Source organism: Neovison vison, chromosome 8, assembly GCF_020171115.1.
Source record: "Neovison vison isolate M4711 chromosome 8, ASM_NN_V1, whole genome shotgun sequence".
In the NCBI taxonomy this organism is placed as follows: domain Eukaryota; kingdom Metazoa; phylum Chordata; class Mammalia; order Carnivora; family Mustelidae; genus Neogale; species Neogale vison.
In genome coordinates this window covers 25,612,990-25,862,675 of record NC_058098.1, presented here as the reverse complement: position 1 = coordinate 25,862,675, position 249,686 = coordinate 25,612,990, and the positions used below count along the sequence as shown (strand labels likewise).

Sequence of the window (249,686 nt, the reverse complement as noted above, 5' to 3'; positions counted from 1 at the left end):
TTGCATTATGGCCAAAGGAGTAATAATCTGTATTTAAGGACAATCAAATCGAAGATCTATAAGATGGAGAGGGAAAGACATATGGAAGAGCAGAGACCTCAGCACAAATAATGTCTCAAGGTGAAAACCACACACCACTTCATCAGCGAGAAAAGTGGCTAAACGGAGCAGGGAGGTTTGGGAGCTGGATAACCCTGGGTTAGCGCTTACTACCCACGGCAAGCTACTGCGCCTTGGTGAGAGGGTTACTACCAGTCCTGTTGCTTTGGGAATCCATCGAATGCCTGGCACTCTCTAGGCATATAATAAGAGGCCCATACTATTCAATAACAATATTAGTTGTCAGTAACCGGGCAGGCATTCCTGAGAGAGCTCTGTCTGTCAACCAGAACTGAATTCACAACCTGATAATGTCCGGAACAGTTTGCTTAACCTTTCTGAGCCCTGAGTTTTCTTCTTTCCTGTAAAATTATTGAAGAATACCTTCCTTGTCAGGTTGGGGTAAGGAATAAATGTGACAATGAAACGTTTCTAGGCTCTATGCTCGTTGTTCACTTAAGTGCTATTTTTAAGTCAAAATGCAGTGAGTTTTATTGAATAGTCTAGTCTGATGATAAGAATCACATATTCTTTTTTTTTTTTTTTTAAGATTTTATTTATTTATTTATTTGACAGGAAGAGATCACAAGTAGGCAGAGAGTCAAAGCGGGGAGTGTAGGCTAGTGGGGAAGCAGGCTCCCTACCGAGCAGAGAGTCTGACGCAGGGCTCGATCCCAGGACCCTGAGATCATGATCTGAGCCAAAGGCAGAGGCTTAACCCACTGAGCCACCCAGGCACTGCAAGAATCATATATTCTGATGACAACAAATTTAAATAATGTAGAAACATTTAAAAGAGTAATGACAAATCACTGGAAATTCCATTAACTGTAGCTAGCTGATGGCCAGTCTTTTAGATAACACCTTATACAAACTTCTAGTTTGATTTTCATAATATACATGGGTTCATAGTTCACACCTGTCTGGTTTTTACTTTGTAACATGTTCTGGACATATGTCCAGTTCATAAATATAGACATACCATTTTTTTTAAAGATTTTTTTTTTTTAAAGATTTTATTTATTTATTTGACAGAGAGAGATCACAAGTAGGCAGAGAGGCAGGCAGAGAGAGAGAGGAGGAAGCAGGCTCCCCGCTGAGCAGAGAGCCCGATGTGGGACTCGATCCCAGGACCCTGAGATCATGACCTGAGCCGAAGGCAGCGGCTTAACCCACTGAGCCACCCAGGCGCCCCTTTTTTAAAGATTTTATTTATTTATTTGACAGAGAGAGATCACAAACAGGCAGAGAGGCAGGCAGAGAGAGAGGAAGAAGCAGGCTCCCTGCTGAGCAGAGAGCCCGATGTGGGGCTCGATCCCAGGACCCTGAGACCATGACCTGAGCCAAAGGCAGAGGCTTAACCCACTGAGCCACCCAGGTGCCCTAGACATACCATTTTTAATGGCTGCCTGGTAATCTATTTTACGGAATACCAGAATTTACTTAACATCATTGATAGTCACTGAAGGCACTTCTAGATTTTTACTATTTTATACAATGTTGTATTAAGCAAACTTGTACGTAGACCATTGTGCTTATGGATAGATTCACCTGTTGAATTTCCTCTCTGGGATAAATCTCCATAAGTGAGATTACTAGATCAAAGGCTTTTCCCATTATAATCTGTTCACACACTGCTAAACTGCCTTGTAAAATGTGTGAATTTGCACTCCCACCAACAGTGCAGAAATCGTTCTTTGTCTTCCCATACGCTTCCTTGCTAACACTAGATTCTGCCAGGCTTTTTAACTTTGTCATTCTGGTCTATTGAAAAATGGTATCCAGGGGCCCCTGGGTGGCTCAGTCCGTTGAGCGTCTGACTCTTGGTTTCCGCTAGGTCATGACCTTGGGGTCATGGGATTGAGCCCCAAGGCAGGATCCACGCTCAGCGGGGTGTCTGCTTGAGATTCTCTCTCTCCCTTGCCCTCTGCCCCTCCCCCTACTCTCTTTCTCTCTCTAAGGTAAATAAATATATCTTAAAAAAAAAAAAAGGGTGTCACAGTCCTGTAGTTCCAAGATTACGAATGAGATTGACAATCTTTTCAAGTATTTACTTCATTGTCTTTCTTCTTTTGTTAATTGCCTACTTAGGCCATTGTTATTTGACTATTTTCCTATTGAGGTGCTTCTATTGACTTTTAAGAACTCTGCTTCTTAGGAATCTTAACTCTTTGCTGTATATGTGAAAAATATTTCTCCTACTTCTTTGTTTCCCTTTAACCTTTAACCTTGTGTGTTTGCCTTTATCCTTGTTACGGATGCACTTTTAATTGTATGTAGTCAAATCTATCGATTTCACTTGATGGATCTTCTTTTAATTTGTATAGCATGTTTAGAAATACCTCCAGTTCCAGGATTATAAAAATATTCACTTTTTTTCCCCTTCCAATGCTTTGTTTCTTTCACGACATATAAATCTTTGATCGAGGTGGATTTTTTTCTCCAAATGGCTACCCAGTGGTCCTACGCTGCTTATTGCCATCCAGCTTCTCTCTATCAATTTGAAATGTTACCTTTATCATACGCTACAGTTCCTTATACACTTGGTTCTATTTCCATACCCTGTTCCGTTTAATTGGTCTGCTTTTTTTTCATTTGTCAAAATTGCACTGTTCAGTTGGCATAGCTACCCAACACATTTTAATATCTGGTAGAACAAGTCCCAACTCACTAATCTTCAAACTTTTGGGGGTCAGTAGGGCAGAGTAGTTCAATTCATGGAGCTTGGGTTAATTCAGCCAGTTTAGAGCTTTAATTCCAGGTCAGCTGCTCACTAGCTATGTGATCTTGGGCAAGTTATTTCCTTCCCTTTGAACCTCTCCTTCCTCATCTGTATAATGTTGATAGTAATGGTACCTACCTTATGGTATTTTTGTGAAGATGAGCTGAAATGAGGCATAGCAAGTGCATGGATAGGGTCTGGGATGTGATAAATGGTCAGTAAATGTTAGTTCCTTTTGTTGTGAAAATAATGCATCGGTCTTTCCCGTTGAATTTTAGGACCACTAGGACCTTGACTGGGGTGACATTTACTTGATAGGCTAATTTGGGGATAATTGATATCCACATGTTACAGGGTCTTCCAGTTTAAGGCCAGCTGTGATCTTTCCCAGTTTAGACTTCATGCGCCTTTGTAAAGTTTGTAGCTTTCTCCATATGAGATGTGCACAATTTCTGTTAACTTTATTTCCAAATGGCTGAAGTTTTTTTGTTATTGTTACTGTTCTTGTGAATGGGATCTTTTATCCACCGTTCTGTTCAAATGGAATTATTACTGGTCCATAAGGAAGTTACTCATTTTTCAAAATTGAGATACAACTGACACATAACACTGTATTCATTTCAGGAATGCAACACAAGGACTTGGTATTTGTACACATTGAGAGACAATGACAATGAGTCTAGTCGGCCTCCATTATCACACAGGTACAGATCTGTTTTGTTCTTAGGATGAGAATTTTTAAACTTTTTAACTTAGCAACTTTCAAATATACAGCAGAGTATTGTTAACTGTAGTCACCATGCTGTACACTGCGTCCCCATGTCTCTATTAACTGGAAGTTTGTCACCTTTACCCATTATGTTTACCTCTCAACCCCCGCCTCTGGCAGCCACCAATTGTTCTCTGTATTTAGTTATTCATTTCTCAATGTTTATTTTGCACCCTAAGTAACTGTAAATGTTGAGTTAGGAAACAATTTCTCCCCTACACAGTGTCGGCTTTGGGGGCATCCTCTTCCTTCAGCTCCAAAAAGCCCCCCTCTTCTGCCCCACCCCCGGCTCCTATCGCCAGGGCTCCTACCGCATTGTTTTGCCATCGCTTGTAATCCAAGCTATGTAATGCAGAACGGTGCCCCATTGAGCTGTTAGTCCCCAGGGCTCAGCACAGAGTTTACATCCCTGTAGAGGCTTATCGGCGGCAACGAAAGAAGGTGCTCCATAACGTATTTACTGTTTTCTGGGTTAGAGGAGCCTCTCTTCTGGGGCACAGCACAGGGCAATAAACAGGCCTACGGTACCTGACCTCATCTGGCTGGCAGTCTAATTCAGAAGCAGACACTGAAGACTTCATCATCAACGTCTAGAGTGAATTCTAGTTTCCCTCATGATAGTTTGAAGGCAGCATTGGGTACTGTGGGACCATGCAAGACTCAAGGAGCATGGAAAGCCTTGTTGAAGAAATAGTCAGGGAGGCATCCAGGATGACTCTGCACCGCTCTCTTGCTGCTCCTCCACTGTGGACCGGCCTTAGCACCCAGTCCCGCTTGACTAAATCCATTTGGCAATCTAAGAGCCCCCTACTTGGTGTCAGGCCCTGTGTTGTTGGGTCTGGGTAATATTTATCTGGAAAGGAGGTCCTATGCTTTTTAGTAGACTTCACAAAATGTAAGAGTCACTCAGAAGGAAGGTACTATGTCTGTGGTAGTTACCTACTGTTGTGTAACAGATTACCTCAAAATGTCATGCCTTAAGATAGTAAATATTTATTACTTCATATAGTTTCTGTGGGTCAGGAATCCAGAAGTACTGTATTTGGGTGATTTGGGCTCTGGATCTCTCATGAGGTTGCTGTAAGGATGTTGGCTAGGGCTGAAGTCATTTGAAAGCTTGTCTGGGGCTACTGCCTTGTGTCTGGGACTGCTTATGTGTCCTCATGACACGGTGGCTGGCTTCCTCCAGAGAACAAAGTCATGTCTTTCATGACCTAGCACCAGAAGCCCCCCACAGTTATTTCCAAAATATTCTTTTGGGTCCACAGTTCAGCCCTCTTCCAAGGGGAACTAAAAAGAATGTGAATAATCAGGATTGGGAATCACCGGGGGCCATTTTGGAGACTGGCTACCAGTGCCTTAGGAGGTTGGAATGAGGAATTTGAGTCTAAGTCTTGACGGCAGCACAACTAACTGTGGGATCTTGGGAAAGCTCCTTTGTTCTACTGGCCCTGCCATTTTACTTATTCTTCCTCACATGGCAGTTGTGATACAGCTAAGTCTGTGAAAGCCATTTATCTGAGCCTTTAACTTCACACACAGACACTGGTGATCCTTAAAGAAGGGGAGAAAGAAAAGCCAATTGGTGGCAGGGTATAAGCTGTTTTCATTATAAAACACTGAAAAGGAAGAAATAATATCAATCTATCAGTCATCACATTAGCATTACCACTTTTAGAATTTTGATGTTAAAATGCCCTTTAAGATTTCTTCTTCTTTGCAGAGCAAGGTGAAATGGCTTAAATTGAGACCAGAAAGATTTATGGTAGGAAGGAGTACATCTCTCTGGCATTAAGAGAGATTAAAAATGGGGATGGGCTCCTCAGTGAGGTCTTGAAATCTCCATCTGCAGGGGGATGATATTTTCCACAGTTTTGGTAAAAACTAGGTCAGGGCATCCTTTGAGGCCATTTTTAGGGGGTCCCACAAATCTTCTTAAGTAAAATGAAAGGAAGAATTATTATTAAAGATGGTCTCACACTGTTGAGCATTAAAATTTTAATTTTTCAACATACTCATATGAGTGGCACATACTCATTCTAGAAGATCTGGAAAATACAGACAGGTATAAAGAAGTGAAAAACATTACATCTGCCACCATAATCTAAATGCTCTGTTTTGTGGTTAAATGAAAATTTTTTTTTTCAATTAAAAAATATGTAATACTTTGTAGGAAAAAAAGAAAAAACAAAAACTGACCTCAGTCTTACAACCCAGACGTAATCCTTATTAACATTTTGGTGGGTTAAATGAAATTTAAAGACCTTTTTTAGTCTCATGGGAGACTGAAAAAAAGGAGTGGACTTAAATGATGGAGAATGGCAGGTAAGCTGAGTTAGGGCTCCCCATCATGGGGGCCAATTCTGTGTCCAAAGACAACAGGGAGGTCAGGAAGTCTTTATTCCTGAGCATCTTTACAATTTGCATAGATATGTTTGGGTGAAGTCTTGCCTCAGTCTTTCCCAATTCTGCTTGGGCATGTTCCAAATAACTATTTCAGGCTCTTCAGTGGGAAATAAATCCTCAGGGATTTTGTCCAATAAAGTAATTATTGAGTAAGTTCATTCATTCAACAGAGTGAGTGCCTGCCGTGTGCCAAGACTGTGCCAGATGTTGGGAGTGTGTGTGATGATGAACCCAAGATGCTAACATGAGCACAGACATTACACCAAAAATCATACAAGGAAATGAAATGTGGCAGGGACAGGAAAGATACACATCTTTCGATCATCTGCTGTTCTGGAAGTTTAGTAAATGTGATCTCATGTAATCATCTGGGACCCAGAGGAGGGAATTTGCCTCTGAACCTCAACTTCACTTGAAAATGGAGACAGAATTATTGGAAGAGAACCTTCATTAGAGTGGCAAACTCTATTCCGGAGTTTAGTTCACTGAAGTATAAAAATGAGGCATTTTTTCTGCTTCAGACTGAACCTTCTCGGAGGCAAAGAGAGCTGGCATTTAGTGAGTCTACTGTGTGCTAGGCACTTTACAAAGATCCTACTTAATCCCATTTCTAAACTTTGAGTTTATGTATCATGTTGTCCAAATGATGGCATTGAGTCAGAGAGGTTTCAGAACTTGACCAAGGCCAGTTAGCCGGAGAATGAACAGCAAGAAGATTTAGACTCAGGACTGCTGAGGTCAAAAGCCCCTGGCAATCCATTAGCTCACAGTGAGGTTCAAGAGGTGTTTTTGCCCTTTTGGGAATTCCTGGGTCTGCTAGCGGTGTGTTATTCAAATTCCTGAATGTGTGCGCTGCTCATAACTGTTCAGTTTGAAAACAGTGACTCATCCCCAAACAGAGCAGGGTTGAATACAGACCTGTTTATCTTAGACGGTCCTGCGGCACCTGTGTTGATTTCAAAGATAATTTGTAATCAAAGCACTGTGATTAAAAACAACACACACCAAAAAAAAAAAGTATAGGTTTATGTTTTGGTGCTTCTGACAACAGAATAAACTTGAGTCTCATTCACTTAAAAAAAAAATCACATAATAAAAATAGTTCATTTTGGGGCTTCCCGTGATCTTTGTTCTCTCAGGAACATTCCGATGTAATAAAATGTTATTTGTATAAAAAAATAAAATCACAGCTCTTTAAGGTTTAATGACTAAAATCAATTTTTCAACGTATTTTGTACAGTCCTCCGAACATACTCTTCTCACAATTTACCTATGATGTCAGTAGTTTCTGTTTGATTGTGTAAGGGCAGGGACCTTGAAATAGTCACATCTGGATTCCCCCATGGTTTGACCCAACTGTGAAAGAGCCAGTCACTATTGTCTGAAAGAATTAAAGACATTTCCAGTGTATTAGCTTTTTAAAATTTTATTTTATCTTTTTTGCCACTGTAAGAAGTTACCACAGATTTAGTGGCTTAAAACAAAATCCATTTATATCTTACACTTTCTGTGGGCCAGAAGTCCATATATAGTATGGTTCAGTTGGTTTTCTGATAAGACTAAAATCAAGGTGTTGGCAGGATTGCATTCTTCTGCAGACTTGGCAGGAGTGGGCTGGTGACTACCCTGCTTGCAAGCTCATTCAGGTTGAGAGAGTCCTGTTTCATGAAGTTCTAGAACTGAGATCATGTTACTGGCTGGCAGGGCTTTGAGTTACTGGCTTCCAGAGGCTGCCTACATTGCCTGGCTACTGGCCCCCTGCAAAGCCAGCAACACTGGGTTGAGGTCCTCTCAAGCTTCAAATCTGATTCTTCTGCATCTGTCCAAAGCATCTCGTCTTGTGTTCTTCTCCTGCTTTTAAGGGCCCATGTGATTATACAGGGCTCACCTACATCATCCAGGATAATCATGCTGTTTTATAGCCTTTATTTCTAGCTTCAAAGTCAATTTCCCAGTGGAATGTAACATAGTCACAGGTTTCAGGGACCAGGGCATAGATGGTTTGGGTGGTGTGTGTTGGAGAGGACATTATTCTGACCTCAGGGCCTGTACTAAACATGTAATTAAAAAAATATATTTTATTTATTTGACAGAGATCACAAGTAGAGAGAGGCAGGAAAAGAGAGGGGGAAGCAGGTTCCCCACCAAGCAGAGAGCCCGATGCGGGACTCGATCCCAGGACCCTGAGATCATGACCTGAGCCAAAAGCAGAGGCTCAACCCACTGAGCCACCCAGGCACCCCTAAACATATAAAGAGTGAATCTTTTCTAGTTACTCCTTGGAGGTCAGAGAAGGGTGAAACTACTCAAGAAGAAAACAGTTGAAACAAGTCAAATGACTTGTCAAAGGTAACTGTGTCAGCTGCAGATTAAAAAAACAACTTTTGCAAAACAAAATCAGGTGAAACAATTTTGTGGTGGTGATGGTAGGGGGTTATTATTCCTTTCCTCCTTCTTGGGGTGAAGAAAGGGAGAAAGATTTTATTTTTTTAACTTTCTACAGTCTATTCACTTTGCAATATTTTATTTACTGGGCGTGGACATCTGTGTGATGAGCATCACAGCAGGAGCACTAGCTTCCATAGTGTTAGGACTAGACAGCACAGTAGGGGTCTTCTCTAACTCTGGCTCTTCCATGTGCTAACATCAGGGAGAAGGTTCTTTCCTCACCCAGTGAAACCTTTCAAACGTGACCTTTGATTCTGTCTTTCTAATTTCGAAGAGCTGCTTATTAATCCAGCTTAAAACTGGGCGCCTGGGTGGCTCAGTGGGTTAAAGCCTCTGCCTTCGGCTCAGGTCATGATCCCAGGGTCCTGAGATCGAGCCCTGCATCAGGCTCTCTGTTCAGCAGGGAGCCTGCTTCCTCCTCTCTTTCTGCCTACCTCTCTGCCTACTTGTGATCTCTGTCTGTCAAATAAATAAATAAAATCTTAAAAAAAAAAAAAGAATTTCTGGACAAATAAGTACAGAAAACCTATGTGTTCAGTACTCTGAACCTCATTTCATTTCATACTCTGCAACCAAGGCTCAGAAGGGCTCAAGGTTTCATACTCTGCAACCATTGGCTCTCAGCTTATACTAATTATTAAACACTTGTTCTATACCAGGAGCCACATTATATGGACCTAATTTCAAGGTCCCGCTTCACACCCTCTTCCAGTCTAAGTGTTTTATGTTAATTTTAATCCTAATAGTGCTGTGAAGTATTAGACTAATGTAGATTTAAAAAATTGAGGCTCAGTGCACCTGGGTGGCTCAGTGGGTTAAGTCCTCTGCGTTCTGCTCAGGTCATGATCCCAGGGTCCTGGGATTGAGCCCCACATGGGGAATCTCTGCTTGGCAGGGATCCTTCCTCTCTCTCTGCCTACTTGTGATCTCTGTCAAATAAATAAATAAAATCTTAAAAAAATAAAATTGAGGCTCAGAGAAGTTGAGCCCTTAGTTTTAGGTACCCAGGGAGTGACTTAGCCAGGATTCCAGCATAGGTCTACTTGACTCCAGGACCCGTGTTTTCTTCAGGGTACCACCTCTAAAAAGGCCTCAATTGCTTTCTGGTCAGTATGGTCCGAAAGTCCCAAGTTCTTTACGCCTCATTATCACGAAGTTTGCCAAGTGGTTAAGAATGCTCTAGGCTGTGGAAGCAACTTCTGCAAACATATAGTGGTATTAGCAGTATGAAAGCACAGAAGGAAATGGGGAACTGTTTAGGTCCATCAAACGTGGAATAACCGTTTTACTGGTATGAGTGTCTCATTGTCTCATTATTATTCAGCGGTGAGTCATTTAGGGCAGGACCAAAAGGGAAAGTCCTATCCCTTGTCATCTCTATGAAGTGTCGGTGAAAACCGTTTAGGCGGGGAAAGGCACAAAGAGCGCACTGGGAGTCGAACTTCCACCAGTTCTCTATCTCCACCCTTAACCGCCCAGCTGCCGGGATGCGAGAAGCTCCGAAAGGGTTAAGCAGGTCTGGGGAGTCCAGCCACCGCCCCTTCCCAGCATCGCCTCCCAGAATGCCTCAGGCTCCCAGCCAGTTCCCGCACATCGCGAGACTCCGCCCAGTCTCTTCCCCGAATTACTGCCCGTCGGTCTTCTTTACCGAGCTCTGTGTGAGGGGGAGGAAAGTAGGGGAGGGTGGAAAAGAGCCGCGAGGCACGCCGGGAAGTGTGGTCCAAGCGTTTCATGCAGCCATATTCTTCCGGAGCGGGGGAGGCCAGAGAAGCAGCCGGGACTACGATTCCCAGCCGCCCTTTCGGTTTGTTTTTGTTCAAAAAAAAAAAAAACCCACACTCCCCCTCCTCACTCTTCACACACACTCACACACACACACACCCACGGCGGACACGCACACACCCGGGCGCCGAAGGGAAAGCCGCGTCTCGCCTTCCTGTCCCACCGCCAGTCCTGTCTCGGCCCCTCAGCAAAGCGGGAAAGCGGAGGCTGGAGCCGTGACCTCTGACCCCGTGGTTATGCGGAGCCGCCGCATTCCTTAGCGATCGCGGGGCTGCCGCCGCTGCCGCCGCCGCCGCCGCCGCCGCCGTGGGCGACTGACGCAGCGCGGGCGCGTGGAGCCGCCGCCACCCCTCCCCCACCGCCGCCCTCGCGCCGGGTCTCGCGCCAGCCGGTCCCCGGGCGCCCGCCCCCTCTCCCCGGCCGCACCCGAGTCCTCGCGCGTCGCCGCTGCCGCCGCCACGCGCCCCCCGCCGCCGCCGCCGCCACCGCTGCCCCAGCCCCGCGCCGCCGCCACCCGCCCCGCCCGGAGGTCCCGCGTGGAGCCGCCGCCGCCGCCGGGGAGGAGGAGGATGAAGGACAAACAGAAGAGGAAGAAGGAACGCACGTGGGCCGAGGCCGCGCGCCTGGTGAGGCGGGCAGCCGAGGGGGCTCAGTGGGGGACGCGGGGGGGGGGTGGGCTAGCAGAGCCCCCTCCGCGGGTAGGGGGAGGGGCGAGGCCCTGCCCACTGCAGGAGGGGGCGGGGCCACCATTTCTCTAGGAACGGGGCAGCTTCCCCCACCCCCAAGGCGTTGGGTGGGGGAGAGGTCCCCCGCCGGTCGGATGTGGCGCCTTTTTCTGCAGCTCCCCCACCCCCTAAATTCCTGCGGAGGGGCGAGCTGGCAGGCCGGCTCCTCCCCCTCTGGGCGGCGGGGCCCCAGCCTCCCCTCCCCCACTATTTGGCAGCGTCTGGGGGTCTGGGGAAGCTTCGTTTATGCACTCGGGGGAGTTAGGTTTCCGGGAAGGGTCGGAAGCTCCTCCCTCGCTTCCTGGTGGGCCATGGGGTGTGTGTTTGACTCCAGGGGTCGGAAAACACCCCCGATTTTAAGGACGCGAATGACATTTTGAGCTTTGCCAATTTAAACCAGGTGTGTGGAGGGAAGCAAGTGCTTACTCCCAGGTGGAACCCTGAGCAGTGGTTCTCAAACTTTAGTGTATTGTTGGGGACACCTGGGAGGTTTTTAAGAATGTTAGTCCTGAAGACCTAGTTAAGATCTTCTGAGTCTGAAATTCAGACCTGAGTAGGGAGCCTCAGTGTCTTCATTTTAACCAGCTTGCCATGTTGAGTGTAATGCAGGTGGCCCGGGACCACACTTTGAGAAACGCTGACTAGAGCGTTTTACTTCATAAGCTATACTGGAGATAGGCACTTTGCAGAGAACTGACTCTACTTTGCAAAGGATGTATGTGTGTGTCCTCCTCTCCTTAGTGTCCTGGTGCGTGTTTTACATGAAGTGTTGGACAAAGACCAAGTATCTGTGAAGATTCTGCTCACTGAGGACTTAGCAAAGGAGGGAGTAATTTGAGTGTTGAAGCTGCCGTATGAGGAGGGTTGTGTGTTTTGCTTTCATAGCGTCAGAGGACTTGTAAGCGAAATATCTTCCTTTTGGATTTGCACCCACAAAGCTAAGACACTGGGAGACATGTTCTTATAAAATATTGGCAGGTGACAATAGTAACTTCTCCCAAAGATGTCATTTCCTCAAGAGCTATGTACAGAGTAGGGTTATAGTGCGGATAGCGTACTTGTCTCTTCACACCTTGTAGTTTATATGCAATTGCTATAATTCACTTTTAATGATGAATGAAGCTTTACTTTCTGATCTTTTACTTTATTGGGAAGTGAGGCTCCTTCCTCACAAGTGTTGCACAAAGAGATGACTGTTGTGTTGGGGGTCGTTATAGCTCCATGGTACACACCTTTTCTTTCTTGGAGCATGTAGAATTCAGTTATTGACTTAAAAGAACTGTTTGGTTTACAAGAGAGTGTTCACTGGTATTCCTGATTGTCTTCCCCAGGCACTTGTTGCCCAATGAACAGAAATAGCAAGTGTTTGCTCAAGTTTCATGCTTCAGGGGCGCCTGGGTGGCTCAGTGTGTTAAGCCGCTGCCTTTGGCTCAGGTCATGATCTCAGGGTCCTGGGATCGAGTCCCGCATCGGGCTCTCTGCTCAGCAGGGAGCCTGCTTCCCTCTCTCTCTCTCTCTCTGCCTGCCTCTCCATCTACTTGTGATTTCTCTCTGTCAAATAAATAAATAAAGTCTTTAAAAAAAAAAAAAGTTTCATGCTTCAGTTCACTTGTTTTAGTTTGGCATATGAAATTTGAAGATTTTGAAATTCTAAATATTTTTTGACTCAGTCAAAATTGGAAGCTTTGGCTAACTTTGAGATCTCTTGGAAATTTTAGGATTTGTCCAGTGTTGCCACACCTGGAAACAAATTTAGGCCTGAAGGAGAGGAGGGGAGAGCCAAAGAATGTGCTTGCTTTCCTTTTCCTCAAGCTGAGTCTTGGGTGTTCATTGAAATTCTCTAAACTCCTGGTATGCAGGTGTTTATGACTCTGGACACCAAAAGGAAATTTGCCTGCTAGAGTTTTACTTGTTAGAGGTAGGTGAAAGTGCCTTTAAATCCCGTGTTATTTATGTTCTAACAGAATTCTAAAGTTTATTTGTCTCAAAGCTCTGTTGGCTCTTACAAGTTGAAAGACTTTAGGAATTCAATGTCCACTGTTCTGTTCAGCCGCTTTAGGTTCTTGAACTTCCTGTGATCTGAACTCCAGTATCCAGGTTGTTAGTTTTGTTTTGTCACTGGGTAAACTTCATGTCAGTTTATCTGAGTAAGTTATTTCTCTCTTTGTTTTATGGCTCTTCTTGAAAAAATAATAGGAACAGGAATGACTTTGTAGTCCCCTTAAACATGTGAAAGACAACTCGTGGAAATGTGGCATGTAATTGTGCATATCTTTTATTGTTTTTTATAAGAATTTTCTGTCCCTTTGGACAAGACCATTTGGTGGGTGAGAGGCAACTTTTTAGTCTCCTCTCCCCATTTAAAGAAAACTGCTGCAACACCCAAGTGCTGGGGAGTTTGAGAGAGCTTATGCTGGACAGAGCAGCTTGACTAAAGAAAGCCTTAAGGGGAGGGCAGGCGATTAAATCTACTCTTCAGACAGGTGAATTTGGAGTGCTTGCCCTGGCAATTAGATGCACTTGCTTTGGGGTGGTTTCATATTGCTCCTGACCTTGCTTAGATTGGTGGCTAGAGTAATACTGGGAATTCTAAAAAACTATTTTGGTGGAAAGAAGAGACTTCTGGAGAATTTTAGTCATGTAGTATATCCCAGGAGGTTGGCTTTTGCAGACGTTATTATGTTGTTGAGGAGTAGATACTCTTCTTTCAAACATTTTGTAGTATTGTCTTTCCTAGATAGAAGAGGTAGACTTTAGAGGGTTGGATGGTATAAATCCTACTCCTTGTTAGGAACGATTTGTTTGGGAGAAATAGCCAAGGGGATTTCCCTTTAAATTGAATGTCCTTAAATGGATTCTCCCTGGCTTTGAGAAATTCTTCATTGTCCTCTTTATCTTTCACTTTGATTGAGGACTGACCATTCTTACTTCAAACATTTTTTTTTCTCTTTGAAGTAGGAGAAGAGATACTTTTTTTTTTTTAAGTGTGCTAAAAAGACAAGGACTAGAAATAGAACACTGCTGAATTGTTCTTACACTAAAAGCTGGAGGCATATACAATTATAATAAAAGTGAATACTTTGTATCTTTTGATGTAACTTCCTTTTAGAGAAGTTAGATTCTCAGGCTGTAGATGCTCTTAGATTCTCAGGCTCTTCCCTACTGCTGTTTAAATAATTGGTAACTAATTTTTCAGAGTCATGCTGCTGCTTAAAAAAAATTACTGCACAAAAATTCGCTAGCTCAGCTCTCATTTAGAGAGAAGTGCTGTCTGTGGCAGTGAATATTAGTAGCTTCTAACGGTTTGTTGTAGGTTTGTTCAAGTCAACACTGTTTAACTTGGCACTCACGTTCTTAGAATACAAAGATGGATAAGGTTTGCTCTTGAGGAACTTATGGTCTTCTGGGAATGGAACGTCTAGACCCATGAATAGAATTTTACTACATTCATGATAAGTGCCATCATAGATGTATGTAAAATAAACAGACATCCTGGTTCAGGCTTATTGTCCAGGCTTCATTATGACTGGTTCCTCCTTGCACTCACAAGTGTTCTACTTCGGAAGGTAAATTACATGTGTTGTGGACTACAAGAACACTGAAAAGAGACATTTAATTCTGCCTGGCAGAGGACAGAGAAGGCTTCCTGGAGGAAGTTGCTTTTCAAGCTGAATCTTGAAGGGTGGGTAGAAGTTAGGCCCCTCACGGAGGATGTTAGGAGCTGGTGAGAAGGAGCTGGTGGTGTGTGTGTGTGTTTGTGTGTGCACGCTTGTGCACAGGCAGGGTGGAGAGTGTGGGAATTGGGTAGAAGAACTACCCATAGTTATTGGAATGTGAAGTTGTGGAGTATCAGTTTGGTATTCAGGTAGAGAGACAGGCAGAGACCAGATTCCAAGGGCCTTGTGTGCCAGGCCCGTGAGCACATATTTATGCTGGGCACCAGAGGCACGCACTTCCACGGTCGGTTATTTGTAAAACAGCTCTTACAAGAAGACAGCAATATTCTTCCATCATAAGTCAAGCCACTGAGGCTCGGATTAGGTAGGTAACTCGGCCAAGTTTGGAGGGCTAGCATTTAAATCCAGGTCCGTCTGGTTCTTTTTTTTTTTTTTTTTTTTTTTTAAAGATTTTATTTATTTATTTGGCAGAGACAGATCACAAGCAGGCAGGGAGGCTGGCAGAGAGAGAGGAGGAAGCAGGCTCCCTGCTGAGTAGAGAGCCCGATGCGGGACTCGATCCCAGGACCCTGAGATCATGACCTGAGCCAAAGGCAGCGGCTTAACCCTCTGAGCCACCCAGGCGCCCGGTCCGTCTGGTTCTAAAGCCTGTTCTTTTCCAGTGAGCTGGTGAGTTCTTCTTAGGAAGCTTTGGCCTTTGGTGTTTGTGATTAGATTGCTGTTGAAGAATTTTAAAACGGGGAAAGTGACGAGGGCAGATTTATTTTGTTGGGTTGACCTCAGGCTATAGCAGGTAAGTTCTGCAAGAGCAGGGATTTGGTCTTGTTTACCGTTGAATTCTAGAATTGTTCCTGGCACGGGGAAGTATTTCATGTTTTTGTGGAGTGAAGGATGGTGGTAGAGAAAGGATCGATTTGAAGAAAGCAGGGCTGGTTGCAGGGATATTAGCCAAGGGGCTGTGTGTTGGGTGAGGGAAGGAACTGAGGGACAGGTGAGAGAGTGAAGGGTGCTGCCTAGGTTTCTGCATTACGTGCTGGAGGAAGAAGGGCAAAGAATTGGAGTTGCAGGTTAGATGAATTACAGCAGATGATGGGGGGGATGTGGGTCCAGAAGTGAATATTTGAGTCAGAAGCTGGGGAGGCTAGAGGTGGATATTTGGGAGTTAGCCGACTATAGGTAGTAGTTGAAGCTATAGTTGAAGTTGAGAGGTGATAATACTACTTGAAGAGAATGTAGAATTGAGAGAGGCTAACAATGGGACCATGGTAAATAGGGGCTTGATGTCAGCATCTGCTTCTCCAAAGCTTGACTTCCTTTAGTGCTGAGGGCTCGTGTTCTTCTGCCAGGAGACCCTTTAGCAGCAGTCCTTGTCAGACTTGCTTCACGTTTTCTTTGTGACAAAGCAGCGCTTCACTTAGTTGTTACAGTTGTAAAGGGACTGCCAGATGTTGTGTGGAGTAGCCTCAGCAGCTGATGGTAGAGACGGTGCAGAGATACTGACAGCTTTCCTCCTCCCTTAGAAGGATAGTATTTCTAAAACATCTCTGCTCCATCCCGTGGGAGAGCTGCAGTTGCTCGCTGGAAAACTGCTGCCATGACTTTGTTGGAGACGATGCTAACACAAATGGGATGTTCTGTTTCTTGTTGCTTTGCCTGCACCAGTCATACAGAATCAGAGCCTCATGTTGCCAAATGGAAATTTGTACTGTGGCAGTTAACACCAAAATTTCACAACACAGTGGCGAAACCATCACTTAAAAATATGGGTACTAATGAGACTTCTAAGTCGGAGTGCATTTCTGTCTTGTCATTATTTTGTAGCTCTGTGTATTCTGTGCTTTAGTCATGTGAACAATATGAAGTTAAGCAGTAACCAATGTTGCTAAGGCCCAGCCCCCATATCATAGCACGTGTGCTAAGAGGATGGGTGTTTTTAGAATTAAGAGTTAGAATATTTATGCTAATTTCGGTCACTTTTAGCAGCATCTTAGATAGATACGTAATTTGGTTTTTGAAGCAGTGTAAACTCTGGAAAAACGAAATTGATAGCCGTGGTGCCTCACAGCAGAACAGGATATGGATATAAATGGAAATTGTGCACTAAAATCGGAACATTTATATTTCTTCAGGTACTAGAAAACTACTCGGATGCCCCAATGACACCAAAACAGATTCTGCAGGTCATAGAGGCAGAAGGACTAAAGGAAATGAGGTTTGTATTGTTCTTATTGTTCAAAAGCGTTTCATAGGGCATAGGCCTATCTGTAGATGGTGACATGATTAAGTGTGTAATATGCCTTCTCTCTCTATGTGTCTCTTCGTCTCTCCACCCCCCCGCGCTCCCCCACCCGTCCCCGGTTTGGTGTATAGAACTGTTCTCCCAGGTTGTGTGTCCTCTGAGTGGCAGGCGGGAGTGGGTGAACATCCATTTGTTTTCATTAGAGATGCAGCGGCTTTCCCTATTCTTGCTCTCCCTTAAATCTTGACATTGAGTGTGTTCTTTGTGTACAGAATCCACGCGTTTTCTTTTGTATTCTCTTGCACATTTTAGTAGAGAAGGGGCAGACTCTGATAGACTCTGTCTTGTTTAAAACTTCCCTTCTTTCTATATCCCTGAAGTTCTTTGTTTTAGGATCAAGAGAAGGGTGCTTTCATCACCGTAACACCACTGGCTTTTTTTCCTCCCTACTGATTCTAGCCATTCATCATAGGAATATACTAAAGTTTAGCGTGACCTTGAGTTTATTCTCCTGTGATGTAGTTTTCCTAGACAAGCAACAAGTTAGAGACAAAAAGAATTGCAGGCATGAAAATCAGTGGTTGTGTTTTCTTCACTCTCACCCCAGCTTCCCTCTTCTTTAATGTAAATGAAAGAGGAGAGCACAACGCATTCTCCTTCTTGGGACTTAGAACAAATTGCACATGCTTTTGCTGGTTAAGCTTTAGCTGCTTGAAATTGACCTTTTAGGGTCAAAAGATCCTCACTTTCCAGTTATCAGTTCAAACAGTCTTAAGCTGACAGTTCGTGGGGAGGGAAGATCAGGATTGTGTAGATCACATTCATTTAAATAGTACCTATGCACTGTGTAGTGTTATAATTGTGCTTTATTTTTGTTTTTATGGGCTATTTCCCATCATGCTGCTGTCTGCACTGCTGTTGGACCACTATACCTATAGAAGGTAAATTAGTCCCTTTGGGACACATAAAATTGAGAACTTCAACTTGTTTCTGATTCTTGCTCTTATAGGAATTAATGAAGCAGTCATGATGGCTCATGATGAGTGAGCGAGCAGTTCTGTAATTTGTAGACAGAGGTATAGTGTGTAGGAGTCACACTGTTCTGCTGAAGGACTCTGCCAGCATGCTGTCCCCCCTTGTAGCAGAGATGTTAGCACACCCACTTGATACTCCAGATTCTGCACAAAGATTCTTGTAGAGATTGGTTCTTGGTGAAAATTTTTTTTAGCATCCAGTGTGTTCCAAAGCAGAATAAGTAATAGGGTTTTTTTTTTTTTTTAATGGCTTTTTTAGACTCAGAATTTATTTTTAACACTGCATAAATTAAGGCTTCTGGTTCTGAAAGATCTTAAGAGGCTTTACTTAAGATATTTATATATTTTTAACATACTTGGGAGAGGGACGAGAAGGTGCACAGGTGAATCTTAGCACTAACATGCTAGTGCCAAACTCAGTTAATATTAATAATGGACATTTGTCTGTGTTTTTGACAGCTGTTTTATTTTAAGTTTCAGTAGATGGCCTTTAATTCACTGAGTTACTGTTTTGCAACCAACTGCTGCAGCAGGGAGTGTGAACTATCTTTTTTTTTTTTTTTTTAAAGATTTTATTTATTTATTTGACAGAGAGAAATCACAAGTAGAGAGGCAGGCCGAGAGAGAGAAGGAAGCAGGCTCCCTGCTGAGCAGAGAGTCCGATGCGGGACTCGATCCCAGGACCCTGCGATCATGACCTGAGCCGAAGGCAGCGGCTTAACCCACTGAGCCACCCAGGTGCCCCGGAGTGTGAACTATCTTAATGAGCCATCTTTTTTTCATTATTGGGTACCAGATCCATTTGGCTGAATTTTTTTTTTTTTTTTTTTAAGATTTTATTTATTTATTTGACAGAGAGAAATCACAGTAGACCGAGAGGCAGGCAGAGAGAGAGAGAGGGAAGCAGGCTCCCCGTTGAGCAGAGAGCCCAATGTGGGACTCGATCCCAGGACCTTGAGATCATGACCTGAGCCAAAGGCAGCGGCTTAACCCACTGAGCCACCCAGGCGCCGCCCTTTTTTTTTTTTAAGTTGAAATTTAAGTGATTGCTCCTGGCTAGATGTAGAATAAAACCCATTCTCTTCCTTTCCCAACAGAGAAAAAGCAAATGAAATATTCTTTTTTGTGTGCTTATTAGCAAATATTTAACTGGGGATGAAAAGGTATGCTTGTTTTCTTGGGACAGTACCATTGATTCTGTGGTCTTTGTGTTGATAATGTTTTGTGGCAGTTTCTGAGCATTATATATATAAGTCAAAATACAGAGGCTAGGAAACACAGTTTTGTTTTTAATTAATATTAAAATTTAATTTTTAAAATTTAATAAAAATATTGTGTAATATGTATTTTTAAAACTCCTTGAATTTGAATATTGTGTACTTTTTCTAAATTTCTTTGAGAACTTGGTTGATATTGTCACAAGGCACTAAGGAGGTGCCGGCTGTGGAACAAGGGAATCACTTACCATGTCCTACCTGGGTGTGATTGATGGGGATTTCATTCGTTGCCCTGTATTACTTTCAGAGTGGACTTGTCATCATGGGCTCTTTTCTGCTGTATTTCTTGCTCTGCTGCTTCTTGATTTAAGAATGAGTTGGAGGGTATTGGATCTTTGAGTAAGCAGGCATATAGATTTCTGTAACACTCATCTATCCTTGTATGTTTTTACAGCGGGACATCCCCTCTTGCGTGTCTCAATGCCATGCTACATTCCAATTCAAGAGGAGGAGAGGGGCTGTTTTATAAACTGCCTGGCCGAATCAGCCTGTTCACACTCAAGGTAAGTAATATCAACTCTGTTCTTAAACTTTTAGTGTGAGAGTTACCTGGTATAGGTCTGGGATGAGACCCCTGAATTTGCATTTCTAATAAGCAGGCCGGTGATGATGATGGTGTTGGTCCTAAACAGTACTTTGAGATATTCTAGGGTGAACAGGGTATTAGGAGTTCTTTAGTCATATTAGCTATTTTGTGTTTTCAGAAAGTCATATTAGCTATTCATCTTTTCTTGTTTATATCTTTGCAGATGGTAGGCAGTAGTGGGATAAGGATGTGTGGGGGTAACTGCAAATGTGCTGTAATTAGGATTTTGTTTGTAATAGTACCATGAAAGATAAATTACTGGGCAGCTAAAATAAGACCTACTCTGTGGAATATAACTGACATGTGAACATCCTTGTGGAAAGTCAAAAACTCATTAGCTTTTTCTAAGTGGCACTAATTACAAAGGAAGAGAACTTAAATCAGAGGTCACAGTAAAGCTTAAATATAGCTGAAATGAATAGACCAATTTTTTTTTTATTATTTGTGATATAAATGGTTATCATTTAAACCAGGGGTTGGCAAACTTTCTGTAAAGGGCCAGTAATAAGTATTTTAGGTTTTGTGGACCCTGCTGTCTCTATTATAATTATTTATCTCTGCCACTGTAGCAGGAAGGCAGGCATAGACAAATCATAAATGAGTGGGCAAGGTTGTGTTCCAATAAAACTTTATTTCCAAAGACGGTGAGAGGGCCAGATTTGGTTTGGGACTGTGGTTTGCTGACCTGATTTAGACAGGATGATGATGAGGAAGTAGAATTTGATGCTGATCCTTCTACTCATCCATAATGGGGTTATAAATTTCAGTAGTACACAACTTTTCCCTTTTATTTTTCTTGATAGACTTACTTTCTTTAATTCAAAATTAAGCACTTGAGCAAATACCACAATGTCCATAACCTGTAGTCATAAAACTTGATGTTATGTGTACTTCAAATGTATCTTATATTCAGATGTCTTTGCTGTTTTCTATATTGTATCTATTTCTAGTATTTTGGACTTCTTTTGTTAAGAGGCTGCATAATGTAATGTCAGGAACCAAACCTTGGGGAGAAATAGAGCCCTGAGTTCCAAACCTACCTTTATAACGTGGGACAGGTTTAAGCTTTCTTTGTGGTGGTATATGCATTTCTAACACAGAGTCAGTCCTAAATAAATGGTAGCCTTTTTGGTATTCCTTTAGGTTCTTTATTGTCAGTTGCTTGCTAATGACATTTTCCCATTGCATTTACACATTGTTGTATATAACATAGTGGTACATAGTTACATATGATTATAATTGTTTGTATTATGTATATTACAAATATGCATATTGATGACCTATTTCTATTTTAAGGGGGAGGAGAAATACGTTTTTCTGTGAACATATTGAGAGTAGGAACTGAGTTTCATTTGTCTTTATGACTTTGCCGCAGTTTGCTTTATACCTCTCTTCCATACTTTAGAATGAATGTTTTAAGAACAAGTACATTATTCTGCATAACCATAATCTTATTTTCATATTCAAGAAAATTAACATTGATACAGTAGTATATAATAAATAGTCCACAGTCAAATTGTCTCTGGTTCCACAAATATTCTTTTTTTTTTAAGATTTTTTTTTTTTATTTATTTGACGGAGAGAGAGGAATCACAAGTAGGCAGAGAGGCAGGCAGAGAGAGGGAAGGAAGCAGGCTTCCCGCGGAGCAGAGAGCCGGACGCGGGGCTCGATCCCAGGCCCCTGGGATCATGACCTGAGCCGAAGGCAGTGGCTTTAACCCACTGAGCCACCCAGGCGCCCCTCCACAAATATTCTTTATAGCTTATTTTATCAGTCCAGCATCCAATCAAGAATCATGTATTTCAGAAATAAAATAAGATAAAAACAGAGAAGGGGGCAAACCCTAAGAAAGTCTTAACTCTAGGAAACAAACGGAGGGTTCCTGGAGGGGAGGTGAGTTGGGGAATGGGGTAACTGGGTGATGGACAATAAGTAGGGCGCTTGATGTAATGAGCACTGGGTGTTCTATGCAACTGATGAATCACTAAACTCTACCTCTGAAACTAATACGCTATATGTTAATTAATTGAATTTAAATAAAAAAAGTAAAAAGAAAGAATGCTGCATTTCATTTGGTTGTCATGTCTCTTTAATCTTTGTTAATGTACAATAGTTCCCATGCCTTGTTTTGTCTTTTATGGCATTGATATTTTTGAATAGTTCAGGGCAGTTGTTTTGTGGGATTAAATACATTTTTAAAGGACTAATAAAAGTGTAGAAATCTTAGTTATCTCCAGGCTTCTTTCTATTTGCACTGCTAGGTCATGTCCATCCTCCAGGCTGTAGCACAGAGCCACTCAGCAGTGAAGGATGGAACTGATGCGATGTATGGTATTAGTGGCAGTTTGGTCTGAGTCTTGCCTGTAATAAGGGCCAGGAAGGCACAAGTTATTTAATTTAATTTCTCTGGAAAATGCACCTCTGAAATCCTGTGGCATTTTCTTTGCCTACCTTATCTCTCATGTGTTAAGAAAAAGCATGTGCAGAATGCCTTGTAGTTTTTCTGCCCCCTGTTTGGAAATCTTCTTCTAGTGGACCATCAAGGTCAGAATTCTGTTTATCCATGTGATTTTGCTACTTAGTTGACAACAGGATTTTTTTTCAGTTCTGGATACATTTATGTGGCTTTATCTATGATTACTAAAGGTTTACAGATAAGCTGGCGTCTTTTGGGGCATGCCACAGGGTTCCTTCTCTGATAAAAAGTTGTTTTGGGGAATGCGACGGTACATTTGACATTTTATATATAGATGCTTGCATCAGTCCCCAGAGCTAGTTCTCAAGGATGGACGGGATAGATGAAATCTAACCATACTTTGAATTCTTGATTTGAATTGCTTTCCTTAGGCCGTTCTTGAAGTCGTCTGTCAGTGTCCATCATTGTCTGGTTAGAGGTAGGATTCATATCGTTTTTTACACTTGGGATTTCCCATTCTTACAAAACCACTCTGAGTTTCTTTGTAGTGTTCTACATTTTTAGGACTTTGATGCTGAACTACTATGCTTTTTCGACTTAGTGGTTGTGTCACTGGTGAGTTTAGCCTGTATTGGTCTTTGCAGTGCTCACTGTCAGGCATAACTGCAGTCATGTGAATGTCGTGCATTATTATTGTGGAATGATTCTCACATGGATATGTCACTTACATGACTTCTGGCTCTTTCCAGTTTATTGCATCTCATGTATGATAACAGGGCTCAGCCTTCAACGTCTTTTAGCTCAATTTAACTAGCCACGTTGGATTTTTTAAAATATATAGAATATTTTTATAAAAGTGTGAAAAACATCTTTTTGGTAAAAGAAATAGATGACTGTACTTGAAGTATCCGTACATTAAAATCCAGTCGGCAGATAAAAGAAAGGAAAAAGCAAATGGAGGAAGAGAGGGAGGTAATTATTGCAGTCCCACAATGTTATTTTTATAACTATAATTAAAATATTCACGTACAACTCCACACTTACAGCAATTTCAAAAGCTATTTATGTTACTGTTAAATACTGAGAAGAACAAAGGAAATAAGCCTAGACTTAGAGACAATAAAATCATGGAGTCTATCATTTGAAAGGCAGTATCAGAGAAGATTCTGATTTTTTTTTTTTTAAGACTTCATTTATTTATTTGAGAGAGAGCACACAGGGAGAGGGGGAAGCCGACTCCCCCCAGAGCAGGAAGCCTGATGTGGGGCTGGATCCCAGGACCCCAGGATCATGACCTGAGCTGAAGGCAGATGGTTAACTGACTGAGCCACCTTGGTGCCCCAACATTTTGACTTTTGGTATGTGCACAGCAAGTAGGGTAGTCTTTTTTTTTTCCCCCCATGATTTTATTTATTCATTTTTAAAATTTTATTTATTTATTTGACAGATACAGATCACAAGTAGGCAGAGGCAGAGAGTGGGAAGCAGGCTCTGCTGAGCAGAGAGCCAGATGCGGGGCTCGATCCCAGGACCCTGAGATCATGACCTGAGCCGAAGGCAGAGGCTCAACTGACTGAGCCACCCAGGTGTCCCAGGGTAGTCTTTTATTTATCTATTTTTAAAAAGATTTATTTATTTATTTATTTATTTGACAGAGAGAGAGATAACAGGTAGGCAGAGGCAGGCAGAGAGAGCAGGGGAAGCGGGCTTCCTCCTGAGCAGAGAACCCGATGTGGGGCTCGATCCCAGGACCCTGAGATCATGACCTGAGCCGAAGGCAGAGGCTTTAACCCACTGAGCCACCCAGGCGCCCCCTAGGGTGGTCTTTTACAAATGTAAATCACATCATGTCACTATCATGTGTAACCCTTGCCTACTTCTGAAATCTGTTCTAGCACTTTCCCCTTGGTCATTCTACTAAAGCCACCCTGGTCTTCACTTTGTTTTTCAGACACCTCCGCTTTGTGTCCACTTGCTAGTCCCTCTGCCTAGAAAGCTCTGTGGTCACTTCTTATCGTTTGGTTCTTAATCCAAAAGTACCTTTTCAGTGAACATTATTTCTACCCATCTAATTCTACAACATTAGGAGGGTTTTTGTTTGTTTCATAGCTCTACCTGTATCAGAAATTACTTCATAGTTGTTAGCCTCTTTGCACTACTGCAGGAGTGCAGGGACTTTGTTTTAACTGTATCCCCTGTGTCTGGCACACAGTAGGTACTTGGGTGTTGGCTGGATGAGAAGTAGTTGATTAGGTTTCATCAAAATCTTAGCTAGTCAATTCTCCTTGTAATTCGCCTTTCTTTTATATCAGTTTTATTATAGAATATGCATATATATATATATATTTTTTTTTTCTGCTCAGCAAGTTGACTTCTAAGAATCCTTTTTTTTCCCTTGCCCTCTTTAGAGCAGTTCTACATAAATCTGTGCAAGAATCTGCTGACACTAGAAGTAAATCTGTCTGTGACTGTGGCCATAATCTGGTTCCTCCTAATTGCTACAGGCAGAAACTGAGCCATTAGATACAGTTTAAACATTTTAGGTATGTTTCAGATAAAATGTTATTGTTCCTTTTAGAGTTTTGAACTTTGATCATCTTGTTAGAAAATAGAATCTCTAAACGGTGGTGACATTTTAAGACAATGTCTTTGATAGTCTGTTTGCCTTAACAAATATATGATCTTTTAAAATGCTTAGAATCTTAAAATTTTAGTGTGGGAGGGGCTCTCAAATCATCCAGTTCATTTTCCTTTTGCAGTTAGATAACTGGGCTTCTAACAGGTTAAATGATGTATCTGTGATTATACATCTGTGAGACAGATGCATATAGCCAAGTTGGGACTAGAATCCAGGGCCCCCACCTTTGGATTTTAATTTCTTTTCATTATGCTAACTTAGAATAAAGAGTTTTCCTGTAGGTTTTATGACCTTTGGTCATTTCATCTTTTTGAAGCATCTTGTGAGTTTTTTGATAATGTCTTGAAATGTCAGTTTTACTCTCTTTAGTGAAAAATCCTTATGATTGTTAAGCCAAGTAGGTTTTCATGTCCTTAGATGTGACTCTTTAGTCATGACTGGTTGAATTTCTGCACTCTGCATTAATTATGTTGGCATTTCGGGTCGTAGGTGTTCTTTTCTGTGTTAGAATAAGTGGTATGTTGTGGTAGTAAGAGCATTGGACTAGATAGGAGTCAAGGTCTGGGTTCCAGTATAGGACCTCTTGTCTTACTGATTATCTCCATTTATACTTCATTGTCCCTAACTCTCAGAAGTTGAAATAGATTGGTCATTTAAATACTTGAGGTGTAAAATCCTTTTATGTCATGAAATGGAGCTCCAAAATACGAATAGAGGCTGTGAAACTGCTCTGCTTGAAGCAAGCTGTGAGGGACCACCTGCTCCATCTTTTGTGAAATTTTGCTGTCCCCACCCCTGCCTCAAGCAGTGGAGGATCTTTCCTATACCCTGGAACTCTGTTGAAAACCTTCTAGGTAAAAATGCAGTAAAAATCCTTCCCATGCTCCCATTCTAGCATCTAGACTATGTTGTATGAAGAGTCAGCACCGGATATTTTTCTTTTTTGTTCTTTTGTGATGCATTTGGTATTTCCTGGAAGCAGACAGTTTTATTGTGAGCCCTGTTCCACTCTGAACTATAGGAGGTCTGCACAGAAGGCCCAGTTAGTAGAGCAGTACCATTTGCTCTGGTTAATAGTAGCAGCAGTTTGGTTTTGATGGAGGCTTTTGACCTCTCTGTTGGTAAAAGCTTCCTTATTTGTTTGAATAATTCTCAAGGGATGTCTGGATCCGCCTGTGGAAAAGGGGGGTATTCTGTTGTTTGACAGGATTTCCAGCCAGCTCAGGGAGAAGAGAGAACTTGATTGTTCTTAGAGCCCTAGTCAGACTCTGGTTTCATGTCTAAGAGATGAGCTGCCTTTTGTCCTCTTCTACTTCCTGAAGTTCAAAGCCCTGTAATAATGAAGTGTGGTAAAGGTCAGGTACCAGAGGTTTTGAAAGCACTGCCACTGGAATGATTTTTGTGGTTGTTGAGGGGGGTGGGCAGGATGATAATTTCAGGGGTGCTAAAGTGATGTGTATTTTTGAAACAAAAAGGTTATACTTTTAAAGTGTGATTTTTAAGGCACCAGGGTTTTAGGAAAATGAAATTGTTCCAGGCTTCCTTGGGATTGATTGTGTTTGAAAAAACACTTTTCTTTGGATCACCCAGTATGAAAACAGTATGATCTCTTCTCAGTCCTTCAGATCAGACTTTTTGGGAGAGTTATTTGAGGAGCTTGTTTAGTCTAAGAAGTTTACTTCTTCTAGCTTAGCTAAATCTGGAAGGAAAGCTGGAAACTGATGTTTGAGTGCTAACTGTATCCAAGACAGACATCATACTTGTCACATGTCACATTGGTCTGAAACATAAATATGTCTCCTACTCCTATAATAATGGGGAAGCAACCCAAGAGAGTTTAAGTAAATGGGACAAGTCATATTTTTTTGGTTGTTCGAGAGATTTGTATTCAACACATAGAAGACAGGTTTAGGAGATTTGAAGTTTTGACTACATGAGTTGGTTCTCAAATTTTTAAATTCTGTGTGTATCACAAGGTAGGAAAGGGATGGGGAGCAAAAAAGATGTCTGTCTTCTGTTCTGGGAAATGTTTTTGATTTACATGTACTAGATGGGCTTTTATATGTGTGCTTTTATGTGTCAGCTAATCCTTTCTGTTTTAGTCTCTTTGGCTGGATACCAAAACAACTCTTGCCTGGGCCCCTTGCTTTCACGTTTGCCCCCTCATGTTTGCCCACTTTGCTCCTTGGTAATTTACACAGTAGCCACTGGGATTTTTTTTTTTTTTAAACATGATTTGACCATGACACATTTCTGTTTAGTGTCTCTTAATGGCTTCCAATGGCATTTACCAAAAAAATTCAAACCTTGCCAGCCACATGCCCGTCTTTCTGTTCTTTGAATTCCTTAAGCTCTTTCAAGTTTTAGTGTCTCCCATTTGGAACTGTCTTCTCCTTTTTGCTGGTTACAAGTCTCAAGTTAAATGTCAGTACCTAGAAACTTTATCTCTAAATTGGATTTTCGTGTTGTGCTCCAAACTTTACTTCTGGTCACTTACGAGTTAATGATTACTTAATTATTTAGGTAATTGTTTGATAGACCTCTTCTGACTAGACCTTGGGGTAGAGAATAAGTATTATTTTGTCTTTGGCTGTGTCCTCAGCGTCTATCATAAGAGGTACACAATAACTGTTGGACAAATGCAGTGGAGGGGCACCTGGGTGGCTCAGTGGGTTAAAGCCTCTGCCTTCGGTTCGGATCATTATTCCAGGGTCCTGGGATCAAGCCCCGAATCAGACATCATCAGGCTCTCTGCTCAGTGGGGAGCCTGCTTCCTCCTCATTCTCTGCCTGCCTCTCTGCCTACTTGTGATCTCTGTCTGTCAAATAAATAAAATCTTCAAAAAAAAAAAATGCGGTGGAAAAACTCGTAGGAGAACGTTACTCCTTGACTGGTAGCAGTTCTCTTTGACAAACAGTTGAATTGGTTTAGGACAGTAATTTTTAGTATCAAAGTTGAAATATATAGTAGTATGGAATGTTCATCAGCATCTCTTTTCTGTAAAATGAAATATTTGAAAATCTCCAAAATATAAGCTTTATTTTCTCAAAAGAAAAAAAAAAAAAAGTAAGGTCCAGTGTCGTTTTTGAAATTCATTGCCAATTTGATTAGTGCTCTCCCTGCCCTTGCCCCTCCCCCCTGTTTTCTACCTCCTGTCTCTCAAGAGTTTTCAGAAGCTTTTCCATGAGTATATCCTTTAGTGTAGGTCATTTTTCACCCTATGGGCCTTACCCAAATGTCTGATGATCTTGGTTGAGGGACTGTTCTTTACTTAAGAGTCAGGCTTTTAAACACTAGTGGGAAATTCCGCACATCGTGGTTTTTGTGGCTTCACTTGTCTCCTGCGGCAGTGAGAGTGGCTGTTGCTTAAATGCGTGGTGCTGGAGTAAGTATGGATGTCTGTGTCCTCGTGATGTACACTTTTAATAATCCCCATATTCTCAATCTTTGCCGTGTTTAAATTCTGAGCCTTTCTGGAATTTAGGGGATAAATCCACTTGGTTCTTTTCAGTACCTCTCTCTCTGTAACACTTAGATTTCATCTTCCTTTGTTTTGGTAACTTGTTTCCTTTGCCTGTTTCTTTGTGGCCGACAACTTCCAAAGTGTATCTCCACCCTGAATATTTTTCCCTGGACATCAAACTTGTATCTCTCCAGGTGTCTGTTCAGTATTTCTGTTTGGATACTGATGGCATCTTAGAACTAACATACACAAAACCGATTTTGATTTTCCCACCCCAAACCTTTCACCCTTGTCTTGCCTATATCACCTAGGGGGAATTCCATGTTCTAAGTTGCTTAGGTTAGAAATCTTTGAGTTGTCTTTGACTCCTTTCTTTTGTTCTCATGGCACATGTAATCGTCAGTAAACCCTGTTTGCTTAACTTTCAGAATATGTCCATTTTATCCGCCACCCCGGGCCGCTTTCCTGGTTTAAACCACCAATCATCTTTCTCCTTTCTCCTAGATTTTTATAGTAACTTCTGAACTGGTCTCCTTGCTTTCCACTCTTGTCACTCTCCTTAGCCCTGGAGCCAGGAAGACACCCCCCCCCCCACTAGGAGTAGAGCCCGTTATGGGCTTGAACTCCCAGATCAGGATTTGGATGCTTAACCAACGGAGCCACTCAAGTTCCCCAGGAAGATTTTTTTTTTAATGTCAGGTCCTGTCATTCCTCTGCTCAAAACCATCTAGTGTTCACCCCTCACCCCCTTAGGTGGGCTGAAAACCCTAGAGTTGCTTGCAGGACCCTGATGAGATTTGCCTCCACCCTCTCTCCTATTATCTTCCCTGGTTCACTCTGCTGGATAAACACAGTGGCCTCATTGGTGGTCCTTGAATACGTTGCCCCTGTACTCCCTCAGGGCTTATGTCCTTGCTATTTCAGCTGTCTGCCATGCTTTCTCCCCACAACATGCCTTGCTCCCCCACCACCTTCAGGTCTTGCTCAGATCGCACCCTAACCCCTCTGTACCCCTCAGCATTCCCCTCTTCCCTGCCCTGTCTTTTTCTTCTTGGTATTTATAACTGTCTGATAATCTGTGTATCATTTGCTATATACTTATTGCTATTGTCTGTCTCCTTTGACTAGGACATAAACTCTCTGGGGGGAATTAATTTTAGTTACTGTTGTCTCTCAGTAAATAATTTGTGTGAGCAAAGGTATTATAGTTTATTTCTTTTGATTTGGTAAAACAGTGAATTATATTAATAGATTTTTTTTTCCAGTGCTCAAATATCCTTGTATTCCTAGGATAAATGTCACTTGGACATGGTTTTCTTTTTAAACATGCATTGGATTTAGTATGAATCATTTATTTAGAATTTTTACATCTGTATTCGTAAGTGATCTGTGATACTTGGATTTCAAACCTTACTCCGTTTTGGTATCAAAACAAGCTGTGCTGGTTTCCTGCTCTTAATACTCTGTATTAGTCTAAGACAGAGATTTGTTCTGTTAGAACACACATACAGGACCTACTGGGCATGTTGAGAATATATTGCTTTTACTTTTTTTTTTTTTTTTAAATTTATCGTGAAGTATATAATTTACCCAAAAGAAAGTATGTAGTTTGTGGTAAAGAATAGCTGAACAATAAACTGCACACTCCTATACTCAACATCCAGCTCAGGAACAGAATACCTTTTACATTCTTTGAAGCCTCTGAGCATATCCTTTTCTGTCTCTGCTGAAGATCACCAATATTCTGATTTCAATGGTAATCATTTCCTTGCATTTGTTTCTGGGTTTGCCCATAGGTCTGTATTGCTGTACTTGCCTTTTATTTTATTTTTTAAGATTTTTAAAAAGATTTTATTTATTTATTTGACAGAGATCACAAGTAGGCAGAGAGGCAGGTGCAGTGGTGGGGGGGGGTGGGGGGAGCAGGATCCCTGCTGAGCAGGGAACCCGATGCAGGGCTCGATCCCAGGACCCTGGGATCATGACCCGAGTTGAAAGCAGAGGCTTTAACCCACTGAGCCACCCAGGCGCCCCTCATTTGATTTTTTTTTTAGTTCATATTTGTTTTGAGATTTTATTGGGTTATTTAAAGGTATGCTGTAGTGGCTTGAATGCAGTTGCTCCAGGAAATGTTGGGTATTAACATGCTTCTTTCTCCCTCCCCTAAAAATTCATCTTCACATTCACATACAGAAAAATTCACCCTTTTTAGGTTATAGTCCTTTGAGTTTTGACAAAATTGTATCATAATTGGCATTTAGAACAGTACCCCCCCCAAGAAACTGCCCCCCTGCCTCGTCCTTTTATAGTCAGTTCCTCTCCACCCCAGCTCTTGGCAGCCATCGATTGGTTTTCTATCCTTGCAGTTTTGCCTTTTCCAGAATGTCATATAAATGGAAGCATACATTATGTAGCCTTTTGAGTCTGGCTTCCTTTGCTTTGTATGAGGTATTTGAGATTTAACCATCTTGTAAGATATATCAACAGGTGGTTCCTTTTTTATTGCTGCATGAAGCCCCACTGTGTGGACCTACCACATTTTGCTTATCCATTTCTCAGTTGATGGACATTTGGATTGTTTCCTCCTTGTGGTTATTAAGAGTAATGCTGGGGCACCTGGGTGGCTCAGTCGGTTAGGCGACTGCCTTCGACTTGGGTCAAGATCCTGGAGTCTCCAGATTGAGTCCCACATAGGGCTCCCTGCTTGGCCGGGGGTCTGCTTCTCCCTCTGACCTCCCCTCTCATTCTTACTCTCTCTCAAATAAATAAAATCTTTGAAAAGAAGAAAAAAAAAAGAGTAATGCTATGAACATTTGTGTACAAGTCTTTCTGTGGACATTTTCATTTTTTTTCGGTAGATACCTTGGAGTAGAATTGCTGGGTTGCGTTGTATTATTATTATTATTATTATTATTATTTTTAAAGATTTTATTTATTCATTTGACAGAGCTGACACAAGCAGAGGGGGAGCGGGAGAGGGAGAAGCAGGCTCCCTACTGAGCAGGGAGCACAATGTGGGGACTCAATCCCAGGGCTCTAGGATCATGACCTGAGCTGAAGGCAGATGTTAACTGACTGAGCCAGCCAGGTGCTCTAATTTCTGCTCATTTAAGGTTTTTTTTTTTTTAATTCTTTAGTAAAGTTTCTTCTTTTTTCCTTTAGCAGTTCTTTTTTCTTTCTTTCTGAAATTGATTTTGCTATTGACAAAGGTGATCCAGCTATTTCAAAATCAGTTTCCGCGTGTTACATTTTTCCCCATCCTTTTGCTGTTAACTTGTATCTTTGTGTTAAAGGTTTCTTTATATTTCTAGTAGGGTCGTGGTTATTTTTTTTTCCAGAATAATAATTTCTGCCATTTATCAATCAGTCAATCAATCAGTCAGTCATTTGACAGACATAGCGAAGGAGGGAACACAAGCCAAGGGGAGTGGGAGAGGGAGAAGCAGGCTCCCTGTGGGAGCCTGATTCAGGGCTCGATCCCAGGACCCTGGGATCATGACCTGAGCCAAAGGCAGATGCTTAACAAGTCTCCCAGGTGCCCCAATTTCTGCCTTCTAATTGGGATGTTTGGACTATGTATGTTTAATGTAATGACTGATATGGTTAGATTAAGTCTCCTGTCTAGCTAGCTATTTGTTTCCTTTTTGTCCTGTGTGTTCTTTTCTTTTTCCTATCTTCTTTTGGTTTATTTTTTAATATTCCTTTTTATTACCACTGTTAGCTTATTAGATATATTTCTTTGTTTTTGGAGGTTGTTTTATCTTTTACAAAATGCATCTTTAGCTTAAATAGGATTAAATAGAATTAAAGCCCCTGAAGCAAATAATATGTTATATGTTAATTTAAAAAATAGGATTACAGCATTTGACACGGGGTACAAGATTCTTAGGATGCTGTTCTTCTGCTTGCCCCCTTCTTGCCTTTGTGCTATGCTTTTCATACATTTTACTTTCTACATTTTGAAAAACATTATTAATACCTTTATTTTAAGCTGTTCTCTTAAATTTTTAAATGAGAGGAAAACCTTATTTTTACCCATGTTTACCATTTCTGGAGTTCTTTATTCTCTTCATCTTCCAGGTTTCCATATGTTACTACTTTCCTTTCTTTGGAAGAACCTTCTTTACCACTTGAACACTTGTGCAGATCTGCTGTGATGAGTTCTCTTAGTTTTGCTTCATTTGACAGAGTCTTTATATTTGCCTTGAAGGCTATTTTAGCTAAACACCGATTTCTAGGTGTAAAAAGCAACCCCCTATAGATAGATAGATATCTATTCTTTGTCTTCTGGTTTGCCTAGTCCTGACAAGTTTGTGGCAATTTTTACGTTTTTTTCCTGTCATTTCTGTTGAAGTCTTTAAGATTCTTCTCTGTATCCTAGGTTTTGACAATTTGATGGTTGTCATGTACCATGGTGAACTCAGATTTGAGTCAAATCTGAAAATTTGAAAAATTTTTAAAGAAGATTTTATTTATTCATTTGAGAGAGCTCAAGAAGGGAGAGAGGCAGTAAGAGAGGTAAAAGCAGACTCCCCGCCAAGCCGGGAGCCTAACATGGGGCTTGATCTCAGGACCTGGAGATCATAACCTGAGCCAAAGGCAGAGGCTTAACCATCTGAGGCACGCAGGTGCCTCAAATCTGAAAAAATTTTAACCATTATTTCTTCATTTTTTTTTCCTGTTGTCCTGTTTCTTCTGGGATACATGTACATTTGACCGTTTTTCATTGCCCCATAGATCTCTGAGGGTCTTTTAATTTTTCCAGCCTTATTTTTCTCTGGGCTTCATTTTGGATACTTTCTGTTGCTACTGGCCTTTTCTTCTGCAGTATCTAAATTGCTGTTCATCTCAGCCAGTGAAATTTTCATTAGATATGTATTTTTTATCTTTAGAAATTCCATTTGTTTCTTTTTTGTATCTTTCATTCTCTCATGTTGTCTCCTTTAGTCCTCCATCATACTGCATGCGTTGTAGTAGCTGTTTTAAGTCTTTGTCTCTTAATTCCATTTCCTCTGTTATTTCTTGGTCTCTTGGTGTTGACTGACTGTTCTCCTGCTTATTAGTCACATTTTCCTGTTTCCTGGTATATCTAAGTAGTTTTGTTCGGGTGTGAACAATGTGAAATTTACATTTTGGGGGCTATACTGTATCTTCCTTTTAAGAGTGTTGTGTTTTATTTTGGGGGGTGGTTAGGTTACCGACTTGGAAGCTTGTTTTTAAGCTTTGTGCAGGTTTAGCCTTTAAGGATAGTTTAACTCTACTACTAAGGGATTTCCCTTCTGGGGTCTATCCTGTAAATGCCTTAGATGTTTAACAATGGCCCTCCCCTCTGGCTGGTTTTAACTTTGTCGCTGGGCTTTCTGCTCTTGGAATTACTCTTTTGCCTCCCTGTTTCAACCTATACATATGCAGATTTCTGGAGGTCTTTTCCTGCTTCTCTTCTGCCGTCTGTAATTCTGCTGTGCAACTTTCAGCCATCTCAGCCTTACCGATGGTCCCTGTCAGCTCTGGAAAACTGTTCTGCTTTGCATGGAATCCGTATTCTCTCAGTTGTCTGCATTGTCCCTGCAGGCAGAAAGAGCAATGATAGGACTCAGTTTGTTTTTCTTTAGAATCAGTCTTCAGTGCCTGTTTTCTAATGTTGAAAACGGTTATTTGATGTGCTCTGTCCACTTTTTTAGTTGTTTATGGTGAGAGTGTAAGTTTGGCAACTCTTAGTCTAGTGTGGCCCAGAGCAAACATTTGCTTCCTTACTTAAACATGTATAAATGTCTGCATGGGGACGCCTGGGTGGCTCAGTGGGTTAAGCTGCTGCCTTCGGCTCGGGTCATGATCTCAGGGTCCTGGGATCGAGTCCCACATCGGGCTCTCTGCTCAGCGGGGAGCCTGCTTCCCTCTCTCTCTCTCTGCCTGCCTCTCCACCTACTTGTGATGTCTTTCAAATAAATACATAAAATCTAAAAAAAAAAAAAAAAGTCTGCGTGTGTGTATATGTATATATATATATTTTTTTTTAATGCAAAATATTTAATGAGTTCTTACTGATAATCCCGATTGAAATTCAAGACTGTAGGGTTTTGCTTGAACTTTTTCAGTCTCACATACGTACCTCCTTTCTCTCATGTGGAAGTTCTGGTCCCTGGTCTCTGGTCTCTTATGTGGTGAAACCACATAATCCCTCATTTGCTTCTTCCAGCAGTTTCAGAACAACAATACCAGCAGCACCGGCATCAGCAATATGATTATCTAAAGTGGTTTTGTTGTTGTTGTTGGCCTTAGGGTATATATCTCATGAGACTACAGTTTAAAATCGAAATAATTCATTTGTGGTTATGCCATCAACTTGATACTCAGTTTGCTATATTATTTTTTTAAAAAGATATTTATTTATTTATTTGAGAGAGTGAGAGAGAGAGCATGAGAGGGGAGCCGGTCAGAAGGAGAAGCAGACGCCCTGCCGAGCAGGGAGCCTGATGCAGAACTCCATCCTGGGACTCCAGGATCATGACCTGAGTGGAAGGCAGTTGCTTAACCAACTGAGCCACCAGGCGCCCTGGTATATTATTTCTATCTGCTTTTTGTTTGTTTTGTAGGGTGGGAGGGATTGCTTTTATAAATTTTAATTTTGGGGCATCTGCGTGGCTCTGTTGGTTAAGCACCTGAGTCTTGATTTTGGCTCAGATCATGATCTCAGGGCCGTGGCATAGAGCCCAGCATCATCAGGCTCTGAACTCAGCAAGGAGTCTGCTTGAGAGCCTCTCTGTCTACCCCACCCCCTTTTGTGTGTGTGCACTTTCTTCCTCTAAAATAAATAAATCTTTAAAAACATTTTAATTTTGCTTTATTATGATGTAAAATGTTTATGTATGGTTAGATACATTCCACAGTCTTTATCCAGTGAAGTCTAGCTCCTATCCTATCCCTTGCACATGTTCCTTCTTCTATGATTATGCATTTTATTATATTACTGGGTTTTTTTTCTTTCCTTTTTAGAAATCTAAACAAATAACACATTGTATTTGTATCTTTTTCTTTTCTTGGAATGGTACTGTGGGAGAAAAAAATAAATTTCCCTCTCTCCTTCTACATTCTTAGCTGAGACACTCTGTAATTAAAGAGAGATTAATAGGAGGAAAGCTTTTAATTTAATTTAGCTTTTGGTCAAAAGTGACCAAAGGATGGCAGCTTTTGATACTTTTTAGACAAAGAAGCAATGTATTTGTGAAGAATTGACAACACAAAGAAATTTGGACCTAGGGTAGCAAAGTAATGAAGAAGTAACACTGTTTATACAGCCTCTGGGCCCTGAATTTCCTATCTCTGGTGATAAGGATGCCTTCTACCCTCCAGATGCCAGAAGAGTAACCTTCACTTGGGGAATTTATTTCCTGCTTTCAGGGGTACAGAGGTGGATGGTGGATTAGTGTGTCCTTTTTGCACCTTTCTCAAGTAACTTTAGTCAGAGTGGTCCACATGCCAGGCACATCCTGGTCACCTGCCCGTTGGCAACAACACATTTTTCCCCATTTTACTTTTTTTCACTTAGTGGTGTGTCCAGATTACCACGTGGCGGTATAGAGTCTTCATTCCTCGGTGTAATGGTATTGTACTATATTTTGTGGGTTTACCATTGTCAGTGCTAATCAAAGTGTGATCCATAGACCAGTGTCAGTTTGTAAACTTTCATTCCTGTCTGTGTTAAGTACAGAAATTGGGAGTATTTAGAAACTTCTATTACAGTTTGACATTGCTTCAACATATGAGCATGATTAGTGGACTTACCTCTTCTCTAGAACAGGGTGTAGATCAGCTTGGGGAATTTTCAAGCTTGCACAGTGAGTCACGTGTACTGGTCAAGTGCCAGTACGACCACATGCTGATCTTTGATGGGTCAGGAGAAACCCCAGACTTATGATTTAACCCAGAGAGACTGAGGAGGAGTATATTTACTCTGTGTACCCTGTTGGTAGACATGCCCCACCAGTTTTGACATGTATGCTTTTATATTTTTCCAGTTCTAAGTATTTTGGGATTTCTATTATGAAATCTCATTTAATTCCTGAATTGAAGTTTGTTTGTTGTTGTTTTTTTTTTAATTTTTTTTTTTAAAGATTTTTTAAAATTTGTTTATTTGACAGAGATCACAAGTAGACAGAGAGGCAGGCAGAGAGAGAGAGAGAGAGGGAAGCAGGCTCCCTGCCGAGCAGAGAGCCCGATGTGGGACTCGATCCCAGGAATCTGAGATCATGACCTGAGCCGAAGGCAGCGGCTTAACCCACTGAGCCACCCAGGCGCCCCCTTTTTTAAAATTTTTATAGGTATATTGTGTCACTGTCCCATTTTACCCATTTTATGAAATCATTGTCAAAGAAACGGGGTGTGTGTGTGTGTGTGTGTGTGTGTGTGTTGGATTCTGTTGAAACTTCTTTTCTGGCTTAATACATGGTTGGGTTTTGGGGCACCTGGGTGGCTCAGTGGGTTGAAGCCTCTGCCTTCAGCTCAGGTCATGATCTCAGTCAGGATCCTGGAATGGAGCCCTTCATCTGGGCTCTCGGCTCAGCAGGGAGCCTGCTTATCCCCCTTCACCTGCCTGCCTCTGCCTACTTGTGATCTCTGTCAAATAAATAAAATCTCAAAAAAAAAAAATATGGTTGGGTTTTTAAGTGTTTAAGATATGCTTTAATGGTATTTGTAGTTTGCACTTCTTTATCACAGTATTTTATATATGTATTATCAGTCAGTTTTTAAGTTTTTAGATTTCTGTCTTTAATTTTTTTTTTTTTAAAGATTTTATTTATTTATTTGACAGAGAGAGATTACAAGTAGGCAGAGAGGCAGGCAGAGAGAGAGAGGAGGAAGCAGGCTCCCTGCTGAGCAGAGAGCCCGATGCGGGACTCGATCCCAGGACCTTGAGATCATGACCTGAGCCGAAGGCAGCGGCTTAACCCACTGAGCCACCCAGGCGCCCCCTGTCTTTAATTTTTAATCGGCTTTATGTATCAGTTTGGAGAGATAGCCCACTTTAATTATGGATTTGCTAATTTCTCCTTGAGATCAGATAGTTCTTTCTTTATATATTTTGAGACCATGTGATTTGTTTTGGTTATGTATTCTGGTATAGTAAACCACACCAAAGCTCATTGTGTTAGGACAATAACCATTTTGATCATGTCTCATGAATTCTGTGGATTTACTGGTCTCAGTAGAGCGATTCTTTGCCTCTGTGTGATGTCAGGCTGGTGTTACAGACATGTGGGACTTGTATTAGGCTGAAATGTCCAAAACAGCTATCATGTTTGGCAGCTTGGCAGTGTTTGATGGAAGACCGGGCTTAGCTTGGATGGCTAAACTTTCTTTCTATGTGGGTTAGGGCTTTTCCCTCTTTCCCAGTCCTTCCTATGCTGTTTACCCAGCTGGGGTAGCCAGCTTTTTTCCATGGTAGCTCAGGGCTCTCAAAAGTACAAAAGTAGGAGTTGCTAGGCATTTGTAAGACTCAGGCCAGAACTGGCATAGGGCCACTTCCACTACCACATTCTGTTGTGCAAAAGCATATCAAGGGATCAGACTCAGATTCAATAGGAGGGGACTGTCCAAGGACAGAAATACCAGGTGACTTCATTCATTGGGGCCATTTTTGGAGACCAGCTACCAGAGTGTGCATCCCGATGATTGTTAAACTTTTGGATTGCTTTGTGTGTTGCTAAAAAATTCATCTCTTTATCCACAATAATTTTTTAAAAAGATTTTATTTATTTATTTGACAGAGAGATCACAAGTAGGCAGAGAGGCAGGCAGAGAGAGAGGAAGCAGGCTCCCCACTGAGCAGAGGGCCCGATGCAGGGCTTCATCCCAGGACCCTGAGACCATGTATGACCTGAGCCAAAGGCAGAGGCTTAACCCACTGAGCCCCCCAGGTGCCCCCACAATAATGTTTTTTGCTTTAAATTCTTTCGTCTTTTGAGTGGGATATGTTTGCCATATCCTCTTCTTTTACTTTGGACTTTTTTGTTACTGTTTTGCTGTCCTTTTTAAAACAAATTTACTGAGAGAATGAGTGAGAACAGGAGAGGGGAGGGGAGGAGGGAGAAGCAGACTCCCTACTGAGCAGAGCCCAATGTGGGGCTCAATTCCAGGACCCTGGCATCATGAACTCAGGCGAAGGTAGATGCTTAACCGACTGAGCCACTCAGATGCCCCTTCTGTTCCTTTTAAAAAGCTTATAGCTGAGGGGTGCCTGGGTGGCCTAGTGGGTTAAGTGTCTGACTCTTGCTTTCTGTTCAGGTTGTGAGATCAAGCCCCCACATTGGGTTCTGTGCTGAGTGTGGTATCTGCTTAAGACTTTTTTCTCTCCATCTGTGCCCCCCCTCCCCAGGATGTGCACATGCATGCCCTCTCTCTCTCAAATCCTTAAAAAACTTACTGCGGAATTAAAATATTTAGTTTGGATTTATGTATTTTAATAAGAGAATTATTGTGAATGCTGTTATATTTTTATTTTCTGTCTTCTTTTAAAAGCTACTTAACGGTGCTCTTCCTTACATTGTTGATCTTTCTTACTTAAAAAAAAGTTATTGTTGGGGTGCCTGGGTGGCTCAGTCGCTGAAGCATCTGCCTTTGTCTCAGGTCATGGTCCCAGGGTCCTGGGATTGAGCTTCCCATTGGGCTCCCTGCTCAGCGGGGAGTCTGCTTCTCCCTCTGTCTCTTCCCCCAGCTTATGCTCATTTGGTCTTTTTCCCTCAAATAAACAAAATCTTTTTGAAAAAGTCATTTCTCTTTTATACATAACACAAAATAAACAATTTTAACCTTTTTTTGGGTGGGGGTTACTTTTTTTTAAAAAATAAGTGTACTCTCTGGGAGTCTGGCTGGCTCATTTGGAAGGGCATGTGACTTGATTTCACAGTCACGGGTTCAAACCCCACATTGAGTGTAAGAGATTATTTAAATAAATAAAAACTTATAAGGTATTTTTTTTTAAGATTTTGTTTATTTATTTGAGAGAGAGCAAGTGAGCATGAGTGGGGTGATGAGCAGAGGGAGAGGGCATGGGAGAGAATCTCAAGCAGACTCCACACTGAGCTTGATAATGGGGCTGGATCCAACCCTGAAATCATGACCTGAGCCGAAACCAAGAGTTGGACGCTTAACTGACTGAGCCACCCAGACACCCTGATAAGTGTAGTCTTAATCCCCTTTAAAAATATTTCACCAGTCCTCCTACCCACCTCTCTTCTGGTAACCATCAGTTAGTTCTCTATAGTTAAGAATCTTTCTTTTGGTTTGTCTCTTTTTTTTTTTTTCCCTTTGTTTTGTGCCTTAGATTCCACATATGAGTAAAATCACATGATATTTGTCTTTCTCTGACTCTTTTCACTTAGCAGTATACTCTTTAGTTCTCTTCATGTTGTAGCAAATGGCATGATTTCATTCTTTTTTATGGCTGAGTAATATTTCTGTGTGTGTGTGTCTCTCTCTCCATTCATAAATCAGACATTTGGGCTGCCTCCATAATTTGGCTAATACAAATAATGCTGCAGTGAACATAGCTGTGCATATATCCTTTCAAATTAGTGTTTTTGTATTCTCTGGATAAATAGAAGTGTGAGTGTAATTTTTTGAGGAACCTCCATACTGTTTTCCAGTGTGGCTGTACCAGTTTTTATTCCCACCCACAGTGCCTGAGGGTTTCTTTTTCTCCACATCCTTGCCAACATAAGTTTCTTGGTGATTTTGATTTTAGCCAATCTCACAGGTGTGGGGTGATAATCTCATTGTGGTTTTGATTTGCATTTCCCTGATGAGTGAATTGAGCATCATTTAATGTCTCTATTGGCCATCTGCATGTTATCTCTGGAGAAATGTCCTTATCTTATGACCATTTTAATCGGATTATTTGGGTTTTGGTGTTGACGTCTATAAATTCTTTATATATTTTGAAATACTCATTCTTTATCATATATGTCATTTGCAGGTATCTTGTCCCATTCAGTAGCTTGTCCTTTAGTTTTGTTGATAGTTTCCTGTGCTGTGCAGAAGCATTTTATCTTGATGTAGTTCTAGTCGTTTTTTATTTTGTTTCTTATGCCTCAGGAGACATATCTAGAGAAGTGTTGGTACAGCTGATGTTAGAGAAATTACTGCCTCTGCTCTTTCTAGGATTTTTATGGTTTTAGGCTTCACATTTATGTCCTTAATCCATTTTGAGTTTGTTTTTGTATGGTGTAAGAAAGTGGTCCAGTTTCATTCTTTTGCATGTAGCTGTCCAGTTTTCCCACCACCATTTCCCCCCTGTGTATTCTTGCCTCCTTTGTCAAAGATAAATGGACTATATGGTTGTGGGTCTATTTCTGGGCTTTTCTGTTCTATTCCATTGATCTGTGTGTCTGTTTTTGTGCCAGTACCATTCTGTTTTGATTAATGCAGCTTTGTAGCATAACTTGAAGTCTGGAAATGTGATACCTCCAGCTTTGATTTTTTCTTTTTCTAGATTGCTTTGGCTCTTCGGGGTCCTTGGTGGTTGCACAAAAATTTTAGGATTGTTTATTCTAGTTCTATGAAAAATGCTCTTGGTATTTTGCTAGGGATTGCATTAAATCTGTAGATTGCTTTGGGTAGTAGGACCATTTTGACAATATTTGTTTTTCCAATCATGAGTATGGGTTATTTTTCCCTTTTTCTTTTCTTTTCTTTTCTTTTTTCTTTTTTTTTTTTTAAAGTAGGCTCCATGCCCAGGTTGGAGCCCAGTGCAGGGCTTGAATTCACGACTGTGAGATTGAGACCTGACCTGAGATCAAGAGTTGGTCCCTTAACCAGCTGAGCCACCCAGGCACCCCTGTTATATCTTTCTTATTGTGTTGGGTCGAGGTTCTTTCCTCAGTGTCTTATAGGTTTCAAAATGCAGATCTTCACCCCCTTGGTTAAGTTTATTCCAAAATATCCTGTTTCTTTTCTTAATTTCTCTTTCTCCTGCTTAGTATATAGAAATGAAACAGATTTCTGTACATTGATTTTGTATTTTGCGACCTTACTGAATTCATTTATCAGTTCTAACAGTTTTTTGGTGGAATCTTTAGGGCTTTTTAAAAATTAATCTTGTAGAATTTTTTTTGAGTTTATTTTTTTAGTAATCTCTACACCCAGTGTGGGGCTCAAACCTGCAACCCTGAGGATCAAATTGCGTGCTTCTCTGACTGAGCCAGCCAGGCTCTGCTAGGGCTTTCTGTATGTAGTGTCATGTCACCTGCAAATAGTGGAAGTTCATTTTCCTCACCAGCTTGGATCCTTTCATTCCTCTTCCTTGTCTGATTGCTGTGGCCAGGACTTCCAGTATCATGTTGAATACAAATGATAAGAATAGACATCCCTGTCTTGTTCTTGACTTTAGGGGGGAAACCTCAGTTTTTTGTTTTTTTAAACCATTGAGTATGGTGTTAGCTGTGGGCTTTTCACATATGGTCTTTATTATGATGAGGATTGTTCCCCCTAAACCTGCTTTGTTATGGGTTTTAATCATGAATGGATGTTATACTTTGTTGAATGCTTTTATTGCATTTATTGAAATGGTTGTATGGTTTTTCTCCTTTCTCTTATTGATATGATATGCCATATTGACTCTTTGGTGAATATTGAACCACGCTTGCATGTCGGGAATAAATCCCACTTGATTGAAGTGAATGGTTTTTCTAATGGGTGGATTCAGTTTACTGATATTTTGTTGAGGATTTTTGTATCTATGTTCATTGGAGATAATGGGCTGGAGTTCTCTTTTCTTTGTAGTATTTTTAACTTGTTTTTGTATCCTGGTCCATTCTAACCATTTTTAAGTATTCATTTTTGTGGCATCAGTAAGTACACTCACATTGATGTGCCACAATCACCACCATCTCTCTCCCGAACTGTTCCCAACTGAAACTCGACCCATTAAACACTAACTCCTCATTCCCTCCTCCCCCAAGTCCCAGGCAACCACTATTTTACTTTGTGTTCACAAATTTGACCACTCTAGTACTTCATGGAAGTGGAATCGTACAGTATTTATTCTTTGTGACAGGCTTATTTCACTACCCTAATGCCATTAAGGTTCATCCATGTTGTAGCATGGAGTCATTTTATAAATTTCCCTTTCTTAATAAAGACTCTGATGGCTTGGAAGTTATTTATTGTATTTCTGTCACACTGGTTACCTTTACGTTTTTCAGTTGAATAATTACAATCTAAACTGAATGTCTCTCCTCATGAACAATAGCTGCATTTTTAAAGTGTTTTAATTCTGAATATTTCACATCTTCCATACTCTTCTCTAGTTTTGAAGTTCTGCCTTTTAAATCTGTAAAAGTTGGGCATTAATAAAAGTGTTTAGAAGTTAATATTTATGATGATAGCCCGATGCGGGGCTCAATCCCAGGACCCTGGGATCATGACCTGAGCCAAAGGCAGAGGCTTTAACCCCCCAAGCCACCCAGGCGCCCCTGAGATCTAGCCCCGCATCAGGCTCTTGGCTCAGCAGGGAGCCTGCTTCCCTTCCTCTCTCTCTCTGCAGTTCTCTCTGTCTACTTGTGATCTCTGTCAAATAAATAAATAAAATCTTTAAAAAAAAATATATATATATATATTTATGTTGATAAATTTCTTGGTTTACCATTCTTGCATCCTACTCCTTCATTCTGTTTTCTTTTGTACTGATACACATCATTTATCAAAATCTTTCTGTATGGATCTGTAAGTTCTAAATTACTTCTGTATGTATATCTTCAGGCCTCTGTGTTACCCTTCCTCTTAAGTGGCATTTTAGCTTTGTAATGATGTGTAGTTGACTGTTCTTTTCCCTCCTAGGAAGAGGTTGCTCCCTTGTTTTCTGGCATCTGTTGTTCCATTTGACAAGTCTGAGGTCTAATTATTCGTACTTGGTAATGATTCTTTTTCTTTTCGGTTGCTCTTACTATTTTTTTGTATGTCTCTATTCTGAAGTTTTTTTTTTTTTTTAAAAGATTTTATTTATTTATTTGACAGAGAGAGATCACAAGTAGGCATAGAGGCAGGCAGAGAGAGAGAGAGGAGGAAGCAGGCTCCCTGCTGAGCAGAGAGCCCGATGCGGGACTCGATCCCAGAACCCTGAGATCATGACCTGAGCCGAAGGCAGCGGCTTAACCCACTGAGCCACCCAGGTGCCCCTCTATTCTGCAGTTTTACTCTGGCATTTTGAAGACTAATGTCTTCAATTTTGGCTAATATGTCTTTTTAAAATTATTTTATTATTATTATTTTTTTAAAAAAATTTTGAGTGGGGAGGGAGGGGCAGAGAGAGAATCTTAAGCTGGGTCCATGCTCAGTACAGAGCCTAACATGGGGCTCAGTCTCACAACCCTGAGATCATGACCTGAACCAAAATCGGGAGTCGGGTACTTAACTGCCTGAGCCACACAAGCGGCCTCTGCCAGTATGTCTTTGAATGTTACTTTTCCTGCTTCCTCTTCTGATACTAGTATTTCACCATGTTAAAAGTTTCTCCTGGTGTGTTCCATACTTCTCTTTCATATTTTCCAGCTGTTTATCTTTTTGTGCTAAATTCTGTGAGATTATTTCAGAACAAGAATACAGTTCACTAATAATCTAGCTTTTACTAAATACTCTGCTTTTTAAAAAAAATTTTAAAAAATATTTATTTGAGGCAGAGTAAGAGAGCGAGCCTGGGTACACATATGTGAGTGGGGGCGGGGGAGAGGGAGAAACAGACTCCCCGCTGAGCATGGAGCCTGACTTGGGACTCCACCTCAGGACTGAGGGACCTGAGCCAAAGGCAGACACTTAACCGACTGAGCCACTCAGGCACCCCAATGTTCTGTTCTTTAATCACATTTTAATTCTAGATTTTCTACTTGATTGTTTTTAAAATTTGTCTATTCTTTTCTCTTTCTCTCTCTCTTCTTGCCTTTTCTTGTGCTGTGGGCTTTTTTTTTTTTAAGTTTTATTTCATTTTATTATTTATTATATATTATTTGTATCTTTTATTTATTTTACTTAAGTAAACTCTGTTCCCTATGTGGGGGCTTGAACCCACAACCCTGAGATCAAGAGTTGCAGACTGAGCCAGCCTGTCTTGTGTTGCCTTTTTTTTTTTTCTTCCAAGTTTTTATTTAAATTCAAGTAAACATATAGTGTAGTATTGGTTTCAGGAGTAGAATTTACTGATTCATCACTTATATGTTAAGATCCACTACTCATCACAGGTGCCTTCCTTAATGCCCATCACCCAATTAGCCCATCCATCAACCCTCAGTTTGTTCTTCATAATAAGAGTCTCTTATGGTTTGCGTCCCTGTTTTTATCTTGTTCTGTTTTTCCTTTGCTTCCCCTGTGTTCATCTGGTTAGTTTCTTAAATTTCACATTTGTGTAAAATCATACAGTTTTTGCCTTTCTCTGGCTTATTTTGCTTAGCATGATACATTCTAATTCCATCCATGTTGTTGCAAATGGCATGATTTCATTGTTTTTGTTGGCTGAGTAATATTCCATTGTGTGTGTCACATCTTCATCCTTTCTTCGGTTGATGAACATTTTGGCTTTTCATAATATGGCTGTTGTTGATTGTGCTCCTGGAAACATTGGGGCACATGGGCCCCTTTGAATCTGTGTTTTTTATCCTTTGGATAAATGCCTAGTCGTGCAATTGCTAGGTTGTAGGGTAGTTCTATTTTTAACTGTTTGAGGAACTTCCGAAATGTTTTCCAGAGTAACTATACCAGTTTTCATTCCTGCCAATGGTAGAAGAGGGTTCTCCTTTCTCAGCATCCTCGCCAACATCTGTAGCTTCCCAACTTAATTTTAGCCATTCTGGCAAGTGTGAGGTGGTGTCTCATTGTGGTTTCGATTTTTATTTCCCTGATGGTGAGTGAAGTTGAGTATCTCTTCATGTGTCTGTTGGCCATTTGTATGTATTCTTTGGAGAAATGTCTGTTTGTGTCTTCTGCCCATTTTTTAACTGGTTTATGTTTTGGGTCTTGAGTTTGTTAAGTTTTTTTTTAAGATTTTGGGTATTAGTCCTTTATCCTGTATGTCATTTTTGGATGTCTTCTCCCATTCCACAGGTTGCCTTTTAGTTTGGTTGATTGTTTCCTTTGCTCTGCAGAAGCTCCTTTTTTTTTTTTTTAAAGATTTATTTCTTTTAGAGAGAGAGAGAGAACATGGGAGGGAGGGGCAGAGGGAGAGAGGGAGAGCAGATTCCACACGGAGTGTGGAGCCTGATGTGGGGCTTGATACCACAACCCCCAGGATCAGGACCTGAGCTGAAACCAAGAGTTGGACGCTCAACCGGCTGTGCCACTCTGGTGCCCCCAGAAGTTGTGTTTTTGATGGAGTCTCTATAGTTCATTTTTGCTTGTGGTTTTTATTTCTAACTTCATTTCTGCATTTAAAAAGTTTATTTTTTTTATTTTATTTTTTCAAGTCCAACTTGGGGATCAGATTCACAGCCGACTGAGCTCAAGAGTTCCATGCTGTGCTGACTGAACGAGCCCTGACTGAACTCAAGAGTTCCATGCTGTACATTTTAAACATGATTATTTTAAAGCCTCTTTATTGTTCTGCTGTATCTGTGTTTTGAGGTCTGAGTTTGCCTAGTAGTTGTATCTGTTAAAAACCCCCTCCTCTTTCAATAGTTCCATTCTTCATATACTTTTTAAAAATTAACATATAATGTATTATTTGCCCCAGGGGTACAGGTTTGTGAGTCATCAGGCTTACACACTTCACAGCACTCACCATAGCACATACCCTCCCCAATGTCTATAACCCAGTCACCCTCTCCATTCCCCCCAACCCTCCAGCAAACCTCAGTTTGTTTCCTGAGATTAAGCGTCTCTTACGGTTTTTCTCCCTCCCCAGTACCATCTTGTTTCATTTTTTTCTCTCCCTACCCCCCTTCAAAATTCCTCATATCAGAGAGATCATATGATAATCGTCTGTCTCTGATTGACTTATTTCGCTCAGCATAATACCCTCTAGTTCCATGCACATTGCTGCAAATGGCAAGATTTCATTTTTTTAATGGCTGCTTAATATTCCATTGTATACAGGTATATACCACATCTTCTTTATCCATTCATCTGTTGTTGGACATCTAGGTTCTTTCCATAGTTCCACTATTGTGGACATTGCTCCTGTAAACATTCGGGTGCACGTGCCCCTTTGGATCCCTGCATTTGTATCTTTAGGGTAAATACCCGGTAGTGCAATTGCTGGGTTGTAGGGTAGCTCTATTTTCAACTTTTTGAGGAACCTCCGTACTGTTTTCCAGAGTGGCTGCACCAGCTTGCATTACCACCAACGGCGTAGGACGGTTCCCCTTTCTCTGTATCCTTGCCAACATCTGTTGTTTCTTTACTTGTTAATTTTAGCCATTCTGACTGGTTTGAGGTGGTATCTCACTGTGGTTTTGATTTGGATTTTCCTGATGCCAAGTGATGTGGAGCACTTTTTCCTGTGTCTTTTGGCCATTGGAATGTCATCTTTGCAGAAATGTCTGTTCTTGTCTTCTTCCCATTTCTTGATCGGATTATTCTGTGGGTGTCAAGTTTGATAAGTTCTTTATAGATTTTGAATATTAGCCCTTTATCTGATAATGTCATTTGCAAATATCTTGTGCCATTATGTCAGTTGTCTTTTGGTTTTGTTGACTGTTACCTTTGCTCTGCAAAAGCTTTTTATCTTGATGAAGTCCCAGTAGTTCATTTTTGTCCTTGCTTCCCTTGCCTTTGGCAATGTTTCTAGGAAGAAGTTGCTGCAGCTGAGGTAGAAGAGGTTGCTGCCTGTGTTCTCAAGGATTTTGAGTTTATTTTTGTGTGTGATGTAAGGAAACTGTCCAGTTCTGCATGTGGCTGTCCAGTTCTCCCAACACCGTTTGTTGAAGAGACTGTCTTTTTTCCATTGGACATTCTTTCCTGCTTTGTTGAAGATTATTTGATCATAGAGTTGAGGGTCTGTTTCTGGGCTCTCTGTTCTGTTCCATTGATCTATGTGTCTCTTTCTGTGCCAGTACCGTACTGTCTTGATGGTTACAGCTTTGTAATAGAGCTTGAAGTCTGGAATTGTGATGCTGCCACCTTTGGTTTTCTTTTTCAACATTCCTCTGGCTATTTGGGGCCTTTTCTGGTTCCATATAAATTTTAGGATTATTTGTTCCATTTCTTTGAAGAAAATTGATGGTATTTTAATAAGGATCACATTAAATATGTGGATTGCTTTAGGTAGCATGGACATTTTCACAATATTTGTTCTTTCAGTCCATGAGCATGAACGTTTTTCTATTTCTTTGTGTCTTCCTCAGTTTCTTTCATGAGTATTTTATAGTTTTCCGAGTACAGATTCTTTGCCTCTTTGGTTAGGTTTATTCCTAGGTATCTTACGGTTTTTGGTGCAGTTGTAAATAGGATCAACTCCTTAATTTCTCTTTCTTCTGTCTTGCTGTTGGTGTATAGAAATGCAACTGATTTCTGTGCATTGATTTTACATCCTGATACTTTATCATAGCAGTAAGAGGCTCCATTTTTGATTGCACCTCATTAACAGCTTTTTTAAATTTCAAGTTCTTTCATTGCTCCAGAGAGGGATTTTCTAGTATCTTCCATGCTTTTTTTGAGCCCAACTAGCACCTTGATAATCGTCATTCTGAACTCTAGTTCTGACATCTTACAAAGTCCATATTCATTAGGTCCCCACACTTGATTTTTGGGTGTATTTTGGTTAGAAGAAACTACCTCCCAAAATTTTAAGGAAGAAAAACATATGTATACAAAAATAAGGGTAAACACAATGAAGAGATAGAATATGGCTATAAAGATGAAAATTTTAAAAGAGTCTATAAAAGGAATTGATAAGATAAAGGAGTTGGTTGATACAAGAGAAAAAAAAGAGGAAAGAATATCAGGCTGGAGACTAGAACAAAGCCATGTGCTAGATTTAGGGTATATTTTGATTATTAGAAGACACAGTATCCCAAAATTTTAAAGAAAGAAAAACTTACATGTATAGAAAAAATAAGGTTAAATACAATGAAGGGATAGAATATGACTATAACAATGAAAACTTAAAAAGATATTTAAAAAGGTATTGATAAGATAAAATAGTTAAAAACTGTTAAAAAAGAGGAAAAATTTATTTAAAAAAATAGAATAAGAAATAAAATTTTAAAAATTTAACTTTGGAAGACTAAAGAATCAAGGGGGGAAAGCTGTGAATTCTGTGTGTTGCTTTCCCCTCGCTCTGGAGTTCTGCAGTTCTCATTGATGGGTGAACTTGTTGGCTGGATGTTCTTGCTCATCTTCTGGGGGTGGGGCCTGTTGCCATGATTCTCAAAAGTCTTTGCCCCATGCGGAATTGCACCACCCTTGCCAGGGGCCACTAAAAAATCTGCTTGGGTTCGCTCTTGGTAGTTTTTGTTGCTTGAACGCTTTCCGTATAGCTTTTGAGAACGGGAGTGAAGATGGTGGTGGCCTCCTAATCTCCGGCCCCATAGGAGCCAAGAGCTCAGGGTCCCACTCTTCAGTGCACCCTCAGAGAAAAGCAGTCACTCCTGTCTCCCTGGTCTCCAGCTGCACTCGGAGCTCACCCGGCTTATGACTGAGTGTTTCTGTTTCTGGCACATGGCCCCGTTTGGAGTCTCCAAACCCAGCAGATTCCTGCAGCACGCTCCCACGCCGCTCCTTGTGGAGGAGGCAGGAGGGAGGGGTCTTCCCAGATCTGCCACTTGTGGGGTCCCTGCTTGAAGGGCAGTGGTCCTACTGTGCCTTGGATCACGGTTTAAGGTAACCCCTAACTGAGAGCCCCTTCTCGGCTCCATCTCTGCAGCCAACTTCCCTGCTTCATACCTGGGAGCTCTGCCACACTCTGCCACCCCTGGTCTTTCTGTGTCTGTATGGGTCCTGAGACTACACTGTCCCCAGGAGGGCTCAACCCTCTGCCTAGCCTCTGGAATGATGTCCCTCAGTGGAGCAGACTTCTAAAAGTCCCAATTTTGTGCTCTGCTGCTTGCTGGGAGCTGGCCCCTACCCCTGCGGTCTATCTTCCCACACATCCTCCCTTCCAGAAAGTGGTCACTTTTCTGTTCCTAGAATTGCTGCTCTTCTTCAATCTCCTATTGAGTTTGTAGGTCTTCAGAATGGTTTGATAACTATCTAGCTGATCTCCTGGGACCTGATGACATTTCGGTCTCCTACTCCTCCTCCATCTTGCTCCTCTCCTTTGTATACTTGTAAATTTAGGCTTACATTAAGTTTATCATATGTAGGATTTATTTTTTATGTGATTCAGGTTGTGGAGGTATCCCTCTGGGGAGATTTTAAAGTTTGTGCTTAACCTGGGAGGTTTCCTTAGTGACATACCTACTTGTTCTTAGGCTAATTTCTTGGCTTGGGGTTTATGAACCACTTGGGTAGAGTGATTTTGGAAGCCATATCTGTGATAAAGGAGTTTCACTTTTTCAGAGGTAAAACTTTTTTTGTGGGCTGGAAATTGGAGGTCATGTTATTCCTGTGTAGTTCTTTATGGCTTTTTGATATTTTAATGCATCTAAGTCATTTTCAATTTTTGGTCTTGCAGGCATTAAGAAAAAACACCTGTCTCAAGCTCTAAGACCTGCATCTGGTTTAGGTAGCCCTGAGAGTTACCTGGACTTGAGTAGCTTAAGTGTTTCTAGCATCAGGAAATTTCCCTTTCTTGCTTTTGGGCTTGCCTGTTTGCGTGGGTTATATTTGCCTATCTTTTCTATGCATTTGTACTGGGAGTTGAGTGCTTCTGTATCTGTCTGCCATATTCCCTGTGAGACCTATGATACATTTGCTTACTTGCAGGTACATCCTCTAAAATAGGTGTAACTCCCTAGAACCTTAAAATGCATGAGTTTGGGGGCACCTGGGTGTCTGAGTTGGTTAAGCATCTGCCTTTAGCTCAGGTCCTGATCCTGGAGTCCTGGGATTGAGCTCTGCATCGGGAGTCCTGCTCAGTGGAGAGCCTGCTTCTCCAACTCCGCCTCTCACCCTGATTATGCTCTCTCTGTCTCTCTCTTTGTCTCTCTCAAATAAATAAAATCTTAAAAAAAAAAAAAAGTGCCTGAGTTTTGTCATAACTCATGTGCTGCTGGTGGTGTAGCTGTGATGTCCCTAAGACTGTTATCTCTTGCCCATAAAGCATTGTGTGAGGCTGCAAGGATTTATCAGGTGACATCACAAATGGGTCCTTTGCAAGGCACAACTCTTTCTCATCAGCAGTTCTTATGGGAAAGAGTTGCTGCAGTAGCCATCTTGTTTTCTTCTCTTTTCTTTTTTTAAAGATTTTATTTATTTATTTGACAGAGAGAGATTACAGGTAGGCAGAGAAGCAGGCAGAGGGGGAAGTAGGCTTCCTGCCAAGCAGAGAGCCCGATATGGGGGCTTGATCCCAGGACTCTGAGATTCGTGACCTGAGCTGAAGGCAGAGGCTTAACCCACTGAGCCACCCAGGTGCCCCACCATCTTGTTTTCTGAGGAGTTTAGGTATATCTGGGGATAGAGAAAAGATTTCTCATCTTTTCCTATAATGTTCTAATCTTTAGGTATCCTTCCTGAGTAAGTAGATGCCTAAATCTCTGTCTCTAATTCCTGTACTCCAGATCTACATATCCAGTAGGACATTTCCACTCAAAAGATTCCACTGGTATCGAAAATTCACCTCTTCCTTCATTTATTGTCATCATCGTCGTCGTCGTCGTCTTCTTCTTTTTAAAGATTTTATTTATTTGAGAGAGCAAGTGCTGTACCAGCAGTGCTGAGGGACGGAGCTCAGAGAGGGAGAAGCAGATGTGCTGAACAGGGAGCCTGATGTGGGGCTCAATCCCAGGACCCTGAGATCACCACCCAAGGTGAAGGGAGATGCTTAACCACTGAGCCACCCAGGTGCCCCCATCTGCTGTCTTCTTATTGATATCACAAGTCAGCCCTTCCTCTTAGATTTCATGTTTCTGTCTGTTTTGTCCCTGTCTCCTCAGTAACTCAGATGCAAAACCTGACTTACTCCAGACTGCTTTTTCCCCCTTCTGTGTGCCGTCAGCTGCTAAATCATATTACTACTTTACATAGAAGTCCTAGCCTTTCTCTTTCCATGACAGCATCAGGGTGACATATTCCAGATTAAAATCTCATTCTCTCTCCTAATGTCCCTCTCTGATCAGTCTGTCTGTCTACTGTATATCTGCTTAGCTCAAACCAAGTCCTACCTTCTTATGCTCCTTTCTCATCCTAAACTTTTGGTGAAATTCCACAAAATGTCTTGTTTGTGGTTGTTTGTGTGGTGGGGATATTTTTTCTTTAGGAATATTAGGACATAACTAGAAAAAGAACCAGAAATTTATTACCTGTTTTGTCCTGTTTTAAACAAGTTAGTGAGCTGTTAGGAAGTTGTGCGTGTGCTGGTTGGGGTGGGGGAAAGGCTGATCTTAGAGACTTGAGTTTTAGTCATTAACTAACAGAGTAACTTGGGTAAATTAATGATGTTCTCTGAGCCTCAGTTTCATCATCTATAATATGAGGGGTTGAATTAAGTGATTATTATAGTTAGCATTTATTGAGCTTTTAATTTGTTCCAGGAACTGGGCTAATAGCTTTTCATGTATTGTCAGTTTTTTAAAAACTCTTTATTTGGAAATAATTCTCAATTCACAGAAAAGTTGCAAGGGTAAAACAAAGTAGTATAAAACACTCTTACTCCATTTACCCAGATTCAAAAATTGTTACCACTTAACATTGGTTATCATGGATGTTGTTTTTTTTTTGAAATGCATTGTCTGTATCTACTGAGGTGAATATTTATTTTTTCACTTTTAGTCTGAATGTTAAAGTAACCTCTGGGATAAAATTCATTTATTATGATACATTGTCCTTTTTTATGAAATATTACTGGATTTGATTTGTTAAACTTATTGACAATTTTTATATCTATATTCATGACGTATTACAGTATAGTTCTTTTGTAATATATTTGTCTGATATTCATGAACGTAAAAGTAATGCTGTCCTTGTTGAATGAATTGGTGTCTTAGTCTGTTTGGGTTGCTATAACAAAGTACCACAAACAACAATTTCCTCAATCTGGAAGCTGGAATTCCAGGGTTAAGGTGCAGCATGGTCAGTTGTAGACTTCTTTTGTTAACTCACCTTAGTTGTAACCTCTGTCGGATTTTTTTTGTAAGAGCACTAATCTACCCTCATGATCTAATCACCCCCAAAGTCCCCACTTTCTAACACCATTGCATCAAGCCTAAGGACTGTGAATTTGGGAGGGATACGTTCAGACCATAGCAATTGGGAAATACTTCTTCCTTTTAGATTTTCTGAAAGAGTCTTTATTAAATTTAATTACTTCTTTAATGCTTAATTAAATTCACTAGTGAAGCCATCTGAGCCTGGAAATTTTTAATTTCAGATTCAGTTTATTCTACAGATATAGAGGTGTTTAGGTTATCTTGTTTATTTTGGGGTAAGTTTCAGTTTCTGTCCACTTCATCTGAATTGTCACAAGTGTAAGGATATTCATGAAGTCTGTAATAATATCTATGCTCTCTTCCTTTTATCAATGATTTGTGCCTTCTGTCTTTACCTGATTACTCTGGCTAGTGGTCCATTCATTTTAGTGATCACCTCAAAAATCAGCTGTGGATTTCAGTGATATCTCTTGTTGTCTGTTTTATTGATCTCTGTTTTTATTTTTGTTATTTTCTCTATTTATGTTTGAATTGGGTTTAATTTGCTCCTTTCTCTTTTCCAGTTTCTCACGATAGAAGCCTTTCCATTTTTCCAAGATAAGCATTTAACACGTACAACAAAATTTGATATGTTGTGTTTTTATTTTCATTCGATTCAAAATACCTTTCTAGTTTTTCTTTTGATTTCTTCTTTTTTAAAAAAGATTTTATTTGAGAGGGAGAGAGAGTGTGCACGCACATGCACACGAATTGGAGGAAGGTAAAAGGGAGGGGGACAAGCAGACTCTCTGGTGAGTGTGGAGCCTGACATGGGGCTCCATCCCAGGACCCCAGGATCATGACCTGAGCTGAAGTCAGGTGCTTAACCGACTGAGCCACCTAGGTGCCCCTGATTTCTTCTTTATTGGCTATTTAAAAGTATGACATTTAGCTTCCCTATATTTGGGAAAGAGAACTTTTCTGCTGTTGATTTCTAATGTAAATCCGTTGTGGTGAGATAATATTCCTTGTATGATTTGATCCTTTAGAATTTTCTGAAGCTTGTTTTATGGCTCAGAATAAGGTCTGTCTTGAAAAATTTTCCATGTGTACTTGAAAAGAATTTGTATTCTGTTGTCACATGGTGTTGATTAGTTTGTTGGTTGATAGCATTGTTCCAATCTTACATATTTTTTTTTAAAGATTTTATTTAATTATTTCACAGAGAGATAGTACAAGTAGGCAGAGTGGCAGGCAGAGGGAGAGGGAGAAGCAGGCTCTCTGCTGAGCAGGGAGCCTGATATGGGACTTGATCCCAGGACCTTGGGATCGTGACCTGAACCAAAGGCAGCTGCTTAACCAACTGAGCCACCCAGGCGCTCCCAATCTTCTGTATTTTTACTGATTTTTTAATCTACTTTTTCAGTTATAGAGAAAATTGACTATTTGTGGATTTAATTCTTGTTTTAGTTTTACCCAATTTTACTTCATGTATTTATCTTGCAGTTAAAAGAAAAAAAAATGTTAACTTAAAACATTTAAGATTGTCTTCCTCCTCATAAACTGACTCCTTTGGCATTTTGAAATGACTTTCTTTAACCCTGGTAATATTCTTTGATCTGAAATCTACTTTCTCTTATAATAACACAGCCCCTTCTGCTCTCATTCAGTTCATATTTGCGTGATATATAGTTCCATCCTTTTATATTTCAAGTGGACTTTGTTTGCAGGCATCATATAGTTGGATCTTGCTTTTAACCAATTTGATAATCTCTGCCTTTTTGTTGGGGTATATAGACCATTTACATTTAAAGTGATTACCATGGACACTGGGGATGGTATGTGTTGTGGTAAGTGCTGTGTGTTGTATAAGTCTGATTAATCACAGACCTGTACCCTGAAACAAATAATATATGTTAATAATAAAAAAAATTTTTAAGTGATTACTGATGTTGTAGTTTAAATCTACCATCATGTTACTTGTTTTCTTTTTGTCCCATCTGTTTTTTTGTTTTTTGTCTTATTTTTCTGCCTTCTTTTGGATTAAGGATTTTTTAAAAATATTTTCAGTTCCCTTTTTGTCTCTTGTTGTTTTAGTGCTTGCTTTAGTGTTTACTAAGCAAGATATTTAATTTATCACAATCTGCCTTCAGATAATATCCTGTCACTTTACCTGTAATAAGAACCTTACCATAGTACACTTCTATATTCCATCCTCAGTCTTTGTGCTGTAGTTGTACACCTCACTTCCACATGTTTTAAACCCTGCAATACATTATTATTTTTCATTTAAATAGTCCATTGTCTTCTCAAGATATTTAAGAAATAAGAAAAAAGTTTTACTTGTACCTGAATATTTTCTATTTTTGGTGCTCTTCATTGCCTGTGGGTTATATCCCGATTCCCATATGGTATCATTTTCATTCCGGTAGAAGGACTTTTCTCTAATATTTCCTGTCATGCTGTGTACCGCTGAGAGTATTTGATTGATTAGAGAGCACATGAGCCAGAGGGGCAGAGGGAGAGAGTCTCAAGCAGATTCTGCACTGAGCTCAGAGCCCTACTTGGGATCCTAGAACCCTGAGATCACAACCTGAACTGAAACCAAGAGTTGGTCACCTGACTGTGCCACCCAGGTGCCCCCTACTGGTGATAGTATTTTAAAGTGTTTGTATATCTAAAAAATAATTTTCTTTTTAAAATAATTTTCTCTTTTTAAATTTTCTTTTTATATTCTCTTCTTTTAAAAAATTTTTTTCTCTTTTTAAAAATTATTTTCTCTTTTTAAAGTGTTTTATATCTGAAAGATTTTCTCTTTTTCCTCTCTTTAAAAAGATATTTCCTTGATACAGAAATCTGGGTTAACTGTTCTTTCTTCCTGTATTTAAGGAGTTGCTCCACTGTGTCTAGCTTGCATTATTTCTGATGAGATATCTGCTGTTATTTTATGTTCCTCAGTGAGTAACGGGGTTTTTTTCTCCTCCTTTCCGGTAACTTTTAAGATTTTCTTTTTGGGGCGCCTGGGTGGCTCAGTGGGTTAAGCCGCTGCCTTCGGCTCAGGTCATGATCTCGGGGTCCTGGGATCGAGTCCCGCATCGGGCTCTCTGCTCAGCAGGGAGCCTGCTTCCTCCTCTCTCTCTCTCTGCCTGCCTCTCTGCCTACTTGTGATCTCTCTCTGTCAAATAAATAAATAAAATCTTTAAAAAAAAAAAAAAAAAAGATTTTCTTTTTGTCATTGTGTTTCAGCAGTTTGATTATAATGTACTTTGGTATAGCTTGCTTTCATGCTGCTTGTGCCTAGGTTTTGTTCAGCTTCTTGGATCAAATTTGGTAAATATTTAGCCATTACTTTTTCAAATATTTTTCTCCTACACCTTCCCTCTCCCTTTGGGACTATAATTACATGTATGTTTGGCCACTTGAAGTTGTAGCTTACTGATGTGCTGTTCATATTTTTTCAATCTTTATACTCTATTTTGGGTGGTGTCTACTGGTATATCTTAATGCTCACTCATCTTTTCTTCTGCAGGGTTTAGTTTGTTGTTAATCCAGACATTGTATTTTTTTTTCATCTCTAGACGCTCTGTTTGGGTATTGTTTAATATTTTACATGTCTCTGCTTAATGTGTTCAGTGTTCAGCACATGAAATACAGATACAAGACTTTTTTTTTTTTTGGAAGACTTTATTTTTATTTATTCGACAGAGAGAGAGCGATCACAAGCAAGCAGAGAGGCAGGCAGAGAGAGAAGGGGAAGGGAAGCAGGCTCCCCGCTGAGCAGAGAGCCCTGTGTGGGGGTCAGTCCCAGGACCCTGGGGTCATGACCTGAGCTGAAGACAGAGGCTTAACTCACTGAGCCACCCAGGTACCCCCAGATACCAGAACTTTTTAAACCCTCTTCTAGTTCTGTCATTTGTGTCAGTTTTTGATCTGTTTCTATTTATTTTTCTTGTCAATACGGGTTAAAGTTTTTGGTACTTTGCATTCCTAATTTTTGATTGAATGAGAGACATTTGTATTTTACTTTGGATTCTATATATTTTTGTACTTACGTCACTATTTTTGAGCTTTGTTCTGGAATGCAGATAAAATCACTTAGAACTATATCCTTTTAAGTCTTGTGTTTTAAAACTGTTAGATGGTGTTTATCCTTCCTGTGTCTATAAAGCTATACAGATATATATATTTTTTAATTTCCTTTTTTCTTTTACAAAAATAGCTTTTATGTGTTCTTTTCATTCATTCTTTCTTAAATGCTCATCACAGTCTTTTTCCTTACAGTTCTGACATTCTTACTCAGGCAGTAATTACTTCTGGCCTGACTATAGCATTAGTCTCTTAATGTTTGTCTGGTTTTCACATTCTCTGCATCTCTGATGCAGTGTTCAGACTGCTGTTAAGAATGATGCTAAAGCACAATTCTGATAACTAACAACTTTCAATGCCAGCGGCAGTGGGATTCACAGTTTACGAATTATTCCCCTGGGGCATCTGGGTATCTCAGTTGGTTGGGCATCTGACTCTTGGTTTTGGCTCTAGTGATGATCTTAGGGTTGTGGGATTGAGCCCATGCTTGGCTCCGCACTCAGTGCAGAACATGCTTGGGATTCTCTTCTCTTCTCTCTCTGTCCCTCTCCTCACTCGTGCATGTGCGCGTGCACTCTTCTCTCAAATAAATAATCTTTGAAAAAATTATCCCCCTAATGGCAATAAAAATATTTTGAGTTTTACACTTGTTTATACATTATAACTGGATATAAGTCAGCATATAGTCTTCTATAATTTGTTCACTGAGAAATATACTCTAAAACAGAAATTTTAAAATATTTAAAAATTATAGTATATTTTAAAAATCATTTGTTAACAAAAGTGTATTAATGATAGAGGATATATTATGTTTCAGTTAGTCTTACCTACTTTTGAATAGTTTGGTCTAATTTCTTTTCAGATCTTATATACTCATTGATTTTACCTTGTAACATACCTGATGAAGAGTTGATACATTCGGTGTAAAAACGGAAGCCCTGCTGTTTTCTTGGTGTCCTTTGTATTCGTTTCATCATCATCACTCACATTTTTCGTGTTCTCTCAGATCCGCCATTTTTTATGGTAATGTTTTTAAGCCTGATTAAAATTAGATAAGAAAGTTGTTTATCTAACAAGGCATATGAAACATGTTGACTAACAAGTAAGTAAATTTCAGAATACTGAATGTGAAGTAGGAATGACCTACGAATTGAGAAAGGGCAGCATTGTCAATCCATATACCAAATAGATGAAGCTTAATTTAGTTTTAGATTAAAAGTACGTGTGTGAGGGTCTGTGAGTGGCTCAGATGATCGGGCGTCTGCCTTTGGCTCGGGTCATGGTCTCGGGGTCCAGGGCTCAAGCCCCATGTTTGGCTCCCAGCTCAGCAGGGAGTTTGCTTCTCCCTCTGCTTGGTACTCCCCCTGCTTGTGCTCGCTCTCTCCCTCTCAAGTGAATAAAATCTTTAAAAATAAAAAACAAAAAAATTTAAAAATGCACGTGTGTGTGTGTGTGTGTGTGTGTGTACACACATTTCTTTGTGGCATTACTGGCCCCATCAGTAGATTCATTCCTGCCTGAATAATCCCTCCTGATTATTCCGTATGGTTAAGTATTTCATCCATGCTGTATCCGTTAGCTTTTACTGTATAACAGATCATCCCAGAACTTGGTGCCTTACAATAATTGTACACTTAATTCACAGTTCCTTGTGAGAATTGGTTGGATGGGCTGTTTTTTTCCGGTCTGGCCTGGGTCAGATTATCTAAGGTGATCTAGGCTGGGTTCTCCTGGATCTGGTCAGCTGGAGGGATGGCTGGTGGCTAGATATGTTAAGCAGAATTCTAAGATGATCCCTGATAGCCTGTTTCTTTTATCTCTTCATCTGTCATGGGGGTGAGAACTTCCATTTGCTTCTCACAATACAATATGGCATAGGTAAAGAGATTTTACAGGTGTAATTAAAGTCCCTGGTCAGATGACTTTAAGTTAACTCAGAGAAGGATTATCTTGAGTTGGCCTGACCCAGTTGGGCAAGCCCTTTAAAAGAGGACCTGGAGGTCTGAGATGGAATAATTGAGCAATTCTCGCTTACTCTGAAGAAGCAAGGTGCCATATTGTGAGAGGGCCATATCACAAGAACTAGGCGGAGCCTTAGGAGGTGAATTCAGGCCCCAGCTGACAGCCAGTAAGAAATTAACCTTAGTCCTACAACCTTAAGAGATTGTTTCCTGCCAATAGCTCGGTGAGCTTGGAAAAGAACCCTGAGCTGTAGAAAAGGAAAGTAGCTTGGTTAACACTTTGATTTGAAACTTAAGGAGCACCTGAGCAGATGACCCAGCTAAACCATGCTCAGATCCCTCACCTCTGGAAACTTGAGATAGTAATAAATGTGTGTTGTTTTAAACCACTAACTTCGTGGTAATTTGTTACATGACAATATAAAATTAATCTGCTGGATAGTTTAGGATAGCCTTATATTACAATTTTATACTTTTCAGAATGTAGTAGAATCATATAATGTGTTCCCCTTTGAGACTGGTGTTTTTCACTCATCATAGTACTTGGGATCCATCCAAGTTGTTGTGTTTATCAGTACCATTTCCTTTATTGTTGAACTGGTATTCCATTTTACGAGTATACCACAGGTTGTATATCCATTCTTCCACTGAGGAACATTTGAGTTGTTATTAGTTTGGGCTATTAAATATAAAGACACTGAAAATTTATATACAGGTTTCAGTGTGAAAATGTTTTTTATCTCTAGGATAAATACCTATGAGTGGAATTGCTGGGTGATATCCATGTTGAGCTCTGTGAGAAATTGCCAGTGGGAAAGGTATCATCTGCTAGGCTTAATCACCATGAAACGGAGTTCCCATGGGGAACTCTAATGTCCCATTCTTCTTCTAAATTTCAGTTTATTTAGGGACGCCTGAGTGGCTCAGTGGGTTAATCCTCTGCCTTTGGCTCGGGTCATGATCTTAGGGTCCTGGGATCGAGCCCCGCATCTGGCTCTCTGCTCAGCAGGGGGCCTGCTTCCTCCTCTCTGCCTGTGTCTCTGCCTACTTGTGATCTCTGTCTGTCAAATAAATAAAATCTTAAAAAAAATAAATTTCAGTTTATTTAGATCTATATAAAATTGTGGCTTTTTATTTTATTCAGTGTGTTATAATCTATTATTTATTTAGCTGTTCAAATTGTTCCTAATTTGGCTGCTAGGGATTTTGTCAGTCTGGCTTCTGTGTCCCTTTGACATATTCCCATCATTCTTGGAGTGCTATTGCCAGAAAGGTGATGTAGGTTCACTGTGTACTTTCCTTGTCCCAGCCCTTAGTATTAGTCATTCCTCCATGGAGCCCTGGTTCTTTGAGTATATAATAATATTCAGAATCCATGATTTGGGTGCTAGATGTGCTTGCTGCTATTGGGGTGTTCTGACACCAGTTCTTCCCAGTGACAAGAGTCTAAGGAAAATTTGGGTATATTTACGTACATATATGTATATGCACTTACATCTATATTTATGTTTAGCTTTATCTGAGCATGTTAAAAGCCATGAGTTTACACCAGTACCGCAAATTCCAAAGCAAGCCCAGAGGGTTCTTTTCTAAAGTTTTCTCCTTTTCCATATTTGTAACTACCTTCTCCCAAAGTAAGAGATCTAGCTCCTGTTTTTCCTTTTATTTAATGTATTTACTTGTTTAATCCTCCCATCCTCTTATATAATTAATCTCCTCCCCCATCACTACTGCTGCCTTTCCCGGACAAAAATGTCCTTTTTATCCCTCTCGGACTCCCAACACCCTGTATTGGACTGGTTCCCCGGGGTTGATCGCCTCACCTGCTTCAGTCTCTGATTGCCTGCACCAGTGCCCTCATATAAATGCCCTCCTCACACAGCTTGGCTTTGATACCCTGCCCCTGGTCATTCCTTGTTGGGGAATTTTACCCTTGAACTCCAACTCAGCACCATGCCACCCTTGTGCATGCAGACCTTTTGTGCTCCACTCGGGGTCTGATACCCTACTGTCAGTCACCAGGGCTCCTCTTCTCCCTCTGGTGTAAGGAAAGATTAGTTTGGGGAAGAATATGGCAACTTCCTTCTTTTATTTTTTTTATTTTTTTTTTTTTTAAAGATTTTATTTATTTATTTGACAGAGAGAAATCACAAGTAGATGGAGAGGCAGGCAGAGAGAGAGAAGGAAGCAGGCTCCCTGCTGAGCAGAGAGCCCGATGCGGGACTCGATCCCAGGACCCTGAGATCATGACCTGAGCCGAAGGCAGCGGCTTAACCCACTGAGCCACCCAGGCACCCTTTTTTTTTTTTTTTTTTTAAAGATTTTATTTATTTATTTGACAGAGAGAAATCACAAGTAGATGGAGAGGCAGGCAGAGAGAGAGAAGCAACTTCCTTCTTTTAAAAAAGAATAGTTTGCCCTAGGCATCTGGGTGGCTCAGTCAGTAAGGTGTTTAACTTTTGGTTTCAGCTCAGATCTTGATCTCACAGTCATGGGATGGAGCCCTGTGTCTGATTCTGAGCTCAGTTCGGAGTCTGCTTCAGATTCTCTCTCCCTCTCTCTCTCCGACTCACTCTTTCTCTTTCTCAAATAAATAAAATAAATACAATCTTTTTAACAGTTCGTCTTTTTGTTTGTTATTTATAGAATTTTTAATAAACTTCCGATGCAAGTCCTTTGTCAGATATATGTATCGCAAATATTTTTTTCCAGTTTGTTGGCTGCCTTTTCATTTTTATTTTTTAATTTATTTTTTAAAGATTTTATTAATTTATTTGACAGAGATAACAGGTAGGCGGTGGCAGGGGTGAGGGGGCCACAAAGCAGGCTCCCTGTTGAGCAGACAGCCCGATGATCCCAGAACCCTGAGACCATGACCTGAGCTGAAGGCAGAGGCTTAAACCACTGAGCCACCCAGGTGCCCATGCCTTTCTATTTTTATTAAGGTGTCTGTGATTAGAGGTTTTCTTTTTCTTTTTTTTTTTTTTTTTAAAGATTTCATTTATTTATTCAACAGACAGAGATCACATGCAAGCAGAGAGGCAGGCAGAGTGCTGGGGGGTGATGGGAAGCAGGCTCCCTGCCAAGCAGAGAGCCCAGCATGGGGCTCAATTACAACCCCAGGTTTACGACCTGAGCCAAAGGCAGAGGCCTCAACCCACTGAGCAACCCAGGCAACCCTATAAGTTTTCAGTTTTGAAAAATTTTATCACATTAAGAAATACATAGTTAATGTTTTTAGAAAACTGTCCAGTAACACTGATTAATTAGTTAAAATAGTCTTCATGCCCATCATGTAGCCCAATGCTACATGATGGAACCCTGGGATCAAGACCTGAGCTGAGATATAGAGTTAGACACTTAACTAACTGAGCCACTCTGGTGCCCCAACAGAGAAATACTGTATTATATTTCCTTCTAGAAATTTTATATTTTTGGCTCTTACATTGAGGTTTGTGATCCAAATTAATTGTCCAGTATAATGGGAGATAGTGGTTCAAGTTTGTGTTTCTGTTTATCTAGTTGTTTCAGCTTCATTTAATGACTTACCTTCTCCATTGAATAGTGTTTGTGCCTTTGTCCAAAATTGACTATGTATATGTAGATATGTTTTTGTACTCTGTTCCACTGGTCTGTTTATCTTTATACCAATATCATACCCTCTTGATTTTAATAAGTCGCAAAATCATGTGGTGTTGTTAGTAGCATGAGTCTGCTAACTTTTCCAAGATTGTTTTGATTGTTCCTGGTCCTTTAAGTTTTCATATAAACTTTAAAAGCATCTTGTCAGTTTTTACCAAAACAATGCCTGTTGGGGTTGCATTGACTCTATAGTAATCAGTTTGCAGAAAATTAACATTTTAACATTAATTTTCTCCCCCAATCCATGAACATGGTATGTCTTTCCATTGATTTAGGTCTTCTTTGATTTTTTTTTTCCTTTTTAGCAGTGTTTTATAGTTTCCATTCATGTCTTGCCTGTCTTCTGAAATTTTTTAAGTTTCTTTAAATTTTGATGCTGTTGCAAGTGGTTTTTTCTTTAATGTATTCAGTTGATCCTTTTAAAAAAAACTTTGGTTTTTTCTTTAATGTATTCAGTTGATCCTTTTAAAAAAAACTGCTTAAGTTCTTACATTATCATATTTGCTTTGTCATTCTTTGCATATTATTTTTGTTTTGTACCAGAGAAGCTGTAGACATAATGTCCCTTTATCTCTAAATACCTACTAAAAACATGGAAATTCTCTTTATAACCACATTGCAGTTATCAAAATCAATTAACATGGATAAAATACTGCTTGTTGGCTAATCTGCATACTTAATTCAAATTTTGCCTATTGTTTTACTAATGCTAATTATAAAATTCTGTTTGAGGGCACATCCAGTCCTGGATCACATGGTGCAATTTTTTTTTTGTCAAGTCTCTTTCATTTCCTTTAATCTGGAAAAGTTCCCACAAATTTTGTCTTTGGTGACCTTTGTATTTTTTTAGTACAGACTACTTACTTACTTTTTTTTTTTTTCTTAAACAGGAAGTTTATTTAAACAACAAAATGCTTGACTTGAAGGGAAAATGATCTAGGAATCATTTCTTTTAGAGTAATTAATCCTTGCTTAAAGACAGATTGCCATATGTAACAGCTATGTACAGAAATGTTATAAAATTGTTTTTGGTTTTACAATGATAAGTGAAAAACATTAAAACTCTACAACATGAACAAGGAGTGCAAGGATTTTTATGTTCTTTTTTTTGTTGTTTTAACAGAGCAAAATAACTTACTGGAATATAAAGATAAGAGCTGAATGAGCATGCTACTAATGGAGAAGGGGGTATTCTCACAGAAGCAGTATTTTCCTCTACCGCATCTGTACTTTATGTTGATCAAAATAAGCCATTAGCCATTTAGTTAAAACCAACAACAACAATAATGTGCTTGTGCACATACATGGTTACTGTATGTATAATAAGGAATGGGAAGGGGACAATGAAAGAATCGAGAAAACTATACTGTAGTAGTCAGGATATGTGGACCCAAATTGCAGCTTTCTCATTGAGAATGTCTTCTTGGTCTGTAGGAAGAGTTTTTTTTTTTGTTGTTTTTTGAAGATTTTACATATTCATTTGAGAGGGAGAGAGACATAGCACAAACAGACAAGAGGGAGAGGGAGAAGCAGGCTCCTCGCTAAGCCTGGAGCCCCTTGTGGGCTCAATCCCAGAACCTGGAGATCATGACCCGAGCTGAAGGCACATGCCCAACCATCTGAGCCATCCAGGTGCTCAGGAACAGAGTTTTAGAATAAAGTAGCACATTCTCTTCTTAGTAGACACCTGTCTGCTGCTAGAGTACATCCAGCATTTTTTGGTTTGGTCATTCTCCATTTCCAACTGTGCAGGTATGTCTGTCTCATTGATTGGCTGCCCATCAAATCGGAACCTGATCTGCTGCATAGACAAACCCAGTCGTTGACAGTGGGCTTTCATGAGTTTACTGAGTGGTGGTGTGTGCCTTTTAAGCTGCGCTATAGAACTGTCCTGCTTTGTCACCTTGAAGTTAATAGGATTGTTGTTCTCAGTCTTGACTCCATTCCTTGGGCTTTTCAGTGGTCCTGGTGAGTGCCGGAGTCTCAGGTGTCACTTGACCAAAGAGGTGTCCCCGGTCTTCCCTGAGCGAGCACCCAAGCAGCACCAGGAGTGGCAGAAGAAGGGCCATTTACTTTCTAGAAAGCTCCCCTGGGTGGCTTAGTGAGTTAAGCCTCTGCCTTCAGTTTAGGTCATGATCTCAGGGTCCTGAGATTGAGCCCTACATTGGGTGCTCTGCTCAGCAGGGAGCCTGCCCCCCCACCTGCCTCTCTGCCTAGTTATGATCTCTCTCTCTGTCAAATAAATACATGAAAAGTTAAAATACATATATAAAAATTCATTTGATATTTATTAATTGGCATTCTGCAGTAAGTAAAAGCCGCCTTTTTTCCGTCATTTGTTTATTCATTATGGATTTGTGTATTCTTACTTTACTATTGAGTTGTTACTGTTAATAGCTTTATTATTTATTTATTTATTTTTAAAAGGATTTATTTAACAGACAAGATCACAAGTAGGCAGAGAGGCAGGCAGAGAGAGAGGAGGAAGTAGGCTTCCTGCGGAGCAGAGAGCTCAATGGGGGGGTTGATCCCAGGATGCTGGGATCATGACCTGAGCTGAAGGCAGAGGCTTTAACCCACTGAGCCACCCAGGCGCCCCCTGTTAATAGCTTTAATGCATGAAATTGTGCAAAGGTGGCCAGCGGAACTCCCTTCACCATGGCTTTTGTGTCCTGACAGGTCCCCCTTATTCCACACATTTTTTTACTTTTTTGCTTTCTGGCCCATCAAGATGTCTGGGCTTATTAGCTTACATTTTCCAGCCCCAGCTTTGGAATCAACCATATTGCCAGGGAACTCAGGATCCTCTTAGTTCAGAATAGTGTACCTGTATACATCTATGTTTGTTTTTGTTGTTGTCTGTCTTTACATATTGGCTCAGAGTAATACCTTCAGTTCTAGTCTCTTAACGGCAGGGTTCATCCGAGCTTTACCCCTTTCCATATTTATGATTTGCTGCTCCAACTGGTGAAAATCCTGGCTCTCATTGTCTACTTTGTATCTTATCGTTTGCTTAGTTCAGAATAAACATTTAATGGTTTCATAATTGCAGGCCCATTCCACTGTGAAAAACAAATCTATTAAAAGGAGGGCTCACTGTTTATGGTTTATTTAGTTCTTGAGCCCAGTGTACGTAGTTAAAATAGTGTGTTCACAAGTTACTTTGGGCTAGGTCCATCCCTTCCCTCCTTCAGTGTGCTTATGTTAGTCATTTGAAATACTTTAAAGTTTTCTGCTAGTGTCACAGTACTTTCTCTTCTCAAGGGTCTGGGAAAACAGGTACTCCTAATATATTGCTGTTAGGAATATAAATCCATGCAGCATTTTTTGAGGGGGATTTGGCATTGTTAATAAAATTAATGTTTACATTTCACCTTTAACGCCTTTCACCTTTCTACTACAGGAACTTACCGTGAAGATGGACCTTTAACAATACAAAAGTAGAGATTCACGAGGTTATTCAATACAGTATTTCTGGGGCACCTGGGTGGCTCAATCATCAAGCATCTGCCTTCTACTCAGGTCATCAGGGAGAAGGAGAAGCAGGCTTCCCATAGAGCAGGGAGCCTGACGCGGGGCTCCATCCCAGGACCCTGGGATCAGGACCTGAGCCGCAGGCAGAAGCTTCATGACTAAGCAACTCAGACGCCCCAATAAATAAAATCTTTAAAAAAAAAAAAAAAAGGCAGTATTTTTATTTGTGAAATGTTAAAAGCCACCTAAATGCCAGTCCATGGGTGAATGGGTGTGTAAATAAACTTTGGTATCTGCATCATGGAATTTTATGCAGCTGAGAATGGGTGAAGACTATCTATGAAATGAAAGAGTGATTTGAAGGGTATATGGTTACATGAAAAAAGCAAGTGCAAAATAGTGTGTATGGCATTCAGTTTGTCAAAGGAGAAATAAAATAGATGTGTATATAATCATCTGTGCAAAAAGAACCCCAAAAAGAAACCAGAAACTAATGAAACTGGTTACCCAGCATGGGGGGGTGGGGAAGAGTGGAGTGCGCAGTTGGGGGTAAGGTGGGAAGAGAAGGGATGAGGGCAGTGTCAGTTCTCTGAACCTAACCTTCTGTGTAGTTTGGGCTTTTATAACCATGCTGTGTTTCATACTTAAAAATTAAGTAAAACAAAAAAGATGAGTAAAAACCAAAAAGGTTTACAAACAGAAAAGATGAAGCTAATACTGTTAATGGTGATAAAATGCTTGCTACGATCAGATACATCAGTTTCAGTCTTCCTTCTGAAGGTTGGTGTGGGAGCCATCCTTTCTTCTGTTCTTTCTCCTGGTCTGTTTGGGGTGGGGGGCAACTGTCCTGAGAAATTTCCTGGGGCACAGAACTGTTAGTGCTAAAACTGGCAAAGTCCCAGACAAATTGGGGTGAGTTGGTTACCCTGTTTGAGCTACATCTGTCAGTTTTCAGGGGCTTTCCCTTCATCACCACCTTGGGAGTTCTTTTCAACTATCTTCTGTGATGAGGTTTCTCTTCTAGATCGTGTGTCGATTTAATTTTTGTTTTAGTTTAGTTAGGTTTGTTATTGTTGTTTTTATTTGTGGAACAGATTCTCTAATTACTTCTAGGAGGTAAATTATTTGAAATGTTTCATGTCTTTATCCTGTGTTCCATGCTGGATTATTGGTTTGACTTAAGAATTTTAGATGAAGGGTGCCTGGCTTGTCCAGTCGAAAGAGCGTGTGACTCAGTCTTGGGGGCATGGGCTTGAGCATCATGTTGGGTATAGAGATTACTTAAATAAACCTTAAAAAAAAAAAAGAATTTTAGAAATTAATACATTCTGGGGTGCCAGGGTAGTACAGTCAGTTAAACGTCTGACTCCTGCTTTTATTTCAGGTCGTGATCTCAGGGTCATGAGATCGAGCCCTACGTTGGACTCTGTGCCCATTGAGGAGTTTGCTTGAAACTCTCTCACCCTCCTTCTGCCCCTCCCCGCCCCCACTGACACATACTCTCTCTCTAAGATAAATTAAAACAACAACAACAACAAAAAACAACTACATTCTCTGAAACTGCTCTTGAGAAGCGTGATGCCATTCTGATTCCTTGGTGAAATGTTCTATCTGAATGGAAGATTTTAGGATATCTTTTTCAGTTCTCTTTCTGAAATTTCATGGTGCAGTGCTGTGGAATGGGTCTTTTTTCATTCATTGTGAGGGCATTTTGCCTTATTGAATCTGGAAACTCAGGTCTTTTCTTTTTGGGAAAACATTTTGTATTTTGGCCTTTTCTGTTTTCTTAGAACTTCTGTTTGTTGTGAGACTTTCTTTCTTCTTTTAAAGATTTTATGTATTTTTCAGAGAGAGAGAGAGCACAGGCAGAGTGGCAGGCAGAGGCAGAGAGAGAAGCAGGCTCCCCGGTGAGCAAGGAGCCAGATGTGGGACTTGATCCCAGGACCTGATCATGACCTGAGCTGAAGGCAGCAGCTTAACTGACTGAACCATCCAGGCGTCTCATGTTGTGGGACTTTCTTAATGCAGCCTATTTTCTTTTTCGTCTGAGTCAGTTCTTTGGAATATTACCTATTTGTTGTTTTTTCTGGGAGTTTTGTTTTGTATCATTTTGTGTTTCTAGCGGATTGCTCACATTCACTGATGTTCCTTTATTTATTATTATTTTTTAAAATAATCTGTACTTTTTGTTTTGGGGCTATCTCTTTGAGAACAGTTACTGTGAAATCTTCATTATCTCTGTTTCCTTTCATGTCTTTTGGTTTTGGTTGCTGTTTAATCTGACAGTTGTGCTATCTGGTGGCCCTTGATAGGTCGTTCAGGGGAGAGAACTGGCAGATTCTGTGCTTGCGGGCACTGTTGTTGGATGTGATGGAGAAGGGAGACCCAGATCCCTTTTGTTTGTTTGTTTTCTTTTTTGAATCAATTCTCTGCCAGAAGGTGTTTCCTCTTAGGCTGGTCACTTTTTCTGGGAAGAGAAATCCTTTCCTCTCTTACTAGCAAGCTGAGAGCAGGCTGCGGATGAGGTTGCAGGGCTGCCACCCTGCAGAGAGCTTTGGGAGCCAGATTGGAAAAGGGAGCTGATGGTGTCACTGTTTTTTATGTCATCTTTGACTTACTGGTCCTTTTTAGAGCAAGGCATCTCACATCCTCCCTCATTCCTTGACCTGGTATCTTCTATTCTGGACCCTTTCTGGTTCAGTACAACCAGAATTAAACCTCCTATTTTTTTCTGAGGCTAGAGGTGGATATTGCCTGATTGTTTGGGGACAGAGAGGAGACCTGAGGGGTCTAACTTCTGGCTCACAGTTCCAACAAGTTCTCCTATTTTCATTCCTGTGCCTTGCCCCTGTGTGCAGTGATTCCTGGACCTTTTTTTTTTTTTTTTTAAAGATTTTATTTATTTATTTGACAGAGAGAGATCATAGGCAGAGAGGCAGGCAGAGAGAGAGAGGGAAACAGGCTCCCTGCTGAGCAGAGAGCCCGACGCGGGACTCGATCCCAGGACCCTGAGATCATGACCTGAGCCGAAGGCAGCGGCCCAACCCACTGAGCCACCCAGGCGCCCCAGATTCCTGGACCTTTAATCACTGTCCTCTTGAGCGTTTTGCAGTACTCACTGGCCACATTTTTGGCTTTTCCCTCTGTAGCCTCAGACTTCAGCTTTTCCCTGCTGAGTCAGTTACTACCTGTCTTCCTGCTATCCGTTTTCCAAAATTCTGTTGACGTATCTCACCTGCCTTTTCCTCCCCCTTTCCCTTTTCCATCTATACCTTTATTATTCCCTTAGAGTCATTCTAAAGAGGCTTCAGGAGGGTGCAGAGAATTGTGTCCATTTCACCAATGTTTAAGTGGAAATTCAGGCCTTTGTACAAAGAAAACGAGTAATGACTTCGACTTCCACACCTCCACACCAGAACCTACCCTACTCCTGTCCCTTCACCTGCCACCCAGACCTGTGGCCCTTGTTCTTTCCCAGTAGCAACCACTATCATTCATGTGTATCCTTCCTATTCATGTAGATCCATTAAAGATGTGTAGTCTGTTTATTAGGCATATTTTAATTTCTTTCAACTACTGTTTTCAGTAGTGTATCATACCAATATACCTGATGTTATTTATCCAGTCCCCTCTTATGGATGTTTAGGTTTTTTGTTTGTTTGTTTGTTTTTACTATTACAAATACTACTACAATAATCTCCGTTTACTTTTGTAGTCACCATTTGCAGATGAGTAAGAGTTTTTCCAGAGAACTGTTTCCTTAACGTTTTAATGGATAAAATGGAGATGATTTAGAGGCTTTCTTTGAGGCTTGATGAAAACATTTCGCTGATTAAAAAAGGGGGGGATTTATTTATTTATGTATTTGAGAGAAAGCACACATAAGCAGGAGTTGGGGGAGGAAAAGAAGAGGAAGAGGGTGGGGAAAGGAATCTCAGGCTGACTCAGTGCTGAGCTTGGAGCCCAGTGAGAGTCTCCATCCCACAACCCTGAGGTCATGACCAGAGCTGAAACCTAGAGTCAGATGCTTAACTGCCTGAACCACCCAGGTGCTTCTGCAACCATCATTTTTGACCACAATTTGATTTTATCCTATAAAGTTGAAGATATGCCTCCCCTCACATTCAGTAATTCTACTCTTAGGTATATAATCTAAGGAAATTCTTACATATACAAGGAAGTTCATAATCTCATTGTTTGTAATAGCAAAACATAATAAACAATATATTGTAAGCAACTAATATCCATTGGACAAAAGAATGGTAAATAAATTGTGGTGTATCTATAGAATGAATAACAGAAATGGAAAGAAATGCACTTGTATGTATCAATAGGTAGGGAGGTCAGGAACATAGAACTGGATAAACAGCAAGTCTCAGAAGAGTATGTACAGTATGCTGTTGATACAAAGCTAATTCAAAAGCATGTAAAATTTAAAAATATGTTATTTAAGAATCTATACATATCTAGTTGAACCATTATGAAAAATAAAAGTCAAACACAAAATTCAGAAAACTCATTAGCTGCGGAGAAAAGAGAACAGAATCAAACGTGGCAACCAGGAGGATTGATGGGATTGGTAATCTTGTACTTATTAAGGTGGGTTTTTATTGTTCTTTATCCTTTAGTTACATTTTTTGGGTGTTATTTTAATTTAAATTTAAGTAATTAACGTATAGTATATTATTAGCTTCAGAGGTAGAGGTCAGTGATTCCTCAGTCTCACAGAATACCCAGTGCTCATTACATTATGGGCCCTCCTTAGTGTCCATCACCCAATTACCCTATCACACCCTCTCCCCTCCAGCAACCCTCAGTTTGTTTCCTAGGTCATTAATATTTTTTTAAATTTTATTTTGTACCTGTGATGAGAAAAGTAGAATTATGAAACTTCCAGATCTCTTCAAAAATTTTACTGAGAGACATGTTTTCTCTATCGTCCGTAATCTCTTTAACAATTCTGAAATCTAAAATATATTTTTAAAGGATTTATTTCATAGAGAGAGTGCTCATACGCACTGGGAAAGGAGCTGGAGAGGGAGAGAGAAAGAGGCAGACTCCCTGCTGAGCACAGAGCCCAACTCGGGGCTCCATCCCATGATGCTGAGATCACAGCCTGAGCTGAAACCAAGAGTCAGAGGTGAAACTAACCAGCTGAGCTACCCAGGCATCCCTAAAATCTAAAATATTTTGAGAACTGAAAAAAATTTTTCCTAACTCATTTGGCAGTATAACCTGTCTTGTACTAAACTCATTTGGTGGCAGAACTCTGATCCAGACTGACAAGGCAATTTATTTTAGTTGATACATGCATACATGTTATTTCAAAAAAATGTTAAAGAGTGTTTTATATATATTAAAACTATATGCACTGTATTCACCCCCCAAATTCCAGAAATCCTGAATTCTAAAGCACATCTAGATCCAAGGGTTTCAGGGGAGGGCTCATAGACCTGTGGTCATACCACCATTGACTAGAAACTTTGCAGTGATGGGTGACAAATCATAGATGAGAATTTGTTTTATTTCTGGTTGATGGAAGCTTCTTTTTTGTCTTTAAGAAGACAGTTTTTTTTTTTCCTTTTTAAACTGTATTCCAAGAGTGTGTTCATTTTTAAAATAACAGCTCTTTTCTTTCTTTGACAGCTATAATAATGAAACTGCTTGTGATAATGCAAGTGAAGTTCAAATTCAGTAGAACTTTTTTAACTTTAAGTATTTTTTAAAATGAAGTCTTTTCTAAACCATACACAGGTTGTTTTGCTAGTTTAATTCCTCTTCAGGATTCATATAATAAAATCAAAGCATCACTTATGGACCATTTTCTTCCATTGTCCAAAGTTGAAGTCTACCCTTGGATCTGTAAACTTTTTGTACACATTAATAGTTTTTTTTAAAAAAAGATTTTATTTATTTGACAGAGATCACAAGTAGGCAGAAACAGGCAGAGAGGGAGGGGTGGGGAAGCAGGCTCCCTGCTGAGCAGAGAGCCCGATGCGGGGCTCAGTCCCAGGACCCTGAGATCATGACCAGAGCCGAAGGCAGAGGCTTAACTCACTGAGCCACCCAGGCGCCCCACATTAATTAGTTTTTATGTGGTTTTTACAAATTCTGATTAAATTCATTATGTTTTCAGAACTGTCAAATTCAGTAAGGCATTTTTTAAAAAATTTATTTATTTGACAGAGAGAGATCACAAGTAGGCAGAGAGGCAGGCAGAGAGAGAGAGAGGAGGAAGCAGGCTCCCTGCTGAGCAGAGAGCCCGATGCGGGACTCGATCCCAGGACCCTGGGATCATGACCTGAGCCGAAGGCAGTGGCTTAACCCACTGAGCCACCCAGGCACCCCTCGGTAAGGCATTTTTAACCCAGCTTTATTAGGATGGAACTCACAGAAAGTGTACAGTTCAATGGCTCTTAGTGTATTCAAAAGTCATGTAGTCATCGCTATAATCTGATTCCAGAACATTTTCATCACTCCCAAAAGAAACCCCATATCCTTTAGTGGTTACTTTCTGTTCCTCTTTTATCCTGTTCCCTTGTTGCTCAATTACTAGAGCTTTCTAAAAAAGCGGGTCCTCTCTTTTTCTTTTTCTTTTTTTCAAGAGGGTCTTGGTTCTTGTGGCCCTTTGCAGAGTCAGGTTGTATTAAAAAAAAAGTTTCATTGAGATTTTACTGAATTTACAAATCATGTTGGGGAGAATTGACATCTTTACAATGTTGAGTTTTGTAATATAGAAAATGGTGTGGCTCTTTTTAAAGTTTAAACCTTTCTTTATAAAGTTTTATTTTCTTCATAAGATGATTGTATTTCTTTTGTGAAATTTGTACTTGAGTATCTTATATTCTTATATATTATATTTTCTAATTGGTGATGTTATTGCTGAGTTTTTTTTTTTTTTAAAGATTTTATGTATTTATTTGACAGAGAGAAATCACAAGTAGATGGATAGGCAGAGAGAGAGAGGGAAGCAGGCTCCCTGCTGAGCAGAGAGCCCGATGCGGGACTCGATCCCAGGATCCTGAGATCTTGACCTGAGCCGAAGGCAGCGGCTTAACCCACTGAGCCACCCAGGCGCCCTATTGCTGAGTTTTTAATGTGCTCTTGAATCGCACAACCTTGCTGAATTTCTTACTAGGTCTGAATCTCTCTTGGCTCTTCAGTGTAGATAATTATACTGTCTGGAAAGGAGAACACTTTCTCTTTTAATCTCTCTCTTTTTTTTTTTTTTTTAAAGATTTTATTTATTTATTTGAGAGAGAGAATTCTGGTATACTGTTGAATGGTCGGCATGCTCTTAGTTTTTAATAATTTATACTCAACAGCTCTCAGATCAGCCTTCCCTAAGAAGCCATATGCATTTCTTGCTCTGAATGTGTTTTATCAGCTCGACAAAGAAAGAAAAGGCATAGCTGAGATTTATTTTATCTGTTTTTCCGGTTCAGAACCTAATCTTGGGCAATTGAAATTTCATCCATTGAAATTTTAGTGTTCTATTTATTCATGTTTGGGGCTTGTTATGTTCACAGTGCCTTTTATTATTGTTTTTTAAAAATATCTGACTTGGGGGGCCACCAAGTGGGTGGCTCAGTTAAGCATCTGCATTCTGCCTTAGGCTCAGGTCATGATCCTGGGGTCCTGGTATCTAGCCCTGTGTTGGTCTCCCTGCTCATGTTTTTTCCTCTCCTGTCTGCTCCCCCATTTGTGCTGTCTCTCTGTCAAATAAAATCTTTGAAAAAACGATCTTTTAAAAAAAATTTAAAAACCTGACTGGGGATGCCTGGCTGGCTCAGTTGGTAGAGCATGCGACTCTTGATCTTGGGATTGTAAATTTGAGCCCTATGTTGGGTGTAAAGATTACTTAAAAATAAAATCTTGAAAAAAATCTGACTTAGGGGGAAATATTCAGGTTTATTTATTTAGTAGTATTTTTATCAGTAGCTTCTTTTCCAGTTGCCTTGCCAAACTAATATACTTTGTATATTTTAAGAACACTTACTTGTGTTAGGAGGTGAATATGGGTAAAAAGTATAGGCAAGTATTCTTTGTCCTGCTTTTACTCTTCCAGCTTTTCTGTAAATACGAAATTATTTCCAAAGAAAGAGTTTAAAATGTATTTGTTTTGTAAAAGTAGCACATGCCCATGATCAATATTTAAAAGGATACAGAACAAAGAACTCCTGCAACTGGGGGCGCCTGAGTGGCTCAGTGGGTTAATAAGCTTTTGCCTTCGGCTCAGGTCATGATCTCAGGGTCCTGGGATTGAGTCCCACATCGGGGGCTCTCTGCTGAGTGGGGAGCTTGCTTCCCCCTCTCTCTCTGCCTGCCGCTCTGCCTACTTGTGATCTCTGTCAAATAAATAAATAAAATCTTAAACAACAAAAAAAAAGACTCAATTTAAAGATGTGCAAAAGACTTGAACAGATACTTCAAAAAGGAAGATAAGAGAATGGCCAGTAAGCATATAAAAAAGTACTCGATGTCTTATCAGAAAAATGAAAAATAAAACCCCCATGAGGTACCAGTGGATCTCCTGGCATGGCTACATATGATGAGGATTTGGAGCATCTGGAACTCCATACTCTGCTGCTGGGAGTGGAAATCTTTGGAAACGTCTGGACGTTTTTTTCTTGTTTATTTTATTTTATTAAGATTTGTTGAATGTTGAATGTCATCAACATTAGACTGACACAAAAGAATATACCGTATGATTCCATAAAGGCCATAAATAGGCAAAATGAATTTTTTGTGATAGAAATAAGAACAATTGTCTCAGTGGGGTGGTAGGGCAGTGTAGAGTTGGGGTTGACTAGGAAGGGGCACAGTGGAACTTTTAGGGATGTTGGACATGTTCTGTATCTTGATAAGCACTTGTCAGACTCATCAGATAGTGTATTTAAGATCTGTGCATTTTACTTTATAAAGTTATACCTTATTTTAAAAAGTAAGAAAAAGAACACAAGGGGTATACATTGATCCAAGAGCATTCCCCTATATAAGTGCAATATAATTATCACACTCAGGAAATTTAGCATTAATTGCAACCCTTCTCTATCTACTATGCAGTTACATTTAAATTCCCCAGTATTGTCTTTCATAACATTTTAAATCAGGTTTCAACAAAGGATCACTCACTACCTATTAACTTTTTAAAAAAAGTTTCTTGATAGAAAATACCCTTGCAAAAAAATCGACGTCTTGAGTTTGAGAGCATAGTACGTGATTCCTACAATTCTCAGTAGCCCATTTCATTTGTTTCAGATGTCTGAAGTTTATATGGAAAGATTAAGGATCTTTATTTTATTATTATTATTTTTTCATTTATGCAGGAATTTTTATTCTTTAAATCTTCCAGTGTTTGGTGGAATCTTTTTTTTTTTTTTTTTGGAATGATTAAGGATCTTTAAAAAGGCAGAATTAGAATTGCAGATCTTGCTTTCATTTTCTTAAATGTTTTGTTCTGTTTGCTTTTTACTGAAAATACATGGCTTTGGAAATTAGGGGTAGCTTGAATTGCAAACAAGTGGGCAGTATTTCTGTTCAATAATGAGATTTGTAGTCAACACTAGGTTCCCCTAGACTCTCTGGGACCTAAAGAATGGAAATTTGCTTTTGTGTTTAGTGACTTAGCTGTCAAAGAAGCAGTTAGTATTATAATTGTTTAAATGTTATTTTTTGATCACAAAAGAATATACATTAATTGTAGAGAATACCCCGAACAAAAAGAAATTCCTCACAACTCTGCCACCTAGAGGTGCAGTGGCTAACACACGTGAGGAGTACCCTCTTGTCTTTTGTCTGCACACATGCTCACACAATTTTGTTTTTTAAATAGATGATGTAATCATAATGTACGAATTTAGCTGCTTAATTCACTTGGTGCATCATCAGCATTTCTCATTAAATAGTCTACAGTTTTACTTCAAATGACTGTCCACAGTAGTGTTAAAAATTCTGGAGTTACTTTTTATTTTAAAACTTTTTTATTGTAAAAATGTAAGAGTAAAATACATGCAGGGGCGCCTGGGTGGCTCAGTGGGTTAGGCCGCTGCCTTCAGCTCAGGTCATGATCTCAGGGTCCTGGGATCGAGTCCCGCATCGGGCTCTCTGCTCAGCAGGGAGCCTGCTTCCCTTCCTCTCTCTCTCTGCCTGCCTATCCATCTACTTGTGATTTATCTCTGTCAAATAAATAAATAAAATCTTTAAAAAAATACATGCAGCATAAATGTTCAGCTTAATGAATGTCATAAAGTAAAACACCCTCATACCTGCCACTCAGATCACGACTTGGAGTGTGGCTGACATCCAGAAGCCCCTCGTACACTTTCCCATTCACAGCGTCCTTCTTCCCTTAAAGGTTGGCTACCATTCTGTTTCAAAGTTCTGTTCTTGGCTTTTCTTGATTGCTTCCCAGCTGTGTTTGCATCCCCAGCAGTGTAGTTTAGTTTCGCCTGTTTTTGAACTTCTTACAAATGGAGTCATTACAGTGTGCATTCTTCTGTGTCTGGCTTCTTCCAGGCAGCATTTTGTTTTTCACATTCATTTATATTGCGGTTGTTTTTTTTTTTTTTTTAGATTTTACTTATTAATTTGACAGATATCACAAGTACGCAGAGAGGCAGGCAGAAAGAGATGGGGGAGAAGCAGGCGCCCTGCTGAGCAGGGAGCCCGATATGGGACTCGATCCCAGGACCCTGAGATCATGACCTGAGATGAAGGCAGAGGCTTAACCCACTGAGCCACCCAGGCACCCGCAGTTCATTTTTTATTGTGTGCTACCATGTTTTGATTCTGCTGATGGTGGGCACTTTGGTTGTATATGGTGCAGGTTTTATAGATGTCGCTGCCATGAACACCGGCTGTGCTTTGAGGTGTGTGTGTATGTATGTGTGCACGTGCGTGCAAGCACGTATTTCTCTAGGGAATCCAACTGTAGGATTGACATTGCTGGGTTTTAGGCTGTTTCTGCCTTCAGCTGTGCCAGATGACGCCAAACTATTCTCAAACGGTTGGATCCATTTTCTGTGTACCTGTTTCTCATCCTCAATAGCGCTACTTGGTATTGTTTTTAAACTTTCTTTAAAAATTTTTTTTATTTATTTAATTTATTTGACAGAGAGAGAGAGAGAGGGAATACAAGCAGGGGAAGCGGGAGAGGGAGAGGCAGGCTTCCCTCGGAGCAGGGAGCCCAATGTGGGGCTCGATCCCAGGACGCTGGGATCATGACCTAAGCCAAAAGCAGACGCTCAACAATTGAGCCACCCAGCCACCCACTGCTTGGTATTGTTAAACTTTAATTTTAGCTGTTTTTACAGATGTGGTCATATCTCCTTGTGGCTTCATTTGCCTTATAGTGTGTTCTCCTTATTGTTCGTGACGTTAAATAGGTTTATATGTGAATGTCAGCCATTTGAATATCCTGTTTGGCGCAGTACTTAATTCATGATCTTTTGCCTCTTCTTTTCCTGGGTTTCCTTTTTCTTATTGATTTATGTAGTTTAGATACATGATCTTTATCAGTTACATGAGTTGCAGATACCTTCTCCTACATTGTAGGTAGCTTGCCCTTTTTATTCCATTAATGGTGTCTTGTACGGAACAGAGGATCTTAATTTTAATGTAGTTCCGTTGATTGACTTTCTCTTTTTAGGGATTAATGCTTTCCATGTCCTGTGTTGAGTCTTAGAAATGGAAGTGTTGGCTTAAGAGGTTTTTAGATTTCCACTTACAATGTACTGTACTCTGCCACTGGCAGTGCGTGAACCTTTTGATACCATTTTCACTCTCCCTGACAGTGTGGGCGTGACTCCCCCACCTTCTCCCCAGAACTGGAGTGCTTTGTCTGTTCATTAATAAGTATTGTATCTTAGTTTGCTACCGAGGCTCAAAGAATGAGTTTGTTGCATCATTCTGTGCACATGGCAGCCACTAAGCTTAGTTGCAAGGTTAATACTAAAAACATTCTTTAACTTTTGATTCTGAGGAACATTTACAGCTGGTAGGAAAAGAGATAAAGATCCAAAAAGCTGTTTTCTTTTTCTTAATTTAAGTCAGCATGATTTGGGTTTAAATTAATGACAGTAAATTAATGAAGACTTAATATAGTGGATCATGGGACCCATGAAATTGATGAATTAGAATTTTGTAGATTTCCTTTTTAAATTCCTGCTATGTTTGTAAGAGGTAGAATCATGACTTTATCTACTCTTCTTCACACCTTTTATTAAAGAAGACATTCTTAGGGCGCCTGGGTTTATTAAAGAAGACATTCTAGGTCTCAGTGGGTTAAGCCTCTGCCTTCGGCTCAGGTCATGATCTCAGCATCCTGGGATCCAGTTCCGCATCTGGCTTTCTACTCAGCAGGGAGCCTGCTTCCTCCTCTCTCTCTCTCTCTCTCTCTCTCTCTACCTGCATCTCGGCGGACTTGTGATCTCTGTGAAAATAAATAAATAAAATCTTAAAAAAGAAGAAGAAGAGGAGGAAGAAGAAGACAGTTCTTACCCTGACTTATCTCTGCTTCTCCTCTCCCATCTCTTAATATTCAGAGTCCTTTCTAATTGCAAGGTGGGAGGTGGCCCCTTGGTTTTCCCTGGGAATGAGTGGAGTTGAACTCAGACTGCCACAGAGCCCATTGGAAGGAGTTTCTTTTAGGAGATGAAATCTGGAGTTTCTTTTAGGAGATGAAATCTGCTTTCCTCCATCTTCCAGTTTGGGTTGCTGGCACTTTCCCGGGCCTCAAAGATACTCAGAATCTTAGGCCCCCAGCACAGTGTCTCACCATCTACCCCTCTGTTCACTCTTGACCCTCAGGCGCCTAGGGTCCCTGATGAAATCTGCAATTTCCTTGTATTTGGAATGTTCTTCCACATTTGTTTATCCCTTTATCTAGAACTCCCTCTGCTCCTGTCTGCTCCTGCCAAGCCATCTACCTGCTATCTAACTTCTTTTAAAATTCAGTTTAGGGGCAGCTGGGTGGCTCAGTGGGTTAAGCCGCTGCCTTCTGCTCAGGTCATGATCCCAGGGTCCTGGGATCGAGTCCCGCATCAGGCTCTCTGCTCAGCAGGGAGCCTGCTTCCCTATCTCTCTCTCTCTCTGGCTGCCTCTCCGTCTACTTGTGATTTCTCTCTGTCAAATTAATAAATAAAATCTTTTAAAAAAATAAAACTCAGTTTAAGGGGCACCTGGGTGGCTCAGTGGGTTAAAGCCTCTGCCTTCGGCTCAGGTCATGATCTCAGGGTCCTGGGATCGAGCCCCGCATCGGGCTCTCTGCTCCGCGGGGAGCCTGCTTCCCCCGCCCCTCTCTCTACCTGCCTCTCTGCCTACTTGTGATCTCTGTCTGTCAAATAAATAAATAAAATCTTTAAAATAAAATAAAACTCAGTTTAAGCAGCACATCTCTCTGCAGGCCTTAGCCCCATGCCCTCTTTCTTCCAGCTCACTGAGTTAGCTGTTCCCCTTCCAGACTGCTGCAGCTCTCTCTGTAACTCTGTTGCTGTGCTTTGTATTGTCATAGATTTGGTTTTCTTTCTTACTCAGTTGAACTCCTTGAGGGCAGGGCCCCGATTTCCACCTTCTGTCTTGCAGCCAGGAACTAGCATGATGTAGCTTATAGGAGGCACTCCATAAACATTTACTGAGTGGACTGAATGGGCAATTATGTCTAACTTTTGTGATGTACATGTGAAAAGATTTTGCAGAGAAAGAGATCAGTTAGAAGAGGGATAGGAACTTACCAGTATTCCAAACTTCTTCTAAAGTAGCGTGCATTTAGGAGTGACTGCTGTGCCTGTGGGATCTGTCAGGTTTTGCTCACCTGAGTTGTGCCTTGCTGTCACAGAAGGATGCCCTGCAGTGGTCTCGCAGTCCGGCTGCAGTGGAAGGAGAGGAGCCAGAGGACACAGCCGACGTGGAGAGCTGTGGGTCTAATGAAGCCAGCACTGTGAGCGGTGAAAACGATGGTAAGTACGTCTCTCACAGGATGGGCCAAGAGCCACAGGCGGCGGTTGGAGACTAACCTTTATTTCCCTCTCTGCCAGTTTCTCTTGACGAAACATCTTCGAATGCATCCTGTTCTGCAGAATCTCAGAGTCGGCCTCTTTCCAGTCCCAGGGACAGCCACAGGGCTTCTTCACAGGTAGGGAGGAGAGTTGGTGGCTAGGCTGGGGTAGGTAAGGCCAGGTATGAGACAGGACTCTGCCTGTGCTGCTGACTGTGAGCATGTTGGAGGGGGTGTGGTGGTGGTCTCCACCTGTTAGTACAGTTAAAATGGACAGTGGATCTGAGAGCAGAGTGATTGGTTTTTCTTCATTACCACAGATGGATAGTTTTGCTCTTACTTCCGACAAACACGGAACGCGGATAGAACAGTGCAGAGTAGGGGGCATGCAAGCTTGGGAATCAGCACTTGGAATGATGGCCCTGGTGCTCGCTAGCTTTGGGATCATGGGCAAATTCCTTATTTGTAAAACAGGGTGATGGTATGTTCCATTCTTCTTGGGGTGGCGGTCGGCACAGGGGCCAGCGCCTGGCTCAGTGACATTAGTCCGTGCTGCTCTCGGCGGGACCCTCCTGAGCGGGTTGAGTATGAACTCTGTTGTAGCAAACAGTGGCTGGGGACATGGTGGAGATGGACTGCTCGTGCAGCCCTGCAGGGGATTCAGGATCCTTTTGTAATCCCTCGGGCATCTAGGCAAACAAGCAAAAGAAAAAGACTGGGGTGATGCTGCCACGAGTTGTCCTGACTCCTCTGAAGGTAAACGGGGCCCACGTGGAATCGGCGTCAGGTACGTGCAAACTTGTGATGTGAGGCTCCTTCCTCAGGTCTTGGGGCCTGCCCCCATCTGGCAGCAGCGTGTGACCTAGGTGGCGCAGTGCCTGTCAAGCCAGGAGGCCCTCCTGGTGGGCAGCACGCTGTGGTGGTGAGGCCTGAGCTAGGTTCCAGTGCCGGGCTCTGCCGTGCACATTGCCCTTGGCCTCGCAGGGCAGCGAGAGGGTCCGATGGAGGAGTGTGCAGGAGCTTGGTAAAGGTGCAGTGCTGTGCAAACGAAGATGGCGGTTTGGCGTTCTCACGGGATAATGTAAAGCCAGACCGTGAGGTGGTGGTCTCGGACAGCCCAAGTTGGGCCACGGAAGCACCGGCTATTGCTGGCAGTGTCTCAGGGAGAGCTGGGAGAAGTAAGCTTGTCTGAGAGCCCTGGGCGCGGCGGGTGATGCTTTTGACCAGTGGAATGCTGTGCCTTCAGGGTTCTCGGGCCGCCACGCCGATGGCGAGAGCGGCAGCCCGTCCAGCAGCAGCAGCGGCTCTCTGGCCCTGGGCAGCGCTGCTACTCGTGGCCAGGCCGAGGTCGCCCGGGACCCTGCCCCGCTCCTGAGAGGCTTCCGGAAGCCGGCCACAGGTGAGTGGCTTGGCACTCATTTCTCTGCCTGTAAGGGGGGCCCCTGCAGGCTTAGTGAGAAGACACAGTCCTCTGTTCTACTTCCTTTACCAGTTTATTTTGACTTCTTGGGTGGCCCTCTGTTTTTTTTGTTTGTTTGTTTCTTACCTTATATTTTGGTTATTTCACATGTTAGATCTTCTCTGCTAGACTGTGAGGGAACTTGTGGGCAGAGATGGTGCCACATTGTTCCTTGTATATCCCTGCAAAGCGTGGCCTGTGCCTGCCTTGGTACTGCTTAGTAAGTGTTTGGGGTGAGTGAAAATTGCTTTTGAGCTTCTCAGTGAAGAATTCCAGCATCCATTTTCTTTCTTTGGTAGCATCCTGTCACATTTGTTCTTAACATCCAAAGTTTCGGTCAGGCACCCTTTTTTCTAGTCTTGTCATAACGTTGAGTGGAAGGAAGACTTTGTTGAATTTGAGGTTGCAAGCAAATTCAGTGGTATGCTCCTCCCTGTTCTCAGTAGGGCTATTTGCAAGGCCAGAATGCTGCCTGCTAGTTCAAGATTTATTTCTCAAAACCCACAGGCTGGTTATTTGTGGATGGGCCACCTGAAACCATTAAGAAGACTGGCCTTGGCTTCTGAACGTTAGAATTAACCATTGCCCGAGTGGGAACAGGGTTTTCCGTCTTACTGCTTTTCCAACTCATCAGCAGCGCTTAACCTTTAGGTCTCCGTTCTTAGTGATTTTTTTTCAAATAAAAGTAATATCTACTGAGGTTTCTGTGAGAGAGTTATATTGACATCTCAGTGGCTTTAAACAGCCTAGTACCTTTCTGTGTGGAGATCATAGCTCTCCATCCTGGTCAGGGAAGGCTTCTGCAGAGTGTTCTGTAGTATACTAACTAGATTCGCTTTTAGGCAACTTCCATTGTTTCTCCAGTTGGCTTTGTGGAGCCTGTTCTGCTTTGGAGGGACACTGACAGCCTGCCCCCGCCCCCACCTGCTTTTCTTTGGGAAGAGTGTCCTCTTCAGCCTGTGTCACAGCTTGGTACAGTCTCCTCTGAGAGGATGCAGGCCCAAGTGTTCTCTTGGGTTGGATGGAAACAGCAGTAACCTGGACAGAATAATTGTGACATGTAGGTTAGGGTGGACTAGATGTGTGTGCAGATAAGTTCTGGGTAGTTTGGGTGCTGCCACTAAAATTTTTCCCTCAGTTGGCATTTGCTCTTTTGCTTTGAAAAGCTGAAAATCTATACCTTGCTTCTTGCTGCTTCAAAATCACAGGTCAGATGAAGCGCAACAGAGGGGAAGAGATCGATTTTGAGACGCCTGGGTCCATTCTTGTCAACACCAACCTCCGGGCCCTGATAAACTCTCGGACCTTCCATGCCCTGCCAGCCCACTTCCAGCAGCAGCTCCTCTTCCTCCTGCCTGAAGTGGACAGACAGGTGCGGATGGGTAGCCACCTCTTTGCCTCTCTCTGGGTGGGCTTCTGTTCTCTTTCTCAGTTTCTTTATTGTGCTTTTCGCCTTGATCCTTCTAGGTGGGGACAGATGGCCTCTTGCGTCTCAGCAGCAGCGCACTGAATAACGAGTTTTTCACTCATGCGGCTCAGAGCTGGCGGGAGCGCCTGGCTGATGGTGAGTGGATATTCTCAGATGGCTTGAGAGGCACCTGCCATGTGTGGCGTCACTTGTCCTGGGTATTTAGAATGCACACATTCATTTTGCACCAATCTCTCCCCCCACCCCCAGGGTTATTTAATAATATAAGGCAGGCTTTTCTCACTATACCGATGAATGTGGTCGGTGTTACTGTGTCTGTAGCTTTAAAGAAGGTACAGAGTGTTTGGGCTTTTGCTGTTTTGAGTTTATGTATCCACCTGCATCACCTCATCACCATTAGAACTCCAGACTCGCGGTCTTCCCAGTAATGCTGGCGCTGTCTAGATGGGTGGAGGAGAGTTCACCATGGCACGGACTTACACGTTGAGTTCTACCAGGTGCTCTTTTTAGACATTGCCACTAGGAGTGGAGTGATAGTCAGCTGCTCTTAATTTAATTTTATGGGGAAGCTATGTGGGGAGTGTGCTGGGAGGTCCCTAAGGAAACTCCTAGGTTTGATGATTCACTGGGAGGCCTCACAGGACTGCTCCTGCAGTTGTACTCATGGCTATGACTTATCACAGTGAAGGAATACAGAGCAAAATCAGCAAAGGGAAAAGATGCTTGGGGTGAGGTCCAGAGAAACCCGGCGCAAGCTTCCAACGTCCTCTGTTAGAGGAGGCACACAGGATGTGCCCAGTTCTCCCAGCAGTGAGTTGTGACAGCACGTGTGAAATGTAATCTGTAGGGGAAGCTCAGTAAGACTCGGTAACCAGGTTTTTTTTTTTTTTCTCTCGGAGCTGATTGTGCGGGAAACCTCTGCCTGGCACATAACCACATTCCAGATTCCCTGAAGGAAAGCAGGTGCTTGCTGTAAACCATCTTGTTTGCATAAACAGTTTAGGCACAGTGAGCCATTCATGTTAGTTAAGGGGCTGGGAATCCTCCTGAAATCCAAGCTCCCAGATGTCAGCCAAGGGCCAACCTTGTAAGCAGGCCTTTCCAAGAACAAGCCATCAGGCCTGCTCTGTGAGCCTGGTTCTGCACAGGGAGTAAGAATGGTTCTTTTCTTCATTTGTTTCTTTTTTGATTTTCTGATCGATCGATGTGTTACTTGTCGAAGACTGATTATCCGAGGGAAAAGTCAATTTCCCTCATCATGCAAGTGTTCTGTCATGACCGTGAACATGATGTGGCTCTGGAGAAGACAGGAATAAATGTGAAGAAGACAGCGTTAAAAGGGAAAAGAGCTCCACACCCACCAAAGTCCTGTGTATTTTGAAAAGTCCTGATGTGGTGGAATTGTAAGCGTTGGCTTTCTGTAAGACAGACCTTAGCACCCTGAATGCACACACTCCAGAAACTTTATTTCTCTTTAGGCGAATTCACTCATGAGATGCAAGTCAGGATCCGACAGGAAATGGAAAAGGAAAAGAAGGTGGAACAGTGGAAGGAAAAGTTCTTTGAAGACTACTATGGACAGAAGTAAGGCCCTGGGTGCTGCGAGTCCTGGTCTGGGCTTTGGGGGGCAGAGAGGCAGATGCTGTCTGAGTTCTGAGTTGCACATGCCAACATGTGGGGCGAGAACAGGTTGGCCACCTTGGTTTACCCGGCTTGTTAAGCTTAACGCCATTCGTAGGAAAGCTAACATACATTTTTCTGTGGTTAGTGCTTGTGTAGCACGCAGATTTATTTTGTTCTGATCTATCTAACAGCTACACTAAAATAGGCATGCGCTCTCTGCCCTGTAACTGATGGTGTGAGTTTGGTTTGCAGATTGGGTTTGACCAAAGAAGAGTCGTTGCATCAGAGCACGGGCCATGAGGAGGCTGACATCAAGAGTGACTTGCGTGTCTCAGGAGAATCAGCACGGCCACAACGTGGTCCAGCCACCCGGCAGCGAGATGGGCATTTCAAGAAACGCTCTCGTCCAGATCTCCGAACCAGAGCCAGAAGGAATCTGTACAAAAAGCAGGAACCAGAACAAGCAGGGGTCGCTAAAGACACACAGTCTGTTGCCCCGGACATTCCTGTCTATAAGGATGGGGAGGCTGAGAGTGACTCAGCAGAGGCGGGCAGCCCGCATCTGCCTGGCATGGCCTCTGTAGTACCTGACCCAGAGAGTCCTGAATTTCTTACCCAACCGGTGGCTTCCCGGACGCAGACCGATCCAGGCGACCTGGCACGGGCCTCCGTGTCTCCAGACAGGATTCCTAGCTTGCCTCAGGAGACTGCGGATCAGGAGCCCAAGGATCAGAAAAGGAAGTCCTTTGAGCAGGCGGCCTCCGCATCCTTTCCCGAAAAGAAGCCGCGGCTTGAAGATCGTCAGTCCTTTCGTAACACAATTGAAAGTGTTCACACCGAAAAGCCACAGCCCACCAAAGAGGAGCCCAAAGTCCCGCCCATCCGGGTAGGCAGCTGTTTGATTCCTGGCTGTCCTGTGGCCAGGTTCCCTTCAAGGGTCAGGATATGTGCAGAGCCCCTTTGCAGAGACAGAAGTCTCCAGGTGCTTGTGTTAATTACATGAGAGTGTAGAGCCCTGTACAAGAGAGCCATTCATGAGCCTGACTTGATGGCCAGGGGGATAAGGTTCTTTTCTTCCTCACTGCTTTGTTCACTCTGTTGAAGTTCTCTCTGGAGGTCAGAATCCTTTGCGGTTTTTAAATCTTTTATTAGGTGGTGTTAGATTCTTTGCAGTGACTCACATAGTCCCACCAGAAATTAAATTTAGATAGAAGCATGGCATATGACGGCCCTTGAGTGGAGTCGTCTAAGAATGGTGTGGTGTCACGGACAGCCATTTTACTGCCAGTATTTCATTTTTAAAGGAAATTATTTGATTCTTAAGGCCATGTCCCCTAAGCTACTAGAACCTTGGTTTAGTTCTACAGTTCCTAAGTCAGATCACCCAGTCAACTAAAACTGTTTTCCCATTCCTCTCTTGCAGATTCAACTTTCACGTATCAAACCACCCTGGGTGGTTAAAGGTCAGCCCACTTACCAGATTTGCCCCCGCATCGTCCCCATCACGGAGTCCTCCTGCCGGGGCTGGACTGGTGCCAGGACCCTCGCAGACATTAAAGCCCGTGCTCTGCAAGTCCGAGGGGCGAGAGGCCACCACTGTCATCGAGAGGCGGCCACCACTGCCATCGGAGGGGGGGGTGGCCCGGGTGGAGGTGGCGGCGGGGCCACCGATGAGGGAGGTGGCAGAGGCGGCGGCAGTAGTGATGGTGGTGAGGCCTGTGCCCACCCTGAGCCCAGCGGAGCCCCGGGCACCCCTGGAGAGTGTGCGTCAGATCTACAGCGAACACAACTATTGCCGCCTCGTCCTCTGAATGGGGAGCATATCCAGGCTGGGACTGCCATGTCCAGAGCCAGGAGAGAGGACCTGATTGCTCTTAGAAAGGAGGAGAGCTGCCCACGGCAGAGGGTTCCAGATGTCCTCACAAGTGGGCTAGAAGATGCTTCCCAACCCCCCATTGCTCCAACTGGGGACCAGCCCTGCCAGGCTTTGCCCCCACTGTCCTCCCAAACCCCAGCCCCAGAGAGATTAGTTGAGCAGCCTGCTTTGCATCTAGATGTTAGAACTGAACATGAGCCTGGTACCACTTCCTGGGAAAGCGATGATGAGGATCGTGGACCCTCTGTTCCCCCAGACAGTGGTCCTGTGCAGTCTCTACTAGGGGATGTTGTATTGGAAGGAGGACCTGGCCAGGCTCTAGACCGAGATGATCACCCCACCATGAAGGATCCTGTGAATGTGACTCCTAGTTCCACCACTGTATTGCCATTGGCTGGTTGCTTGCAGGATAGACGGTGTGATGAGGAATTGGGACTTGGTGATTCATGCCCACCCACGAGGGAAAGTGCTACTAGACAAGAAGACTTGACAACTGAGGCCCTCGTCTCTGATGGTGCTGCTCCTTGGGTGCTCGGCCTATCAAAGGATGAGGCAGTGGAACAGCCTGGACCAGACTTGAGGGAACGTGTCCCATCTGTTGAGCCCCAGGCTGTAGAAGAGTGGGAGAAAGCTCTGCCCGTCATTCCTGCGTTACCTGGGGAGTTGACAGCTGGGGAGGGGCTAGACCCCCCTAACCACTTTCCTTTGCTCTGGACAGTACCGTCTCAGGGGTGTGCTGATGATGGTGCTGGCAGCGACCGCAACCCAGTGGAAGGTGAAAAGTTGAGAATCAATGGAGACTCGGAGGCACTGAGTCCTCATGGCGAGTCCACAGATACAGCTTCTGACTTTGAAGGTCACCTGTCTGAGGACAGCAGCGAGGCTGACTCCAGTGAGGCCACCGTTGTGAAGAGAGCCTTGGCTGTGGACACGGATGAGAAACACTCTTGGAACCACTCTGCCTCACTCTCCAAAATGAATGGTGACCGGAGTCTGGTTACAAGGACAGACAGCATGGCTACTCCTCAGAGCTGGGTGTCTCGTGTATGTGCAGCCCCCCAAAAGATTCCAGATTCCCTGCTGCTGGCTAGCACCGAGTACCAGCCGAGGCTTCTGTCTCTGGGCAGGCCTGGGTCCTCATTGGAGGCCACTAACCCACTCGTGATGCAGTTGCTGCAGGGTAACTTGCCCCTAGAAAAGGTTCTTCCCCCAGCCCAAGGCACCGGCAGACCAGAATCCCCACGACTCCCACTTCTGAAAGAACAGAGCCTTGGCGGCTCCCTGGGAGTGCGATCTTCGCAGGATTCAGCAGAAAACAGTTGTGTGGTTGGCAAGAGCAGCTCCCGCCCTGTAAGAGCTTCAAAGGAGCCTCTTCTGCCTGAGAGCCGTGAAGCAAGCCCTGGTCTTGCCAGGCTGGAGCCCAGCCAGGCTCCTGGAGCACCCCAGAAGATTTCCAAGACAGTCCCAGGTCTGGACTCCCTCTATGCAGGGACAGAGCTGACGGCTGCCTCTGGGAAAGCAGAACTGGATTCCAAAGAGCAGTTTTCTCCTGCTAGTTTGGAAGATAAGGAAGCCAGTGACGTGTCCCAGTGCAGTAATTTGAATGCTCCCCCAGCCAGAAGCCCCGGAAATCTCACTACCTCGAGAGCCCCTTGTTTCTCATCTCCAAATGCAGTCTCCCTGGATCCCGATCAGACAGGTCGGGCCCTGGGTAGTCAGAACAGTGCTGGAGGCCAAGGGAAGAAGCTCTTCGGCCCCAGGAATGAGGCTGCAGCCCTTCAGCGCCCCAAACCTGTGGAGCCAATGCCACTGCCCGCTGATGCCCCTCCTAGTTTTCCTAGTTGGAAGTTGGGGCCAAGTAAAAACTCTGTGTCTGGTGGGGTACAGACCGCCAGAGAAGACTGGGCTCCAAAGCCACCACCTGTCTCTGTTGGTGGCATCAAGAGCGAAAAGACTTCTGGGGGGAGCCCTCTCAAGGCAAACGCCGAGAACAGAAATGCCACTGGGCCTGGTCCTCGGGAGCTAGTGGATCAGTTGCAAGGGATGCCCTTTGTCCTTGACCTGCCCTTCTGGAAATTACCCCGAGAACCTGGGAAAGGGCCTGGGCAGCCTCTGGAGCCTTCCTCCATCCCCTCCCAACTCAATATCAAACAGGCATTTTACGGGAAGCTTTCCAAACTCCAGCTAAGTTCCACCAGCTTTAATTACTCCTCCAGCTCCTCCACCTTTCCCAAAGGCCTTGCTGGAAGTGTGGTGCAGCTGAGCCACAAAGCAAACTTCAGTGCGAGCCACAGCGCATCCCTTTCCTTGCAGATGTTCGCCGACAGCAGCACCGTGGAAAGCATCTCGCTCCAGTGTGCGTGCAGCCTGAAAGCCATGATCATGTGTCAGGGCTGTGGCGCGTTCTGTCATGACGACTGTATCGGACCCTCCAAACTCTGTGTATTGTGCCTTGTGGTGAGATAATAAATTATGGCCATGGGAAAAGTTGTATATTTAGTGTGCGTATTTTGATAATGATTGATCTTACATCTGTATACAGGATATCATTGATATAATAGACTCTCTTTCTCCAGGCAAGAACACTCTTGCCCCTCCCTAAAATTTGTAGTGCTAAAGCCCCTCTGTCACTTACCAACTCTTCTGGGTCTGCTGGAAGGGTTTCCTTCGGGGCAAGGCATTGGGCTGCCCAAGGTCAGCTGGCCAGCTTGAGCTCTTGTGCAGACAGAGCCTGGTGTGGTGTGGGGAGCCAGCCTTGACACCCAGAGGGACTTGAAAGTGAAGAAAGAAGGTTGTGTTCTCCATCAAGGGAACTAACCTGCCTGAACTGAGTAGGCATGTCAGTCTTCCACTGCCCCCTCCCTGCCATCTTCCCTTCTGCTGCTCCCTCTAGGGGAGCCGATGGCTGGGGAAGCCAACACAGGGTTAAAGTAACTCCCAGCAGTGCCCACTAGGGGGCCCAAGCACCTGCTGACCTCAGGGTCACAGTTCAGTCATTTGACAGTTGACAGGAGCCAGTTTGACCTTAGGTTCTGTTGCCGAAGCAAATTTGAGACCTTGCTGTCTCAGTACAATTCACTGGCCTGCAGGAGCTTTTGGAACCTTGAATAGACTTGCTCGGACAATGGGGTTGGGCATAGGGTTGTCTTTCCTTTTAAATGCCACCTGTAGACCTTGTGAGGCAGATGTCCAGATGTTTGGCAGGTGAATTCCTCTGCTTAACATACTCCCTGTCACTTTGGACTCGATGGGAGTGGGCATCTCCACGCACCTGTGTATGTGAAAGTCATTTTACATTTCAAAGCAGTGTGTTTTTCTTATTTTTATATTTTTAACTCTTTATCCTTGGATGTATAAAGTGAACTTTTTGGCTTCTGTAAGTATGCTCTATGCACCTCTAATGTTTTATCATGTATTTATATGTTGTACACAGTACTGGCCGATTCTGTAAATGGATGTATTGTACAGAGAACACAAGTGTCTCTCCCTTATTAACCGTCTCCGGCGTCATCTCATTAAAGTGGCGCGTTTCTTTCTGCTGGTGTCAGAGCCGCCACATGTTGTGCTGCCCGACAGGAGGGCGGAGCAACTGACGTGTGATCTGCCAGCGCAGCCCCGTGCCCTGTCCTGGTCGCCCAGTGGACCCGCCACGGCCTGCAGAGCTGCGGCCAGCCCTCCCGCACTCTGCCGAGCAGACGTGTCTCGCTCCTAACGTCTCTTCTCTTCTGACCTTCCACTGGCCGCTCGCTGCCATACGTGACAAATCACCGCCACCAGTGTTAAGTGCTCTGGAGTCAAGGGTGAGTGCCGTGGGTGGCCCCAGGCAGGGCTGTCCAGATCTGGCTCCGGGGTTCCCGCCTTCAGCAATCTCTGGGACCATCTCATGCACTTCTGACAGCAGGTTGGGGAAGAAGCAGTCACACCTGTTGCCTTCCTCTCTCTCCACACACCTCCAGCACATAGACATCTCCGTAGTTGTCTGCCCTGGCCTTGCTTCCTGCCTGATTTCTTATACCTTGACTCGTTTCAGAGTTGAGAGCTCTCCTTTTTGACTTTGGTTTCCCTATGTGAGTGTTTCAGTGTGAAGTAGAAAATCGGTGTGACCTCAGCAAGTCTCGTTTCACATGAAAGACCTCCCCCACCCCCATTTCATCTGCTGTGGCATTTTTGTCATCGGAAGCCTGGGTGAGAAGGTTGGCAGTCACGTGGTAGTGTCAACGCAGTATTGGCTCCGTCCAAGTTGTCAGCTTTCAGAGTCTGTTTACCAAAGACAGGGAGCCGAGGCTTAGGTGTGTTCACTCTTCCTTTTGCTGGGACCTTCGGCTGCATCTAGGCTAAAGGTGGAAACAGTTCTGGTCCGTCGGGCTGCCCAGGGAAAGCACTGTTTTTGTACGTCTCTTGTGGTTTTGGAAAAATAAACCTGTACAGCCAGCGCTTGTGGTCTCCATCATCTTGCGTGGCCGCCCCACTGGGCTGGGAAGGAAGGCCAGGAGCACAGAAGCTAGCTTGCTTCACCTTGCTTCCAGAGCCCATGTTCTCGGCCTGGATGCTCTATTGTGAGGTTAGTGCTGAAGGCCCAACTTGCCACTTTCTGTGGTCTTTAGATGCTGGGTGTGGCGGCGTGGACCGGGAGCCGAAATCTCACGAGAGTGGTGAGGGCACTCATCGCAGCTGCAGTCCCCAAGAGATTCCTGATGGCTGGTGATCGCTGGGTGTGGTGACCTGTTCCAACTTTGAAAAACCTGTCAGTATAAGTGCCTTGTCTCCCTGCACAGCAGGCAGCTGGGAGGCGGGTGCTGGCATCGGAGGTTACCTGTGGAGGGGGCCTACAGGTGACAGGCTGCAGTCCCAGACTTACTGGAGTCCTTACGTGCACGATTCTGGGCGTAGCAGAAACTACCTTAGCATAGAAATAACGCGTTGAAAAAACACACTGGAAGTATTGGTGAATGAAAATACGTTCCTGTTAGCTTATGGCCCGTGAACTGGTGAAAGTAGGCTCTCTCTGGTGCCTGAGCTTCTGGGAAGTTGTTTGCTGCTGCTGGTGATGCTGTGTGTGTACTGTTGCCGTTGTGGCGCGGCCCGTTTGCTGGTCCTCGGGAGCTTTATGTTCGGATCCGGGGCTGGTTACTTGTCAAGGAGGCAGCAGAATACGGGGTGGTTGCATGCAGGCCTTGCTTCCCACCAGCTCTGTGGCCCCAGGCGGGGCAGCCTCTCTGAATGGGGACAGTAATTCCTGCTTCATCGTTAGCGCCTTGCACGTAGAAGGTAGCCCAGACCGTTCGCTTGCACCTGGTCAGTAGCTGCCCAAACTCGGAGTAGAAGTCTGCATGGCCCCTGACCCCTGCCTGCCCCTTGGCCCAGAGGACGGCTGTGGAGGGGTGGGCCTCATGCACTGAGGGGTGGTGTGGCCTCTCAACGGACATCTGGCTTTTGACCTCAAGCTTTGGTGGTTGAATACGTGGTCCTAAGTTTAGAGACTGAGTTCCTTGCAGGGGAGACTGTTTTAACTCACGATCTGAAGGATGAGGAAACCCTAATAATGTTCAGAATATGGAAAGGATATTATTCTACTGGCCTGGTGAGCATCGTGACTATTACGTCCATCCTGCTCTTAAGTCAGATCCTGCTTGAAAGAGATGTGTGGGTTGGGTGTGTGTGAGCTTAATAGAGTAGCCGCTGATGATTGGGGCCTCGGGGGACCAGAGCCTTTGCCTGCTTGCCTCCCAAGAGGAGGTGGCACAGGCTGTGTTGTGCTTCTGTGTGGGCACTGACTAAACTGATGGGGAAAGTGAGTTTGTGACCTTGGAGACGAGGACTTGAAACCAAATGTTGACAGTGCCCCATGCTTCCTCTTGTCTCCGTGCATCAATTTGAAAGCCTGTACTAACTACCAAAAGATGTAGATGAAAGCCCTACAAGGAAAGTAAGAGTGAAAAAGAGACAGCTGTCTGTGCAGTGGCCCTTAACCTTTCTGGGAACACAGACTCCTTGGAAAGCCCGACGGGTGCTCCAGACCTTCGCCCCCAGGAAGGCACATCCACGTGAAGTTGGGCAAACTATTTCAGAAGGCTCATCGGCTCCTGAGGCAGCTGGGACCCCGCATTTAAGAGCCCCCTGACTGGTAATAAACCTCATAAAATCTGGGTTTATACAAGAGATCCAGGAGGGGAGTGAGGACTTTGCAAAGGATTCTTAGGTTTCTGGTAAACTGGGCTTCCCTAGTGCATGATCATTTTATTTTTTTAAAATTTAAGTTCAGTTAATGTATTATTAGTTTCAAAGGTAAATTTCAGTGATTCATCAGTCTCATGTAACACCAGTGCTCATTCCATCACGTGCCGTCCTTAATGCCCATTGCCCAGCTACCCATGCCCCTACCCCTTCCCCTCCAGCAGCCCTGTTTGTTGAGTTCAGTGTTTCTCAAAATTTGTCTGATTTCATCTAATTTTATTTTTCCCTCTCTTTCCCTATGCTCCTCCATTTTGTTTCTTAAATTCCACATGAGTGGGATAATTGTCTTTCTAGGATTTATTTCGCTTAGCATAATAATACCCTTTCCATCATTACTTTAAAATTGCACTTAGGTGCATGTTCTCCCCTTGCCCTCCCTGAGTACAGGGAGGTTTGCCTGTTTTGTCACCGAATAAATTTTAGTTCACCGTTCCTGTGGGGGCATTCCTGTTTGATGATGTCCTGTCCACTGCTGACAGCGGTGGTCCTGGGGCCCCATGTAAAGAAGCCAGGGATCAAGCAACGCTTCTCCGTCCTTGAGGAATGTCTCCTCCTCGTCTTCGATCCTGGAGCTTCTGTCCCGTCCCGTCCTGTCCAGTGGAGCTGCCAGTCCTTCATCTGGAGGTAAGTGCTTTCCTGGTGCCGGTGAGCTCTGCGGGCAGTGGGGCTGGGCTTCTGATACGCTGGCCCAGGTCCTGGGGTTTCCATGGTCCCTTGGTGATTCTCAGCGGGGATAGTTTGGGTTAGGACAGTCGTTTCATGAAATCACTGAGGCATTGCTGCCCTTGGTCCCTACGTTGTGTGAAGAGAGGCACATAGCTGCTGTCTTTGGCTTTACGGTCCCTGTTCATCTTAAGAACCTTGGCCCCACACTGTGTTCCCTGGCTGTGGTGGCTTCAAGCCACCGCCCCTCTCTTTTTATCTATTTCGTATATTAGGGTATTGTATAGAGTTTCAAAGATTCTGCCACTACAAAAAACAAACATCGTAAAAACTGCAATGTATTGTGTGTCTGTGTATCTGAACACACAATTTTAAAACTAACCTTTATGCCTGTAACTTGCAGAATGGTTTTTTCAAACTCAATGACAGGTTTTCCCCCAGCCATATTCCTGGAAGTTTTCCTCAAGGTGTAGCCTAAATGATATATGCAGGATAAAAAAAGTCTGTGTACAAGTAAACAGCCCTTTTTCCTTAAGGAGGGCTCGGGAGTTTTGGGACAAACGGAACATCAAGTGTTGCAGGTTAACAGCCCTCAGTCTTCCAAGCCAGCACTGAGGGGCCGGTGCGCGGGAGCCTGGTTTCAGTTGGGCCGGAGGAGCAGGGCCGGGCGCACGTCTGCAGGGGTACTGGTGGGCATCCCCGGGAATGGGCCGCCTGCGCCTGCCACCCGACGAGTGTTAGTAAATTTTCGTTTCCTTCTCTTCCCAATGGACTAGGTGTGAAAAGAAATGACAGGCTTACTCATTTGAGGAAAGTTTACCGAGGGCCTTTCCATGGTGGGCTAGCACGCCAGCTGGAAAAGGTGGTCTCCTTAACTAGCAGAAGGGCAGGTCGGTGCCGCCCTCCACAGGTGTGCAAGGAAGAGAGCTGGCTGGCGGGGCTGTTGAGAGGACACGGTGGGAATGAAGCATCCGGTTTGTTATTCAGTGTTTATTAAGTAGATTCAGTCTTATATATGATATACAGATTCAAAAGAAAAAGGATTCCACATACTTATGAAATCAGTGCATTTAGCAAGTAATACCATGGAGATAACAGCTCGATTAACAGCTCATTGGTCTTTTGTTAAGTGAGGGAGAGGGACTTGGCCTGTGCTAGTCATTCCACAAACAAACAGAATTTAGTTGCATCACATAGAGAAGACACATTCTAAGAATTAAAATATTAAGCCACATTTACTGGAAAAAACTCACTATATAGAACACAATTTTTATAGAGCATCGAGGAGGAAGTCATCACCTGCTTAGAAGAGCCACGTTAAGTTGCATAGGTGCATATCTGTAAAAATATAATTTAGAGGTGTAGCCATTGATTAAGTAATAAAGAGTCACCTTTAAAAGTTGGTGCCATCCGCGGTTTGTCTTAAGTGCCATATGCTTACCGTCTGGAGCCGCCTGCCTCTCCTCAGAGGTCATGCCTCCAGAGCAAGCTGCCTCCAGGGGGGAGCCCTGAAGGAATGCTTGTACCATCTGCACGGGGAAGTCCTAAAACCTCATCTCCGATAAGAAATTCACACTGTCCCAAAACATGTCTAATTTATACTGGAGGATTGACAACCTCTTGGGTTGTCCCTAATTCCTAGGTGGCTTGACCCTGAAGGTCCCATGAGTCACCTCGAACCACCTCCCTACCCCCACCCCCGCACCCCTGCCAAACTGCTGGGAGACCTCCACTACCCCACAGCTCTGCCGTGAAGTCCTGCTTGCATGCTCCTGGAGTCCACGCAGGTCCCCCCCGCCCCCCGCAGCTGCTGGGACATCTCGGCGCTGCCCCCTGCTCCTAACGGATCACACCACAGAGGCATATGGGCCATCTGCCACATGGAGATTTTTCTGAGCTTAGAAAAAGTATTTTTCAGCAAATCTTGAGTTCTGTGTGGTGTAGGGTTTTTGTTTTTGTTTTTAGGTGGAAACACAGGTAAAAAGAGGTTTTTGTTTTGTGGCTTTGCTAAGCAGATGAGCTTAGTGAGGTGCACCTTCCTCCTCAAGAGCGAGTCTTGCAGAACACACAGGGACTGGGGCGTCTGTACATGTAAACAGTACACTTTCACTGAGTCCAAAATTAGGAGCAAAAATACAAAGGTTCACATTGGTCTTAGGTAGATACAGGCGAAAAAGGATTGAGCTGTTTAGCTCAGAAACAACAAAAACAAAGTTTCTAAAGCACCACTAAATTATATAAAAATCAGACCATGGACGGATTGAAACTGGTATTCTGGTGAAATACTTTACTATCTTGTAAAAAGTTTTACAAAAAATTACAAATTAAAAGTATCAACCCTCTGAGTTCAAAGCAGCATTTTGAAAATGAACTGGTAGTTAATCCTGTAACCACCCCTGGAGTCGTAAGTGGCCCTTAGGAATAGGGATGGCCGGGTTCCACCTGTTTGAAATCCTTGAAAACCCTGCTAGCCCCCTCCTGTCCCCCTTCCCCCCAACACGGTCCTGGGGTACAGACTGTACTGGAGGTGACGGTAAAATGAATTTCAGATGGGTCACACCATTACTGGTCTATAGATGTCTACCATGAAGACCAAATTCCCATTTCTCCTGATTCTACCCTTCTGCTGGATTTAGCCCCCTGCAAAGACTCTGAATTGGTGTCTTCTACTCTTGAGTTACCTTTTAGCTTAGGATCCCCAATGGAGAATTTGTGCCCTGAAGCCCTCTGTGAGAATTTTAAATGGCTGTGGGGCAGGGCGTTGGAAGCTCCCTTTGGGAGAAGGCAGTCCCTGGGGTGAGGGTGAGGACAGGGATGGGGATGGGACAGCAGTGAGCTAGGTCCTGCAGACCCAGCTCTTCGGTGCTCTCCTAGTCAGGAGCAGGGGGGAGGGGTCGAAACTGCATCTTTGAAAACTGAAGCAAAACAGAACAAGTTCCCTGACTGAAAGAACTAACAGAGTGCTGTTTCCACACAGTGACTTGCTCCTGATTCTGCCGTCACGGGGAAGGAGCCCACAGAGGTGGCAAGGGCACTGTGGCAGAATCCACTGTCCCAGAGGGGCTGTGGGGAGCCCCGGCCCACAAGGCCTTCCTCTCACACCAGTGCGCCTGCGCAGGCTGAGGTGGCCTGCTCAGGAAAGCGGGACTCTCATACCGACATTTAGGATGATCTTTAGATCTAATCCCTCCTGTGGGGTGGTGGCAGCAGCCCCTCCCAGCCCTTCTCACTCCAGTCTGTGAGGAAAGCACTATCCTAGCCTGGCTAGGGAGCCTGTTTCTGGGATGGGGAATGACAAGTTAAGCAGTTGGTATCAAGAATTCTAAGGTGGCGATTGTCTCTGCCAGTTTTTAACATTAAGATTCTCACAAATTGCCTGGGGTAACATTTTGCAAAAGACCTACTGATTACTTTGTAGTATTGTTCACACACACAAATATTTACACAAATTGAAACGTCGGGGAGTAGCACTGAGCAGGTGGGGCTGGATGTGTGGATGGTTGGGGTGGGGGACAGGCCTTGGGCACTGGAGCTTGTGCTGTGCTAAGGGGGGAGACTCGGGTGTCCTGGTCCTGACCAGAGAGGCCTGGAGATTGGTCAGATGGAAGGCAGAGGTGGTGTGGCTGGGTGGGGCGTTGGAGGCCACTTGAGAAAGACCGCTCCCAACTACTGGGGGCTGGAAGCAAGCACGGGGAGGGGCACCCTACCTTTCAGTGGCTCCAAGGCCCACAGCTCGGGCATGGGTCTGAGGCAGGGTGGGGCATCCATGCAGGAGCCCCTCCCTGGCCCTCCTGAGGGTGGTCTGCCATAGTGCTGGGGAGCAGGTAGCTGCAGGAAGCTGGTTTGGGAAGGGGTACCTGCTCTGGGGTCTAGTGGCTGTGGCCGTCCTAGGGTCCACACAGCCCTGGCTCCCCTGGGGCCTCTTTGCTCTGAGGGAGGAAAGGCAACAGAGGGCTTCTGCCGGCTCTGGGCAGGGGCGGGCAGCAGAGAGCTGCTGTCATGGCTACGGAGTGTTGCATGGAGAGGCCCCGGGGGCCTTCTGAGGTCCGGGTGAGTCCCTGGTTTTAGCAGCACTGGTAGGTATTGCACTGAGCAAGAGGAAGTGCCTACTGGGGAGGAAGGAAACCAGGCCAGCCTTTTCTTTCTGCCCTTTTTCACACTCCAGGGATTGTGGGTTTCTTCCAGGACTGGCCCCTCCAGAAGGGCAGGTCCTCGGAGAACCCAAGTGGCTTCTCTACTTCTATCGATGTTCCCTTTATTCCAGCTCCGGGGGCAGAGGACGGGAGCTACAGTCCGACCAGGAGCTTACAGCTGCTTTTCCTATTCGGTGGCTGCATGACAGCTGGGGGCCCACCCTGAAGAAACAGGCCCTTTCTGGCAGGTGTCTGAGGGCCCTGGGCCTGTGTGGAGAAGTGTTCAGACCTGGCTCCGTGGGGGCAGGTGAGGGCAAGGGCCCTGCGGAGCAGCTGCTCTCCCCCAGCACTCTGTCCCGCTGAGCAGCCAGGAGGGCTGGGGCCAAGGGGCTGCAAGCTGCTGCTTGTGAGGGTCACAGCCCTCTCTGGGCTCCAGGTCCTGGCCACCCCTCTGGACTTACCTCCCAGGCAGACACCTTGTGTGGGGGAGTCGGGAGATAGATAGCCATTCAGAACGGGCTCAGGGCACATCCTGGAAAAAGCCCACGCTGGAGTGTGAGGTAGAATACAGGAGACCATGTGACTGGGGCATCTGTGGAATGGGGGTACGGGAGCCATTTTTGTCTTTGCTTCGCATTGGGTGTGGGTGAGGTCCTCCGGCTTGGCGGTGCTGGGCGCGCAGGAGGACAGCCAGCCCAGCGCCCGCCTCCCCGCACCCCGCCCTGCTGGCCCCCAGCCCATGCCAGTGTAGTGATACGGAATGTTAGGGCACAGGGATACATCCTTCTGATCAGACAGACATAGACTGGCAATCTGTACAAACACAAAAGAATCCATTTTCAGAAAAATAAATTACTAAGGGGAGAGGAAGAAAGGGTCCACTTTGTTTTTCTCAATAAATATGCAATTCTGCTCACCTAAGACTTGAAAGGTAATTATCTGGGGGTGGGATTCTAACATCAGGGTCCACGAAGATGATTCTAAATAGAGCTGCGTCCCCAGTGCCTTGTCAGGGGAGCCCCAGCCCTTCCAAAGCTGCCCCATTGGCCTCTTCCAAGCAGGTCAGAGCACCCGTGTGGTGAGATTCCAAAAAAAAGTGTCCTTGTGCCCAAAGTCGCAGGTGCTTGGTGTGTGGCTAGAAACAGCTCTTTTGGATCCCACCTCTTTCAAAAAAACAAAATGTACCAAGTGGTGAGGCAAGAAGCCGGGCCGGGACAGCCTCCTTCCCCAGGGTAGTGCACTCCAGGTGCCGCGGGGTCAGTTCTGCTGTAAAATGAGGTTTTCCAGTTCGTCCGCGGAGCGCAGCAGGAAGGCGGCAGACTCTCGGTAGCCGGCGATGAGCTGCCGCACGGCGCTGATCTCTGTGGGGCTGAGCTGGGCAGCGGGCATGGTCCTGCTGGTGCTGTTGCTGGAGGGTGTGGGTGTGGGTGTGCTGGAGGCCGTGGTGGCCCCGCCTTTCATGCTGAGGTCGGTGGGCCCTGTGGAGAGGAGAGCATAGGTGAGGAGGGGAGCTGAACCCTCACATGGCATCCGGGAGGCGACGTCCCTCTGTGCGTCGTCTTGGGGGCCTGCTGTGGCTAAGGCGCTCCGGCCTCAACAGCTGAACCCTAGTGCCTAGAATGGGGCCCGGTACCAGCAGATGAGACGTGAGGTTCTCTGCGAACCCTCAGGGCAGTCCGGCGGGGAAGGGGACCTTATGGTCGATAGGTGGAAGTTGGGGAGGCCTGGTGGTGGGAGGTTTGCCCTGGGTCACATGAGCAGGGTGGCCCGTGGCCAGGGACTCTGACTCTAGCTCCCTGGCCCCGCTCACACCTCTGCTCACAACTGTGGAGCTTTCTGAGGACCGCAGGTGGATGGTGCTCCCCAGACTCCCCTCCCTGGGGTAAAGCAGAGCTTCCCCTGGGAGCTGGTGGCAGCTGAGGGAAAGCGTGAGAAGGGCCCTTGGTGGCCTGTGCCGTGCAGATGGCTGCGTGCTGTTGGTCCCCTAACGGGGTGGCTTTCCAGGGAGAGGGTATTCAGGACACCTGCAGGTAAGCAGGCACCTCACCCCAAGAAGCATGATTGAGTGGAAAGCTCTAGAGGCCAGAGTGGAACCACAGAAGACTGGGAAAAGAAATAGCAGTGTGTGTGCTCAGAAAAGGGAAGGGAGAAGAAATGCCAGGTGCCTTGCTTGGCTGGGGAGACGTTGGGGCTAGGCCAGCCGGAGAGTGACCACATTCTGCGGGGGAATGGCTGGGAGTGCCAGGTTGGAGGAAGGGGCTGTGGGTGCTAAGCCTGTTTCTGATGAACCATGGCACCCTGAAATCCCTACCCTCCTCTGAGGTGGTCTTCCGTGGCCGAGTGAGGGGAAGGCTGATGTGGTGGGGCAGGTGTGTGAGGGCAGGGGTGGTCAGGACAGGACCCAGGGGCGCTATCTGGAGAAGTCCCCTCTGGCCTCTGAACGATGGCAGCAGCAAAGGAGCCTGAAGTCTTCTGAAACATCCTAGGAGTGTGTGTGGCAGGGGACCACGAGGTTGTCTCCCTTTGCCCCTCCCAGGCTGCTCCATAGCTGCATGGCAGGCTTTGGATCGGGCCCCTGAACTCAAGGCCTGCTCTGGCACGCTGCAGGCACCTGTTCGACATCCCCAAGTCTTGGAACTCGAGGAGGCTGCTGGGGACTGAGCCAGGCCTGTGAAACTCAGCATGGCTGGGAGCTGCCAGGCCCACAGGGAACGGGCTTCCAGACAAGTTTTAGGGCTTTCTGAATGGGCGCCCAGGAGTCACGGAGGCTCCTAGAATTTGAAACACATTCTTTTGAGGTGTTGAGCCAGGACACAGCCAAAGAAGAGCATGTCTGGGGGTGTGGGAGCTGGAGCATCCTCGGGGAGACCGTCTGCCCACGCCTGCCCATGCTCCCTAGCCGTCTCCCCACAACCCCTTGGGTTCGGGTGGCTAGTGCCACTCACTCTTGCATCTATAGGGGCACTACAGGGGCCCTCTACGCCACTACAGAGAGAGATGGCTGAGCTCTGGTCACTGGAGGCCGCTAGGCTGGAAGCCTCACGCTGGGAGAGACCGTGGAAAAAACTCGCTGAAAAGAGCCGATGCAGCCCCTCATGGGGAAGGAGGCTGGAGTCTGCGGTGGGCCCATCCGTCACCGCGGCTGTTTCCTCTCTGGCCAGAGCACATGGACATCAAGGAGGAAGCCTTGGAAACGGCTTGCTAAGTAAGGGATGTCCTTGGAATTGAGAGTCAAGGGAGCAGCTAACCCTGTTAAAATGAAACACAAGTGGAAGGAGCAGGGCTGTGACTTGGCTGGAAACAGCAGCCAAGCAGGCAGTAAATTCCTCTTCGGGTGGCCAAAGGGCCACAGGGACAGGCTGGGAGCAGGGGTGCCTCTGCCGACTCTTGGATGCTGCAGGGCTGGCCCCGGGGTGGCTCCTCCAGACACCACAGGAGGGCTGAAGCCACCTGCCGTAGATGGTGTGAACCGATACTGGGGTTCCTCTCTCCCTGATCCCCAAGCCTTGTCCTCTTCCGCCCTGTGCTCGAAGCTGTCCTTCTGTCTCTCTCGGACGGTAGCTCGGGCGTGGGCAGGAGACTGTCCCTATCTCCCGCAGCCCATCCGCTCTGGAGCCATCCTCCTGCAGGCTCGGGTACTGACATTCAGGGGTGGTTGCTGGAGGAGCGGGAGGGGGGCGCAAGTCGCCCAGCACCCCCAGGAAAGGCAGGCCAAACAGATTCTGGGGAAGCTCAGATTGATCTCCCACTGACCCCCGCCGATGAGCACAGTGAGGTGCTCTGGGCCACTAGCAGGGCAGCCCTGTCAAAGCGCCAGTGTGACTGAAGGATGGCTGATGGGGCTGATGGCCGCTGGGGAGGGCAGCAGGACTGGGACAGCCACCGGTGGTCTTCCTCCAGCTGCTGGGCTGTGAGCCAGTGCTCCCAGGACAGGGGCTGCCCCAGGTGAATGAGCAGATCCCTGCCTCAGTGACTTCCCCGCCCACATCTAAGGAAGCAGGGTGCCTACAGAAGGGAGCAGAGGCCCTGGGAGGACAGAGCCAGCTGCCTCCCTAAAAAGGGAGAGCTGGGCGCTGTTGGAGCCTCTCTGGCAGGCGTGAATAGGGCCCAGAGGGCAACAGGCCCACTACCTTCCCTGGCGGCTGCAGCCCTGAGACAGGCCGTGCTGTGGGGCACCAGGCGGGATGGGGGGCTGTGGTCCCCATCGCTTGTGGCCTGGGAAGTGTGGAGCCTCAGGCTCGCCATGTCTGTCTAGGGGGTCCTATCCTCCCTGCTCTGGGACCTGTCTTCGGATACGCATAACAGGGTCCCCTTTTGGCAGGGCTGTCAGTTGGCTCTTATTCTTGGAAGAAAAGCAGCCCTTCTGGGACAGCTGTCCCCCCCCCTCTTGCTGCGGCCGGTCGCTCTGGCTTCAGCTTCGGGGATTAAGGCCAGGCAGCCTCTTATTTTAGGTTAAGAGGCATTAGGAAGGGATGAGAAGTTAAAACCCAGGCAGGAATCTTCCAGGGACCTGCACACACTTCCTGGTGGTAGGGGGCAAGGTGAGCAGAGGGGGCTTTGGGCTTTCTGTCGTGGGTAGGGGGCCAGCCCCTCCCTTGATGCCCAGGAATAGTGAGGGGTCTCCTGCAGCCAACGACAAGGGCTTAAGAGGAACTGTCAGGCACGTTCAGCTAAGACCTCAAACCAATGTTTCCTGGACTGTGGGCGGCACCTTCTTCCAACCTACTCAGGCAACTTGGGGTCACCCTCAGCTCTCCTCCTCACCCCCCTTCGTCTTTGAATGACCCTCCATGCTATAAATTCTGCTTCCTGTCCTTCCGATTCCAATCTCATCACGGGGGCAGGCAGAGTGCAGTTCATAGCCCTCCTTTGCTTAAAACCTATCAGCGGCTCCCATCACACACAGAACAGAATCCAAGTGCTCAGCCCAAGAGGCCCTGAGTTCATCCCCACCCACCCCAAACTCCAGAGGGGCACACTCTAGTTCCCACTCAGGGCAGCACCTGACACCACAGGGAGGTCTGCGTCCCGTCTGCATCAGTGGCACCTGGGAAGTACCATGGGGAGCATCCAGGGTATCACCAGCTTCAGGGGGTGGAGTAGGGAGAACGATGGTTCACTGAGGCCCCAGGGGACCTAGAGGGGGCTCCATAGTGCAGGGGCATGAGCTGAGGCCTGGAGAAGGCAGTGACCTGCCCAGAGCCACTCGGGTGTGCCCTCTCCCCTGCCCCGCCCCTGCCCCCCGCCAGGCCACAGCAGAACTGGGCTGTACCTGGGCTAGACGCTGGCTCTGCCACCAATTCCCAGTGACCACCTCACTAAGCCTTGGTCATCGTGGGTAAAGCAGGGGTGTGGAGAGGATGCAGCTCAGGTAGAGCAGGGCTTTGGCTGCAACTCGGGGCTCATGGTGGCCCTCGAGGAGCTGAGGCAGGGAGAGGCCCGGCAGGGCATCCACTCCAGCACTGGAGCTAGCTGCCTCGGAGACAAGAAAGGACGGGCAGACTTTGTGTTTTAACCGCTTGAAGTTTACCTCACCTTCCCATCTGGCCTCCGCTTCCCTGCCTGCCCAGCCCCCTTCCCTGAGGCTGCGCTGCGTACCCAGACAGCCTGGGTACAACACTCACCGTTACTGTGATTTCCTGTTTGGAGGGAGGCAGGGGGCTGCAGGTTGCTGCCCAAGGCCCCGTACCCGCGGTAACTGTAGTTGAGGCCGCCGTTGACGTACACGGGGTCCTGGGAGTAGGAGGAGGCTGGCAGTGAGTAGGTGGAGTGGGTGATGGCTGCGGAGTCCCGGGAGTGCTGCTTGTCCAGGGCGATGGGCTCGTCCTGCAGAGGGGGCAGAAAGCGCGAACGAATCAGAGGGGTGGCAGGTCCCGACCCTTGTCGCTGGGACCCTGCGCCATGCATGCCCTGTAGAACTCTGCTCATGTGTCTGGGGGCCAGAGTTGATCTGTTCCCGCCCAGCTAAAAACAACCGGAGGCCACACTTCTGAGGAGTGCAGGGCCTGTGTGCCGGGCGCATTCACCCCAGCACCGTTCTGTCTGTCCGTCTGGCTCTGGGGATCGCCCGCCGTCCCCCCCTACCCCCTTGCACTCGGCCGGCCCGGCTGGGGGTCTGCAGCATGACTGCCGGCCGCACTCCCACCCTGCTGGAGAGCAGGTACCTGGGAGGACTGGTAGATCTCCAGGCGCATCCTTTTGGCTGCTTTTCTCGTCTCGCTCTCACAGGCAGCTGCCAGGATGTTTTCTGCCATGGCCGAGGTCAGGTGGGGAGGCGTGGGTCTAGTCTGCAGGCAGAACAGGGAAAGAGCCTGCGTCAGGGCTGACCTAGACCCCTGCCCTAACGGTGCTGACACAGGGCTGGGCTGTGGGCTCTGGGCCCATGATCTCTGCAGTGGAGTAGCTGTTCTGGGCCCCAGCTCCCTCTGTGTGTCCGGGATCGCTGGATGGAGGGCAGGTATCTGGCCCAGGGGCCACCCAGGGGCCCTGGGGCTTGGCTGGGGCCCGCAGGAAGGGAGGAGGGGCTCACCATCTCCATGCCGTTCTTCTTCATGCGCCGGCAGGACTTGAGGTACGTGCGGATGCGCTTGCGGGCCCGCTCCTGGAACTCGGGAAACTGCCGACTACAGGACTCGATGATGGCCTGGATCTTCTCCTTGGGCTGCTTGGAGATGGGCACCATGCGGTCCAAGTTCTCATCCACAAAGAGCCGCACGAACATCTGTGGGAGACATGGGCTGTGGGAAGGGCTGGCCGTGGCTGTGGCCCCCACCCTGCCCATCCCTCACCGGTGCTCACATTGAAGGCCTTGAGGCGCTCAGGGTCCATGCCCTCAGAGTCATTCATCTTGTCATTGTCCTCATGGTCATCATGGTCGTCATCGTCGTCATCTGCTGTGGGGGCCCGGCCCACCGTCAGGTCCTCAGGGCAGCCACTGACCTCAGTCTTGATGGAATCATAGCTCCCAGAGCTGTAAGGGGGTGACTGAGAGAGGCAAGGGCCAGAGGGTCAGACTGGGCCCGCTTTCGGTCTGACAGCCATGGTGAGCTAAGGGACTGGGATGGTGAGCACACCTGGCTGCCGCACAAGCCACAGTTTTGAGGGCCTGTGTCGCCTCCCCTCCCTGCGTGGCCAGAGGCAGGACTGCCTGCCCACAGCAATGCCAGCAGAGGCCCGGGGCCCCGGAGGCGCCAAGCAGGGGTGTCAGCGCTGTCCTGGGCAGCTGTGCCCACACCAGGACCCGCCACATCATGCAGGGAACAGGCAGACGCAGGAAGGGGTCCCACCACCAGCCAGCCTCTTCTGGTTCTGCCAAGAATGGTTCTGGCTTTAGGGTTTTCCTCCCTGATCCCAAGGGGCGGCAACCCTGAGCTGGCAACCGAGCTGTCACGCAGGCGGCAAGCATGCTGTCAGGGAGGAGGAGCAGATGGGCTGGGAGAAGAAACCAGCCAAGGCGACAGGTCCATTAGGCAGAGTACATTTCCGAAGCTCCCAGGCTGGGGTTCTCCTGTCTGTTGCCGCCCCCCAGGGAGCCCTGTGAGACCCCACACAGAGTGTGTGTGTAGGAAGGGGGAATGGGAACCAGGCTTGGCCCACCAGCAGAGGAACCCTGCTGTCTTTTCCCACCACGGGAACTCCTCCCAGAATAAGCCTCTCCTGGGGAACACCGCTCTTGTTGTAGAGCAAACAGATGAAGATGGACATGGACAGGCGCCCAGACCCACAGTAGCTGCCACCATCGGGCTTCCTGTGACCGTCCACAAGGGGTCAGCCCTCCCAGGGCCCCAGGCCTGGTGCTCGGCTCTTGATCCATACACAGAGACACCCAGGTCCTCCAGCCTCCCGCTGGGTCATGCCAGACTTGCCGTGGAAAGTCAGAAGACCTCCCGGACCTTGGGCAAGTCACATTCCCAAGCCATTCCCTAGTCAAGCCTGTGCTGGGGCCAGAGGAGACAGAACCACAAGACACAAGCTGCGGGTGGCACTGATGCCCCATCTCACTTCCGTGGCCCATGCGTGGCCTGAGGTCATGGCAGCGGACTCCCCCTCTGCAGCCCTCTGCTCAGTGCAGGGAGCAGCTAGGTCTGCCCCTGCTCCGTGGCCTGAGCTCGGACACACAGTGACAACTGAACACGCACTCATCTGTAAAGAATTCTCCCGTGAAACAGGCCATCAGAGGCAAGGCCTGGCCCCCACCTCATGCTCTCTGCAGCAGCAGGTGGCCCAGGGAAGGGGAGGAAAATGTGTAGGGGTACATGGCTGGCGCCCAGGGGTGCAGGGCTCCCAAAGTCACCTCTGGCCCTGCAGCCCTGGCAGGAAAAAACTCTGCTGAGAGAGTTCCTGTGCCCAGTGCTTCAGCGTACCACTGCAGGAAACCTTAGTGGCCCAGAGGCAGCTTGCAGAAGTGTGGGGGAGGGCCCGAAGGCAGGGGGTAGTGCTTGGTGGGGGGAGCACCGGCATTGGCCGCCCTTCCCTCATGTGCACCCATCAGCCTGATCTACCTAATTTCAAACAGCCACATCCCTGGGGCTTCAGAGGCCTTGTTTTTTCTCTGCACCATCTGCAAAACGGGGACAAACATGCAAAGTAGCCACAAAAGGCAGGGCCTCCGTGCTCAGTACGGCCCCATGCTGCTGAATTTGCAGCTGACTTTGTTCTGGGATAGAGGGGACAGGCCACACCTCACCCACCACCTCCACTAAGGCTTCTTCACAGCTGGTGACACATGCTTAAAGAAGGTCACACCCTGTGTGATCTCATTCCAGAGCCTCCACAGAACACAGGGCATAGCAGCCTCGGCATCACAGCTCTGGACACAGATGGTTTCATGTCAGCCTCCACCACTCTGCCCTGCACGGGAAGGAGGAGGCTCATGGTTCCAGGGGGGCCCACAGCCCCACACACCTCAGGGGTGGTCTTCACCCCATACTTGACACGGCTCCGCAGTCCATCGGTGCCGCAGCCATCGGAGGGATAGGAGGGTGTGCCGAGCGCCGTGCCTGGCTGGAGCTTGTCGCACAGGTTGATGGGCTGATCTTCGGAGGTGGCGGTGAAGTCCATGGGGGCCACAGCGCCGTTGCCATTCATCTCTGGGAAGGCGGGGTCGCCCTGCGTGCTGCTCGAGGTGGATGGGTTCAGGGTGGAGGAACCATTGCCACTGCCACTCTCAGAGGAGGAGTCATCTGGAACGAGAGCCCTGGGTATAAGTCTTCAGCGCAGCACCTACTGTCCCCTAAAGCCCCCAGGGGTGTCATGGCCACGGCAGCCACAGGGAATACTGGCCTCATCTTGTCTACACCAGCATCTCTGGGTAGGAGGTGAGCACAGCGGTCCCCTTTAGGGGCTCCAAGAAGCTAGCTCTGCCCCCACCTGATGCAGGGTCCCCCTGCCCAGGCCGTCAGGGCAGGAGCAGCCATGGTGGGGGTGCAGGCCATGCTGGTCTCCCACACTCCACCCCCACGCCACTACACCCAGGCTCCAGGGAGGCCCAGCTTCCAGGCCCTGGCCATGAGTGGCTGCAGCCTCAAGTCCGACCAGCCTGCTGCTTGCCAGAGGTCCTTAGACTCCCCAGAGGTCGCTTGGGGCGGGACCAGCACCACCACTTCCTTTAACTCATCACTGCCTTGCCCCTTCACACCCTCTCCCCCAAGCAGGCTTGCTAAGGAGAAAGGGTTAATGCCCCACTGTGCGCCCCACCCCTCAGTTACCCACTCCATGCTGCAAGCAGGCCCAGGAGTCCTGCCAGCCTACCCACACACAGCCTGTCCCCCACAGCCGCCTCTGGTGCCAGGCCATGTGGCCTTGGACAGCCCCAGCCAGGGCTGCAGTGTCTGGGGTCTGCATTCCCTGCATCTCAGTGGGCCACCACTGCTTTCCAGAGGTGACAGCCCAACAAAGCTCTGCTGCGGGCGCCCCCTGCTGCGGAGAGCACAGCACTGCCTGGGGAATCCGGAGAGACAAACTTGAACGAAGGGGCTAGACATTTTCCGATAAAATTCCAGGCCCCTCTCCCGAGTCCAGGCCCAGCCTCCTGCTTGATCAGCTGAGACGGCAGAGGCAGAGGCCAAAGCTCCTCGAGCTCCCGGGGTCACTGTCAGGTGAGTACCGCGTGGTTCCCGGTGGCGCCCAGGTGCCCGGGCTACTCGGCACGGCACGAGCACCCAGAGCGGCTGGGGGAGGGGCTGCCACGGCGAGACATGACCGCCTCCCAGGCCACCCCTTCCCCCAGGCCAGGGTCGCTCAAGACCCCACCCCCACTCTCCCAGGCAGCAGATTATGAAGATTTAGTCCCCGGGGTTGGGCATTGGGCACGCGCACCGCCAGAGTGTCCCCATGGCGACCGAGCGGCTCTAGCGCCCCAACCAATCGCTGGGCTCCCGGCAGCCCAGGGGCGGGGCCGAGCTGCCCATCAAGCCGCCGAGCCCCGGGCAGAGGGGGATGGGAAAGGCCGCGGTGAAGTGGCACCCCTCCCCCTCAGCTGCCGCAGGTCCCCTGGGCCAGGCTGCCCCTCCTCCTCCTCTTCCTCTGGGCAGCCACTGCTCCCCGCATCCTCCTGCAGGTCAGCTTCAGGCTCACCGCCCCACAGCTTCCCTGCTGGCCCCGTTTCACCCCAGACTCCGTCCCCACCCTACGCCCGCCCTGCAACCTCTGGGCCCTCACCACCCATCCGCCTCCCCCTTCTCCATCACAGAAGTGCCAGGTTCTCCTCCCGCAGCATCTCCAGCGACCGAGCTAGATGGCTGTGGAATGAACAAATTACCTAGCAGCATTTACTGAGCACCTACTGCAGGCTGGCCCAGTCCCAGCCCCAGGCTGGGAAACAGAGTCATGATGACAACCCAGGTGCCAGCCCTCCTGGAGGGACCAAGGCACGTTACTGAACCACAGGGGAGTCAGCGGCTGCCCTCCCTCCCCTCAGCCCCACCCAAGTCTCCACCCCACCTTTTTCATCACCCCATAACCTTCCTGTTCTCCACAGCCCGCTGAGTAATACACAACAACACAGGCCAGACTCCCGGCCGCTGAGTTCTTAGTCCCAGGACTTCTGAAGCCCTGTCCCCCTCTGCTGGTCACCGCAAGGCCTCACGTCTCCAGGCCTCTGCTTGCGCTCTGCTGTCTGCCTGCATGTTGCTTCCAGCTCAGAACATTTGAGTCTGCTTTCAAGGCCTGGCTCAATGCTGCCTCCTCAGGGCAGGCTTCCTCCACTGTCCCTAGGAAGGAAGCAGTCACAGCCCTGAGGAAGCTGGTGTCCCTCCCTCCTGGGGATACTTCAGGCCTCCTTAGCCTGGCCTGGGCTGAGTCCTGACAGCTGCCCACCTCCCATCAGGGCAGGACCTGGTGCTGGAGAAGCCTTCTGGAGCTGAGGAGTTGGAAGGCCAGGACGGACACCCAGACTGGCTGATCACAGGAGCTCCTGTTTGCTCTAGCAGGAGCCCATACTTAGCCCACCCTGGAGCTGAGACTTCACGCCTGGCACCATCTCCAATAGGCCGGCTATTTGACCTTGGAAGGCTTTGTCCTCCTCCAAGAGGAGGGGTTACTAGGGGGGCACCGGGCCTGGCACACAGTGAGCCAATGTCCCAGCGCTCAGCATGAGCATCGGGCCCACAGCCTCCCATAGTGCCCCACCCCTGTACAGGCTCAGATGTGGCCTCCCAACCGCCTGCCTCCCTGACCAGCTTACCTCCTGGGAAGAGGGAACTTCCTTGCCCTAAACCTCTCTGGGAGGGGGGGGGGGACAGAGGAGGGATGCCTACTCCCCAGCCTCTTGCAGCTCAGGAGCCCAGGGTGGTCGGCAATCTTGGAGCTGCAGAGCCCCTCGCCCCGGGACTGTGCACCTGTGCTGCTCAGCCGGCCAGCCCCAGGTATGAGCTCTGCTCGGAGCACCCTGCTTCCCTCTGCTCAGATGCTGCCCTCGGCTAGCCAGGGAAGTGGCCGGGCAGGTGGGACCGTGAGCTACCAGGAAACCAGATCATGCATTCCCAGTGTTTAGAAGAAACCGGAAATCTGCACCATTCTGTAAATATCCAGATTGTAAACGATTAATGACTGACTTACATTGTTTACATTCTGAAAAACCTCACCAAATAAATGGATAAAACAAAATGGGGTCTTATGCGTGCACTGAAATATCAGGTAGACGTAAAAAGGAATGAAGTGCTGACACCTGCTACACCGTGGAGAAACTTGGAAAACATCACGCCAAGTGAAAGAGGTACAATAGGACGGACACAGACGTTCTGTTTCCACACCGTGTCTAGAATAGGCACCTTCCCAGAGACAGGGAACATCTGAGGGCTCCCCGGGGCAGGGAGGAGTGGGGACGGGGAGCTGCTGCCTCATGGATGTCGAGTTTGGGGTGATGAAAACCGCCTTTTGGAAATAATGGGGCTGCTCGCATAACACCGTCAAGGTACTTAATGCTGCTGAATTGTATACGGAAAAATAAAAATGGCAATTTTAACATTGTAATTATTTACCACAAAAATCCCCCCGAACAAAAAAACCACCCAAGACCTTGAGCAGGCCACCGCTCTCCTGCCTCCACACCACAGCTGGGACAGGGAAAGCCAGCCACACGCAGGGCTCACCGGAGGGACAGAAGAGTCACAGTGCATGTGCCCCCAGTCACTCTGCTCAGGCCACCTCAGCCTAGCATGCCCACTGCGTGTCTACACTGCCTGCCCAGGCACCGGCTGCTCACGGCACTGCCAACAACTTGGGTCCACTTTCTGCCAACCAGAGAGGCCGCGGATTTTAGGCAGAATGCAGACGGGATGGGGAGTGGGGCGGACAGGGGCTATGTGAACTTGCGGATGCCACTTTACATCCCTGAGGCTCAGTTTCCTTTCCAAAGGGGTGTCATGCCAGTAAAATAGGATTTATAAGGTATAAATACCTGGTATAAAGAGTAGGTGCTAGGAAAAAAAATAAAAGCTGGTTCTCTAAACCCCACACTCTCTCACTTCATCACGCATCTACACACACACACACACACACACACACACACACACACACACACACGGGCCTCCCTGGGCCCCCCAGAGCCCCTCAGAGCCCAGCCCTGCGGGAAGGAGTGAGATCTGGGGTCGGCACAGTGAGGGGGAGGAGGGAGTGGGCAGCGCCTGGAAGATGCCCGGCCTCCCGGCCCATGCAGGACACGGGGACACAACAATGAAGAGAGGGGTGGTCGCTGTCCTGGGGGCGCATACTCCAGGGGTTCTGGAAGAGATGGCTCCAAAAGGAGAGTTGTGAGCTTTCCGGCCTTTGATCCCTGCTCCTTTGCCCCCAGCCCCGAGGCAGGGCCCATCTCCAGAACTCACCCTGAGGAGGGCGGGACACCATGAGGGAAGAAGGGAGGAAAGGAGGGAAGGCTCTTTGGCAATAGCCCATGGAGGAAGCCTCCCAGGAGGAAGCGGAGAAGACCCCGTGGGGGCAAAGGTGCTGCTGGGGAGGGCGAGGTGGGGGGAGTGGATCTGTCCTTCAGCCCCCAAGGCAGTGGCAGCTACAGGGACGGAGTTCAAACCCTAATCAGGCACCAGACTCCCTCCAGAGGCAGCCCCCTTGCTGTCACCCCTCTCCAGCTGTACAATCTTTCCACCTGCTCTTCCCTAGAGGACACTGTCCCCCGCGCTCTTTCTGGTGCATCACCTCCCCTCCAGGGATTTGCTTCAAGGTCACCTTCTCAGTTAGACCTCCCCGCCCCCACTCTGACATGCTGACCCCTTTACCTACTTTTTTCCAGAGCCATTTTAATCACCTTCTCACATACTGTGTCAGTGGCCTGTGCCCCGCCCCCTCTCCCCCTGCAGACCCAGATCGAGTAGGGCTGTATTGGGGGTTGGGGGGTTGCAGCAGGTCATTCCTGCCTCTCCAGAAACCATACCCCTCCCTCCGGTGAGGGCACCCTGCATCTTCCAGGGTGACCACATGCCCCACACCTGGCCAGTCAGCCCAGCTTATCCCAGTGATCAGCAGGCATCTGACCAAGTGGGACACACGGAAGTCAGTCCTGGGATCTGGCTGAAATGTCTGGAGAGAAGTGCTCCTCCGCACCCCCCAGGGCCGCCCAGTCCGCGGGGCAGAGCTGATAGCTGGCTCGGACAAATCCCACCAGCCCCACCCCCACATCCATCTGTGCCCCAAGCCAAGGGACACCTAGACTTTCTGGTTATGGGAGCCAACGGTTTCCTTAGTGGAAGCAGGGTTGCATCACTTGCGTCTGGTTTGGTCTCTGAGTGGTCCATAGTCTTCCCTCTGGGAGGAGTGGAGGGACTGGTGCCCGAGCCAGGAGCCAGGCCCACCACCACAGGCCCCGGGTCTGCTCCCCTGGCTCCGTCCCGAGGTGACTGACACCCCCAGGAAGGTCTGGTGGCAGCGCGTGGCACTGTTCAGGGAAAGAAGGAACAGCGAGCAGGGTCAGCACCCCAGGCTGAAGCTTCCGTCCACTCTGAATCCTTCCCTCCTCCCCACCCCTTCCAAAAAAGTGGGACTTAAAGGAGCTATAGACGGTACTCAAACCCCAAGAGTAGGGGGTGGGGGAAGCAGGTGCAGGGCCTCACTGTCTCCCGACCTTGGGCACAGCCCGTCTCCTTGGCTCCTCTTATCTGCAGTCCAGGGAGTTGCCGCTGACGCCCTCTTGGGCTCTGACACTTTATGACCCTGTGAAAGCACCCAGCTGGCCCCATGGGCAGTGGGGCCCGACCTGCAGGGTGCAGGAGTTGGGCCTCCTTGGGCACAGGCCTCCAGCCATGCGACTCTGTGGGCAGGGCCGTGTGCCAGTTGAACCCACCCCACACCCAGCTGGAAGGGACCCTCTCATCTCCGCCCCGGCCTCATCGGGGCTGCTGTGCCAGGAGGCCCCTTGGGGACGGGCAACCCGCCCGAGGCCAGGCTGTTGGAGCCTAGAACGAACAATACCGGCGGGGACAAGACTGCCCCCCACCTGGGACAGTCTAAGTGACGGAGAAAAGGGTATGCTGGGCAGCCACGGGGAAGCTACTGGGGAATGCACCCCTTCTGAACATTTCCCCCCAGCCAGGACTCCCCAGCTCTGGCAGAGGGCAATGCCCCGATCTGGGCAGGACACAGAGCCCACCACCTGTGCCCAGAGTGCCCAGGGCAGGGAAGGACTGCGGTGCCCGTCTATTTACCGTGGGGCAATGTGCTGCTATTCAAATGGGGGAATTAGTGATGAATGGGGGAAATTGTTCCTCCCTCTGTCCCGTCTCCAGAAGGAGACAAAAACCCCTTTTACCTCGGCAAACAATGCCCTTATGTGGGCGCCAGTGCCCCGCAGCCCGCACAAGCCCGGCTCTGTGCGAGCCGCCAATCGCCACACCGGGCTCTGGGGCCCCCCGGCCAGCGGCGCCCTCTCCCTGTGGGTGACCCATACCAGCTCCCACCGCGGCCTGGGCCAAGGTGGGAAGACACGCCGTGCCGGGGGCCGGGCACACGGCCCAGGGCAGGCTGCCTCCTGGGGCCAGAGGTGCCGCACCTCCTGCACCGGGGGCTGCCCTCGGCGGGGCAGCCCTGCCTGGCTGGGGAGGAGGCATCAGTAATTCACACATGAGAGCCCAACAGGCTGGACTTGGGGACGGAGGAGGGAGGGCGGAGTGCTGGAGCCGGGGGCCCTAGGGCCCCTGCTGTGGGCTGGGAAGTGGAGATACCAGGCCTGGGAGACAAGCGTCAGAAGAGCAGCCCTTCCTGCTTCTGGGCTGCGGGAGGCTCCGGGCTGCAGTTGGGGGGTGCACCGCACCGTACCGCACTGGGGCCGGGGCTCGCCTGCTCTGACAAAGGCCAGCGGCTCGGGCCCTGTTTACATGATGCATAGTTCCCAGGAGCACCAGGCTCCTGGCAGGCTACCCTGCTCTTCCTCCCGGAAGGAAGGGGGAGGGCCTCAGGGTCAAACGGGGGACGCGGAAGAGCTGGAGGCGGCAGTACCCCCGGGATCCCACCGTCCCCGCACGATGGGGCCACACTGGGTGCGCAGCTCATCGTCTGGTGTTCAGGCCCCGGCTGCCCACCCTGCGGGGGGCCCTCCGCCCTCATGCTTCCTGTGGCGGGCTGGCCCCTGCTCCCCACCAGGCTCCTGGGGCCACCGGCCCAGGGACACCAGCACCTCTACGCCACAGCCCCCAGCTTCCTGCCCTACCAAAGGCTGGTGGCCCCCAGAGCAGCACGGACACCCAGACCCCCGGGCGCTCGGAGCCTCGAGCAGAGACCGCGAGTCGCGCACGGATCTCCTACTTCCTAGTGGCCACAGTTAAAAAGTGAAAAGAAACAGGAAGAATTTTTATAATCTATTTTATTTAACCCAATATATTCAAAATCTTATTTCAACAAGTGATCGATACTGTGCTCAAACGGAGCTATTTGACCTTCCTCCTAGGAAGTCTCTGACACCCCGCGCGCCCCCGACGCGCAGCACACGCCCGTCCCAGAGCCTCCGCACCGGCTGTCCGCGGCCACAGCACCACAGTGCAGACCTAGGCTTTCCGGATTCTCTCCTAAAACTGAAACCATTTGTCTCAGAGCAGGAACCCTGGGATCCAACCCAAAGATGAGTCTGGGTGCCGGGAGCCGGTGGCCGGCACCCCCGGCAGCAGGATGGATACTGAGCGGGTGTCAGAGGCTGAGCACACTCCTTGTCCCTGACTCTGGGGAACCAGAGGTTCCCTGAGGGAAGTCACTGCTGTCACACAGAGTGAGTGGCAGAGCCTGGATGGGCCCCTCATTTCCCAAAGCACCCACACTCTTTCTTCTCTCGGCCTCCATTTGCCCATCTATGCTATGGGCTGGCCCCACCTCTACCACTGCCCTGTTTCCAACTGCTTCTCCCCCAACACACACTGGCCCAACACTCCCCCCTCCCCGCCCCGGAAGAAATGTTCCCACTCTGGACAGGCTGGGTCTGTGTCTTCCCAGGCCCTACATCTCCCTGGCCCCACCCTCTAAGTCAAGCTCAGGCAGCGAGAAATCAATGTTAATTCAATGAACAAAGCTCTAGCCAAGATGCTCCCTGCACCCTCCCCTCCCCTCCCCCCCAAAACAAATCATGTGTTCTGAGAGCAAACAGAGCCACTCCAGGCGACCATGTGTGAATGATTCACGGGGCAGGGCCTGGGCCCCAGAGCCCATGTGTGCCCGTGTGCCGTCTGTGGGCCCTGGCAGGTCCTACTCCAGCCCACCCGGAAGCTGGCCCCAGGGCTGGTGCATCCCAGTCCTTAGGTCAGAATGATGACGCCAGCATGGCTCCGGTCACTTCCTGGTTCCTGGGAAGGTTGTCCTTGGACAGGCCAGGGGTGGCAGTGTCTCTCCTGCATGTCCCCCCTGCCAACAGCCCCGGGCCTTCTCTCCAGCACAGTGGGGGTTGTGTCCGCAGAGGGTCAACAGGAAGCTGGGGGCTAATGACTCCTAGACTGAGGGGCGGGAGCAGCGGGAAGACTCCCACTTCCTTGCCCAGCAGACCCAGGCACATCTTCCAGGTGGATGTGTGGTGGGGGAGCATGGGGGGGGTCTCACTCTTCCCTCTTTAGCAGGTGAGCCTCACCTCAGGAGCCTGTCTTACTCTAATGTCCTCCCCCGGCATCTGGGGGCCTAAGACCCTAGCAGCCTGCACAAGGCCCGGCCTGAGCCAGGGAATAAAGGGATCTCTCGGTGCTATCTCCCAGCCTCTCCTACCCCTCAGTGGCCAGAGGCCAGGACAGCCTAGCATTGTCCGTGCAGCCTGCAGCCCAGCTGATGATGGATACTTTCCTGTGACCCAGGACTGCCAGGGTGGCCCATGGCCAATAACCGGAAGGACTTGGGGCCCAGTTCTGTGCCTTAGGGGAGGGCAGGGCACAGGGAACATTCGGTGAAGTTGTCTGGAGCCTTGAATAGGAACAAATAGCTCTTGCTCTGGAGGGAGGGGGTATGACCTGTAGCCAGAGACCAAGGCCCAGACCCACCTTCCAGCCTCACCTTAGACAGGTAGGGTTGGAGGCGGGGGGAGGGGCAGGGCCAAGATCAACAGTGTGGAAGAGAAAAAGCTCAGTATAAAAGCTCACTGCTGGGAAGGTCCCTTAGAAGCCATCCCTGGGAGGCCATGGTTAAGGGGCCATAATCCTCCCCCTGGACAGGACTGTGAGCAGGGTAGGTACCCAACCTTGAACGTGGGGTCCACAGGGAGTCAGCTACTGGCCCTGGAGCTCTAACCCCAGCCATGGGCCTGTGGGAGGGCAGGTGCCACCTACAAAGAACACTAAGGATCCAGGGCTCGGGGTAGTGCCGGTGACCAAGCCCGTGTGGCCTGGTCCCGGCTCCTCTGCACCCCCAGCCCCCTCGCATGAGCAGCATCCCCCCCGCCACCCGCCAAGTACACGCCTGTGGCATCCTCGGCGGCCCACACAACAGCTGGGACACAGGCGGCAAGCAGCTGCCCAGAAGCCTTTTCCCTGGACAGCAGAACGAACTCACAGTGGCCTGCTCAGTGGCCTGCCCGTGTGGAGGCCTGGGCTGCAGGCGGCCGGATCCAGAAGTGGGGTCCTGGTGCACGTGGGTGGGGTGTGGGACAGGAACTCACAAAAGGCCAGGACCCGTGGTGAGTACCTGCCCTCCCGTTCCAGCCCTCACCCAAGAAGCAAGACTGGGGCCGGGCCAGGGGGAGGAGGAGAACAGGAGCTGTTCTTCTGTTCTCTGGGGATACTGGTGTGATGTAAGGACCACCCAGGGGTCCCGGGGCAGAGGGGACCTAGAGGGACCTGAACAGAGAAAGACACAGGACTGGACTGAGTGGGGCTCAGGAAGGGTCGGGGAACAGGGAGCAGCGCGGAGGAGACCCCCCCAGCCTGCACATGCCAGCCAAGAGCAGGGAGCGGGCCCTGGTTGCCCAGTACCACTGCCAGCACCCGGCCGGCCACTGATGAGGAAATGCCCCACGACCACGCATCGCGCCTCCAGGTCACAGGCGTGTGCGGAACCCGCCGTGTGGCAGGGGGAGCAATCCGCCCTGGGCCCCAGAGCAAGGAGTAAGGAGCAAGCTGAGGCAGAACTGAGCCTGGGGCCAGGGCAGCGTGGCCATGCCAGCCCACTTCCCCGGCACACGGCCCTGCAGGGACAGGGAAGGTGCCTGGGGAGAGGCACAGGCCAGTGAGGAAAAGAGGGACGGCCCCTGCTGCCCAGGCTGCCTTTCTGGCCAGCGGAGGGCCCTACCCAAGGCCACAAGAGCCAGCCAGCAGGAAGCCTTGGGCTTCTCACAAAGAACTCCCAAGGACCCCAGGCTCGATGGTCACAGTCACCGGGCTACAGTCAGCGGAGCTGAGAATCGGAGTGAACAACTCGCTGAAGACCACCTCGCGGGGCCCAGGCAGGGCAGGCCAGAACCAGCTCACACGCCCCGGGCCTGCCTGCAGGGAGCCGTGTCCAGCCTGGACCTGGCCCACAGAGGTGACCCCACCTCGCTCCATCCTCCTGGCTGCGGCCCTCTCTGCTCCAGCTCTCCTGTTTGGAGCTAGGAGTCAAAGGGAGCTTCTAGAGATGCGGGATGCAGGCAATCCCCAGCCCAGACATTCAGCATCTTCTTCCCTGCCCATCCCGCACCGGACCGGCTCCCTGAGCTTCCCGGGCATGACTTGGGCCCACTCTGCCTGCCTTCAACATCACAGCAAACACAGCCTGCCCAGGGGACTCCGCTGGCCCCCCAGCTCTGCCCCTGGCCACTGGAAGGCCATCTGTGGAGCACCTACTCCACGGTCGGGACTGGGGAAAGAGCCCAGAAGAGGACACTCGGGCAGGTGCAGGGCCTCGGCCCCACGGAGGCTCCCTGTGGCTCCGTTTGTGGTAATGAAAAAGAGGGACTTGCATGTCCTTCCCACAAATGACCCTAACACCAGCTGCAGGGTCAGAGAGACCCTTGTGGTCGCTTGCAGTCTGGGCAAGTCACTTCTCCTTAGGAGAGGACATTTCCTTCCCCGTAGGAAAGGCTCGGTCAGAGCTCCAAGCACTCGGCTGGCTTGGGGATGGGGATTCCAGTCACTGGGATGACTGGGCATCTTTAAAAAGCGCCACATCACTGACAGGAGAGGCAGATGACATTAGGAGGAAAAAAGGGGTTGCAACACGACACGATCTCCCTGCCTTTTTTTTTTTTTTTTTAAGAAAACAAGACTTTTATTATGTCCTGAGAAAAAGATGCCCCAGATATTGATCATTTTGATTTTTTTTTTTTGCTCTTTTTCTTAAAATTTCTACACTAAATCTAACACTTGTGAAACCAGGGGAAACAGAAAATACATTTCTCCAGAGGCACGCCTGCCCTCAGGCAGCTTCAAGCCCACCCGGATCCTGGATCTCTGTCCCAAAGGCAGAACAGGGCTTATCAGCCTTCGCATGACAAAACCGATTAAGAGCCCCAAGAGAACCAAAGGCCCCTCATGGCCTGGTAATGGGCACAGGAGGAGAGGCAGGAAGGGCTGGCACCGGGCACTGGAGGGAGGGAAGGGGGAAAGTGGGGGGTGGTCCCAAAGGCCTGGAGGCGTGGTCTCATCTCAGAGGCACAAACCAGAGGCTATGAAAGGAAGGCCCCAGGACAGCCCAGGGATCCGGCCCAGCCAACCCCACCCCCAAGGCCCTGCAGGAAGACGACAGTGCAGGAAGAGGGAAGCGGGACCCTCTGCTCTCCCCTGGCGCTGGCTTCCTGTCTGCCGGGGAGGTGAGTAATGTCCGCTCCCCACCCCCTCGCATCCCTTCTGGAGGCCAGGCCTCACATTTTCCGTTCAGGAAGGGGCAGAACAAGAGGCCAGTGGAGCACATCAAGGGGAAATCAAGGAGTGGGCCCTCGGCTGGCTCTGCCAGCAGCAGCCCCAGAGCCGGGCCTAGCCCCGCAGGTGAAGTCCAGGACACCTGCTGGCTCACCTGGCCTGTGCGCACGCATGGGCGCTTTTCTATTCACTCATTCATTCAACAGACACTTCCCCCCACCTGCTCTGTGCCAGGCTCTGTGCTGGGCGCTGGGGTCCTAGCTTCCAGGGAGCTGTGCTCTCGCGGAGAGGCGGACATCACACAGATAATCCCAACGACCGGGTATAATCGCAGACAGACCTACCATCTGGTCCCAAGTCAATGCTAGACTACAGTGTCTCTGGACAAAGTCCCAACAGTTGGCTTCTCCCAGGCATTCTCTCTCTGCCCCCAGAAGGCAGCCCCGGGGCCAAGTGTTTTTCTAGGCACTGACGATGTGCACAGAGTTCCGCTTGGACTCAAAGCCCAAAGCCTCAGATAGGTAGGGCTGAGCAGCAGGTCTGGAAAATGTCTGGCCCTACATGGGCAAGAGGCAGCAAGAAAAGCCTGGATCACTCTGAAGAAACCAGTGCTCTGAGTGCATGAGGGAGACCCCTGTGGCTCCCAGGGTGCCCTGCCCGTCTCTGGGGAACTACATGGCCAACACCTACCAAGGCATAAAGAGGAAGGCCGCCCCGGCGCCACCTCCTGAGTTTGGTCCGATCACCCCCATTCACTTCATCTCCCACATCTTGGAGGACAAGAGTGATGTGCGCCCCCTGCGGCAGCTACAGCCCCCAGGGAGTAAGCCCGTGCGTGTGGTTCTCCCCAGCCCCAGGCCTGCTGCTATGATTCTGGGGGGCCGTGAATGGCACCCTCATGAGAGACCCGTGGCGTGGAGGCTTGCCAGACGTGGGGGAGGAGGCACAGCTGCGTGGGGCTCAGGGCAGGACACTCCCACTCCAGGGAAGCCAGAGACAAGCCCTGGGGTGGGGGGTGACGGGGAGGAGCGGGGGCACCAATTCGTTTCTGGTCTCAGCCTTGGGACCTGCCCTGCCTGCCAGACTTCATCTGCATTTGTTACAGTTTGAAAAGTGGGGGGGCCGCTGGGGAGGAGGAAGAGGAGAGCCAGAAGAAGGATGGAGAAAGAGGAGGGCTCCAACACATCTGCCAACACGTGTGAGTCATGTACAAACCGCCTGCCTTCCTGAGATGCTTCTGGGCCAGAGGGGGTTACTCCCTGGCACAGCCTTGGGGGCCCCCACACTTTCTGGCTAAGGGAAAAGAGACCCAGGTACTCAGACTGGGGATGTCCTCAGGAACAAAGAACCCAACTTGTCCCCAACAAAGGGTGGACCTATGTCCCCTCCGGATGGTACACAGGGGGGCAGGTCTGGATAAATGTTTCTTTCTCCAGGCAACAACGGTCAGTGGGCCCCTGTAGCGTGCCAAGCATGCAGCTGAAGTCACTGGGGACAGAGCGGAGAGCAAGACTGGCATGGGCTGTGCCTTGCAGAACTCACAATGGGGGCTTCAGACCTCATCTTTCCAATTTGCCAGTTCCACGGAGGACTGATGGCCAGAGACCACACAGCAAGTCGCCCCAGAGCACTGCTGGTTGGGTTCGGAGTACACGGTCAACCTGAGCCTCTGCCCGGCCTGCCCCACCCCAGCCCGTCGTTAACAACAGGGGGACATGAGAACACTCTGCAGTCTGGCGGTCTCCCGTCAACTCACTGATGGGAGCCGGATCTCGGCCTGTGTCCACACCGTGAGCGCCGTCAGGCCGGGGAGCTGATTACGTGCCTCCGTGGGGAAGGAGGGTGGGACGAAGACTCTGGGCCAGCTCTGGACCCAGCCAAAACCCTGCAGGAACCCACTGCTCTAGAGAAACACCGCAGTCACCTACAGCTCTAGAACCAGAAGGGGCAGCAGAGACCAGGCTGGACAGCTGGGCCTTCTCAAGCCCTGTGACCCCCTGTGCCGGGTTTAGGTCTGCCTCTGGCCTGCCCATCGGTCCACAGCCTCCAGACACAGCCTCTGATTAAATAATTAAATTGATGGTATCACAGTCAACACCAACCTCCCTGTCTCCAGCTCTGGCTGCCCGCCCTGATAAACACCCTGGTCCTGAAGGCAGGCCGGCCTGCCTCAGCCCTGGGACCAGGAGGGGGACATGCAGGACCACACCCAGGCGGGCCCCGGTCTGAAGCTCCCATGGAACTGGCCACAGGATGCGCTGCCCACCCCCCCCACCCCCCCCACCCCGCAGTCTCACGGCTTCTCTCCACTTCAGCTTCCCGATCAACCAAGTCCCAGACAGCTAGGAAACCGATGCTGAGGAAGCCGTGACCCCCACAGAAACACTCCCTTCTGCTACCTGATCCTGGTAGACCAGGAGACCACCCCCCACCACCACCCAAAGTGCCAAATCTCCCTGGGAAGTGTCTCCAACAGAGATCAGACTCCCAAAAGGTGGTTTTGAGCAACAGTAACTTAAGAACTTTTTAAAAGAATGAGTTGAAGAAACATGGCCCCCATTCAGTCCTATTACTCAGGTTTTTAAAAAAATGTTCTGGATCCTTCTTGGGAAGGTCTAACCCTATGCCCTTGGCTGAGCTCTGCAGGCTTGGCTCTTGGTGTGGCCTTCGCTCAGCTCAGATGAGGAGGGAGGTCAGCTGCCGGGCACTTTGCAGCCCTGAGCCCCCAGCAGCATGTGGCTGCCTCCACCCGTGGGAATACTGGGAGGTGGTATTGGTCTGGGACGCTCTGGTGGGAAGGCTCACAGCACGAGGGGGTCGTGCTGACCTCACGAGGTGTCAGGGCACAAAAGTCTTTTCTTTCCCAACAGCCTTGTACCCCAGTCCTGGCAAAACCACCCTCTGGGCTTCCCAGCCCCTGGCCCAGCTTCCCCAGCTGCCTCCAGGCTCAGTCTCCTCACAGACAAAGCCGGATTCAGGCCTGCGAGGGCAGGAGGGAGGCAGCCGAGGGTTCTGCCATGGAGACGAACTTTGACCCAAACTGCAAGGCTCCTACCCCTTATTTACTCTTTAAGGCTAACCCGTTTCCCAGAGTTAACATTACACCCCTTTTTAACACTGCACTTCCCTCCGGCATTCCAGGCCCCAACCTTTGACCCCTCCTAATTGCAGGCTCTACACCCCACATCTCTGAGGCTCAGCCCTGGGCTCATCCCCCACCCCCATCACCTCCCTGGAAATCAGACGGAGCCCCACCAGAGACGCTGACCACGGGTGCCACCCCACGCCCACGACTGCCTATAACTGACAGAAGCGTTGGTCCCCCCAGAGCCCCGGCCCCCTGGGGGCTCTACAGAGGCCCTCCAGAGTGGACCCCTGGGATCTGAGTTCTGAGCCCAACTCTCCCCATCCCAAGGAGAAAGGATCTGTTCTGAGGGAGGCCAGAGGAGTTTGCCTGGCCAGTTCTGGAGGGCAGGGGGGCCAGAGCTTGGGGAAGCTCCTCAGCCGGGCCACTTCCCATCCTAAGAGGCTGGGGACACACAGTGGACAAGTGCACTGCCTGCTGGCTTACAGGTGACAGGCAGGGACCCTGTCCTACAGCCTCACATCTTGCTTTCACTGCTGGGCGGCTGGACTCTTCCGGGTCCCTGGCTAATGACCTTCCCAGACCTGAACTGGGGTAACATCCACATCCGACATCCGTATTCCACCAGCCTGCAAGCATCAGGATACACAGACAGGACACCTGCCGGGCTGCCGGCCCCCAAGAGCTCTATCCTGATCCCTTCAGGAGGACTTGCTCCCCTGGCACCAGGGGCTGGGGCACTGGCGGAGATACCAGGACACCAAGGGCAGCTGGAAGCCACCCCTAGAGCCCCCAGCCCAGATTCCACTACCCTAGATTCCTAGGCCTCCGGGTCCCAGGTGTGGCCCCTTCCCCACCGGCCACCAAGGGACACTCACCATCCTCTTGGCTGTGGAGGTTCTGAGGGCTCCGCATCCTCTCGTCCTGGCTGGGACTCAGGCTGGAGGCCAGGTGTGGGTCAGCTGACATCCATGTGGAGTCGTTCATATCAAAATCTTCACTGCTCACAGAAGTTTCATCCTGATCGGGGACAAAGAAGGCGGATGTGCAACAGGCCCGGGCCTGATGCAGCCCCAGAGCAGCCCCAGAGCAGCAGTCTGGCTGAGCCCCGTGGGCTGTGGGCTTTGGAAGTGCCCAAAGGCCACAGGGAGCCCCCAAACCTTGCAGTAGGGCTGGGTGGCTCCCATTGCCCCCCATGGAAGTGGTTCGGGCTCTGGTTCCTGTTGGAAGCCAGGGCTGAGGGCCGGCGCTGTCTGTAATTGAAGACAATTATGAGGTCTTGCATCCTGTGAGGGCGGATAGCAGGGCCTGGCTCTTACCCTTGTGAGCCAAGGTTGAGACAAGCGCTGTAAACAAGGGCCACCGCTCCCCACTGGCGGCCCACAGCCGGGAGAAGAGAGCTCACTGTGTGCAGGGCCCGGCAGCCAGAAGGGGAGGCAGGACCAGCTCGCACTGCTGAGGCCAGGCCGATCGCCCCCACTATGACTCCGGTTCCCGGGGAGCGTGCATGGAATTCCTTTCTCCCACTCCCCCAACCCAGAGGACATTTCTGTCTTCCTCCTTCCTAACCTTTGCTGTGCTTCAAAGATATGCTCTTGGGCAGCTTCCAGGGCTGAAAAGGCCAGGCCCAGAAGTGCAGAGAAGGAAGGGGGTGGGGCAGGCGAGGAGGGTTCGAATCAGACCGCAAAGGGGGTTTGGCTCAAGGACCTGGGGGGCCGCCAGGGCCTTCCAAACAGCCGGAGGGCCTGCTGGAGAGGACCACGCCTGCCTCCTCTCCCCTGGCTGGCTTCAGTGAGCCCCTGACCAGTCATCTGGGAACCCCCGGGCGGGGCCCCTGCGATCCAGCAATCCAGCCCTCCAGCGGGAAGGGACCCCACCTCCTACTTGGCCCAGCCTCTTTCAGGAGCTTCGAGCAACTGTGTTTGGGAGTTGGCTGTAAATCGCAAGAAAGATGACCCAGCAGCTCCCACACCCCGAGCTGGCTTTGCCCCCTCCCCTCTCCCCTCTAGCAAAATACAATGGCATTTGTGGGCCCCCAGCAAGGACCTCTGGCAGAGGCCCCCTAGTTCCTCCTCCAAAAAAAGCCTCCCCTCCAGGGCCCCCTCACAGACAACTCTTTTATAACGAGCAAACACACTAAACACACTTTGGTTGGAACTTTTCTTCGGAGGCTGTCCCTGAGGCAGACACATCTGTTCTCCAAGTGCGAGGGAACCAGCGTGGATTAGCCTCCGCCCCTCCCCCGCCACGCTGGGCTGGCAGGGAGTTTCCTGGAATTTACAGCTTCTGTGCAGCAGCCAGTGTGCCCTCCGTGGCTGGACCTGGTTCTCGCGGCTGGACCTGGTCCTCGCGACTGGACCTGGGGCACGTGAGCCGGGCCACCACGCTGGCTCTGCCCAGCTCAGGGGTCCCCACGAGGCCTACCTGGAGCCTCAGGGGACAGAGGCCATGTGTCCTCTTGTGCCCTCTCCCCCTCCTGCCCACACCCACACTTACACTCGGCCTGCCTTCCCCAGGCTGCCCTGCTCCCTACACATAAGCACAACCACCCAGTCTTCCTGGGGTGAAAACACACTCACTCGTGTTCACTCAGACCCTGTTCTACACCCGGAGGGACACACGTGTTCTGCACAAAGGGACAACAAAACTTTCCCCTGTATTCCCAGGATGGACCCTAAGAATGAGGGGGAGGCTGGCAGGAGAGAGCACCCTGGGAGGTACAGAGGCCACCCAGGCTCTGGGAGCCAGGAACAGGGCATCCTTGCTTGGGCACCTCCTTGCTCCTTCCTGGCTGTCCAGGGCACACCGCGCTCAGGGTCAGCGCTGAGGGAGGGAGGCCCTCTCCTGGCTCTGGGGTGTTGCTGAAGCACTCAGGATCTAAAAGACTGAATCCATTAGCACCGGAAGCCCCACCGAGTCCAGGCGCTTTCTGCCTTCAATCCACAGGTATTTACTGAGCACTTACTGTGAGCCCAGCACTTGCTAGGTGCTGGGTAGGACAGAATCATGGCCCTCGCTGCCCAGCAGGAGAGGGGATGACAATCAGCAGAAAAACACATCAGCCCCGTGGGGAGGAGGGACCAGAGCAGGACAAAGCAGAGGCACTGGGAGAGGGGCCCGTGGCTGGGGAGGGCCACGCTGCTTAGGAAACACCTGAGCGGAAGCCCATGGGAAGTGAGGAAGGTTGCCCTGGAGAGGGAGGGTTCTTTCTATACAGGGAGACTTCTGGGCACCAGCACGTGCCGGTGGGGAAGTGGGGGGTCTGAGGAGCAGCCTGGAGGCCACTGTGGCCAGGGGCTAGGCTGGGGGCAGTGGAGCCTCATGGGAGGGTCCCCAGCCCATCACCGCGGGCGGGGCTGTCTGCAGCCCAGAGAAAGGCTTGTGGACGGTTCCACCAAATACCATGTCCTCACGGAGGAGCAGGGAAGAGGCAGAACGGCTGGGTGCAGTGCTCCGGGTGCCCGCGCTCTGCCCACACTCTGCCAAGTGAAAACATTCACAGATGCCAAGTTCGTCAGGTGCCAAGTGCTCCCCTTGGCCCCCTCCTTTCATCTTCCCTGCAGGCCCACCAGGTAGGTATACTTATCAGCCCCATCACACGGATGAGAAACTGAGGTTCCGAGGGGTTAAGGCGCTTGCCCAAGGTCACAAGCTTACAAACTGCGCAGCCAGAGGTGTTCAAACCTGAAGGCCCAGACACCCTCCTTCCTGCCGCCCGGTCTCCGCCCCCCTGTCCCCCTCAGTGGAGTACCGCCCTCCTGTGGCACTCCACAACCCAAGTTCTGAACACACCCTGTCTCACCCACCAGCTCCGGCTCGGGCCTCAGCTTTCATTCTCACAGCATCCGTCCGCCAGCACAGGCAGCCCCTGCACGGAGGCGCCCGACCCCCCTCCCCACAGCTGCGCCGTGTCAGCCCACGGTGGGGCTCTGCCCTGTCTGTCCCTGGATGATCTCAAGTCCTTCCAGGGGTGGGGAGGAGGCTGGAGGTTTCCCAGACCCCCCATGCAGCCTGTGAGACGCGGTGAAGTGGCGGAGACACCTGGCATGGTGCTGGTGTGGAAGGAGGATGTGGCCCGAGTTTGACAAGTGGGGACCCGGTCCCACGGCACACAGCTCCTGAACACAGCTTCCAGAGGAACAGCCAGGCAGGGTCTCCCTGCTGTGCCTGTCTCCACCCCCACACCGCAGCCACACTGCAGAGCCTGGGGTTTCTCCTCCTGTGACCAGCCACCAAGATGACCCCCTCCACCCTTCCCTGCCCGGACAAGTCTAATTGGGAAGAGGTGAGCTGCATTTCCCACTGACTTCCCAATCACCCGATAATGAAGAACACCAGGGCCCACACGCAAGGGCCTTTGGGACAAGGGTTTTAGGAGAATTCCTCACAACTGCTCCGTAACAAACCAACCAACCAACCAAAAACTAAACTAAACAAAACAAAACAGAACCAAACGGCGGGCACCCACGTCAGGCCTGCCCCTTGGAGACCTGCCCCGGCCGCCTAAGGGCCCCATGGCGAGTGGAAGAGTAGGGCTCCGGAGGCAGGCGGTCTGCGCCCAGAGCCCACCCCACAGTGCTGCCGCACCTCTGCCCTCCGACGAGAGAGCCAGGCTCCTGAGCGACACAGTGTCTCAGGGTGAGAACCAAAGCACTCAAGGGAGATGAAGCTGTATTTACACACACTCCCTCAATGAGGCCGCACACATTTAGTGAGCATCTACTATGTGCTCGTGTTGTGCTGGGGACAAAGATGACTGAGGTTCCTTCCCTCTAGGACCTTGTTACCTAGAGAGAGACACCAGCGAAAACCTGTGACCTGCTGGTAAGGGCCGAGAGACAGGGCTGTGCACGCCTTCCCCAGTTACCCACGGACTCTCAAGCAGGCCCTAGAGAGTGCCCCCCGCCTGGGACTCTGCTCCATGAACCCTGGCTTGGAAGGCGGAGGTTCTAGTCCACATTTTGACATTACTGCTATGGCCATTTTTTCCAAGAAATCAAGTGTGGTCAACCCGACTTACAAGCAGAAAAAGAGTAAAGTCCCGGTCGAACTTACACAGCGGCCACAACTGGACTTTCGGGGTGGTCTTGGAAGAGAAGCATGCCCAGACCCCTCTGCCACCGGCCTGCGACAGCACAGCCCACAGCTGCGGAGGGCAGACGGAAACCTCACCCACTCCCACGGAGCCAGGGCTTAGGGAACGGGCTAATTACACAGGCAATTACCAGCACACACAGCGGCGAGCCCATCAGTGGCTGCGCAGCACGGGTGGGGGGAGATGCTAGAGTCGGGGCGGGAAGCTGCGGGAGGCAGCCAGCACAGGCTTGGGAGTGGTGGGGTCTCAGGCCCTGACTTAGGGTGCTCTGCTTGCTCAGCCAGAGGTCCCGAGTCAGGCACCTCTTGCTTTGGCCTCCTGGACACTCAAGGGAACTTAGTCTACTCATTTCTGCCTTTCCATTCGCAAACTTCAGTGACATTTTCATTAGAAAATGAGAGTCTATCTGATCCCCTACTTCTGGGCCCTCTCTCCCCAGTGACCAGGCAGTCGCTTCTCTTACCTCTGCCCTCAGACACCTTGAAGCCTACAGCCTTGCCACCTGTTGATAAAAGTCCCTCATTCGGCCCCCAAAGGGCCTGAGCCATTGCGGGTCTCAAGGTGACAGCAACAACTGGCTTCCTGAAAAGGGAACTCCAGAATGTGTGGGGAGCAGGCGGGCAGCACCCAGCCAGCTGCTGGGACACACCCCAGTCTGGGAGCCCTGACTCTGGGCAGAAGGAGAGGAACCGACCGAACCCTCCCTGCTCTTATCTGCAGTCCAAAATTCATGGGCAGGTTCAGTTTCTCTCCACCCAGGTTCTGCGGCCCTTCCTTCTCTGCAGGCAAACCAGCACCAACCACTGCCCAGCCTAGGAGGAGGAGAAAATGGGAGAGCAGAGGGGAAATGGTGGAAACGCGCCTGTATCCATGGCGGGTAACTAGGAGCAGGTGCTATCAGTAACCTGATTATTTTACAACTGGGGTCAATTTCTTGGGAACTAGGTTCCTGGTGCCTCTGAAGCTGAGCCATTTGCATCCTCCAGAACAGGGATCCTGGGGCGTGCCTCACACAACATTTTCCAGGCCTTTCCTCTGAGCTGTAACTCTATCTCTACCACTTGCTTTGGTGGTGGGGGGGGGAGGATTTGCTGAGAATTTAGTGCAATTCTAAGCCCTAAGCCCTGACCAGGAGCCCTGGGTGTGTATTTCAGGGAAGGGGTGGGAGGGAGGGCAGGGATGTGCCGGAGGTGTTTCTGGGCCAGGCAGGAGACCCCTCTGTCTCACCCCTGCAGTCTGTTTGATGAGACACTGAAGCTCTTGCCAGAAAGATCACCAGGCTGGGACAGTTGCCCCGGCACTAGCTCTACCCCAAGTAGGCGGGCACCAAGATGTAGAAAGGGAGCACCTCCTTCTGGAACACCTGCAGGCTCCTTCCAGGCCCTGGAAATTCTTCAGTACGATTCCTCCCCCTGTCTCCATGTCAGCAAGCATTACACACACACAGCCTGAGCGTGCCAAGAAGGTACTGAACCGCATTTGACCCCAACTTAACCACTTCGGCTCATCAGATGGCTTATTAATGGAAGACGAAAAACCCCCAGGATTGAAAGCAACAAGGGCTCAAATCCCCGTAGTGAAAGGATTGCACAAATGAAATCTTAGGGTGGTCTGAGCCGCTCCCGGGAGCTGTGGGGTCCTCCCGAGGCAGCAGCTTCTTGCTACACTCCAAGCCCACCTGGCCACCAGAGGAGGCGTTCAGCCTCCCAGGGACACTCCCTGCACAATTCCACTCCTTCCTGCTAACAGACCTCCTCTGCTCACCAGTCCTAAGTCATACAGGCCCTTCTGGGAAATGCGGAGAGGGGAGGGCTGAGACAGCCAATCACCTACCACCTTCTAGGTGTTCTCAATCACACACATAGGGTCTGTCAGAAACACACGTATCTGTGGGGATGCTCTGTTGTCCTTGCTGTCAGAAACGCCTGAATGCTGGGAGTGAGCATTTTCAACACCTTCCTACTAGTGTATCGGGTGTAAAATGGGCTTTTGTTTCCTAGGCAAAGGCAACTGGCTGTTTTCCCAGCACTCCGCACCATGAGGGCCTCACTGACACCCCAGGCCCTGGCATTAACAGGGGTCTCTTTAAGAGGGTGGCTGGAGAGATGAGCTACAGCAGACGGGGTTCTCCCAGCCAAAAGGAGGGCTGGAGAGGAACCACTCTGAGCTAATCCCCTGCAGGAGTTTCCTTCCAAGAAAAGGACCCAGACAAGACAAAAAAGTTCTTGAGCAACTAGGGGTGGCCTGGCTCCACAGGGGCCAAGGGTGGCTGAGGCCACAGAAGTTCCCCCAGATCCACCTCCCTAGCTGGGAGGAAAGCTTCCCGGGGTGCTGTGCTCCTGCTGTTCTGCAGGAAAGTGCAGAACGGGGTCGCGTCACCCAGCCAGGGTCCAGTGGGTGTGGGAGGAGGTGCTGTCTTAAAACCTACTCTATAAAACAAGGCCAGCTTGAGCCGGGATTAGACAAGAGCTTGATATTATTTAAAGACACATTTAGGCCCTAATGGTTTTCCAATGAAGGGGTAATTTACTATGTAAGGACTAAACTGCCACTGGGGCCTGGGCCATCCACGGGTTTTTCCCGCAGACCAAACTACAGCCCAGAAGCAGGGGGCAAGATGGCACCCCAGTCCCATCACACAGTCGCTTCTCCCCAGAGGAGCTGTGAGAGCCTCACACACCTCTCCCCACAACCCCTACCTGGTAGGCTGGGGGCCCCAGGCTGGGGTTTCCAGCTGATTCTGGGATAAGTAGGGCTTTATCTCAAGGGAGAATCTATTTCAAGCCACAATCCTTCTCAGAAAGAGGAGGAAATCACAGAGTCCAAACACCATTTCAGGTGAAATCAGGAGGTTATTAATCTCCCCTCAGAGCAGACAGAAAGAAAAATCAATGTTTTAGAGGGGGGAAAAAAGGTTCCATTTGAATTAATGGGTTTGTGGCTTCTCCATTGATCTGCGCCTCTTCACACTTTCTTTTTGTGCTTTTGTGCTCTTGGGGAGGGGGAAGGGAGAAGGGAATAGGGAGGAGGGGGGGGTGGGCCTCCTGGTAAGGAAAAGGACGGTCTAACCTTAACCTTTCTCCAGGAATAATGCTAATTAGCCAGGCTTAATGAGAACTTCCCCCAGGAAGCGTGGCCCAGTAGGGGCGGCCGGACTCTGGCAAACGCCGCTCCAGGTGTGTGTGTGTGGGGGGGGGTCACTTCTGAACTCTAGCAGCTGGAATAAAAAATGTGGACTGCACACCCCCACCCTGCCCCACGAGAAAGTGTCCGGTCCGGGAGGGCTAGGTGGAGGGTGGAGAGCGGAGAGCGGCCGGCGGAGGTGTAAATACAACTTAACCCGGACGCGCGCCCTCACTCCGGACAGCTGCCCCCGCCCCACGCGTCCCCTTCATTAAGGAATGCCCCCTCGCCAGGGGCCGTCGCCGCCCCCGGCTTCTGCTCCGTTGGTACACCTGAGAAGGGCGACCGGTCCCCTCCGGGGAGGGAGAGGGGCCTGCCGAAGTGGGCTCAACTCTGCAAACCCTGTCTCAACTCTCCGCGCCGAGGCAGGGAGCCCCTCCCAGCCACTCAACGCTTCCCGTCCTCAGATCCCCAAACACAGTCCACTTCCCTTCTCGAGGCGGCCGCGGTGGCGGCAACCCGAGCCCGGCCCCCACCCCGCCGCGGGCGAACGCCTTCCTCCCCGGGACGCGGTGCCCAGCCCGCTGCAAACGGTGTGGCCGCCGCACAATACCGCGGCGCGGCGCACACAATCACCGCCCCCCAGGACCGGCGGCGCGCACCGCCGGGGAGTGGGGTGCGCCCAGCTGCCCCCGGCACTCGCGGCCAGGCACACCTCTCGGGCACCCCACGGCCCCTAGAGTGCACCTCCTCTGCCGGTCCCCCCCCACGCAGCCGCCGCCGTCGCCGCTCGGTCACACTCACCCGCCCCCCGCCCCAGCCCACTCCGCCCAGGGCGCAGCCGCTTCCCTGCGCCCCCCTCCTCAGCCCCAGCGCAGGAAGCTTCCCCCCCGTCCCCCTCCCCAGAACCCCCAGCCCCCCCACCCCCTAACCGCAGCTCAACGGCCGGCGGCAGGAGGGGGGCGGCGGCCGGGGGCCCGGAAACGGCCCGATCGCGGGGATCCGGGCCGGACTCCGTACCTGGGCGGGAGGCGAGGCGGAGACGGGCGGTCGGGCTCGGCGAGTGAGCGGGGCGGGCGGCAGTGACAGCCCCACAGCTCCAGCTGCTGCTGCTGCTGCTGCCGCCGCGGCCGCCCGGGGAGAGGGGCTGGCACCGCCGCGGCGCGTCACTGCCCGGCCCGGGGGCGGGGGTGGCCAGGGGGAGGGCCCAGGCGAGCGGCGGCGGCAGCGGCGGCGGCGCCGCGGCCGGGAGGGAGGAAGGGGGGGGCACCGGGCACGGGGAGGCGGGGGACGGGGGGAGGGACCGGGCACGGGGCGGGGGCCGGGGGGAGGGGAGCGCAGGGAGGGTGCACACTGGGGGAGTAGGAGGAGCAGCAGGAGGAGGAGGTGGAGGGGCTGACGAGCGGGAGGAGTGGGCACAGGGGGGAGGGGGAGAGAGAGGAAAAGGAGGCACCCTGAGAAAGGAGAAAGGAGGGAGAGGCCGGGAGGCGGGGAGAGGGGAGAGGAGGTGGAAGGAGGGGGTGCTGGGCCAGGTAGTGGGGGAGGGATGAGGGCGCACTGGACGCGCTGCAGGGCGCTCCGGGGGGAGAGCGCTCTTAAGGGGGAAGCGCTTCGAGGAAGCTTCTTGCCCGGGGCTGAGCCCAGAAAAGGAGGCGGTGGGGTCTGTGCCCGCCCCTCGCTCCAGGGAGGCCGCAGTCTACGGGTCGGAGGGTGGGGGTTGGGGGGGCACCCGGCCCGCCAGCTCTCCGCGTTCAGGCCAGAAGAGGAGAGACTTGGCCCAAAGAAAGTGACTCAGGCACCATTAGGAACTCTCTGCGCCCTGGGGCCTTCGGGCAGCCCTGGACCCCCTCGCGTCTCCTGGTTCCCCGGGGACGCGGGTCCTCGCTGGGCGGGGCCGCTGGGTCCCCGGGCGGTCTCCGCGAGACCCTAGTCTGGATAAGCCAGGCACGTGGCCGACTCTCTGCCGGCCCCCCACCCCCATCTCAGGGCCCCCCTTTTCTTGATCAAGTTCAAGCTCGGTCCCCTCGGCGCGCTGCCCACCCTCTGCCCCCTCCTCTCCCCTCCCCCTTCCTATATACCGTACCGTCTCGCCTCTTCACTCTTCCTTTGTCTCTTTCCCACCACTTAGTTTACACCCTCCCGAGCTCCCCTTCTTCCTCCCCGGCTGGCGCCTGAGTCTCCGGGATGCGTTCACCTGTCCGACCCAAACATTTCAGCGATCTCGAGCGTTCGCCGCGGACTCTCTCTGCTCCCTCCCCACCACCACCCCCCACTCCTCCTGCCGGTCATTGTGCTCCTCCAGACCACCGGGTACCGGCTCCCTACGGCGAGCTAGCTCCAGTTGTAAAGTAATAGGATAACATCAAGAATGCTGCTCCATCCCAGACCTGGGCGCTTACTGTCCGCGGAGACACCGCATCGCAGGAGAGGGAAAACCCATGCGGATCTGAATCGCCCTTCTCCTGCACGCAGACAGACCTCGTCCGCCTGGGGTGCAGGGGAAGACCGCGTGGGGCGCCGCGGGGTGGGGGTGGGGGGTGGGGGACCCTTAACCTGCAAGCAACCTCAGACTCAGGCTACAATATAACTCGCTTGTCCCCAAATAGCACAATTAGACCCCAGCAGAGAAGATGGGTCAAGGACAGATGTCCCCCTCCTCAGATTCACAACCTCTGTTACAAATAACAGATCAGCCTTCCGAAAAAGCCTGTGCTTTAACAGGGATGAGGAGCTGCCCTCGTGGAATTCTGTGAGGAAATGGTCAAAAACCAAAACAAAACAAAAACACCAACAACGATCCCACCTCCTGGTACCTCTAGTCGCACCCGAAAAAGAAGGGCAATTTCTCCTGACTTTACGCTACAACTCATCCACAGTGGAACCAGCAAAGAAAAAAAAAAAAAAAAAAAAGAGGGAGAGAGCGAGCCATCACGATTGTTTGCAATTTTGAAACAGACTGCCTTTAACCCTCCAACTTTTTTTCTCTAAAAGCCTTTTTCTTTCTTTCACTGAAAGCTTTGCATTGTGAACAATCCGAGGTAAACAAGGCTCCCTCTACAGGTGGGAGTTGGAAGTACACCACCACAGGTTCAGAGCTCAGTGTTCGCCTATTAGAAAAATAAAAAGATGGCAACACATCAAATTAAACGCACGCAGAACAGACTTCATTCCACACATGCTAAAGGTTTTTCTGTCAATATAGAACTTACACTCCCTTTTTAAAAGGGGCTCTAAGCACGTTATTCATTAGCACCTTTTATCTATGAAATTGAATGTGTTTTCAAACCAAGGCACCCTTCCCAGTTTTCTCTAATAGATCTTTACTTCTCATCCTCTGTGGTGGGGGACGGTTTGGAGGCTTTGCACATGTCTATATCCATACATGTTGGTGCCCAATAATAATTTTTAGGATTTTTTAAAAGATTTTTATTTATTTATTTGATAGAGAGATCACAAGTAGGCAGAGAGGCAGGCAGAGAGAGAGGGGGAAGCAGGCTCCCCGCTGAGCAGAGAGCCGATGTGGGGCTCGATCCCAGGACCCTGAGAAAATGACCTGAGCCGAAGGCAGAGGCCCAAACCACCGAGCCACCCAGGTGCCCCAATTTTTAGGATTTTAATTAGTGGCCGTGACTCTTCAGTTCATCCAGGGAGAGGTGGGTGTTTTCAACATGGGAAATGCCCTTCCTCATTCTGAAAATGAAATCATTCAGGCCCCCCGGATTTCCCATCTCTTCCCACCACATTTCTCAAGACCTTTGACTTCTCCTGGCCTGAGTCACTATCTCACAGCCGTGGTGGACATCTGGGTTTGAAATATAAAGCCAAATCCAGCTAAGTTCAAAGGTGGAATTGAACCCAGATAACCCACCTCTTCTCTGACTAATAAGAGAAAGCCAGTACTGCCTGGGAAAGCAGAGCAGTGATTTTCTCTAGGCATGAAATGTGAACTCATTTACCATCCCTGAGATAAAACAGCCTCAGCCCCACTCAGCCCACAGAAAGCAGTTGGGAGCCCTAGAGAAACTTGGCTGTTTAGCAGCACTGAAAATTAGGTGAGTTTTCTTGCGTGCTGAAGCCTGCAGAAAGCTCCCAGCCCCTTAGTCCTGCAGGAGCTGCCACTCCTCGAGTAACCTTGTGCCCGTTGCTTTCAGTGTCCTTGTGCCTTTGGACAACTCCCTCGATCCTTAAAGTGGCCACAGCACGGGTCCCAACAAGGAAAAGCATGACCTAGTTTCTTGGCCACTAATTCTCCCAATGATGAGTCCCTTCTTTCAGCCCCAGTCTGGTGGGAGACGAGGGCAGAGAAGGCTGCTCCCATCTGCTCAAGAGGACAGTACTGTCCTCGTGTCCCCTTCATGTCAGGCTCTGCAAACAGTGGGTGTTTTTGTAAATGGACAATTGGTAGGGTATTTGCTCTGTAGAGCGCTGTAGGCAGCAAAGCTCTCCAAGCAGACTCCTATGTGAAATATAGGAGTCTCCACAAGTGGAGATCTGGCCAAGGGAACCAGGGGCTTGCTATTAGGAATAGCAGGATCTTAGTCTGATCAGAGGATACTGTTCAAGCATCTCAAAGTATTTAAAAACCCATTGATGGGGCGCCTGGGTGGCTCAGTGGGTTAAAACCTCTGTCTTCAGCTCAGGTCATGATCCCAGGGTCCTGGGATCGAGCCCCACATTGGACTTTCTGCTCAGTGGGGAGACTGCTTCCCTCTCTCTCTCTCTCCCTGCCTACTTGTGATCTCTCTGTCAAATAAATAAATAAAATCTTAAAAAAAAAAAGAAACCCATTGACCCCTATAAATTAATTACTAATGACAGAAGGGAACATATACCTGCACAATGGGAGACCCGCAGATACCCTCCAACCATGTGATCAAATTCAGTTGCCCCCAAAGTAGGGTCACCTGACGTAATGCGCTCACGTCCAGATGAGATGCAGTCACCTCCCACATTGTGTTCTCCCTGCAAATGCTCAACCTGAATCTGATCATGAAGAGACAACCAGACAAGAAATCCAGAAAAAGAGACTCTCCACAACACAACAGTCCTGACTTCAAAAGATTCACTGTTATTAACTCAGCTGTTCTAAATCATGAGACTAAAGAGAAATACCAACTAGATGCAAAGTTCGAATCTTGGTTGGATCCTGGAAACAAGGGGTGTGGTGGGGATGGGGTGGAGAGGCCCAGGAAGAGGGGGGTGGAGTGGAGACAGCGGTTGAGGGTGGAGACAGGGGTGGGCTCTGGGCTGAGTGGTCAGGGAAGGTCCCTCTCAGGAGTAAGTGTGGCTGAAGTTGACAAGTGCATGAAGACCTGGGCGGGGTGGGGGGCGGTGTGCAGGTTTCCGGGCAGAGGGAAGAGCTGGTGCTAAGGCCCTGAGGTGGGAAGGGACTTGGCATGTTTGAGGAACAGAAAGGTGACCAGTGTGGCCAGTGTGAGATGGGCCGGGGTTGGGGCAGTGAGAGGGTATTTGGGGGTGGGAGGTGAGAGGCTATTCAGTGGAGGGGGGGAGGTGTGAGACGGTATTCACGACCAAGCATGCAGGGCCATGTACATGACTGTAAGGTGTGTGGATTTTATTCTAAGGGTGAGGAAACAATGCAATCCGAATTGTGTTTTTAGACCAGAGGAGATGAGATTACAAGGAAGCGCGAGTGGCAGCTGGGACAGCAGTGAGGAGGTAGGATAGGTTCCAGCCACATGGGACCAGTTCAAATTCCGACTCTGACACTAGACAAATGACTACCCTTAAATCTCTCGGAGCCTCCGTTTCCTGATCTGTAAAGTGGAGAATAAGATAGTGCGCTTAATGTAGTATATGACACTAAAAGTTCCCCTTTCAGGGGAACCTGGGTTAAGCATCCAATCCTTAATTCCAGTTCAGGTCATGATCTCGGGGTGTGAGGTCAAGCCCCAAGTCAGGCTCTGTGCTGAGCATAGAGTTGGCTTGAAATTCTCTCTCTCCCTGCACCCCCCACCCCTTTGCTTGCATGCATGGGATCTCTCTCTCTCTCTTTCAATCTCAAAAACGTTAAAAGGTTCCCCCTTTGAAGCTAGACACTGCGATGGCCAGCCTCTAAGGTAGCTCCCCATCTCCCGGCCCCGTCCCCTGTCACAATGAATAGGGCTGTGGAAGCCATGAAATACTGTGGAAATGAGAGTATATGACTTCTGTGGTCATAAAATGCAGCTTGATCTCCTCCCCGGGGGAGTACCTAGTAAATGGCAGCTTTTATTGTCATTATCAGGATTCTGGATTTTCACAGCGGTGGGCCACCCCCCTCCACAAACCCTGCCCCAGTTCTCTCAGCCTCCAGCAATGTGCGGTGGTTCCCATTTCATGACAGGCTTGTCAGTGCTTAGTATTAGCAAGCTCTTTTGTCTTTGCCAATCTAATCGGTAAAAAATGGTATCTCTTATTTTCCTTTGACTCTCTTCATATGGGAGTGTGAGTGTTATAATTATGTGTGCCATGTGTATATTGGTCACTTGCATTTATTCGAACAACCTGTTCATATTCTTTGCCCATTTCTCTATTTGAGTTGATGGACTTTTTTTTTTATGAAGGAAATCTAATCTTTTGTCATATATTTTGCAAATATGTTGTCCTTTTGTTGCCTTTTTATTTTATTTATGATGGGATTTTTTTTTTTTTTTGCCATAAGGAAGTTTTACATTTTTAGACCCTCAACTTTTTTTCTGTTAGGGCTGAAGCATTTCAGGTCAAAACAAAGATTTTATTCCACTCGTAGATTATAAAAGTAATTCATCCATATTTTCTTGTAGAGCATTTATAGCTTCATTATACTTAAATCTTTTTTTTTAAATTAAGCTCTCTGCCCATTTATTTCCGTATAAGTGGTGAGGTAAAGACCGAGTTTGTATTTATTTTATTTTATTTTTAATATTTTATTTATTTACTTGAGAAAGAGAGAGTGATTGAGAGAACAAGTGGGAGGAGGGGCAGAGGGAGAAGCAGAATCCCTGCCAAGCAGGAAGCCTGACATGGGACTCGATCCCAGGACCCTGGGATCATGACCTGACCCAACAGCAGATGCTTAACTGACTGAGCCACCCAGGTGCCCTAGTTTGTAATTTTTTTTTTTAATGGTTATCTGAGTTGTCCTAGTACCATCTTTTCTTTTCATTGATTTATTTATTTAATGTTTTAAAAAGATTTTATTTATTTATTTGACAGGGAGAGAGAGTGAGCACAAACAATGGGAGCTGCAGGGACAGAGGGGGAAGCCAGCTCCCCGCTGAGTAGGAAGTCCAATGTGGAGCTCAATCCCAGGACCCTGAGATCCCGACCTGGGCCAAAGGCAGAGGCTTAACCGACTGAGCCACCGGGCGCCCCTTATCTATTTATTAAAGAGCACAAGCGAGTGGGGGCAGGGGCAGAGGGAGACACTCTTTCAAGGAGACTCCCCACTAGGTGTGGAGCCCCACAAGGCCTTAATCCCACAACCCCAAGATCAGAACCTGAGGGGAAACCAAGAGTCCAACAGTCGACTGACTGAGCCACCTAAGTGACCCCTCCATAGCATCTTTTAAATAATTCATCTTTATCCACAGATTGGAAACGTCAAATTATGCTGATTGCCCATTATTTTTGGAATCGTCTATTCTATTTTATTGATCTATTCCTGTCCTAATATTATAGCTCTGGAATATATTTTAATACTTGGTAGAGCTAGCACTCACCTCTACCCTTCATGAACTGTCAAGTTAAAGCCAGGCCATAGCAGAGGTGCTCTAGGTGCAGACAATTGCAGAGAAAGGGCTTAGCGTAGGGCGTTCCTGGAAGAGGTGACATCTACTCTGAACCAACGAAGGCAGGAGAAATGTGACAGGTGGCAAGTAGGGGGGGCCTCTCAGCAGGAAAGAGGAGCGCGATGGAAGCACCAAGGGCTTCACACATGCCTGAATTCAAAATACTTAATCTGTGGATCAGGTAGTACCTGCCTTAACCATTTATTCCTCATGTTTGCTGAGTTTTACACAGCAGGCAGCAATCTCATTGTCAGTGTGACACCTTTGCTGAGACCTAGGAGAAACTGTCCGAGACTGCCTCCTCATTCCTTCTCTATTTAGATAAATTTCCCATTACAGATATGACTAAAAGAGCCTAACTTGTTGAAATGCACTTTCCTAACCACCACAATAGGTAAAAATTACAATTTCATCAATCTCCTTTTCAGTGATGTGTTGCTTCAAAGTATCATCAGTTCGTCTGTTCATTTCACTCTCCTACTCCAAAGCCTTCAGTGGCTTCCAGCTGCTGGCAGAATCAAGTTGCAGCTCTTTGGCCTGGTGTTTGAGGCCTTTCACAGCCCTGCTGGCCTGATATCCTTCCGTTCCAAACCGTGACCTCTGCTTCAGACAGACTCACTCTCTTTGGTGCCCCAATCACCCATGTGCGGCCCCCTCCATTCCTTTGACCATGCATGCTTTTGGGCACATGATCTTTCCACAAATATGTCCAGATCCTTTACCCCATGCCAGATGCCATGGTAAACATGAGGGACCCAGCAACGAACAATACAGATACAGGTCTGCCCACTCGGAGCCTGCATGCCAGCAGGAGAGAGAGAGAGAAATTAAATAAATGATCACATGGTTTCTGGTCACAGGATGTACGTTCAGTTTGTACTCGACAGTTGTGGGACCTGCTGGGAAGAAAGGGCCTAGCACCTGAGAGGGACATGGCGGACCCCAGAGAGCTGCATGGAAGAGGTGACATTCAAGGTGGGCGTTGTATAAGGCGTGGGTGTTTGCTCAGTAGAAAGATTTCCATCAACAAATGGAAACAAATGATGTTGTTGCCATCAACAAAGGCACCGTCCACCCCTGCCAAATCTGGACCCCTCCGAACCCGGAGCGCCAATCTCTCAGACCAACTGGCTGGCTCCTGTGGCAGGTCGCAGCTACTCTGTTCCCTCCTTGGCTTGTGTACTTCCCGTTTCCTGCATTCTAGCTCATTTCCCGGACGCGAGTGTAGACTCTTGGGGCTGGGACAGGCTCTGCGGCCACAGAGTCCCTGGCAGCGTTGCACGTACGGTAAGAACTCATCACTGCATCACTTGGGACCCCGTCCTGCCCTTCGCCCAGCACAGCGTTGAGTTCTGCAACGGAGCTCTGGATTAAGCACACTGTGGGTGACCCAGGCCACACTTTGCCATTCCCACAGAGCACGCACCTCACCTCTTCTCTTTTCCTTTTTTCCTAGTGTCTTTGGAGAGGCTCAGCCAAAAAGCCAAGGCCAGTCCACAACCTCACACTTGCACTCCCAGGTATGCACATCACCAAACAAGTACAGGGGAGTCCTAAAGCACACGTACTAGCACTGTTCACGGTAGCCCCCACCCGGAAACCGGCCCAGCGTCCGCCAGCAGAGGATGGCTTGCAGTGGCATACCTGCACACCCGGGCTGTGGAATACCACTCAGCCACAGAAAAGAAGGAACCAGGGAGCCTGGGTGGCTCAGTGGGTTAAGCCTCTGCCTTCGGCTCGGGTCGTGATCTCAGGGTCCTGGGATCGAGCCCCACATTGGGCTCTCTGCTCAGCGGAGAGCCTGCTTCTCCCCCTGCCCCACCTGCCTCTCTGCCTACTTGTGATCTCTCTGTCAAATAAATAAATGAAATCTTAAAAAAAAAAAGAAAGAAAGAAAGAAAAAAGAAAGTAAGGAGCCAGAGGTGTGTGCCATGATACACATCATGCTCACAAACTTAGGCTTGTGAGCAAAAAAGCACATGCCATATGATTCTATTTACAGAAAGTTCTAGAACAGGCAAAACCAGTCAATGCTGTTAGAGGGCAGGACAGGGGTCACCCTGGCTGGGGAGAGTGACTGGGCGGGCCACAGCAGGTCTTTGGGGGTGCTGACAGTGTTCTGTTTCTTGACCTGAGAATTGGTGGATTCAGTTTGGAAAAATTTACTGAGCTGTCCACTTAATGATATGTACTCTTTTCTGTTCGTGTGTCATACTTTAATAAAAGTGTGAAAAAGGAAGAAAAAGCTGAAGCCAGTTACCGTGGCCGAATGGCGTGGAGCTCGGTGCAGTCAATCACTGTGACCCGCTCAGGGCCAGCCACCCACCTGGCGGGGTGGTAGTGTATGTCCCCTTATTGGATCAGCCAAATAATGAGGTTGATATTAATTGCTGTTTTGCCCAGGAAGAGTAGGGGCTCTGGAAGGAGAATTAAATGACTCATCCAGTCACCCAAGAGTGAGGAGACTGGCATTCAGAGACTAGGGGACATGCCCACAGTCATAGAGCTAGAAGCTACAAGTGGTGCTGGGCTTTGAACCAGGGTGTGTTGGTCCCCAGAGTGTGTGGTGGGCCCTGCTAAGGGGGGACGCCTAAGCCAGACCATGTGCAGTCACACTTCCCCCATTTCTGGCAGAGCAGACACAAACCCACCAGAGCAGGGGTGGGCCCTCTGTGCAGCCAGAGGTTTCCCTCAGGCTGGGAACTGGCAGCGGGCTGGGATTGCTCTAAGCCAGCCAGCCTCTGGTGGGACCCCAAGTCTAGCCCCCAAGAAAGGCTAGACAAGGCCTCTCCATGCAACCCCTAAAGGGAGCTGGGCTTGGGGAGTTTTCAGGGATGGAAGTCTTGCTGGCTCTTCAGTGGATGCCTGGAGGAGGGCTGAGGACCCCCTTGTAATCCATAAGACACCGCAGCCACGTAGTGCTGCTCCAGGGAAGACATGCTGGGACGGAGGGACAGGCTGTCAAGAGAAGGGGGTGGGCTGCACTTCCCGATTTCACCCTAAACCTCTTCATGGCAGAGCCCGCAGTTGGGGATGTTTGTGGGTAACAGCCAAGTGTGCAGGGGGCAGAGTTAGTGCAAGGAGGCCTTTATTTCTTTCTTAAAGATTTTATTTATATAGGGACACCTGGGTGGCTCAGGTGGTTAAGCTCCTGCCTTTGGTTCGGGTCATGATCCCAGGGTCCTGGGATCGAGTCCCATATTGGGCTCCTTGCTCAGCGGGGAGCCTGCTTCTCTCTCTGCCTCTGCCTGCCAATCTGCCTGCTTGTGCTCTCTCTCTCTCGCTCTCTCTGACAAATAAATAAAATCTTAAAAAAAAATTTTATTTATTTAGTTGACAGAGATCACAAGTAGGCAGAGAGGCAAGGCAGAGAGAGAGGGGGAAGCAGGCTCCCTGCTGAGCAGAGAGCCCAATGCGGGGCTCCATCCCAGGACCCTGAGATCATGACCTGAGCTGAAGGCAGAGGCTTAACCCATGGAGCCACCCAGGCGCCCCAAAGAGGCCTTTCTGATGGCTGGAGTCTTGTGCCTGGTGGGCAGCTCCAGGGCGGGAGAGCACGTGATTGGGCTGTGTTCTGTTTGCTTTCAGACCTTTCCTCAACCTAACCTCAGGCACTCTCTGGGCCTTGGTTTTCTTATTTCTAAGTTGGGGAACAACAGGAACTCCCTGAAGGCTTCTGTGAGGCTTAAATACAGAGCCGCCTCCAGGGGGCGTCGCTGGCGCTCAGCTCAGAACACTTGCCCGAGCCGCCTGCGGGGGGCGTGGCTAGCGCCTAGCGCAGAACTCTTGCACGAACCTGAGTAACCATAATGTCGATGACAGTGTGAAAGTAGTTGTAACAATGACATCAGCCAACAAACCTCTACTGAGCGCCTACTGTGTGCTGGGTCCCACCCCTAGCGCCAGGACTGTGGTGCTAAGTTGACTCGGGCCTCCCCATGAAGCCGATGGTGCTGGGGCCGCTGGGGACCTTGGCCTGTCCCTACCCTCACTATCACCTTCTTTTTCCTTTCCTCCCTCGCCTTCCCTTGGGAAATAATAGCATTCATGTGTCAGGGAATGGAGCTCTCTCACACTAGTTCTATGACTTTGGATGAGTTGCCTAAGCTCTCTGAGACCGAGCCTCAGTTTCCCCAGACATGTGGGGCACCTAGCACACAGAAGGCCTTCAACAACCATTCCTTCTCTCTTCCTTCTTCCCTGCTTCTCCTCTGCTTCTTTCCCTATTACTCTTTTCTCCTACCCAGTCCTTTGGCATCTTAATACCCAAAGGCAAGCTCAGTTGATGGCACCCAGGCCATGGGAGATCCTTTGGACTAATTTATCTGCTACCCAAACTCAACATTTCTTCCTTCCCTTGCTCAACTAGAGGCAAAATTCTTTCTTTCTTAGCTTCCCTTACAGCTGGGGGTGGCCATGTGACACTGGCCAGTGCTATGTCAACAAAAGTCTACCGGTAATTTTCTGGGAAAGATTTTACTTCGCTGGACTGAGCTTATACCACCCCTTCCCATCTTCCTCTCACTTTGAATGTGGACAAGATGGTTGGGGCAACAGCGGCCAGCTTGCAAACATGAGGAAAAGGTCAGCAACTTCACAGAGGCATCAACAACATTAGCACCAACAACAGCTCCTCTATCCCTCTTGTTTCAGGAGTAATAAAACTTCATGTTTGGCTATACAGTCAGCTGAGTTTTTGTTCTTGTACTCAAAAGCATCTCTGACAGACTCATGGGATTCCTGACTGAGGATGCGGATGGATTGGACAGCAAGGACCTCACTCCTACGTGGCCTTTTCTCTAGAATGTCAGCTCCTTAAAAAGACTAAGGAAGGGGGCTACGTCCACGCATGGTGCCTGGGAGAAGACAAGCATTTATCTTCCCTAAAAACTCCGCAGGAGGGAAAGGTGCCAAGGCTTTGCACAGTTGTGCCTGGACACTTCCTGAGCCACAGCAGTGCACCAGTTAAAAAGTATCTTGCTTCTATGCTATTTTTCTCTTGAGACACTTAGAGCCAGTCCAAAGATGCACTCCTTGAAACAACCATAGGGATAGCAAGGCATGGGCTCTGTTACTCATTTCTACTAAGGAGGAAACTACAGGAAAGAGAGAAGGGCTGGCCTGAGGCCAGGCTGCTTGTGGTCATGCTGGGCTGAGCCCTTCTGCCTGTCTTTAGCACTCCAGCTCCAAGCTCAGGGCTACACAGGCCCTGTTATTGGGGTCCTATGGAAGGGTGGAGGGGGTGCTCCTGGGCATAGGAGGTGAAGGTGGGCAGAGCTCTGGTCCCTTTGCCAGCTTTGCCAGCCACATGCCTGCCTACTGCTGGGCTTCCCCCTCGGAAGAATTTCCTTGAAAAAAGGGGTTCCTCTGTCAAAGAGCAAACTTTGGAAACCACTGAAGTCTGGCCAAAACCTGCTGTTTCAGTAACAGGGAAGCTACAGCATGGAGAAGTGAAAGTTAGATAGTTGTTCAGCGGCAGGGCCACACCTAGAACCAGAGCCCCTGGACTCTCCCTTGGGTGCTTGTTTCTGTTCACTGTCACCCCAGTTAAGCTCCTGCTCTCCTCTGGTGGAGGAAAATGCAGCATGAGGTTTCACACTGCACAAAACAGACTTTGAATCCAGCTGATGGGCCCCGAGAGAGCCCAGCAGTCTGGATTCTACAGACTGCTCAAGCTTATCATAAGCATGTCTCTGCCTTACTCCCTCTGTCCTGGCCCCCTTGTTGTGCCTCCCCAGGGCCTTTGCACTTGCTATTTCCTCCACCTGCAAGGCCTTTTCTCCTTCACTGCCCCCAGGTCTGGATCCTTCTTATCATTCAGGTCTGGGCTGGGATTGCCACCTCTGCAGGGAGGCCTCCTCACCCAGAGGTGCAGTCTATCAACTGCTCCTATTTTATTTATTTATTTATTTTTAAAGATTTAATTATTTATTTGACAGAGAGAGAGATCACAAGCAGGCAGGGAGGCAGGCAGAGAGAGGTGGGGAGCAGGCTCTTCGCGGAGCAAAGAGCCCGACGTGGGGCTCAATCCCAGGACCCTGAGATCATGGCCTGAGCCAAAGGCAGAGGCTTTAACTCACTGAGCCACCCAGGCGCCCCTCAACTGCCCCTATTTTAATTCTCTGTCCCAAACCTCTCACTTTCGCATATTTTTTCTTATTGACTTCTTTATCGTTGCTACAGCCTGTGAGTTCCCCAAGAGTAGGCTCCTTGTCTCTTTCACTGCTGTATCTTCTGTGCTCAGAACAAGGTCCAGAACATAGTAGGAACCTCAATGATTTTTTTTTTTAGCGACGAAGGAAGAAAAAATTTTAAAACTATACAAACACGGGGTCACAGGGAGGGCAAGGGTCTGATGGGGCAAGGGTCTGGTGAGCTGTGAGCAGAAGCTGTGGACCTTTGTCTCCTCCATCCGAGTGGAGCTGGGGGAAGCTACTGGCTGCCTGGGGTCCACGCCTGGTCACCAGCAGCTAGACAAAGCAGCCGGCACAAATTCGCAGTGCAACACTCTGCCATCCCACCCTCAAAAAGAAAAAAAAAAAAAAAAAGGCTGCTAATGAGGTAAACACGATCATAACCAGGAAAATCTTGGCCATGCTTCTCTGCGTCCACCCAAAGCCATTATCTCTAATTGATCTCCAGACATCAGCTGCTGAAACGTCTGAAGCCCTCCCGCACCCCCAGGTCTGGTGACAGAGGCCCAGCTCTCCCACCGGCCCGCCTGCCCGCCGCCTAGGGTCAGATCTCCTCCAGCAGCTCTTGGCTGGGGTGCTGAGAGCCAGCTGCACCCCACGTGAGAAGGAGCCAGAGGGCTGGCAAGAGTTAGGTGGGTCAAGAATCTGTGGAGAGGGCGCCTGGGTGGCTCAGTGGGTTAAAGCCTCTGCCTTCGGCTCAGGTCATGGTCCCAGGGTCCTGGGATCGAGCCCCACATTGGGCTCTCTGCTCAGCAGGGAGCCTGCTTCCTCCTCTCTCTCTGCCTCTCTGCCTACTTGTGATCTCTGTCTGTTAAATAAATAAATAAATAATTTAAAAAAAAAAAAAAAAGAATCTGTGGAGAAGCCACCGGCCACAGATGCTCAGCCTCAGGGGGCCCAGAGACCTGTACTTCAGGGTCTTTGGTGGAAGGCTCGACAGAGCCACCGAGGGTCCTGGCCTCCAAAAAATATGGCAAAAGACAGGGAGAGCTGGAGAAAGTACCCTGCCCCATACACCCCAATTGCTCTAGATGAAAGAGATACTCTGAGAACTGGCGTTAGGAGGTTAGGTGTTAAAAACTGCAACAACAATCCAACAGGACTGAGTCACAAGGCAGGGCCCCCATGGGTCTCAGTCTCAGTCGGGCTGGGGCGGGGGTGGGGCAGGGGTGAGGGGGAGGGTCACAAGGTCAGCTGCCGGTTCAGGGACCATCTGGATGTTTTGAGTTGCTCCTTCCTGGCCCAGCCCAGGAGAGACACCTCCTTTCCTGCCAGATCTCTCTAGTCCTTAAAAGACAGCTGCCGCCTCCCGCCTCCCGCCTCCCGTTTATGGAAGCGCAGGTAAGCGGCTCCTGACCTTGCCCCGGGCGTTTCCCCTGACACAGATAAAGTATCCGCGGGGCTCCCGGTGCACGCAGGAATCTGCTCGTGGTACCAGGCGGCTCTCTTGCCTGCACCAGTAAATTATGGGCACTGTGTGCATTTCTTTCCTGGATAATGAGGTTGAAAGGCCAGGTCGGCCTCCTCGTGTATATGGGGGGCGATGTCAGCAGCCTGGAAGGGGACTGAACCTTTCAGGACTGATGGGGACAATGAGCTGTTCAGGTTGGGAGTAGCTACTGGCTCCATCAGGCAACTGGCTTTTGAGACAGGATGCTGGTTATTTTCTGCCTTTTTCCCCACGCAGCTTCGGGGAAGCAAGAAGAAAGAAGAGATGCAGATCTCTATGAATCCAGGCTGTCCTAGCCAAACAGCCATTATGCTCATTTTCTTTGAGTATCTGGAAACAGCAGCAAAGTTTCCAGAAAGTACCTGCGTATTCTCAATAACGTGCATTGGTCTCTAAAATAATGCCCTGTAACAGCGATACTTAGGGGTGCCTGGCTGGCTCAGCCAGTACAGCATGCAACTCATAATCTTGGGGCTGTGAGTTCGAGTCCCACATTGGGTGTAAAGCTTACTTAATACAAAACAAAATAAAATTTAAGAAGATGCTTGACTATGGTTTTTTCCCTCCCTACTTTGTCCTCTCAAAGAGAGGTTTCCAAGAAAACTGTCCCTCTAAAATGTAGAAATGCCTTACTTTGCTTAATACCATCTCTAGGAGGCTGGGAACCCTGTTCATTATTTAGCGCCCCCAGATTCTACCCCTGGGATCGTGATGCTCCTGGCTCACAGTCCACCCTTGTTATTTGGTAAACAGAAAGGCCTGCAGTAAAAGCGTCTTGACTTCATATTTGCATGGTCAGATCAACAGTGCCTCGGTGTTATCTCTACCCCACCAACAAGGAGAGGTCAAAATTTTTAGGCATTAAACAATTTGTTTTCAAATAACTTTCTTTACAAGCTCAGATAACTCTGAAAAGGACAAGGAAAGGAACCATTCCTACTAGATACGAAGACATATTAGTCTTCACACTATAAACAGTTTAGGGCTGGTACATGAATAGACAAAGAGGCCCATGGACTGAAGTAGATTCTGTTTCAGACAGAAATTTAGTGGATTATAAAGGTGGCATCTAAAATCAATAGGGGAGAAGACAGATTCTTTAATAAATGATGCTGACACAGAGAGTAAAGCAGGATCTATGTCTCACAGTACATCAGGATAAGCTCCAAATGGATCAGAGATTAATTGAAAAATAGAAATGTGCTTATTTTTGGCTTTTTTAGCCCAAAGGGTCTAAAAAGAAAGACACCTCAGTTGCAATAAGCACGCCTGCCACTGACATCATGGTTTTTAATTCCTTCAGTAAAAGGAATCAGAGCTCCTTTGAGATGTGGTTGATTCTAGCATTAGGGCAGGAACTATACAAGATAAGCCCAGAGCATCTTACAGTGCCAGGAAGTAAAGAAACACTAAAACAAAACATACAAAATGAAATGCTACAAAAACAGACCCCAAAATCCCCCAACCGCAGCATGTCAACAGAGCAAAGGAGCCAACTGAAAGAGCTCCCAGTGGCCCAAGCTGGGATAGTTTCAGCATCGAAAGAAATAAAGTAGTATTTGAAGGTGGGGGGGCACCTGGGTGGCTCAGTGGTTTGGCCTGTGCCTTTGGCTTGGGTCATGATCTCGGAGTCCTGGGATTGAGCCCCGCATTGGGCTCTCTGCTCAGTGGAGAGACTGCTTCCCCCTCCCTCTGCCACCTGCCTCTCTGCCTATTTGTGATCTCTCTCTCTCTGTCAAATAAAAATAAAATTTTTATTTGATTTATTTTATTATTATTATTTTATTTATTATTATTTATTTATTATTTTACTGTCAAATAAAAATAAAATCTTTTTTAAAATGTGCTAAAAATGTATTGGATTATAAGCCAAAGTATAAAATAAATAGCCATATAAATAAGTTATTAAATGATTAAATAAATTTATAGATGAGGAGAGAGGCAAATGCAAAAGAATTCCAAATAATATATATAGAAACCTTGTCCTCAAGTAGGGAAATTATAACCCCCACTCCCTAAGAGTGGGCTGCCCAGAGCAACTTCCTGCGGAAGTGTAGAGTATGGAGAGCAGGGGCAAGGGTAGCTTTACAGTTCTGAAACCTGACAAACGTGATCGCGGCCAGGTGTGACCCAGCTCAACGCCAGTGCTCGTGAATTGTACTGATAGTACGTACCCTTGATTCGATGTATCAAGCGGGAGTGGCAAGAGCAGGGATGGCACTCTATGTCTGCGGTCTTCCTCTAAATAACCCCTATCTCCAGTTTTATAAGAGAAAAATATCAGATAAGGGGCCCCTGGGTGGCGCAGTGGGTTAAGCGCTGATTCTTGGTTTGGGCTCAGGTCGTAAGATCATGCCTCTCCTCCGGCTCTGAGCTCAGTGCAGAGTCTGCTGAGGATTCTCTCTCCCTCCGCCCCTCCCCACCCCGCTCTCTCTCTCTCTCCCTCTCTCTCTATGTCTCTCAAATAAAAATAAATAGGGCGCCTGGGTGGCTCAGCTGGTTAAGCGTCTGCCTTTGGCTCAGGTCATGATCCCAGGGTCCTGGGATCGAGTCCCACATCAGGCCTCTTGCTCAGTGGGGAGCCTGCTTCTTCCTCTGCCTCTGCTGCCTGTTCTGCCTGCAGCTCTCTGTGCTTCTGTTCTCTCTGACAAATAAATAAAACCTCTAAAAACAAAACAAAAAAAACAAACAGGGGCGCCTGGGTGGCTCAGTGGGTTAAGCCTCTGCCTTTGGCTTGGGTCGTGGTCTCAGGGTCCTGGGATCGAGCCCCGCATCAGGTTCTCTGCTTAGCAGGGAGCCTGCTTCCCTTCCTCTCTCTCTCTGCCTGCCTCTCTGCCTACTTGTGATCTCTGTCTGTCAAATAAATAAATAAAATCTTTTTTAAAAATAAATTAATTAAATAAAAATAAATATTGAAAAGGAAAAGAAAAATGAGTGAAATTCAAATCAATCATTGAAAAAAGAAAGAAAAAAAGAGAGAAAGGAAGGAAGGAAGGAAGAAAAGGGGTGCCTGGGCGGTTTAGTCAGTTGAGTGCCTGCCTTCTGCTCAGGTCATGATCCCAGCGTCCTGGGATCAAGCCCTGCATCACTGTCATCAGGCTCCCTGCTCAGCAGGCAGTCTGCTTCTCTCTCTCTCTCTCTCTCTCTGCCCCTCCCCCAACTTGTACTCTTTCTCATAATAAATAAATAAAATCTTTTTAAAAAATAAAATAAGAATGGGAGAAGATATTTGCAAATGACATTATCAGTTAAAGGGCTAGTATCCAGAAATCTATAAAGAACTTATCAAACTCAACACCTAAAAAACAAATGATCCAATCAAGAAATGGACAGAAGACATGAACAGACATTTCTGCAAAGAAGACATCCAAATGACCAACAGACACATGAAAAAATGCTCCACATCACTTGGCATCAGGGAAATCCAAATCAAAATCACAGCAAGATACGACCTCACACCAGTCAGAATGGCTAAAATTACTAAGTCAGGAAATGACAGGTGTTGGCGAGGATGCGGAGAAAGGGGAACCCTCCTACACTGTTGGTGGGAATGCAAGCTGGTGCAGCCACGCTGGAAAACAGCATGGAGGTTCCTCAAAAAGTTGAAAATAGAGGTACCCTACGACCCAGCAATTGCACTACTGGGTATTTACCCTAAAGATACAAATGTAGGAATTCAAAGGGGCACATGCACCCGAATGTTTACAGGAGCAGTGTCCACAATAGCCAAACTATGGAAAGAGCCCAGATGTCCATCAACAGATGAATGGATAAAGAAGATGTTGTATATACACGTATACAATGGAATATTAAGCAGCCATCAGAAAAATGAAATCTTGCCATTTGCAGCAATGTGCATGGAACTAGAGGGTATTATGCTGAGCAAAATAAGTCAAACATAGAAAGATAATTATTATATGATCTCACTCGTATGAGGAATTTGAGAAACAACACAGAGGATCATAGGGGAAGGGAGGGAAAAATGAAACAAAATGAAACCAGAGAGAGAGACAAACTGTAAGAGACTCTTAATCTTCGGAAACAAACTGAGGGTTACTGCAGGGTGGGGGGTGAGGGATAGGTGGCTGGGTGATGGACACTGGGGAGGGCATGTGCTATGGTGAGTGCTGTGAATTGTGTAAGACTGATGAATCACAGATCTGTCCCCCTGAAGCAAATAATACATTATATGTTAATTAAATGAATAAAATAAAATTAAAAAGAAAAATACCAGACAAATTCCAGATTTCTACAAAATACCTGACCAGTATGTTTCAAAACTGTCAAGGTCATCAAAACCAGTAAAAGCCGAGGAACTGTCACAGACGAGAGGAGCCTGAGGAAACATAACAACTAATATGTAGTGTTGTATTCCCAAAAGGATTGTGAAACAGAAAAGAAGAAATTAGGTAAAAGCTAAGGAAGTCTAAATAAAACTATGGACTTTAGTTAACAATAATGTGTCAATATTAGTTCATTAATTATAATAGATGTACCACAACCACATAAGATGTTAATAATATGGGAAACTGTGTGTGTGGGCAGGTGGGTCATGTGGGAATTCTGGGAAATCTTCCTGATTTTTCTATAAATCTAAAACTTTTCTAAAAAGTAGTCTCTTAAAAAATAAAAACATTGGGGTGCTTGGGTGTCTCAGTTGGTTAAACATCTGACGCTTGATTTCAGCTCAGGTCATGATCTTAGGGTCATGAGATCGAGGCCTGCATCAGGCTCCATGCTCAGTGGAGAGCCTGCTTAAGACTCTCTTTCTTGGGACGCCTGGGTGGCGCAGTTGGTTGGACGACTGCCTTCAGCTCAGGGCGTGATCCTGGAGTCCCGGGATGGAGTCCCACATCAGGCTCCCAGCTCCATGGGGAGTCTGCTTCGCTCTCTGACCTTCTCCTCGCTCGTGCTCTCTCTCACTGTCTCTCTCTCTCAAATAAATAAAATAAAATCTTAAAAAAAAAAAAAAAAGACTCTCTTTCTCCCTCTCCCTCTTCCTCTCCCCCCTACTCACTCTCACAAGCACTCTTTCTCTCAAATAAATATATCTTTTTTAAAAAGATTTTATTTATTTATTTGATAGACAGAGATCACAAATAGGCAGAGAGGCAGGCAGAGAGACAGAGAGGAGGAAGCATGCTCCCTGCTGCATAGAGAGTCCGATGCGGGGCTCAATCCCAGGACCCTGGGATCATGACCTGAGCCAAAGGCAGAGGCTTAACCCACCGAGCCACCCAGGCGCCCCAATATATCTTTTTTAAAAATGAAAGTACTGGGGCACCTGGGTGGCTCAGTGGGTTAAAGCCTCTGCCTTTGTCTCGGGTCATGATCCCAGGGTCTTGGGATCGAGCCCTGCATCGGGCTCTCTGCTCAGCAGGGAGCCTGCTTCCTCCTCTCTCTGTGCCTGCCTCTCTGCCTACTTGCAATTTCTGTCTGTCAAATAAATAAATAAAATCTTTAAAAAAATTTTTAAAAAAATAAAAAATTTTAAATAAAATGTACTAAGAGAGAACATGGAAGGTAGAGTGGAATCCTTTAGTTTTTTAAGGACTCAAGCACAGAAGCCATTAAAGAAAAAAAAAGAAATCCGCACCCATAAAAATAAATATGACAAAACACATATCATAAGCAAGACCAAAAGATAAAGGGCTAAGTTTGAGGGGAAAAGAGGCAATGGCTAACTCTGGAGAATCAAAAGAAATGAAATGTAATCACAGTATGCTAATTGGCTCAGCTATGAATAATACATGCACAGTCATAATAATAAAGATATTGAAGTGATTTATCCAAATAGAGAGGTATGGATAATATTGAGGGATGGAGAAAGAGGAAATAATACATGCACTTATTTAAGGGTGTAATAGTACAAATACTTATCTCCTACAGCAAGAAATTAAACAACATCAACAAAACAGCCCAAATTAAAAATTTAGAACAGCATAAGCATATGTTATTTAGAAATAAAAGGCAAAACCAGAAGGAGAGAGCTAAAACATAAGAAAAGAGGCTGTCTCTGGAAAAAAGAAATTAAATGGGGGAGGCCAGGGCAGGGTCTGCTGTTGTTTTTCTATATGATTTTTAAAAATATATATTTAATCAATAAAAATAAAAATGCATACAAATTTAAAAAAAAAAAAGAAAAAAGAAAAAAAGATAAAGGGCCATTTGAGATGCTGTCTCTGAGCGTGAATCACCCTGGAGTTATGGGGGAGGGTCTGAGGGTCACAGGGCAGAGAAGCTGAGAGCAACTGCCCCACCTGCACACCATCTCACAGCAGAAATGCTCCAAGGATCATTCTTTGCCTGGAAAAATCCAAACAGCAGCCTTGGTCAAGGTCAGTATTTTAGTTGCTTTTTGTTTTCCTCGCCGCAGTGCAAACCTTCCACAGTGCCAGGGATTTACTGAGACAGAAAAAGGTTTGGGCTATAGCTTCTCAGTCTTGAAAATGGAACCAAGGCCATTTCAGGTCCTTTTGGGGCTCCCATGGAGGTAAGCTGTGCCCCCTCGATTCAACAACATTAACAAGTAACAGTGGGCTGACTCTAGAGGCCTGTTGAGGGTGTCTGAGAGGCAGGAGGCAAGAGATGGAACAAGAGAAGGAAACCAGGAAGGCCAGGAGTTGGGAGAAAAGAAGGAAGCTGGGAACTGGGAAAGTAGTCCCAGCATGTGTTGGTGGATGAACCCAGTGGGGGGAGTAGAAGGAATAAACTCCAGGTAAACAAGGCAGCAGACCCACATTCTCACAATTTCCACAGGGTCCACTCCATATACAACTCTGTGCTCATTGCTGAGAGCAAAAACAGAGATGGTCAAAGTTTCAAGATACTGGTCCAGAGAAGTAGCTATAGTAACACGAATTAAAAAGGTGAAGAGACTGATGATGGGGCATTGGAAGAAGGGTGCTGCCTCTCACAGCAAAGCCTAAAGGTGCTGCTTATGTTCCACATCACCAACCACCTCATCAACCTCCCCCAAGGGCAGACCTCCAAGGTCAGGTCTGAAATCTTACTGGGAAACTGCCTGTGATCAACATAAAATATCTCACTTTGCCCTATTTAGTGCATTTTTGCCTTGAACATTTCCATGTTTGATAGTCGCAGAACTGCCTTCTCTTTCTCTTTTTGTCTTTGTTTTTGTGTCATTAAAAAAATGTGTTTAGTAAATACCAAATGGATTTTGCCATTAAAAGACCCTCATTGGAGGCTTTTTTTACTCTTTGCGCAGAATTTAACCCATTTACATTTACTGTGATTTACTGGTATTTGGTCTTGCTCATGTTAGCTTATTTATATTTTCTATTTATTATACCTCGTTTCGGTTGCTTCTTCTTTTATTCTCTCATTTAATTACTCTTGCTACATTGATCAGGTTTTCTTTGTTTCTTTTATTTTTTCCCTAGGGTTTTAAAAGTTCTAAATTCTATTTCTATTCCATGGAGATTATGGTTTAATTTTAAAGAAATACATCAGAACCTCTGCTTCCTTAATGGACTGTCAGAGATTATATACACTGAGCCACAAAAGGGAGCATGGAAACATCTCCTTCCTGCTATTTCTCCTTTGAGTTCACATCTTGCCTGGGCTGCTGTGTAGCCTGAGGAAGGGTAAGGAGGAGATTATTATTTTGTTTTGTTTTAAAGATTTTATTTTATTTTTTTTAAGTAATCTCTACACCCAACATGGGGCTCAAACTCACGATCCCAAAATCAAGAGTCACACGTTATTGGGACTGAGCCAGCCAGAGGCATTGGGGATCATTACTGTTATCAAACTCTCAATCTGGGTACCAGAGTCAGTGCTCATGGGGTCTCCACAGGTAAGAGTCCTGGGAATCAGGCACTGTTTAGGTGAAGTGAAAGAGTCTCACTTCTTCTTTGGGTCTACCCATTTCTTGGGGTCCTTCTGGGGCTGAGAGTGCTCATGAGAAAAGAAAGCCACAAAGAGGGACAAGGACTTAGAGAGAGAAGGAACAGAGCCCTGCTTTAATCCTTCCCTGTTCTGCAACCTGGTCCAAAAGATTAAAAAGTGAAAGCAGTTAGCCAAAAAGTGGAAATGACCCAAATGTCCATCACTGGGTGAAGGGATAAATAAAATGTGGTTTAGCAAGGGATGGAATAGTACTGAGCCGTAAGAAGGAATGGAGTCCTGGCACCTGCTACAATGTGAGTGGACCCTGGACACATCACGCTAAGTGAATGAGCCAGACGCAGAGGGACAGATACGTGATCCCACTTATTTGGTCTCTAGATAGTCCCATTTATAGAGACAGAGAGTTAAACTGTGGCCACTAGGGGCTGGAAAAGGAGAGAACAGGAGTTACTGCTTAACGGTTGCAGAGCTCCTGTTTGGGGTGATGGAAAAATTTGGGGGATAGTGGTGATGGTTGCTCAACATTGTGAGTGTACTTAAAGACACTGGACGGTCTACTTTAAGATGGTTAAAATGGGGGCACCTGAGTGCCTCAGTTGGTTAAGCGTCTGCCATCACGCTCAGGTCATGACTCCAGGGTCCTGGGATAGATCCCCATGAGGGGCACCCTGCTCAGCTAGGATCCTGCTTCTCCCTCTCCCACTGCCCCTCCCTTCGCTCATGCTCTCCCTCTCAAATAAATAAGACCTTTTTTTTTTTTTTAAGATTTTATTCATTTATTTGAGAGAGAGAGAGAACATGAGAGGAGAAGGTCAGAAGGAGAAGCAGACTCCCCACGGGAGCTGGGAACCTGATGTGGGACTTGATCCCAGGACTCCGGGATCATGAACTGAGCTAAAGGCAGACACTTAACCAACTGAGCCATCCAGGTGCCCTAAATAAGATCTTTTTTAAAAAAAGTAAAAAGGCTAAAATGGCAGGGCGCCTGGCTGGCTCGGTCCGAAGAGCATGCGACTCTTGATCTCAGGGTTGTGAGTTTGAGCCCCATGTTGGGTGCAGAGATTACTAAAAAACATAAATAAACTTAAAAAAAAAAGGTTTAAGTGGCAAATTTTATGTTGCACATATTTTATTGCAATTAGGAAAAAAGTGGACGTGGAGAGCTTTTTTGGAGTGGATTAATTCCTCCTACACTTAGGGAGATTGGAACCTGAAAAAGCCCCACACTTGGCTTGTGTTCGTTTCCTGCCCAGATCCTCGCCCAGCTCTCCAGCACTGGCCGAGGACAGGGCTCTCATGGAGCTTCACTGCAAGAAAGGCTCTGCGCCTCCTCCTTGTCATCATTTTTTTTCCCTCCTCCTTTCCCCAAACTGGCTCCAGCCTTCATCAGCTCAGGTCCTCCTGGAGCTGTCATCTCTCAACTTCCCTCTTTACAATAAGCACCCAGATCTCATTTTAAGAGAAGTGAATGTCTCCTGAACCACTGGGAGGTTTCTGGCCCCTTTTTGCCTTTGTCTGGGTCACTGTTCCACAGCTGCTGTCCCACCTCCCAAAAAAGCTCCTTGAGAACAATTATATCTTATTCATCTTTGTGGCCCTGGTCTCTTGTACAAGGTCATTCACGGAGTCTATCAGACACCAGGTGCATAGGGCAGTAGAGGTCCCTGAGACTCCCCCCATGCTTCCAACATGCCAGGCACCACGCTAAGTCCTGAGCTTTGCTCTGCATCATTTAACTCTTGGAATAACATTATGAGTTAGGGGTATTTTTTATCAATCCCAAGTAGGAAAGCACAGAGAGTGAAGTTATTTGCCCCAAGTCACACAGCTGGTAGGCAGTGGAGTTACTCCTGGGGCCTCTAGGGTCTGGGCTTAGCAGGGTGGGCTGGCATCCGGCTAGGAGAGTGCTGCTACAGGCTGGCAGGCTGCAAGGAGCATGGGGGCCTGAGCTCTGGAGACCTCAGGGGCCCGGGGGCAGGGGGTGATGGAGCTTGCAGGCCCCAGGCTGGGGAGAGGAGAAGGGGAATTCTCCCCGGCTCTCCTACCCTGCAGGACCCAAGGCAAAACTCCGGGCCAGGACAGAGGCAGTGGAGAGGGAGGCAGAGGTTAATGGAGACAAGTAAAAGTGTCCGTCACTGGGGCTTAAACAATGGAGCAGCCCCACTTCACACGCTGCTGGGAGGACCATTAAAACCATTAGCGGGACATTAGCGCTGCTTCAGGAACTAGAGCAAGGGGAGGCTGCAGAAGGTGCTGACAGCCTTCCCCGCTCTGGACAGAGCAAAGGAATCAAGGTGATGGGGGAATGGAAAAAAGAGCAGATCTCGGGGTCTCAGCCCCCGTATCTATAAAATGGAAGTACGTGCCAGGGGAAGGAGTACAGATGATTTGTCTCTCTCTTTCTGGATCTGGATATGATTTCTATGTTAGGGTCTTGATTCAAACATGCGGATCTCAGGAAAGATCAGGATAACATCACCCATAATATGCATATCAAATTATATATGTACCCCCATAGACCACTGAAAATTCTCGCAAGGTAGGGGTGACCCCCCCTCCCAACCCCAGCACCCCACCCCACCCCCCAGCCAAATTCCTCTTGCGGTATTTCCTTAAGCATCATATATTTATGGCAGGTCCCAGTTCCCAGGCCAAACAAAACCCTTGCCGTGCTCTGTCAGCATCTCCACCAAGGACGTTTTCCCTCCACCCACCCCATGGGCGGCCCATCTGCTCCAGATTCTCATCAGGAGAGAAGCAGGGCTTGGGGCCCTGCGGGTGCGCAGGTTCAGGGATGGGAGGGATCTGAGTTTCATTCATGCCAGTGGTTGACCTTGAGCAAGTGCTGAACCCTTCTGAGCCTTGGCTTTGGGATCCGCCAAATGGACAATGGGACTTTGCAAATCTGCAAGGGGAAGGGGTAAAGGGTGTGACATGCTCCACCCGGACCAGGTGCCAAGTTTTATTTACTTATTCATTTTAGAGAGGGAAAGGGTTGGAGGAGAGCAGAGGGAGAGTGAGAGAGAGAATCTTAAGCGGGCTTAAGAGTTGGATGCGTAACCGACTGAGTCACCCAGGTGCCCCAGAACAGGTGCCTAATTAATAATAACCCAGTGCCTACAACAGCACCCACACAGCTGACCTCCCTGTCCTTCCTCTGTTCTTCCTCTAAGACCCCGGAGTGTTGATTTCGGTTTTCCTTGTCTCTGTCATTGAACTGTGAGGGCAGGCAGGGCACAGACTCACTTCCGTTCATCCCTATCTCCTTAGCACCTGCAACCGTACCTGGCCATGGTGAGCAATGGGCAGAAGGATGGATGGATGGATGGATGGATGGATGGATGGATGGGTGAGTGGATGGGTGAGTGGATATGGGTGCAGGAGCAAGTGAATCACAGGAACATTATATAACCAGCTTATTTGCTAGGTAGAAATATCTAGGCCCAGAGGGTAAAGAGGCTCTGATAATACAGAAAATCAGCACTGGAAAAGCAAAGCAGGTTGTTTGTAGAGCATAACCCCCTATCTATTCAATAGTCTGGAAGGTTGGACCCCAAAATATTCACAGTGACCTGAGTGGTCAGATGATGGTGATTTTTATCACCATGATTTTGCTTTTGGCTACTGAGACCAGGTGTTACCTATGTAATTCAAAGAAATGAAAGAAAACCAAGTTATGCAGAAACAAAACAAAACAAAACAAAAATCCAGTGGCCACGTAGAGAAGAGATCCTCGCCCTCCTCTTTGGTGTACCTTGCCCACAGCCCTATAGGGGGATTGGGCAGCTCAGACGCCGCAGAGGACCCTGACGGCTGCCTCTGGACCTGTGAGGGCAGCACCCCTCCCTGGGACGTCATGTTATCAGGGGACGCTACAGAGCATTCTCCAAGGCAGTCCACGTCTCATCAAGTCTTCCTACCCTGCCCCCAAGAAAATGTATTCCTCGTACGTTCCTTGGTACAACGAAATGTGATTTCCATTTTATGTCTTTATAAGAATTTTCCCAAGAAAAGGGGAAGAAAGAGTTTATTGGACTACACTCCCCTATGTTCAGCTCAGGGTGGCCAAGGTGATGATAGCTCCTGGGCTCTGTGCCTTGCAGGGAGGTGCTGGGAGGCTGGATTCTGACCCCCCTGCCATGTCTTGCATATTGAGGACACCATACATATTTACTCCATAGAATCAGCCCTCAAAAAGAATCTTTTTTCTTTGTGTGAATATTATTATATTTTCATAATACCTAATGTCATCTGTGGAGAAGGGCCCGTTTCCCCGCATATTCATTTGACACAACTGGACAAGTAACATGGTTCTGTCTGGTTCACGTGTCAACTCTCCCCCAACCCCTGTCCCGTTCTGTTTGCCTTACTATTTGTCCCCAGGCTATCTCGTCCTGGAAAAAAATGAATTCTCGGGATTTTTCTCACCCAGACTTTTTAGATATAGAGCTTTGTCTGGCATTAATAAAATATCACTTATCCCAGCTTCTGTTCCTTTAGAATTGGGTTTATTTTCCATACGGCCTGCACAAGTGGTTTGCAAACACGACAGGTGTCCTCTGTCAGCATTTCGGGGTCAGAGGGATGCTTTAGGAAATGAAGCCACTTTCAGAGCCTCGTCAGCACACGGGGTTTGACAGTGGCAGAGCCGGGCCCCTGGCTGCGTCTGTATAGCAGGGCCATTCCTGGACCCCAAGGGGAGCCCAACTCTGACTTCTCTGCAGGGGAGAAACTACCACTTCAGATATATGTATTTTTTGTTCCAACTCAAGCTGAAGAATCAGAGACCTCTGGGTCCTTGGCCCTTCCCTGCTCCTGCATAGAAATAATCGGATGAGCACTGGGATTGCTTGCTTCGCCACATGCCCAGCCTATAGAATAGGGACTGCCTGAGGGACCGACGCCTGGACAGCTCAGGGCCATGTGGCAAGTGCCAGGGACTGGCAGATGAAAGGCCACATGTGCAAGGTGCGATGCTGGTTCTCCTGCCTGTTGTGCGCAAGGCAGGTCTGCAGGGAAACTATGAATGAAGGTGAGGAAGACACAGTTCACTCTGAGATACCCACTCTCACCTCCAGCCCTGGCTGGACTCTCAGAGCCCTCTGGGGAAAAGCACCTTCCCACAATCTGCCTTTCCTCTGTGAGTAACCCAAACCTCAGCAGGGTAATTCATCCATCTTGATTCATGAACTTCGGTTCATTCACAGATACTCATCGAGTGCTTCTTTGCCCAGCATGTGTGTCTTCTCCCCTTTTCTTCAACAACAGAATACCTCACACTCTCTGCACCAGCCATATCAGCCTGTCTGATTCTCAGGGGTACTATCCTTCCTTGAGCCACAGGGCCTTTGCACAAGCTGTTTCCTTAGCCTGGAGCTCTTCCCTTCAGACCTCTATCTCAGTTCATGTGTCTCTTTCTGAGGCAAAGCCCTGCTTTGACTCATCCCTCATGCCCATCTAAGAGTACTTGAAGCACCATGTGTCCTAATGCATGGCCTTCATCACAGCTGCACTGCGATGACAGACTCATCTTTCCCCCACCTGTTCGTTGTTACTTGCTCTGAGCTGGGCATTGATGTATGTGTTTTGTTTTGTTTTCATTAGTGTCTGTTTCCCCCAAATTGTAAGAAGAACCAGTAACAGCAGTTCCTAAGACTTGTTCATCCCTAGAGCCTGGCTCATGGAGAAGGGCTCCATAAATATTTGCCGAATGACTGAATCCTTGCCAATGTACCTAACCCACAGTTTTAATTCCCCACAGACAGTGAGAATTTGTACAACAAGACAAACTACAACGGGATCCAGTAATGAGGGATCACAACATGCCCTACACGGACCACTATTGGTTCCGGGGGCGATGTGGATCTAGCGCCATTTTGTAGGAAAGAAAGAGCCGTGAGGCTGGACGACCAGCTGTTCCAGCAGCTCCACACTTCCCCGGGACAGATGAGAACGGCGATAAGAGAGTGTGAGTAGCCGGGCGCTCATGACCGTGTGGACGGTTATAGGAAAAGAAATGACTCTGGAGCGGGAGGCAGACGTCTCAGGCTGAACGTGCACAGTGGTGTTCAGAGTTTATAACTAGTAGCGAAAGCACCCTTATTACCGACGTTCCTGCGCAGAAACAATCTTCCCGCTGTGAATTAGAGACCCCCACGCCATCGTCCTCACTCACATTATGTTCGATCACATGACGACTCTTGGGGTGTAACCATCATAGAATAGACCACCCCAGGTGAGAAGACGTAGGAGACACAGAGACATAAACGACTCTACCATCCAGAACAAAAGCTTACTTCCTTCAACCCTTAGCGGCTGAGGCGAGGGGATGGGAAGACACACCACCCCTCCTTGCTTAGAGGAGGGCGGAACCGGCCGTGTTCAAGCCAGCCAGCTCCAGTCTTCGAACTGGGAGCCACAGCTTCTAGATGCTACCTGGACGCATCCCGTTACTTCACCTCGGAGCTGGCTGTGGCGTCCACGCCCACCGCGGGCACATGCTCGGGTTGTCAAGGAGACCAGCAGTATGTGGGACAGCATGCACCCAGGGCTGGGAGTCAGACGTCAGTTGGGGGAGGCGGGGCGGAAGACCCATTCCCCTAGGTAGGCCTCCAAGATACAGCAGATTCATATGTCACAACAGATGAGAAAATCTGAAGCGGGAGATAAGAAATTCTGACCCTGGTTTTAGGCGGTGGCGGAGGGAGGGGGGGTGGCATTCACCTAGTCCTTCCTTAAAGGACAGTCATGCTACTTGCTCTGCAAAGAGCTAGAAGGTAGACTGTGTGGGGAGGCAGGCAAGAGTGGTTTTCTTTTCATAGCCTGTTTCCATGGTGCCTGACAGCACTTGGCAATCTATAGCTGGGAGTCTTGGACAGCCAGGGGGCCCCAGGGCCTTATCTTATGCAGGCCACTCTCCAAAGCCCATCCTTCTGGCCTGCCTGGGCCCCCAGAGGCCACAGGCAAGCAGCCAGGGCCCCTCTCTCACCTCCCTGGGGGAAAGAGGTGAGCGACATTGCAGACAAATGGCAAAGCAGAGAGAGAACAACCGAAGAGCCAAGGTCTACAGCTTAGGCACACCCCCCTCCCTCCATGCCCTTGGGGAGAGTTCAGAGAAGCATGAGCTTCCCGGGTTTCACTGAGGACCTCATAGGGCGGTCGGCCCAGCCGACCCCCTAACCAGGAACACATTCTTTCCTCTCCCCTCAGCCTGGATGGCAAGGCCCGGATCACCAGATAAGGGCCTCTTTGACTCCCAGTGTGTTTACACACGCTGTGGCCCCACACCTTGGAAAGAACCAACCACATCCAGGCGGGTTCGCACGCTTCCGGGCCGGGTGAGGGAACGTGGCGCCTTACCTGTTCCTGGGAGTTCATCACTCGCAACTTCATCTGCTTCAGGTACGTGGAGGTAAGGGGCATGTTGTAATCGATGATCCCGGAGACCAGGGGAGAGGGAGGCTCGTTTTCTGGTAGAAAGAACAAAAGGAAGCCACTTTGAGTCTGTGCCCAGGGCCCCCTGGCAGGTACCACACCCTGTCACCCACACCGAGAACACAGAGCCTGAGGAAGAGGAAGGAACAGGCCTGAGCTCACAAGCTGGCGGCTCAGCTACCACACCTGGCCCGTGGATAGGGACCAAAGGCACTGAGGAGAGGCTGCAGTGGGGTGGGTGCTTGTGTTTGGGAAGAGTGCACAGGTTAAAATTCCGGAATATTTGGCTGCTTTGAGAGATGGAAGTTCTGGTCACCCAGGGCCCATGTGGCCATGGGGCCACCCACCAGTGCGGCTCTGCCACAGCTCCTTCTTGCAGATGGGGCAGGAGCTCTCATTTCCTATGCCCATTTTCATGTGAGTACTTTCGCCAAGCCCTAGAAGGCATCTATGCTTCCAACCCCAGTCTGAGCCAGCTTCCTGCGGCACACATGCCACCACCACCTGACCCCATCTCCCACCCCCACCACGTCCTCCCAAAAGCACGGGCAGGTACCATATGGCTCATGGGTCTGGCCCGGGCCTCCAGCGCCCGTCTCCCAAAGTCTGGTCCGTCCTTAATCACATGGAGAGGAGGCCTGGCCCTCCCATTTATTGCTTTCTCGTCCTGAAGATCAAAGTAAGCCATGCTCCTTTTGTAGAGCATGTGCAAAGTGTGGAAAGATGTAAAGAAAAAACAAAAAAAAAACCCCAATCGCAGCACCAAGCAGCTTGGCATATGCTTCTGTTTGTGTTTTCTTTCCTTTGATTTCTCTTCCTTGTGTACTTGATATTAAAATGCATACAGAAGGGGCGCCTGGGTGGCTCAGTGGGTTAAAGCCTCTGCCTTCGGCTCAGGTCATGATCCCAGGGTCCTGGGATCGAGCCCCGCATCGGGCTCTCTGCTCAGTGGGGAGCCCGCTTCCCTCTCTCTCTCTGCCTGCTGCCCTGCCTACTTGTGATCTCTATCTGTCAAATAAATAAATAAAATATTTTAAAAAATAATAAATAAAATGCATACAGAAAATTATGTAGTCTGCTTTAAAAAATTTTTTTTTCAAAACATCATCATAGTCATTTTACCCACCATCAAAAATCTTGTTTTCTGGGTATTTACCCTAAAGATACAAACGTAGCGATCCGAAGGGGCACGTGCACCTGAATGTTTATAGCAGCAATGTCCACAATAGCCAAACTATGGAAAGAACCTAGATGTCCATCAACAGATGAATGGATAAAGAAGATGTGGTATATATACACAATGGAATACTATGCAGCCATCAAAAGAAATGAAATCTTGCCATTTGCAACAATGTGGATGGAACTAGAGCGTATCATGCTTAGCGAAATAAGTCAAGCGGAGAAAGACAACTATCATATGATCTCCCTGATATGAGGAAGTGGAGATACAACATGGGGGGTTAAGGGGGTAGTAGAATAGATGAAACAAGATGGGATTGGGAGGGAGACAAACCATAAGTCACTCTTAATCTCACAAAACAAACTGAGGGTTGCTGGGGGGAGGGGGATTGGGAGAGGGGGGTGGGGTTATGGACATTGGGGAGGGTATGTGCTTTGGTGAGTGCTGTGAAGTGTGTAAACCTGGCGATTCACAGACCTGTACCCCTGGGGATAAAAATATATTATATGTTTATAAAAAATTAAAAATTAAAAATTAAAAAAATTTTAAAAATATCTTGTTTTTCTTTGCAGATAGCATTTTCATAGCTGTGTACTATTTTATCCGAATTTATTTTAAGTCATTCACTTGCAACTGGCTGCTTAGGTTGTTTCCTGTTGGGGGCTATTGTAAACAATACTAAAGGGAACATCTTCATCTGTGAATATTGGTGTGTATTTCTGATTGTGTCCTTTGTAAAGATTTTATTTATTTATAGCATGGGCATGCATGCAAGAGGGGCAGAGGGAGAGGGAGACAGCATCTCAAGCAGATTGTGCACTGAGTGTAGAGCCTGATGTAGGGCTCGATCTCATGACCCCAAGATCATGACCTGAGCCGAAACCAAGAGTCAGACACTTGACCGACTGAGCCACCCAGGTGCCCCTGATGGTGTCCTGTTTAGACAATCCCAAAAATGGAATTCATGGGTCAAAGAGTAGGACTTTTCGTGACTTAAAACCTCCAGTTAAGCTGCCTTCTGCAGAGGCTGCTGCAGTGGACACTACCCAGCCTTCGTGTTCTGCACCTGAGCTGCCCCTGCAGGTGCCCCCAGGGACAGACTAAAACGGCACAGGAATAAATCAAGGAGGATGGGGAGCATGATTAAAAGGGAGCCTGTCACACCACCTCCCCCTCTTTCAGCTTCCCCTTCAGATGCCTTCAGATGACCAATCTCAAAACGCTGGAGTCCCCTGCTGGAGTCTGTCACCCTGAGTGGGGCCTCATTTGGTCCATTAGTCACTTGACCCTGCTTCACCCTCTCCCTGGGGATGAGTCTTGGTTACCTGCTCTCTGGTCTCCTCTTTCTGCCTCCAAGACTCCAGGCTTTTCACCCAAAGCTCCCCCTGCTGCCTAGTTCTGTTCAGGGGCCGGAATTTGAGCAGTCTGAGGAGAAGCAGGAGCGACTTCTGGACTGGCCAGTGCCTGTCCTCCCCCATCACCGCCGGGCTGGAGAGATGGGCTGAAGGGCAACCGGGTGCCGGGGCCCCGGTGGAGGAGCCAAAGGCCAGGCCAGAAAGGTCCCTGTGACCTTGAAAACACTATGCCATATGAAAGAAGCCAGATGCAAACGGGCAAGTACCATAGGCTTGCGCTTGGATGGAATTATCTAGACTAGGCAGACTCACTGAGACAGAAAGTGGGACAGAGTTTATTAGGGACTGGGGCTTGGGAATGGGAAGTTATTGCCTCATGGGTACATGGTTTCTGTTTGGGGTGGTGAAAATGTTTTGGAAACACAGCAGGAATGGTTGCCCAATGGTGTGAATATAAATAATGTCACCGATTGTATACTTAAAAACTATTAAAATGACAAGTTCTGTGTTATAAATGTTTAACAATAAAGAAAAAAAAAGTCCCTTCAAACAAGGGGGTGAAACTATGCAAAAGGGACAAGGGAGTCCCCTGCTTGATATGGATAAAACGGCCCAGAAAATAGAGTCCGTGTAGACCGCATCTGGGGGACTAAGGGGTGTCCTTTTGAGGTGCTATACTTCTGGGAACCATCTAGCTTGAATAACATTTCTTACCAAGTTGTATGAAAATGCAGAACTAGGGGCGCCTGGGTGATTCAGTGGGTTAAAGCCTCTGCCTTTGGCTCAAGTCCCAGGATCCTGGGATCGAGCCCTGCATCGGGCTCTCTGCTCAGCAGGGAGCCTGCTTCCCCTTCTCTCTCTGCCTGCCTCTCTGCCTACTTGTGATCTCTGTCAAATGAATATATAAAATCTTAAAAAAAAATGCAGAACTATGTTTTGCTTTTTATTTATTTTTTTATAAATATTTTATTTATTTATTTGATAGAAAGAGATCACAAGTAGGCAGAGAGACAGGCAGAGAGAGAGGGAAGAAGCAGGGTCCCTGCTGAGCAGAGAGCCCGATGCGGGGCTCTATCCCAGGACCCTGAGATCATGACCTGAGCCGAAGGCAGAGGCTTTAACCCACTGAGCCACCCAGGCGCCCCTGTTTTGCTTTTTAAATCTGTGTTGTCACACTCAGAGTTTTTGTGTTCTTGAAGATTTTTATTCTTCGAGGAAGAACTAAAGGTCACTAATATCTCAGAAACTGGCTTAAAACGGGCTGAACTTTTTTTTTTTTAATAGAGATTTCCTCTTGGTTCTGTGGTGGAGGGATCTGGCCCGGCTGTCCACTGGCACCTTTGCCCAGACGCCTGGTGTGGAGGGAACTAAAATCAGTTTCCGTGGCCTTGGGTCCTCTTCTTGCCTCCCCACCCTCAGCCCAGACTTGACCTCCTGGAACCCAGGGGCATGCTGGGACCTGCCTCCTGCCCCAGAGTGACGGGGCTGGAAGCAGGTGTGAGGCAGACATTTGAGCAACCCCACTGAGATGGTGTCACTCAACAGGGCCCTGGTTCCTGTTTTCAGATGCTGGGTCTTCAGATGGAGAATTCGGCCATTTCCGTTTCATTTCCTCAGAGACATGGCTGTCTGGTGAAAAGCTGCGGGCAGGGCCACCCTCGCCCTATGGATGGCTGGTCAGAGCCGCTAAGGAAGGCCTCATCGAGTGTCATGGTGACTCTCCGTGTCTGGTCATCCACGGAGGCCGGCCACCCCTGGCCTGCCTAAATGCCAGGACTGCTTATGAGCACGTATCTTTAATAAAGCCAGGTACAGGGGCTCCTGGGTGGCTCAGTGGGTTAAGCCTCTGCCTTCAGCTCAGGTCATGATCTTGGGGTCCTGGGATCGAGTCCCGCATGAGGCTCTCTGCTCAGCAGGGAGCCTGCTTCCCTTCCCCCGCCCCCCACCTGCCTCTCTGCCTGCTTGTGCTCCCGCTCTCTCTGTGTCAAATAAATAAATAAAATCTTTAAAAAAAAAAAAAAAGCCAGGTACAGCTTGGTTTAGGGAAGAAAAAAGCAACGGCTAGGATGGCCCTCTCAGGGCGGAAAAGGGATCTTCCTTGACCTGTTCCCACCCCAGCACGTCGGCAGCTCTGAAACCATCTCTGGCGCCCAGAGGCGAGCTGGGAGGGCTCGAGACCAGGAGCCAGGCTCCCCTGAGCATGCGCACACACACACACACACAGACACACACACACCCCCACTGAGACCCAGGTGCCATGAAATGCTCCCGCCTGCGCCTCCAGAAGTGAGAGTTCCAGCGGGTGGGGGGCATTCCGGGTGAGGGAAGGTGCTGGGAGCTGGTGGTGGGACCGTGTGAGAACCCCAAGTTTTGGGGCCATGGGGAACCCCGGGGTTCTGGAGGTTCGGCTCCCGTGAAGAGGATCCGCTTGGTAGAAAGGAGGCGAGGAGCAGGGGCCAGCGGGAGCCCTAAGGGGTCCTGTGCTCACAGGACAGACGCATGCCAGGCTAGGCAGAATCTAAGGTGACTAGCAGCGGCTTCCTTGGGCTCTGTGAAGACAGGCCGGCCCCCGCTATGGTCAACACACAGAGCGGCCATGCCTGAGCCGCGCTGGGGCGGTGGGCGTTTGCAGGGGTCACAGGGCCGCCATGATCCAGCAAGTGGCTGGGGAGAGAGGCAGAGGAACCTCTCAAAGAGATGTCTCAACACTCTTTGCCAAGGACAAATGAAACCAGCCCAAGAGCTAGCCCTGGGTTTATGGGCCTTGGAAATAATCAGTGATGGGGCCTCTGGAGCCAGGCCAAGCCAAGTGCTGACCTCCATCGCTGGGCTCCAATGGCATGCACCCATCAAGGCAAGCTTCAGGGGAGGCAGCGGGCCTCACCCCTCCAGGTGGAGCACACGGGGGCAGTTCTCCGGAGCTTTCACCTACAGAATGGAAGAACTCAGTCTAGGGACCCCCGTGGCTCCCAGGGCTAGTGGCCAGTCTTCCAGGTGGGGCTGGGTGTTCAAGTGTGTGGGCATCAGGACGGCCCAGAAGAGCCATGAGAGCCACCAGACTGTGGGGGTGTTCAGATCTGGAAAGAGATGTGGGCCTGGGGCTGGCTCAGTGGGTGCTAGAAAGCCTCTGTCCTAGGGATGTGAGTCAGCAGACCAGCAAGTATTGAAGGAGCACTGCTGTGTGTGCATTCGGGGTGGGGCAGGTGGGGGGACCCTGTAGGCACAAGCCATGCTCTCAGCAGGGGGAACTGATGGCCAGTCTATTAGAGCTCAGGGGAGGAAGAACTCAGAGGTCTCTGGAATAGCTCAAGACGGCTTTGCGGAGAGAGGATCCGAACAGTGTTCAATCACCCAGCCAGCAGCTACTCAGCACTCCTCAGGAGTTCCACACAGACCCTCCTGCTCCAGGAGGCGGGTACTAGTATGAGTACCCCCATCTTACAGATGCCGCACCCTCCTCGGGTCGTACAGCAAGCCAGTACGAAAACTGGGCCAGGCCAGGCCAGGCCAGCAACCTGGCTGAAATGGGAAAGACTGCAGGGGCAAAGGAAGCAGCTGGAATGGGGTCACCTGAGGGGGAGGACAGGATCTGGAGGGCTAGGCACAGAGGGGGTTGGAAGTAGACAGAGCAGTCTGGGCCTGGTGCGAAGGAACCACCACCGGAGGGAGTGGATGATTCTGTCTCCGAGGGAGGGTCCCTGCTGTAGATAACTTGGTGGCCCACTGCTAAACCTGGTTTGTTGCCATGCAATTTATATTTTCTCACCTCAGAGGAACCAGAGTGTGTCTGCAGAGGCCCCTTTCCCCAGGAGCTAGGGCTGGTCTGAGGGCACACCCGGTTCTCACCCTCTGTGCTCTCTACGCCTGGACTCACTCAGGGCTGTGGAAAAGGAGCGTGGAGCCGGGAGGCCCTGGAATTTCCCATCCTTGGACTTCCTGATCCTCAGCAGCCTCCTTTGTTTCTGCTCCTGGCGCTGGGGGAGGGCACGGGACTGTCCAGGCCCCCACGCTCCGCCAGGGACAAACTGCTGAGCGGGGAGGCTGCTTTGCTTCCTTTCTTTCTTTTTAACACGAGGCCAGGAAGCCAGGCATTTTCCCAACAGCCCCTCGAGAAGTCTCCATCCTGTTCCCTGTCCCCCTCCTGCCCCCCCCTTCCTGGGACAGGAACACAGCCGGGGTCTGGGGCCTGGGGCAGAAGAAGGAGGGGGACGGCTGGCATGGCAGGGGTGCCTAGGAAAGAGCAAGCAGTATGGCCGCACCCTGAGAGGCCAGTATGGTGGGAAGAAATCAGATCTGCAAGCTCTCAGCTTGGGTAGGGGAAGGGGCACCCTGCCAGCTGGTGAGGGTAGCCCAGGCAGCTAATGCCTCTGGCCATTAAGCAGACAGGGGAGCCTTTTAGACTCTGAGGCTCTCCACTAGCAGCTTCCAGAAAGCAAGCACTTCCTTTTTGCCCAGCATCCAGGTTGCGTACCCAGGGTGTTCACCTAGGTGGGGTGGTTGATCAGCTGTCTCCCTGTCGAGCCCCTGAACACTGGCATTCTTGTGTCTGGACACCGGGCACAGAGGGCAGGGGGAAACAGGCTGGTGTTTCCCACGTGCCTGCTGCACTGGCGCCATCCAGAATGGGCTCCTTTAATTCAACTCCAAGAGGCAGGCATTCCTCCCATTTTGCTGATGATAAAATAAGTTCTCCTGTCTTCTGGAGGAGCTTGGACAACTGATTTCACCATGACACTCGTCTGTGCCTCATTTCCTCAGCTACAAGCTGGGACAGATCCCTCATAGGATCGTGGAAGCTATTATGAAGAGAGGTCCCCAGCCTGCCATGGGATACTCAGCAGCAACGAGGTACCACAGCCAGGCCCGCTGGATGCCCCCCACCATACTTTGCCATGGGCCACACTGTCTCCAACTCCCTCAGTGTCTCCTCCTCCCTGTGGGGGAAGCTGTGCACCTGGGGCCTGAGAAGCAGCATTCTGTCTGCTGCCAGCAAGGACGGTCCCCGAAAGCTTTGCACTGCCTGCTCTCCGGCCCTAACCAGCCTGGAACAAAACCCTGGAAAGAGAGGTTCCTCTGCAGAGCCCACAGAGCTGGTTGAAATTCCAGGAGGCTCCCTCCTGGTGGGAAGTGCTCACATTCTCTCTCTCTCATTCTCTCTGTCCCAAACCCCCCCCTCCACCCCGCCAATCCCTCCCATCCTCCTCCTCCTCCTTCTCCCTGGCGGGGGCAGGAATACTGGGGGCAGCTCAAAGAAGAGACAGGCTGCCTCCCGGCCAGGCCAGAGCCCATGGATGAGAAGGAGTGGAGCTGCCGCCCCAGAGACCTGGCCACCATCACCGAGGAGTGGGGGAGGTGACAGTCATCCTCCACCCTGGCAGCAGTACAACGGAGGGAGCCTGTGGACACCCCAGAGCAGCCCACAAAGCAGGCCCCTCGTGGCCTCGCCTCGCCTCCATTCCTCTAGGCTAGCGCTTTAGTGTCTGACTCCGCCAGTTGCTATGGAAACGGTTAGGCCAGAACAGGAAGGGACAGGCAGCCACCAGCAGGGCACGCGCCTGGGGACCCAGACCCTGACAGGGTGGGGGTGCAGCAGAGAAAGCCCTCCTGGTCTATTTGCAAGCACCAAATACCAAATACCCTCTTGGCCCAGGGCTTGGGGGTAGTGGGGGGAGCTCCGAGGCATTGGCAGCCTTGCAACAGCCCCAGCTCCCTCCTCCTGCGTGAGCCCCGTGCCAGGTATGGGGTTGAACCCTCAAACCCCAGGGGTCCCCTGAAGTAGGCACCACGATTAACTCTATGCATGGATGAGGAAACTGAGACTCGGAGAGATGAAATCGTTTGTTCGGGACACACCGCTGCTGAGTGGCAGAGCTGGGATTCAAACCCACCAAGTGTGGCCTGGGGGGGGGGGGCTCTGCTCTTAAACCAGGAACCCAGCATTTACGAGGTATGAGCCACACTTGTTCCCATCCCACAGGCTTTAGAAGCCACCCACGTACCCAATGAAGCAGCCCGTGGCCTGATGACCCCACAGATGGGAAGGTTTCCGGATTTGGTCTGTCAGCTGGTGTCAGTCACTCACGGGCATTGGAGACCACCCAAAAAACCCACAACTAAACAAAACAAAACAGAAAAACACCCCACCTGACACCTACGCTATGATTTCTTTGTCGTCATCTATTTGAGCTTTGTTGATTTGGAGGGTATGGACATCTGTCCAAGGGACCCACTTCGGCTGGTCACAAGTGCTCCGGGCATTTAAATTCTAGGTAATCCCCACAGATTCCCTGGTTGTTTGTGGGGGAGGGAAGGAACACTCAGGGAGGACCTCCTATCGGTGGGTGTGGGGCTCGAGGGTAAAAAGGCACAGGTGGCGAGAGGCATGCCCCTGTCTCCTGAGAGCTCACAGACCGGTCAGTGCGACCAGACCCATGAGGACACCGCTCAGGGCGAGGTCTGGGTGACAAGAATGAAGGAACTGAGGGAAGAGGGCGAGATGATCTGTTTCCATCAGGAACATCAGTGGGAGAAGAGGGTCTTGATGGGCAGTAGGAACGTACCATTTGCTTTTCAAGGAAACTTGACATTTTTCTTACAGTTAAGAAACAACAACAAGAAAAAAATGAGGCTCTTTGGGCAGGGACCCACACTGGCCTCTGGGAATTGTGACAGCCACTGGCCATGCACTTTTCTGTCTGTTCCAGCAAGGGGCGGGCCCTGCTGGTGGGAGGGCCTCTCCCTGCACAGCATCCCAGAGCCACCAGCATCCCCTGCCTCCTCCCCTACCTTTGGGCTCCAGGCCGTTGGAGTTAAAGTGCATTCTCTTCTGACACTCGGTGCAGCTCATCAGGAACCGGGTCACGGCCTCTCGCGGGAGGAAGGCATAGGTCTCCGCAATCTGAGGACAGAAAAGGTTTGCTCATTATATGAGACCGGGGGAGGCCGCCTGGTCACCAGGTCACCAAGATCTGTGTGCTGGTGGCAGATGCTTGGCCCTTGAAGAAAAGGAAGGGATTCGAGGAGCAAGGAGCAGGTGTCCTCAGTTCTTAGCCATGGAAATGAGTTAGCACTCTTATGAAAAACCACTTTTTTAAAAAAAAAATGTTGAATAAAAGAGTTAGAAATTGAGAAAGCACAAACAACGAAACATTATCTAACCTATGTTTTAATAAGTAATACTCCTCTCAGAGCATTTAATTGTTGCTCCTGAAAAATGAGTATATAAACACTGCTCTAGGGGAGGGTGAAACAATTTCCATTCTTACGGATGGATAAACTGAGACCCATGAATCTACCAGCTCTGGGCCTATGGACGGAGTCCGAGGTTCTAAAAAGGTCTTTCCTGCAGTCATTCGCAGATCGAGAACATTTTAGGGAGCGCTGTGAGAGTCTGATGACAAATTTTCAAACTGGACACGCTGTTAAGGACGCCCACGTTCCAGGTGCGGTCACAGGGCCCAGAGAGGTAGACCTACTTGCCTAAGGCCACACAGCTTGTTAGAGGCCATGGCAGACCAAAGCCAATGCTCCAGGTCACACCGCGCCGGGACTGCCTCCAGGGGGCCTCACCTAGCCAGGGACTCGGGATGGGAGGGGAAGTAGGTGGGAGGGAATACAAGAAACAGGCTGGGAGTGTGGGCCCAGAAGCCCAGATGTACCCTCTTGCTCTGGGTTTCGGGAAACGTACTTGCCCTGGTTTGGCGGCCTCTTGGGCCCGGGTTCGCTGGCTGAGACTGGTAGTTGCCCAGTTGCTGGTTTTCGCCCATTTCCCAGAGCCCAGGCCGTCCCGCTCCTCTCCACTAAGGGGCAGCATCACCCCAGCATTCCACCATCCTCCCTGCAGCCCAGCCGGGGAAAGTTGGCCGAGGGCTCTGGTCAGCCCACGGAGGGAGGGGACTGCTCTCCAGCACAGCACAAGGTCTGCTCCTTTGGGATGCACGAGGGCCCTGTGCCATCTCTGTGGTGGTCGGGAGGTGGAGTAGGGCAGGGTGGAGTGGATGGGGGGCCGGGGCCGGGGAGGGAGGGTGGGAGGGCGGGGCAGTGTCCCAGGGCTATGGCCAGGCCCTCAGAGAACCAGCTCAGGCTGTGCCCTCAGCTCAGCTGGTCTGTGGAGCTCGGGGGCCACCCCTGCTTGGTGGCCGGCTGCAAAGGCAGAGTTAATTTTGGTGACACAATTGTTATTTCTCAGCTGATTTGATGCTCTGCGGAGCAGGCAGGCTCCTTGATGAGTTATCTCCCTTCCAAATTCCCTGTCTGATTGCCTTCCTCTGGAGGTCAGGGACAAGGGCAAAGCCCTGTGCTCTGATTGGAGCTGGTGGATGGGAGGGTAGGCGGCCCGTCCTCCTCAGGTCTAAGGGCTCCGGGATGGGGGCTTTCCTGCCACACACAGAGACATCTTCATTCCCAGCCCAACCTGCCTGGAAGACTCAGGGGTGGCATGTCCCTATCAGGCCTTTGGGCCTGAAGGGCCGATAGCGGCAGGAGTAAAGGGGCAAGGGTGCAGGTTGTCCGCCAGGCAAAGAGCGGGACCTTGGCTGAGCTGGGCAAACAGGTGAAGCCCCGCCGAGGGGCAGCAAGGTGTGGCGTCCCAGGTCAGACATCTGGGATGAGTTGAGGACCTGGGGGAGGAGTGTCACAGTCCGCTGGGAAAGGAGGGAAGTTGCTGCCATAGGAACAGCCTGACTTCGCTCTGCGGAGCTCACCGGCTGCTGGGCAGAGAAATCATTTCTCCAGCTCAAGGAAGCCCTTCCTGGCCTGGCCGCTCTGGAAAGGGTGGCCTGCAGCACAGGCAGAGGCCCCACTTGCCACCTGACCCGCCGAGGAGGGTCCAGGTGCAGTTCCCAGAGAGGGCCCGGTCCAGGGGCCAGAGTGGCAGCCCCAGCTCTCCTGGCCTCGGCAGGGATCCCAGCAGTGTGCCAAGCTGGCTGGCGGGCCATGGGGCAAGGAGCGCTGGGCATGTGGCTTCCGGCCGCACAGGAGCAGGTGGGGTGGGCTGGAGAAGGCTGGGGGAGAAGCCCTTGGAAGCCTTGCCCTGGGGGGCTAAAAGGTCTGCAGCCTCGTGAACAGCTGCGGGGGGTGAGTAGGGGGAGTCAGCTGGGGGAGCAGAGGCCTGCCCAGCTCCATGCTGCTGTAGAGGCCGGCATGGAGGAAGGGCCCCGTGGGGCCTTCAGCCTTCACTCTCCAGGCTTGTCCACATAAGAAATGGGATCTCCATTCCTGTTCCACCACACAGAGGTCAAGGCCACAGGCCCCCAGGACGAGCTGAAAGGAGGAGGAGGACAATCCTCGCTTATGCCCTCCCTAGTCAATAGGCGGCTGGTTTTCAGATAGTTTTGGAGCTCCAGATGCAGTTCTGGAAATAGTCTCTTGTGTGAAGCCAAAATGTGAAACAGGTAAAGACAGAGCTACTGTGTTCAAGGAAGGGAAGCCCCAGGACCCCTGCCCCAACCCCGCTTCCCCCAGCAGCCTGCTGCCTTGCACTTGGGGCTTCCTGCCTGGACACTGAGACCTTTCACGTTTTCCCGGTGGTAAAACTGAAGGGAGATTTCATGGGCAGGGAGAGCAGAAGCTATTTGCAGAGTCGTTGACTTGTAAGGCCCCATTTTCGCTCCCTAGCTCCAGGGCCGACAAGGACAGATGAGGCCAATTGGGGGGATTTGCACCACTTTACAAGATCCTCCTGCTGCCCTGCGGTGGATTAGCACGCGGTGGGCCTGGAGCAGCTGCTGACCACATCTGGCCCCGACTCCAATGTGGTCTGGACGGCCAGATCCAGACTCTGCCGCTTGGCCTAGCCTACCAGCACCCCGGGAGAGAGGAAGGAAGCAAAGAGCTTGCTCCAACCCAGATGGGTACAGACTCCAAAATAAGCCCCTTGGAAAAGGACCTGTCCTCTGTGTAGGATCAGGGAATTTGTAGAACCACCTGGAACCCTCCCCAGACCCTGCGGGCAGGGGCAAGTCCCCCTGGGGATCCTCTGGATCGCCTGGTCACACTGCATCAGAGGCAAAGTACCGCAGGGACTTCCTGCCCCAAATGGGAATCCCCTGCATTACCCATTGTAAATGGCCATCTATCCCTGGCTCATACCCTCAGTTTCAGAAAGCTCATTACCTGCTCTCTCTGATCTACTGCTGGATAGTGGTGGGTGCCAGAAGCTTCCTTTTCCCACAGAAGAATGTGCCTCCTTTAATGCCCTTGAACAAGTCTGCCCATTTCCCTTCCAGCCCGTTTCCTGCAGGCACCTCAGGCCTGTAAGAATCTGGAAGGCCCCCAGTGGCCTAGAGACGGCAAAGCAGTCCCAGGATTCAGGTCTGGCAAAACACACAGAGAAAAGTCCAAAAACCCTCAGCCAGGGGCCCGATGCAAACCCCACGGTGCCAGGCTCAGCCTCTCTGCAGCCGTCGCGGCACAGAGTTTCCTTGGGGGCTCTTTCCCAGGCAGGCAGGATGGGACTGAAGAGCTAGGCCTGCGTTGAGGAAAATGGGATCAGATGAAAAGAAGGGGGACAAAAGCCTCCAGGCACCACCCCCACCCCCAAAAAAGGAAAAGGGTGGCAAGAGAAGGGTGACAGATGGGGAAGAGGAGGGGGAAGGGAGAGGAGGCACACCGGGGAGGAGGGAGGTGCAGCAGCCCCCTTGGCCTTCACACCCACGGCAGGAGGGCCCTGGCCTGCTCCACTCAGCCTTGGCCCTGCTGCTGAAATTCCAGCTCTGTGCGCAGCCCAGCTGGCCCGCTGCCAGTCATGTGCCAGCTCCAGGCTGGGCAGCGGGAAGTGGGGCACGCGGCGGGCATATGGACGAGAAGCCAGGAAGTGCAGAGCAAAGGGCTGGACGTCCGCTTGGCCCAGGGACACAGAGGCTGGTGGGACCAGTCCAGCCCTGCCTTCTCTACAGCACCGAGGCTGCAGACCCTGCCTTCCTAAATACCCAGGGTGGGGGCCCTCAGTGGCCCAGTGTGTTAAGCCTCTGACTCTGGGCTCAGGTCATGACCTGAGGGTTGTGAGATGGAGCCCGACATCAGGGCTCAGGCTCAGGGCTCCTCGCCTACCAGGGAGTCGTTTGAGATCCTCTCCCTCTGGCCCTCTTCTCCCCCACTCATTCTCTGTTTCTCTCTCAAATGAATAAAGCTTAAAATTAATAAGTAAATAAATACCCTGGGAGTGCCTGTGGCACGAGGCTGGGTGCTGGTCATCAAGGAGACCAGGGAAATCACGTGGTCTGGCTGGCCCAAGCCCATTTACCTTGACACCAGCAAGTCATCGGGGTTACTAGCTGACCACAGGGGGGTTTATAGAGAGGCAGGAGTGGGAGGTGGCCAGGGCATGGGCTAGCTCTGAACACCAGTAGGGCGACTTCAAGGCAGATTATGTGTCCCTCTGAGCCTCAGTCTCCTCATCCGTAAAATGGAGAACACAGGAGCCCTGGCTTCGTATATGCACCCTTGGTCCACGTGAAGGCTCAGAGGGCTGTGGCCGGGAGGTGCTAGACTACCCAGCACCGGCAGACTGAACACTGGGAAGATGTGCTACGTCTCATGAATACCAAGGGGCCACAAAGGCTCTGGCTCAGGCATCTCTCCCTTCATCTATGACCCTCTGGGGGGAAGACCTTTGGGATTCCCTGTTCCATCACACATGCACTGAGAAGCAGGAGGGGGAGGGCGGGTGGTAGAATCATCTCCAGCTTCCCTCAGCCCAGCCCCTCATCTTCTGAGGTTCTTGGGCACATGGGTCCATCCCTAAGACTCATTTAGGGCAAAGGCCACCTTCTGGGGACAAGGACAAACCAGATGGTTGGGATTTTAAAAAAACAAGGCCATATGGGATAATATACAGGCCACCTCCACAGCAGTCCAAGGCTATTTATAGGAAGACCTTGGGGGTTGGGGTGGGGGTAGGGTTGGAGTTCACAGCTGCGTTGGGTGGGGAAGGCCGGTGAGAGGGGCAGTTCTCTAAGAAGCCAGAGAGAGAGTGTCAACACAGAGGAGACAAGAGGATACCAGCTGACGGCCACTGAAGTGCTATGTGACCTTAGACAGGTAGATCAACTTTCAGGCCTTGGTTTCCTTAACTGCAAAATGGGACCATAGTGCCTCTATCCCAAGAGATGTTTGGCTTTACTGGTTTAGTGGTCAGAGTGCTTGGCTTTAATGACTTAGTGGTGGGTCCCGGGGTCAGTCAGAGCTCTGCCTGAGTCGTGGCAATGGCAGTGAACAGGGGGATGGGAAGAGAACCCAGGTAGGACCCTCCTGCTCTGGCACCCATCTCCTCTACCTCCCCATGTGTGACGTTTCCCACTGTCTCAGCTCCCTTCTGCCTACCCAAGCTTAGAATGCCAGCTTATATGCCATCTTCTCCATGAAGCGCCCCCTGGTTTAGCACTGAACGTCAGTGTCTAGAGACGCCTTTGCGGAATGCCCTGGGGGTTCTTGTTCCCTCAAATCTAGTCTTGGAGACATTGCTGGTTCTCATGTCTTGGTTTTGCTCTCAGCCTCCCCACCCCAAGTCGAATTGTGATCTCCCTGGAGGCAGGGCCCATGTCCCCAGACTTCCCCTGGGGAACTTCCAGTCCAGACTTCACACTGGGGTAGGGAATAGAATGAACTCACACACTCAGGAAGCGTTTAGGGCAGGCCTGGCACATGGTAAATGCCATGGAAGCATTCGCTCTTTGGAGCCTTATTATCTGGCCACCCCTACCCCCACAGTCCCAGAGCCGGCTGCAGGGGGCTGGGGGGAGGGAACAAGTGAAGCAGAAACTGGGAAGAGGAGGGCTTTGCTCCTGCCCTCATCCCTTGCCTTCCCTCCCTCACCCGCTTCAACCTGCTTCTCCTTTGTGCTCAGACCACAGAACCCGCCCCCTCGCCCCCCTTGAGCCATCTCTGGCTGCCGTGCCCTTGCCCTGTGCCCCCCTGGGTCCCCAAAGGCCGTTTCATCACGCCTCAGCTCCCTGCCCTGCCCCCGCCCAACATGTGTGGAGCCCGTGGCCTCTTGCCAAGGCCCGGGGCTGCCCGCAGAGGCCCAGAGACAGACATCTCACCGCTCGGTAGGTTTTCTTCTGCCCAGCGTGCTTGGGGGCTTTGCCTGGCTCCGCCGAGCTCTCCACGTGCATCGAGTAGATGATGTCAAAGAAATCTTCCACCACAGCGACCCGCTTCAGAGAGATGCCCTCCGGCTCCGACAGGCCATCTGCCCCCTGCGACAGGGCGGACAAGCTGTGTCAGTGGCGGGGATGATGGCGGGGCGAGAGCTGGGCCCTGAGGCCTGGCAAAGGGTCGGGGCGGGGGGGGGGGTGCGGGGGCAGGGACGGTGCTGCTCCCTGACCCGCAAGGCCTCCAGTGGTAGGTCTGGAGGGCCGGGGGCGTGGAAGGAGCCTGCTGAGAGGGCCCCAGGGCTGGGGGCACCAGAGTCAGGGTAACCACCGATACCGATCTCCCAGAAACAATGAGCAGGGAACGACAACAACGAAACTACAAATTAAAAAACCAAGAGGCTCCATGTTCACAATTTCAGACAGATTGTGCCAGACTCGGGCGGGGAGCTCTCGCATCACATGCTGTGCCAAGACCATCCTGGAAGTCTCTGGGGAGGGGGGTGCTAAGTAGATGTAGCCCATCAGGGGCTCGCCAATTAGCAGCAACCTTCCACTGTGGTCCTGGGCTGGGGTCCCCGGGGAACGGCTTGGATCACCTGGGTGACTCCTGCCTCTACCCCGGCCTTTCTGAAAAGCTCGTCACCCCTGCCCACCCTCCCCGCTCTGGCAGCTGAGCGCCCGCAACAGACCCAGGCCCTTTGTGTCTGGAGATACAGAGAATAACAGAGACAAGGCCACGTGGAGGTGGCAGGGCCTCGTGAGCAAGGGGGCCCCCTGAGCCTCTTATCAGGCTGGCCTGAGTGCTGTCTGCTGGCCCTGAGAAGGTGCACCGGGGCTGAGATGGGGTCCTGCTGCTGGGCAGACACCTGCCATGCTCCCACCAGCGGCCCTGGGTGGGAGCAGGGAAACGGCAGGGCATGAGGCTGGGGGATGAGGTTGGGGTCCCTCAGGGAGTGGACTGCTTGGTGAGGTCTTTATTCATAGGGCGTCGGAGACACACAGACTCGGGGACACCCGGCTCTCAGCCATCATCTCCCTCATTGGAGAACTCTGGTGGGCTTCAACAATGAAGAGCAAGCAGGGGTGTGTGTGTGTGTGTGTGTGTGTGTCTGTGTGTGTGTGTCGGGGGAGGACTGGGGCGAAAGGAGGCGGGCTTCTCTCTAAAAGTGTCCAAAACACAAACCTCCCAGAGAATTCTTTCCTAAAGGATCTTGCTCATGGCTCAAGAACATCAGCTCTGGGAGGGTGTGGGCTTCGTCTGTGGGCTCAGGCAGCCTCCCTAACACCTAGAGCAATGCCTGATACTTAACAGGCTCAAAAAATAGCTACCAAATGACTGACTGCTTGTAAGCGGCAGGCAGGCAAGGTCGCTTAGACATCAACTCTCCCTCGGTCTGCATGGGGCCCATCACTGAAGTGGCTGTGTGGTCCGGAGCAGTAACTTTGCTTCTCTACTCCTCAAGTCCTTTACCTGGAAAATGAGGCTAACAGAAGCACCTTTCCCATATAAGCTGCGGAAAGGAGTAAAGGAGATACCCCTGCAGCATTTAGTTGCCTGCCCGGCCCATAGGACCTTCTGGATAAGTACTGTGATTACAGAGTGCCTTGTCGTTTGCAAAGTTTCCCCCAGCTCTGATAGGGCTGAACATCGCAACAAGCCTGGGAGGTTGTCAGGGTCAGGACCCGCCTGTGGCACAGGGGCTGGTAAGTGGCAGAGTGGGTTTGGGACCTCCGTCTTTGTAGTCCAAGGAAAAGAGAGGTAGTGCTAAATGGGACACCTGCTCACAGAACATTCTGGCCATAGACAGGGTTTGGTTTCATCCAGCAACTTTCCCAACATGCCATGATGGGTGAACAGGGCTGTCTTTCTGCCAGTGGCCCCCTTGAGAGCAGACGGGCATCTGGAGTGGAGGGAGCCAAGTCCTAGAGCTAGTAGGCAGCCTCCACGGGGGTGACCTCACCGGCCCCATACAGACCCTCCTGCCAATGGCTTCCTTCCTAGTCAGGATACATTTCAATGGGGACTTCTCAGATAACATGCATGGGGGGTGGTGAGCGTGTGTGCACGTGCGTGTGCACACTGTGTAGGAATCGCTGCCTGTTGGTCCTGCTTCCTTGATGTGAGATTGTGGGCAAATTCTTCAGCCTCCCTGAGTTTCACTTATGAGATAAGCTGTTCTTCTGTTCTTAAACTCTCTCAGGATTTACCATTACCTCGTTCCTGGGGGGTGTCTGAAGTCCCCTTTGAAGTCCTGGGCCATCTATAAAGAGGACTCACTAGTGACAAACAGACTCATTAGCTGACTTGTAACTACCCAGCATTTTAGGGGATCTTCCAATACTGCCATGATGTAGTTGGGGGGGACAAATATTGTGACAGCCCAGTTACAATATAAGTCTAGCCAGAGGTTCCCGTTGGCAAAAACTAACAAAAGGATCGGAAGCATGAAAATGTAACTGGGTTTTTATTTCTTAATCTGGGTGGTTGTTCTACCAGTGGGTTCATTTTATAAAAAGCCATTGATCTGAACACTTTACAATCTGTGTACTTCTCTGTAGGTCTGTTAAGCTTTAATTTAAAAAGTATATTAGGGGCGTCTGGGAGGCTCAGGCAGTTGAGCATCTGACTCTGGAGGCTCAGGTCATGGTCTCTGGGTGGTGGGGTTGAGCCCGGCACCGGGCTCTGTGTTTTGTGCGGAGTCTGCTTGACCCTCTCCCTCTCCTCTCCCACCCCCAGCTTGCATGCACACTCCCTCTCCCAAATAAGTAAGTGAGTAAATAAATAAACAAATAAATAAAATCTTTTTTAAAAATATATTTTAGAAAAGCATAACGGGGTGAATCGTTGCACAACATCTTGATCATCCTAATCTAGAGGCATAATAATGGGTCTGACTGCTTAAAAGCAACTAGATCTCTCTGCTTATGAAACTGTTTCAAGCCAGAACACAGATACTTCTGGAAGAGGGAGATAAACTTTGGTGGGAGGGAATAGAGAAAGAAAATAATCTGATGAAAGACAGTATTTTAGGTAGGTGAGATGGGAAGTGGGCCCTAACCAGCTTGGTGTCCTTGGGCAGGTCACTTCTTGACTTTTTTTTTTTTTTTTAAATAATCTCTACATCTAATGTGGGGCTCAAACTCACAACCTTGAGATCAAGAGTCACAGGCCCCACCAAATGAGCCAGCCAGGTGCCCTACTTCTTGACCTCTCGAATCTCAAGTTTCCTCACCTGGGAAATGGGCCTAAAATGTCCTAGTTGGCTGTTTCAAGGATTATGTTAAGAGCGTATGTCAGGCATCTGGCTTATCAGTGTTCATCTCTTCCCTTTGGGCTCACTGAATTTGGACATTCTGGGTTTAGGGAATCTGCTCTTAGCTCCTGCTTTTCCGATCCATTCAGGTTACAGCACGGGTCCCCCAAGGTAATACCCACTATCAGAGAAGATGCTTAATTCCTAAGTAACACACGAAGGCTGTCACACAAACTTGACATAAATTTTCCTAGAGCCAACGTGTAACTAACCAACCCAAATTAAACAGCAAAATATACGGCCCAGGCCGGGCCTCTGTCCCAGCCTCCCATCTCCATTCGAAGGCAGACATGAGTACCCACCAGCTTTGCACCTGGTCCAATGTGACCATAAAATTATCCCAGAGAAACACTCCGGGGATCATTTTTAGTAACTCCCTCTTTGAAAATCTACTGTGATCTCCCCTGATGTTCAAATCTGGGTCCTCGAATTGGTCTGTCTCAGCTGCAGGGACGTACACAGGAAAGGAGCGGGGTTGTAGCAACCCCAGTGCAAACCACACAAGGTCTGCAGAGCCACACCTTGAACTGTCCTCTGGTGAGTTGTGGCCACCTGGACGCCATGTGTGCCACACCCTAAGGGAAGAACACCAGGATATCTGCCTGTCCTTCAAGGAGAACCCTGGGCAGAGAACAAAGGGATCCCACGGCAGTCACGTGCGACAGACGTCTCTGCCATGCCTGGCATCCTTGGAGATACTAACCTTCATGCTAAGTGCTGCAGGAGAGGCATGCCTTCCTTAGCTGAGAATCCACACACAATGTTACAAGGCAAGAGCTGCTAATTAAAGGAGCAGAAAGCACCTTCCCCATGGCCTTGGGATGCCCCTGCCAACCACTTCTGCTTTGTACCCAAATTAGCTTAATCTGATCCATGGCCCTAAGCAAGCTGGGCCTTGGTTTGACAAAGAAAGCTCACTTCATCTATAGGCTGAGTGAAGAGGGGGCTAGAGCCTCCTGACTCTCCCCAGGTTCCCAGGAAAGCCAACCAGGAGTGACGGATCAGAACCCTGAAGCTCCCCAAGGGAAAAGCCACGAGAAATACATGGTCAGTTGTGCAGGACCAACCTCGGGGGCCTTCCTGCTTGGAGAAGAATATTGTCATGGCAACACACTACATCCTTTTGAACCAGCCAACTCCAAAACAGCCAGCCAGACCCAGGCCAACAAAACCAGACGTGACAAGAGCTGTAAAAATTTCATGGAGTTTTAAAAATTTCATACTACCTTTCCTGGACATCACCATCTTCCTTGAAACCAGCCCATCTGGATTCCAAACTAAAGGCCAGGTTGCAAGTTATTGAGGAAATCACCAAATGTCTGTTTACATACTACTCATGTTTCACAGTATTTAGAAGGGCCGTCCTAGAGTGTGGTGCTTAGACCTTCAGAGTCGGCATCACCTGGGAACTGGACAGAAATGCAGATTCTCAGGGCCCCACCTCAGACCTACCAAATCTCATTCTCTGGGGGTTTTACTAGGGTTTCCCCCAGATGATTAAGATGCACCGGATTTTGAGAACTGCTGATTAGAATGTCTCCATAGATAGGTAACTCGTTGGCTCATTAAATAGATGCTTGCTCTGTGCTTCTAGACCTAATATATTAATATTAATATCAATATTTTTCTTCTCTTTAGCTGAAGGCCAATTTTTCTAATGGTGGGAACAAAAGAATCTTACTGGGCAACATTACTATAAATTCAAAACACCTGCCCAGTGACTTAATGCAGATTATGGAAAGAAAGGGCAGGAGTGCTCAGCAACCTGACATCAGATTTTTAGGTTCTCCCTGGCAAAGTTAATTAATACTTAAGCAGGTCATCCCTTGACTGGTCTTTTCTGGCTTCCTCAGTTTCCTCAAATGATCTGAGCACTCAGCACAAGCAGGATTGTGACCCCCAGGGCTGCAGGCCTAGACAGAGATGAGCAGACCTAGCCAGGTCGTGAGACAGGTCTCTGGCTACTTTGCCTGTTTTCCCCAAGTCAATTATACAGACCCCTGTCCAATGGCTAATGGATTTCAGTTCCGCTGGAACTTTGAAGCCACTTGCTGGTAGTTACACACTTATCAAGGTGGGCTCACCGGTTCAGGCCACCAGGGGGCCAGTTAGCACCCCCCCCCCATATTAGCAGCATATGCCTTCCAGCAACGACAAGGCCATGATTGAGAGGATGTGGCTAAATAGCAGGGACATTTCTCAACTGGGTTCCTACGGCAGAGGAAGAAACCACACAGAAAGTCCTCAGGATGTGCCCTTCTGGTGCATTTCAGATCCAGCTCTTGATAAGGCATAAAAATCAACAAGATTGCCATCAGTGGAGGACATACCTTTGGCTACCACTTATGTGGGCGCCCGGGACTTCAGGGGGCTGATTGCTCAGGCAAATGTGAAGCTGTCTCTCCATCCTATCGGGGCCAGCAGGCTAAGTGGCTGCCATCACAGGCCAAAGTTACTGCAAATATCAGCTGCATGCAACTTCTAGTTTCTGGAACTGTGGCTGTTCCTCCTGCCTCTCAAGCCACACTGTAATACATTCAGGCAGGGCTGAGGTTTTGCAGGTGCAGGTACCAGTTTTGGGGGGGTTCTTACAAAGTCTCCTTCCAGCTCCTGGTAGGGCTGGAAGAAGACCCAAGGAGAGGAGTCAGACTCCCTCAAATGGTTTTCAGAGAGAAAGGAGAGAGGCAGAGAGGAAATTTATAAGCCACAATGAGCTGAGGGACCGAAAAGAAGAAAACCAGAAGGAAGGCCCACACCCAAATATCCAGAAATTTCCTTCTTAGACTCCCCAAGAAAAGCTGGTCATCATTTGTAAAGCCTCGGGGAGTCGGGTGACTGAGGGGAGGGCATTGCCTAAATAGAACAAGGACAACATTTGAATATCTCTCAGTTATAAATACTACCTACTGTGCACTGAAAACCAAAACCAAAACCAAAACCAGGCAAATTAAAAAAAAAAAAAAAAAAAAAACAACCCTCCAAAACAGAGATCTGCACCAGAATGTTGGGACCCATAGCTGCCATGAGCTCTGGAGGCTGGGATGGGCGAGGGAGGAGACCACACCCCTGATAAATAAATACATAAACAAGGCGCTGAGGACTCAGTGTAGCACCTGCCTCTTCTCCACCCCTGTGCACAATCTCCAACTGCTAGTGCCGAGCCGCCACCGCGGCGCACCTGCCATCTGGAACAGGCCTCACATATTCCAAGACCTCCTTTCTGCTTCGCTGAACCTCCATCTTCTTTCAAATCACGCTGGGGACCGAAATGCATACCCCAGGCCACAGGAAGATGCCTGGGATCAGCCCCCCAATGACAGCGCTACCTTTGAGGGATGCCATATCCTTCCAACAGCTCTGAATATTTCTTTTTCCTTTCCTTTTTTTTTTTTTTTTGGTTAGCTCTGGAATATCTGGAAAGGATGGGGGGAGGGTGGGAAGAGAAAGGGGTGTAGCAGCCCCAAGTGTCCCCCTTTTGGCAAGAGGGGGAGCAATGACCCCAGTTTAAGGGAGGGAGAGAGCAGCCAAGGGCACTGTCAGGCAGGACAGGGTAGGGGCCCTGGCTGGGGTTGTGGCCTGGGGGTGTCAACGAGGCACAAGTGCCCTAGGGGTGAAGTCACAGTCCTGAAGACAATCCAGCCCTGACCCTGGCCAAACGGCTGGCCTGAGCCTCAGTCTCCTCCTGTGTTGCGGTGACACAATGTGACAGGATGGCTGCAGGAACCCAAATGGAGCACACATAGCGCCCACCCTGGGCGAGACACCCATAAATGACCTCTGTCGCTACTACTCTGAAGGGGCACGCTCCAGGACTCTGGGGACCCGCCTCCCTCGGGAGCCTTGGCCAAGGACAGGGAATGGGGTCGCTGAGGGGTGGCTTCTAGGTGGAAGGGGGAGGTCCTGAGCCAAGCAGGCCCTGCGGGCCGGTCCCTCCGGGGCCGCGGCGGGCGGCGGGGCGCGCTAACGAGCGGAGGCCCCAGGTGCGGGCCCCACCCAGCGCTAGGGTGGGGGTCAGGGGGAATTGGAGGGGGAGGGGAGGGCCCGCGCGCTAATGACTGTTGACAGCGCGCGCAGGGGCTGGCCGGGCCGCGCGCGCCGCTGACAGCTGCTCGGGCGGGGGGCGGGGCGCGGGGCGCAGGGCGGGGGGTGAGGCTGCTCCCGCTCCCCCAAGGGCGCACGCGCGTGCGCCTCGTCGGGGAGGGGCGGGGAGAAGCGGGGAGGAGCGGGGAGGTGCGCGCGCGCCGGGCCCGGGTTCGGAGGGCCTGCTGGAGCGGCTCGCGCGGGCTCCTCGCGGGCAGGCAGGTAATGAGAGTAACCATGGCAACCCACCAGAGGAAGTGTATTCTGCAGGAGACGTTAATCCCCTCTCCCCGGAGCTGGGACAGCCTGACTTTCCATTCTCACACAGTAATTAGATACCAGCTGTCAGTGCAGGGGGGACGGCTCCACGGCTGCAGCCCTGCTTTGGGGGGGGGCGCACAAAGGGGGCGGGGGGGGACGCGGGGAGGAGGGCGTTAAAGACACAGGGACGCTTTCCCGCGGTGGGCCAGGGCGGCGCGCCTCCCCCTGTCACCAGCCTCCAGGCGCGCGTCCGCTCACCTGGAGACCCCGCCTGCGCGGGGCCCCGCCCACTCCACACGCACCTGCTGCGCGCCCGCGCGCCCGCCCTCGCTTTCCCCCTCTCCCAGCCCCGCCTCCCCACTCCCCGCGCACCTGCCCTGCGCCTGCCCCGTCCCCCGCCCTCCGCCTCTCCTCCCCCCTCCCCCTGGGGACGCTGCCCACCTGTCCTTTGTGCGGGCCGGTACCATTCGATCTGGCCAGCTCCCCTTCAGGGAGCGCCCGCTATGTGCCAGGCGCTGTGCCAAGACCGATCTGTGTAATCCTCACAGACCCTGTGTGGTAGGAGCCTCTGCTGTTCCCCGCCCAAGGCGCAGTGGGGTGTGGCCATTTGCCCAGGGTCACGCAGAATTGAACCCCATCCCGATGCCCATTTCACCATCAAGCTACAGCGCCTCCCCATCACATCCACATCCGTTATAGCTGGGGGGGGGGTAGCGCGGGCCTCCCAAACGCTCAGGGAGACAAAACAGTCACACTGGTAGCTGGCATCGTGGTGCACTTCATGTGTGCCAAACATTCACTGCCTCATTTCACTTTCCCAGCAGCTCTGGGAGGTTTATTACCCCCATCTCAGAGGTGAGGAAACTGAGGCACAGAAAGCTGAGGCAACTTGCCCAGTCGTGAGTGGTAGAGCTGGGATTCAAACCCAGGGAGTCAGACCCCAGGATCCATGCTCCCAGCTACTGGGCACTATTAACTCCACCCCCAGGTTCCTAGTGGCGGGAATCCAGCCCAGGTCTTTCATTGTTCAGCCCACCCACATCCCACATCAGTGAGGAGCCCTACCTGAAAAGTCTAAGAAGCTCCTAGGCCTAAAGCCACTGCCACATCCCTAATTTCTATCAGGCCTCCCAGAAACCCTTGCTCTTGGCATGGGTAGCCACTTGGAAATCATTCTAGACCAACCTCTGCATTTCGCAGGTAGAAAAACCAAGACCACCAAAGTTAAAGTCTAGCCCAAGGAGAAAGCAGACTGGTGGAGCCTTTGGGGGGACTTCAGTCCCCAAAGGCCCAGCTGTACCTCCTGCCCCCACCCCAGAATCAGATCTCCGGTGGGCACATGAAGGAGGGGCAGGAAGTGCTGAGAAGCAGAACAGGCTCCTGTCCCCAGTGGCAGCCGGTGTCTGGGGCTGGAGGAGGCTATCTGATCCCTTCCCCACTGCCCTGGCCATGACCTCCTCCCTCCCTCCATCTCTCCCTCCTCCCTCATGGCCAGAGTAGCCAGCACCCTGGGCTGCAGCTGAGAACCCTGCGTTCCCCAACCTGGCCTGCATTCCTGTGGGAGGAGGGACAGGGGGAGGCTGGGCCAAGGGCTTTAGGGACAAGGGTACCCCTGGGGCCACCCCACCCTGTGCAGGCCAAGGCAGGGCTGCCTCCAACCTCACCGTTTCCTGCCTCTGCTCTCCCCATCTCTCAGTAGCAGAGCTGCCTAAATTTGGCTCCAGAAGGGAATGGGGGAGGCGGCAGCAGGCGGGTGCTGTCAGAGGCCAGGGCGCAGCTCCCTGTCTAGCCGGCTGGCATTTTTGCTGTCTGGAGGAGGGCAGGGGGGCCCAGCAGCTCTCTCTGGAGAAGGGAGATGTTCGTACCTTCTGACATGCACTGAGTAATGTGCAAACGACATACAAACTGAGCTTCAAATCAGCATCCTAGCCAGGGAACAGCTTGGGTGCTGCTTTTGGGATGAGAACAGAAGGACCAGTGGCCCACTCCCTAGGGGCTCCAGTGGGGGCTGAGTGGAGGGGCACGACAGTGTCCAGGGCCGGGAGTTGGGAGATTCGGTTTCTCTCCAGGTATAGCTCTGGGGCTTCAGATCAGCGACTGGACCTTCTGGGTCGCAGCCTGAGGGCAGAACCCTGGCTTTCTCTGCCTGCTTCTGGCACACCCCATCACATGGTTAAGCACGTGGATTCTGCAGCCACTTTGCGCAGGTTTGAACCCTGACTCTCCATGGGCCAACTGGGTGAATTCTGCAATAGGATACCCAGGAAAACAGATTGGGCACCCCTTTTAGTACAGTCGCTTCCCTTCCCTGAAAGTCGAGCACAGGGGCATGGGCTGAAGGAACATAGGCTTTGGAATCAGACCTAGATTCCAGGTATGGCTAAGCTGGCAAGGCTCTGGGGGTCTCACTGCCCTTATCTAGGAAGTGGGTTCAGGATCAGGATCCGAAGGTCAGCTGTGATGTTCCTGGGAGGGCCTGGCACACAGTGGGCACCCCAGAAATCTTCCCACTGGCCTAGTCTCATTATTCTCTGCATTCCTTCAACTACTTGCCCTGTCCTGTTCCCATCTCCCCTCTCCTCTTTGCTCTCTGTCCTGGTTTTTCTCTTGTCTCTAGGTAGTTACACGTTTCTTGCAGTCTCCCTTCTCCTCTTCTCCCCACTTGTCTTGGTGACCTCAGGCCAGCCACTACCTCTCGGAGTCTCAGTCTCCACATCTGCTAAACGGGGGTCACAGGAGGTGGAGGAGGAGCTCCATCTGAGATCCGGGGCCTAGTAGCACGTGAGAGGCAGCAGGTCTTCTTTACAAGGCCTCCCTCTCCCCACCCATCATCCCAAATGACCAGGAGGGGTGGGCTGTGCCCTCTGCTCTATCGGGTACAGGGCGTTGGGGCCCCGCTTCTCGGTGACTCTGTTTAACCCCAGATAACTGCTCTCCTGCCCCTCAGCCGGGGCTGATATGAGCTGAATCCAGCTTCCTGCCACCCAAAAGCCACTTCCTGCCAAACTCGAGCTGATACCAGAAGAACTTGTTTTCCGTGCACAGAGCAGTCCTTGGTGGGGCAGCCACCCGCCCGCCTGCCCGGGGTGTGAACGTTTTTTCCATCTGCCTGTCTGCCTGGCAGGGCTGGGTGGGGGAGGATGGGGCTCTGCCCTCTTCACCTCTGAACCTGCCTGTCCTGCCCCGCCCCGCCCCACAGTCGCCTCCAGACCTGCCAGTCCACCCGTCCCTGAAAGGGTGCCAAGTGTCCCTGAGGGCCCAGACAGACATATGTAGGCAGTGACATACAGTCTGACACAGTCACACACACAGTCACTCTGACAGAGTCCCCACAGCCACCGGACATTTGGGCAAGGACTCCAGGAGACCAGTGTGTGACACTGTCAGACACGGTCCCTCGAGCTCAGTCATCGGAGAGAGTCAGTGGAGTCACATTCGGAATCCCACCATCACACGCAGTCGTCGAGACGCTCACGCACATGCACACAGATAGGAAGCTCCCCCGGAGCTCCCTGCTCTTGCCCAGCACCCCCTTTCCAGATGTGTTCACTGATTCAACAAACGCTCCATGGGGATCTGCTCTGTGCCAGGCCTTGGGTATCCCATAGTAGGAATAAGGGAAATAGTAACAAATAATTAGCTGACCAGTGGCGCTGCCTCAGTTTCCCTATCTGTGAAAGCCCCACCTCACAGGGCTGTTGGGAGCTAATGCATGCAAAGCCCCTGAGCTGTCACCCCAAGGGACCAGGAGGAGTGGGCTGTGCCCTCAGACTTAGGGAGCGCCATCCAAGTCAGGCTATCTCAGTTAGCCAGGGGCATCCTGTGCCCAGCGCCAGGCTAAGAGCCCATATACATAATCTCCTGCGTCCTAGCCCGAGCCGTGGCGGGCTCTGGCAGCTAAGGTCATTGTTCCTGTTTTTGCAGATGAGGAAACGGAGGTTCAGGGGAGCACCCCTAGAGTCCTCAGGGTGCCCCCATTGACCTTGTCCCCTGCCACACTCTCCCTTCACTGCTCCAGCCTGCCCCACGACCCGCCCGCACCCCTACCCACACATACTGTTGCGTCTGCCTGGAGTGCCCTTGCCGTTTGTCTTGGCAGGACCAGCTCCTTCTGAACTGCCTACGTACACAGCAAGTCCCCAGATCCCATGTCAGGCCCTGTTCGTGCCCCTCAGAACACTTATCATTTGGAAAACGGTAAACCCTTTCTGGACATTAAGGGCACGACCAAGGACTGTGTTATCCCATCCTCTGGCACATAGTGGGTGTCCCACAACTTCAGAACTCAAGAAGTCATCGAAGTAGCCTTCTCCCCACGGCTACTGAGGGCAGAGCCTGGAATCAAACCCAGAATACTCCGAAGCGGGTGCTCGTTTCTACGCTACTGTGCGGCTCATACCACCAGCAGGCTCTTAATAACTTGTGAATGAATGAAAGAATGAATGAATCTGAGCTCTTGGGATCCCGGTCCAGTGCTCTCCGGGTGAAAACTTCTTCATTTCACGGCCATGTGGACAGGAGCCAAGCTCCAGCCGCCCTGGATGGTGGCAGGGCTGCGGGCCGCCCCAAGCCGGCTGTCAGGAGCTCGTCTGGCCACAGCCGCCAGCAGGGGAGACCAGCTGGCAGGGCAGGGTCCATCGGCCCAGGCCTGGAATCCGAGCCGCCCTGAGAGGCCCAGCTTCTCTCCAGGCCCCCACAAACTGGCCTTTGTTCCCCAGGCCGGCCGAGCCCCGGCAGCTTGGGCTCTCTCTCTGCCTGCGGCACCCGCGCTGAGCCGGCGGGGTAAATGGGCCAGCCTCCCCTCTGTCCATGCCCAGGACGTCGCTTCAGGACTAAATGGAGATGTAATTTTCTATACAAATCCATGACAATTTAGATGGAGTGATTGTAATTGGCTTTTCAATGGGGGTTTTGTCCAGCGCTGGTGGCTAGAACTGGGTGGCCTGTTTAAGGCAGGCTCCATTTAAATGACAATAAGGCAATAATATTGAGGACTTGTACAGTGCCCAGAGCCCCTCCTGCGCCCAAGTGGAGCCTCATGTTTATGGATCTGGTCCTTCCCCGGGGCTGTCTGGACAACTGGGTGGGGGGAGCTCCAAGCCTGGGAGAGGGGCTGCCGCATCTTTGAACTTCCAGACACAGCTCTGGGATGGCTGGGGCAGGGTCCCATGTCCACCACTTACCTACTTCCTCCTTCATTACGCACTCACTAACTAGTGGCGCCTGGGGGCTGCCTGCTGTTCCAGGTGTCCGGGGTGCCAAGATACAGAGAAGCCTCCAGGCGGGTCAGAGGGAGGAGGATCTGATGGCAAGTGCAGTATGAGATCTGCGACCACAACTCAGTGCCAGACAGCACGGGTTCAAGCCCTGCTCTGGAGCTTCACGGAGTTACTTACCCTCCCCGTGCTTCGGTTCCCCCAGCCACACAGTGGAGTCAGGAGCAAAGGCACTGTGAGGTAGAAACACCTGGGGAAACCTCAGCCGGCGCCTGTCCCGTGGGAGACGCTGGACGTACGGTACTGCCCTTGCTCCTTAAAGGCTCCAGCTTGGTGTCAGACTTGTGGGGTGACGGTGGGCACGTGACTTAACCCCCTTTCAAGCTCCACTGGCTTCTCTTCAAAGTGGGGCTCTCACCCCACAGGGTCATGAGGATTTAAGCAGAAAATGCAGGAGAGTGCTGAGCCCAGGGCCCGCGCTGGTTCCATAACCGTGAGCTCCCTTCCCCGTGAGGCTCCTGGGCCTTGAGGAGCTCGCCATCCAGTGATAATTATAATGTTGGGTGTGGGAGACAGAAAGAGAGAAAAGAAAGCTCACAGGAAGCCAGGATGGAGCCGTCTCTGCCGCCAGCCGGGGATGCCAGGAGGGAATGATCCAGAACAGGCTGGGGCATGGGGCTGTGTTAAAGAAGGAAGGCTTCACCTGGGAGGATGACATCGGGCTGGGCCTTGAAAGGTGAGTGGCGTTTTTGCCAACAGAAAGGGCAAGTACCAGTGCCAGGCCCTGCCTCCCGAACAGGTGATTTGTACCTGAGGGGGGAGCTGAGGTGGGCGAGATGTGGGCCGGGAGGTGGGGGTTGGTGGTCAGGGAGGCCCTCCTGAAGGAGCCGCTCCAGGAAGGGGAGCAGCATGTGCAAAGGCCCACAGTGGACGCCTGAGGCCATGGGGAGCGGACAGCGGGGAAACCGTACAGCGTGGCTGGAGAGATGGGCCAGATCTCAAGGCTTCGCTCACAGAGAAACAGGCAGCCACGGAGGGAGAGGTCTTAAGCAGGCAGGTGACACCATCCAAATTGCATTTTTCTCAGGATCCCTCTAGCTGCTTGTGGAAAATGGGCTGCAGAGAGGAAAGGGTAAGAGGAAATGTGGGGAGACCGTGGAGAAGCCATCGGTCACTGCAGGAGGCAAGTGGCTGGATCCAGGAAGGGGCAGCGCTCAGGAACTAGCGGGTGGATCGTGGGCGGGCAGAGCTGGGTGAGGGGCTGTGTGCCGCCCGTGCGGAAGCAGGGTTGGTGGGAGGAGAGAAGAGAGGTGAGGGTGGTCGCCCACCTCTCATGCCGGGCTGAGGTTCTTGGGCTTTTTCCTAAAGGCAGCAGGGAGCCAACATGGTTTTTCTCCAGGCAGGGAAAGACCATGCTGAGATTTGTGCTTTTGAAAGACCATTCTGGCTGCAGGGTGGAGGGGTGGGAGGTGGTGGGTGGCTGGAGGGAAGAAGGCAGGGAGCGAGAGTGGTGGGTGAGGGCTCAGAGGCCTCAGCAGGCCTGCTGGCCATTGCCCAACTCCAGAAACAACGCACTTCTTCCTCAGAGAGGTCTCAAACCTGGTGCTAGGTCACAGAGCTTGTCACAAGAGAGGCAGGATACCACCCCAGAGCCCAATGCTCTTTCTCAGCGTCGTCCGCCTCACTCGCCAATAAAACCCATCACAAATAGCGCTTCATCCTCGCTGTCAGCTAGAAAGCCCTTACTGTGAGCCCAGGCGGTGAGTACTATTATTGTTCCCATTTTACAGTTGAGAAAGCCAACGCTCTGAGAAGCTAAGTCACTTGCCCAAGGGCACCCAAGCTGGGAAGGGAGAGCCAGACTCAGACCCTGGCACTCGGAGTCCAGACCCACAGACCAGATGTCCTAACCAGGCCATAGGCCAAATGGGGCCTATGAACATATTTGGGGGGGGTATGCAGAGATTTATTAAAATTTCAAATTTATTGCGATACTTAAAAATTGGGACATTTCATGGAAGGAGAAACCTTGAACTTTGGATGGAACCTCCTGATGTTGGTGGCCTCAGGACCCGATCCTTGAGCCTCGTCCATTTGCCGCCGCAGTGGCAGTATCGTAGCCAATGAGGTTTATCCGAGGCGCGATTATTGCTAATTGTAGCCTCTGGCGGGGAGGTCACACCTCCAGCCTGGGCTCTCCTCTGCCTCCATTTGGCTAGCTGGACAAACCTGAAAGCGAGTGAGTAGGGCCCCTCTGGAGGGCCGGGGAAAAGCATCTGTCCATCTGTCCATCCACCCATCCAACCACCCACCCAACAAGTGTTTGGACCACCCCCACGACCTCCATTGCCCAGCCAGCCCCCAGTTCTCCCAGAGCAAAAACTACCTCTATCCCCACTTGCTCAGGCCAAACCCTAGAGTCCTCCTGGATTCCTGCTTTCTCTCATGCGCCCCCCCACGCCCTTACCACCCACCAGCAAATCCTGTTCACTCTACCTTTAAGCTATAGCCAGAATCCAGCTGCTTTCTACCAGCTCCCCTGCTCCTGACCTCCTGTCCCAGCGCCTGCAGGGCACTGGGGAGAGGCCCATACCGGCACTCGGGCCCGAGGCCTGGCTCCTGCTTCCCGATTCTGGGTCTCAGTTGCTTCATCTATAGGAAGGGTGAGGTAAAGCGGGTCATTTTGACTCCTCTTATCCTTTTGTCCAGGTTTTGAACACTTCATGTCAAACTCCTGAATTCTTTCTGGCCTCAGAAGGGCATGCTGTGGGCAGGTCAGAAGTTCTCTGGGGTGGAGGCTATCTTGTTTACCACTGCCTGGATCCCTAGTATCTCCCAGAGCCTGGCACAAAGTAGGTACTCAGGAAACATTTACTGAACAAATAAAAGAATGAATGAACCCCTGAGTCACTCCAAAGTGACTGGGCATTCACACTTGCAGAGGGCCTTAATTTTTCCCATCTGAGAAACAGAGTAATCTAATGCCTTGCCCTCCTCCTTGTAAAAACTAACATTCATTAAGCACTTACTGTGTGCCATCACTGGTCTAGGTGCTTTACATATAATAACCCATTTACTTTAAAAAAATTTTTAAAAATATTTTTGAAGTAATCTCTACACCCAGTATGGGGCTCAAACTTACAACGCCCAGATCAGGAGTCGCATGCTCTACTGACTGAGCCTTCTAGGCGCCCACCCATTTACTCCCTACTGTAACCCTAGGAAATATGGACAACTCCTTTCCATGGTTGCAGAAACTAAAGCCCAGAGAGGTTAAGTGGCATGACCAAGGTCACACAGCTCATCAGTGGCTGGACCAGAGACCAACCCTGGCAGCCCAGTCCCAGAACTCTCATTCTTAAACACTGTTCCAGGCTGCTTTCAAGAAGAAATGAGGTTTGGGGAGTCCTGCTCCAAGAAGGTAGCCTGGACACCCATGGTATCCTCTGCCTGAAATGCCATCACCTGGCTCCTGAGCCATCCCTCCTCTGAGTTCCATTCCAATGCCCTTCTACCCACTCCCCCATGAAGACTTCCCTGATCCTTTGCCACATTTCTTGCCTCTGATTTCCTACAAGCACTTTGCCAACAAGGACAATAGAGTCAGTGGGGTCTGACGCCAGGAGGTACTACCCACAATGCCATTTTACATGATGAAACGGAGACACTGAGAAGGGCCATAACTTGCCCAAAGCTACATGGGGAGGAATCAGGACTGAACCCACATTTGCCTGACCCACAACTACACCCCTGAGCCGCTGAGTCAGACCACATCTCCTTAAGTCTGTCTTTGAGACTTGGCTGCCTTGCTTACGTGGAGGGACGTAGCTGGAGAGCAAAGGCCACTTCTCACCTCTGGGGACTGTGCCAAGCATACCTTAGTTGCTCCTTCAAGACTCCCTAGTGACCGGCCAGCCTCTGCCTTCTGCACAAGTGAGCGTGGTCTTAGAAAGAGATGTGCCAGGCCCCACATGAAGAGTGTGCATTCCTCCAGGAGTCCCTCTGGGAGGGGTGCGAGGCACTCTGAAGGCACAGGGAGGCGCAGGAGGAGTCAGAGGGGCAGGAGGTGGACAGACCATAGGACCTTAGGTCACCGAAAAGGGGGGTTTCAAATCTGACCGTGAGGGTCACTGTGAGGGGATGCCAGTGTCCGTATATAGTGAGCACTCAAGTTACAGTAACCATTGTTATTCATTAATGGTTCCTATTCTAGACATTGCTGCCAGGAGTGGAGGGCACTACGGACCAAAAAACATATCGCCCTCGGACCTGCAATTCTTCTATTCCTTGATATAAACCCACATGTGTGAGAAATGGCTATCTATAGTCAAGGCTGTTCCCTGAAGTATTTTCATGAGAGTAAAATATTGGAAGTAACCTAAATGTCCATTAGCAGAGGGCCAGGTAAATAAACTAGGGTCCACCCATGAAAGCGAATACTATGCAGCTGTAAAAAAGAAAATGGAAGGGGTGCCTGGGTGGCTCAGTGGGTTAAGGCCTCTGCCTTAAAAAAAAAAAAAAGCCTCTGCCTTCGGCTTGGGTCATGATCTCGGGGTCCTGGGATCGAGCCCCCGCATCGGGCTCTCTGCTCAGCAGGGAGCCTGCTTCCTCCTCTCTCTCTCTCTGCCTGCCTCTCTGCCTACTTGTGATCTCTGTCTGTCAAATAAATAAATAAAATCTTTAAAAAAAAAAGAAAATGGAAGTTCTTTATGTTGTGACCTACTTACGCACTGACACAACATACAGAGATTTTCTGTTTAATGGGAAAACCACCTGAAGAACGTAAGCGCTAAAACCATGAAACTCCGAGAAGAAACCATAGGGCTAAGTCTTCATGTCCTCGGGTTAAGCAATGGTTTCTTAAGTATGACACCAAAAGTGCAAGCTACAAAAGAAAAAGTAGGCAAGTTGGATTTCATGAAAATTAAAAAGTTTTGCACCAAGCCTAGGACACCATGAAGAAAATGAAGAGAGGGATGCCTGGCTGGCTCAGTCTGAGGAGCACATGACTCTTCTGGGGGTTGTGAGTTCGAGCCCCACACTGTGCATAAGGCTCACTCAAAAAAAAAAAAAAAAAAAAGGGAAGAAAATGAACAGAGAATCACAGACTGGAAGAAAATACTTATGAATCATATATCTGATGAGGGACTTTTATCTACAATATATAAAGAAGACTTACAAGTCAGTAACAAAACAACAAATAATATGATTAAAAATGGCCAATGGATTTAAACAGATATTCCTCCGAAAAAATACACAATTGGCCAACGAGCACATAAAAAGAAGCTCAACATCATTAATCATCAGGGACATGCAAATCCAAACTGCAACGAGATACCACTTCACACACGCCAAGGATGGCCTTCATCAAAAAGATAGTCAGTGTTGGCGAGGATGTGGGAAAATCAGAAGCCTCATCCCCTACGGGTAGGACTGTAAAATGGTGTGAGCACTCTGGGAAACAGTCTGGCACCTCCTCAAAAGTTTAAACATAGAATTACCATATGACCCAGCTGTTCCACGCCTAGATGGTAGAGAATTGAAAGCATATCCCTGAGAACTTGAGTACTTAGAACAGCATTGCTCTTAACAGCCCAAATGTGGAAACAACCCGAATGTCCATCAACTGTTGAATGGATAAATAAAATGTGGTATGTCCAATACATGGAATATTATTTGGTAACATAACGAACAAGATACACGCTATAATGTGGACAAATCTTGAAAAAACTATACTAAGAGCAGTCAGACACAAAAGGCCCCATATTGTATGACTCCATGTTCAGGAAATGTCCAGAGAAGGCAAATCTACGGAGGAAGAAGCAGATTAGTGGCTGCCCAGGACTGGGGGCGGGGGGGGGATCAGGGAGAGGTGAAGAGTGACTGCTAATGAGTATGGAGTTTCTTTCTGGGGTGATAAAAATATTCTAAAATTTATTGTGGTGATGATGGTTACACAAGCCTGAATATACCAAAATCCACTGAATTGCATTTTTTTTAAAGATTTAATTTATTTATCTGACAGGGGGAGAGATAGCAAGCAGGGGGTGTGGCAGGCAGAGGGAGAAGCAGGCTCCCCACTGAGCAAGGAGCCTACTGGGGGGCTCGATCCCAGGACCCTGGGACTATGACCTGAGCTGAGGGCAGATGCTTAATCAACTGAGCCACCCAGGTGCCCCTGAATTGTATTTTAAGTGGGTGAGTTGTGTGGTATGTGAATCATATCTCAATAAAGCCATTATAAGAAAAAAGCAACCTACATATTTGCACAACATATTTTGTGTAAAAATAGAAAGAAAACCCACAAATATATGTGCATATGTTTTTATATATATGTATAAAATGTCTCTGGAAGGATACCCAAGAAATAATAATGGTTGCCCCTGGGGAGGGGAGCTAGGAAGGAGACAAAGCTAGGAAGGAGACTGTGTACATTCGTACCTAATGAATTTTTTTTTCTTTTTTAAGGAATGAGATTCTACTACTTTTGCAAAATGTTATATTTTAAAACAACAAACAAACATCCAGCGGTTTATTACTGGCCCTCAGCCAGAGGATGGGCTGGGCCAGACATCTCTGAACAAGGGAGATGGAGAGGGAAACCCAACTTGACAGTTTTCCAAGCCTTGCTAACATCACCCTCTCTTATTCCTCATACAAGCCCTGCCAGAAGGATTCAGCACCAGCCCTATTTCCACCAGCAAATCCTGTGGCTCCTCCTTCAACCAAGCCTAGAATCTGCCCACTTATCACCCTCTACGGGCACCATTCAGGCCCAGGCTGCAATCGCCTCTCTCCTGGCTCACTTGGATCATGGCACCAGCCTACTCCCAGCTTCCACCCTTCCACCTCCACACAGATCGGTCCTTGCCACTTACCCCCACACCCTGGGCACCAGCCCACTAACCTCCTCACTGTTGCTCACACTCCTCAGATACTACCTGCCTCAGGGCCTTTGCACTTGCTCTGCTCTCTGTGTAGATAAATCTGCCACCAGATACCCATGTGGAGGCTCCCTCACCTCCAACATGTCTCTGCTCTAACGTCTCCTCATAAGAAGGCCTTCCCAGACCTCGCTATCTCAAACAGCAGCTCCTAGCCAATCCCTTTTCCCTATTTTTCTATATAGTACCTGACATATTTAATATTTACATTTGCTTGTTTGTGACCTGTCTCCCAACCCCCAAACATAGGCTCCATGGAAGGAAGAATTCTCTCTTTCCCCAGCACCAAGAACAATGCACATTGTAGGTGCTCAAAAATATTTGTCGAAATAAAACTGGGTCCTAAGAAACTGTCATAGATCAGTGGTTAAGGACACGTGCAGACTGAATGTAATGTGGTATCTTGGTTGGGATCCTGGAACAGAAAACAGACATTAAGGAAAGACTAGTGAAATCTGAAAAAGGATGAGTTTCGTTCCTGCTGATGTACCTGGATCGGTTCCTCAGCTGTGACAAATGTCAGCATAATGTCAAATGCTAACAAGATGGGAAACTGGGTGAGGGCTTTACTAACAGGAACCCTCTGGACTATCTTTGCATCTTTTCCATAAATCTAAAATTGTTCGAAAATAAACGGTTTATATAAAATTTTTCAAATATGTCAAATGAAAGCACAAATGTACAAACTGAGGCTCAAATGGGCAGGCACAGCCTTGCCACAGCTACCCAGCCAATGAAAACCAGTGGCTCGTGGGCAGAGAGACCCAGCAAACAGGCCCCAAGAGAAGGAGGCTCCTAGCACTGGATATTCATTTATTTTGCAACAAAGGGCAACGTTATATTGAGGGAGGGTGTTTTTTCTCTCCAAATCTCACAGGAGGCTCAGACATTTTATGGAGAATCCATGCCTGGCCCTCCAGAGCTCAGAAGTCAGGCACACTCAAACAGCCATCTCCCCAGAAAATTGTCCTTTTCTCCTGGGTTCCCAGGAGGCCCAAACAGCTTTTCTGAATCATGACAATGTTTGCTAAGGCCTTTCTTGGGTCTATAGATCAGGATCTCAAGCTGGGTCATATAAATCAGGGTAGGGGACAAGGAGGAGACTAAGACCAAGAGTGGTCTAGGCAGGGTAGAGAAAAGGGGTGACTCATCTTGAGTGCCTACTAGGAGCTGCCATGGGACAAGACATTTTAAGCCTATGTGACCTCACTCCAGACTCCCGGCCCTGCAAGGCTGATTTGGTTACTCCTGTTTCACCAGCGAGGAAACCAATGACTAGAAAAGGATGCAGTCAGTGTGCCATGGAGTAGCTGCATGGGGACTCCATCTCCTCGGCTTCATCCTGAACCTCTCTCCACCCCGTCCCTGCACTCTACCCAGGCCCACCAAATGCTCCCTCCTGCCACCCAGCCTTGGCCCACATTGTACCCTCTACCCGAAACACTCTTTCCCCTCCTATTACCAAGCTAAATTCTACTGGACTTTGAGGATTTGGCTCAAGTATGTACTAACTGTTATGGGCTGACCTGTGTCCCCCCACCCCCACTCCTCCCAACTTTGAATTTCTATGTCGAAGTCCTACCCCTATACCTAAGAGTGTGCCTATACCGAAACAAGGTTTTTAGAGAAGGAATTAAGTTAAATGAGGTTATTAGGGTGGGGGCTCATCCAATCTGACTCGTGTCCTTTTAAGAAGAGGAGATTAGGACACAGAGACAGCAGGAGGAAGGCCCAGGTGAAGACACAGGAAGGAGAGACACCTGTAAGCCAAGGAGGGAAGCGTTGCAAGAAACCAACCTCCAACAACTTGGCCTTGGATTTACAGCCTCCAGAACGGGGAGCCCCCAGGCTGCGGTACTTTCAGATGGTAGCCGTAGCAAATGAATCCAGACTGCCTCAGAGAAGGCCTCCCAGAGTGCCCCCCGCCGCAACCCCCGCCACGCCGAGGCTCAGCTCGGGCCCTTGGGATCCCTGTCCCCTTCATGGCACCCCTCACAGTGGCAACACTGTTGATGTGTGTGATAGTACAGTCAGTGACCCTCTCTCTTGGTAGATGGTGACCATCGCGAGGACATAGACGGGGCCAGCCATAGTCTCCGCCAGAGCCTAGCAAGGCCCACGGTAGGTGCTCCAGAAGCAGGTGCTGAGAGAGTAAAGGATAAGCAAAGCTCCGTAGTTCTGGGGAGTTTTCTTGCCTCTCTTTGTGCCTATTTCCTTGATCATGAAACAGCAAGTCCAAGGCTTCTGGAACTTTCTGAAGCAAATATTAATTTATGGAGTCAGGGGGCCTTCCCTGGGGCCCCTCTGCTCTGCCAGGCTTGGTTTTGCCCACAGCTTTAAATCAAATCCTTGCTGAAAAATGTAAAATTAATTCCCAGAGTCAGCAAAAGGTGCCTCACCCTTGGCCACCTGTCCCTGTGTTTCCTTGAATCCTGTTCTTCCTGCTCCCCAGTTCCGGTTTGTGCTTAAATCCTGCCAGTTCCCTTGGGTACACCCCAAAACTTCTCCCCCAAAAAGCTCACCCTCGGAAAACCTGGAGACACGAATTGGAGAGTCAGAAAGGGAAAGACAGTGGCCTGAAGTCACACAGCCAGGCAGGGACTGGTACTTCTGTGAACCTCAGCTCAGGGCCCAGTTCCATCTCATGGGACAGAAGTGTCCTCAGCCCCGGGGAAATTCCCCTACCCCCTCCATTTGCCCCACCCAGCAAGTCTGCCTGGACTGAGAAGGGACTGGCCAGAGCCAACCTCAGGCACAGCAGATGTCCTGGTACACGGAGAGAACGTGGCCTGCTCAACGCCACACAGTCAGGAAAGAGTAGGGCCAGAGCTGGGAGTCCCAGAGCCCAGGCTGCGGACCCCACGGCCATCCTGCCCTGGCGTGTGGACTGCACGAGCTAGAGTATGGAATACTCCTCCTGCAGGCCAGAGTGGGGCATCTTAGGACTCGGGCAGCCCCGAGTTCAAATCTAGCCATGTGATCTTGCGCAAGGGACTCCTTGGCTCCCAGATGTCCCCCTCAATGGTAACAGGGTTAATGGCATCTACCCGGTGGGGGGGATATGATGAAGGGTAAGTGAACCCACGTTAAGGTGAACATTCATTCATGCATGCCGTTAGGGTGAAGCCGTTAGCAGAGCCTATTAATGCTTAAGGTGGGGTCCACCCACTCAGCCCAGGCCGTAAAGTGAAGTCCACCCTCACCCCCCACATCTCGCCCCCGCTGGCTGAGCTGCCCTGTGGCCCCATCTGCTGAGTCACAGCACCAAAACCCTCTGTCACTCGGCTTGTGGATGGTGTGAAAGGGAGTCAACATAACCAATTAGAATATTCTCAACATCTCCTTGGTGTCTACTTACTACTTCTACAGAGACCGACTTCAAAAGCAGGATCCTTGGCCTCTTCTGCAGGAAATTCGGGAGCAAACCAGCCAGCTTCCCAAATCTTCCCACTAAGGAAGGCCCAGTGCTTGGACTAGTGGGAGGAACGGTGGGAGGCTCTTACCTCCTCCCCTGGGGAGGTGACTTCCTCCCCAGGAAGCACTGGGACCTCTGGCAAGGCCTGAATGATGGGCAAGGGTCACTCTTGACACAGACCTCTGTAGCTCTAGAAACAGGTTCTGTACATCTGATGCCTTTGTGTGCATAAGAAACTGCTGGAAAGACAGACAAGCTGGTCGCAGCAGTGACTTTGGAGAAGGGAAAGAAAAGGGGCCGGCAGGGAATTGTTACCATGCCTTTTGAAACTGTCAAACTTCTCATCATGTGAATGCACTGTGTATTTAGACAAAATTACAAATACAACAGAACCTAGGGTTCTGGGTGGAAGGATTAAAACCCCCAGCATCCCAAGTTGATACGACCCTTCTGTCTTCCCTGGGGATAACTGACAACGGGGCCAGAGAGCTGTCATTTCACCTTATGGGCCTCAGTGTCTCCTTGGGATCAAGACAGCTGTTGAAACCCATGTCATCATCTAACCCCCATTTGCTAGTCTCTAGGGATCAGCTCCAGGAGGGGGCACGAAACAGTCTATCACGGGAGCCACAGGCAGAGGGAGTGAGCTCCTAAAAGCCCAATGGTCCAGCCCGGTGAATGAGACTCTCAAGAACATCATCCAGGCAGCCCCCTAACTTTACAGATGGGGAAACTGAGGCACAGAGCTGGCAAGGCATGATGCCTAAATGATACCACCAAAAGCATGTCACCTGCCCATAGCCCAGAACCACTTGTCTCCAGACAGAGGCATCTGGGGGGCTTCATCTGTACTAAATTCGCCCCTGCACCCTCCAGAGGCTGTGTGGGCAAGTGGAGGGCCTGGCCTGGACACGGCCCTTTCCACAGCCCAGGGAAGCTAGAGGGCCAGCTGCACCAGGCCTGGTCAGGCCTTGCAGGCTGCGGTAGAGTCTGGTCTTTGTCCTAAGAGCCCCTGGGGAGCCACTGAAAGGTTTTAGGCTAGGAACTGATGTTATCTGATTTATGTTTCAGAAGATTGTTCTGGCTGCTGGGTGGGGAATGCACTGGATGGGCGAGGAAGGGAGCAGGAGACGGATGCAGAAGCCGATGTAGCCTGGACCAGATGCGGAGAAGTGGGAGAGCCGTGAACCGGTCCAAAGAAGGTGAGCTGATTGCAGATGGCAAAAGTATATTCCTCCTTGGGGAGTAAGTCCCCTATCCCTGGACATGTTTATACGGAGGCCAGGCCACACCATGACAGAGCTATTACAGCAGGGACTTGTTAAATTGAACCACAATGCCAAGATTCCAGGTCAACTCCTCCAGGAAGCCTTCCCTGACTTCCAAGGCTCGGTCAGCAGCTCCAGAGCATCCCATGTCACAGCACTAATTATCCTGGGTTATAATCACTGGTTTCCAGATTTCTATGTCCTTCTAAAACCAAGAGAGCAGGGGCTACTTTCCTCCTCTCTGGATTCCCAGTCCTCAGCAAAGAGGCTGGCATACAATAGGACCTCATATATTACTTCCCCTCCCTTTCTTTTCCTTCTCTCCCCTACACCTCCTGTCCCAGGTCTTTCATCTGGGTACCCCCAATGCCCAGCCCAGGTGCTGGCATACTATGGGTGCTCAGTAAACAGTTTTCTTTTTAAAAATAATTTTTTAAACGATTTTAAGTCACCTCCACACCCAAGGCAAGGCTTGAACCTACAACCTCGAGATCAAGAGTCGGACACTCCACCACTGAGCCAGCCAGGCGCCCCTCAGTAAATGATTCTTGAAAAGGATTGTCTCTCCAGCAGTAGGAGTTCAGTAAAGGTCTAGCCCCTTCCTCTCAAGGGCAGAGTCGACAACACCATCAGTAATGCTTCCTGAGTGCCTTCTTAGTCCACGACTGCCCTAAGCACTCGGGCAAGGACAGTGATGTTTATTTTGCAGACTGGCTAATGGAGGCCTAGAAGGGTGTGGGCATTTACTTGGGCTGCACAGGCTGTCAGACAGCAGAGTAGGGATTTGAACCCGGGCTGTCAGGTTCCAGGACCGAACTGTGTGGTCTCGTTCTGAAGGCCAAGTACTACACTGTCCCTGGCATGCGGCGGGTGCCGACACACGTCTATAGCGGACCTCAGAAGGCCACAGTCATACCCAGACCTGCTGCTCTGAGCGCTGTAGCACGATCCAGCTCTCTGCCCAGGCCTGGGTCTCCCTCCCACCCAAGTGGGCCAGGCCATCTCTGGGGGCTGCTGCCAGCCCGGGCCTGTCCAGGCCCCGCCGCCCACGCGGCTTTCCCTGAGCCGCCAGCAGGCCGGCAACGTGGCCTGCCCCGGGGGACTGAGCCCCGGCCGCCGGGCAGCCCAGACAAAGGCCGGCAGCGTGCCCGATCCCCTGGCACTCAGTCTGCTGCTGCCGCCTCCTCCACCTCCTCCTCTCTCCAGGGCCCGGGCTGGGGGCACTGGCAGAGGTTGTTTTCAAAAAGGAGGTGGAAGGAAGGATAAGGGACAGGACTGGGCAGCCCTGAGGGCAGAGGCTGGAACAGTTAGAACGTCGGGCAAAGAACAGGGCAGGCCCGCAGGCCTAAGCGGCCCAGAAATTAGGTGGCTGGGGGGCTGGCACCCCCCCACGGGCACCGAGCAGGTGCCAACTGCCGTTTGCTAAATAATGACCTCTCTGGGTACTGGGGACAGCGGGGGTGGGGGGCGTTGTTGATCCTTCCAGCCAGAGACGACGGGGCTTCAGACTTCCGCCCCAGAGAGCAGGTATCAAACTATGACTTCTCGCCCTAATTTAGCTCAGAGGAAATAGGGTCGGAGAGACAAAGCCACTTGCCTAAGGTCATAGAGTTGCAGGTGGGGCAAACATGAACCCCCACCCCGGTAAATGCGATTGCAACAGGCCACATGCTTCCCACTGCCCCTATGGTCTCTTGGCAAACAATTGATAACAAAAATAGAAACGACAGTGAACACTCATTGAGCATCTAATAGGGACCAGGCACTGTGGCTAGGATATTACCTACATTAAGTCATTTCATCCTCAGAACAACTCTAGGAGGTAAGAGCTATTGTTATGCCCATTTTAAAGATGAAGAAAATGAGGCCCAGCAAGGTAGAGTACCATGATCAAGGTCAAGCAGCAAGTGCATGGTAGAGTGGGGTTTCAGCCTGCAAATTAAACTACTGTTCCATCCCGAATGGATGGACAGACAGATGGACGGACAGAGTAGCTCATGGAGGTGAGCTCTGCTCTGTGTGCACCGGGCCCGCAGCTGGGCACCTAGTAGGCGCTTGGCTTGCAGTCGCCATGACAACCCCAGCCTTTCTCCTGCAGTCCCTGTGGAAGGGGACTCGTGTCCCCAGCAGGGCTGAGCTCAGGGCCGCGGGCCCTGTGCCCGGGCTGCTGGGGCGGCCGAGCTCCCTCGCCGAGCCGAGCTGCTGCATGACGGATGTGCCCGCCGCCGCGGGGAGCCCAGGGTAGAGCAGTTGCCTGGAAACAGGCTGCTCTGGCGGCCCACACTCAGACCTTTGTCACCATCTCAAGGACCTTTTATTCCTCCTCCTTTCTCGCTGGAGCCAGACCGGGCACACAGGTGAGAAGCTGCAGCCAACACCACCCGCAGCCCCAGGCACAGGGGACATGTTGGGGGGGGCGGTGGGGGCGGCAGTGGCCTCAGGTGGGAGAGAGGGAGGCAGATGCGGGAGAGACGGGGGGGGGGGGGGGGGGGGGGGGGAGCCCGTGGCGGGGGAGATGGGGCTCCGCGGGCGGCCCAGCCGGGGCTTGGAACAATCCTGACGCCAGGATGTTTCTCTCACCGGCTTTATTTCTCCCAGCTTCTCTGACAAAAAATGAGCCTTCGTCCTTTTTCTTATGGCGCAGTACTGGAAACCTCAGCTTCTGGAGCTGAGGGAGGGGCCCAAAGAGACCTGGGCAGAGCTGGGCCTCTGGGGGGAGGGGAGGCCAGGGCAGGGGGACAGGTGTAGTGCCCCCCAAAGAGCACGTGCTAATTGGCCCTTAAGCTGGTGGGCCCTGAGAGGGGATTAACGGGGCCCCAGGGAACTGGCTGGGGACCGAGCCACACCCAGCCAAGGCCCTGCTTGGGAACGGGGTGTGGAGGGGCTAAAAGAAAGTCCTGTGGGGCCAGGCAGGGCTCAAGTCCCAGCCCTGCCCCTTTGGCGGGTCATTTCGCTGTGGCTCAGTTTCCTTCTCCATGGGGTGGGGGGGCTGCCTACTAGGGCAGCCGTGAGAATAAGACATATAAAGCATGCGTACCAAACACCGGCATTGAGTGAGTGCCCAAAGAAAGATCCCATGCGCCTTGAGTGAGTCGCCTTGGGGTGCCCAGCCCCAGGTGGGTCACAGGGACGATCTCGGTGTCCCCCAAGTGCTCCAGGAGGCAGGTGGTCTACGGCCTTCTCACTGGACACACACAGGTGCTGGGGCTCCAAGAGGGGATGGGGTTTGCCCAGGGGGGACCCCCCAGGAGGGTCAGACACCAAGCTGACACCGTCAGGTTTCCAGATGGCAGAACCGCTGTCTCAACCACCACAGGCCTCAGCTAATGGGGCTGCAGCCAGACTTTAGGAAAATCAGATCTCCAGTGGCTGCCCCAAAACTTCCTTGGCTCTCCAGTGCCCAGATAGAATCCAGGCTTCTCTGCTGGGCCTTAGAGGCCTCAGCAGTACAGCCCTGCTCGCCCCAGCGCTGAGCAGTACTTTGTGCCTTTACCAGCCCAACCCTTCTGCTTGGGATGCCCACCCTCTGCTTAGCTCCAAGATGAGCCGAGCCTTGGCTCCAAGACTGACTCTTCCAGAAAGCCGTACCAACCCGGCATTTCCCACACCAAGCCAGGGGCACCTTCTCCCGTGCCCTGAGACACTCTGTTCACCAACAACCCCACCCCCTACCCCATAGTTGCAGGACATCTCCTCTCTGGAGTCCCAGGCCTAGGGGGGAGGTTTGGGGGGCTGTACCTGGCCTGGCATCCGAGACCCTACAGGCAGGTGCCATCTCCCAAGCCCTGCTCCACCTCAACCTGCCACAGCTCCCTGGTCACTGCCTTTGTCCTGGGCAGCACACCTCATGGTCTTGCCCCCTGAGCAGAGGACTCCTTGGTGCTCTGCTCCCGCGCTCACTCCCACCCCACCACGCCGCCTTTCCCTGTCCCACGGGGTCCAGTTCAGACCCACGCCCATCAGGAACCTTTTCCTGACTCCCCCAAACCGCATGCAGCCCTTCTTCGGCTTTTCTTGCCTCCCTTCTGTGTGTTCCTGAGGCAGGAGGGATGGAGGGAGAGAGGGAAAGGAGGCAGGGGGAGGAACGAAGAAAAGGGGGAAGCAGAGAGAGGGGAAGGAGCTTTACCTTTAGTATCAGGTCTACGGGCCCAAGACTGGGCACAGGACCACGCAGTATCTCAATTATTTCATTCCTTCACTTAGAGGCAAGCAAAAGGAAGCTCGCAGCTCAGGGAGATTAAGCCTCTCGATCACTAAGGGCCCAAGGCCTAGCTGGGCTTCTCCTGCTGCCCAGGACATTAAGGTGGCACTACAAGGTCCCCAGGGGTCGCCACCAGGCTGACATTCCTTGCATTCTCCCACTGAAGCCAGCACGTACCCCAGGCAATGGCAGTGGTGACGAGCAGAGCAGTGGTAACACTACCCGCTGATAATAGACACCGCTTAGGTGTTGGGCTTCAAACCCACATGGTCCTTCAGTTAAAGACAAGGAGCCTGCGGCACAGAGAAGCAAAGCAACTTACCCAAGGTCACACAGCTAAAAACGCTCTGAACCTCGTGACTGAAAGGCCCCTGATGTTCCAGAGCCCAGGACATGGCAGGGTCTCCCAGCTGAGCCGGCACCAGCGGCAGGCAGCTGCAGCCCCAATTCTGGCCACCAGGCCCCGAGCCCGTCCCCAGTGGCCACCCGCTAATTAGCCAGGCGGCTTCTGCTTGCTCAGTGGCTGCTGTGCATAATTCTCCTAGGAAAGGCCGAGCTTGCAGGAGCAGGAAAGGTAATTGCTAATTTGCACGAGAGGAGACAAAGGGGACAAAGGCACCCGTGGCTGCCCCGCACAGCCTGAGCTGGTCTCACATTCATGACCTGGGGCTACCCACCGACCACCACTCACCACCCACCATGACAGGCTCTCTGGATGCGTCTGTCCACAGAACACATCCAGACAGCCCCCGGCCAGTCCGGGTCATGGGGCCAAGCCCCGGGAAGAGCAGAAGAGAGCATGTACGTGCCTCCCCCCAACCCCCAGCCTCTTTTCTAGCTCAGTGATTCCAGAACGAGTGACCCCTGTAGGGGTTCCGTCACTCTCTGGGCACCCTGTCCTGCTGCCCACCAAGCCTTCCAGCAGCTTGAGGGGGATACTGCGCTCAGCCCCATTTCCAGGCGAGAAAACCAATGCCCTGGGCGCAGGCAGCCAGGACCCGCACTGCTCTGCGCTCTAGGCTGAGACTTTCCGGTCCCCATCTCACATTTTGCCGAAGAACCCGAGGGCTAGAGGCTATGTTACATCAAGAGTACGGGCTTTGGAGTCTCAGCTCTGCCCTCATGGCCTGTGAGCTTCAGGATATCACCTCAGGACAGGCCTCAGTTTCTTTGTCTAGAAAATGGGCCTAGAAACCCCTGAGTTGTGTGGGCACTAAGGAAAGGCACTGGGGCCTTAGAGGTGCTCACCATAGCTGGGCTCCCTGACCGCGCCTTCCCAGGGTCACGCGGTATGCCAGGGGCTGGGGCAGGGTGGGGCTCGAACCCGCGTCCTGGACCCCAGGTGACAAGGGAGGAGGCCACAACAACTGAGGACCAGAGCCTGATGGGTTGGGTCTGCTGTCAAGGGCTAGGCGGCCAGCCTGTGGCCAGAAAGGTGGGTGGGGAAAGAAGGGGGCCCCTACACAGAGCCTGCCTGCCGGTGCCCTGCTGGGCTGTGACCCACTCCCTAGGAGGACCGATGGGGCTGGAGCTAGGTCAGGCAGACCCGGTCCCAACCCTGGCCCTCCCGTGCCAGCAGGGCATGCACTCTCCTTGGCTCAACTTCCTCATTCATGATGCTCCCCAACCCCAACCAGAGCTGTCCTGAGGGTCAGGGGCTGATCAGGATGGGTAAGGCGCCAGGGCGGGCTCGGGGAGACCAGTCTGGGGACCCAGCCCTCCCTGCCCAGCAAGGCCAGACACCGGATGGACAAACAGGCCAAGTGGACAATCACATGAGCTCAGACCTCTTCCTCTTCTTGAGGACCCCAGACTCCGCCTGCCTGTGGCCTGAGCTTCCCCACGCTTTGGGCCTTTCAACATCCTTACAACAGACCTCCTGACCCACCAAGCCAGGCCTTACAAAACCTGCTCCGGGACCACAAATCTCAAAGTTACTACTATTTCATGGTGTCAGTGATATGCATTCACGTGTCTGTGCGCGCTCATGGAGGGTGGGGGCGGCAGGTTCTGGACAATCTCCACTCCCCCAGATCCCCAGGGTACCCCAAGCTAGGAGGCCCACATCTTAGCCTTCTAGTGGCCCTGCCGCACTCACTCACTCTCTCAAGTCACTCACTCTCTCCAGGCCTCAGTTTACCCCTTTGTAAGTTGGGGCTATTATTTCTGCCCCCCCCCTTCCTCATGGAGTTCTTAGAAGATTCAAGTAATGTGATAGATTCCAACAACTGTGAAAATAGTTCAAAGTCATATAAATGTTAAGTGCTGGTTTTAAACACTTACTGAGCTCCTCCTACAGGCAGGCACAGAGCTGGGCACTTAAACAATGCGTTCTGGCATGTTACCTGAATCCCACCCCATCACCCCTATCAGACAAGCATTACATCTCCATTCTGTAGATGAGGACACTTGCCTAAGATCCTGTAGCCAGAAAGTGCTGGGGCCAGGATTTGAACCCAGGACCACCTGAGAGTCAGCCACATGGAGTAAGGAGTGAAGACAATGGTGTACTCTGTTCCAAGCCCCATGGGCCTTAAAATCCACCCTCCAGGTTGAACAAATAGGTATAAGGGGCCCTTCGGGCATCACTAACTCTCACTGGGATTGGCTGTGAGGGCTCAGAGTAATTTTGTTCTGGGTCCTAAGGTCCTGAGAAATAAACTGTGGTCTTTTGGTTCCCAAATACAAGGTGTGGGGGAAGCTGTGGACACTGGTTTCCTTGCTGTTCCTTAAACCCACTGGGCATACTCCTGCCTCAGGGCCTTTGCACTTAGAGTTTCCTCTACCTGGAATGCTTTTCCCCCAGATACCTGCATAACTTGTTCCCATACCTCCTTCAAGGCTTTGCTTAAAATGTCACCTACTCAGTGAGGCCCTTTCTGACACCCTGATTAAAATTCCAATACCTCCCTCCCCAGCACCTCTGATTCCCCTAACTCTGCTTGATTTTTCTCTAGAGCACTTAGCAGCATCTGACAAGCTGGGGCACTCTCCTCGTTTATTATGTAGTGTCAGCCCCCACCCCAATGTAGGCTCTCTGAGAGCAGAGATTTCCATCTGTGTCTCCAAAGCACAGCACAGCGCCTGGCAGAGCGGCCGCTCCAGAGATATTTGGACAACAGAGTAACACAGGCTCAGAGAGGGACAGCACTGGGCCCAGGCCACACAGGGAGCACAGAAGTGGTACTTCTGTGCCCAGGCTACCTTCTCCCAGTGCTCATCTTCTGTCTCCTCACTTTTGACATGGGATTGGCTCAGATTTGCTCACACTGGGATGCAGAGGCATGGGAGTCAGCCTGGAGTGGCAGAAGAAAAGCCCCTCCCCTGGGGCTTATGTAGCAGAAGCAGCAAGGCGGGTATGTACAGTGTGTCCATCCAGGAGCCCCAGGCTCCCTCCCTGCCCCTCCCCATCTCAGGTCCCAGGTGCAGAACCCAGAATAGAACCTTCGTTTCCTTCTTGTCTCCTGATTTGTGGAATGGAGTCTCCACCTGGAAACTTCAACTTCTACGGTGAAGGTCCGGTTCCTTGCCTCTCCGGTGGCCTCTCTGGGGGACAGTTCTCCCTTGTGCCAGATGAGGTGCTAGGGGCAAAGGAACGAGGGCACCATTTGCTTAAACTTGCTGGAGCCAAGCCAGATCTTAAGCCCCACTCAGGAAAGTCAGGCTCAAGCACCTTCACCTGGACTGGATCCAGTGCTAGGAGCTGGGTGCTGGGTCCAGGTCCAGGGAGCTGGCTGCGGCTAAGGGAGGGAGCTGCCTGCTGGAAGTGGCAGGTGGCCACAGCTGGGGGCACCTGCTGGTCAGCCAGCCTGCCTGGTCTTGCATCTGGGTGTCGTCGCCCTTGGTTCTCAGTGGGCCCCAGGCGAGTTGCATAAGCCCTGTGCCTCATGGGGCTGTTTCAGGAGCCCAGCGTGCGAACACACAGGGAGCCCTGGGAGCAGGCCGGCGCCTGGGGACACTCGATACAGACGCGCCAACACACCTGCAAGCACACGGTCCCCTTATCCTCATCACAATTCTCCCCACTGTCACCACAACCTCACCGTCCCCAGCATCACCAGAGCTGCCACCGTCCCTCGGTCCTACAGCATCCAGGCCCCAGGATGCAGCCAGAGCTCTGGCAGGACAGAAGCCAGGTCTGTGGGGGCTCGCCGCTGTACCCCAGAAGGCTCTCCCCAGGTTGGTGAATGAATACGTGAGCGAACGAATGCATGGACGGTGAACTGGCTTTTAGAATGAAGAGAATGGCTTTTAGAATTAGAGAACGAAGCAGCTGACGCAAGAAGGAGGAGACAGACCCAGTCTTCAGCCCCTCTCCGGGGCCCCCGCCTTCTTTCCGTAGCTTCTGCTCCCACGTGGGCTACTGTCCACCCCTGGGCCTGAGCCCCCAGTCTCCACTCGGCACACACCAGACCAGTTTCAGCTCGCTAAACGCCTCCCTCCCCATGGTCCCCTGCTCTGCCATACTCAATATCTCCCGCTGCCTGACATCTGGCTTTCCGGGGCCCCATTAAGGGACTGGCCACCGAGCTACGTCTCCTACCCCAGACCTCTGTACAGACCAGCATCTCTTCCCCTCTTCCCACAGCTGTGTCTCTGCCTCACCTGGGCTTCTCAGCATAGCCAGGAGCGAGCCCAAATATCTCTGTGACCACCTGCCGACCCTGTCAGCCTCCTCTGGCTCTGGTGCAGTCCTGGACGGGACCCTGACCGTTGAGCCGGCCCTCAGATCAGCCCCCCAACAGCCCTGTCCTTCCATTCTGCAGAGGAGGAAACGGAGGCACAAGAAGGAGAATTAAAATGTTTGAGACGCTTGTTTAAAGAACATTTACGGAGTGCTGATGGGGCACTGGGTGCTAAAAACACAGCAGTGAGCAAGACAGCCACCATCCCTGTCCTCGTGGAGCCCAAGAGGAACATGCACACAGATACAGCATGAGTAGGACGGTAACAAAGGCTCTGGGTGGCTCAGTCGGTTGAGCGCTGACTCCTGATTTCAGCTCAGGTCCTGATCTCAGGGTGATGAGATCCATCTGCACTGGGCTCCACGCTCAGCAGGGAGTCTGCTGGACTAGCTCCCCCGCTGCCCCTCCTCCCTCGTGCTCTCTTTCTAATAAATAAATAAATAAATAAATCTTTAAAAAAAAAAAAAAAACAGTCTCTAGGGGCGCCTGGGTGGCTCAGTCTATGAAGCTCAGGTCCTTCGGCTCAGGTCATGATCCCGGGGTCCTGGGATGGAGTCCCGTATCGGGCTCCCTACTCATGGGGTATTTGCCTTTCCCTGCCACTCCCCCTGCTTGTGCTCTCTCCGTCAAATAAATAAATAAAAGCTTAAAAAACAAACAAATGAGTGAATAAAATAATTAATTAATTAAAAGGCTCCAAAGTTAGGGGAAAGGGCTGAAAACACGGGGTCAAAGACCACTTTGAAAAGGCAGTGCGGGGGGGGGGGGGGGGGGCGCCTGGGTGGCTCAGGTTACAATCTCAGGGTCCTGGGATCGAGGCACATCGGGCTCTCTGCTCGGCAGGGAGCCTGCTTCCCTTCCTCTCTCTCTGCCTGCCTCTCTGCCTGCTTGTGATCTCTCTCTGTCAAATAAATAAATAAAATCTTTAAAAAAAAAAAAAAGTAAAGGCAGTCAGGGGGCACCTGGGTGGCTCAGTTGGTTAAGCGTCTGCCTTTGGCTCAGGCCATGATCTTGGGGTTCTGGGATGGAGCCGTGCTTGGGACTCCCTGCTCAGCAGGGAATCTGCTTCTCTCTGTCCCTCTGCCCCTCCTCCCTGCTTGTTCTCTCTCTCTCAAACAAATAAATAAATAAATAAAATCTTTTTAGAAAGAAGGAAAGAAAGGGGTGCCTTTGTGGCTCAGTTAATTAAACAACTGCCTTCGGCTCGGGTCATGATCTTGGGGTCCTGGGATCGGTCCCCAGTGGTCTTTCTGCTCAGCGGAGAGCGTGCTTTTCCCCGTTACTTTCCCTCTGTTGTCTCTCTCAAATAAATAAATAAAATCCTTAAAAAAGAAAAAGAAAGAAAGAAAAGGCAGTCAGGAAGGGCCTCCCTGAGGAGGTGACATTGTAGCAGGGCCCAGTGAGGGTTGGGGGAGCAGCCTGGACGACAGTGCTGCTGAAGGTAGTGAGCGGAGTCCAGAAGCTGGAGACGGGGGCCAGAGCGGGGCCTTGTGGGCCTTGGTGCTTTTCGCTCAGAGGCTGATGGGGACCCACAACGAGGTTTAGGGCAGAGAGAGAACAAGGTCAGGTTTGCCTTTTTAATACAGCAGTTTGGCTACTGTGTGAAGAGGGAGAAAGTAGGAGGAAGGACAATGAGCTTTCCCTGGAAGAGGAGGTGACAAAAACTGGGGTGGCGGGTAGAAAAGGCCCAGCGCTCCCCACACCCCTCAGAGCTTACTTCCCCGGGGAAAGGGGGACCCAGGGGAGCCACACATGGGGGTCCGCAGAGCCAGCTTGGGCACACCACGCAGAAGCAACCCTATTAATTTCAGTAAGCCTGGCACAACAGGGACAGGGTCCTGGCTGCCAAAGCCGACCAGTTGGATGGCACGTCGGGCCCCAGGCTGTCCCCAGCACCCCCCAGGGCCATGCATCTACCTGAGGTTCCCAGCTCTGGGAGGGCGAAGATCAAGTCCATCCTGTTCACCCCTCCCAGCACGTAGTAGGTGCTTAGTAAATCCCAGTGGTATGCCTGCACAGGACCTGATACAAAGCAGGTGCCAACGCGTTGGCTGAATAAGTCCAAGAATGAATGGATGGCCCACAGCCCTGCGAGGTTTGCCGGGCATTCTCAGATTAGTCTGGGGGCCTTAAAATAATCGCAGCTGCTGCGGATCACAGCTTCACCATGAGCCAGGCCCCCAGCTCAGCCTCTTATGCTGCATCCTACAAGCCCCCACAGCAGGTTCTACTATGCCCATTTTATAGAAGAGGAAACTGAGGCCCAGGGAGGTTAATTAACTTCCCCCAAGGTCACTTAGCTACTAAGCAGCAGAGCTAGGATTTGAACCCAGGGCTGTGTACCTCCTAAGCTGGGATCTTATAAATGGCAGCAGTCTCTTAGCTGTAAGATCCCCTGAGGGCAGGGACCTGCACGTGGGGTCCCCCACAAACAACCCTAATACTCTGTCACTCTTGCAATGTCATCTTGGCCCCTCACCACCGCCTGGGCCACCATCCTGATAAGGAAACCAAGGCTAGGAGCCGGGAACTTTTTCAGTAACGGCAGGGCTGAGAAGGTTCAGAAGTAGCAGAGGAGGGCTTCGAGGTCCCCCCTTCACAGCCTGGACAAGGGCTGTCTCCACGCTCATCTCACCCCTCCTGTCTCCGCGGCCACTTCACGTCCCCAGCACAGCAGTGGGGGATCGAGTCCCCGTACCTTCAGCCCTGGACAAGGCAGTGGTTAATCCTTGAGGGCCAGTCAACGTCAGAAATCCCCCATCGGGGGCCTGGTCTGAAGATCCAGGGCCGCTGGGCTGAACTCTCACCTCTGCTTCTTGCCTCAACCGACAGAACCCCAGAAAACCAAGCTTCAGGCCCCGCAAGGGACTTAAACACCCCGCTGGGTGTTTAAATCTCACAGACAGGGTGCATGGGCACGCACAGCCAGCAGAAAGCCCAGCAAAGCGGCAGCCATGGCAGCGACCATCACAGCGACCATACCTGCCTGTGGAGCACTCAGCCCCGGGCTCGCCTCTGCTGGGAGCGAGGCCACAATCCAGAGAAACAGGCCCTAATACCACCCCCGGTTTAGATGTAGAAACTCAGACACGGAGATGTGGAGTAAGCTGTCCAAGTCTGCAAGTACACAGGGCATTCAGGATTCAAAGCCAGGCAGCCCAGCTCAGAGCCAAGGGTATCCGGCCTGACACCTAAGGGACTGGACCTCCCCTAGGTGGAGGGGGACAGGGTGGGCTGGTCACTGTTCACCTGCTTGCTGGCTGCTGTTTTGTTGCTGTTGCTTGAAGTCTTGTATGTGCATTACCTTGAAAAACAAACTTCTCTTGGGCTCCTTTGTCCACCCTTTCCCCCTTCCAGGGAGCTCCCAGCCCCTCATCTCCCACTTCTTGGCTCATTTCCTTATAAGAGCTGCCCCCCCGCGCCGGTCAGGTCCTCTCCAGTCCTCATGGTACCCTCTCCTTGCCTTGACGCCCCTCAGTGCCAACCAGATTAGGCACCGGCCACCTGCTTCCTCCTGGGGCTGCTGGCGGCCAGCAGCTGGCTGTGACCTTGACGGTGAGCTCTGCCCTGCCTCGTGCCAGTGGGCGCGGGGCTTCCCCTGCCTCAGCTGGAGTGCAGTATGCTGGCTGTCCCCACTGGCTGTGAGGCCCCACACCACCACGTGGCCCTCCCTGAACCAAAGAATCCCTTGGTGACCCCGAGGGTCAACCAACCCTCCCCGTAGATCCCGTCTGCACCTTAGTAGTGCGTCCCAGGGTCCGCACACTCTGCAGGAGAGACTCATGCCCGTCTCTCCATGCCGGGAAGAAGAACGTATGGGCCAAGGGTGTGTGGTACCAAAGGGGACCCCAGGATCTGACACCTGCTGTCGGGAGGATGGGGGCTAGAGGGAGCCAAGGACATGACACTTCCCACTGCACAGGCCCAAGTCCCTGCTCTGCCTCGTATCAGCTGTGTGGCCTCGGGCATGTTAACCAACCTCTCCGAGCCTTGACATCCTTGTCAGCAAAACGAGGATTGCAAAGATAGCTGAGTTCGGACCATCGTACGGAGTCACGGACATAGAGTGCTTGGCGGTGTCCAGGTTTTCATAAGTAACCCCCAAATACCTGCTGGGTCATGACTGTCACTGGTTTTGCTCAGTAGCAGGCAGTCGCTGCTTACTTTATGGACTTCAGATTATCCCACAACCCTACAAGGGTGCGGAGAGGACTCTCCCCATTTTACAGATGTGGAAGTGGAGGTTCAGAGAGGAGGTGGAGAGGTATCCGAGATCCCACAGCTGGATGGTAAGGCAGGATTTAAATGCAGGGCTCTCTGGCCCAGGAAGCATGCCCACTCTTAGCCCCAAAATGGGCAGCCTGGCCCTGGGCAGCCCACTGCCCCCCCTCCCTGAGCGCCAACTTCTGACTGGAGCAGTGGGATTTCTATCCTCTACTTCCCACCGGCTTCAGCTCACGGTGCCTTCCCTCTGCCCCAGCTTCTGTCAGGGTCTTCTCTCATCCAGACCTGGGGCTGGGGGTCTGCCCATCCCCGGGGGCAAGCCAGCTGACCACCCCTCCTGTTGGAAGTCTCCCCTTCCAGTTTCCCTGCACATGCTCCTGCTGCCCTCACTCCGTTCCAGCTCTGGCCACTGGCGCTCCTGCCCCTCTCCGCATCCCCCGGCCCCTTCCCAGGCCCCAGATCGGAGGCCCAACTGCCATCTGCCATGCTAGGGGCACAAGAGACAAAAGCTCCTGGTTTCTGGGCCAACCACCTGATGTGGAACCTCTCTTCACCTTCCCACAGCAGCCCTGTGAGATGCGTGATACCACTGGCCCCATTTTATAGAGGAGGAAACTGAGGCTCCAAGAGGGGAAGCGACTTGTTTTAAGGTCATCGGGCTAGTGAGTCACAGTGCTCTGCTCGAACCTGGGGCTGGTCTGTGCTCCGGAGCCCAGCCTGGTGGCACTGCTCCACACGGCCTCATCACAGACTCGAGGGTTACTGGTTCAATCCCAACCAGAATCGTCATTCTAGCCCCCTTTCATGGAAGGCTTCACAAAGCCCACACCCTGCTACGGCTGCCACCATACCATACCAAGTAGTTTAGAAGTCAGATGTCTGTGAACCACAGCTGGCATTGCCCCCATTTTATGGATGAGACAACTGAGGCTCAAAGAGGGGAACTGACTTGCCCAAGACTGCACAGCAATAAATGGCAGAGCCTGGACTCAGCCTCTGCCTCCACTGGCTGGAGGCATCCCTCCTCTGACATCCCCCATTCAACATAAACCCTTTTGTCCCCAGCCGGCTTCTGTCCCAGCTCCAGATCTCCCAGAGAAGCCCCATCCCCCATGGGACTTCCCAGGAGGAACTCTCTGAGCTGGACCCCCTTTCTTTCCCCCTTGGCCCAGGCTTTTCTGTCGCCCCACAAAGTGCTTCTTAGCCTTGGGAGGATGACGGCTATCTGGTTTGGGGATCTTTGCAGTGGAGAGAGGGGTCAGCAACCTCTCCTCTGAGGCCTGCCTGTCAGGCTTGACTTCAGGGCATCTTCCCAGCTACCCCACAGGGTGTGGGTTACCACCACTGACACACAAGGGGTTCAGGGATCAGAGCAGGCAAGCCATTTGCCCAGAACCAGAAGCTGGTGGCAGAACTGGGGTCCAAATGCAGGCCTGTGGTTGGCCATATTACTCTCCTGTCTTCCCTAGTTTCGCTCTACCAAAAGTGACAAGCCACTATTGAAGCATTTCACAGGATTCTCTCTCTTGGTTTTCCCATCAAACCTGCTGGGGAGGAATAATCAGCAGACCCATTTTTCCGATGAAGAAACTGAGCCACGAAGTGCTGACACAGCTAGGCGCTTACATAGGCTGTACCTTGGTTTGCTAACCTGTAGAATGGGGTCATAACAGCCTCCTCCCAGGGTGGCTGAGGGCTGCACAGGATCGTGGAAGCCAAGGGCTCGTGGGGACACGCCCTCAGGCCGCTCGGAGATCAGGCCTGAGTGCACTTTTCTCCACCCGCCGGCATCCAGTCAGGGCCTGGCCTGCCAAAGGAAGGGCCCCATGTCTCCTTGAACATTTCCTCAGCCCAGGGATGCCGGGATGCCGAGAAAACGATGAGTCATCCGCCCAAGCATAGGCCTCCCAGGAGCCTGCAGTCGGGTCCCAGACGGGGCGCGGAAGGTTCCAAGCTGGGGAGGGGGCCCCGTGGGCACAATGACTCCCAAGCGTGCCCCACGGAGCCCAGAGTCACCACAGGCCCCTACTGCCACATGCTACCGGCCTTAAGGCCAGCTCTTAGACTCCGCCCACAGGCCCCTGCCCCTGTCCCCCAGATCTGTACAGCTGTCCACGTTCCTGGTGTCCTAACCTCCCCTCCTTCCACCCAAGAGAACTGGGCCAACCCTGATCCTTGAACACCATTCTCCCCCCTCCTCCTGTCACCTACGCCCAGTTCCCTGTCCTATGAGGGAAGCAGCCCATCTTCTTCCTCCCAGGCTAGCCTTCTCTCTCTGCACCTCGCAATTCCCTTACCTTCTGTCTCACCTTTATGGACTACGTCTTTCTCTTGCCCAGTAGTCTAGGGTTCATTCTAGAACCCAAATCTGACCTTCTCTCCCTCCACTAAAAAACCCTCCTGTGGACTCCTTGCTTTCCCTTATGATGACACAAGGAAATAAGGACACACTAGTTCCTCTGCCTGGCTTTCCAGATCCTTCTCTTCCCTCTGGCCCCAAGCGATTTCACCAGCTCATCCTCTCAGGACCGCACAGTGGTTTTCAAGCTGATTTACCCATCCCCACCCCATCTGAAATGTTCTGCAGAACATGCTTCCTCGGGAAAGTGGCCCCAGTCACCATCACACAGAGTCTGCGCTAACCTGTGAAAACCTGTCCCACCTCCGAGCTCCTGCTCACATTCCCACCCCCTGGAATGAGATTCCCCATGCTTTGCTCTTGCTGAAAAATTTGGCTGGGCTCTCAAGGTCCAGCTCAAATGTCGTCTTCCTGAGGACTCCCTGGACACAGTTGGGCAGGAGGAATGGTCCAGTCCCAGACCCTGGGACCCGTGAGGCCCTCCAAGTACAGAAGTGGATGGGCAGTTCTCAGACTCTAGCTCTGAGGCATCTGCTGCCCCCCACAGTGGGGAGTCCCTTCAGGGCAGCAGCTAGTCTCTGTCCTGTGGACACAGCAATGAACAAAACAAACTGTTTTGCCTTGGCAGAGACCACCATCTGATGGGGAGACAGGTACCAAACTTATAAACTAAAACCAATCCATAATGTCAGGGGTTAGTAAGAGCTAGAGAAAAAAATTAAATAGAAGGGGGGGTGGTGAGAAGAGTCCAAGGGACTTAAAATGGTCCTGACTGGGTGATCCAGGAGGACTTCTGTGAGACGGTGACATTTGAGCAAAGACCCAAAAGAGGAGAAGAACCAGCCATGTAGAGATCTAGGGAAACAGCCTGGGGAAACAGCCAGTGCAAGGGCCCTGGGGCAGAGTTGTGTTTGGTAGTTTTTAGAATAGCAAAGAGGTCAGTGTGGCTGAGACCAAGTGGGCAAGGGGAGAGTGGAGTGGGTGAAGCAACAGGCAGCTGGGGCAGATCGTACCTGACTGTGGAGGCTTCAAAAAAGACCAGCTCTTGCCTTGAGTGAGACAGGAGTCTTGGAGGGTTCTGAGCAGAGGCAGGGGAGAATCTGGTTTGTCTTTTGCAGTTTTCTCTGGAGTGTGGGTTGGAAGGGATTACAGGGGAGCCAGAGTGGGCACAGTGGCGTGGCTGGAGGGGGTGGAGGTGGTGAGAAGGTGAAATCTGAGATGTATTTTCAAGGTTAAAACAACAGTATCTGCACACAGTTGTTTGGGGACGAGGAGTTATAAGAGAACCATTAACATGACTCCCAGGTGTGGCTGAGCAGGGACAGGACGGGGCTGCCGGGACGGGGATGGGGGAGAGCAAATGAGGGGCGAGTCACCTGCCTGTTCGCACCCAGCTCTGGTGCTCTCTGGGACCTTGAGCAAGTCTCCGCCATTCTCAGTCTTAGTTTACCCCCTTCCTGGCTGGCCTAGAGGACCTGAGGGAGTGGATGATTTTGTGGGAGAGAACAGGTCCCACCTCCCAGCTGCTCTGTCTCCGCACCCCTGCAGCCTGCCCAGGTCGGGTTGGGGTCTGGAGCTGCAGGTGAAGTGAAGGGGAAAGACGGGGCGGGGGTGGTGGTGGTTGGGGCATCTGTCTCCCACCAGGCTGGGTCTTAGGCAGGTAAAGGGCTGCCTTGAGCTCTGAGAAGCTTTTGTGGGGTGTCCCAGATGAGGGGACCCCCTAGGCCTGGGGTGGGGAGGTGCAGAGAGCTAAGGCACCCGTGGGTCCCACCTCCACGCCCTGCGGCTGAGAGGGTCAGCCAGCCACGGAACCCAAGCCTGGCCACTTCCTCACTGTGGGACTCGGGCGGGTTCCCTGGTCTCCCTGAGGCCAAGTCCTCATCCACCACACAGAATCCAGGGCGATTAAATGAAATAAAGTCTGGTGTGTGGCAGGGGCTAGAAAACACAGTGGACGGGCTCAGACCCTTGACCAGGGAAGGCTGTCATTACAGTGGCCTAACTGTATTCCAAGATCCTGGAGCCCAGAACTCGAGTTCCTGGCCAGAGACTGGAGCAGGGGTGGGGATGGGGGGTTAGAAGGGAGAAGGCCTCCAGGATGCCCATCCTACTACCTTTCTACCTGCTGGACTCCTACAGGCCTTGGCAGAGTCCCTTGCTTCGACCCTCTAGCGCCCCTCCTGGACCTCCAGGACCTGACACAGCACAAGGAAGGGATTCAGAGGCAGGAGGGACCCAAAGAGCAGTCCTGTGTAATAAGCAGGGAAACTGAGGCTCAGAGCAGGACAGAGAGACCCTGAGTTTCTAAGTCCCCAGCTCTGGAGGCTCGTGTCACACCTATGCCCTCACTGAGCCCCCTCTGGTGTTCTGCGCAATTCAGTGCAACACCACCCAGCCCCTAATGGCACTGGGGACACACAAATGACTCCGACACAATCTCTAGGGAACCAGTAGTTTCTGCCCACTAGCTACGTGACAGGGACTTGGCTGCATGCTTTCTTTCCACGGGCCCATTTAATACCCACCATGGCTCTCATCGCCAACCCCATTCTCTGGATCAGGAGACTGAGGCTCAGTGAGAACACAGAGCAGCTAACATTTCCTAGGACTTACACGTTCTTCAGGCTCTACATTGCTTAATGTCTTAATCTTCACACCAATGCTATGAGGGAGACAGAATGATCAGCTACATTTTACAGATGAGCCAACTAAGGTCAAACTGGTGAAAGGGCAGAGCTGGTATTTGAGCCCAGGGCCCCGCAGCTAGAGACCCCAAGCCCTTCCCCACCCCCACCGTGTGTCAGGGCCGGCCAGGGGCAGGGAGTGGACTCAGGAGTCCTCGTTCTGATGAGTTGCCCATTGTGACAGGCCCTCGCCCAGCTCTCTTCTGCTCCCTGTCCTGTTTAGGGACCCAGGGTCCAGACCTGGCTTTGATACAAGTCAGGAGACAGAACCCTACTTCATGGGGATAAGACCTTTTTACAGGCACAGGCACACGGTGGGTGACTCAGAAGCGGTCACTGTGGTGATACTTGGAGAAAAGCAGGAAACATTCAGGAAGTGACAGTGGAGCTCTTCCAGCTTGCCAAGCGTCCTGGTGATGGGGCTTCAAGCCCATTTTCCAGATGAGGAAAGTAAGACCCTGAAAGGTCAGGCAGGATACTTGCCCGAGGTCACATGGCAAGGAAGTGGTGGAGTTGGGCTCTGTCGGTTAGGACCCCCTCACTTCAAGTTCAGAGCCCTCTCTTCCAGAAGGGCACGCCCCCCACGCCCCACCCCCGCCATGGTGCTTGGCTTCGGGGGCTCAGTAAGGTGCCTCAGAGGGCAGGGAGCAGAGGAGGAGGAAGAGGAGGAAGGCTGGAAACAAGGAGGTGCCTTGGATATTGTCATGGGGATGGGGACAGGGATAGACACAGCACTGCTTCTCATACTCACTCCCTCCCTGCCACGTCCTTCCCGCAGCGATAGAGGCTCTGGGGGGCAGCTCGGACTGGGGTGGCAGCTTGGGCCGCCTCTGTGATGACGAAGGACACCCCTGCCAGCCCTGCACTGCCAGACTGCTGGGATTTCTTCAAGAGGATCTGGAACATGTGTGCCTGCACACACTCACGCTCGTGGTCTTGCCAATGCCCACGCCCCAGGTGCTTGCACATCTGCCAGCACAGACGCCCGCAGTCACACACGTCCACCGGCCTGTAGTCTCCCTTTCACCTGTACACATGCGCGTGCACACATGCACGGCCCCAGGCACACAAGCATCCCCAGCCCGCACATGGACAAGACATGCACACTCACACCCACACAGTCACACTGATGCACGCGCGTGCACACACACACACACACACACACACAGCCTCCTTGTGCACACACATGCTCTAGCCCATGGGCACACACGCTCTTGCATGATACTCCATCAACCCCACAATCTCTAAAGCTGGAGAAGCCCAAGCTTGCCTGAGGCTGGGTCAGGCTCTGGACCTTTGTCCCTGGTGGGCAGCCAAAAATTGCCCACCACCCCCCTTAGTCTTCCCCACAGCATTTTTAGGGTCCTGGATGGGCCTCCTGTCTTTCAGACACCCCAGGACAAGAAGGCAGTCTTGGGGGCTGTGCCAGGTTTTACCCAAGGAAGAAGATATGTTGTCCCCACGCCCAGCGAAGAGTGACCTAGGATATGGAGGGGAGGCCCCGGGAAGACAGAGCCTAATCCTCCAGCATCACCCAGGCTCTGAAACACAGCCCCTAGAGTGCCCAAGACTGCATTCACCCAAATCACTGAGGCTTAATTGACAAAACAGCCCACTTCTGCCACTCAGGAGAAATCCAAATGGGGCCCCTGCCAGATGTCATTGTCAGGCTTCTCCTCAAAAGTCCCCCGGGGACAATGGAGGTCTCCCTTCTTCTCACCCCTTACCCGTCCTCGCAAGCCCCAGTTAAGTCCCCAGATGCCTCATGTGGAGCCAGTCCTGTCTCCAGCACCGGTCTGTGATCCTAGACATCCTAAGCTGAGGGATTCTTGTAAACTAATTCAGACTAAGGTGTAATAGACTGAAAGATTGTCACGAAGGACCTAAGCTTTCCAAGGGATCGGGCCACGATACCCCTCAAATGGGGTCAAAATGGAGATGTGTACTAGCAGTAGCCAAGCTCACGGCCTGCCCCTGTCAGCAGTGAGGCCTAGCACCGCACCTTGCTAAGCCTCAGTTTACTCATCTGGAGGGGAGCGCAAATAGCAGCATTGACCTCTAGGGGATGGCGAGAATCTGACGAGTCGATGTGTGTCAGCCCCTCGGTACTGGGACAGGCACAGGGTAGGTGACTCAGAAGCTGTCACTGTGGTGATAACTTGGAGAAAAGCAGGAAACATTGAGGAACTCAAGCGAAGGTCACAGCATACATTACACCGGGCTAAGTCAGAGGCCGTTTCCCGCCCAGACCAGTGGCCGCAGGTGCCAAAGGTTTTACACAAAAGCTCTGGGGAGAAAGAGCGAAGACTGAGAAAATGCTCTCCGCTAAATGAACGTTGTCTGCAAACTGGGAAAAGACCACCATTAGTCAATTTGGCCAGAGGAACACCTGGGGTCCGGCTCGCAAAAGCCTAATGTCGACAGTGGGGTTTGGCAAGCTGGCGTTTCCCCTCGGGGAATGGGGCTCTAATGGGGGGATTCACAGCCTGTGATGCGCCCACGACGCCCACAGTGGAGCACAGAAATCCGTATTCCAGTCCTGGCTTCCTGCCAACGGAAAGCACCTCTCTCGAGGCCTCGGTCTTCCCACCCGGAAGATGGTCGATTTGAGCAGAGAACATCTATCTCCACGGAGGTCCTGGGACTTGACAGATGGCCCGGGGCCCCGCCCCAGCCATAACCTGTGGCCCTTGCAGGCCCCGGAGGGGACAGCCCCACTCAAAGAGACCAGAGGAAAAGGAAAGAGGTTGGTTCACTTTGTGGCCGACGCTGGAGCGGAATCCGAGGGTCTTGCCTCCAAGCCACTTGCTTCCCCTGCGTGGCATCGCACGGAGGCCAGAGCAGGCCAAACACAAGAAATAATAAATCCTAACCAGGCTTTGCCCAGTCAGGAGGCCCCGGCTGGCTCTTGTCATAAAAAGATCTTATCCCCATGAGCACCCCATGCCGCGGGTGAAGGACTCCGCCCTCCTCCCCTCAGCCCTCAGCCCTCCGCCTCCACTTCTATTTCCTGTGACAACCTGCAGACTGGAGACCAACTTGCCTCTCCCCCACGCCCAGGCTCCGCTCGACCCCCGCCCCGCCCCCGCCCGGGCCCCAGCTGCAGGAGGCCCCGGCAGAGTGTAATTCCCCGCGCCCTCCTCTCCGCCCTGGGCCCGTCCGGACAGATTAAGCCTTTGTCACACACACCCAGAAAAGCACAGGGCCAGATGGGACGGGACAAGTGGTGTCAGATCATCGACCCGCGGCCGGCGGCCGGGACTAGGGAAGGGCCCAACCACAGCACCGCATATGGCTGTGGGAGGAGGCAAGGGGGCCCGGGGAGGGGGCAGCCAGAGAACAACATGGAAGAGAGATGACACACCATGGCCACCCTTGGGACGGCAAACCGAGCGGGGACCCTGGTTCAGCCGCTGGATATGACCCAACACCCACAGCCCCTCTTCCCTGAAATCTTTTTTTTTTTTTTTTTTTTTTTTTTTTTGCTGCTTGCCCTCCCTTGGGGGCTCCGAGGGCTTTATCACATCCTTAGCTAGGCACGCCTCCCCCACCAGCTGGGTGCCCGGGAGCAGGCAGGGTCCCACCAGCCCCAGTGCCCCACACCCAACACAAGGCCTATGGGGGCCGAGCAAGTGTCTGGGACAAAGATTTACAGCCTGATGACCTTCACGAAAACCCACCCAGGACAAAACTACAGGATGTCTCCCAACTGCCACCAGAGGCAATGGCAACTTTGTGTGTGTGTGTGTGTGTGTGCACACGCGCACGCACACACACAAACAGGGGGATGTCCTTTGCACCTTTCAAAGACGGTCCCATTCAGCCCCTCCCAGGAAGAGGCCATGACTGGCCCAGAATTCCCAGCAGGATTTGTTCCTCTTAGATCAGTGGAAAGAAAAATGGAAATATAAAAATAATTACTGAGCCCCAGGAAGGTGCTTGGAGATGGGGGTAGCAGGACTCGGGGCAGCTCCTGTGGCTGGCTCCAGTCAGCTGGGCGGGCGAGTGGCAGGTAACTAACGGGCTCTCTGGGGACCAGCAGGCCAGGCAGGAAGGCATGGGGAGCCAGAGGAGCAGGCTGTTGAAGGAGGGCACATCTGCTCTGTTGTGTTTGTCGTCCTCCTGGCAGCCTGGGCAGGGAGACCTGGGTCCCCTTTCTCTGCCTCCCAGGCAGGTGGTCCCTTGGGGAAGGCTTATTATTGGTCTGGGAGCCAGGGTGGAGGCTGGTGGGGGCCCTGATGTCAGGGACAGGTGAGGCAGGTCAGGAGGAGCCTCAGTAAGGATCTGAAGGGACTGGTTAGGCTGGGAGGAGCTGGAGCCCAGGCCTAGCACCCAATTTCTGCATGTGGCCTGGATGGGTATGTGTGTGTGTGTGTGTGTGTGTGTGTGTGTGTGTGTGTGTGTGTGAATGCTCATGCTTGCTCTGCCTTGACAGCAGCGTTGCTAAGAAGGTAAAGGGACGGCCCATGATGCCTACTCCCTAGGGGACAGATGGACCCACACAGAACCCGTGAGCCAGCTGCCAAAACTGAGGGTCACCGGCCTCTCAACTTCAGTACAGGGTACAGTGGGGGATCCTGCTTCCTGCTATGGGGAAGGTGAACCAAGACTCTCAGCTCCCTGGGGAGGGATAACCAGGCTGGGGTAGGAGGTGCTAGCTGGCTTGGATGGCAGAGGACACTGACCCAGGGGAGGGGGCACTGACCCAGGGGAGGGGGCACAGACCCAGTCAACCACCTGGTGGGTCACTGACCTCAAAAAAAAAACCCCAAAAAACAAAACCCACACTTAGACTGGGGACACTAGCCCAAGATGGGGGGAACCCAAGGGGGTATGGAACTGTTAGGGTGGGGAAGACTGACCTAAGCTGGGAAGAGGCAATGGCCCTTACTCCCCGTATGGGCAAGCGGGCACTGATTTGGGCTGGGGGAGGGGTCCCTGACTCAATCAGGGGAGGGGACAATGACCCACACTCCCCGGCTTGGGGGGAGAGTACTGATTGGGGCTGGGGAGGGGGGTCCCTGACTCGCGCGGGGTGAGCCACTGCTCCAGCCTCACCCTCCGGGAATTCGGCCCCGGCGCACCCCTTGGCCCGGCCCCATGCTTCGGGTCCGGCCGGAGGCGGCAGCGGCGCAGATGGGCTGCTGGCGGCCGCAGCGGCCGCGGCGCGGTTATCAGCGCTCCTCGCAGATGGGCCGCCCGCCCTCCGCGCTCACGGCTCCCCACTCCCCGCGGCCTGCAGCCCCGTCCCCTAGGCGCGGGGGGGAGGCGCCTCCGGATCCGCTCCCTGGCTCCAGCCTCCCTCCCTCGCGGCCCCCTCACCCCGCGGGCCCGGGCCCGGGCGGCCGCCGGAGGGGGAGGGGGAGGGGACAAGTGCACTTTTCGTAACGACCGAATCAATTGTGTGTGAAGAGCCCGCTCCGGCCGGGGACGGGGCTGAGCGCGGGGCGGGCGGGCCGGACGGGGGAGGAGCACGGAGGGGGGAGCGGGGGAGCGAGGGAGGGAGGGAGGCCGGCGCGGGGCGGCCCGGCTCGCTCGCTCGGGCCGGGCGAGGCCGGGGAGGGAGCGAGGGGGGCAGGGAGGGAGGCCGGCCGGGCCGGGCCGGGCCGGGGGCTGAACGCACTAATGGAGGGTCTCCGCGACGGAAAGTTCAAAGCTCAGCAGCGCCCCGGGAGCAGTCGCCCCCCCCAGCCCCCACCCGCTGCAGAACAATGAGGTCCCGGCGGGGGAGCCGCGGGGCCCGCGCCGCACGCCCTCTCCAGGGCGCCCCGGGCCGGAGGGGACGCCCCCGCCCGGCCGCCCGCCTCCTCCCTCGCGGCGGCTGCGGTTCCCCGCCCCCTCCCCCACGCCACCCCGCCCGGACCGGGCCGGCCCCGGGGACGGGGGAGGGGAGGGGATGGATAGGTCAGGCCGCCCCCGTCCCGGGGAGGGGGGAGCTAGGGGCCCGGGGGGCGGAGGGGGCGCCCCACCCACCCGCGCGAGGCTGCTCCTGCGCCAGGCTGCGGCTCGGGCCGCCCCTCCCCGGGCCAGCCCCGGGTGGGGTCGGGGAGACAGTGCCGGGGCGGGCCCCCTCCCCTGGCGCTGGGGAGCCGAGTGGACTCCCCGTCCCGTAGCGGCCCCTGCCCCCCCTCCCGCGGCACCACCCTCCACACACATACACACACACACGGACACACACACACACACGGACACACACACACATACACACACACACACACACCGCCCAGCCGGCCCGGGGGCGGGAGCGCGAGGCGCCCGGGACAGGCAGCCCCGGGGCGGGCGGGGGGGAGGCTCAGGCTTCGGAGCAGCCGCCTGCTGGCTGGGGGAGGGGACGGGAGGACGGAACATGCTGGGGTGAGCTACCCGGGACAGCCCGCCCGGCACGGCCACGGCCCGGGCAGCGGCGCAGAGGGGGGCAGGGACGCCCCGAACCCGGAGCGCTGTCTGGGCGGGCCGGGGCGGGCGGGTGAGCAGGGACGCGTGCGCCCCGGGCGGGCCAGACCCACGGACAACCTCAGGGACACACGTTCGGACATACATCCACACCCCCACACCCCCACACCCCGCCCCCGCCCGCCCCGAGCCCCGCGGCGGGACCGGCCCGCGGCCGCCGCGCGCGCACTCACCGAGCCCGTCTTGACCGGCACATACACCACTTGGCCCATCTTGGGTTCCCGGCCGCTGCCCAGGCGGAAGCCCTTGGAGCGCACCCAGAACTGGAACTTGCCTTTCTCGCCGGCCGCCGGGCCGCTGCCCGCGCCGGTCCCGCCGCCGCCCTGCAGGACCTCGGCGATCCGCTGGTATTTGCTGCGTGTCACCGTCTTGGTTTTGGCCGAGTCGCCGTAGGTGCGCAGGCACCAGTCCCGGAACTGGCGGCCCAGCTCCGAGTCCCCGGGGCTGCGCTCGCGCTCCCAGCCCCCGCGCAGCAGCAGCGTCGGCTTCGGCATCCTCCCGCCGCGCCCGGCGCCCGGGGGGGCGGGCCGCCCGCCGGGCCGCCCGGTGCCGGGACTGGGCTGGGCTGGGCCGGGCCGGGGCGCGCCGCGGCCCGAGCTGTCCCGCGGTGTGGCTCCGGCGCGGCTGCTTGATGGGCACGGGCGGCGGCCGGACGCGCGGGGCTGCGGCGCGCTCTGTCCTGCTCGGGCGGCGGCAGCGGCGGCGTTGGCGGCGGCGGCTCCGGCTCGCCTCCTGCTCCGCCTCCTCCTCCCCCCCGGCCGGGATGCGGGAGCGATGGAGGCAGCTCCGGGCCCGGAGGTGCAGAGGGGGCGGGCCGCCCCGCGGGCGGCCGGGGGAGGCGGGAGGCGGGGAGCGGCTCCGGGCGCGGGGAGCGAGACCGAGCCTGGGCGCGGGCGGCGGCGGCGGCGGCTGTCAGCTCGCGCGGCTCATCCTGCTCCTGCTCAGGCTCCCGCTGCCGCTGCTCTTCCTCCTCCTCCTCCTCCTCCTCCCGCGCCCGCCTCCACCACGCCGCGGGATCCCACCTGTTAGAGCGTCGCAGCCTTCGCCGCTGTCCCCCCCCCTCCCCGCTCCCGCGCCCGCCCGCGGGACCCAGACCCCGCCCCGGGCCGGCCCCCGGGGGCGCAGGGGCAGCCGCGCCCGCAGCCTCCAAGAGTGCAGGAGCCGCAGGCGCGCAGTGCCCAGCCCAGGGACTGAGTTCCCTCTGGCCGGGCCTGGCCCTGAGCCTCGCAGGCCGCGCTGCGCCCGGACCCCGCGGTCTCGCAGGGAGTAGGGCGCAGACCCCGCCCGGCCACAGGCGTTCTGGCCTCCCGGGCGGCCCCGCCCGATTTTAGCCCCGCGCGGGCGGTACAGGGCAGGCGCCCTTCCCTCCTTCCCGCAACTGGCCTCCTTTCTCGGGTGGGAGCCCAGCGCCAGAAGAGCAGTGTTCCCCTGGGAAACCCCAAACCGCCGCCCTTTGGGGGCCCAAACTTCCTTCCCTCTCCCCTCACCCCGAATTCCCCGAAGTTTGGACGGCCTTACTTCTGCCAGCCCCCTGCTCTGGGACAGCCCCAGGCCCCAGGGAAGTTGTCAACATTGGCCTTTAGCCTTATTCAGGCCAACCCCACCAAGGCTTCAGGCCACATTCAACACACCCACAAGTTCATCCCAAGACACCCTGCCTTCATGGGTGCACTGAGACCCAGAATCTCTTGCTGAGTAAACTGAGGTGACCCCCTACTCCCTTCCTCTCTGGGCAGGGCTGACCTTGGGTAGAGCTGGCCCCCTCCCCCTGAATGCAATCAGGAACATAAATAAAGGCACAGGCCGATTCCCTGGAATTTCTGCCCTCCTTTCCTAACTGGGCCTGAGGAATTACTTGGCTTCTCTCCTTAGTCTTCCCTGAGGCCCACCCCTATGTTCCCAGGCCACTCCTGTGGGCAAGTCCCCACTCAAAGCCCAGTCCCAGATTTTGACCAGGGCAGGGCCATTTCCTGTCTAGGAACCAGTGGCTACCCCGTTCCAAGATGCCCCACTCCAAACCTACAGTATGCCATGTCCTGGCATCTCAGAGGCAGAGGGTATTGGCCCATTTTGCAGATGAAGGCCTGGGGCCTGAAGAGGTAGCCTGACCTGCTCAAGGTCATGCAGGGAGGAGGGGAGGGTTTCAGCCCAGGGCTGTCTGTCTCCTGCTACCACATCACACAGGAAGTCTCTCCTTTGCCGTCGCCCTGGGAGGAATCCTGACACTGGATGTGCCTGCCTCACTTCTCCCAGTAGACAGACAGTTCCAGATGCTCAGGGCCCATGTCTGACTCATCCCTACGTGCCCAGGCCCTAGCACAGCACCAAGCACATAGTAGGTACCAATAAATGCTGAAAGAACCAAAGAGGTCTTTCAAGTCCCAACCTCGCTCTGCATTTCACATAGAAGATTTATTTTTAGATAATTTACATTTCCATGTTACTTTATATACACCAACAACTCCATAGTCGTTTTTCCTCTTCATCTTCCCAAGAGCTCTTTTTGGTTCCGGGCTGGCATGCCCATTTTTTAGAGATGACCACTGGGGCTCAGAGAAGGGAAGGCACTGCCTAAAGGTCACCCAGCCCCAGAGGTGCAGGGGCTCCTGCATGATTCAGAAGCCTGTGCCTTGACTTTGCCAATATACCCCTTGACACTTAAGCCCACTGACTTCCTTCCTGAGAGGAAGAGTGCCCTGGCCCAGGAACGCTAACGGTCATTCTCAGCAAAGGTACTGTGGTACCTGCTTGAGCCTGGGTCTTTCTCTTCAGTTCCGAGACCCACGTCAGTAAACACTAAGCCAGGCCACCCATCCAGGTGATCTGGGTCTTTGCCTGCCTTTCAGAATCTAGAAACCTGGTTACCCGTCTTGGGCTGAGTCCTAGTGTGGCAGAAGGTGTTAGCACACTGAAAAGAACATGGGCTTCCAGTAGAGTCAAACAGATTTGGGCTGGAATCCTGACCGCTATTTGCCATGGGTATTCTTCACGACCACCAGTCTCAGTTGGCTGCTCCCCATCAGAATAAACCCATTAGGGGCGTCAGGGTGGCTCAGTTAAGCGTCTGCCTTTGGCTCAGGTCATAATCCCAGGCTCCTGGGATGGAGCCCCTCATCGGGCTCCTGGCTCAGCGGGAATCCACTGGGAATCTCCCATTCCCCCTGTTTCTGTTCCTTCTCTTTCTGGGTGTTTCTCTCTGTCAAATAAATAAACGAATAAAATCTTTAAAATAAAATAATTAAAAAATAGAAAATGAAATCATTAAAGAAATAATAATTACATCTTGGGGAAAGGGCCTTGTTGGAAATAGAGCTGCGAGAGCAAATGAACACAAGCGACTGCTTTTCTTAGGGGGCTCAGGGAAGACCCCTCTGAGGCGGCATATTTGAACATATTTGAGTTCACTGTCAAGGAGCCATCTATGCTACACTCTGAGGGAAGAGCATTCTGGCAAAGGGAACGGTACGTGCAAAGGCCCTGAGGTGGGAAAGAGATTGGCATTTTCCAGAAGCTGAAAGAAGGCCAGCGTGGCCAAGAGTGAAGTGAGTGAGGAGGAGTTGGAATGCAGGAGACCATAGGAAAAACTTCGAATTGCATTCTAAGTGTGATGCGAAGCCACTGGTGAATTGTAAAGAGGGGAGAGACTAAGTAGTAGAGAAGAAGTGAGGTGTGGAGGGCCTGGGGTCTGTGATCAAGGGCCCTGGAGGTCAGAGACCTTGCTTTCTCCTCTTGTATGTCAGCTTACTCTATACTAGGCACATCTCAGCCTCGTGCCCCAAAAAGTACCAGGAAAACGTGGAGGTGGCCGAGCAGAATGAGAGAGGCCTACAGCAGCCCAAACCCACTTCTGCCAAAACATCCCCAGGCCTCTAGCCTATTCATTGTCAGTGGTCCTGCCCCAGAGCATGCTGGGTGGGAACTTCGGGAGGGGGGGCAGTCGTGGTCCTAGGGGGCAACCGCCCCTCCCTTCTTCCCATTCCAGCCACCTGCTGAAAGGACAAAGTAGATTGTCCCATTAATCAAGGTCAGTAGATCCCTCACTCTCAGTACAGATGTCCAAGGGAGGCTGGGATTGAAGCATAGGGAACTCAGGTCCCCACGGCTCGTGGCCACTTGGGATGCTGACAGAAATGTCCTGGGTCACAAAAGGTTACCCATGCAGGGTCTGCAGAGAGTATCCAACACAAATTCTGCCTTTTACAGGTGGGTAAACTGAGTCCCGCAGCAGGGAAGAGACTCAGGGCCACAGGCAGAGCCTTTAGCTAATTTGGCACATATCACCCATCTTTCACTGAGCCCTGACTCTGGGCCCAGATGAGCAGGAATGCCTACAACTCAGAGGCAAGGTAGCCCTACCCCAGCCTGGCCAAGCCACCAGAAGCTGGGGGGAGCAGGAAGGCCTCGGAGCCTCAGGGAGAGGTGGTTTCCATCACTAGGAGCTGTTGCCCCTTCTGCCAAGAGCTTGTGCAGCCATTGTCACCTTCCACTCCAAAGCACCTCCCCGTGCAGCCGACCTGCGCACCCCCCCTCCCAGCCCTGCTGCTCCAGGCCCACCTCACCCAGAAAGCCTTCCTGATCCCTTGGTTTGGCTCAGGGGCTCCCATGGCTGCTCACAGACACCTGGGCTCTGAGAACCACTGAGAACCACTGCAATCTCACGTTTGCCTGGTTACCCGTACCTACCAGGGCCCAGCACACGAGCTGAGGTCTAGCAATTATTGAGTAAATGAATACATTTTTTAAAAGTGAGAGAATGAATGAAAGAATAAACGGGCTGGTTCTAAAAATGCACAGCTCAGATGGAGGTCGATGGCGTTTTTCACCATCCTCCTTGCCGTGACCCTACCGACCAGTCTCAGCCCTCTGTCACGTGGCCTGACACGGGTTCCCTGTACCTCAGTTTGCAACACTGGTGAAGTGGGGGTAATAAGTAACCCTAACTCACGGGGCTATTGTGAGACTAAGCACCCAGTGAGCGGCAGCTCTTCTGGTGACAATGTCTGTCTACCGCGTATTTGGATGTTCCGTTGTGAGTGTCCCCGTGCGCTGGACGTCATGCCCAGTGTTGGAAACACGGCACTAAATGAGACGGACCTGGACCCAGCCCTCCTGAAGCTCAGGGAATAGCCAACTTTTCAAAGATGAGGACAGGTGGGTTGAGAATTTGAAAACAAAACGGTGCCACGGGAACACAGGGCAGAGAGACTCAGGCGAGCAGCTCTGCGAAGCCCTACCCAAGGGCTCCTAGGACAGAGGCACTCAGGACAAAGGGCAGAGGAAGAAGAATGATGTCTCTGTGCCTACAATGGCCTGGGCCATGGTGCCCGGGGAACCACAGTCCATCAGGAAGGCATTCTACCCACCTCACAGAGTTTGCAAATCTTCTGAATCCAGCATCTCCCTTCTCCAGAAATGAAAGCATAAAGAGACAAGAAATTTCATTCAAATGTCACCTCCTCAGAGGAGCCCTCCTTGACTGCCCTTTTCAAAGTAGCCCCCCCAGTGATTCTCTCCCCTTGCCCTGCTTCGTTCACCTCCACAGACCCAGGAGCACCTTGCAATGTATGGATTTATTTGTTTCCTTGTTTCTACTCATCTCATGCAGTGGGACGCATGCTCCAAAAGGGTAGGGATTCTCTCTCGGCGGCAGTATCTCCAAGTCCAGAATGGCCTGGCACAAGTAGGTGTTTCATACATTGCTGTTGAATAAATGAATGAAGAAACCCCAAGTGTGTATGATAACTAGAATTGCAATGAGATCCTAGCACATTTATGTCGAATTAGAAAGGAAGGAGGCTTGTCTTTCTGTTATTAATTTTGTCTATTGCTAGTCACTTCCCTTCATCAAGCCTCAGCTTCCCCACATGTAAAATCACGGTGAGGCGTCAGTCAAATGTGGTGCAAAGTGCCCAGAGGGGGCCTGGCCCATAGTAGGTGCAATTCTATTATTCTGATGGTGCCCTTGGTGGGAGAGGCTCTGAGAGGGGAGCCCCTGGGCCTGAGCCTACCTGCATGACACAGAGGAAGCTGACACTGGATCTGTCCCGTCACTTGAACTTGCCAGTAATTTATTGATGCTGGATGCTGGCACCTAGCAGCTCGCCGGGTCAGCCTCGGGGAGCAGGTGTGGGGCCAGGGGGGCCTACCCCCAGCCTCATGCAGGCAGAGTGGAATGGGGACAATGGATCCACATGGCCAGGAAAACAGATAGGTCAGCCCTTACAAATCCCCTACTATGTTCCAGGCACTGAGGGACTACAAAAAAACCCAGGTGTGGTCCCTACCTGGCCTGAGCTCATAGAGGGTGAGATGGACATAATTCCTAATTGAACAACTGCAAAAAGAGTGGCAAGAGTTGCATGCCAGGATCCTTTTCCATATAACCACACTGAAGCCTCCTATGAGGCCTTATTTGTATTTTCTGTTTGTCCTCAAGGAGAGGTCAAATGATGTGCTCAAGGTCACATGGATAGTGAGGGGCATAGGGAGAATCTGAATCCAGATCTGACCAGCTCCAAGGCCCAGGCACATGAGATGGCCACCCTGCACCCACCAGACAGGCTGGTTGAAGGGCGTGTGTAAAAAAAAAAAACCCAACTAACTAAATAAATAAAGGGCTCTGGGAGTTCCAGTGTGAGAAGTGAGTGGAGGCCCATTTTCCTGAAGGCCTCCTGGAGGCAGAGGCCTCTAGCTGGCTTACAGAGGATGGGTGGAAATAGCAAGCAGGGAGTGTGATTCAAGGCAGGGAAATACCCCAAGCAAAGGCTTGAAGTCTACGTAGAAAGGGAAGGATGAGTTTGCAGTGGGGTGGGCATGGCCCCCGGGGGAGCCTAGGCTCCCTATAAGGTGGCAGTGGGCATGCTGGGGCCTTGAATGCCTGGCCAGGCTTTTGACCTCACGGGAGGGTCATGGGGAGCCATGGGAGGTTATCGAGCGATGAAGCCGCTGCTTCCCCCTGACCTGGGTGTTCGAAGAGGCTGGCCGGTTGGGCCAGAGGGCCTGGCATAGGAGCACCTCTGACGTCAGGCCCAGCCTCACCCCCCACCGCCCCGCCCCCTTTCATCAGCCCTCAGGGCTCCTTGTGTTCACCCGCCCCAGAACACCTCCTGCTCGCTCTCACCTCCGTGTCTTTGTTCTCACAGATCCTTCCTCCTGGAGATCCCACTCAACCCACTGCAGTCCTACTCACCGTGCCAGTCTCCCTTCCGGGCTCCTTTCCTCCGTGAAGCCCACCCTGACCACCCCCGCCCTGTCCCCTCTGGCCTCAGGTGTCTGTCTAGGCCTCAAGGGCCAGGAAGTCAGGGCGTCCTCCAGGGACACCACCCACCATGGGCAGCTGTCGCTTTCCCCTGCCGAGCGACATCCTTCTCAGGGTCATCTGAAGTTCCTCTGAGAAAATACCCCTTCCCCATATTCGGAGCACGTAGCTGGAGCATGACTGACCTGAACACTAGCCGTGGAAGACACAGCAACCCCTAAGCCCGTGTGACTGTGGCCAGATTTCCGACAGCACTACTGGAGCCCCTGGACTCAGTCAGGCTTGAAGGCCCTTTTCATTTTCATCGAGGTCTCTTTGTGCTGGATTTCTTGCAGACCAAAAATCCTTGTCAGATGGACCATCTGTTCAGTGCAGTCTGGGCCTCCTCTGGTCTGGCCCAGACAGCAGTACCAGCCCCCTCAGTGGACTCCCGGCCTATAGATTTTCCCTTCCACCCCAACCCAAAGGGTCTCTTCTCTCAATTATGACCTCTAGTATGCCCCACAATACAGTCTGAACTCCTTGGTTTAGCATTCAAGGCCTTCCACCATCCTGTTCCAGCCCTCCCCCGCCCCATCCCCCACTCTGCCAACATCCCCTGCAACCACAAACCCTAACAATGACAGACTCATATATGCTGTTCCCACCACTGGGGCTGCCCTTCCTCTCTAATTCTCTTCTGGAGAACTCCTATTCATCCTTTAAAACCCTATTTGACTGTTAACTTCTCCGCCATACTTCCCTTGGCCCTCAGGCAGGGTGAGGTGCCTCTTCCCCTGGTACCTCAGGATCCCAGGCTGGTCTCCTTCAGAGCAGTGACCATAGAGGGTGGTCATTATCTTCGACTTGGCTACCTTCTCTCCAGAGAAGGCACTACTCAAAGACAGGATCATGTCTTGCCCATTGATCTCCCAAAGGGCCCGGTAACAACTGTCAACTTACTGACTTACTAATAGGAGTTCAGCTCAAGTTTGTGAATCTTTAGGTAACCCTTTCCACTGGTCAACGCTTCCAGTTAACCCCTCACTGGGTTTTCTTTACTTCAGGACTTCTCAGAACCTTTAATGTGCTCGTGGGCACCGTGAAACTCTGTCCCAGCTTTGAATCATCTCACTCAACTGCCCCATTTCAGAAATGACAAGGGACAAGAGAAGGGCAAGAACTCCTAGGCATTTGACAGCAGAACAGGGCCTGGGGTCCAGCCTCCAGCTGTCTCAAGCAGAGCTCTCCCCTCCATACCTCTGTTCCTGGGCACCACAGGCCCCTGCTCGGGACCAGTCCCTCCGTAGCAAAATGTCAGTGTTAAGGGTCTCTGGAGCCAGACTACGTGCACTTGAGTGTTCTACCCACTCTCACTGAGGGTATGACCTTGGCTAAGTGACTTAGCCTCTCCGAGTTTGGATTTCCTCATGGGTATAGCGTTGACCCTAGCAGCACCTACCTCATGGGGGTAGCTGGGAGGGGTCCAGTGAAGTGGTCCATCTGGAAGCACTTAGCACAGTGGCTGGCACACCGTAGGCCCTCAGGACATTACCCCCATCTCTGCGACCTCAGCTCTCTCAGTACTGGGCACACCAAGTGCTGACATCTTGGGGGAGTTGTGGGTCTCTCCGGAGAAAGAGGCCAACCAGATGCCAGGTCCAGCCGGGGCTGCCCTCCACAGGGTTTGAATCTGGGTCTTAACACCGGGCCTGCTCATCCAGATGTCCAGCTCTTGGGCCTTCGTCCTCCTTGATTTGAAAACAACATTTTTTGTTTAGAAGCATTTTCCCCCACTTCATATTGGTTCCATAAATTGGATTTTGTTGAGTGGTTTCTGACAAGCAAGTCGAACCGGCATGTGTGTGGAGGAAACGCAAGGCCGCCTCTGGCCATGGGGGTGGATCCGAGGCCTTGGGTTCTGCCGCTTGCTGGCCGCAACTAGTCCCCTGGCAGCTACATCCTGGGGAGAGCCTGTGTCCTTGGGGTGATCCAGAAGGACTTCTTCCCCAGGGAATTCTTTCTAGAGGTTTCCCAGAACCTCCCTGTAGAGGGAAGGCCCTTATGGCAAATGGCCTGGCTACTTCCCCCACTCCACCCAGCAAAGCATCTTCATGGGCTCAGCCCTAGGGGTGGGGGTGGGGGTGCCTCTGAGTCTCCTACCTCTAGCTCTGTGCCCTCTACAATAATAGTCAAGAACTGTGAGGTGGATCATAGTGCTTCTCCACATCTTCAGGCATCCAGACAAGGGAAAGCTGACATAGTAAAACAGGAGAGATTTCAGTTAGACAATAGGAAGGACTTCCTCCTGCCAGATAGCTCAAACCTGGGCTGTGTATGTGACCTTGGAAAGAATACTCAAGTGGGAGTCAAGGCAGCTTTGGCTGATGATTACTGTGGGACTTGAGGTCAGTGTCTCATTTTCTCCTCTTGGTTTTCTCATCTATAAGATGGGGATTATAATGTCTACTCACTGCAGAGGATTTCAGATGAGACAATAGGATGAAGCCTTGAAGCCAGTGGCAGGAGTCTGGATCAAATGACCTCCTAGGTTCCATTTCCTCCAAATCCTTTCTGTTTGGAAGGGATTCCTAGGGCTATGGCCCTGACTTACAGACGAGAGCCCCAGGGTGAAGTGTGTGTGTGTTTGTGTGTGTGTGTGTGTGTGTGCATGTGTGAGTGACATAGTAGGAATTAACAATTTATTTTCTCCCCATTCTCTTGGGCCACTCACCAGATGCAGAAAGAGCCATGGGCAGATGTTAGAAAGTCTGGATTCTAACCCCCCAGGTCTAACCCCAACTTGTTTTGACCTTGGCCATGTCCCTTACCCAGGTTAATCTCTTTTCCCATCTATATCATGAGGACTTTGGATGATTTCCAAGATCACTTCTCTCCTGAAACTGGGAAACCCATGACTGACCCAGGAAGGTCTGACCCCTGCTCCCCCCCCACCCAGCCATCGCTGGAAGTTCTAGACACACGGATCTTCCTTTGTTTTCTTGAATTTGCCAGGGCCTTGGGAATGGGCTCAGGTCCTTCTCACAGGCCATGTGACCCTGGACGTGTCACTTCCTCCTACTCCAGGGCTTTGGCCCAAACCCTTCCCCTCTTGCCACGAATTCACCTGATTGATTCCAACCCATCCTTAGAGCTGCTAGCCTGGGTGGAGCCCCAAAGGGAGGCCCTGGGCCCCATGGGCTTCACAGGCTAAGGAGAATGAACCTGGGCAGTGGGTATCAGGGGAAGGTGCAGCTAGAGCCCCCATCTCCCCTGGGCCGGGATCCTGGGCGTACCCAACTTGGTAAGCACACCGTTTGCCTAGTGCCAGCTGGGCAAGCTCTGTGAGGGCCGGACTGTCTCCCCTGTACGATGGGTAGTGTGCCAGGCACTCTGCCACCACCGGACCTCTCAGCAATCAGGTGCACGACTCTGCTGGTGGGGCTCTGAGTGCAGAAGGTCTTACCTGAGCCACACAGGTGTCTCTGAAATGTTCCTCTCCTCCAGGACCAGATCCCAGGGACCATGTGTCCCTCCTCCAGCAGCCAGCACCGGCGACAGACCCTGGAAGGCAGGTGAGACAGAGGGGAGTGGGGAATATGAAGCATCTTGCCCAGGGTCTCACCAGGCAGAAACAGAGCAAAGAAGGGTAGCTTCTTGGTGGCACCCAAAGCTGAGAAGTGTGGAAACTTAAGGACCCTCATTAGGGTTCAAGGACTCCAAGCTTCCTCTTTTACAGATGGAGAAACCGAGGCCCAGAAAAAGGATGAGCCACATCCAGGGCTACCAAGCAGGTAAGGCACAGACCAGAACCCAGCAGGGCAAGTACAAAGACCCTGAGGCCGGCACAAAATATGGCTGAAGGGAGATGAAGCTGGAGAGGGGGACTGGGACCAGGCCAGGCAAGGAGTTTGGGCTATAGGCCACAGCAATGGGAAGTGATTGGACTGGAAAGATGTATCCAGCACTGGGCCCTCAGGAGGGCGGGAGGGGCAGAGGGAGGCCAGGGAGGAGGCACGGACGCTGCTCCTGTCCCATGACCTCTAGACCTGCTTGCCCACCTGCTAACTCCACGTCACTACTCCAAGCCTGAGTTCCCTATTTCCACTCGCCAGTCGGTCCCTCCCACTGCCTCCCTCTCTCAGCAAACACCAACCCCATTCTTCCCATTGCTCTGCCTGGAAAGCCTCCTGTCTCTCGTCCTGCCACCTGATGAGTCAGCAAACCCCTTCGGCTCCACTTTCGAAATATAACCAGAATCTGACCCCTTCTCCCTGCCTTGCTGCCCACCCCCAGGATGGCGGCACCCACCTCTCCCTGCCCCCACCCTGGCACACAGCGTACCCTCTGTAAGACAGCTGGAGGGAGACTGTCCCTCCCCTGTTCTGAGGCCTCTTGCGGCTCCCTGCCTCTCTCTTAGTAAAGACCTGACCTTGGCCCTCGAGGCCTTCGTGCCCCGGCCTCCCTGTGCCTGTCTGGCCCCATGGCCCCTAGGGCATCCCCCGCTCTCCTCTTGGCCGAGTCGGTGTTCTTGCCTCCCGACATGTGCACATGTCGCACCCTTCCCGGGGCTCTGCAGGGCTGGCCCCTTCACCTCCTCCAGGTCATCCGATGTCACCTTCTAGGCTCCTGTGACCACCGCCCTAGTTAAAAATGACAATCCCTTCTCCCACCACACACACATCCCTTTCTCAGCTTCGTTTTCTCCGTACTTCACCTGACTTTATAAGACACTATTTACTTGACTTATCCTATGGCAAAGGCTCAGCGTGGGTGAGGATCCACCTGAGGTCACGGAGCCAGGACACTGTAGGGCTGGGACCTGGACCCCGGCGGCTGGGGCTGGGAGCAGGCTGGGAGCAGAGGCTGCGGCAGGCGGCGGGGTGGGGAGCGGCTCCGGCCAGCCCCCTGTGGTCAGCCCTCCCTGAGGAGCCCCAGCGCCCGGCACGGAGAGGGCTCCACGGCAGTGGTGTAAGAGGGGCATTGGGAAAGGCCCAGGGGCACCAGGTCCCTTCTACGGTTGCCCAGTCCTCAGAGCCTGAACGGCCATGAGTGAGAAAGGAAGTCAGCAGGATCCAAAATAGGTCTGTGTTTTGGGAAGTGAAACTGGGTGCTGGGGACATGGCCAGGGGAAGACCTGGGCCTCTTGGGTTGAGGCTGTCGGGGTAGGGAGTCTTCCCCTGCCTCCTCAGTCCAGGAAGGGTGTTTCATGGGGATGGGATCAGGCCCCCCTCATAAGCATGTGACCCTGGACCTGTCACGTCCGCTCTCTGGTCCTCACTCTTCTCATCTCTAAAATGGGACTAAGGTAATGGGGACCGGAAAGATACCGTAAGACTGTGTCCTGAAGCCCAAGGATGTTGCTCAAAAGACGATAATAGTTACCGTTGGTATTCCAGATCCATCTCAGTGCCTCCTCCTCCAGGAAGCCTCCCCAGACCCTTAGATCAGAACAACTCTCTCCTTCTCTTTAACGTCTGTGTTTCTGTTCACATGTGTCTCTTCCACCAGAGGAGGCTAGGACCCAATCTTAGTCCTCTCAGTGTCCCCAGTGCCCAGTACAGGGCCTGACACGTGGGAGGTGCCACAGCCTGGGACTGAATGGACATCCTAGGGCAGAGGCTTATGCAGGCCCTTGAGGGTCTGATATCTGCATGCTGAGAGCCAACACCTCAGGGAGGCCTGGAGTTGCGGCAAGTGGAGGGCTCTGAGGGTAAGTGGGTTGTGTTTCCTCTGAGGCTCAGTTTACTCACCATAAAATGGGGACACTTGGAAAATGGACCCCACACCTCCTCTGTTCTGGATCAGTGAAACACAGGCCAATCAACATACTACCCTAGACACCTCAGAGTGTGCCTGGGGCAGGGCTGCCCCAAAGTGGGATCCTTCAGACCCAGGTGGCCTTGCATTCTCCTGGTTCCAGCCCCTGTCCTGCTCTGATGAGAAGCAGGCCTTCAAACAGAAAAACTCCCCAGGCATAGCTGGGGACTTGCCACCTAGTGAAATCAGGAAGCTCTAAAGAATGATGGAGTCGAAGAGCCCAGATGTCCATTCATCATTGACGGATGAATGGATAAAAAAGATGTGGTATAGGGACGCCTGGATGGCTCAGTGGGTTAAAGCCTCTGCCTTCAGCTCAGGTCTTGATCCCAGAGTCCTGGGATCAAGCCCCACATCGGGCTCTTTGCTTAGCAGGGAGCCTGCTTGCTCCTCTCTCTCTGCCTGCCTTTCTGCCCACTTGTGATCTCTGTCTGTAAAATAAATAAATAAAATCTTTAAAGAAGAAGAAGAAGAAGAAGAAGTATATATGGTACCATGGAATATTATGCAGCCATCAAAAATGAAATCCTGCCGTTTGCAATGACATGGATGGAACTAGAGGGTGTTATGCTGAGCAAAATAAGTCAATCAGAGAAAGACAATTTTCATATGATCTCACTGATATGTGGAATTTAAGAAACAAGGCAGAGAATCATGGGGGAAAGAGGAAAAAATGAATTGAGATGAAACCATAGAGGGAGACAAACCGTAAAAGACTGTTAATCTCAGAAAACAAACTGAGGGTTACTGAGGGGTGGGTGCAGGAAGGATAGGGTAGCTGGGTTATGGACGTTGGCGAGGGCATGTGCTATGGTGAGTGCTATGAATTGTGTAAGACTGACAAATCACAGACCTGTCCCCCTGAAGCAGATGCTACATTATATGTTAATAAGAATAAATCAATTAAAAACAAAGAAATGATGGAATCATCAGTCTGCAGGGACACATGCACCATCCAGGTCTTACAGATGAAGCCCAGTGAGGCTCGACTACTTGTCCAAGATCACAGGAGTTTCGTCAGGTCCCAGGGCTCTGTCAGCAAGTCTTACAGTCACAACATCTCCACAAAGTGAGAGTTGGGCCACTCACCCTATAACTGAAGACCTCAGGCTTCTAAAAGCAAAAGGTCTTTCTCAAGGGCTCCCTAGGTTCACTGGAGGCTGGGCCTTCCAATCCAGGAAGCTGAGGCTTTTCCAGGAAGGACCCAAAGAATCTGTGCATCCCTGAGTTTCCCATCAGCTGTCTCGTGCTGCCAGGCTCACCCAGGATCCAGCTGCTGGTGTACATTTGGGGGTGGAAGTCCCCCTTTCCTTTAGCCACACAGCTCAGAATAACGAAAACAGACCCACTACATAGCCTGTGTTGGGCGTTGGGCCCTTGTCCTAAGGGCTTTACCTACATCTACTCCTCTGAGTCTCATTGACTTGGTGAGGTCGGCACCATGCCCCATGTTCTACACGGGAAAACTCACGCACATCCTGGACTGAGCTCAACATCTTCTGAAAACCTGCTCCTCTCCCACTTCCCAGCCAAAGGAGAAGCCCCCAGGCACCTGCGCTGGGTACCAGAGTCACTCCTGATGCCCTCCCTCGAACCCTCCCTCCACGTCTTGTCAAATCTACCTCCTAACCTGGCCCGTCGCCTGCTCTGAGCTGTGACGGATGACTGAACCGCTCTGGGCCTTACCTGTCAACTAGGACAACAGCCCTGCCTGTGAAGGGCATATGGCAGAGTTGAGGAGATGGGCCGTCACTCCTGGCTGTGTGACCTGGGCCGGAAGAACCAACCTCTCTGGGCTGCAGTTTCCACCTCTGTCAAGTGGCAACGGTAGCATCGCTCACCTCCCAGGGTCCGTGGGGTGATTCATGGGTGCGGTCCCTCTGTGTTCCCTGAGACATTGCTCCGGCAACTCTTCCTGCTTAGAACTCATCAGCATTTCCCTCTCTACGCACTCAACCCAAGCAACATACAGACTGCTGGGTTTTCTCTTGGGGTCCACATCCCCTCTCCCTGCTGTCCCGTTTCTCTCCCACCTTGCACAGGAGCTCCTTGACAGTGTGTCTTTCCTCATAGCCCCCTCTCCTCCCTTGAACCCTCAGCCTTTCACCTCCCCTCCCAGGAGACCAAGGATCTGGGCATGGCTAAGCCAGGGCCGTCTCTCTGTCCTCACTGCCCTGGACCCCCCAGCAGCCTCTTTCCTTGCTGCCTGTCGGAATGTTCTGTTTGCCTCGACTTCCTTGTCTGTCCTGCCTCAGCCCCTTTTCTGCAGCTTCTGCCATCATCTCACCCCCACTGCTCAGGGTGGGGGGCCCGGGCCTGTTTCTTCCATCTACCTTCTTCCCTGGCTGATTTAAAAGACGGCTCCTCTGCCGGCAAACCACCCACCCCTCACCGAGACCGCCAACCTGGACACCACCCTGGAGCCCCGCCGCCCCTCCCGGCCTCCCCAGCTGATTTTGGTCCCATCTCCTGATATTTGCGCGTTGACCTGTTCCAACCAAAACCTTCTTCATCCCAGTGAATGGCAACTCCAGCCTTCCCACGGCCCACGCCGAAACACCAGCTGACACCCTGAACCCCTTCCTCCCTGACTCCGGCTCCAGCTCTGCGTGTGTGCGCGCGCGCGCGTGTGTGTGTGTGTGTGTGTGTGTGAGAGAGAGAGAGAGAGATCCCAGATGGGCAGCACCAGCAGATCCTGCTGGCTCCAACTTCTCGATTCATCTCTCCTTCCAGCAGCCCTGGCCAGCCCCTCACCTCCCCCTGGATCAGCCTCTATCCGGATCTCCCCCCTCCCCAGCTAGCGGCCTCCTGCTGGCCCTCTCCTGCCCCGCTGCCTGCAGACTATTCTTTCCATGACAGCCAGAGGAACCCCACTCCACGAAGAGTCCCACAGAGCCTCCGGGGCTTGAGGACGCAGTAGCGGCCCCTCAGGGAAGCCTGGATCCTTACAAAGACCTTCAGGCCCCATGAGCTCTGCAGCCCTCGGGCTGTCTCCCTCCTCCTGCGTGGGACCACCCCCCCCCCAGCTCCTGCTGCACGGGTGTTTGCTTCCTGGAACGTTCTTCCCCCAGCAGCATTCATGCAGGCAGAAAGAAGTCTCCTTCTGGGGAGGCCTTCCCCGGGCCCCAGCCACAATTTCGACCTGCCACCGGACACTCCCTGTCTCCTCCCCATTTTCTCTCCTTCCCCTTAGCATTTACCACAGTCTCACCCACCGTGTCTTTTACTTAACTGTGTTACGAGCTGGTCCCTTCCAGGAGGGCAGGGATTTGTCCTGGGCTCAGGCGCTCCTGTGGCCTCCCCTGGACCTCAGACTGGCCTGGCCGTGCCATCAGGGGCTCGGATGAGCCTGTGGAAGGGTCGAGCGGGAGGGGTGTTGTGTGAGAGCCCGAGTCCGCTGGTGGTAAATGCGGCCCAGTTGTGCAACCGCACTGGGCCCACTACAGGCCTTCCAGCTCCCCCAGAGCCCTGCCTGTGCTCCCCACTGTTTCCCTGCCTCCAGCCATCCCCTGGCCCCTCTCAGATCCTCCATTCTCTTCAGGGGGTGCCAAAAGGGCTTTGCAAAGCCCGGATCTAATCCTGTCCTCCCCCCACCCGAGGCTTTGAGGGTTGCCCCTGGCCCTCAGAGTAACGTCCCCCTTCCCTGCCTGACACAGGAGAGCCCTGGAGACCAGCCCCAGCCACCGGCCTGCCTCTTCCTTCCCTACTGGCTCTCACCACCTCCCTATGCCCCCGGGAGGGCTCTGGGGCCGACTCACCCACATCCTGGCCGGCTGACCCTGGGCCACGGGGCGTGCTCCCTGAGGACTGGTGCCCAGCCCCCCGCCAGCAAGGGGCTCGGCAGCAGCCTATGTTCCCCCAGCTGCCCACTGCAGCAACGGTGCCAGGCTCCCGTGAAGCCCCTACTGTGTGCAGGGCGCTGGGAGGGGAGCATTAAGGAAGACACGCCTCCTCAGGGCCTCCGCCTTGACACGTTTCCCACAGATCTGTGAATCCTGTGTTCCTGCTCCACGGCTGCTGTCTCTGTGAGGCCCCCAGCCACCTCCCCCCTGAGGTACCCTCTCACCACTTTCTTTGTCTTTGTCTATGCCCCGCACTAGAACGTGCCCTCTGGGAAGGGCAGGCAGGGACTGTCGCCTGCTCTCTCCCCAGCACCTAGGACAGTGCCAAGCAGAGGAAATATGTGTTCAATGAAGGCGTTCCATCCAGAAGGACCAGAACACCAAGCGCCACAGAGATACAGGGGGATGGGGTGCTCTGTTTCGGCTGGGTGGTCCTGGAGGCCTCTCTGAGGGGGCAGCGAGAGCAGAGATCAGGACGTGAAGACTGAGCCCGAGGAAGAATGTTCCAGATGGAGGAAGCAGTCAGTTGCAAAGGACCTGAGACGGGCTGAGTTCGGGGTATCACGAAACAGCAAGTGAGGCCAGAGCTGAATGAGCTAGGGGAGAGTGGGCCGGATGGAGGCCAAGGGAGAAGCCTTCCTACCCTCTTTTCCAGGAGGGTCAGCAGAGGCTCAGGGAAGCTAAGTGACTTATCCAAGGCCACAAAACAAGGAAGTGGCAGAGGTGGCCCTGGACTCAGGCCTGCTGGAATGTGGGGCCCCCTCCTTAGGCGGGGCTTGCCCGGTCACTCTTGGGGCTCACCTGTGCTCTGCTCATTAATAGCTAATCGAGGTGGGGCCCTGTCGGCTCAGGAGCCAAGAAGGGTTGGCTCAGCACAGCAGCCTCTGGGGCCAAGCCCAATGAGTGAGTGATGGAACAAGGGGCCAGCCAGGGTGGGGGGAGGTGCAGCTGGAGCCATTGTCCCCTGCCCCCTTGAGAGGCCCGATTTGCTGGAGTTGAGGGTGACTGGCTGAGACAGGAGACATCACAGTCAGGGCCTTGAGACTGTGCAGAAGTCAGGCCAGTGGCTCCAGCTCAGAACATTCCCAGGGCAGGTGGGCCCACCAGGCATTATGGGATCATCTCCCTCTGGGACCTCAGCTTTTCCCTCCTCTTGCCTCTGCACTTATGCCCTGATGGCTACTCGGGCTTCCCTGCTGCTCCCCAACAGTGAAGGCCATGCCCACTCATCCCTCACACAGGCTTGGTCCCTCTGCCAGGGATTCTCATCCCCTGGTGTGGTGTGGCAAGATCCTGCTCAGCCTCGGATCTCAGCTCAAGGGTCCCCCCACCCTGCGCAGAGTCCTTCCCCGACCACCCATCTAAAGCAGGTCAGCCCTCTCCACCTCGTACTCTCCGTCTTTCATGGCACTTGACAAAAATGTGAGTCAGCCTATGTGTTGTTCCCATCTATTATCAGTGTCCCTGTCCCGACCCTGGAGTGTGAACTCCCCGTGGATCTTGTCCCCGGAAGACTTCTCAGGGCCTGGTGCACAACAGATGATCAATAAATGTTTGTAGAATGAGAGTCTACCCCCCCACACACCTCATTTTACAGAGGTAGCAGCTGAGGTTCAGAGAAGGTGAGTCTCTTGCCCAAGGTCACACAGCAAACCAGAGGCAGAACCAAGGCGGGAATACAGCTCAGCTCACCTGACCTTGTGTCCAGTGCCCTTGAGCCTGCACCACAGCTAGCCACCCAAGGCTCAGCCAGGCCTGTCCTGGCCTTTCATAGAGGACCTCTATCACTCCTCACTGTCTTTCAGTTCCAAGGAGAAGGCAGAAGGGAGTAGAAAGGTTGGGAGGAGGGGCAATGGGGAAGTGAGTGTCTAAGATGAATGGGTCCTCAGGAGTCCCTGAGTCCCACAGGATAGGGTCTGGCTAGGGCCTCTGGGCCCACAGTCCACTCTTGCCCTTGCCTGCCTGAGCTGGAAGGGGTTAAATTTTGTGCTGCCTCCTGGCTCACTGTGGACTGTGGCTGGGACAGAACATCTGTCTGTTGCTATGGTTGCCGTACATTTGAAGGGGATGGCTGGATAATTATGGCAAATGAGGCCGAGTGAGGGAGCAGGTGCCCAGAAGTGGCTCAGGACCCCTGCCCGCCCTGCACCAGGGCCGGCCACAGGCCCCTTGCCTGGCCAGTTCAGCATCAGCGCTGTCCCCGGGTTTCAGCCCCTGGGCCAGGTGGAGGGGAGTCAGGTACAGCCACGCTGGCCTTTGCATGATGCATGGGCTAGGCCACGGGGCTTCCAGAAGGCCTGCAACAGCACAGGGACTCGTAGCCTTGAGAACGGGAGCCCGAGGGCAGTGGGCCAGCTAGCGTGAGTGCCAGCCTGGATACCGCCTGATGCCTCTGCGTCCTGGGGAGAAGCCCTGTCATCTGTCCCTGTCCCCGGGGGTCCCCTGGAGCCCAGAAAGCAGCAGCTGGAGGTTTCTCTGCTCTCCCTGTTCACTGGGCACCACAGGTGACCCACCGGCTTCCCTGAGCTTCAGTTGCCCGTCTGCCTACAGAGGGGAGGAGTGCCTCTCTGGTAGAGCTGAAGGGGCTCCGTGTGGGACGGAGTGGCCGCAGAGGTGCCTCAGGAACAGGAACTGACTGCCCCGCCCTGGCCCATCAGGTAGCTGGTGACCTTAGCCGTAGTGGCTTCATCACCTGCGGTGTGTTCTCACGAGAAAGTGGGAGGCTGCTCAGCAGTGGCCCCGCTGTGTGATTTGTCCTTGGATCCAACCCCGGCCCTGATGAGCTGTGGGCAGGGCAGAAGGGCTTTTGCCAGGAAGAGCCCCCCGACCCTCTCCCTGGGCCCCCAAGGTGGGGATCTCAGCTTCCTGAAGATTCAGCGCAGGTGCAGGCCTGCAGCTCCCAGAGGCCTGAGAGCTACTGCTTCTGACTTCCTCTGGAGCCAGGGAGAGGCGCCTTCCCCAAGGTCGCCCTTGTAGGTTCCTGGCTCTCCCCTTGCCCCTGACCCCTCCTCCTGGCAACTTTTCCCCTGTCCCCCTCTGCTTCCCTCACACAACAATTGCAGTTAGAAGACAGCCATGGCGCAGGTGCTGGGCTCCATGTGCATTTGTTTCGTTACTTCTTCCAACCCTTGTAAGGAGGATGCTTTGAATGCTGGGTTCAGATGGGGAACACTGAGACACAGAGCAGTAAAGCGATCTTCCTAAGTTCCCCTAGCCAGCACTACTATAACCCAGGAGGTCAAAACAGGGCCACTCAGAGCACCGCCTCTTCTTCTGTCTCCCCTTTCCCCGAGGAGGACCTCATGATGTAAGAGATGTGTCTCGTGCTCCTGTGTTGCCAGCTCTGGGCACGGAGGAGGCATAGGCAGACGATAACTCTCTGTCCATTCATTTATGCAGGCCTGTGTTCATTCATTCAGTAGGCACTGAGCACCTCTTACGTGCCAAGCCCTGTGCTGGGTGAATCAATGGACCCCCTTCCTCACACTGGCCCGTCCAGAGGTCCCCAAGGACATCTGACCCAAGTGCACAGAAAAGGCTTCAAATGAAGGATCAGTCTGGGCAGCCCGGAAGCTCGCCGCGGCCGGAGGGAGGCTGAGCAGTGGCCACGGCCTCACAGCTGAGGAGGTGGAAGTTCGGAGATCAGAGGATCTGCCCAAGGTCACAGTTGACCCATTTGGGGCCACCCCTGGGACCCAGGAATTTTGTAGCCCACAGAGCCATCAGCCTGGGGATTGCTCCGGCCTTGACAGAGTGCCCGTAAGAGAGACACCACCTAACCATGGTTTACCCCCTTGGCCTCAGGCCAGCCGGACAGTAAGTTACCCTGGCTCAGGATCTCCTGGGTGCCCCAGAGTCAAGCTTTGGAGTTTCATTGCCTCATCTGGGATCCAGGCTCCCTTCCTTCCTGGGGGTGTGATCCTGGGAAAAGGACAGCCCTTCTGAGCTGGGGGTGACTCCCTGTCCCACCCAGGGACCTGTGGTCCTGCCCCATGCTGCCTTAACAGGTTGGAGTCACTAGGTCTCTATCCCCGAGACACCAGGCCTGCCCTGTTCCTAGTCCTCAGGGAATGCTGTTTGGGTAGGGAGGCCCCAGCCCTCCTTAAAGAAACAGGCACAGGCCATAGCCAAGCTCTGCATATTTAACAGGCAGCTCCTGTGAGCCATGAATCAGCATCCCAGGGGCCCTCCAACAGGCCACAGAAGCACTTTCCCAGTCAGGCCCCTCCTGAAGCCATTGGGGTGGGGTGGGGGGAACAAGGAGGTCTGTAAGGAGGGGCCTGTGGGCCCAGGAAGGTTGTTCCCCTCCCAGGAGTGGGGCCTCCCTGGGGATTGACGGGTCCCAGACAGGACCTCTGGGAGGCCTGCAAAAGGGCTGTAGTGGGGGGCATGGGAGCTCTCAGGTTCCACGCCCCATCCTCCTGCTTCCTGGCCATGTAACCATGGATCGGGACCTGAGCTTCTCCTGGCCCCAGTGCCCCTGGAGCAACAGCATCTGGCCTCTGACCTCTCTGGCCCCTTCCAGCCTTGCTAAGATTCTCTAACTGAAACCAGACTTCCGGATTCTTAGTGAGAGTTAGATGAATGCTGGGCTTTCTGGCCCCTGGGTCTCAACACTCAGTCTGATACACAGTAGGTGCTGAGAAGACAGAGTAGAAAGATGGATGGATCCATGCATGGATGGGTGGATGGATGGATGGATGGATGGGCAGATGGATGGATGGATGGATGAAGACAGGGACCCCTGGGCCAGTGGACTCCTCAGTGCCCAAGAAGGGACAACTCAGTGGGTGAATGAATGCTTGACTCCTCCCTTGCTCTTAGCCTTCCATCCACCCAACGCTCAGGGCCATCCATTTGACCTCTGACTTTCTCTTCATCTTCCCTGCTACCTTTTGGCTAAGGCCACTATCCTCTCTAGCCTGGACAACCCTAGCACCCTTCTCACTGGGCTCCCTCCGGCCTCCCTCACCCCCTCTACTCCTTTCAGATCATTCTCCAAGAGCAAGAGGAGCCAGTTTGCTCACATTTTCCCCTGCCTCAAATCCCCCCCTGCCAGCTCTCCTTACCCTGGTCCACAAGCCTCACGGAACAGAGTCCCCAGTCACCTCTGGACCTCCTCACCTGCCCCCCCGCCATGCATCTCCCAGCTCTCCAAGCTCTTCCACACTGACTGGCCTCTAATTTCCCCACATGCACCACGCTCCTGTCCACCACCCTGCCCCCTAACCAATGCACCCACACGTCACCCACTTACCTCCTACTCCCTTCCAGAACTCAGCTCAGCAGCCACTTCTTCAAAGAAGCCCCCATCGACCCTAGCCAGTGCCGGGCACTCCCATGTGCACTCCCACGGCACCCAGACCTTGAGTTTACAGCTCTCCTTACAGATGCAGGTGTGTGCCGCTGTGACTAATAACATCTGTCCCCTGCGGACGTGCGTGGGTGGGGCCCTGTCTGTCTCACTCCTTCCTGGGGCTCCTGCATTGAATGAATGAATGAATGAATGAATGAATGAACAGATAAATAGGTGGAAGGAAGGATGGATAGGAGGATGGCGGGGGGACGGGCAGAAGCAGAGTGAGCGAAACAGAACATAAAGGATGAAGCTGCAGCTGTTTAGACAGCGTGGTTGGGGGCCAGGGGAGCCTTGGTAAGGTGGTGAGGTTTGGGAAGGGTTACAAAAGCGGGGGAGCATCTAAGCGGAGAGAAGAGGATTGCCAACCCCCACAAGAGAAGCCAGTATCCACCCCACCCCACCTCCCCCGACCCCACTGTGTCCGAAGCCCATGAGAGAGAGTAAGAAGGAGCACAGGGCCGGAAAGGGTGGTGAGGGGCAGGACCTTGTCCCAGGGAGATGGGAGGAGCCTTTTGTGCTCTAAACAGAGCAGTGGCTTCGTCCATTTGTTCCCCCTGCCCCCACCCTACCACCCCAAGTGGAACATAGACTCACTGAGGGCTGGCTCTGGTCTGCCTCACTTGCTGCTACGTATGCAGCAGCTGGGGGCTTCCAGATCACTTGGAGTCAAAGTCAAAGGCATTGCAATGGCCCGTAGAGGCTTCTCTACTTGGCACTGATGATGTTTGGGGCTGGTCACTCTCTGTTTCAGGGCTGCCCTCTGCAACCTAGGATGTCAGCAGCACCACACCCCCAGGGTGACAACCCTAAGTCTCCAGACACTGTCACCTGTCTGTTTCCAGAGGAGAAGGGTCAAAGTCTTCTGTGCTGGGGTTGGGGGGGTCTGCCTTGTCCACCCATCCCACACTGTCCTGGACCTCCCTCTGAAAATAACACATCCAGCACTCCCCATCCCTACCCCAGCCTTATCTTCTCCATAGCTCTCACTAGCCTTCAACATTTCTCTAGCTCACTTGTGTGCTTAGCTGGTCTGACCTGCCACCTGGATGGAGCTCCATGATAGTGGGAGCTGGCTTGGGTCCCCAGTGCTCAGTATGAGGTGTTCTATGTATTTGTTGAACGATGTCTGAATTCAGACCACCAGCTCCTTGTTTAGGGCTGAGAAAACTGCATCAAGAAGAAAATAATAAACTGGATCAGAGTTTGGTGACTTACTTGAAGTAACTCAGCTAAGTCTGCAGCAACAAGACCACCCAGGGCCTCTGTCACTAAATCTGGGTTCATTTCCCTCTGTGTGTGCCTTGGAGGCCTAGGACAAGGTAGGCAATGCAGAGGAGGGTCGAAGTAGCTGAGTCCCAGGAAACAGGACTCCTTGAGGCTTGAACCCACAACCACCTGTCTATGAAGCCCATGTGTGATCTCCCCACCAGGCGTCCCAGTGTGGGGCTAAAGGAAAGGGGCTTTGCTGGGGGTGGATGACTAATTCATCCTAACTGACAGGGCTTTATTGAAGTCCAAAAAGGCCCCAGGCTGGACATTTTGGAAGATACGGTTGCAGCAACTCCCTGGGAAATGACCTCCAATATCAAGCAAGAAAGCAGACGCACTTTAAGATAAAAGTTTGTTGCGTTTACCCAGTAAACATTCCAGTTTGGGGTGGGGGGGAGTCCGTGCTCAGACGGGGGTGTGATTTCCTGAAGAAGGGAATGCACTTTTCATAAATTATCAGGAGGAAAATTGTATGTGTCAGAATAAACTCTGTCAAGAAATATAGCAGGGCTGCCTGATAGTTAATAATTCAGAGCTATTCCCCAGCACGACGCAGGATTTTAAAAATATTTCCTTGGGATCGTTGTTTAAAAATACTGTTAATGGCTGGGAACCTTCTCCTCGCATTTGACGGCCACCGTGGACCAGCCCGGGGGGCCTTCCCGGTGGACAAAGGGCAGGGACCCACTGCGGTGTGTGAACCCATGGGACAGGGACCCAGGCACTCTCCGGGAAGGCACCAGGGACACCCGTCTCATTTTCTCCCAGTCCCTCACAGGAGGGAAGGTGAGTTGGGGCTCAGAGAGGGCAAGAGGCCAGCCCCCACCACACAGCTAGGAGAGGGAGGAGGGGCTCAGAGAAGAACCCAGTTTGGAGTGAATGATTGCAGCTGTGGTCTCCTCCTCTGTAAAATGGGGATGTGTTTCTTCGCCACTCATCACGTAGTCGTGGAGCACTTGTTAAAGTCCCAGGGTTAGAATGGGTTGGACCAAGATGGACTCAGTGCTCACCTCCACGGAGCTCAGTCAGGTGGAACAGTCAGATGATGAACAATTACATCCCACCACAAATGGTAATCAGTGCTATCAAGATGAAGAAAGGGGAATCAAGGGACAGGGTGGAGAGTGGATGCTTTCGTTAGGATAATTGGGAAGAGCTCTCTGGGCAGGTGCTAACTGAGTAGAGACCTGAAAAAACAGGGAACTGGGAGAGTTTGTGGAGACAGAGCGCAGACAGAACAGCACGTGCAAAGGCCCTGGGGTGAGACTGTGCCTGCTGTATTGGAAAAGCAGTGAGGAGACCACAGTAGCTGGGGCAGAGTGGGTCAGTGGGAGAGAGAGAGAGGCAAGGTCGGAGATGCTGGCAGGGGCCAGATCACAGAGCACCCTGTGGCAGTCTGGATTTTATTCTGAGAATGCTAGGGAGTCCATCAGAGGGCTGGTCTGCAAGGGAGGGACCAGTTAAACTGTTTTTAAAAGACCCCTGAAAATTCTCCGGATTGATTGTCAAGTGAAAAAAGCACGGGGTAGAACCATGCGCATGTTTGCTTAAAAAAAAAACAAAAAACAAAAATACAAAAGCGGACATCAAGGTATG

General features: G+C 50.5%; 2 protein-coding genes across 7 annotated transcripts; one reads left to right on the top strand and one right to left on the bottom strand.

The window, feature by feature from the left end:
- The first annotated feature begins 10,751 nt into the window (after positions 1–10,751).
- Positions 10,752–89,506, top strand: ASXL1 (ASXL transcriptional regulator 1). 3 transcript variants are annotated; one of them, XM_044263257.1, is made up of 13 exons: positions 10,752–10,852; positions 16,758–16,840; positions 17,806–17,808; positions 19,573–19,681; positions 79,489–79,609; positions 79,688–79,785; positions 80,341–80,434; positions 80,894–81,046; positions 82,315–82,478; positions 82,574–82,670; positions 84,014–84,119; positions 84,411–85,044; positions 85,582–89,506. In XM_044263257.1, the coding sequence occupies exons 1-13, from the start codon at positions 10,796–10,798 to the stop codon at positions 88,498–88,500; spliced, it is 4,638 nt and encodes a 1,545-aa protein (XP_044119192.1). In that variant the 5' UTR covers positions 10,752–10,795; the 3' UTR covers positions 88,501–89,506. The 3 variants fall into 3 exon arrangements, with proteins under 3 accessions (XP_044119192.1, XP_044119193.1, XP_044119194.1); XM_044263258.1 differs by lacking the exon at positions 17,806–17,808; XM_044263259.1 differs by lacking the exon at positions 80,894–81,046.
- Positions 89,507–93,901: 4,395 nt separating this feature from the next.
- Positions 93,902–225,072, bottom strand: NOL4L (nucleolar protein 4 like). Of its 4 annotated transcripts, XM_044263252.1 has the most exons (11): positions 224,737–225,072; positions 175,406–175,561; positions 169,152–169,263; positions 159,756–159,865; positions 121,769–121,910; positions 105,969–106,246; positions 103,863–104,048; positions 103,594–103,785; positions 103,229–103,351; positions 102,689–102,890; positions 93,902–98,542 (listed from the first exon to the last, which is right to left on the bottom strand). In XM_044263252.1, exons 1-11 carry the CDS (start codon positions 225,055–225,057, stop codon positions 98,322–98,324), a joined length of 2,043 nt encoding a protein of 680 aa, XP_044119187.1. In that variant the 5' UTR covers positions 225,058–225,072; the 3' UTR covers positions 93,902–98,321. The 4 variants fall into 4 exon arrangements, with proteins under 4 accessions (XP_044119187.1, XP_044119190.1, XP_044119191.1 ...); XM_044263255.1 differs by lacking the exons at positions 159,756–159,865; positions 169,152–169,263; positions 175,406–175,561; positions 224,737–225,072 and adding an exon at positions 130,129–130,206; XM_044263256.1 differs by lacking the exons at positions 159,756–159,865; positions 169,152–169,263; positions 175,406–175,561; positions 224,737–225,072 and adding an exon at positions 122,460–122,509.
- Positions 225,073–249,686: the final 24,614 nt, after the last annotated feature.

What these genes read in the sequence shown, in the direction of transcription:
- ASXL1 (XM_044263257.1), top strand. Translation starts at nt 10,796, where the DNA reads ATGAAGGACAAACAGAAGAGGAAGAAGGAACGCACGTGGGCCGAGGCC. An exon ending in TCAGCCTGTTCACACTCAAG is followed by an intron (nt 19,682 to 79,488) that starts GTAAGTAATATC and finishes TTGCTGTCACAG; the next exon opens with AAGGATGCCCTGCAGTGGTC. An exon ending in GCCACAGGGCTTCTTCACAG is followed by an intron (nt 79,786 to 80,340) that starts GTAGGGAGGAGA and finishes TCGGGCATCTAG; the next exon opens with GCAAACAAGCAAAAGAAAAA.
- NOL4L (XM_044263252.1), bottom strand. Translation starts at nt 225,057, where the DNA reads ATGCCGAAGCCGACGCTGCTGCTGCGCGGGGGCTGGGAGCGCGAGCGC. An exon ending in AGAAGAAAACCTACCGAGCG is followed by an intron (nt 169,264 to 175,405) that starts GTGAGATGTCTG and finishes TTCTGTCCTCAG; the next exon opens with ATTGCGGAGACCTATGCCTT. An exon ending in CCTCCACAGCCAAGAGGATG is followed by an intron (nt 106,247 to 121,768) that starts GTGAGTGTCCCT and finishes CTCTCGTTCCAG; the next exon opens with ATGACTCCTCCTCTGAGAGT.